This window comes from Scleropages formosus, chromosome 22 (genome assembly GCF_900964775.1).
Source record: "Scleropages formosus chromosome 22, fSclFor1.1, whole genome shotgun sequence".
Classification (NCBI taxonomy): Eukaryota; Metazoa; Chordata; class Actinopteri; order Osteoglossiformes; family Osteoglossidae; genus Scleropages; species Scleropages formosus.
The window spans coordinates 14,377,071-14,621,310 of record NC_041827.1 but is presented as its reverse complement, the minus strand read 5'-3'; the positions used below and the strand labels follow the sequence as shown (position 1 = coordinate 14,621,310).

The window sequence follows — 244,240 nt, the reverse complement described above, 5'->3', positions numbered from 1 at the left end:
TGCAAACGGTAAGTTTCGTGATGCTTCGTGGCCACGTACGTCAAAGAGGGTGTGACCTGTGAGGGATTAAGCGCCCTTACCTGTTGAGCAGACAGCAGCTGCGAAGGATTGCAAGCGTGCTGGATGAGGTATTTCACAGAGCAATTGCCCGTGATCAATAGAAGACCTCTTGGCTGTTGCTGTGGGTAACTCCACGGAATTTGTCGTTTCCCTAACATAGACCACTCGTCATTTACGTTTAAGCGTTAAATGCGCTACATGTGCGGCACACATTCGGGTAATCTCATCAGAAGCGCTTGTTAAGTGTGCTGAACCTTCGAAACTCATCGCCTGGTAGACTTATCTGACACACAGAGGATAAAATGCTTTAGTCTTTGCTGACACGTCTTTTTCGAGCAGGCAGGGGGTCTACGTGGAAGACCGTGTTCCGATTGACCGGGGTGGGTGTTGGCAGGGCCGCCGTACCCCTTCCCTATTCCTGGAAATCTCAAAGCTCACCTGCACAGGTTCACACTGGTTTGCAGCAAGGTCCCGCTGTCAAATCCACACGGAGACCACCTGGCTCACATACGAAGCCTTCAATGGTTGATTTTAAAGTAAGTCACCGTGTGCGCGCCACGAGAGCGAACGCTGTTCATAAACTTCCCGTTTTCCATGTATACAAAGCGTATACTTTGGTTTGAACAAACTGCATCGTAATAAAATGCATTGTTAGTGCTGTACTTACTGATCCAGATCCTTGCCCTTTGCCCTCCTGAGCTGCAAGGATGAGCTCAGGTGAAACATCACAACTCAAATGGGATAACCAGCTAATCCCTGATCTGCATAGCGGTGGAGGTTGCCACCTCTGCGTGTGTATTTGTGCCAGACTCCTAATTAATGAGGATAGGGCACAGGACACAGGGAGGTGAGTGAAAAGGGGATTTGGAAGCCAGTTTATTTTTTTTTTACGCCCAAACCAGCTCGTGGGGTGTGAAAGAACACCGGCGACAGCTCAAGTTCGGATGTTTTGCCAGCCAAGAGCTTTTTCGCCGAGCGGTTGTGTCATGTGACGTAGTACTAAACCATACGTGTTTCGGTATCGCCTCAAAGTCATTCGGTCAGATGGTACTGAGCTGGCTGTGGCGAAAGGGTACGAGCCAGGCGGCGATCTGTGTGGCGGGTTAGCCCGGGCCAATGCGACGCCAAGGTGTGACAGAACGCAGCACATAGAGAGGATTAGCATTAGCGGTGGGATTAGGCAAAGTGCTGCTCCTAAGCGCTTGTAGCGTACGTCTTTAGCCCAGCTGGCGAAGGGCTACGGCACCCTGCTCCCGACACCCCGGCTGTGTCGGAACGCCCCGGATCTCCCCGAGGACGGCAGTTTACGTCTCCCAGCAGCAATTCTGCTAGCTGCCGCCCTAACTGCCCCGGTTCCATCTAGTCCCGTCATCCCTTTGCTACGCACCCAGGGCCGGGGACCAGTGTCACCCATTCGCATATGTCATAATAACTGCCCAGGCTGATAGTCTGGGAAGTAACAAATGAAGGAATTATGTACAGCAGCACAAGGATCAAATGCGAACAGTAATGCAGGGCTGATAATGATGCAAATGATAAACGATGCAAACGGGGGATAGACGTCAAATCTGTTTTTTGTTTATACAGTCATAGCCCAAGATATGTTCTTTGGAGTTACAAAAATTCGGCTGTACAAGGAGTTTCATTTAGTGCCCCCTCCTCAACTGATGAGGTGTTTCTTTGTGTTTACGAGGGCAAAATTTGGATTTTCTGGGGCATTTATGAAAGGAAAAGTCAAAAAGTGTCCGCAATATTTTAATTCATTTTTCTAAATACATTGCGGATACTTTTCGACATTATAATCAATTTTGTTGTCACGGTTCTTTGTTATATTGTAATTTCTGTGCTAATAAATATGTTTCTAAACATATTTAGTATTTTGTGTGTTACTGATTCTGTGTAAGTGCGAGTTTACTGCAGGGTATGAGGTTTATGTGGTAATAGGGTTAAACAGGGTTTTTGGCCTTTTTGATGTCAGCGGCAAGGCGATTTAACACACACATCCATTCACTATGAGCATTTTAGCGTCACCAGTTCACCTGAAACACTTTTGTTTGGACTGTGGGAGGAAACCAGAGCACCTGGAGAAAACCCATGCGCTATAAAACATGGAGTATACTACAGAAGAGCTGAACAAGCACAGGCAGACATCCATACAGAATTACAGAGCAACTAATGGTAGGAAACTGCTTTGTATTATGATAACTAATGTTAGTTATTGAAATAACTTTGTCCATTTTGATGGAATGTGGTGATATTTTAACACAAGCGGGTCTCAATTTTTATGGCTCAGGAAAAGTTTTACTAGTAACTTCACTTTACGACGGGTTGTTCAGGAATGTATTTCCTTTGTAAGGTGAGCAAAGACTGTGTAATAGTGATATATTCCCAATATAATAATAGTTCTCAATATTGTAGAGTCACTTTCATTAAATACTTGCCCTTTCCAGGGTCAGGCCAGTCCAGAGCCTATCCTGAAATATCTGAGCATCAGGCTGGGAGGGGTACACCCTGCTTGGGATGTCAGTCCGTCCCAGACCAGTCACACGTGTGTTTGCACTGCGGGAGGAAACCAATGCAAACTCCACACAGACTGGAGTGAAACCTACACCCAACCAGCTCAGGTACCACAAGGTAGCAGCGCTACCCCTTTGTGGCACCACTAGTGATGCAGTTATAGGGAGGTTCTAATATAGGTAATAATTAATAATAGACATTGCCACAGATGTGTCAGTGAGCCCTATATATAGAGCAACTTGCTATGAGTTTGATTGTAAACTGGGCTCCTTACAAATCAGTACAACGGTGGTATTTCCGTTACTGTTAGTTGCAGACAGCCCAAGTGAAGAGATTTATGCGTTCATTTTGGGATTCTGAGTGCAAAGGAAAGCGAGGTGTTAGATTTTGAGTTTGAAGAAATTTCTTGACCCAGGCGCACATGAGAATAGAAAGTATGAAAACACAAAAGGAAAAAGGCACCTATAAACTGTAATGAAGAACAAAGGCAAGTCTCCAAAAATATACTCTATATTCTCCCTTTATTTCTATATTTTTGGACACAGCGAGGATGAACGTCTATTATGTGGAAATGATCTATTATCTATTATGTATAAAATAGGTAATCATTTCCACATAATAGACGTTCATCCTTGCAGGTAAATCTGAACATGCATCTCTGCAAAATACTTCATGTTTTCCTGTGCTGAATTGTGCAGTATAGTGCCATATAAGACAGTCAAATTTAGACAGAGGAGCCATACTTTCATAATTCCGTAATGATGAAAATGGACTGTGGGGAAAACAGATCAATGTGAAGCAGTTTGAGAGCCAGAAAATGGTTACTCACAGTATATTGTTTCTCGAAGCAAGACATTGGAAGACCTGTACAGTGTTATTGCTTCCCTTTACTTAAGCCATTATTGTTAAGAAATCTGATAACAAAAGAAAAAAATACTGTTTATTTTTCATCCCCTCCTTTTATATTGCTCAGTCAGGTGTTTCTTTCCTGGAGCTGGAGTGTGCGCTTATCTGCAAAGGAACATAGCGGGCCAGAAATGAGCTGTGGAGGAAAGGCCAGTATTTGACTGTGTGTGTGTGTGTGTGTGTGTGTGCGTGCGCCTCTCGGGGTCCTACAGTATAGCTGTATGTTACTCTGAAACCAGGCCACTGCAGATTCTTGTCCTTTTCTTATGCTCCATCAGAGTAGTGCATGAATATGTCGCATCATTATTCATTCTTCTTCCTGTAAGGAGTGATCTATTAAATACACCACGCTTTTCCGTGACTAATCTGATTTTTGTGTTGTTTGCTCCAGCAATTCCATTACCCTCCCTTAAGCCAGTCAATATGGGGCCTGGTAGAAATTTGATTAATTTCTCTGATTAGTCGTCTGATTATTTTAATAAATACGCACGAACTCGTATTTTATTGGCAAATTCTGGTCTTTATCGAACGCAGGTGAACGAGGTGCGATGGCTTCCTTGGCTTTAGCGGTGAATGCGGACAAGTTATGATCGAGTTGTTAATAAATGCGAAGTGTCGGCTTTTCTCCTGCGTTACCAACATGCAGATTCGCCTGGAGAATGCGTGCCAGTTCGCAGGAAAGGATGCCAGGTCAGTTCTTTTCATTGGCCGCTGTACTCTCCTCGGTGAAGTGGTCCCAGAGTAGGATGCAAAGTGTAGAGCAGGGAACGACATCAGTTGAATCGTTGACATGACATGATACAATGGCTCTTCATCTCACACACCCAGCCGGGGCTGCAAGAGTGTTCGTAACTCATTTTGTTTAGCTGGGTAGCTGGGCAACGTGGTGGTTCAAGCTGCTGCCTTTGGAACCAAAGGTCACAGGTTCGAGAGTCACCTCCAGCTGTCGTACCCTTGAGCAAGGTACTTACCCTAAATTGCTCCAGTAGAACTATCCAGCTGTATAAATGGTTAAATAGTTGTAAGTTGCTTTGGAGAAAAGCGTCAGCAAAATTAATAAATGTTTGTGAACCAAAGTCACTTTTGCCACTCGGTTCTAATCAATAAGAGCTGCTCAGTAAGTGTCTCGTCATGAGCTGCAAATACAGTGGAAGTGTCTGCTGCGCGCGAACATATTTCACTGCTAGTTGAGTGCAGAAATGCAAGTCGTTTTCACGTTGTAAGAGAAATTTTAGAAAGTGTGACTAAAAACAAATTGGAAAGGGTTTCTTCAAAAATGTATAACTTGAACATTAATGACACTAGGAGCTTCCTGCACATGAACAGAAAGGAAAGAAATGAGCATCAAGAAATAAAAAAAAAAATAAAAAGCACAAATAAAGAACTGAAGGTGTTGCTGATGTTTTCCTGGAAATATATCACAAAAACTTCACCCTCAGTTAACTTTGCTAAATATCGCTGTATATTATAATTTAATTATATTGCTGTATAATGTAATAATCGCTATATTTATTACAAATACATCTGGGTATTATGATGTTAAATTGTTTAACTTAAAGAATTTACACTTACAGGTAGTACGTGTTGGGTTTAAAACCTGGGTAAATGAGAGTTGCGGAGGTCTCTTCATGCACAGGTACAGTTGAGCCAATTACAGTAACACAACCCTGTGAAGTGAATGCATAAATCGCCGCTCCAGGGACCTGTTCTTTCAACACGTCCAATTTTCCCCTTGCGGCGACCTTTGGTCTTGTACACGGCATCCCATCCTGGGAATGCGTCTCCTGATCCGTTGGTTGTGACTTTGTTTACTGAGGCAGCAGAAACCGCAAAGAAAATACGAAGCATTTCTTTGAGAGTTTTTCAGCATGGATTGCTGCAGAGAAATGAAACAATTCTCGATTATGACGTGGCTAATGAGCACCAGATTCCCTAAATCCTGCAATTTACCCCCTGTCCAAGACTTTCACCTATGCCCTCTCTAGAAAGGACTCTTGAGCAGATAGTTTTAGTACTGAAGTCGAAAAGCTGTGAACTACAAAGAAATATAATGATAATAACGATAATAATAATAACGTTCATCCAAGGCTTCACTGGTGAATCAGATGACTGATTATTTGCATTATTCGGTTTTTGCTGTTTGCATCCCACGTATACCAAATGTGTACCAGGTTTTCTGCACTTCGTAATGACAGATTTATAAATACAGGTGTTCTTTTAAGATAAACTGCCCTAATGAAGACCATCAATCACTTGGACTCACTGTGTTTATTACGGTCCCTTGCAATGAAATCACCGGTGTGTACTTCGCAGAAGGTAATAATGAGCACACTAATAGCTGCATTACATAACTTTTACAGACATAAGAAATTAGAGCTAAATCACTCATTCTGTTTCAATAAAAATGTCATTAAAATAAAATCACCTGAAAAACACGTGATCAAAACTCGACACGATTTTCCATTTACTTACGACTTTACGCTTAAATGTCAAGGGACTCATTAAAATGCATATGAAGTTTGTTGAGCGACCATTTATAAATGTGACACTTAGCATTTTTGTCTTTAAGCTCTCCTGGACATCCAGAGAGCAGCCTTTCAGTTCGCTGTGCAGGTCTGTCTCTCTTCATCACCCACCAGTAGTTAAACGCTCAGCCTGAACATTCTTTCACCGGAGAAGCGAACGGTGTTTGCACCGTGTTCGTACCGAGTTTATGATGACCGCCGCAGACACAGTCCGAGTAGTTCTCAAACTGAATGGCGTTGGAAAAGAGGCAGAACGAGTGACAAAACTGACTTGTCAAGACTCGGCACAGCCTTTCGGCTTCCAACACTCGCTGTGAATTCCCTTGGTCTCCAAAACATGCAAATTATTGCATGGCGCACTTTTATTAGCAAAATACATGGCGTGTTCCGTTTATTAGTTAATTTGTTTTTTTTTTGTTTAACTATTACAATCATACCATCCTTAGAAGATATGTGGAAAATGCTTGAAAAGATCAAATATTAGCTAGAAATACACTCTTATCAAATTGAACATTGTATTATGAAACATAATGAGTCCATGAGGCATATTACTTTTTAAATAATGCTTTTTGGAGCATTACCTAAATGGCTTATCCAGCAATTTTTAAAATTTTAAGGTGGTTGCGTTTATTAAAAGCATTACTAGTAACTCACCACTCGCTTATTGACCAGTCTACTTACCTCTATATGAAAGTAGCGCTACACTAAATTCGCTCACGGCTTGTGTACATGACCTTCCATACATTTACTCTGCACTAACTGGAATGGAAAAGTATCTCATGCGTGGTTTTATAACTAGCGCTAAATGCACTGAATATGTATTTCCTGAGCGAAAAACTGATTTTTTTTAAATCACAACAGCAGCTGCAGTGCTGCCGGACAGTGGCCAGAAACTACGTTCTGCAAAGATTTGGTTTCCATCGAGACCTGTTATGATGACCTGTCACTGTTCTATGTACAGTTAGACACCTCCTGTAATACACACACACACACACACACACACACACACACGGAGTCAGAAACTGCTTATCCTAAGTAGGGCCATGGTGAACTGGAGCCTCACCTGGCAATGCAGGGCACAAGGCTCGGGGGGGAGGGGACACACCCAGGACAGGATGCCAGTCCATCACAGGGCATCCGAAGTGGGACTCGAACCCCAGACCCACCAGAGAGCAGGCCCCGGCCAAACCTGCTGCACCCCGATGTCACCATGCCCCCCCTCTTGTAATAGAACATTGTCTAAAATTATATCATGGAATATTGCAGGAGGGGACAAAATGCAGTTGTTTCGCTTCTTGAAACTGTGATCTTACTGCAATCAGTCCTTTGCCTATGGCTGTCATGTTGCATGCATCCACTGGTGTAAATATTACAGTAATTTATGGTAGTGCTAATGATAACAGCAAGAACATTAGTATATTATAACCGTATCATAACAAATGATTCTTGGCCACATTACTATTATTATTTCAAACACAATTTGAACAAAATACACTCGTATTATGAGCAAAAGTGGATTATGAAAAAAGCTTTTGCAATTAGCACTAATGTATTGCTCCGCTGTCAACACATCTTCAGTTGCTTGGCTGTCATGAGCTATTTGGTGGCCATGCAAAGTAAAGAAAAGCTAAAGAAACAGAGAGACCACTATTTATAGGGCTGTTTTCATCAACCTCTGTTGCTATATTTAGACTCCATATCATAACGTGAACTTTTTGTAGATCACAAATGGTTCCGCTTATGACTTACTTTTCATGCCTTATAAATAGGACTAGTTACAATATTTATCACAGCTGTAACTGTTACAGCTGATGAGGTTCTGAGAGCTAGATAATACCCGAAGAAACGGCACTTGAAATATGTATTAACGTAACTCTTACACAGGGCCGCACAGTGTTGCAGTGTGTATTGCTGCCGTTTACAGCACCTGGGCCCTTTGGATGGGCGTTTCAATCCAGATCTGTGTGGAATCTGCAGTTTCTCATCAGTTTCCTCCCACGGTCTGAAGACACGTCTTTCAGCTATTGATGAGGCTACTTTGCCTGTAGTGTGTGTGTGTGTGTGTGTATGTGTGTGTGTGTGTGTGTGTGTGGGGCTAACCTGTGAAGGACTGGCTTCCTGATCATGATGTGCTGCATCCACCGCCTTCCTAAAGCCACCCTGTGCTTGAGATCAACAATGGAGAGTGGGTGGTAAACACACACACACACACACACACACAGACTGGTAACTGGGAGGGGCTTTGAGATGACGTTCCGTCTTTGCGCCACCGGGAGCTGGTATGATCCTCTTTAACAGCCCTGAATCGAAGACAGTCCCTCTGACCCATTAAGAGTTGCTCACATGCAGACAAACAATAGCAACAAAACAAAACAAAAAAAAAAAAAAACCCCACAATATCTACGTTCATGGCCAGTTTTTACGACCGTTTTTCCCACGTTAGAGTTGGGGGATGATACGCTCTTTATTTATCGTGACTGCAGAAACAGTTTCCCTGCGTTCGTTGCACTAAAAACCATCAAGTGGATTCGAGCTACACCGTGTGTATAGTTTTACGTGAAACATTTAAGCTTTCTACAGCTTGTTTTCATGAAACATTACCTCACATCGTTGCGCGTGTGCCGGTTTGCTTTGACCCGCTGTTATCCGCTCGATAATGTGTGAAAAGTACACGCGGTTGAGTTCGGGGTTTATAACGTGTTTGTTCTTCCAGCAGCGAGATCTTGTCTTCTGTCACTTTCTTAATCAAATTTGCACAGGGCAGGGGTATAAATTAAATTCCGTTCGTATGTCCCCGCCTCCGATTTATGCATTTCGGCCTCGTTGAAGACTCTGAAAGGATAAGTGCCTTTTCATTTGGGTTCCTTTGTGGTCCCTTGATGCAGCAAAGTGCCCTTCATGTGAGAGGCCTCTTAATTTCCATCGGAGGCCTTCGTTCTCCCGGCCGACGCTAAGCCGTCACTCGCCAAGGAGTTCTAAGCGCTTTGCTCCACATTACGAAAATAACTTTCACACATATCAGTATCAAAAGGCTGCGGAAGGCTGTTGGAGCACTTTGAGGTGGCAATATTAAATACATTAGTCATCCTATTAAATTGTTACGGGGGGGGGGGGGGGGGCGGGGGTGAGTGCAAAGTTGTTAAGGCTTAATTGAGGGAGAGGCGAGGTGAAGGAGCGGGGTTTCGCGTTCGCACGTTTCTGACAGCAGCGGAGTCTCCTCGTCGGCGGTAAACAAACACTTTACGCTAAGCTTTGTTACCGTTAATCAGATGGAATGAGATCTCGATCCACTCCGGTCGCAGAATTTGCAGCGAGACGCGAGGCGAGCAAATGGCAGAAAGGAGTAATAATAAATGATGCTCGCCCGCTCTTTTTTTTCTTTTTTTTTTTTTTTCCAAGAACCCATTTAATTGCGCTACTCCCTGTTCAGAAAAAGAAAAGCGTCGCCGAATGTGTTTTTGTGCCGCCGATTTTTTGCCTGAGTGCTCTGTTAATTAGCCGTTATTTTAGAGCGCGCTTTTTAATGGATTACAGTTAACTTCCACCCCCTTGCTGCCCCTCAGCGGGGCCGTGCCGTACGAGTTCTGGCTCCTCGGTGTCTGTAGGCAGGTGGAGGATGGGATTTGCCCATTTTGCGCTGCGCTCGACACCAGGGGAACCATATTTCAACCCCCGGGGAGCCAAAACGATGAGGGGAAAAAAAAAAAAAACAAAACCCCGGCGTGCTTTCTTCATCTTCATCCCGCACTGGAACCTGGTGTTGTCTTGCAAAGCATTGCGCTCATCCATATGTAGTATGAGGAAAAAATGAGGTGTGAGCCGTGCGGCGCATAAAGCAACTGAAATATCAGGCAAACAGACAAGAAAAAAGCAGGTGTGCTTGGGAAGGAAATTCAGGAAGTGTTTCACCAAAATAAACAGAAATATAGCTAGACACCTTATTGTGATTTAAAAAATGTGCACGTGAACTGCCATGTAAATCCTAATCATAATAATAATAATAATAATATTATTAGAAAGCAAAATGCCAAAAGAACAAATAAAATAATGGTAGAAAGAACTACTAAATAGGACATAAGAACACAGGCAGAAAACAATGTCAACGATAACAAAATAACACATTTTATTAGTTTTAAAATGAGATGTTCGCAAAATGTTTACTAGAGCGCCGAGTCTGAATGAAGTGATTTTCTCATTAAAAGGAAGACCGATCTGTTCGCACCACTGACACTACGAGATGTGTGTATGCTGGCACTTCGCAGGCTGCTGTTGACCAAAAATCATCTCTGAAAGTTACAAGTGCATCGGCGATATGCAGAACATGCCTCTGCGCTGTTACCCAAGAGAGGGCAAACCTCGCTGCAGAATACATATTTCAATGTTTCCTTCTATGTAGAATGGATCCTTCCAGTGCTGTACTTTCACCAGCTCCGAAAGAGAAAGCGCAATAAATCAGTGCACGCTCTGATATGTTGATAAGTTATTGGTCGTGATTCGGAAGTGATGTCTTCGCACATTTTGGCTTGTTTTCCATCTGAGCCAACTCCAAAGAGGCACTCAAGTCAACTTCTGCTACTAGAGCAAAAGAAGAAGGCTGCTGTTAAGGGAGAGTAATTAAGTGCATGCAGGCCGCTTGCTAATGCCTTTAATTAAGATTTCTTTAAGAGTCATTAATCAAAAACGGAAGCGCTAGGAGCCATTGCAGGAAACAAGGGCCATTTGTGAGGTGTGGGAGCCCTGCGGCGCATTTCCCCCTCCGATGCTCTCGCGGGTTCTTCGACTCGCCGTCTTCTGCCGGGCCGCTTATTTAGAGGTAGCTGTGATGCCGCAACAAATCACCGACCTACCGGTGTGACCTTCCTGCTAAGTGTGGCTTCTCGGGCCTTCCGAAGAAAACCTTGAAAGTCAAGAGACGGGCAGAAGGTGAAAAAAGCGCCGGGCCGGTTCACGCCAGGATACGCTGGAAGTTCTCGGGGGAGGGCAGCAAGTCGGAGTGTCAGGACGTCACCTGTCATCGTTTCAAGTAGAGCAGCGGTGTCGATGGTTTTCAATTTGTCGGGAGCAACCGATTTTCTCATTAGTCACTTAGGATCGAATGTACTTGCTTGCGTTAGAATGATCTCAGAAACAAGAGAAGCTCATTCTCCGAGAACTCAGAGCACTAAACAGCCAGGCGTTAGAAAAACAGGAAATAAATAACAGCTCAAAATACCACACGCATCAGAGCAGCGAAAAACAATAACTCTGCATCTGTGTACTTATTATCTTTCTTCCGATGTGAATGATTAAGGGCGTAATAAAATTATTAGAGCTTTTCAGACTCTGTCTTGTCACTTTTTTTTCTATCTTCCAGGTTTATTACAAAGCAGAAGGGTGGTTATATCATTGTTTGTATTTATATAGTTGGCAGATGCCCTTATCAAGTGGTGGCTTACATGACATTAGCAGTTATAAATACGCAGAACAAACACGGCGCAAGACAAGCAGTATTAAAGGCAAATGCCGCAAATAACAAACTAATCACAACAAGCCACCTCTTCAAGTGCCTAGGAGGTCAGAGACAAAACAGTCCAAGATGATAAAATCCCAAATAAGAAAAAAATTCAGAGCAAATTTAATCAAAAATCTATTACTCTGATACCGAAACATAGAGCGTATACACAAACGTCAGCCTGTGACGTACAGCAAAGAGTGCAAATTTAAGAATATTCGTATGTTTGCAGTACGTAAAGTAATGTAGACATGTCATCACTGACGTACAATTGACACGAGACGTTGGCATGAAGACCTCTATGCGTTTACTCTAATTTACTCTAATTTAACCATAATCTTGTTTCTAAAAACGAGCACACACCTGAGGTTCTGCAACTCCGGCATAACGTAATAAAGTGAGTTTCCTCAAGCGGATGGCAGGTGGCTAGTGACTCACTGCTGTTTTCACCTCGGTAGGTATCTTATTTCACCTCAGGAGGCCGAGGAATAAGAACGGATGTGGCTGTGGCTGGGACTCGCGGAGGGTGGAACAGACTGTCTACCACTGCTTTAGGAGAGCAAAGTGCATGCTGGGATATAAGTAGAGCGAGAAAGAGATGCTGTTCTTAGCCATGTAGGTGGCCTGTGCTCATGTGCTACATGCATATCAGTCTATGTAGGTGGTATATCATTAGCAGCATTATTATTATTTATTATTCTTAGAACCGCCGCGACTCTAATTTCATACTTTCCCTCATTCTTGCGCGCTGTTATCATTAAAAGCGGTAGAGCAGATTAGTCGCTCTCATATCAGGGGTTTAATCAAACACCTCGACAGAAGGGCAGTTTTTAATCTGGCTATAGGCCTGTAAGGACAATATTTCTGCCATTTTCCTGAGCTGGAAGACAATCGATCTTTATGGTAATCCAATAGAAGGCATGAATTCTGTCGGTCTTAAATCTCCTCCCGGTCTCAGAGCACCGCACCTACTTGTAGGGGAACCGACAACTGGGAGGCAATTAAAACGAGTGCACCGACACCCCTTTACACCGTACTGCGATTTACATCTCTGTCCGGGTGACTGGATCCATACGTCTCGGACGCAGAGTTCCGGTCGCATTATATTGCATGATGGAGAAGCGTTCGGATGAGCGTCCGCCTACAATTATAGGGCAAACGCGATGAGTGTGAGATGTATTCACCTGCAGCTCACGCTGAGCAAAACAGAATTAGAATTGGCTCCCTCACACCATATGGAGTCACTTATATTTTTTTTCAGTGACATGACTGCAAATAAACTTTTTCTTATTAATTGGAGTCCAGGTGATTAATAGGCTGATAAAATTAGGTACAAGATAGCCATGGATAATTAAGCAGTTCTGTCCACGATGCAGCTGAATGGACTGAATGGACTGACAATGAATTTGTAAAACATGTGAAATATTCCTTTTGTTGCAGCTCGTGAATAGTTCCATTCTTTTGTGTGTTTATGTGAGCAACATTTTCGTTAATAATAAGTAATTATTCAAGGTTACTATAGGTTTTGGACAGCGTGTGTTTGAACTGGTATTCCAAAAACACTGAGGCACTGTATTGACAAGGCTGACCATTCCCGAAGTACACCAAAACCCATTGGTCAGATGATTTCTTTCTCTAGAAAGAAATAAAAACGGTAGTAGTGAATCACAATAATACCTTCTGAAATAGAAATTTGGGTGATGATGCAAGGAATCAAAAGTTTGATTGTGTAAAGAAAGATATCAGAGAATGTAATTAAAATGCAGAGGAAAGGTAATTAATGATATAGAAAAAGAAAAGGTAGTTATGGCACCGCTCCATTTGAAAATATTATACCTATAAACAACAAAGAAGCATCTCTTTGGTTTAATGATGCATTGATTTTTACATCACTAAATAATAGAGCCATAAATTAAAAGTCTCGCAGCGGCATAGTGTGCAGAATTTATGCACTAAAAATGAGGACGTCATGCACATGCGAAGCTTCATGACACCTTCTCTGATAGATATACCGAGGGTAAATGTAATGAGAATCTCAGTACTTGCATGAATATTACTAATTACACAGGTTTTCACTTTTTAACATTAAAACATATTGTATCTAAAGGAAATGATTGAAATCATATTAGAGACTTTCCATTTTGCAGGAAGAGTCATCCATTGTCAAAAACCGCTTGTCCCGACGAGTCGGAACCTAACCCGGCAACGGAGGGCCCAAGGCCGAGGGGGGGGGACGCACCCGGGACGGGACAACAGTCCGTCGCAAGGCGCCTCAAGCAGGGGTCGAACCCCACACCCACCGCACAGCGGGCACCGGCTGAATCCGCTGCATCACCACGTCCCCCAGCTTGCACCAAGATTATTAAGTTGAAAACTTAAAATGTTTCAGTACCTTCGGAGGAATCAAAGTACAGTATGAATTATGCTAACAGATGGTTAGAGTGATCCCTGACTTCTCTTTTTGCTGAGTCCTTTAGAAACTCTATTATAAGGACCTTTGAACAGTCTATGAAAGACTCTTTATATTACTTTATGCAGTCTGTTTTGAAGGGGCAGAACTAACATTTTCTGATGTGGACTCCTATGTTGCTTTTATTACAATCCATTATACATGTCCAAATATCAGTTTATGAACACTAAAAAGGGTTTATATCATGTCATATATTGTTCATGTTGTGCAGGCATTCAAATGAATTATGCATCCAGCAGTGTTTTATTAATGCAGCCATAACATATTATGCAGAGAGCATCCATAAAAAATGTCATTTGTCGTTAAATTTCAAGAGGTCAGGGTCAATAGCATGAAGCCTTCTATAAATGGCAGATTCCAATCAATTACAATTCACGGGACAAAGTTAGTTACTTTGTTGGAATGAATCTCTATACAGCTGAAACCGTGCTTGATAACAAAACTGCAGCGGGAAATAAAACGGACAGTGTGAGGTTACTGCGAACAGAAATCAAAGGGAAAATTTCCCTAAACGTGTGTCGAAATTCAGAGCAAACACCACATTAGTTAGAGTGTTAGAGCTGAAGTGATGACAGACACATTCGGCATTGTTTTGTACGTCAGTCCCAGTGCAAGTAAACATTATGCACAGTAAAATGTGCTTTCAATTGAATCTTCTTTTGTATTATTTTAATATTGTTGCTGTAAGTGCAGTTATATAAGCCTCATCTTTAAGTCAGGCTGTCTCACAGCGCCTGGGTGGTGCGAGAGGATGTGGGTTTGATCCCTGCTCAGTCTCTGTAGAGTCTGCATGTTCTCCCCGTGTCTGCACGGGTTTCCTCTGGATGCTCTGGTTTCCTCCCACAGTCCAAAGACATGCTGTTCAGGTTCACCCATGATGTGTGAGTGACAGAGAGAGAGAGTGTGTTCCACTGATGTGTGGATGAGTGACCCAGTGTAAGTAGTGTATCTAGCAGTGTAAGTCACCTTGGTGAATAAGGTGTGTGGGCTGATGACACTACATAATGTTCATTGGAAGTCGCTTTGGACAAAAGTGTCTGCTAAATAAATAAATGTCAATGTAAGTCCTAACTAGATTTAGTGCTGAATGATAGTGATGTAAAGTGAGTTGATTAAGGGCGTCAAACATGGTGCAGTTTTAAGAAGTCAGCGTAGTAGTATTGCTGATGACTTGGGCACTTGTTACGATTGTGTAGATTAAATGCAAAATATGTAATAAAAATCAGTACAGCTGATGAGTATTTTTGTTGAAATGTTTTTTTGAATGGTGGGGCGCGGTGGCGCAGTGGGTTGGACCGGGTCCTGCTCTTCAATGGGTCTGCGGTTTGAGTCCCGCTTGGGGTGCCTTGCGGCGGACTGGCGTCCCGTCCTGGGTGTGTCCCCTCCCCCTCCGGCCTTACGTCCTGTGTTACTGGGTAGGCTCCGGTTCCCTGTGACCCCGTAAGGGACGAGCGGTTCTGAAAATGTGTGTGTGTGTGTGTGTGTTTTTTAAATGCTTCCCCATGTGAGAGATATAGGGTTGATTTGACTGTAGCTCCCCAGAGGTCCTCAGCATCGTTGCTTTTCTTCTTTTATCGCCCATGTTGGTCTTGGTTGCATCTGGCTTTCGTCGATTTTCTGCTGCGTAAAGCCTAATAGTTAGACTCTAGCTGTGTAAATGACTAGTTTTTCACTTGATCAGAGAATCTCCGTCTTTCTCGGACTTCTACTTACTGTTTATTAAATGTCAGCACTCTTAGTAGACCCATCTTCTCCACAAGGGTTTACTGTGTCTCTGCACGTTAGCTGTCGGAGACTAGGTTCAAATGGATGCCTGCACTGTTTTTGAAAATAGTTTTGTAGTTTAAATCTCAAGTTTAAAGTATGGACTTCCTCTGCTTTTCTGTGTGTGCCACAATTATTGTACCTTAAGTGAATTTGAGATCTCTTCAATAAGGCTGTAAATATGAATCATTCCTTTTTCACGTAATTTACTGTGCCAAGAGTTTTTACTAGATAACCACGTATCTCTCACAACCACTACCGCACCTCAACCAGCAGAACCTGGCTCCAGTTAAGCACTTGATTTCAGCTGGAACACTTGGCCATAAGAACCCCCACTTGACCACTTCCCACTTGTGGAATCTCACTTGAGCCAACTGGCCCTTCTGTGCTCTCAAACATACCTTGCTTGGCTTATCCCGAGTCCTGTCCCTCATCGTCCCCTAGTCCTGCTCCATGTCTCGCTGGTTACGACCACTTGGCTTGTCCCTCGACCACAACTTCAGCTCCTCGCTTCTGTTCTGTTTGCCGATCGACCGACCATTCGCCCATCCTCGACCACGAGAACAAGCCTAATCCCTTAATACGGAATAAACGACCCTGCACTTGGATCCAGCCTCCTCCGTGTCCTCTGTTCCGCTTGACAGAATCAGGCAACTTTTATCTAGGAGCGTAAATACAAGTAGGCTTTGGTAGCGGATTTAACTTTTTGCTTCCGGAGAAATAGGAACTTAGTTGTTTTGAAATGTTTTAAACGGCTACATGCTGTAAGGCATTTCCTTCTGTGGAAATTTGCTGACCATTTCACACCCAAAAGTAATGAGAAGGGAGGACCAGCAGTCTGTAGCTACGTGATGCATTTTCAGAAGAGAATGGCACAGGGGACATTAGCCACATTACAGCTCATATATCAGCTGTACAAGTGGTTAGCATAGAGCCTTGAGGATACACATATGACAGATATAGACAGCACAATAAGATGGTGTGCCACATGAGCACGCGTTACCTGAGAACATGTGTTAATAGTTCGCAAAACTGCATTCCGACGAGTTCTCATCCAGACTGTCTCAGCATCGTTCATCAATGATGAATCACCATGCATCACCGATCGTCATCACTCAAGGCAGACCTCTGTGCTCGGGAACGAGTTCCATGACTCACTGGAGACCAGATGCTCACAGGTCCATTGTAACCACTCGATGAATTGTAAATGTTCAGGGAGAGCCACCCGAAGGCTGGGGTCGATGGAAAGCATCGTCTTACAGCTAACAGACCGTGACCACTATGAGTTTACTATCCAGCAGTTTCCCATTTGAAACATGATGGCCCTACTGATTACATCTCATAAAAGCTTCTACAGGGATGCATACAAATGCTCTTAGTGACTTCTCTTTATTCATTGCAAAATAATTATGGGAACATCTGCCAACTGACACTTAAAACTCTTCATCTGACTCAGGTTTTGGATTCAATGCTCAGTAGATTTAATCTCTGCCCTCCATAACAGTCTATTATGTTGATAAAACTCACCAGGATTGCTAAATCATTCTGTAAAACCTCACTGAAATTTCCATCATTGCTGCTTAGCTATTTTTTCCCATGAGTAATAAGAAGGTTTCATTCACTTAGGTTTCCAATACCGGAATCTGTTCGTATGCATGAAGACAAGGTAGCAGTTAGAGCTTGCATGGCAAGGGGACAGGGGGCTTTTGAGTGCGAAGGGTTAAATCAGGTTCCTTTCCCTCATGTGCCTAACTTGGACAAATATGCATTTTCCAAATGTTACATTTTTAAGTGCAGAAGCTTTGTAATGTTTCTAACCCCTATGCTAGCGGGACAGCCAATAGTGTAGTGGTTCACGCTACTACCTTTGGATGCAAAGGTTATAGGTTTTATCCCCACCTCTGGTTCCAATACCCTTGAGCAAGGTACTTACCCTAAATTGCTCCAGTAACATTACCCAGCTGTTTAAATGGGTAAATAGTTGCAACCTTAATTCTGTAAGTGGCTTTGGAGAACAGTGTCAGCTAAATGTAAAGGGTTCCATATAAAGTAATTCAGTGAAAAACCCTGATCTTTTCAAATATGAGCAAAAAAAAACAAAATGTCTTGGATTAAATTACTGAACCGGCACAAGCGGGAAGTCAGAGAGTGCAAGATTTTGGATGAAAAGACTTTTTGATTTCATAGACAGGAAAGAAAATACAATTAAAGGTTTTAATAAATCATCACAATATAACTATGTTTGTAGTTCAGTCAATCAGTTCTGTCAGTGAACCAGCCCGGTTTTATTTCATATAAACTATTTTAAAAACAAAAGGATTTACAATATATTTTCCACAGGGATTTGAAAAAACTGAGTTGGCTGGAATGGGAGAAGTTCAGAATATATCCTTGACTTTTTCTAACATACTAGGTAGTGGAGTAAAGTTCTTGGGAAATATTTATGTACAGTATCAGTGAAAAGTGTGAGCAGACCTGGCCCACATGGGTAATACTTGTACTGGACAAACTCGACAGAAGAGTGAAAGCAAAACAATCCACCTGTGTCCAACGTCTCTGGGAACTGCCGTGTGAGAGCTGTGAAGAGATGTGCACTTATTTCCTGCTCACACTTGTTAACTAATTGCTTCGTAAACGGGAATCGTACTCAAACTTTTGACCGACACGCTATGTGTAAATCACAGACTGCATTTAAGGAGTAAATAAGAAACTCCTTCCATGCAACAGCGGGTGGGCAGTGGGAAGGAGTTGTATGCACGAAACTGAATCAGAAGACAATGACGCTGAGGTGGTGGATGTTCTTCTCGTAGCTGGTGGAGCGTAACAGCTTCTTTTGTAGCCTTATTGTGTGCATATGAATGTGCCTGTCAAGCACAGATTTTAAACGCAGACATGTTTCTAGTGGCAACTGATGAAAAGGTGATGCTATAATAAAGAGACGTTTATCGCCGGCATACTCAGATACACAGCCTGCCGTTTTTACCTTAACGCTTCCGTCACACACCTTTACCTTCGGTGACATGCAGGGGTGTGTCTGGTGCGCGCAGTGACCGGGCGTGATGCACGTACTGGAAGACAGATGGAGGTGGTTCTCGCTCAGGGACAGAGTGGCAAGGCCACCTCACATGTGAAGAATGGTGCCAGCGCCCCTTTGGGACCTGCACAGGTGGTTGGGGTGACCTCTGTATGAAGAAGTTGTGGCAGCACCCACCCTTGTGAGCAGATGCAGAGGTGAGTGAGGGTGGAGACTGTCCCTCGAGGACAATGGTGGACACAGAGGGCAGCGGGACCACTTTGACAGCAAAGGACAGTGATGGGAAAAGCACCAAGTGCTGAGGCCATCTCTTGAGCAGGAGCACATCCTTCTGTAATGGGACCTGGAGACACAGCACCCTCTCAGGTAAACATGATACAGCTGTGTGGAGGAGAAGGATGCAGGGAGGCAGGGGTGTGGATCGGATAAGGGATGGGTTCTTTGAGGAAGGGAAGGAACAGGCGTGGGAAGGGACAGAGGCACAGGTTCTGGAAGGGAAATGCGCATGGGTGGTCTGTCGGACCCTATACTTTTGAGCCCCTTTCAAGTGACAACCCTTTAGAGCAGAGTTTCTCATAGAGAGAGTGGGTTCTTCATGGCCACAGCCCTGTAGTTTCCACCACCACTGACCAGCAGCCTCCTCAGAACAGTAGATAGAAGCCCATCTACAAGGATTTCAGGGGTTTCATTTTTCTCCCCGGTGTCCCTAGACACACAGGGGATGGACAGCTGACTAGTATCAACCCAAAGCTCTTCACCAGTACCGCCTAGACCTCTGTCTCAGCAGGTCCAGGCCCAACCTCAATGTCACCCTGTAGCCCAGCATCCACCATCTAGTCCTCCAGATGCTCAAACTCATACTCGGAACCCCAGGCATCGCCACGTGGTTCTGTTCCTCTGACCATACCTTATACTCTGACAACCAATCCTACAAACAACTGGTGCAGATAACCGGTCCAGGAAGGAACCTCAGCCCTACACTCTGCATGTCACTGGGTTTTATCCCCAGCTATGACACACAGGGGTGTGTTTGCAGCAGACCAGTCCATCCATACAAATGGACTTATCACATTCATTTTTCCTTCCCATAGGTACAAACAAGCATGGAGACAGCAGGTGGTGGAGCAGTTAATGCAGATGCCCTGCATTCACAGGACCCAGGTTTGAATCTCACCTCCTGCTGTAGCACCCTTGAGCGAGGTACTTACTCTGAATCATTCCAGTAAAATTACCCAGCTGTATAAATAGGCGAATCATTGTAAGTCACTTTGGGGAAGAGCGTCTGCAAAATCACTAAACAATGGCTATGTGCTGGTCCAGGTACCATCCACAAGAGGTGAAACGAGCAGACATTTCTCCAAGCAGAACTGAGAAGTAAAACTAATGGTTACCCCACACACACACACACACACACACACACACACACACACACACACACACACACACACACACACACACACACACACACACACTTTCTGAACCGCTTGTCCCATACGGGGTCGCGGGGAACCAGAGCCTAACCCGTCAACTCAGGGCGTAAGGGACACACCCAGGATGGGACGCCAGTCTGTCGCAAGGTACCCCAAGCAGGACTCGAACCCCAGACCCACTGGAGAGCAGGACCTGGTCCAACCCACTGCACCACCACGCCCCTGGCTCTAATGGTTACTACCAAACCCGTAAACAAGACACCTTCATATTCAGTGCTCAACACAGCCAACCTTCTCAGTCTTTCTTATTATCGTCTTGTACTTTTAATTGTACCTGGTGCTCATGTCCCTGTCACAGGCTTCCCCAAGGTTTCGGCCAGCCGTCCGGGGGGAGGGGGGGGGGGTGTGGCCCGGGCTCCTGTCTTTTATTTCGCTGCAGACAACACACTTCAGGAAATATTTTGTTATTCTGACTGAGACTGAAACATGAAGGGCAGCTGAAATTGGTCTGAATAGATGATCTCCCAAGCGACCCAGAAGATGGCGATTGCTTCCAGGACTTTTGAAGCGGGGTCCACATCTAACATCCTACATCAAAACTGAGAATTGCACACAGGCCTGGCAAACTATAAATATTTTTATCATTACTGCGAAGCCCATTCTCCTGACTCCGCACTTCCTCACTCTGTTTGATACCATTCCTTTCTTGTGCTGAGAGACCAAGACTTCACCTAGGGTACCTTAACCGTCTTCATTGCTGCTCCGTGATTCAAAATGCATGGTGTCGTCTCTCCTGTCTAATGTAGGTTTGCTACTTTATTGCAGCCCTGCAGAGATCAGTGTATAAATGAGTCACTGCTGTAAGGTCTGACTGTCACAATACTGCCAATCACCAGGATGTAACATGATAATTTTCACATTATAAACTTGAGTCTGATTTATGCCCCATAAGGTGAGGAAGTGCTGCAGGTTTTTGACAGTGTGCAAATAATTAATAAATGGCATGTTTATATTATTATCACTGATATCGTCTGGCATGGTGGCACAGCAGGTGTCACTGCTGCCTAAGACCACCTGGGCTTTTGGGGTGTAAAGTCAAATCCAGCTCAGACCACGTGTGTGAGTGACAGAGAAAGTGTGTTCCACTGATGTATGGATGAGTGACTCGTTGTAAGTAGTGTATCTCAGTGTAAGTCACCTTGGTGAATAAGGTCTGTGGGCTCATAACACTAGAGTTTGTTGGAAGTTGTTTTGGAGAAAAGTGTCTGCTAAATAAATAAATGTAAATGCAAACATGAACTGTGTGGCATTTGCATATGTCTCACTGTGTCTGTGTGACTTTCATCTGGGTGCTCTGGTTTCTTCCCACAGTCAAAAGACATGCAGTTCAGATGAATTGGTGATGGTACATTGAGTGTATGTGACTACCCTGTAAAGAACCGGTGTCCGGTCCAGAGAGTACCTCCCTTAGCCTTGCACCAAATGATTCTGGGACAGGTTTGGGGCCACAGCTGCTCTGGCCAGAGCAAGCAGTTATTATAAGCGAGTAATATCTTGTTTGGCTCACTGTCCGGTCTATCATGACTAGCAGTCTTTGAGCAATTTACATTGTTGGTGTTATTGTTTTTTTGTTTACTGGGGGAAATCAGGTAAAGTACCTTGCTCTGGGAAGGACCTAGCAACCCACCTCTGTTTCCACGCGAGTGGTCGCTATGGGTCGACTTCGACTTGGCACATACCATACCATACCATACCTTGCTCTGGAGTGTACTAGCATGGAATGGGGGTTGAACTGGCAACTTTTAGGCTATGTCTGTTTTTATCCATCACACCTGCTCCCTAGAAGCCCCCCCCCCCATGCACACACACACACACACACACATACATAGAGTATATTTTTACATTCACAGAAACATACCGTTCTTCAGGTAGCTGTATTAATATCAGCAACGCCACTGCACTTATTTTTATCATTATCATCAATGCTTTCATCACTGAAACAACGTGGTCCAATCAAAGCCACATCAGTTTTAATCCCATCGATTTTCGCCGTGGCCTCAAGGCTGAATCGGACTCGATTAAGCTGGATTTTGTTTGCTGCACTCATTCAAGCCTAAAAAAAATGGATTTAGAAGACACCCGTTAAAACATTAAAAAGCCTATTAAATCTTAATAAGTGGGGGAATACAGAAAACGTAGATAGCACATATTGGCTGTGACAGGTAAAAAAAAAAAAATTAGTCAGTTTGTAAGATTGTTCCTGTGACTGTATTACTGATCCAAGCCACGTAAAATTTATATATATACGCGCGAAAGGACCTTCAATACCTCGTAGAACTACAGTAGTATTAGATGATTTTCCTTTCATTTTATTGCGGTTTATCAGTTATATTAAGTTGATTGATGAACAGGAAAGTTTTATACACTTACTTACTGTGTATGTCCTCCTCATGCTGTTTTCTTTAAACGCTTAAGGAGAACCGGTAAAAGATTTAATAACACATGAGGCCTCTGTGTAAATCTGACAGTTCCAACCAACGCGATTGCACTAATTGCGAAAATGGTCTTATGCGAAATGTGTTTTTCATAATTTAATTAAAATCGTCTTTGATTTCGGGGAAACTTGCGCGTGCAGCCGACGAGCTCCCTCCAGTTAGATGTTTTAATAACGAGCCGATCAAAGAGTTTGGGCATGTGTACGGTGGTGGTGGTGGTGGTGGTGGTGCTGGAGAGGACAGCGCCGAAAAGATGCACCGGTGCAGTTCATATTGTCGTGTCGGCGGAGGACGAGTCTCGACGGCCCTTTCTGACTGTGAGAGACTCTGGAGCGCGTCCACCAGCAGCGGGACAGTCCAGGAGGAGCGATCTTTCGCCAGTCGCTGTCAGTCAGTGTGACCGTTTTCTTTCATATTCTAATAGCGCAAAACACACACACACACACACACACACCGTGGAGGAGTTTATTAAAAACATCACGTGAGCCTACGTTTATGTAAAATCAATATACATTGCAATAACTATCAAATCGAGCTTTTCTCAAGTGGCCTTCACGCGCAATTATTAATTGAATTAAAGAAACGTTACATTTAATTAGTATAGGGAACAGTCACAGTGTATGATATTATTTATTCAGTCCGCATGGTGTGTCCCGACTCCTGCAATTTCAACGCGCCGATTCATCGGTATTTTTCATTCAAAACTGAGCCCGATTACTAATTACGGATTTTCAATTAGCTCCTTTAACGTTCGAACAATGTGTCTTGCGTCAAGTTGAAACTGCAGGAAACCGTGACAGTTTTATTTATTTACGCTGACGGTTATTAATAAAGTGCGCATTCCAAATGCTCATTAAACATTAACGGTCTCTTGGGTTTAGTAATACAATACGCGTGGGCAGTGTGTAACTCAGCTTGGATCGAGACCGTGAACCGCACGCCGCCCTCTTCCCACCACCCACCCGGAGCTCGCGACTGAGCCCCCCGCGCGGCGTCCTCCCAGTCGCGAGTCTCACTCTCCGAGCTCCGGCAGCTGCGCAAGAGCCGCTCGCTCGCGCCTCACCTCTGTTGCACTGGTGGGGTGTAACGAGAGGCGCAGAGATAAAGTCGCACACTCTCAATCTCTCTCCCCTCTCTCTCGGTCTCTCTCTCTCTCTCTCTCTCTCTCTCTCTCTCTCTCGCGCATACACCCGTGCGCATCGCGTCTGATAGGGCAGGTGTAGGGACCCGGGGGACGGGCTCATCTACTCCGCTCTCTCTTCCCCCCTCTCTTCTCCAGCAGTTACTGGTACTCAACTGAAGCCCAACAATCAGATCAGGATTGTGCCTTTAAATACTGTCACTGCGATCCCAATGCGAGGACACCGCGAGCGCTGCCAGGAACGCAGACGCGAGCGCAGACAGGCGCGCGGACAGCAGCAGCAACAGCGGCAGCAGCAAAAGCAGCAGCAGCAGCAGCAGCAACAGCAGCGACGTAGCGAGGCGCGCGGACCGGAGCGCGGAGAGGCACGCGCTGTGCGGACGCTCGGACGGTATGTGCAGTGAAGAGCCTCAGGATGGATAGACGGATGTACTTTGCTGTCGCTCTCCTCTTTCGCCTGCTGGACTGCGCGCGCGGACAGTTCTTCCCAGGTAAGTTTCCACTTTGGGCTCCATAGTTCAAGCGTTACCTCTGACGAGAGGAAGAGTTCGTTTGTGTCGTCAAAGTTCATTCCTTCAACTTCACGTTCTTGTATTAATCCACCGAGATCGCCTCTTAATTTTACACCAGCGGAAAGAGCGATGTGCGGATTGATTGCTAATTTCTACCTGCAACACGATACCTCACGTATTACTAATTTAAAGGAACCACCGGTAAGTTGGTTTTACCCAGTTTATGTCGTTCATGTTACATTTTGAACAGTAGACTATATCTGTATTTCACGGAATAATCTCGGTATCGTGAATTTTCCTTGTCGGGAGCCGCTGTTTTGACTGCGAGCGCTATTAATTCACATTTTATTGTGTGACAGTTGTGAGAAAAGTGCATTCGGATTCTCGGAGGGAAACAACACTGACTGAGGCGATTTTCACAGCGTTTTCTGCCCACTTCACTTCCAGAACAGGACGTTTAATTAACTCTTCATCCTCTTTAAAAAGTTGCAGTCCCCAAGTCACCAAACGACCCCATTCTAAAGTTTAATGTGAAATGGTCTTTTGTTGTTTTTTTTTGTCGTCTTTGTTTGTTTGACCGAACGAACAGCCCGGCGCTTCGCTTCTGCGTCTTTTGTTTTCGACTAACGGAACCGGAGTGTGTATTAAAATAAATGGTAAAACTGACTAAATAATAATAAAAAAAAAAAAATGTGAAAGTAACCGAAAATCCCGATCCCGAAAAAAATAAAATAGCAAAACCTTTTTCGTTATTTTCTAGTTTTATTATGGCTTCGCGGGCTTTCTCTGGCGTAGCCATCTAAAAGTTTAAGAGTTCATTCCTGCAGTTGACTAAATAACTTGAGCTTTTAAAAATTTTGCTCCGTCTCATATTCAGGTTTGCCGAGCTCTCGGGCGGCGGCGCTCAGGCTCTTGCCGCGTGGGAAGTGAAACACTGACTGAGACGGTCATTGCGTTTCTGTTGTCCCGACACGTCTTCACCGGTAGATGGTGCTGCAGGTAAAGGAAATGGCGCGTGCAAGGGGGCCCCGGGACGCCCACTACCTTCAGCCTGGAAGGTGCCAGAGAAGTCTGACAGCGGCGATTTTGAGGCAGAGCAGACATTTAAAGAAACGAGTGACAAATTTATCAGCACCTTTACATGTCTCTTGTACAAGTTCCAAGTGCTCTAAATTATATTTCTTGCATTTTACGATTTTTAAATCCCTCATTAAAACCTGTTAGTATGGGGGCTGGGTGCATTTTTAATTCCATGCATAATCATGTCATCTACATGTCATGTTTTTGTTTACCAAAAACTAGGCTGTCAGTAATAAATGACTATGTAAGGAGTTATATAATTAAGACGTATATAACTATTTATTGATGCATACACTCAAATATCTATATTTATTTTAATACATATATATTAAAATTCAAATCTTAATCTGATTCTAGGTTATTACTCATTTACCTGATATTGAAAATCTGCAAGAAGATATGTGAAACATAAAGTACAAATTACTTTAAATAATTTATATAATCCATGATTTTATTTTTAGACAGATTGAGGTTTGTATTTTCAGCGCTCTCTGCTAAACATGACCTCGCTCTGCTGTGCATCTTGGACCTGGTGATGATCTTCTCATTGTTTTTGAGATGGAACATTTATTTTTCCTCAAAACCATCTTCCAGGCATGAAATGCAGTGACATGGAAATGGCTGCAGTGGACAGCCATCTACAAGCAGCAAACGATGCTTAAGATGGTACTAATGTATGTGCTTTAAGTCACAATGCAAGCAGTCTTTTTAAGTCTTAAACATATTACAATTCGGTCCAACTTTAGGATGTTGTCAGATGTAGTGATGTCTCACCTTCAGGCAGCAGCACTTCAAGTGGGCAGTACCTGTTAACAGCAAGTGTTAGACATTGAATTTATAGTGTGTGCAGGAGAACCTGCTTGTTGCTGCACAGAAATAATCACAGAGTTGATTAGTTAACCCCACAATGAGAAAGGTGAGCTGCGACCACTCTGTCTTGTTGTTCTCTCTGCTTCCTCGCCGTAGTAGCTGCAGAGGTCCTTTTGTGGCCATTAATGTCACTTGAATGCCCTGTTCTTTTGAGCCGATCCCCTGTTCATTCTTTGTGAACTGCATTGTTACCTCATTACTAGTGGTTTGCTTGTACACTGGCACAGTGTGGGAGTCATTTGTAGAATTTATTTTCCCACTGACTTATTGATTCCCCAAGAGGGACCTACTTCTCAGTTGAGCTAGGTAAACATAAGGCTGGTTTTCGTTTCAAATTTACGTGCAGTGTGTCATATGCTGTGATGTGGCTCAAGCCTTTTCGCTATTTTGCAAATGAATGGTCTTGGCGGTAAACAGGCTTAATAGTTTTATTTGGCCTGAGGGGTTTGGAATAATGGATATTCTTATCTACTACCTCACTCCCATTCAACCTGGAATGGACTTTTTGCTCAGTCTTAACATCCTTAAGTGTCGCAGACCTCTTCCTGTCTCTTGTACCAAAGGTTCATCTGCATCACAGCAGAGGCACTTGCTACGCAGGACAACTGTCTGATCTAACCATTAATCCAAGGCTGATATCTTATCAATCTGCAGTGCTCCTGTCAGCCTCTGGTTGGAAGAGGCAGCCTACAAATGTTGTCAGATAGGAAACTTATTTATTTATTCTTCCCAGCTTCTTCTTGCTCAGGGTTGACAGAATGTGTGTTTTGTCATGTGGGCTTTTCTGATTTTTTTATCTTGCAGGAGAGAAGTAAAGAGAACCTGTGTTTCAGATATGGCTTAAAACATAGCAGGTTAGGCTATGACATAGTTCAGTTAAACTTTAACATTCAAAGGCTTTGTAAAATCTCTGTGAATGAGATTTAAATCCTGCTGAATTATAATGTGTTTAAAATAGACATATATAAAAGAAGACTTTTGAGGTCACCATTTTTAAGTTATTTTAGACTTAATTTAAAAAAAGTGTGATCAACCGAGGGCTGATGATTTGCAAACTTCTCATGCGTTCTGCAGAGTACAACTGTGAGTAATTTCATAGTAATGCTACATTGCTGTATAACTGGCAGAACTGAAGTTCCTTAGAAAATCCTAATTCCCAGTGGCATTGCTTTCAACTGAGGAGAGAAACAGATGCCACAGACACAAGATCAGTTGAAGCATGGAAGCTGTCTTTAAGATGTATCACAAAAGAGAAAAAAAGAAATACAAATAGTGTCATAGCACTGATTGCATTGTGATCTGAGTGGAACAAGGAACTGGGGAGGGGAATACATAAAACTGGAAAAAAAATAACAAATGGAAATAAGAGATGTTTAGAGTGGCATGGCTGAAGAGCTGCCCTTGAGTTGCCACAGTAATGAAACAGCTGAAAGCACAAGTGTCTTGCAAGGCCATCTAGAGTTAATGGATTTCACACACACGCCTGGCGATTGTGTTCCGCAAATCAGGACCTTGATTATATCCAGTGTGCCCATTAGGAACAGTCTGTGACTGTAATTGTTTTCTCTTACTGCCTTATCGCTGGCCTCTGGTGTTGCCAGGTAGCAGCAGAACCTAACAATTTGACAAGCTGTCAGTCTCCTGTCTGTTTTGTATTCGATGCAGCGCTTTATTGGGGTCCTCCCTTCATGGTATTGGGAAGTTGGAGACTGGTGATTTGCAGTTGGATGTCTGCTTATCTGTGCCACAGTGTCACATAATCCCCAGTGCCTGCTCCATTTGCTTGGCTAGACCACATCTTAACACCTGAGCCAGCCCCTGCCAGTCAAAGTTTCAGTTGCACCCCAGAAAAGGTTTTCATTTTATTAATACCCTATGTTACTGGCCGAAACACCCCCGATTAGATGATCAGGCAGGGCAACATTATGCTGTAGTAGTCTCAGTAAATCCCAACTATGGAATTTCAAACCTAAGACAACACAAGTCCAACATTAATGACACCTGACAGTCACTGGCTGGAGTTGTTCAGTCATGAGTGGGGTTCACAGGATATTCCCCACACACACACATATTGACTGAAACCGCTTGTCCCATGCGGGGGTCGCGGCGAGCCGGAGCCCAACCCGGCAGCACAGGGCGTAAGGCTGGAGAGGGAGGGGACACACTTAGGATGGGACGCCAGTCCATCACAAGGCACTCTAAGCAGGACTCAAACCCCAGACTCACTAGAGAGCAGGACCCAGTCAAACCTACTGCGCCCCCCCAAGGATATTACAGTTTTGGTCCATTGTGAACCATGTTGGACTGTACAAAGTCAGTGAGAGGAATAACAGTGGACTAGTGAATAAAATTAATCACAAGCATGAACTAGTATATGGCATGCAGTTTGTACCGGTTTATGCCGTCACCTCAGTGATTAGTTTTAATAGATAGGGTGGTCCTATCATTGTAATGTTAAACAGTGTTTCTTGAGACGATACCACAAAAATTAAAATTTGATTTCAACCCATTGTACAAAGCAACTGTAAAATACTGTTCTTGTGCTTTTTTCAGAATTTAGACCAATTGAGAAATACTGTGACTTGTGGGCATGTTTTAACCAGAGGCTTCAGTTAAAATGCATTAAAATTACATGGATAGGTTCAAGGGATTCATGATCCTCTATCACTGCTTCTGTAAACATTATCCTGATCCTTTGTACCTGTACTGGGTGATAGATTTAAAATACTTGTAATGTCGGGGTACTTAATAGATGATTCAAAATGTAATTATAGTGTTTCTCAGTCTGTACAAATTCATATGCATGAATGGCAACATTCTGGAAAGATTCATAAATGTCTCAGCTTGTCAGGTGAGAGGCAATTGATCTGTTGTACGGTGATCCCAGAACTGGTAGGAAATTTCAAGACATAAACAGTAATTTGCTGAAACACATAATTGCTGTTATTTTTGTTAGTACATTTCTCTAATGTTTGTAAGAATTTTTAAGAGCATTTTTTCTCTGTTGCTGTTAACATTTTATGTGATACACAAAACATTAACACACCTAAATAAGTCAATCCTGAACATGTAGCACTCAGAATGTTAGGACGTATAAAAAGCAGAAAGTCTGCAGCCTTGAAGTCATTACTGTTGCAATTAGTGACTAAAACAAAGATATTTTATCCTTTGAATACCTAAGTATGTCTTCAGTCTTTATTTTCAGATGGCTGTTTGCTTCTATGCTTCAATCTGTTCTTTCAACTTTTGGAAAAAAAGTGGGAGTCTGTTGCCTCCACATGAGTGGATGTTTAAACAAAAAATCTCTTTCTTTCTCTCCCTCTTCCTTTTTCTCCCTGTCTCTCTCTTTTCTACATCACTGGGTCACATTTTCCAGTTTTTGTTATTTTGATAACATGACATACTGTATTGGGGTTTTCCCTATTACTATGTATTACCCCTGTACAACATACAAAATACTGTGTTCCTGATACCAGGCTCTCATTGTCCATTGCTAAATATTTTGAAAATCCATATGTAAATACACATATGAAAATTTTGTCCTATTGGTGCGTATCGCTGATATTTATTGCCCCCTTTTACATATACTTTTCCCACACTGTTTTTTTTCTTTTTTTGTGAGTGTAAATGAAGAAATGGATCCATTTGTGCTGTTTCTGCATTCCCACACAAAAAAGCCCAGTTGCTCTAGAAGCGCTTGAATCGCCATGATGATGAGAAAGGAGAGTCTCTCACCAGGAGGACTGGAGGCTGTGGCGTTGACAAACTCAGCTTTCCAAGCCCCCAGGGGGCTCCTGAGGAACACAAGCAAAAACCCTGTTTTCCTCTGCACTCTAGGCTCTCTCTTCGGGCCCTTTTCTCCATGATCCAAACCTTCTGTGTATGTGTTGTTCCCTAAATTGCTCTGGAAGAATTTCTAGAACCAGTTCCAGTCTTTCTCCTATCAGATTTCTGAAGTGACGGTTAGATGTAAATTTTTCTTCAGCAAATGAGACACAGTTGTCATGGAGCTGTCAACAGATTGCAGTTAAGTGGGCAGAGGGGGTCAAAAAAATGTTCATTAAAGTGCTTGGAGTTAATTGAGTAATTTACATTTGGAATCTGCAAAGAATGATTAAGCAGACCCATTTCACTTAATATTCCTACGCGAGCAACCTGGGCAAGCTCCTGACGCCTTTCATTCAGGGCTCGTTTCTGAGTTTTGGCAGGAGGACACAATATAGGCTCTCAGACTTAGGTGTTGTTAGGATACTGTGTGGTTGTTCAGAATACTCTTTCCTTTAAAATGTAAATGGAATGGCTTAGTGAATAAGGGCCTCTGCAGAATTTTATTTATTTACTTACAAAATCGATGATTTGAGCCATCCAGTAGGAGAGAGGCCAATAAGTCGAGTGGTAAAGTCTTGCATGTTTTGTTGCTTTTTGATCCTGCACCTCCTGGTGTTTGATTCAGATGAAAGGGCTTTACAGAATGGCTCGGCCCCTTTCCTCTCTCCCAATTAGCCCCTCCTGACAATGTCACATGAGTGTTTCAGGAAGTCTGTAGTGTCAGCTGTAGTGGCTTATTTTGTATAGTTGAGTTGTGTTTTCTTGTCCAAACATTTGTTCACTGTGAAAATCTTTGAATTGATAAATTTTTGATCCTGTCGTTTATTGACTCCCCACCTCTGTTAGTAAGAAAGTCAATGAATAACACTTACATTGCTTAGATGATATAGTGCTGCTTGAAAGTATGCAATACCCCTACGTCCCTTAGTTTTACCATGATATTGTTATTTAATCAGAAGCAGTCTGTCTCATCTGACATGAGAGGTGTGTAATTACCAATTCCATATGTTGATTTAGAGAAAATCATGTGTGTAGTAGAAAAATGGGAGTAGTGCAGGTGCAAAATTAAGTGAACCTCAGGTTGCATTGGTTAAACCAAGTAGATAAGTAGACTCAGCTATGTAAGATGGTAGCTTAGTGGTTATTGATACTCTCTTTAGACCCAAAGGGTGCAAGTTTAATTCCCATCTCTGGCTGTAGTATCCTTGCACTAGATGCTTACCCTAAAATAGCTCTAGTAAAAAACACTTACCCAATTGTACAAATGGGTAAGTAATTGTAAGTTGCTTTGGACAAAAGCGTCAGCTAAAAGAACAAATCTAAATCATATTCATGTATTTTAAGATTTGAAATTTTTATTTTATAAGTTGATTTTAATATTTTATGCAAGAAAAAGGACCATCCCTATAGAGTTCACATACTTTCAAGCAGCACGGTATGTGGGAAAATTTAAAGTATAACAGTTAACAAATTTAGCAATATGTATGTAGTTCACGCAGTGTGAAGAACAACATTACTAGCAAAAGTGATGAATGAGGAATGATTAAAATAATACAAAGAGCAAGAACACAATGTCACATTTGATGCTGTTCACAAGGAAAAAGTTCTCCCATCATTTCTTGCACAGTTCAAAAATTAACATTTGTTTGAGCAACTAAGACTGAAAAGATCTGTAACATTTTAGGGATACACACTTCTGATATGAGTAAATGTTACTGGGATGTGAAATAACATGCTTCAGTAAGGAACTGAAGTATAGCTAATGTGACAAAAATGCCTAATAATGTCTCCTTATGTTGTACATGACATATTTTATTGTATTTTATTTCACTGAATTCATAGTTACTGATGCACTTTGCACTCTATAAAGTTGCATTCCAGCAGTTATTTCTGCCTTGGACTCTATTGCCTGTTGTAAATATAGCTCCTGAGTATTTTTCCTTGCTGGCTTTTATTTTGTTGAGAATTCACTTGATGATAATGTATATTTTTACAAAGAAACTGTAATTATATCATTTAAATAATATTCATTAGAACTACCAAAAGTCTAGGTATTTTTTAAATTTCTGACAGTTGCAATAAGATTTTATGAGATGAGATCCTAGAATGAAAGCCTTGCTTCATTGATGGTGTTTGGGGAAATGAAAACTACGAAATAATTGAAAGCAGATTGTTTCTAAATCTTTTGAATTTACTCAAAAAGAATAAAAAAGTGACTTGAAAGTAATTAAATGTTTACTCAATTGTTGGCACAGAAGGCTGAGGCAAGACTTAATGGCTGAGCTCTTTGGACATGGGTTTATCAAACTGAGGACACAAGAAGGGTAACAAGACCCCTTATGTATTTACTCCCCATGAGACACCATTAACCTTTCTGAACATTCTGAGACTTTCTATAGACATTTTTTTTTTTTTCCTGTGGACAAGAAGCTGTCTTTGTTCCTTACTAGAAGGTTAAAAAGGGTTTAATTGGGATGGCTAATGGCAATTTACTAGAGTGTATTAATGCCTTAGCATTCTTTAGCCTCTCACAAAAAGGTCACTGTTTGCTAGTTGTGCACATGGAGGTATCACCCTCTGTATTTGGAGCATTTGCCCAATTTGGCTTTTTCTGAAGGAAAATTAAGGAGGGGGATGCATGGGCAGCAGGTGCTGGAGGAACTTCTCCAGCACGAAACACCGAACAAAGACGCTAATGGGAAGTGAAAAGCCGAACTAATCGCCAAGCGCCAGGCTGTTGAGTAGGATTTGGTCACATCTGCTCATGATCCTGCCTGAAGAGATGGAAAGGGTGCGAGAATCATCATAATGCTTTAACAGGAAACTCTCTTTGCCATCCAGGCCTCTCCTGACTGAATATGTGAAGATGGGAATGAGGAGAGAATGAAAAAAGGAGCATTAGCAGGGAATTCCTCCTTTCTCTGGTGAAGAAAACAATAGTGAACACTTCTTCATAATCATGTGCGTTGAAATAGACTGGAAGACAGACGAGAGAAACTGTTTTAAAAACCTAAAATATATCACTGCCATAATGTGCTTAAGAACTGAATAAGCAGTTGCATAAGGTTATACATAATGTGTAGGAATCTGTCAATAGTGATACACACATACTGTATTTACAGTTATATAATGTTATTACACATTTACGATATATCTTAGGAAACATAACACACATTTAAATATGTTTAGTGAACTGAATAAGCTGTTTTAAACAAATGGTCAGTGTCCTCGTTGTTCATACTATGGCTCATAGACCTGTATAAAGATAGTCATCTGTATTTCGACAAGCAAAAAACAAATTGTGTACGTAAATTTATGTATTTAAGCCGTTTTTAATAATTAAATCTTATTTAATATGAATTTACAAGTGTAAACATAAATAAACATATTGCATTTAAAATAATGTCAACATTATAGACATGCTCTGAGAAATGCAATTTGTTGATGTATCTGATTAAGGGTCTTCATGCAAATATAGAAATGTATTGTCATTGCTTCTGCTTTCCTGCTTTCAAACTTGGGTTTACATCCCAGAGCACGTGCAGATTAATGACAGGCTGTTTTAATTCACGAAGTGAATCCATTATTTGCATTCCCCTAGCAAGGAATAAGAAGACCAAGTCAGTTTACCAAAAGTCTTTATAATGTACATTTGGCATAACTACATCATCTTCATTGTCATTCAGCCACCTCACAGCTTATGGTTATCATAAAAAAATATCTGTGTTGGTCTGTCTAGCTGTCATAACCCTAGTACACCACAAACCTGTCAGTTAACATGAGTATTTCTATGCAAAATTTCAGTGTGAAAGGTCATTTTGTATGTGTTATCTTAGCAGTATGCCAAACCCTTTCAGTGGAATTTGTGTCCAAGTTGCTGGAAAACTTTAAGAAACACAGTGATATAAGGGGGGGGGGGGGGGGGGGGGGGGGTGCGCGGCCGATTTCTGCTCTCTGGTGGGTCTGGGGTTCAAGTCCCGCTTGGGGTGCCCTGTGATGGACTGGCATCCCGTCCTGGGTGTGTCCCCTCCCCCTCCAGTCCTGCTCCCTGTATTGCCGGGTTAGGCTCCGGCTTGCCGTGACCCCGCTCAGCATAAGCGGTTTCAGCCTTGGTGTGTTTGCGTGATGTAAGAAGGTTTCAGTTGCTGATTTTAAGTACTATGTTTGTGTATTTAAAGGAGCTGTTTCTTAACACCTTGCATATAAAGTGTGTTTGAACCTAGTGCTGTTACTGCAAACTTAAGCTGTTCGTGAGCCTTTCTTGAGGATGCTGGAGGATGAACTCATTACTAACAATATCAGTATTTGCGAATGAGTTTAATAATTACCAGAAGCCCTACCCATTACAGTAAAGTCTAATAATAGATGTCATTCACTCCGTGTTCAGCTTTGTTGTATGAATCCTGTGATGTCACCCAAACAATGATTAAAAGTGACCTGGATCTTGAGGAAGGGAATTGTACAACTAACAAACTTACAGTTCAGGCTAATGTTTAAATATATTGCCTGTCTTACTGAATGGCATTTAATCATTTCCCTGTCAAAGTCCTGATTCGCAACAATGTCAAATTTGTCAGAATCTCTGGTTTTTGTATTTTACGGCTTTCTGCTGAACTGATTGCTATCTCTTCATCGGGCCGAGGATAAAGTTTGATTAATGATGTCTGACTGAATCATTTGTTCTCTCTCCTTTCCTCTGCACAGGGGATCAATTCAGTGGTTTCTTATTAGAGCTCGTGCATTGCCCATCATGAATTCAGACTTCAGTACTGTGAATCAAGTCTGTCTGACGCTGGGTTTAATGAATGTGCTACCACTTTAGAGTTGTATAATACATTTGGTGTCAGAAAATTTTTTTGGAAGAGATTAATTGCTTTGAGTGAGAATATTCTGGTCAGTGCTCATTGTGGTTTTGGGGTGATTTTTTTTTTTAATTTTTTTTTTTTCCAAATTAGATGGATGTTCAGTTTTGTGCAGTGTTTTGTGAGATTTATACAGTTATTTTAGTCAAGGAGAATAGATTGACTCAAATCACATACATTTTTGTGCATGCCTGTCTCCATTGATGATATGATATGAGTGTTCAGATATAGGTGAGAGATATTTTGGTCAGCTACAGCAATAGTTATGGTTATTTATATTGCCGCTCTAGTTTTATCAAAATATTTTGTAACATTTGTAAAAATCTGTACAGGTGAAATGTGACCCCATTTTGTCTCGATTTTATCTGAAAAAGCACAGAGAATAAAACAAAAAAAATCTGATAATCTGTACCTTTGTTTATTGCCCCTTTGTTTAATTTTTTCTGGTGAGAAAGTAAGGACCATACTATAATTGTAATTATACCATGAAGATCTGAGCTCCATGGAGTGAACACAGCTCATTTTAATTTATTTTTTATTTTCTAATCACTTTTACTATTTGCTTTGTACATATGGTTAACTGGTGTCCAGATCATCTGTGAGCTCAGAGGCCTTTGTCATTTTATGTTGTGAGGCCCCCTCATTATTTGGGAAGCGGGTAAAAAAATCTTAATGTACAAAATTGCACGAAAAAATTATTCGTAGAATCTATGACAGTATGATTTTATTTTGCTTTAGTTTTAGACAGTCTGCCTAGACTAGTTTGTAAATATACTATAATGTACCCTTAGCTGAGGCAAGCCCCCTCTGTGATGTAAGGACTGGGCCAAATGACCCTGCTGACCCCCCATCAAAGGCTCTGGTGTCAGCAGTTATGATAATGTATAGCATTGCCTTACCAAAAGCTAAACTTGTCTTGCCTTTGTAAGACACAAGTGACAGTAGAACTTGTGTTTTTTAAAGCCATATTACAGCAATAATGCCATTTTAAATACAAAAGGCCATGCAAATCTGTCAAGGTATTCTACTTTAAAAAATTAGGACACATTTCTACCACATCTTTATTCAAATGTGAGGTCTTTTTTTCAAACAAAGCGTTTCTAAGCAAGTTCCACAGAGGTAAGAGGAAATAGCCACAATAGACCCTAAGTCCAGACATTTGCTAGTGCAAACATCAGATGAAAGATACGGGCGCATTCAGCATTGTGCAATAAAAGCTGTAGCCCATTTTGCTTAATGTCCATCCCTCTGTTTTATGCACTACTGCCCAGAAATAAAAATGAATAATAAAGCTGCCTGGTATGACTTCCACAAAACAGAGGAGTCCATTAGAGAATTTCATCTGCCGAGGTTGCATTGGCAATAATGGTCCCAATGACAAGCACCCCACCCAGCATCCTATGTGCTCCCAGCCAGGCTACCTTCTCCTGGCCTCCTAAGGCCTTCTTGTTCACACAGTCCTCCTGAAGTGCTTTTTGTTTTCCCCTCACAGCAGCTAATAGGGTTTGAATAAGCTTCGGCAGACTTGTGGCGTGAGGCCTTTGTGCAACTCTAACGATACCTCCATCAGCACCACCATCATCACCATTATCATAATCATCATCATCACCATCATCATCGTTGTTGTCACTATGATCATCACCATTAGATTCCTGGCAGATACTCATTATCCCCTCAACTCACGAGGTGATGGAATCCCTCTGATGAGCTTTTTGCAGGAAAGTTCCGCCTACCCACATGCCAAAACTACTTACATATGCTACATACCAGCAGTATTTAGGTCAGGATTTCCAAGTAAGATATTCCACATGGAACTTTTCCTTTCTTTTGTTTGTATAATGATTTTTCACAGTAGTTTGAGTGTGGTGATTAAAGGAGAATTAAACCAATGTAATCAGTTCCAGTAAGCAGACATTACCCGTGTATCTTGACTAACTGAAGGCGTTAAATTCCTTTTGCGTGTAAGCAACGTTTGAGCGAGTAGTAGGTAGTTCAGCAGCTCACTTTCATAGCTTGTTATAGTTTAGCAAAGTGTTGGAGCCTCTTAAATGACAAAGAATTATCAGACAGCAGTCTCCCCTCTTAGCTGGCCCAGTGCTCCTTCGAAAAGGCAATCTCCTACCTAATGAGTACGTAATTGCCACAGTTTGTCTGTGGGGACACCTGTCCCATATTCTGAACTGTATTCTGAGCTGCTTCTAATCCATCTTTCTGCAAACCCACAGGGAGGAATTAGCTCTGCAGAGAGACGCAATGCACTAAAGGAAACCTCTGATCGCTCAGGTTAAAATTAAATTTCACCTGTTATCGTTGCAAGAACAATCTGTGGACCCATGTGGGTTGTACAAATATTAACCAAAAGTATGCTGAAACGAAGACAGACTCTCAGGAGGTTGCCTGGGAATATTTCTGTTGTTGTGGACAATCTGCCTGAGGCTCACAGATCTTCTCTAATGTCGTTCTACAGTTTATACCCATCAATGTGCACTTAATGTTTTTGTTTTCACTGAACATTGAAATAATCTTTTAACAATTGATTTTTTTGAACACAATATTTAATTCTGTTTCATCCGTTCACTGCTTTTGATGGCAGAAAACATATGTTTTATTCAAAAATTACTTACGTAAAAGTGTAAATTTTTTTTTCCATGTTTTCTAGTGTAGTTGCATATTTTATTATTAAAATTAAGCACATTCATGTTCTTGAAATTCTTACTATTTAATACATTAAATGTTATGTATGTATGTTGTTATATATATATATATGTGTGTGTCTGTCTGTATTTATAATATATAGAGATGTGCACAGTTCAAGGAAAAGTAATTTTAGGTTAGCAGGGGAAAAGCAGTTCAGACAAGAATTAAACTAAATACTGTAAAGTTCCCACCTTTTTGTCTTGTGTTGTCATGGCTGGAAGTGCATTGAGGACAGTAGGACAGTGGAAGTCTGAAACTTTTTTTGGTTCCATTATGCATACCTCATACATCTTAAACACAATAATGCGATATAGTTAGCCATTCAATAATGTGGAAAAAAGGGACCTCAATAAAAATGTGTTCCTGTGTATAGCCATGATTGGTGTACACAGAGGAACCTTCTAAGAACATAAGGATAATAAAGGTGACTACTAGGTTCTCTGGAAAGCTTTAGACACTGACAGATTTTAAAATTTGTGTAGGCTCAATATTTGGTGTTCAGGGCAATATAGATCTACTCTTCCCAAGCAGTCAGTAAGCCAGGGAGTCTTGACTCCTCTAACTCTGGCGCTGGCTCAGGCACCAGCTATGGCTCTTGCTCTGCTGGGCTGCTGGGAGTGGAGGGCTCTTGTAATCGCCTGTGGCACTTCACACAGGAAACGGATCAGCGGATTTTGTTAATCAAACGTTCCCGCTGGTGCCAATAGGGAAATTCGCTTTAGCGGCTTGAGTTGCACTTCACTGGAAGTGATAGGATTCGCGACGAGGGTGGTCTGCTGTGGGTGAAGGGTTGCATGCACATAGTATGTCTTGTGTTGATTGCCGTACGTACATTTTTAATAGTTACTTTTTAAAATGGTTATATTACACTCTTTGTATTTCTATGTCGGTGGAATCTTTGTCCTTGTTTTCTGACCCAGCTCCCATGGGTGAGTGTGTCCTGGCAGTACCTGGCAGTTTGGGAAATGAGCACAGGAGAACAGACAGGCATGCAGCCTGAAGTTAGGAGCCTATTCACAAAAACAATGACAGCTAAGAAAAACATCCCATAGGCCGACCTGCTCGTCTGACATAAATAATATGCCACTGCCTGCAAGGCAGACCACTGGAAGGCATGTTAGTATAATTACTGCGATAGGTTGTAGATCTAGGGTTCAAGCCTCTGCAGTGCCATCTGCATTTTTACAAGATTCACCCCTATCCACCACAGTGCCTTCCTGAACAAGATTCAGCATGAATGCGAGGCCTGTGAATGTCATCATCCTCTCATCACTAAAGAAAGATGATAATCTGTGTACATGTAGAGTGTGGAGGCTATCTGTAGGTCATTGTGTCAGGGGGTGTTCATAGCCAGTGGTATTGTATTGTGGTAAATGTGCTAGACGCTTGACCCCTGGAGGGATTTACAGATCTGACACATAATAGAAAAGCATACTGCTCCAACAAGGTTGGTTAGTCTGAATCCCTTCAATGCCTATGTGACCCTGGAAGGGTAGCTAGTTAGAGCGAGTAAGATAATGGCCAGTTAGTTATAGCACAACACAAACAGACCCTAATTGCTATGCGATAGTTGCAGGCCCTTGCAGATACCTTCTTCATATGTTAATGAGTTGTTGGACTCATTAAGACACAGTAGCGGTTACGATTTAAACGTCATCTAGACAGACCCACCCCTCTACCCACACCATATTCAGCCCCTCTCTCTTCTCAGTCGTGGCATGGTACAGCATGGCGCCCAACAGGAAGATCCGTGCTCGCAGCCTGTGGAGCAGAGCAGCTATTTGTATTCCAAACCTATTTGTTCTCATTACGCCTGTTTCGTGAGAGACCATCTTTGATTTGCCCGCACGCCACCCGAGGCCCTATGCTGCGAACAAGCTCATTGTCCCATGGGGCAATGTAGCGAAGCACTTTAATTAATAAATAAATTAACAAAGTAGCTTAATGACTGGGTCCCCTCAAGGCATGGTGGAGAACACAAGTTGGTGACAAACAGCTCTCCCACTGACGGAAGCAGCCATTGTACATACTGGTGCCTCAAGACGTGTGCATCTCCAACTCTTCCCCTTCTGATAACTCTAGTTGATGTGGGCTCATTGAGGAAGCTACAATAATATCAGTGCCTGTTCTGATGAAAAGAACCTGAATTCACACACACACACACATTCTCAGAACCGCTTGTCCCATATGGGGTCGCAGGGAACCGGAGCCTACCCGGCAACACAGGGCGTATGGCTGGAGGGGGAGGGGACACACCCAGGACAGGACGCCAGTCGGTCATAAGGCACCCCAAGCGGGACTTGAACCCCAGACCCACTGAAGAGCAGGACCCAGTCCAACCCACAGCGCCACTGCACCCCCCAACCTGAATTCAATTGACAACAAATACCCATGTATCCTTCATGACATTACACATGTTACAGATTAGATACAATGGCATGCTTGAATGTTGTGTATACCTTGCAAGTTTATCAGATGGTAGACCTGGAATAAATGCCTTTTGATCTTGGATGCCCATAAGAACTGAAGCTGGGCACTTTTGTATTGTTTTCCTTGTTATGCTCTTTTGCCCATCGGTCTTGCTTTTTTTGTACATATTAAGGACTGTTTGCAAAATATTGTAGTTCAGAAAATGGTGTTTCCTTTGTTTTGCAAGATGGATGAGCGCATCCGAGCACCCAGTTTAATTTCCATTGTCAGAGTCTGGTGAGATTGGTTTTTAAGTCAACATGAGTAACAGTGTTCTGACTGGAGATGTGAAGGCGAAGGCAGGAAACCAAATGTACTGCAGAAGTATTCAGACCTGGGAAAATGAGCAGAACACTTTGAAGGAGAGTGTCACATCCCACGGGGTCACTGCCCCTCCTGGTCAGAGGCGGCGCCACTCAGTGCCGCTAGCTAACGCTCACCTATCACCTCACAGTCTCGTAGGACATGGAGGTATAAAAGGAGCCAGCGGAGCAGAACTAGTCGCGGATTCTTAATCAGCAGTTCTCTTGTGCTTCGTTGGCGATTGGTAGTCTCTTGTTCCCTCAGTTTGTTTTCTAGGTGTGCATGTTCCAGTCCCGAGTGCCCGTCCCGTCAGTTCCTGCCTCTTGTTCTTCAGTCCTGGTCCATCGTTCCTGTCCGGTATTTCGTCACGTCTCAGGGTTGCGGTCAGACTCACAGATTAGCGTTTCACTGTTCACCGTAGTTCAAACACCGTGTGTGTTTCCTGGTCTCGTGTTTCTTGTTTCACTTCCACCGAGTGTCTTACAATACTCACCGTACACGTCTAACCTCACACTGCACGTGAAGTCATTATATATTTCGTCTGTGTTTGGACGTAATAGCAACGCGCGTCCGTGTCGGACTCCCGTCCGGACGCTACAGAAGAATCCGCCTGCTAATATGACTTCAGCGGAATGGCGTGAGCTGGCGGATCTGACAGAGGCGAACCAAGAACGGCTCCTGGTTTGCGCAAACGCCGCTAGCCGCCTCACAGATCAGTTGGAGCAGTTGACACGACTCCTCAGTCACGGTGGGCGGGGCGCCGATCCGACCAGTTCGCAAACGCATGATGATTGGCGGACATGTCTTTTTGATCGTCTTTATGCTTCCTCGGGTCCTCGCGCAGAGCCCACGAGCCCTGTGCAGACCAATGGGATCAGCGCTACTGAGCAGCTGTCCGTTCCCTTCCCGGAGGCTTTGCAAGGTAGTAGAGGTGAGAACCAGAATTACACAGAATACTCAATCTCCAGTCCAGCCTCTCTGTTCCCAGGGCCCTACTCTCCAGAGTCACCCCCTAGCCCAGACAGAAAGACAGAGAGACAGTTCTTCCCCAGCACCAAGAGTTTTCAGGTGCGTTCCAGGTCTCCAGTGGAGAAGACATCCAGCCCCCGATTGTCAAGACCACTCTCTCAGGAGTTCTCGCCGGATTACCGGAGCAACTCCGGGTCCAGCCGGACCCCGACGCCGCCAGGGCAGCAGGTGCCCTACAGCCCTGTGGACAGTGAGCCGGCTCAAGCACGCAACCTTGTCAGCTGTGCAGGGCTCGAAGAACAGTGCGTCAGACAGGGAATAATACGACTCAGTAACGGGCGTTTGACAGAGGAGGAAAGGAGGCGCCGTTTTCTGCAACGCTTGTGCTTTTACTGTGGAGCTGCGGATCACGTGCAGGTTTCCTGTCCAGTGCGGCCACCCCGTGGATCCCAACGGACCGACTTACTGGTGAGTGATGTATCTCTCCATACCTCCCTGTTGACATTACCAGTTACAGTATCCTGGGGTTTCCAGCAGCAGCAGACGGAAGCTATGGTAGACAGTGGCGCTGCAGGGAATTTCATGGATCATGATATGGCCGCGTCCTGGGGCTTGCCCTGTGCCCGATGCCCCAAACCCCTGGCTGTTAAAGCTATTGATGGCGCTCCAATCGGGTCGGGGCGTGTAGAGCAGCGCACAGAGCCCGTTACTATGCAGGTAGGGCCACTCCATAAGGAACAGATATGGTTCTATCTGATTAAGTCCCCTGATAACCCCATTATTTTGGGATATCCATGGTTATGCACCCATGACCCTATTATCTCTTGGAGGGAGGGGAAACTGCTGTCTTGGGGACAGCAGTGTCCCGAACACCTGGAGACATCTTGTAACTCCACATCCATAGAGAGCCCTAATGCAGATCTGCCCCTGCAGCTTCCAAGGGAGTATGCAGATCTAGTGGCGGTGTTTAGCAAACACAAGGCTGCAGAACTGCCTCCTCTTAGACCTTGGGATTGTGCTATAGATCTTTTTTCGGGCACTACACCCCCTAGGGGGCGGGTATACCCTCTTTCTCAACCTGAACATCAGGCAATGGAGGCTTATATAACGGAGGCACTAGAAGCCGGATTCATCCGGCCGTCTACCTCTCCAGCTTCCGCTGGCTTTTTCTTTGTTGAGAAAAAGGACGGGGGTTTGCGCCCCTGTATTGATTATCGGGGGCTAAATGCCATTACTGTGAAGTACCCGCACCCCTTGCCTCTTATCACGTCGGCCCTCGAACAGGTTTCCGGTGCTACCATCTTTACTAAACTGGACCTTAGGAGCGCATATAACCTGATTCGCGTTAGGGAAGGGGATGAGTGGAAGACCGCCTTTAGCACCGCCCTCGGCCATTATGAGTACCTGGTCATGCCTTTTGGCCTGGCGAATGCACCTTCCGTATTCCAGGCTTTTGTTAATGAAGTACTCAGAGAACTAATTAATCGCTCAGTATTAGTGTATCTGGATGATATCCTGATCTTTTCTCGGTCCCGTGAGGAGCATATTGGACATGTCAGGGAGGTGTTGCAAAAGCTGGCAGCACATAAGCTGTACGTGAAAGGGGAGAAGTGCCAGTTCCATGTGCACTCTGTGGATTTCCTGGGGTACATCCTAACACCCAACGGGGTCACGATGGATCCACAGAAGGTCTCGGCAGTTCTGTCATGGCCCCAGCCAAAGACAGTAAAGGACCTGCAACGGTTCCTAGGTTTTGCGAATTTCTATAGGCGCTTCATAAGGAACTTCAGTTCCGTTGCAGCCCCGTTGACTGCTCTGTTAAAAGGAGCCCCTAGGCGCCTGACCTGGACTCCTGAGGCGAGTCAGGCCTTTGAAGACCTAAAGAAGCGTTTTACTTCTGCCCCAATCCTGAAGCACCCTGATCCCAAACTGCCCTTTATTGTGGAGGTTGATGCATCTGAGGCCGGGGTAGGGGCAGTGCTCTCACAGCGCCAGGGAAGTCCCCTGAAGCTCTATCCATGTGCGTATTTCTCACACAAGATGTCGCCTACTGAACAGAATTATGATGTAGGAAACAGGGAGCTCTTAGCCATAAAGATGGCCTTAGAAGAGTGGAGACATTGGTTAGAGGGGGCTACGCACCCATTCTTAGTGTTAACTGATCACCGGAACCTGGAGTATCTGCAGAAGGCAAAGAGGCTCAATTCCAGACAGGCGCGGTGGGCCATGTTCTTCACCAGGTTCCGTTTCACGGTGACCTATCGTCCTGGCTACAAGAACGGCAAGGCCGATGCCCTGTCCCGTTTGTTCGAGGTATCGCCTCAGCTCTCCCCACCAGACACCATCTTGTCCCCGACGCAGTTTGTGGCTCCTATCCGTTGGGCTTTATTGGACGATATCCAAGCAGCCCAACGTCAAGAACCCGGTCCCAACGAGCAGCCCCAAGACAAAGAATACGTCCCGTCCACTGTTCGGTCCGAGCTCCTACACTGGGCCCATGATGGTCCAAGTACAGGACACCCAGGGGTCAACCGAACCTTGAAGCTTCTCGCTGAACGCTTCTGGTGGCCATCCATGAAACAGGACGTACGAGACTTCGTCCTTGCCTGCACCACATGTGCCCAGGCCAAGGTCCCACGGCAGCTGCCAGCAGGGCTTTTAGAGCCACTCCCGATTCCCAACCGTCCATGGTCCCATATAGCGGTGGACTTCCTTACTGATCTTCCGTGTTCTGATGGAAACACCACCATATTGGTCGTCATAGATCGCTTTTCCAAGGCCTGTCGACTGATTCCTCTGAAAGGTCTACCTACAGCCCTGGAGACCGCGGAACTGCTGTTCCAACATGTCTTCCGGCTGTATGGCCTGCCAGAGGATGTCGTCTCGGACAGGGGACCCCAGTTCACCTCAAGAGTCTGGACGGCCTTCTTTGCCCGCTTAGGAGTCTCAGTCAGCCTCTCCTCTGGTTATCATCCACAGTCTAATGGGCAAGTGGAACGCCTCAACCAGGAGGTTGGACGTTACCTGCGGAGTTACTGTGCTCAGAATCAAGCGGATTGGAGCAGATACCTCCCCTGGGCAGAGTACGCCCAGAACTCCCTGGTCCATTCGTCCACAAACTTAACTCCTTTCCAGTGTGTGCTCGGTTACCAGCCTCCGCTGTTCCCGTGGACGATGGAGACCAGTGGGTTGCCAGCTGTGGACGACTGGTACAAGAGGAGTGAGTCGGTGTGGGAATCCGCACATGTCCGTCTCCAGGAGGTGGTATCCCACCAAAAGGAGAAGGCCGACAAAAGGCGTAGGACTGTATTGTACCAGCCAGGGCAGAGAGTATGGTTGTCCACCCAGGATCTCAAACTGCATTTGCCCTCGAGGAAGCTTGCCCCCCGTTTCATCGGCCCCTTCAAGATCCTGAAGAGGATCAACCCGGTTTCTTACCGTCTTCAGTTGCCCTCGCATTATCGTATCTGTCCCACGTTTCATGTTTCGCGCCTCAAGCCCCATTGTGTTTCCGCCCTGCAGAGCCCAGCAGTTGCTCCACCTCCACCGTTGGATGTGGATGGTTCTCCTGCCTACTCCGTCAGGGCCCTCTTGGACTCCAAACGGAGACGGGGTACGCTGTACTATCTGGTCGACTGGGAGGGCTATGGGCCGGAGGAGCAGTCTTGGGTACCAGCACGGGACATCTTGGACCCAGCTCTTATTGAGGACTTCCATGAGTGTCATCCAGATCGGCCTGCTCCGCGACGGCGGGGGCGACCGCCTACCCGCCGGCGTTCTGCGGCTGGAGCCGCCCCTGGAGGGGGGGGTACTGTCACATCCCACGGGGTCACTGCCCCTCCTGGTCAGAGGCGGCGCCACTCAGTGCCGCTAGCTAACGCTCACCTATCACCTCACAGTCTCGTAGGACATGGAGGTATAAAAGGAGCCAGCGGAGCAGAACTAGTCGCGGATTCTTAATCAGCAGTTCTCTTGTGCTTCGTTGGCGATTGGTAGTCTCTTGTTCCCTCAGTTTGTTTTCTAGGTGTGCATGTTCCAGTCCCGAGTGCCCGTCCCGTCAGTTCCTGCCTCTTGTTCTTCAGTCCTGGTCCATCGTTCCTGTCCGGTATTTCGTCACGTCTCAGGGTTGCGGTCAGACTCACAGATTAGCGTTTCACTGTTCACCGTAGTTCAAACACCGTGTGTGTTTCCTGGTCTCGTGTTTCTTGTTTCACTTCCACCGAGTGTCTTACAATACTCACCGTACACGTCTAACCTCACACTGCACGTGAAGTCATTATATATTTCGTCTGTGTTTGGACGTAATAGCAACGCGCGTCCGTGTCGGACTCCCGTCCGGACGCTACAGAGAGACAGATGTTATTTGTCACAATCATTTTGTCAATGAGCCAACACATTTTATCTAAAGCGACATTCACTCATTCATACAACTGGAAATTTTGCTGCAGTTTTGCTATTTTGCTACCTGCTGCTCTGTTAGAACATCCATCTGTATTTTGGGGTCCGATATTGTCCTGAAGGCCAACCCAGACGGGACTCACTGTAATTTGTTACAGCTGTGGAACATATCCTTGCTCCTGTATTTCACGCTGATGTCATGGCAATGTCTTTGTGTCCTTTGCATCAGGCCCGTGGGGTGAGACTCATACACATGTATTGAAGAGCCCGCCACTGTTTTTTAATTCTTTGCATGTGTTTTGTTGTACTCTTTCCATAGCATCTTTGTGGAGACATTTGAAATGACATGCACTCCATATTTTACCACAGTGACAGCACATATAGTCATCATCGTTCTATGAGAGTCACACCGAAATATGAATTAATATTAGGCCATTGGAGACCCAGGAGAACAGTCAGTCCGTTATGTTACTCACTGAGTACAAATGCTGTTAGTGGAGTTCCTCCTCACTATAACAGCCCGTCATTCTGCTCTCTTACGCATTGCCTTGACTCTTCACTGTCATCTTACTTTAGATGTTTCTTTCTGTCTTGTTCTGTGCATTTTAATGTTTTGTGCTGAGACTTGATTCTTTAGGAACTGGTTTTGTAGTGTACAATTTTTAAAACCAATTTGTGGCTAAGAGTTGTTATCAAAGTTAATTGGGCAACAATTTGATGTTTAAAAAAAACATCTGCAGCAATGTCAGTTATTAGCTTCATATGCTGAAAAGGTTAAAATGCATTAACGTGGACATCAGCCAGAGTAGGAGCAGAGCTGCTGAAAGGCCAAGGCCTTGTTTACTCTGTAGTCCCAGAAGACCTGAGTGGAGATGGCAGGCGCAGGTGCTCCTCTCCAGTCAGCCTGTGATTAAGCTGTTCATCCAGCAGAGACCATCTCTTCCAAGGACTTGTCAGGCTCTTGTTAATTTACAGTTCTGCATGGGGATAAGCGTCACATGGCTAGAACATCCATCATCATGAATGATAAGATGTTTGCAAATCAGGATGAGGAGCTGATTAGCAGTTTTCACATCTTGCCCCCAAAATCTCCAGTGACAAGACAAGTCTTCTGCTTTGGATCCAAAGTTATATTTACTTTTTACCGAGTGCTTATTTTGAGAAGGGAACTTCAAGTTAAGGACCCACAGCACGCATACACTAGCTGCATTCGATTTATGGTGATGCAGAGCATGTAATCTAATAAATACAATATAACTGTCTTCATTTGTGCAAATTTGCATAAACCTTGGTGATGAGCAGCAATGTGTTGTATCATTTTTCATGACCATCACCCTTAAGAGACACATTTATTGGGCTCTTTCTGGGTCGTAAGTAGTGCATGTTCTCCTTGTGCTTATCAGTGCATTTATGATAAGGTCATACATACAAGGTTATCGTGTAAAATGTACTAATGGTGTGGGACACCTTTAGCAGATAATGGCTGAGGGGACACGGAGAGGTGTCTGGGTATCACATTCATGTCTTTCCTGAGGGTGGCGGGTGGCTTGGGGTATGCTGCTATTTGTATAGCCCAAGAGGAACTCCATTGCCTCTGGGGCCTTGTCTCAGACAGCTGCAAACAAACAATGTCTTCTTTTTATGGATGCCTAGGGAGGGACACAAGGGCCTTTCTGTACTGAAGTCCCTGGTTTACAGGCTATTCTCAAACCCTGACACATGAGCACCCCTTTGCACTTCGCACCCAGAGTAACCCAATAATGTGCTAATAGAAACCATGTCCATAGCTAATCCTTGCTTTTTTCAAAACCCTCTTTTGGCTGAGGTTCCCAGTGGTTTGTTGGTGTGTTAGGAAGAGGTTGATTATACTATATGTGGCTTGATAAATTGAACTAGACATATCGAGCAAGAAGGTGTTGTTGCATTTTAGTTCGTTCTTATTTTTTCTCTCCCTCAAGATTTGAATCAATTGCTTGTTTTCTTTGTGAATGAGTTGAAAGCTCACCCACTGCAGAAGTCAATTTCTTTTTTCTCCTTTTGCCAACACTAAGGAAAAAAGGCAGCAATGGAACTTCAGTTGTCTTTACATAGCTAATAAAACCATTAATCAAAAAAATATTGTGCTTGTGCAGTCAACAACTTCGTAATTGTAGAGGAAACTCCTGGCAACGGATTATAACACACACACACATGCTCTGAAACCGCTTGTCCTAAGTGGGGTCATAGCAAATCAGAGCCTAACCCAGCAACACAGGGCACAAGGCTGGAGGGGGAGGGGGACACCCAGGATGGGACACCAGTCTGTTACAAGGCACCCCAAGCAGGACTCAAACCCCAGACCTACCAGAGAGCAAGACCCAGCCAAGCCCGCTGCGCCACCATGCCACCACGCCCCCCCAGGTGTATAACAGATCTTTGTATATTGCTGCAGCTCATTAGTTGATTATTGTGCATAAAGTCTTTTTATGCCCAGTATACATAAAGTAGGGGGGCGCGGTGGCGCAGTGGGTTGGACCAGGTCTTGCTCTCCAGTGGGTCTGGGGTTCGAGTCCCGCTTGGGGTGCCTTGCGACGGACTGGCATCCCGTCCTGGGTGTGTCCCCTCCCCCTCCGGCCTTACGCCCTGTGTTGCCGGGTAGGCTCCGGTTCCCCGCGACCCCGTATGGGACAAGCGGTTCAGAAAGTGTTGTGTGTGTGTGTGTATACATAAAGTTATATAGAGTTGAGTTTCGGTGCTTTTCACATGAATCATAAAATGTCTTTATTCTACTAATTAGACTGCAGATTTTTGTGTCGCTGGTACATAGAGAAGTTTGGTTCAGTTTGTATTATCATAACGATTAGGAGAACTTTTTGGTGAATTGTACGGCTATGAAGACCAAATAGAGTTACTGTAAACTGAAAGTATCTGTCCAAGATGGAAGAAGGTCAGTTTGCTGCAGAAGTTCAAGGAATTTACTGTGTAGATATTTAATTTCTCTTTCAAAATCTCAGAATGAGATAAATACGACAGTAGGTGACTTCATGTACATTCCTAGTGTAGCATTCAGTTTGGTCTGTAGCTAGCTTTTTTGGCAATTGCAACATAGGGGATCAGTTAACATACATTATATGCTTGTAAGAGCCATGGGAAATAGAATCGAATATTGATGTCTGTAGACCAAAATCTGCAACAACAATTGATTAAATTTCAAACTGAGAATAGCTTGGAGACTTAAGAATGAAACCTGAAGGAAAAGAATATTGAATGGAGCTTTTTGACAGTACAATTCAGTCTCATAGACTTATGCTGTAAGGTTAAAAAAGCAAAAGATGTTGTGTGTGGTTTTTTTTTTTTTTTTTTTTTTTTTTTTTTTTTGTATTTACAAATTACCCTTCTAGTTTGTTCAGGATATGAGATTTAAGGAATAACAAAGTGGAGGTGCAATAAAGTTCATGAATGCAAATACCATAGATACATGACTTACATTTAACTTAAAATTATTTAACAAGTTTAACACATTGTATATTTTTAATACACTTCAGCCACAAACCAGTAATAAAAGACAAACATGTCTGTCCATGAGGAGGTGAAGGCAAGACAAATTTGTGCTGTGCAAAAATACACGGTGCATTAGTGCAGTCAAAGACCATTATCACCCATTTGGAGGGGCCAGAGAGACAGCAGGTACGCTCAGCGGGTTGTACTGTGGAAGATAGGGAATTGATGGACAGGTGAAATTTGCTCAATTTGTGCCTGGCAATAGGTGATAAATGATTGGGTTCAAAAGCAGCACTTACAGCCCACCCCACTGCACCCCCCAAAACACGGACCTCTCACAGAGGTTAGGTTTGCAGGTGAGGGGTGGTGGTGGTGGGGGGTCATGGCTAATATCTTTTATGGAGTTCTGCACCAGAACATCACTGAAGGCAGGCATTTTATGCACTTGTCCATAATGAATTAGTGCAGATATTGTGCTTAATTCCAATAAAAACCACATTTTCAGAAACTGTCATATCTGTAGCAAGTGAAAAGGGAACACGGCCTACAACACACAGGCAAAGAACATGACTCTTTTCTGAGTGGTTCCTGTACAAAGAAACGACACGGGATTCCTGCAGACCTTAGCTGATGTCACGTTTACTTGAATCCATGCCACCCTCAATACTCTGAGTGACCCAGAACCTGGCAAAATGATAGTATTCATATTTCATTGGTTTGATTTTCTTTAGCCTACCTCTCATGTGCAAACATTTCTTTTGAGAATGGTTGCAGCTCATTATTTCATACTTACACAATTCTGTCACCATAGTATCTTAAAAACTACACAATTGTGCAAACTAAGGCCTAATATAATAGGCCCTTAAACAGAATGTGACCTTGATTTTCTCCCAAGGGAAGAAATGTAGAAAGGGAGGCCAGAGTGAAGAAAAGGGCAACCTGAGATGTCTTTCTGCAGCCTTTTCTATGTACAGGTGCACACACTGGTGATTTGACGGAGCCTGATTAGATTCAGGCGCTTGAGAATGAGGACAGAAGGTAGGTGAGAGCAGTACACAGGGGCGGGCTTTGGGTGAGTCTTTACTTGTTTACTGTAACAACATCACCCCTGTGTGTGCCTAACCAGGGCATCTTGTCGAGCAGAAAAACAGAGCAGTGCTATCTGAATTACGGTCAGTTTTGTCCGAATGTGGACTCCTCCCTCAGGGTTCACAGACACATACGCACACACCGGCATGCTAATGCGCATCTCAGTGCCAAAGACTTAATGGCCGCGAGGGGACGTTGAATTTTAAGGACTTTTGGCCATTTCTTTATTTTTCTGGCTCTCATACACAACACCGTAATGAAGTGCCCTGATTCCAACTCAGAGAACATTGGGGGAATGGTGCATGTCAAGCTGCAGCTGTGGATACCCTTCTCGTGTTGTCAGGGGGGCGGCTTCGCCTGAGCTCTTCATTGCTAATAGCTTGGGTATCCATTTTCCCGCTTCTCTCCACCTCCCCATATGCTACCCACAGTCTGCTGTGCTTGCTCTGAAGGGGATAACAGAACCGCCTTTCAGCTGGGAGCAGATCTGCTGGAAAGAAGAAAAAAACATAAGGGAAGGATGTCAACATTGCTATATAGGCTATACTTATTGATTAACTCTAAACAACATTTAAACAGCTGAATATGAAGCGCACTATAGACTATTTTCATACACGTCTGGCCTGTTAGAGGAGATGACAATAGATGAAAACTAATTTGACATTGTGTCTTGAAGGGAAATGAAGAACAAATTGACAAAATGTTCCTGTCAATTGCCAGAATTTTAAAAAATATTATTCTTAAAGGAATGGATTATTTTCAAAAATTATTTTCTGATTATATGGCCTCTGCTGTAGAAAACAAGTTCATTTGGCACATTGTTTCAGTCCCTCTTCAGGACAAGGGCTGAATAAATTCCAGATACAGGGACTCTAGCCTTCTTATACAACAGTCAGATGGGGCAAGCTGAGAAAATATTCCCATTTGCTCTTGATAAATGCAAATAATTTGTGTGTTGGGAACATGGTGGTAATGAGCAGTCGGGGAAAAAAGATCACCTTGATTTTTGGTAGTACAGATCAATTATTTATTTGGTTTATGATTTGGATGTTTAATTTGTTAATGTGAAATTGAAAAAGAAACCCCGTAATCTCTGATATTGCTTACTATCACATTATTGGTGCCAGAATACAGTCCCTCAGAACTGAAGAGCAGTTATGGCATTTTTAATACCCTTGGCAAGCAACATCATATTGCAGACACACAGAGACAAATGATAGCAATATTTTCAATGCTTACAAAAGCACTTTAAAAACTAATGAAGCAAAACTTTCACAAAGACTTTCCAGAGTTGCTATTATTAGTCCCTCTTTTAACTGTGTAAATGATTTGCGTAATCAATAGACAATTCAAATTTTATTACTGTTCCAACCTAATTAAAACTTGTTTTGAACATTTTGTCTTTTTAACCAAGTTGATGTGGTTAATTGCATAGATTAAACCGTGTGATTGAAGGGGAATCATTTGATTTACATAATAAAACTAATGGGAAGTGAAAGACCTCGGCAGCAACAATGCACTTCTTTCAGTTTTGTTTTGATGTCAGGAAGGCTGTCAGTGCTCATTTTCTGTTTAAAAGCCCAACAAAACCTTAAACATACTGTGTAGAGAGAGCAACACTGAAGTGCAGCTATCTCGACACAATGTGTCGTACAGTTTTTTTTTTTTTACAGAAATCTATAACTTGTTCTGATGCAGTGTTTTGGGCTATCACATTAAAAGAAGGCATTAAGAAAATTAGAATGGAAATAAACATATATATTAGATACAGTTTAACGGATTCAGTTAAATGACTACTTGTGTGCTTAACAGAAAATTATGAGGTATTACATTACATAAAACAACAATCAAAAGCAAGCACCACTTAACACCTCTGAGGTGAGGGATTTTGACATCAGGAATGTTTGGTATTCAGAGGCTTGCCGCAGTCTCCACGGTAGAGTGGAGAGCGATGCATGGTCCCTCATATTAGCTGTCAGAGGGGTGTCAGGCCAGCCTGACGGAGTTGGGGTGGGGGGCTTATGAGGCGCACAGTGTTGTGTCCTGGCCGTGTTGCTCTGGGTTTCGGGGGCCTCGGCACATCCGCCCAGGTGAGTCCGGCAGCCAGGTGCCGTGACGACGGGCCTGTCAGTGCATGCATGTAAGGCCCCCAGGCTGACTGACAGTGGGGTCCGGGGCATCCGTCTGTAAAGAAGGCTTCTGTTCCACAAGACCAAGTGAGCTGCCGTGCAGCCATCAATCACACTCATTCCACAAAACTCCCACCCTGAGCCTCGGGTGAGAACCTGTCCACTGGGCATGGTCGGTTTGGCAGACTCGGAGACCCACCACAGAAAAAGGGCAGCGATGCTGTTGCTGTTTTCCTGTCCTCTTTTCAAACTGGATTAGAGAGCTGCTCAGGCAGATTGCACACAGGACGTAGCAAAGTCGTTAAGGACATGGACTTGTAACCTGAACACTACTAGTTTGGAGATGAAAATAACCTCAGTGTAGTCTCCTGAAGAAGGTGTTTAACATGAATTGTGTCAGTTTAATAAACAGGTGCAAATGTAGAAGAATTACCAATACCAATTGTCATAGATGCATTTTGAGCTTAATTGTAATAATCAGGTTCACTGCAACAGACACACATTTCTTTGTGTACATTTTTTGAAAAGCTTTCATATATTCTCTCTGTAACTTTACCTGACCTGCAAACCTTTTTCTCTTTGATCCCTCATGAATTCTGAGGCAGGGAAGGTATCTTTTGAGAGTCCTGTCTGAATGATACCCTTGATATCACAGCTCATAAAGCAGAGATAACAATGGAAGTAATTCATATTGTCCTTGTCCTGGGAGATGGAGATCATGACTACTGGAGGATTTGCAGAACTCTAAATCAAGCCTGACAGCTACCTGACTAAGGAGAAAATTATACATGCCATTTTCTGCGCTATAGCTCCAGCTTTGTGTTTTTTTCATACTCCATAATTTTCCCTGCTACCTGGAAGTTACAAATACAGCTTCAGTCCTTGCTGGGAAAGTGTTATTACCGCTAATATGCACTTTTGTGTAAAGAGTAGCATCTGTCTTATGGCTTAATTGTTGTCTTTGTGACTGAGAGTGAGATGTACTACTAATGTCTTTTTTAGTGTCAGACTTGTCTCTGACATGCATATGTGCAGAATGTTTCTGAAACTGTCACATTGAAATGCTTTTTTAAGACAAAAATTAAAACTATAAGCCTAAGTACTTCACCTTAATATAAAGTTAATGTAACCTTGTATTTAGTTCTTCCATTGTTTTTATTTATAGGAAAGCTGTGACTATTATGAATGACAACAAAAATGCTAATCACAAAACATGGGTCCAGTTCTGCTGGAAATGAGAAAGGGACCATGGTAATTCTGGCCATTTTATAGTGAAAATAAGTGTTGAGACATGTCATGCTAATTAATTAATTAATTAACTAATTAAGCTCTTGGGAAAACTTTTTTTATGTCTTTTGGATTTTATCACAATTGTTTTGGGGCAGCAGTTTACAGTGTAACATGTAAGTAAACATGTCTGCCTATATACTGGTTAATAAATATAGTACTGCATAGACTAACTGAAAATTGTGAAACCAGTTTGAACTTTAGATTTCTAATGACTGAGAAAACTTGTTTGATTTAATTAAGCTTGTTGAAGTTAAGCTAATGTTTGCAGTATTGGTCATTTCCTTGTTTACTGCTGTAAAAGAGTATATCCATTTTTCAGTAGTGTCTGAAAACAGGCAGTTCCAGTCTACTGCAGAGGCTTGAATTAGTCAATATTTTCACTAAAATCAAACTTTTAGCAGGCAGTTTTTTTTTAATCCACTGCAAGAGCTACATATAGCTCATTTTCAGTTAATATTTAACCGTATTCTAGAGAGATCCAATTAAAGAAATGTGCTGCTATTAAAGCAGCAGCTCTGTTAAATGGGATCTTCGGAGGACTTAGCATTCTGGAGCAGCGTGCCCTGATTAAGATGTCTGAGGAAGCTTTCCTCTGCCAGTTCTGGACTGGCCAATAGAGCACGCCTTGTTAACATCTCTCTGTCGGCTGCCGTATGTCTTTCTTACCTGCTAGAAACTACTGTCATGCTCTTCCACCTCTCATCTGACTTTGTTCTTGGAAAATTTTTTTGTGTCCCATCACAGTTCTAATGCATACATGTAAACATTCACTCACTTTCATTAACCGCTTATCCATGTCAGGGTTGGCGCAGTGTGGAGCCTATCCTAGAATCACTAGGCAAGGAGGGTACACCTCAGATGGGATGCCAGTCCATTGTAGGGTAGCCGCTCACACACATGCTCTCATTGACATACGCAGGAAGCTCATTCAGAAACAGGGAGAATGTGTAAACTCCATATGGACTGAGCTGGATTCAAACCTAGGCTCAAACAGCTCAGGTGCCGTGAGGCAGCAGCACTCCCCGCTGCACAACCATGCCCCCTACATGAAAACGAATTTTTGTATTTATTTCTACTGTTGAATACTCTCAAATGCTTTGTGATTTGTGACTTCTAGGTGTAACTTACCACATTCCAGGTGTGGGTTTCGCTTAAAAGTTTAAAGATTAGCTGTTTGCTCAGTGCGCCTTGTGTCCAGAAGGATCAGAGCAAAGCTTGGAGGAGCTTCAAAGTCGGCTGTTGGGTTGGCCAGAAGCGCTCCTCAACGGCCATAGACCTCCACTGGGCAGGACTACTGTGGCCTCACTGTTCTTATCCTTCTAATGCCCTTTATTGTCCAGATGTGGACAGTGAAATAACATGAATAATATGCCTTTTGATTTGAAATAATGACTGAGATCATAAATAATCCAGGAGGTGCAGGCACGAGCGGAAAAACAAAAGAACCCTAAGCGAAATGGAATTAATATTTAATACAATAGGCCGCATTAAACGGAACAGTCCTCGTTCTGAGGAAGGGGCTCATTTTGGAAGATTGAACAAAAGGCCCACATTGTTTCTTTTTTAATAAATTTAAAACAGACACATAAAAGCACTAATTTGTGAGTATTTCTTGTGCGTATTGGATGGCCTTTTAGGACAGAAAAGCATGCCCTTCTGTGTGCACTGCAAAAGGTAATTTTAATGCTCTCAGCTTCTGGAGTACAGCTGTTAAATAGCTAAAGTAGGCAGCATGCTCTCTAGATATTGGTCTTGACGGAAAAAAGAAAACTCTTCCCATTGAAAGGGCTGACAGAGAGCAGCTGCCTAGCTCCTAGAGTGTCCCTGAGCCACCCAGATCTCTTTCCTGTTCCCATCGGTGCTGTAGTGCTGTGGATGGCAGTGACAATTAGCGGTACATCCCACAACTGAAAGACATAGAGAGGCGGCCTCAAAGAAGCATTCGGCCCTTTTGTACTGGGCTGCCGGCAGCGATAGCAGTTCATGGACAGGACCTTAAGCTGCAACTTTGAAGGTTCAAGTCTCAGGAGAGCTCAAGCCTGAGCATGTGTAAAAGCAGTGTGTGAATAGCTTCAGGTGAAATTGTCGGCCTCCCCAGGTAGTAACAAAGATTTTGGCCACAGTTAAACTCTTCTTGGTGTAATTTTCATTAACTGCACATTTATGACTGACTGTGACATGCTCCATTGACTTTGGCTAAAGTGCTACATCACCTCATTAGCCAGAAGAAGGACTTGGCATGAGCGATGAGGTGGCTCAACCCACTAACATGTCAAACTTTGTGACAATCAAGGAACAGAAATGGCAAGGATGCGATATGTTTGTTTTTCAGGCTGTCACTGCTTTTTGTGTCATTCGTATGTTGGGAGATGAATTATATCAGCATACAGACTGTCCGGGGCACTCGCATCCAAAATGTCTACAAGATGTGCAAAAAATCTGGCGCAGGGAATTGATACAAATTACATTTTCGTTACTTTGTTTATTTTTCACATTTTAATTTTCCTTCTCATATTTTCATGTGTTTATTGCTGTGATACATTTTGTCTTATTCATGTAAATGTGTGTACACTCCTGGATCTTTCATGTACATCACATAAAACCAACACATAAGGAAGACACATTGCTGCTGGAAACATCCCTGTGGAATTAAAGGCTCCCTTACATGTATAAGGAAACAGATTTGTAATTCAGCATTAAGACTACTTTTCAGTTCGCTCTAAATACCTAGGAGTAACTACTGATGCTGAATGCTACTGGAACCTGTATGGTTTTTTCTACCCACCTCTGCATTTCCTTTTCAGTCACAGTTCAGGAAAACACATTAAGAGTAAAACAGGAAAAAAAGAAAGGAACAACTGATGTCATTTTAGTTTTAGGGTCACTTCACTGCACAGAAATCAAACAACCACACATAACACGGTGCACAACATGGTCGTCCAGCTCGGTGTGCAGGTGTAGATAAGACGCTCCCATTTATGCTGCGGGTTCATGGAAGTTGGTATTTACTGTGCGTGAGCCGTGCAGCCAGTGCTGTCGCAGTCGAGAGACAAGCGACGATGGTTAGATACAAATCTTCAGCCTGCAGCTCATTTTGTTCTTGCTGATGGTCTGAGGGGCTCTACAGCAGGACTTCAGTTGGTTATTCATGAGGACATCATTCAGTGGTGCCTTAGTCATTCATCTGATGCAGGATTTCTTGCAGTGAATCATCATAGTTGCTCACTGTACTTAGAGTTTAGGGACTTTTACTACCTTCATGCCAATTTTAGTCACTGTAAAAGCTACAGTAAAGTAGCTGCGTTTGTAACAAATGCAATGATATATAATGCTAATAAATGATGCTGTTTGGGTAATGGCTGCTGAATAACATGTGTGCAGTGCACTTTATAAAAAAGGCAAAGAAAGTGAGGTTAGTAGAATCTAATTCTCGATGTGTGAATGCTGTGTGCTCCAGGTTCTCCATGTGAGAGACTCTAGGGCTGTGGATCAGGTGAGTCAGTGAGTCAGCTGGCTGTCAGTGATCCGTCTGATGAGTTCATTCACTGAAGGCTACACACCTTCAAAAGGAACCGTGTTATAGATCATTTCAGCACCATGCATTAGCAGTCTTCAGAAGCCATTAGGCAGACGGTCCCTATAAATAATGTTTGCTTTGAGTTTATTTATTTTTTCCCCTCCGTATTGCTTCACGTACTGGGGTTTTGTAGATCAGAGTGTGGTCATGTACACTGGCACCAGACCTGAGGCAAGGCCTGTGGTGTGCGTTTAGCATTATTTTTAGTTCTTCCAAAATGTGCTATGGCAATTCCACGTCCTCTAAATTACATTAATCAGGTACAAGGTTATTAATTTGGCTTTTTGAATGACTTATTATGAAAATAATTAAACTTCATGTTGCACCAGGTTTCCAAAAAACATTGCTAATGCTGTGTAATTACATTTAATTTCAGCAATTTTTTACTAATGTGGTGCAAAAGCAAGCCTTTGTTTCTTAAGGTAATTGATGAGATACACATTTTGAAAATGTCTTGTCTCACATAGTTAAAAAAATACATATTTTGGCATAAACATTCATACCCATTCGTAATTGTAAATTTTAAAATCTGTAGCGCTGTTCACCAATGCAGAGAATTTTTATAACTGAAAATGCCACCTAAACCTTAGTTTAAGCCTTCAACTCCATGACCTTCTGCGCTTTGAAATTGGTCCAGAAACGAGTAAAACTCGAGGCCTTTGTAAATAAAAAAAAAAAAAAAAAAAAAAAAAAAGGCCAGAATGTACAGAACAATATAAATTTAGCATGTGAACAGGAACCAGTGCAGCAGTGAGTCGTGCGAGGATGAGAACCCTTCAAAAAGCGCAAGGCTGCAGGCCTCGTGTCATTGGGATGGAGCAGTACTGCCCACAGCAGTGGTCCCTGACCTCCTTTTACTACTGCTATCGACTGGATGACCTCAGGTGTGTGTCAGACAAGCTCTCGTTTGCACTATAATTAATGCCAGTCAGGCTGTGTGTTCACATGAGAGGCCCCGCCCCCCCAAGCCTGTCAGATTCAATTGTGAGATTATTATTATTTTTTTTTTTCCCTCATTCGCCCACTGCATCCAGATGATTCTGGAACTGCTGTAGGGTTGTTGTGCTTGGCACTCCATGACTAAACAACACAACAAGAGGGTGGCGTCTGGGAGAAAAGGTTGTCTCACCAGTCCTTTGTGGAATGCTCTGTCCTGGGTTAGGTACATTGTCCTTGGACTTACAATCAAAGATGTGACTGTAATTGGGCAATGCTAAAAAGCTTTTCCGAGCCTGTGAACAAAAGTGTGAGCCACGCTTTCAAATCTCCCAAGTCGGCACGAATCAATGCCTTATCTGTGAGAACAGATAGTTAAGCTCCTTTTGATGAGAAGAAAAGTAATGGATTAAGTGGTTTGCTCTGTTTAAGCATCTCAACAGGTGAGGTTAAGCTGTTTGAATCAGGGCCACATGCAGTTTGAGCTAACAGAGCTGAGCTCATTTTCCCAGCAAAGCCGGTCCTAAAATACCTGTTCATACTGCATACTGTACTGCATTGTTTTATGCCCATGTGTGCTAAAAGGTTTTTTGTTGTGCTTAGGGAAGTACTTTTTGTTTTTGTGAGAAACTATAAAAGGAAAGGGCTTTCACGGTATTTTGAAATGTAATATGTTAGCATCACTTATAAGAAGCTTTTTTGCAATCTTGGGTATAAGTTATTTTTCTGTTGCTGAATGCAGCCTGATAAAAGCCAGCAAATCTAATCTTGCAATACATTAACATATATTGGTGTGTGTATTCATACACATACAGATTGTCCCGTTGTCTGCCGTAATTCATTGCAACATTTTCTTATTCTTTCCTCCTTTTTTTGTAACTTGTACTGCTTGAACTTTAACTGCATAAACAATTTACATTTACATTTGTTTATTTAGGAGATGCTTTTTCTCCAAAGTGACTTACAATAGATACTAGGTAGTGTTACCAGCCCACACACCTTATTCACCAAGGTGAGTTACACTGCTAGATACACTACTTACAATGGGTCACTCATCCATACATCAACAATCAATTAGGGAAAGAGATTGCATTGTGGATTGTTCACACACATCCTCAGAAGGTTGTTAGCTCATGCTCATGCCAGCCAAGAAGGTGCATTGACCTACAGTAGTACCCTTGATCAAGGTAATTAACCTTAAATGCTCCAGTTTTAATAAGTGGATACCACTTTAAATTGTTCAGGGTTGAAATGTCAGCTAAGTAGCAAAGTAATAATAAACTGATACCATCTATTAATTGCAACTGGATTTATTATAGCTGATTCATTTGTGTGTCAAACTCCAGACAGGAAGGCATGTTTTGATAAGGGATCTATGTAGTGATCTGTAATTGTGCTCCACTTGTCCTCGTAATTTAAAGCACCCATTCATTTTTTTTTTTTAAATATCACTACAAGTAATTTATATTGCGGAGCCCACAGATAAGAAAATATTTGCACAAATCAGTTTCTGTGGGGCAGCACTGTTACTGGAGAATGCGAAGGCCACCACATCCATACCGAGCATATCAAGTGTCTCTTGCAATGCCCCGGAGAAATGAGAGGCGGCGTGCCGCAGAAAAGGCCCTCAGCTGGCTGGTGTACCAATGGGTTCTGTGTCTGGGATTTGTTCTCCGGGTTAAGGCTATGTTGTTGGTGTCACCTGAACTCCCTCTCATTACTGGCTATTCTGCCCTGAGAGAGCACGTCAGCCTCCTCTTGCTGTCTTCCCCATGAATAATGCACGGGTTTGTCTTTGACGCACAATTCTGTCCTGCAGAGGAGTTGGAGGCGGGGCCTCATGGGGGATATGGGTGGTTGCTTGAACACAGCAAGTGTGGGAAAAACCCGAGGTTCTCTTGAAGTCCAAAAGGCAATCATGGTAATTCTTTCAATCAAAGTTGAAGAAATGTTAACTTCACAGCTTGTACCTTGGGGTACTGTGAGGCAGTGTGATTCTTGTACAAAATTCTGTTAAATATTCAGTGCTTGCTCTGGGACAGCATAGCGGGATGGTCCTGGCTGTGGGTCTCCTCTCATCAGATAATACGTCTGGAAGTGATTGCTCTACTAAAGTGTTAGTTTGTACAACTCTAGCCTGAGACCAGGTGACAGAATAATGAAAACCATGCGTTCACGTGCACACACATCTTCTCCATTGGATCAGACTTGGAACAGAGTAAGTGCTGGGAATGTGTGGAAACAGGACCTTTGTTCTCAGCTGTTACTTTATAATTCTTTGCGGTGGACCCAAACTCATTTGACACTCCTGCTATAGCAAATCTAAACACTTTTTCCTGGTTTGTTATATTCTACCAGTATTGTTAGACATTGTTAAATATCCCCTCCTCCCAGAGGAAACTAGTGTACTGTTAGTACATGTGTGTCTAGAAAAGTCTGTTATGGTTGTGGTATGCTTTGGGATATTGTGCTGTGCTGCTGTAACTATACTGCATTATATGATGTAATTTCTGTGGTTTCAGAAATGTGGCACTGCTCAAAGGGGAGTATTTTGTTGTTATAAAAATATACATTAAATATACATTGATAGAAGTTAATATACATATAAATATATTTTAGATGAAAACATAGACAACAAACATTTAATTCCTTCTATAGTTGTTCCACTAAACAAATAAGAAATTAAAAATAAAAACAAGTCTGCTATGTACAGAGGAAAGGCCTCAGGGTTTCTTTTTCAACTGCTGAGGAAGAAAAGATCTTATTCAGGAAGCAAATACACACACACACACATTTTCAGAACCGCTTGTCCCATACGGGGTCACGGGGAACCGGAGCCTACCCGGCAACACAGGGCGTAAGGCCGGAGGGGGAGGGGACATACCCAGGACGGGACGCCAGTCCATCACAAGGAACCCCAAGCGGGACTCGAACCCCAGACCCACCGGAGAGCAGAACTGCGGTCCAACCCACTGCGCCACCGCACCCCCCTAGGAAGCAAATATTATATATATATTTATGGCATGCCTGCTGTGATTGGATAGTGCTGTTTACAGTATGGTACAAGCAGCTCAGTATGGAGACTAGGCTCAAATTTTGTGTGTGTGTGTGTGTGTGTGTGTGTGTGTGTGTGTGTGTGTGTGTGTCAGAGAGCATCGGAGCCCAGCGCTAATCCCACTGAAGACAGGCGTACCTGCAGCCAGCTCTAATGAGGGCCTGTGAGGAGGGGAACTCTGAAAGTCAAGGCTATCCTTTTGAAGCCCCCTGAAAACACAGGGGTTGGGAGCCAAAAGCCTGTCTCTAACAAGTGCTCATAGACAAAGAACGGCAGAGAGGTAGCAGTTCCGTACTGGCTGGGTGATTATTTCATTATTTATAGAACCAATAGGTGTCTCACTTAGGGGCTTAATTAATACCTTAATGCAGCCATGCTGGATACTTTAGTTCCAATACTGGGGATCTTCGGTGTTGGAGGGTTTCTGGCAGGCCCCTACGGAAAACTTAAAGCCGAAAAGGTACAGAGCACGTAATTGTGAGAGTGGTGAAGGCTGTGATGCCTTAATGAGATATAGATTTATACAGGCGGCGGTGCAAATGTACCTTTCATACAGAACCTGTTATGAAGCAGTTCTTGGACGTAATACCTAGCTTTCCCATTTTCCCATTCTCTTACTGTTGGAACTCCCTTTCTGAACATGTAGACGGACACATCAGGAGTGCTGTGGTGCTCATATGGCCCAGAGTATGTTTTGCAGAAGCTGGGATTGAGCTGCTGCGCTGATGGACAGCTAAAGAGGAAAGTTCCACGAGCTTGTAGCCCCTGGCCGTCTGCCGGGCAGCCTGCTGCAAGGTCTCCTACTCCATGGTGCACTGGGGGAAAAGGGGAAAAAGCAAGGATGACCCTCTTATGAAGGGTTCCGATTTTTTGGTGCTGAGAGCTGGGACCTGCCAGAGCCGGCCACGACGTGTCGGTGAGCAGAAATTGTGCGGCGGCAAGTCTTGTCAGACAGGCCTGAAATCCTATTTCAAAGACTAGCTGTGACTGGAGAGCTTGCACTGTTTAAACCGGTGAGTGGCTATTATCAGCTCCTTGAAAGGACCAAGTTAAAGCCTTTGCAATGTGCTGTCATTTTTTATTTTTTTTTAAGACTTCCCCCTAGCATTCGTATATTTGAATGCCTCAGTGCTGTTAACCTCCGTTCTTCTTCAGAGATGGGGGAAACCTGGGTCATGCAAAAGGATACTGTCAGAGAAACAGGCAGAGCAGAGAGATTACAGTGCACAGACAAATATCTGTATGTGTGTGTGCGTCTGATAAGTCACATCATTATAATTCAAATTATAAGTATCATTTGTCTGTGAATTGCAAAGCATAACATTCAAACAGAGAATTAAAATTTGCTTATCTTTCTGATAGTACATTTTATTTGCATCACCTTATCTTAATGAGCTACCAAACTTGAGAGCAGTCACGCATTTGTAGAAATCTATTTTTAGAATACGAGCCGCTCACTTTGTGATTCACGCAAAAACCTAAAGTATTTCATTACTACTAGACACACAGACCATTATGCTCGCCAGTTCATGGATTATTTTGAAGATTCTCAGTGGAATTGTCACTTCCATATTCCTGTTGAGTATCTCCTCTTGACAAGTACTTCCAGGTCCCCAACAGGATACAGCCTAGTCTACTGTTTGATCATTTCTGAATGGATGACCAATCCACAGGATGCCACAGCTGCTGTTCTACTCCACATCTCATGTATGGCAGTCATCTCATATAGCTTTAATTTCTCTACGTAGATACCCGAAATGGCAAATGAATTACTTTCATCTTTTATACAGGTGTTTGTTATTTCCTCACAGTTTCGTATGTATGCATGTCAACATTTTTCTCCATGCGTTGCCTTCCCTTTTGTGATAAATTCTCAGTGATCATGACTCAAGGGTGTGATTTCTCCTCTCCTAATATCCTACTTGTAGGGTATGATACTAGATTTATGGCACAATAGTTCTGCCTTCATTTCTTTACCTATATTATAAGGATGGAGGGAGTACCAGTAAATACACTGGAGTAAATCTGTACAATTCATTAAGGCGGAAATGTAATTTACTTCCCGATCATGTATAGTTTGTAAGGAAAGTAATGTGGTTATACATCAAGATTATAACTTCACAGAGGCAACTTCACAGAGAGAAGACTTACCGCCAGCTCCTTAATAACTGAGTTGTGTCTGCTTGAGAATCAATTGGATAAATAATTCACTGGCTAAAGTGTGAGAGGAGATGAGTGGAAAATAAGTGCGTGGTTTGAGCTGCCTCAATATTAGGTCCATTACTCAAAGGGCTATGTGATCCTAATCAGCTGTCTACGTGGGCTGTTCAGTCACATTTAATATAGATTTTGGTTAGGTGTGATGTGGGTCCTGATGCAAACAAACACTTCATTTAGTGCTGGGGTGTTTTGAAAAAGCATGTAACTGGTTTCAGAAAAGCCACAGCAGAATGAACAATCTATCAGGCCAGTGGAGAGAAACTTCCAGGCCTTTAACTGTGTGTCACTGGGAAGAAATCACATTGCCTCTCTGTGCGGTTTCACACTGGGCCCATGCCCCAAGGGGCAGCATCTCTCCGCTGGGCTTTAATTCCTTTAAATGGATGCTGGACATCTTTCTGATTCCAGTGTGTGTAGCTTTCAAGTGGAGCGCACGTGTGGCTAAAGGACTTAGGTTTAAGCGGCCAAGCAGATACTCGCAGACGGAGATTGGTGGAGCCGCCTTGACATGCGCATCGGGCTAATGCGTAGGGCGAAGCGTTGGAAGGATTTCTTTCCATAATGGAAACATTATAGATGTGCTTCTAAAGTGATTTAGTGGACTGAGAGAACCACGTCGGCAGTCCTTTTTAAAAGGTGATAATCACTTTTGTTGCACTAGAGAGTGTGTTACATTTATTCATTTAGCAGATGGTTCTCTCCAAAGCGACATACATCTCCGAGAACAAAACAAAAAGTGCATTACACCCAAATTAGGAGAGGTCTAGATGCAGACACATGATTCTTAAGTATATCAGTTTGTCGCATACCACTGTCTAAACCAGTATACGTTACAAAAGTAATTAATCAAACCCGTTGGAAATCAGGGACGATGTAAGGTTGAAAATGATTGGTCGTTCTGCGAAATTGGAGCCGGAACCAAAAACCTCTGTGCTTTTTAGTGTGCTTTTTTTGATTTCGGACCTTTTGTGCATAGCGCCACCAAGCTGCCAGAGGTGGAGAAGTGTAGCAGCCTGGTTGGGGCATAGGTCTTGTAAGTATTGGGGAGCAGATCTTGTTGGGTGTGATGGTCTTGTAGACCATAAGCAGAGTCTTGAACTTGATGCGGACAGCTACAGAAAGCCAATGGAGAGGGACGAGGAGGGGAGATAGGTGGGGAGGCTTTGGCAGGTCAAATAATTACATAAGCACAAAATATTTTCAAGAAATTGAGAAGAGAAGGTTTTTGGATAACTTTGTACATTGTGTGTGGTTCTGGATGTATTTTGTTTATGTGTCTCTTGGTTTGTTGGTGTATATGGCCATGTGTCTTGGGAACACTGGAAAAAAGTCTTTATTTACAGCCCATCCATAACTGAAGAACAAGCTGTTTTATAGTGCCACACTGCATAATGTTTTATGACCTCCAAAGACTTTTTTGTACGGTCAGTTTTTAAGGGAAGAAAAAAAATGCATGACACATTGTTTTTTGCAGCTATTCATTTTTATTGCAAAATTTTTATAATCCAGAATAATGTTTAGAAACATTTGTCATCTTTAACCAAGCTAAACCTGAGTGGGGTTTCATTATTAGATGCGGAAATGAAGCTTTTTCACAATTTCTGTGGCAAAGTACTCAAGGTAATCCTGCAGTGAAGCGTCACTTGTATTTGTAAAACCTGCCTTCTCTGCTTTTAAACACCTTTGGGTCTCTGTGGAAGTAAAATAATTAAGTACCACCAAGGACACAATCCACCAAGAAAATGTGTGTAACAGACCACAGAAGGAGTGATGTATAGCTGCTTCTATTTGTAAGATGGATGAATACTATATACATTTCTACATTTCATTTTTTTTTTTTGTAATGTTGCTCATTCTATTCCAAGAAAAAGAGGCTGCGGTGAAAGATATTGGATGGATCTTACTATTTTCTGACTGCCTCAGATGTTTGTCATTCCACTATGATTGTATTAAAATACACTCTTTTTTCTGTTAGTAAGTGGTTCCACTGTCCAGGCTGATCACTTAGCAAATGACTGCATACAGGACAGCATATATTCACAGACTTTACAGCTGTATTTCTTACAGCGAAAAACCTTAAATGTTTACTGCAAATCAAGAAAAGATACTAAAAGCCTGTTATAGTATAATATACTATAGTACCATACAGTACAGTAAATAGTGCACTTGGTTCGCTCTGCCATCTGATTAATATTTTTATATCACTGTGTACATACAAGCATCTGTCAATGAAGGGAAGAATTGTTCTGCCAGAAAGGACTATAGTGACTCTAGTGACCTTTGAGTAACAACATTTATATATTGAAAACAACAGCTTTATTTTCATTCTCCTTTTGCAACCAGTTTATGAAAAACTATGAATCAGGGCATTAACTGCCAGTTCAAAAAATAGTAATGGCTGTCAGAGGACATCGAAAATACAGAAATTGCTTTTGAAGACTTCATTTTTCCATCTATTCTCAGATGGAATTAAAATGCTAATAGGCTCAGACAAAGGAGAGAATGAAATTAGTCTTTAGTCCACACACAAAACTGTGGAAAGGTCTCACTGAAGGATGACATGGCATCTCAAATTGTTTTAAGAGCAGAGTAAAAGACAATACAGATGTCTGGTTTTTTGTAATCCAGAGAATCAAACAAACCTGTGTAGTGCATTTTAAAGCCATTTCTAAAAGTTTTTGCATGTCTCTATATGTTTAATAGTTGCAGTGACTGATGATCATGATTAATAGCACTGACTAACCGGCTGCATTTTCCTTACCGGCTACATTCTCCCTGTTACTTATTGCCTCCCTCATTATTTATTCGATCCTTCATTATTTATTCCTTTCCACCCCTGCACTTGTTGTATGTATGTCTGTATGTTTACATGTGTGTATTTTTTTTTGTGTCTACTCTACACTATGAGAAGCCATTGGGAACCGAAGCCAAATTCCCTGTATGTGTGTGCATACTTGGCCAAATAAATCGGATTCGTATTCTGATTCTTGTAGAAACACAGGCCTAAGCAAAAAAGTGTTTTCAAGTAGTTATTTTTACTGTAAAAAGTAAATGCAGCACAGTTGTGCAACTGTATTTAAGGTGTAATTGTACTATCCAATCTATTAGGACACTTCCAGCTATAAAGATCTGTGTAGCAGCAACTTAAATGGCAAAAAATGGTCATGTCTGCTAAGAATGACTTTCTCAACTGACAGCAACATGATATTTCACTCTTAAACCAGAGTGCGTTACATTTTATAACAACGTCTGCACTAAAGCAAACCATTTAAAGTGTTTTGTAAAGATGGCAGCAGCTCTTCGATGAGTACACCTTAACTTCATGTTTCGTGTTTGAGCACTGCAGTGGTCACTGAACATGACCACATTTCATGGATGACTACATGCCTCCTGCGTGTCTTTGGAGTGCGGATGCCACAAGCTCAGGACTCCGGGTATCCGTGGAGGGCGGTAACCCAGGTTTGTGACAAAATAACCACTGTCTTAGAGGTTCTGTACTTGCCTTTTGTGAGAATAGGATCCGTCTCTGTGCCTTTTGGATTTTCAGTAAATAGCCCCATTCATAAAGGCCTTTGCAATGTAGATAGGCTGCGGGATTTTTTTTAAAATCACTTTTCCCTCATCAGTGAGGTTCAAGAATGTAATTTAAGAAGAATGGGACATTTAGTCAGGACCAAGGGAGTTGGGATGTGCATGACATTAGGTGTACTTGTACCGTTGTCCATTTTCTTGTTTTTTTCTGGCTGAATTCAAAGTGGTATGAAATACAGTGGTACGTTATTCGTACCCCACCTCTCTGTGTGTCTTGCTGATACAGATGGGATCCATTCACTGATGACCTGCGTGTTCTTCTTTATTTATATTTATTTTACATTATGGTACACTTTTGTTATCGTGGTACGCAATTATGGATCATTTTTGTTAATCTCTATGTGGGCAAGCTATTAAACCCCCCCCTTTTTTTAAAAAAAAATAAAGACAAAAGGAAACCACAAATATTCACATACATTGCTGCTACAATATATAACAATTAAAGCCCTTCCTGCTATTATTCATGTCTGCTGGAGTAGATGTAATAGGTTTAGTTCCAAATTATTTGCCTGCTTGCTAGAGAGTTGCTGCCAGGGATGAGGAAAAAAGCAAAGACATATGGTTGTAATTGTGTTAATTAAACCTTAAAAGATGACAGTAAATTTAATGTAACTAAACTAAGGTCTTAAAAGATGCTTTAGAAGCCCTTGTAACCATTTAACTGCAGTTTTATTTTCTTAGTTTTCCTTCCACTGGGTGTCATTTTGCATTAACTCGGTTCTGTGTAAAATGTGGCAGTGTCAGTGATGGCATGTGGAGGATCTTCTTATGTGTTCCTGGGAGTGTGTTTCACAAAGCAGCCTGCGGTGAGTAGGAGTGTGTCAGTCTTGAGGCCTCCATTGCAAAGTGAATTACTGTCTATGAATGCCGTTGAGTAGGCAGACAGCCTTTATAAGCCATGCACAAATTCATATTAGCCGGAAACATGTTATGGAAATATTAGTTGGAAATATTTTTGTTCATGAGAGATTTTATTAACAATTTGAAATCTTTGCTTCCCCACAGCTTTCTTGATCATGCATAGATACAGTATACATAGACGAGCTCTAATACTCATGCCTGGCTTGGAAATGAATCCTCAGACTTGAGAGTGGCGAAATGAGATGATGAAGGCTATGGCTGAAGTACGCTACTGTTGCTCCTGAGTTTTGCATAATTTTTTAATGACCCCAGGTATTTATGGTTCAGTCAGGCACCTTTTTGAGCTCCTGATCTCATATGCATGCCTTCTACAGATGTGCAGACCAGCTTATGGTGGCTATGGCAGCAAGATACAGTCAGCATTTCTCAGGCTGGAGACTGGAACACCTGGATACACTGTACACTACATGACTCACACACACTCACCCACAAATAAACCTTTGGGCATTGTTACACATAATGGACAAGTGAAGAATTAAGGCTCTTTTTCAAGCATACAAATGGAACGTATTAAATAGCTTTGAAAGTTAAGCCTTGAACAGTATCTTGACCATGCAATCACCAAAAGTCTTCAGCTAAAAACCTCCCATTATATCTCTGTCTTGTGTTCTTAGTGACGAAACCCTTTCTAGCAGCTCTCAGGGGAGAAGTCACGAATGCAGGTTTCAGCTGTTTTGCTTGGTAGAAGCTCTGTCGCTTATCTGCTGCTGGCTACTTATCAATAATGGATCAAATTGGTCGGCAACATTAATTAGAGAAGATGAAGGGATTTCACTGCTTTTCCTCCCTGTTTCATGCGGAGAATCGGAACGTAGCTTGCTAATGGTAATTGTTTGTGATGTTTGGTAGGGACTCTGAAAGCTTTTTTCAAAGTGTGCACAATGAGCAAGATGTTTAGTTTTTTTGGTAATTGGAATTAAAAGATGTCGTTTAAAGATGAAACGATTATCCCCAGCTGTAGGCTGACTGCCTTGATTGGAATATGTGATAATAGCAACGTGCCTCATTTCCACAGTTATTCCTTCTCTTGGAAAAAAATAGATTTTTGTTGATGCCGTGAGGATGGTCAAAATGATGGTGAAAAGATTACAAAAGATTGCCATTAAAAAAGTATTATCTGGTTTTTGTAAACCTTTTTGACCTTATTCTTTCTGTGACAGGATTTCAGGCGTAGCAAGACAGATTAGCTGAGTTTCTTCAACCAGCACCTTGACCCAAAATTCTGAACTTTTAATTTTTTTATTTTTTACATTTAGCATGTTGCACTGGATATTGAAATACCATAACTGTTTGGTCCTTGGTTTATGCAGTTTTACAGATTTAATTAACCTGGAGGGAGATCTTTCATCACATGAAAATAAGCCACATACATACAATGAGTGAGATATTTTCCTGATATGTTAAACTGAAAAGATGAACAACCTTGGATATGAAGATTGTGGTATAAGCTTTGTGAGCAGAAGAGTAAGTGTGAGTCCATTTAAAGGAGTGTGTGCTTTTATGATGTTCCAAAGCAGCTCAGACTGTTCTAAAGCTATGAAAGAAGCCCAAATAAAAATGAAGGGCACAAAAAGTGACTGTTTAAAACCCAAACAACTTTAACTGTTCTTTGCAATCTTTTTGTGGCAGTTAAAACCTCTGTCACAAAGACTACACTTAATTAGACATTCTTCTTGGTATTTTAATCCATGCCTTCTGGCGGACATAAAGCCTAATGTGGTGGAAAATCATTATTTATCAGAGATAAAGTAACGACTCAAATATGGGGCTTAATCTTGTTGACATATGCAACCCCTCTCCCATGTCCTGCAGGCAGCTGCTCTTTTGAAGAGCACTACAGCAGCTGTGGGTACAGCGTGGCCCTTGGGACCAGCGGCTTCGCCTGGGAACAAGTCAACACTTGGGAGAGGCCCACCATGGACTCTGTCATCCCCACAGGTAAGGAGGCCCTATTTTTGCTTTCTCTCTCACACAGTCCAGACCCCGAGTGGATGTCCTCTCGTGCTGTGCTGCAAAGGCACGAGGGGTGGGAACAGTGAAGTGTCGGATTCAGGTTGCTTTGCATCACTCTGGGATGGCTTCACAGGGCCAAGCGTTTCCCCTTTACACGTTACATATGGTGTAAAAACCAAGCAAGGCTCATTGTTGCATTCACTTGTTCTGAGCTCAATGTTTGGAATGCGCTGTAGATGAATGAAACATATTGAACATACAACACATTTCACATTCTGCATTTTAGAGCATTGCCTTGTTTCAGACCTAGTCAGTGGAAGAATTTGAACCTGATGTTTTTGAATGCAACACAAAATCCACATATGTGCTATTGAAGAAATGTGAAAAGTTTCAAATAAGTCAACATTTTGAAAGTGCTGTATGGCAACTTCATACCATTATAACGATTCTTACCTCAAAGTGGGACAATGCAGTTCCATTATGACACTGAAATGTCTGAAACACCAACACATTTGGTTTATCGAATGAAATCCATTAAGTAACTGAGTCTGGATTTTACAACTGGGATGGGAATGGTTGGAAGAGCATCTCAAAAGACAGCAGCACTCTGCTGAAAGAATGAAATAATTTTATTTTTTGCCTCTTACCCTTGACATTATTGGTGTCTCTAATGGAACCCATTAATCGTGATCAGAAAGCATGTTTATTGAAATGTCCACATCATCTCAAGGCAAGCTCTCTCCACTGCACTCTGTATGATCTGAAGAGATTATTTCCCCCTTTTAAATAGCGTTATAATAATCATGATAAAATGTCCTTTGAGGCCCAAAGTGCATAGTTACTTGGTCATGTTTATCTTTAAAGAAGCTGTTTTCAAACCATTGCAGTCTGAGTGTTTGCGCTGTGACACTCTCCTTATGTGAAAGTTGACTCAGTAGATGCCGAGAACCTTTTGTGACAGTAGAATTTCGTGCTTGTCCTGGACCATGGCAGAAAGATGTGAACCTGTACAAATGATGAGAGCCTAATGTTATTTGCACGATTGCTGTATGCAATTAGCCCAGTGAGAACTAACAGCTACACAAAGCAAGAAATGAATACGGCAAGGAAAATTTCTACTTCTTCGTTTAGCAGACACTTTTCTCCAAAGTGATGTACATCTCACAGGAAATACAATGTGTGCATTACATTAGCAGAAAGAGAGATTTAGATGCAGAAATGTGATTCTAAAGCACAGTTAGTTACTTTCCACCATTTGAACTAATGTACATCACATGAGTAGCTGCTTAAAGGTTTATCCAAATCGACAATTCCTAATCACAATTTTTTTTTTAAACATTTACATTACACGAATTGCTGGGTGAAAGTTTATTCATTATTCAACAGTTATAATCTCAAAGTTATACAGCATGAACATTTACATTTTACATGTATTGAAGAGACCATGGGAGAAGAAAGTCCGGAAGAGGTGAGTTTTAAGACCCTACTTAAATGCAGAGAGAGATTCAGCAGTTCTGAGTGAGAGGGGGAGGTATAGTAGGTTTTAATAACATGATCTTCAGATGTCCTGTCAGAACCAGAGAAGCTGACAGTGTGTCTCTTGTGGTCAGGGATTACATGGGCACGCACAATCCATTTTTTTTTCCAAACTATATTCTCTTTGTTTTCCACATTATTCTTTCGAATGATGAAGTTTGCCTAAGATGCGTCACACAGTGATGCTCAAAACCCACCATAGTTTTTATATGAGGCTTTAGATGTAGCACATGAGAAATTGTCAGCATGTAACCATTTTCTTGATTTTGAAGGTTTTAATAATGTTTACTGAATGTTGCGAACATTGTGATTCACAAGTTTGTTTTTAAGAAGTATGCAGCAATTTTTTTTTTTTCCCCGCCATTTCATTACTATCCCTCAAAATTCCCTTATTCTGGTTGAAGGCCAATAGGGAAGAAGGGGTAAATGTGACTGAAGTGTGTCATTTTGGCATGACAGGTGTTTACTTCCTGGAACTGTACTGGAAGCACTCTCCTCTCGAATGCTTCGGATTAGTAATGGACTGCTCAATTATAGGTTGTCAACACAGAACTGCATTACTGCCCCCCGTGTGCAGTTTGTAGTGGCTGATGAGGGTAGAGGGGTTAAATACCTTGTCTGCTTTTTATTCCTGGTGATGATTTGAGTGCTCTTGAGTGCACCAGAATTGATTGTGTCTCTGATTTCAGTGTATCTGGAAAGAGTGGGGTGAATAGGGATTACTGGGGTAGACTGTCAGAGAGGGGTGGTTCATGGGATCCAGCCATGGTTTGCCTGTCATTGTTAGGACCAGTCCCCTGCCTGGACATGGCAATGGGGCTGTTTCCTTCTATACTGTCGTTTGCATTTTCAAAAGTTGAACTGATGCAGGTTTTCTAAACATACATTCAGTCACACTAGCAGTCCCATAAGGCATCAAATTCCAGATGCGTTCCAATTCATGACGCATTAAATTTCTTTTAACACTGAATATACCAAATTTTTTGCTGACTGAATAAAGTGAGGATTTTAAAGTTAATGTCTTGCAATTTATTAATAGTACCAGAGCATATTCAGCGTTCTTCATCACAAGACATACCTGGAGCTCTTCATATATTCCGCATTTCAGATTTTTTTTTTTTTTAAACCACCAAGTTATTAAATGAATAAATGGCTTTTCCTATCAAAATAAACCCTATATTGGCAGCTAAAAACATCTCCTTTCTTTCTGACCCCACTACCTACGAGAGATAAGTGCGAGTGATACCTTTATCTCAAATGTAGAGTTAGAGTTCACTCTGCATGGTTACTTTCCAACAGTATTTAAATAGCCTGATAAACCGGTCATGGGTTAATACTAAAAAGGGGCTTGTGTATTTTCTTTAATTAAATTCCTGTTACACTCTTTTTAAATCAATTTTATTTGACATGTAACAATGGAAATTTAGCAAATGTCTGGAATTTTGGAGAGATAGAGTGATTGATTATGGATCTTAAGCATGTGACCTTGTAAAATGAAGTGCCAAGTAAAAAAGAGGAAGGTTTGTCCCTTTTTATAAAATGGAAATGGACACTTATACTTGCAGACACCAAAACACATGATTTTCTCTGCACAGGGGAAGGTTTTAAGTCAATTTTAGCTTTGAAGTGAATGAGAACATTATAATCGTACCTTTTTTTGCTTAAAGGGAAACAAAACAGCAGGAGATGTATGAAGGAAACTGAAGAAAAGGGGAGCTGTGATAAGCACCGGAGGTTGGCAGGCCAGGACTAATGGTGATGAAGGGTTTTGTTAGTCTGACACCATACACAGTTGAGATTTTCTAGAATAGCTCCGCATCCCTCCTTACTCATAAAATTTTTGACATGGGATCTAAACTTGCCTGCACTGGAGGCAACAAAAGCAGATTTATGAAAGTGGCCATCTGGGCTTCTAATCAGAGGCTCTGGGATTTCAGGCACCCTGCATGTTTCTGGCCTCGCTCAGAGCTTCTCGCTCTTGTGCTTCTTCTGCAGCCTGGAGCATTCCCATTGGGTCTGAATCAGGACTTCAGGTAGATGGAGGAAACGGAATAAGCAGAAGAGGTACACAAAGGCCTGCTCTTCCACGTAATTTCAGATAGACAAGATAGGCTTCTGCCAGCTGTCCTGTGCTGCATATTGGGGAAAAAAGCTTTTGAAGAAGCAGGTTTGTACTGGGGCATTTTTTTGTCTAGTGGAGCTGTTTAGGAAGAGACAGATGCTAGAACCTGCAGTCCCTTTACCACTGGAGTTTCAGAACAGAATTATCTTGTTCTTATCTATTTTACAATCACAAAATTACCTGTGTTTATGCAGTGTATGCAGCGTATGAGTTTCTGCTCTTCAGTGAGCGCCTTTTTTTTTAGAAACCACCACCTCCACCCAAAAAAAACACAAAGAAAAGCAAAACCAAATACAGCATGATGAGATGGCGTGCTGGGCTTTCCGTGCCCCATGCTGCCACTAAAATCTATTTCTTTCTGTGCTTCACACAGCTGGGACTATGTCAAAGAGTGCAGCTCTGATTCTGCTCCACAAAGGGGCTGTAGCCCATCCCATAACGAGTCTGTCCTCCTTACAGCCTGTGATCCCTCTCTTTTCCATGTCAACAGGCTTGTTGCCGTAGCTTTTTGTTTTTAATTGTCCCTCACAGCCGACTCTTTTGGGTCGGACAGAACATGCAAAGAGCAGTATGGTCCACATTTCTGAAAGCGAGTGTTGGCGAGTGACCTTGAAGTTCGTTCTGTGGAAAGTGGCAGAGGTGGGGGATTTGTATGCGTGGCACTTCGGCGGCCTCGGGCACATTCCATATTCTTCTTATCCGATTCGCAGGGCTGGTGTCCTGCCGGGCTTCAGGGAGGGCTAACAGAAACTAACCGCACTACTAGACTAACAAAAGGACATACAACTGGCTGAATTCACTTGGATAAAAAAAGTTCGATGGAGTAGTTATAAAGAAGTGGATTTGATAGAGCCTGATATCCGTGCATTACTGGGCACTTGGTTGCTTTTATCATCCCATAGTCTGCGAACATGATTTTATGTCTCACTTTAAACAGTTCCAAACTGTTCCCTAGTCCTGAACCTAGCAACTGGGGATATTCAGTGGAACTGCAATCCAGTAGATGAAAACAAATTGCTGTGTGGAAAACACACTTTGGAAAAGACTCTGAATGAAACCAATTAAATATCCTTACTGGCATTGATTATGTGTGTCACAATCAATTGCTTGACATCACTTGCAAGGCTTTTTAGGCATAAGAGCATATTGAAAGCATTTTTGATAAATATTAATCATGTTGTAGATGGCAAACAGCTGCCTAATTTGCCCAACATAGGAGCAGTTAAGAGAGCTTGTCTCTGATGAACATGGGCACTTTGATGTGTTTCAGTTCATTATCTATTAAAAGGGTCAATTTGAGACTTGAGACATAAAAGAACTAATGCTGTTTAAAATGTCAAATAAAAAAAATTAAAAATAACAAACATAAAATTGTGATACATTTGTCGAGTATCTGTTAAAATTATAATTAGTGTACACAGCCTGGTGCTGCAATCAGGTAATATGTGATGCAAAATGGAATAACCTGCTTTGATTTTGATGTGCTTCAGAACTGAAACAGTCCCCTAACTGGGCTGCCATTCTGCCATTTGTTGTCGATTCTTCTGGCAGGCCAGTCTTCAGCGTTGAGCGGATGCAGATGTTCAGAAGAGCTATGCAAGGAGCTTGTCATATTCATGTACATATTCTCCTTGGACTGATAGCAACCAATACATTAGACTAATTAGCAAATGGATTGACATGAGAAAAGATAATAAAATAGTATGTAAGTGACCTACATTTACATTTATTCATTTCGCTGACTTACAAATGTTCAACTACCTACAATTATTTAAGCATTTAAACAGATGGGTAACTTCTTTTTCTCCAGAGTTACATTTCTAGATATGTGGGTGGATGCATTTTATGTACAAAGTGAAAAAAAAAAAAGCAATATCTATGTTTTTATATTTCAATTAATAATAAAATAAGTCAGAATTACACCTAAATACGTATATAAAAATAATTATACACCACAACCTTGTTCTGGACAAGTGGCTGTTGAAATCGGATGCATACTGTACATGGAAAACTATTTGTAATAATAACATTTTTGTCCTTCATAATTACACATGATATTTTTGAAGATTTAACATTCCTGCCCACTACATTAGACAACAAGGGCAACTTGCTTAGTTTTTTACATTAATAAGAAGATGCATTTCTTGTTCCCGTCAGCATCTTGCAACTGCTGTGTTTAGTCTACTGTGATACTCTGCATAAAGTACATAACTTATCAACCATCAATCAATAAAATAAGAATGGAAAATTAACAAATACAGTAGTAAGTAGATGTAAGGGGTAAGACAAACATGAAACATAGCTGCTGAAGTGCTTATTACTCTGTGTGCATCCCACATTGTTCACCAGCATGGAGCATCAGTTTAGTCTTTGTCTACGCTTTAATTTGGATGTGTGCGCTGCTAGTGCATTGCTTCCTGTTCTTTTGCCTAAAGTGTGGATTTCAACAGTACTACCCAACTTTTTATATTTGTACACTTTTTTCATCTAAAGGGCTTTTGAAAGTTGACCATATTGAGTCAAAGCTCCCCCTACCAGTAATATGAAAAGCTGAATAAATGTGCATGCTTTCCTGACTTTTTATTGTGCAACATCAGTCCACTTTAATAATGCTTCTAGTTTTTTATGTGAATAAGGGCCATGCTATTTAGCACTTTGTTTGCCCCTCTTCATATTGTTTTGCAGAGATGTTTGTGTATACAGAAGGCGCTTACTGTATAATGCTAAGTTGAAAAGTATATCTTAAGAATAAATAAATTAACAAGTCAAAGTTTATACTCATCCTTCTATTACATTAAATTTTCTGCAAAAGTTTTAAATCAAGAATAATTTTCTTGGTGGGCTGAATTCAGAAATCCAAGAATAAATACTTTGTGACATCCAAACGATACTGGGTATGCTTAACCAAACAAATGCTGGCCGTAACATCACGTGCAGCATTTTCCAGGGAAAGTGTTGCTTCAGCACAGAATTATGAAGGGACCTCTCTGCTCCTGCAGGGGATTAATGGAACAAAGGTGGCTACAGAATCGTTTTTGGCTGCCCCGCAGGGAAGTGCTGTCGAGGATGGGTGGTAGGCACGCTGGCTGCGCAGCACAAGCTTCGGACACTGGCTCTCGTTCTCCACCCCGCATTCGGCATTCGATGGAGCACAGGACAGTGGGAAGCACTCTTGTCCCAAGTCTCTGATGGGGACACTGGCACCATTGTCTGCCTGCCTTAAAAAATGTCATTTCTCTCCGTTAAATAGAAGGGGTTTTGTGCAGAGCCCTTAAAAGCACTGCTCAGAGAGAAACCTGCTGAAAGAAGCAGCTATGTGCTGTTGACTTTGAACAGAACTGCATTCTGCCCTACATCCAGTGAAACAGAAACTTATTTCGTTTGCAGTCACATCACTGGAAATAATTACTGCATTTCCTGGAATTGTTGCGACCTGCAACCTTTTAAGGGTAATCAGAAGTCGTTCTTGAATGTGTTGCATCTGATTAATTGTGTCAGTAATGAACACAGGTTGGCATTTCTAATTCAGAAAAATGTAAGGTCTGTCACTTGTAATTCCTTGGCTGAGTGGGTCCTCAGTGGACAGTCCTCAGTGTTCTTTTTTTCTATTCAGCTGACTTATCTGCTGAAATGGCCTTTTGCTGGAGTACTCTTTTGTGTCGACTGTCAGTCGAGTTATGCTTGGCCTTTCTTAACAATAATACTTCTATATACATGTAACTTATAAGTCCCATTGGACCATTATTGTTACAGCCATTTAAAAAGGCCAAAGGAAAAAAATAATTTTCTTTCCCCTGATGTATCTTTGGGTTCTTTAAACCTTAGATGGTTAATTGATGAGTATGATTGCTCTTAGCATCAAGGCTGGGGTTGGGCACGAGAGGCATGGAGAAGAAAGGCACGAGCAACAATATACCCACTGCCTGAGGAATGGACTGAGACCAAGAAGCAGACCAGAATTCTTTGCTGGCTCACGCAATAGGTGGCTGTTGCCCAGAGGAAGCCCAAGGCATTCTTGGCACAAGGTCCGTTTGGGGGTCCTACTGACCTTCAAGATAGTGCTGCACTGATTGGTGACACATACCACTGTGGGTCCAGTCCATCCACAGGGACTAGTTCATGCACAATGTCTTCATTTATCTTTTTCTTGGTATCATCTTCTGCAGCTGTAGCCTTTTCGCTATCATAATGAGAAGAAGGTACTTACTGCTTTTTCTGTATTGAAGTACAAAAGGTAACTGCATTTCAGGGAGAGATTAGTCTGCTTTTACCTTGGACTGGCTTTCTGGACATGTAGTGACCTTGTTTATCCAAATAGAGAAAGTGAAATGGTTCCCATTAGTTTCCTGTTGAAAGTTTTTTTGGAAATTTCATATTTATCGTTGTTTGACAGAACATTTTTAGGTCAGTACATTACATAAATTGCATTTATTCATTGAGCAGATGCTTTTCTCAAAAGTGACGTATGTCTCATAAAAAATACAATGTGTGCATTACATTAGCGTTAGAGAGATGTCAAAAATCATCAGAAACCTACAGCTATAGAAGCTTGAGAGATGACATACATGCAGAACAATAGATAAAGCTTCAGAATAAGCGATAATAATCTTGGCTTACCTCTATCAGTAGTTGACTTACTGCAGAGTAGATCTATCCATTGGGATAGCTAACTATTGGATCCCAAGCTCAGAGGAAAAAAGTTCTTTTTAAAATAATGGCTTATTTTTAACATACAATTTAGAAGATCCCACCTGCCTTTGGATAACTGTGAAAGAAGACGGGTTGCAGGGTATTACTGCTTGCTGAGTTTTAATCGGATCCAAGAAAACCAGAGACACTTCAGTGGGGCAGCTGTGTTTTATGGACCTGTGTTAGAATACCAAGGGATTCAATTTCTCCACTCTGACAACTTGGGCAAAGAAACATTGCTGTCCCCCTATTTTCTCCATTTCCATCCAATCTCCAAAGGAGTGTTAAAATGTCTGAGTCACGGCCTGGCAGCTGGTGCTGCACACCTCATCCAGTCTATCTACGACAAGACAATTTCTATGTGAGCTCAAGCATCCCTTTCTGATGGGTCTTTAGGACTGCACAATTCTTAAATCCTGGGGCTTTATCTGTCAGGACGGCAGGGCTGCGCAACTTTTAAAATGGGTTGTTACACGACAACTCCTAAAAGTGTATGGATATGCAAACCCATTAAAAACCCAATTACCCTCTACTTTTTTATTACAGTAGTGATGTACGGTACACTAATCATAAAGAGTCAATATGGAAACAAAATAGCTGCTGTCTGCCGTGAATCAAATCACAGTTTCAAATCTAATGTTTAATTCAGCGCAGCATAAATCTCAGATGTGTGAACATTATTACGCTTTATTACAGTTTTACATTCATTTTATATGGAGAGGTGATTTATTACCTTACCGAAAGCACTTTTAATCTACGCCCACCTTTTTCTTCCTTCAGTGAGACAATATTAACTCTTTTACAGCAATAGGAAATTGTTCTACAAACACCCTGTAATGTTTAGTGTCAACACATAATTTTGGAGAACGCTTTACATGTATCCGTGTCTGTTTTTTGGAGAAGGGACACTCACTCACTGCCATTGTACTGTCACTGTGTTCTGAGGTCTGTTGTGGAAACAGAGGGTTCAAGGCTAAACAGGGTACACCAGGACTCAACGCTACTCCATCACAGGGTAACCAGACACATACTCGTTCACTCATACATTTACAGACTATGGGAAATTTAGGGTCACCGCATAAATTGTATGTGAGCTGAAGGTATAAATTAAAATGACTTTAAACCGGGGAATGCTTATCCACAAATGCTTTACATCTTTGCAGCTGTGTAACACTGTCTGAGAAGTTTATATTCATTGTTGTGTTACTGTTTCAGTGGCAGTGGTTGTAACAGGCATTCAGCTGTGGTCTGCGCTGAGAGATTAGTGTAATGAATAACAAAGTGACCCCTTCAGTTCCTGTGGGAGCAGCTATATTCACACCAGACACCACATGTGCAAAGCCCACTGGGGGCATCGAAAATACTCTCTGCACATTTTTCTGTGCGGATCAATACCACTGCCTTAGGCATGCGTAACTCACTGTCATTGCCGTAACTCAAGGAGGTGTTAAGCATAAAGAACAGGGAGATCACATGGCTGAAGTCGCTTGTCCCGAGCGGGGTCGTAGCAAACCAGGGCCTAACCCGGGAACACAGAGTGCAAGGCTGGAGGCAGAGGAGACGGCGGTTAATCGCTTAAAGGAAGTCCAGATCTTAAAAAAAAAGACTTTGAAAAAATCACTCTGCTTGCTCACACAGTCTGAAACCGCTGGTCCTAAGCGATCCTAACCTGGCAGCACAGGACACAAGGCTGGAAGGGGAGGGGACACACCCAGAACAGGATGCCAGTTCATCACAAGGCACCCCAACAGGACTTGAACCCCAGACTGGCCAGAGAGCGGGACCCGGCCAAACCTCCTGCGCTGTTGTGCCACCGCGGCCCCTTACTTTGGAAAAACCTTAAATTAAAAAAAAAAATAACAACTTTGTGTCAATATTTCAGATGACCTGCAATAATACAAATGTAAATACACAGCATTATGCTTTCTATGTAGGGGGGCGTGGTGGTGCAGTGGGTTGGACCACAGTCCTGCTCTCCGGTGGGTCTGGGGTTCAAGTCCTGCTTGGGGTGCCCTGCGACGGACTGGCGTCCCGTCCTGGGTGTGTCCCCTCCCCCTCCGGCCTTACGCCCTGTGTTACCGGGTTGGCTCTGGTTCCCCGTGACCCCGTATGGGACAAGCAGTTCTGAAAATGTGTGTCTGTGTGTGTGTATACTTTCTATAGTTAATAATAATAATAGTAATATAATATTTCTATATATTTATATACAGTATAATAGTAAATAATAATAATATTATAAGAATACATTAAAAATAGCACAAGCCATTGCTGTTGTTATTGTTGTTGTTTGTTTTGTTGTTAATAATAATAATAATAATAGTAATGGTTTGTGCTATTTTTAAGAGATCATGTGTGTCTCAGAACAGATTAAAATTTTTATAATTAGCCAAAATGTATAAAGAGCATTAAAATTGTCCTTTAAAAATTAAAAAGTAAAATTTAAATAAATTTTAATATATTGTAACGACCCGCGTTGCTGTGTGTTTGGACGGGAAGATTTGTTTATTGTGAATAGTTGCATTCTGGATAAATTGTAAATAAAGTGTTCAACTCCTGGGGGGCACTTCTGGGTAAAATGATGGGGTGACCGTGTTTGCCAGTGGGAGAAGAAAGGCCTGGGGGTGCTAAGCAGGCTGGGAAGGCTGGCTTGAGGTGCGGGTCTTTGAGGAAACGGGGTCCTCGGACCGAGAGCATTATTTCCCCGTGTGCCGGTGTTCTAATAAAATATTCACAATGAACGCTGCCTGCGCGTCCTTCTTCGCCCCATCCAAACCCGGTGCCACAATGTAAAACTTTTCATTTAAATTTAATGTATAAATGTGTGTATTTTAGTGGCCCAGATCCTGACTTCAACCTCAATTTTTGCTTTTTTTATTTGGGATAAATGGACCATTTGCTTGTTTCCAAATTGACTGTTCTACAAAGCAAGTAAGCCCATTTGGCATGCAACAACCATTCTGCGCTTTAATAGAATTTATTGAAAGGAAATCTACATGATGCAATGTGTTGCTAGAAAAGTACAAGTTTGTGACCTATCGTTGTTTTGCTAGGATGAACGGGAAAGGACATAGCAGCACCAAATTATTCAGGCTGTTTTCTTTAACTTGTCATACAGGATTCCTCGTATTCATTTATGTTCTGGTGCCTGTGGAATGTTATGGGGCTGGCAGTCATTGAAATTCACAACTCAAAGTTGAGGACAAATGTCATGGCAATTAGTCTGAGCTTGGGCCTATTTATAAGCAAGAACATAACAAAACACAACAAATGACTGCTTTTGGTGATCTAGTGACTCTAAATGGCTTTCCCCATTTTTCAGACAGAACACCAAGGGCTACTTAACACTTGCTGCAAAAAAGAAAAAAATGCTACCTGTAGAAAGTGCAGATATAAATAACTGAGAGAGAAAACAGGATGAGAGAAGCAGTGCAGGGCAGCCAATAAGTACACCTTGACATCACTGCAGTATTGCTGGGAGTGGGTTCTGGACTTCTCTATGTTACATTCTCTCCTTCTGCCAACATGCAGGGAGGTATGGAAGATCCATGTATTCAGGATAATCCAATCCTAACCTGGCACTGAGAGCAGTAGTCTCTGATAACCTTTGTTCTGCTGGAGCACCAGTTGTATTTTATGGACAGATGTGTAATAAATTACACTGAACCATTTTTGTTTTATTTTTCTGCCCAGTACAGATCCTCCAGTCCAGACCCTTTCCTCTAAATATAACGTGTGGTCAGCGTGATGTGGTCAGTGCGCATCCAGTGAAATGTTGAAATCAACACACTCTCGTAGCATCTCCTTGACAGGAATTTCCCTAATTCTTTGTCCCAGTAAGACAGGTTATGGGCACACCTAACTAAAATTAGTGATCCACAACTATTCAGATTATTAATAAAAAAAATAAAATAGGATGGGGCAAAACTAAGGTACATTACTTTTGATATTCCCCTGTTTAGGGGGTACGGTGGTGCAGTCGGTTTGGCTGGGTCCTGCTCTCTGGTGGGTCTGGGGTTCGAGTCCTGCTTGGGGTGCCTTGTGATAGACTGGTGTATGTCCCCTCCTTTTCCAGCCTTGCATCCTCTGTTGCTGGGTTAGGCTCCGGTTTGCCACGAGCCCGCTTGGGACCAGTGGTTTCAGACTGTTTGTGTATATGTGAGATTTTTCCAAAGTCTCTTTTTCAACATTTGGGCTTGCTTTAAGTGATTAACCGCTTTTTTCAGATTTTCTTTTTTTTTTTTAAATTGCAAAGTATATGAAGAAATAATATTTAGCAATACAGAAATAACAACCTAATTATAAATATCAGAAATCATGCCACCAAAATTATTTCAAATGGCTCTGATTAGAAACGTAAACCCTCAGAATTGACTGTTTTGAAGAAGTGATAAAATTTAGTTTGTTTTGGCCATGTGTACATAAAACAGTATGATTACCAGGTCATGTTTTTAAGAAGCACGTGCAAAACTGTTAGCTTTTCTTTGGTTTAACCTAACCCGAACGCACTACAATCACACATCATTGCTGAAATCATTACATGGTTTGCAGAATAACAGGAAAAATCATTCTCTGTGTAAGAAGAAAAATGATTTTGTTTTATGGTGACTGGGGTTATTCACACATTCTTCTGATATATCCTTCAAACTAACAGTTTCTAACAACAACAATAACAACAACAGTAACTAACAATTTCCTGTATTTGAATCCATTTGAATATCTGGCAGCTTAAGAATTCCTTTCCTTACCTGGTGGGAAATGCCTTGATGTCAACCTTCAGAGCAAGGAAAACCTTTATATGAGGAATTTTGTAGCTGATATCTGCTTGCATCCCTTCCAGTTGAATATAGCTGGGTCTCTAGTAAGGTTTCCGCCCAGCGTGTTTCAGACATATCTATAGGTTCTCTGAATTGTTCTTTGGCCAGAGACTTGCATTATTCTGTTTTGGTTTAAGTCAACATGTCACAGAAGCCACACATGGTGAGGGTCATGTCCCAAATGGAATTTTAGATTTATTCATTGCCACAGAAATTGGAACAGAAAGCCTTTAAACTCAGGAGTGGACCATTTCTGATCACAGGGCAATTCTTTTAAACCATCTCCTCCTCTGGCATGTAAACAGTTCAGAGTGGTCCATGACCTCTCAGAATCTGAGGAAAATTGAATGTATCAAACTCTCAAAATTTATTACATTGTCACTCCCAGTTTTTCCTATCACATATCTGGCATGTTTTTGCATCTAGTAGAAAGGTATTTTCAGGTATTTGGGACAAATTTGCCTTTTTTAAAACTGGGGAAGTATGTCTTGCTGCACATACCTGCTTTATGTAAAAAGCCACATCAGCACAAATGAGAATTGTGTTAGTGTTTTCAGTCATAAAAGTAATTAGGAGATGGTTGCTGGTGATGGCACTATAATAAAAAGGATTATAATGATTGTACAAGTATAATTCCCCTGAGTTTTAGATTAGTTTAGGTACTACCTTACAGGTAGGAGTCTCAAGATTTAAGATTGGTGAGAATTTGTTTCCTTGGTTTTTCATTGGTTTCACATCAGTCTCACCACAGGACTCTGTGCTTGGTTCAGTAAATTTATGCCATGTATACCTTTTTCTTGATGCAGGTCTCTGTTGGCGTCAGCTAAAACATCATTGAAATATACTGAAAAACATCTACCAACTTCACAGGTTATTACAAGATGGGTACTAAAAGTAATTTTTCAAAATTGTAGAAATTATATCATAAATTCATTCTTTGTTATGCTTAAGGGAAACCAAGGTTTTTAGTGTAATATGGAAAGGCCAAAAATTAAATTAATCTCATAGAAGAAAATTAGAACCACTCAAAGGCATCATGAGGTTTTCTCAGACTCAGTAATATTTTAATGTCCTTCTTATTGGTGCTTCTGTATGTGTTCAAGTCAAAAATTTTAAACATTGTTTATTTTAGCAAGAAATCAAATAGTACTATGTTGCTTTTAAGTGCTTTTGAATCAATGATGACACTTGGTGACCACATGGAGTACCTTCGGAATCATCTCTCTTCCACTTGTGTCCTTTGAACAGATTGTGTTTGTTACCACTGTGACTGAGTCCATATACCAGGTGAAGAGTGTTGCACAACTGCAAATATAACTTGTCATTATGATTGTTTCTTCCTTTATTTTTATTCTATCATTATGTCTTGTGACTGCATGACAAAGCTCCTTTGATTTAATAAAAGATTTCAGAGCAGTAGTGTTCATGTCTGAGACTAAGTTTCTGCTTAGAAAGACTTTGAAGGTTACATTAGATGGAATTTTCCAGAATATTCTGTTCATTCTGCTAACATTTAAATGTTGTGGATTTATTCCAAATGCAGTTACTCTCACTACTCTGCAAACATCCAAGTGTTTTGCATGGCAAATAAGGCATAAATTTATGAACTGATTCCATTGGCTGTCAGCCCACCTAATTAAAATACTAGCCAGCTGACCTACAGTTTATTAACATTATTTTCAACAGAAAACCAAATCACTGGATTGGCCTGTGCAACAACCTAGCAATATTTTATGACATCAGTCAGATGGAGATCAGGGCTTTTAAGTGAGGATGGAGTGCCCCTGCTGGCATTCAAGTTCAACACCCACTGTCCCCTACAATGACACTTCAGTTATTGATTTTCCACTTATCAGATTAGGAGAATGCTTTGGGGGCTTGTCCCCCCCCCACTTGATGGCATCAGAAAAAAATGGTTCAAATGAGAAAAGGTCAACAAGACAACTTGACGGGAATGAAAAGGCCATGGTGAATTGCTTTGCTGAGCCGTCTGGCCTGGAGGCAGCCATTACTCTCTCTTTCTCATCTGATATGTAAAACAGGATTGGCACACTTTGCCTGCTGCCACTGAGGAGGAGGGAGGGAGGCTGTTAATGTGCATCGGATAAGACAGGGACGGAGCTGGGCTGTAATAATTAGGGCATAGGAGGCAGAGAGGCAAATCGTGCAGGGGCCATTACACATTGAGGACAGGAAGCATATGGGGTCCTGGTCTGTCGTCAGGCGTCCTCCGCCCGTTTGGGGACGTGAGAGTGATTGGGGAGTATAGAGTGGCCTGGGAATTTTGCGTGTTAAATGTGTGCAATGGGTTGAGGTCCAACTGGGAACGTTTGGATCGGCTTTCCATTTTGGGAGGCGGCCTGTCATTGCATGGGGCTGGGGGAGTGGGGGGGTGGGTGGCTGGTCAGGGGTAACCGAAAGGAGGGGCTGGTGCTTGACTCGGCCACAGCTGCTTTCGCCCCCATCACCTCAGATGAGCCCTTTCCCTGCCGTTTATCTGCCACGTTGGCTTTCCAGGGGAGAAAGCTGATTACCTCGCTCATCCAGCACCATGGTAAATAGGCGTTTTATTGTCCTTTGGAATTGCTGCTGGGGCCAGTGAATGAGAAATTTCTTGACTTTATCCGACAAAGCAACAGTTTTCCAAAAAAAAAAACTAGCCCTCCAATAATTGCATATTAAGGTGACAGTTACCATAACTTCTGCCATTTGTCATATTGCTGAAATATAGAATGGAATGCTCTGAAAGAGCAATAGAACTCTGGTATTGTGGGAAATAAATGTGTGTAAAGGAGTGCTTTGTGTGTGCTCATTTCTGTTGGTGAAACACAGCAACTTAAATACATTTACCCAATAAACCTCAGCAGCACAACAGAAATTAGAAAAAATATCTAGTAGCGTTTATTAAAAACGAAATTGTATGACATGATATAAGAGTCTTTAAAGGCTCTTAGGTTCCCATTAGCTTGTGTATGAAAAATGAAAAATAAACCGTTAGACGAAGGTAAGGATGTTTGTTGCCTCATAAGCACTTTCATTTAATATACACCTGTTAGCTGTTGCCCTATCACACGGCTGTGTATAAAGTACTAAAATGAGTAAAGAGGGACTCCAGATTCTCTGAAGCTCTCTAATGGATTTCAGCGTTACCCATAATAAAACTGATTTAATGGCCAGTTCATTGTTGTGATCCTTTTCTTGTGTTGTAGAACTTCCATTTCACTGCATTATCATGAGCTCATTGCTGCCCTTAAGCGTATAGACAGACACAGCTTTCATCTGTCTGGTGGAAATAAGCAGGCATGTCGACCATCAGTTGCTTTGATTGAATTGATAAAAAAATACATTTAAAACACCCAGATCAAATACCTCATCTGTTTTCTCTACTGCTGAAGCTTGTTGAACAGTTTATCAGGCCAAAGTCAGAAAAAGTGGTAAAAAATGTAAAAATGTCATGTACCACATTGCAATTTTTGTGTTCAGTACAAAACATTGACTGGTAACTAGTTATTGAAATCAATGAGGGGAAATACAGTATGCAAATGATGCATCTGGTATTTCTTTCAGAGTCAATATAGTATGTTTGCACCAAATGTGCTAGTGTGCTACAAAATAGAAGCAAAGCAGATCTTTGCCAAAGGCTGAATCCAGGGCAGATCTTTGCTGGCCAAGACTTTGTTGATGGGTGTGTTGGGTCTTTAGTTTTCTGTCCCGATGAAACGGTTCTGGTCAGCGAAGCTGCAGACAATGTGGTAAAATGGAAACACATTCATCCATCCTTCATTGTGTCCTTAACTGTAATTCATTGTGTTTGTGGGTGAGAGAAGCCTCTGCTTGGTCAATGGACTTTTCGGTTCACACTTTCATGAATATGTTTGCTGCCCATGTCATATTTCCCTGTTCAAACAATTGAGAATTAAAAGCAAGCAGCCACTACTTAGAGAATTATACTCCAGACTGCGAGAAGGGATTAGGACAGAGGATATAGGAGAAAAGAATAAATGCTGGTTATATTAAAGATCTACGTATATGTTGCTGTACTTACTGAACATTTTCAAGGAAATGCATATCATGACGTGATAACCGTTGTCTGCTAGATTTGTGCATGTGTCTGTCCTGTTCTGTGCTGCACTTTGCCTAGCGTGCACTTTAAATTTGCAACAGAAGAAAGAACAGCATTGGCTCAGATAGCAGCGGGAGGCTCGTTTTCATCTCCTCCTCTGTCAATGGCGAGTGTGGCAGATGGAGTTTTGCGAGTGTCCGCTGTAGGTCAATGGGGACATGCTTGACTCACAGCCACATGCGGTCTTTCCACTTAAATGACAAAAAGGACAGCAGTCACACTCTCTTTATTCTCTGCTGTGCCTCTTTCATCATGAACGTACCTTTATCAATTGCAGCACTATATTATATTGCAAATTTATTTATCTAATTAAATAATTTACCCAATCATCATATTTCACTGTCATTTACAAAACTGAATGTAGTGGAAAAGGTGAAGTCATTTTGTGTTCGAAAAAGTGATTAAGTCTACTGTAAATGAAAAAATCTGTTGCAATTAAATTCTAAACAGTACTCATAGAAATGCATTTTAGTTTTTCGTAATAGTTTTGCTGTGCAGTTCTATGCTGCTTACACACTAAAATGAAGAGGAAGGGGAAACACTTGAATGAACAGGGAAAGGAATTTAGTGTCCACCCCATCAGGGTCAAGTGCTTAATTTTGCATTGTTGAAAATGATATAGCCTGTCTTTTTAAATAATTTGATGGGTTCACAATGAATTACTGTAATTTCACCATAAGTGGTAGGCCACTAATGTAATTACTCATGCTAATCAACTAATTGCTACTCTCCCATGTTAAGTTTTTCAGATATTTGTGAAATCCTTAACTCTTCAGTCCTTTGTCCTTTTATGTCAAATGTTTTTTTCTGTTTGTACACGTTGTCTGGAGTTTGCTAAGTGAAAAATCACAAACAAGTGCCAAATGTTAAACCAAGGAATAAAAATTAAGAACCAGATTCATGTTGGTACTTTCAGTGGTTTTAGCTAATATTGATTCATGTAAACTCTCCACAGGTTCCTTTATGGTGGTCAATGCCTCAGGCCGTGCCTCAGGACAGAAAGCCCACCTGCTGCTCCCCACCCTAAAGGAAAATGACACGCACTGCATCGACTTCCACTACTCGTTGTCGAGCCGCGACAGTTCCAGCCCTGGGGCCCTGAACGTCTACATCAAGGTGAACGGGGGCCCACAGGGGAACCCCGTGTGGAATGCCTCGTCTGCCACTGAGGGCTGGGTGAAGTCTGAGCTGGCCATCAGCACCTTCTGGCCCAACTCCTACCAGGTCAGTGGGCCTGCTCTGCTCTCGTGCCAGGCACACTCAGTCATATCTAAAGGCATTATTCTGCTTTGTTTTTGCACCACTCATGCCTGCAATTACTCTCAGCGTGGAAGCTATCCCTACAATATGTGTTTGTAATGGAGGGTCTTAAACTAAGTCGAGATTCAGTACTTTTTTAAGCAGTATTCATTACGCTCTGCATTGAATTCTGTATCCTCATTCCAGTCTTTTTATGTGTCACACCGTTTATGGTAAGCTGACAGTGAGATAAACAACAGTATTCCGTTTTATAAGCCTCAGTGTTCTTGCCAAACTCAATGCCTTCCTTGTGTTTCCTGTTATTTAATCATTATTGTATTTTATCTTTTGATTAACTGTTTTCAGCAACTTTCTTCAGTGGGGGAAGAGTTTTATTTAAGGTAGCATAAATATTGGATTTACCGACTTTATGCTGTATGTAACTTTTACTATACTATATCTATTTGGAAGCTGTAATTATGGATGAGATGCTTTCTCCCAGCATTCGCTGCCATCTGCTTGGAGACAGTTTGTTGCAGATGTGCGCTTTATGAATGACAAGTTTTTGAGAGCCCAAACATTAATATGGGTAATTAGAACTCTCCTTGGAATTCATTCCATGCACCGTCTTTCATGTGACTCTGGTTGGAGCTTTGCAACTTGCCAGAGATGTCCTTTATGCCTAACAACTGTCGTCCCATCTGGCAAGTTTCCAAAAAATAAAATAATAAGTAATAAGTGAATTCATGCAACAGAAAATGTGTTAAGAGTGTGTAATGTAGTCATCTTGGTACAACTTTGCAATTAACAGCCTGGTGTCATGCTACAATTTTTTTCAAGGGCATCTTTTACTCTTTGGCATTTTTTGTGAAGTGTTGAGGAAGTACTGGAAATGGGAGCGTGGTGCTACATGGGTACGCCAACAATGACATTGTACTAGAGAGAAATCATCAAAAGTACATATTAAAGTAGGCAGAGTAGAACAGGATTAGTTCATTGTTACAGGACAGAACGTGCACATTCCTTGAATACACTGGTGTGGTTATATTTTAGATGTTATAGATTATTTTCGGATAAATTAAAGATTTTCTCCCTATTATTTGGATATTGTCATATTCCTTTTCCCTTAATAGAGAAGCTGGTAAGCGTTTTCTATCTGTTCTACTCTGGTGCTTTAAGAGGTGCTTTGTCTTTTGGAGAAACACACCAAAAAGACGATAGTGTTTACTCGTTGAGAGGTGACAGGGTAGCACCACAGACAGAGAATGGGGGGTTACTGTAATAACAGCCTGACTAGAAAGCACAGATTAGGCCTGTCTGCTTCTGCCCTGCTCTCGTTCACTTTGAAGCTCCTGAATTCCAATGAGTGTGGAGATTACTGTTGAAATCTCCGGGCCTGTCGGAGAAGGGTGCTTTGTGTCAGGGATCTGTGCCTCTTCTCTGCAACCAACTGCAGCATGGAGGCAGGTGGATGCTCTCAAGGGGTCTGGCTGTAGCTCTGTGTGGCTCCCAGAGCTCCAGGGAGCATGCAGAGAAGGAACACAGTGCCACCGTCTGTGCAAGCTGAACCCAGGCTGAGTCGGTGGAGAGGTGGTTGTGGAGGATGCTTGTGCTTCCCCAGGAATAATGTGTTTTAAAATTCAGCTCTTTGAAAATGTGTATGGTCTTCTCTTCACCCTTCATGATGTACAGAAGGACCCAACGATGTTCTATACTGTATATGTATTTTGCTAACCCAAGCTAGTACAAAGGCCTGCATTGTCCAGACAACCTTACATTGAAGTTTGGTGCTAAGTAGCAATTCATACTGGCCAGCTTTCAATTAAAAACCCTCCATGGTGTGCTGAGGAGCTGGAAACTAAATTTTATTTGAAAGGTACTCAATCATTGAGTCATGTCTGTGAAATTGAGAGGTTTGATATTTGTGTGGAAAGGAACAACAATGTCATGTGTAGATGCCATCTGTGAGAAAGAGGAGGATTAGGAATACCACTGGCGCTGGGACCACGGGGGCTGTTGGAGTGACAGGTTGGATGTTGAGACCTTATCGTCTTATCTCATGAAGGAGGTAATTCAAGGGATTTAAACAAGGAAGTTGTGGTATGTTGAAGGTCCTCACTGCACCCTACCTGGTCTTCACACAGCCTGGCAAGCTGGTGTAGACACTGTTTGATCTGGATGGCTTAGTTGCAAGCTGAGTTTTCAGTGGTACACATCATACCTGTTGGCGAAACTGTGGAGCTGTGTTTGTCTGAATGGCAAAAGCTGGATGAAAGATGAAGAGAAAGAGTGGGAGGGAGACACAGAGAGAGAGAGAGAGGGAGAGAGAGAAAGAGAGAGAGAGCCCTTCGGTGTTTCCTTTTCTGACATGTAGCTTTTGAAACCATCCTTAACTCTGGCATCTCTACAAAGTTTTTGTAAAAACTCCTGCAGGCATTGAGTCACAAGGATTTCCATCAGTTCAACAGCATCCTTACAAATACGAATGCATGTGTTCACATATCTGTGCTGATTAATGTAGGGACAGTAGGTAGCATACTGGTTTTCTAATTCCCAGGGAGGCCCTGCTATAGAATCCAAGAGTGAGGTACAAAAATTTTCACTTCTTTAAATCTGAGAGGTTTTTGTGTCACTTTGGATAAAATCCTTTGTGCTGCAGTAAAACAATAAAAATAGTTATAATCTTAATCCAGGCAATCCCTGTGCCTCCAGTTCACATACACAAAGGGCCTAAAGTAAATCTTTCTACTGCGTTGACCATTTTGTCAGTCAGTTGATTTCTTTCTGTTTCCTCCCATCTCCCATCTTGGTCTTTGGCAGGTAATATTCGAGGCTGTGTCCATGCAAGGCCATCCAGGGTTCATTGCAGTGGATGAAGTTCGAGTTCTGGCACACCCTTGTCGTAAGTACCACGTGTGGCAATCTGTTCCTCTTGCTGCTGGCTAGTCTGCAGGAGAGCGGGCCATGTACACCAAGGGGAGAGGCAGGACAGATTGTGCTACCCCAAAAAATACCCTTTCACGGCCTTCATCGTTAAAAGCTGCCAGAACAGCTTTGCTTCATGTCAAAAAACTGCCTTGAGCCCAGTGGCCTAGTTCTGTTTCCATTTTGCACACCAACAACTTAAACACCTAAATTATAAATCCTAAATTTATCACAGAACTATTTTGATGAATACCTCACAAGAATACAGAATTTAATCATGATTTTCCATCCATGACTTATATCTAAGAATCTTCCTCTTTCTATAAAGAAGTCACCTGAGTATCTGGAGGATCACTGATTTAGGAACTGAATTAGTCTTCTAACTATTGCAGGTTTAAGGCTATAGGACAGTCGTGCTGCTCTTCCATTCAGCGTGGCACTTGAGGCAATTAACTAGAGTTGTTTTTTTACTGCTTTAGAAGTGTAAAATGGGGTTATGTACACTATTTTGGACTAAGGTTTCTGTGAAGAAAATGAGGACATAATGCAAAGCCAGATTGCACAGAAAAAGGTGATAGAGGGAGTAAAGTCTGTTTGTACTTGGCAGGGAAAGCGCCCCATTTTTTGCGGCTCCAGAATGTGGAGGTGAACGTGGGGCAGAATGCCACCTTCCAGTGCATAGCTGGAGGAAAGTGGTCCCAGCACGACAAGCTGTGGCTGCAGGTGAGCCCACCATCCTTTCAACCTAGGCCGCTACAGCTTCTTTCTTCTCTCCCACTTGTTAGCCAGTCCACTGACTCTTTAGGGTACTGTTTGATTTTTTTTACATTTTACTTTTTACTTGACATTTACTTTTTACTATAGCTGTCCCATATCTTTTTCCATGTTTGGTGCACCATGCATGAAAGTGTTTGTAGTTTGTTTCAAGATAAACATATTCCCTATATTTCTGTTTCATAATCGAATGGACTCAGGTGCAGGTAATTACTGGAATTCCTTACTGAACAATACATTGAAACAGTGTATGTGCATGTGTGTGCTTTAATTGTTACAAACTGAAAACAACTGTGAACAACAACAAATGATTTTCTTAGCACTCATGTTTGAAGGACAAATCTAATGGAAATACATCTGAGAGTTAGAACATCAGAATGCATTTATTGACCAAGTGAGCATGGAGAGCAGAACCTTACAGAATTTATATCTGAAGGATGTTGTTTCCCCATTCTGTGTTTTTGTCAATGGCAATAGTACAAGTAATGCAGCAGAGTAATTGAAAGGGGAACATGGCTGTTTTGTCTCTACAGCAGTGGAATGGTAAAGATACAGCCCTCATGGTGACCAGGGTGGTGAACCACAGGCGTTTTTCTGCCACCGTGAGTGTTGCAGACACGGCGCAGAGGAGTGTGAGCAAGTACAGATGTGTCATCCGCTCTGATGGTGGATCAGGGGTGTCTAACTATGCGGAACTGATTGTAAAAGGTAAGAGATGGTAATGGTAGGTATTAACTATCAATCAGGCCCCAGCTGGGTTTTGTGAGAATCATTAACTGCACTCAAACCTGTCATTATTTCAGCTAGCGTCAGCGGTGTGTGTGTTCTCTCCCCCTTAATAAGAAGTGCAAACTACCTACAAAAAAATAACACTGATCAAATAAAAAGATAAGGCATTGTTTACATAAAAAAATAAAAAAAAAATACAATGAGTCCTGTCTCATAGGAGGAACAAGTTAGTATCTGCTGGAGGATATTTTAAAGCTGGCTTCTGACTTTCCAGCTTTTTTGCTTGTCTTTGCCGCTAGGTTCCTTCAGACCTCCAGTTTATCCTTCACTCTCTAATTGTATTGTATAGCAAATTACTACTCACTGCTCAATTGACTCTGTAGAAAAGTGCCCAGGGTATGAAACTGGGTTTTAGGTTATGTAGAAACCAAGAGATCTTCTGTTTCTCAGAAAATCTTGGGATTTGATAATACACAGACACCCACACTGACAGTGGCTGAACTGGTGTTTGAGGTAGAACTTCTAACTAGCAATGGTGATACAGAAGTGTTCGGCATCAGAATGATCTAGCCAAGAATGGAGCCACTTTCATGCTGTCATGAGGTCTTAAGCATAGCATCCATCTGGCTTGCTGGTAATCAATATTTGTTTATGGCCTGCCATATTGGAGCAAGGCTAGATGAAACCACGACAACAGTGCTTATCCATTTTGAGGGGTTCTGGATGGTGAGTGAAAAAAATGTTTGGTGATCGATCAGGGCAAAGAAGCCAAGGTTCTGCCTGGTTATAGTATGCATTCACGCTCTATTTCTTTACTTGCCGTTGGTACAAGAGCTTCAGTAACTGTCAGACGTCAAAGGAAGTAGATTTATGGCCAGCCTGAGGTTAATAAAGCTGTAAAATGTGTTCCTCTTATGTCATTGATCTTGAAATTCAACAGCCGACTTTAGGGGTTATAAGTCAAAGCATAAATGTCATTGTCGCAAACAAGTTGGTATTACAGAGAACAAAGGATTTTTGAGAGTCTCCTTTTGAGTCTGTGACCATGTTATGACATGGAGACGCTTGCGTGCACTACAGCATTCTCACTGTTGAGCTGTCCAGAGTAATGTGCAGGGGTTCTCTGAAACAACAAAGGAGCGACTGCATCTGTCTTCTCTATCCTTTGTGCGCCTGAAGCTACTCTGAGGAGGTGACCTAGAGTCGGCTCCTTGATGTCACCCACTCAGGTGTTCAGAAGCTCAGCTCCCATCAGGGTGGAGGGATGGAAGCCAGCACACATGTTTCACAAAAAAGGAGCTCGCTGTGTCTACACCACCACATGCAGTACTGTGTGTGTTACGCTATAGACCTTTGGAACCATAGCTGGATGAACATATAAGTCCTTCAGGGATTCATTGTTTATTCAGCTTGTCCATAAAATAAATATCAATAACTCAGTAAGCCTGGATGTCTGCACAGAAGACATTTAATAAAGGGTAACATTAGTTTTTGTCACTTAGACAGCTTCACTGTTTTGAAGTCTGAGTCAGTCTGATTCCGCAAAATTAATATGTTGTGTGTTCATTTTGAAGGAAAGTGAGGCCTGAGTGCCAACATGAAGTCTTCATGAATCACTGTAACTGAGTGGGATGTGCCAGAGAACTCTGGCAGGTGCCTTGAGTCTGTGTACCAGGCCGTGGCCTCCTTGCCTTCACATAAAAGTGTCATTTCAAAATCTATGGATCCCTCAAAGTGCCAGAAAAGCAGGGAATTACAGGTACTGGGAGAGATTAAAATGCTGAGTTTTATAAATGGGCCCCTCACTGGTGGATTCTATGGCCATTAATAATGCCCCGTGATGGAACAGCAAGCTAGAAAGAGGAAGTAGGTGGCGTTCTATGCATGGCTATGTGTATTGAGAGATAGGTGCTGTAGTAGTTTCTTCCTCTCTCTCAATATGAAATTACTGAAATTAAATGAATACCCAGTAATGAAATTATTCTGCGATTTCTTATGGGGAAAAATTCCAATTTGTTCCATGCTCATTCAAAGTTCAGTCCATAATCACCCTAAATGATGTCTAATATTATATGGAAAAAGCAGTGTAACAATAAAATAAACTGAATAACAGTAACGACATTAAACACTGAGTCCATGTTCAGGTATTTTATAAAATGAGGTCTCACTTTTTTGTGGTTTATTTCTGGAAAATGAAAAATAATTCGTATTTTTTAATTGTATGGTATCTGTGAAGCTTTTCTGGATCATGCACCTATCTCTGAATCTTTTCTAAATTGTATGCGTGTCTGTAAAGTTTTCTGAATTGCGTGTGGTTGAAGTAGTGAAAACTGGCCTGTACATAGAAAGCTTAATTTATACAGTATGTACATCACTGTTCTTTGTCTTTGAATGCATTTACTCAACCATTTATTTATGTTTGGTAACACTTTTCTCATTTCCCTATTTCAAGATCCCTTGCAACTGCAATATATATGTTAAGTTTGATTCACGTGCCCTTTAGTCTGCAGTAACAAAAACTGCCACTCAGCTTTATGTAGTGGAGGAACACATATCAAAGCAATGGGATATGAGGATTTTTTTGTTGTATCTCAGGCCTCAGAGGCCTCTTCTAAGTTATATTTAACTAGTGTTTGGTAGATGTTAATGAAACATTCAGAAGCATAGGCAATCTGTGGTTCTTGCTTATGTTTATTCTCATTACCATTGTTTTCTCACAAATTGTACTAGGAAAAGAGCATGAATTCAACAACAGCAGGTTGTGAGCCTTAGGTACTTATACTAAGAGAACTGCCTTGTTAGGCTATGTTGTGATAACCTGCACTGATTCGTTCTTATTTATATGATCTGATAATTTAGGATAGGTAAGCGTTTTTCTGGACTCAGGAGTGCCTTATAATTTTCTCATTTAAGTGAATTTTTATTAAGGCCTGATTTATGAGAATTTGAAGTATTAAGGAATGCATTATGTTTGTTATTCAGAGCGGCAGTGGATTCAGTTTCATAATCTCACACACACACACACACACACACACACACACACACACACAGTCTGAAATCGCTTGTCCTGAGTGGGGTCGTGGCGAACTGGAGCCTAATCCGGCAACACAGGGCGCAAGGCTGGAGGGGGAGGGAACACACCTAGGATGGGACGCCAGTCTATCGCAAGGCACCCCAAGCGGGACTCAAATCCCAGATCCACTGGAGAGCAGGACCCGGTCAAACCTGCTGCGCCATCGCACCCCTCCTCAGTTTTATAATCAATCAAAAATATTATAGTAGCACAAATGTACCAGCGACATTTAGCGACAGCTAGAGAGCTTTTACTGGAACAGGTAGCCTGGCAGATAGGGTCATCGCTTGCGGTCAGCCACCTCAAATCACCTCTCCTGTTGTGTTGCTCAATTCATTTGCTTTAGGAAAAGTGGCTTGCTGCATAAATGCTTGAACATAATTATGAGTAATTAAAAGATTAATATTATTGTTTATAGATAGTGATATGACTTCATGTGCTGAGACCAGGACGTACAAGACAAGTTAAAAGTGGTGCAACAAGCATTAGATACACACTTATTATGTTTGCTAACTCTTGTCTTTTGAACAGGCTGATTTGATCAGGTTGGAGATGAGCAGTTGCGTAAGCAGAAAATGTGCCTGTGTTAATGAGTTCTCTACTCCCTGTTGGCCAGCAGCAACAACCCCTGCCAGGTTCATCCCAAACTATCCTCTCTTTGTCGATATGCTGCTGCTCGCCTCTTTCATCTCTTGGACGGCAGCAACGAAATAAGAAGGAATAATTCAGCACAGGCATGATTAATTCATTCATAGGTGGTGGGCATGTCCGGATTTGAGCGATGGCAAAGGACAGAGATTAGTAACAATCCCAGACAGTTAATTTCTTGGGCTGATCCCTTAGAACGGCACTTGGTGAACATCTGCTGCTGAAGTGAGGTGAAGAGCAGTGATTGAGCCTCTGTTGGACCCCCACATAAGCATAACTCCCACATATAAGCCAGCTCGGAACTGTCATAGAGAGCTTACACTCGCTTCCTTCAGCAGTCCTAGAAGTGAAATTAAAATTCCACATCACTTTTCCAAAAATACAGAGGGTATGAATTTTGTCGCTGTAAATGCGGTTTGTCACTCCCATTGCGTGGAGAGAAGGATCTGCCCTCCCTTCTGAAGAGTCTCATTTGCATATTTCTGTCCTGAGTAATGAGGCATTCAGGAATTATTACTGTAGGGGGATTTGACCATGAGGACTTGACAGGCGTGGTTTCACCCCGGGAGGCATTGTGAGTGTCTGAGTGGTGATCAAAAACGATTCAAGCGGTGTGTCTGATTCCTTTTGCTTTTTAGAGATGCATTTATTTATATTTTTTCTAGGTGGCTAGAAGAAATCCCTGCAATTCTAAGACAATTGGTTTTCATGGTCGTTAAATGCGTTAGACCCAGTAGAGTCCAAGGAGCAGGGAGTGGTCACATTCGCATTTTTTCATTCTTCAGTGCCACCAGATCATTTAGAATTTATTTATCTATTTATTTAAAGACTTAAGATTGTTGCTTTCTAAAGCGACTAAGCTGCAGGGATGGAGCAGTTTTGTGATGCCCAGGATCCCACAACTTGCAGCCAGGGAGTGGACATGGGTCACCCCTCCTTGCTCCACCCCCACAGCTGGCTGGAGGAGCTCAAGAGAGGCCCACCATGGATAGGCTAGGGTGGTAGAGAGAAGGTGTTGTGGCAGAGTGGGAGAGGCCTGCGTTATCTACAAGGAGACAGCACAGGAAGGCCGCATTACCAGAGGATTTGAGGCTGCAGCGCGGAAACGAGGGAAGAAGCGGTCTGTGAAGAGCTGAGTTACAGAGATGGATTATAGGCCCATAATACTTCAGGGAAGATAAGCAGCAGCCGGAGAGTTAGCACTTCAAACAGTTTGTGCCAGCTTATTTATTTATTTATTTATTTATTTATTTATTTATTTATTCATTCATTTATTTATTTATTATTGTACTTTGGCTATTTTGTCCAAAACACAGACTCCTCCAGACAAACATTTTGTATTGGATGATGATCCTGGTTTATACAGTTTTTTAAAGTTTATTTTACTTGTGTTTTTTTGTCAGTACTAGCATGTGGTAAAGTGGACAGAGTGATGCATTATGCAGCGAAGAGACACTGCAGGCTTGAATGTCCTGCTTTGAGCTGCTTTGGTTTCAAATGCTGTCTTTAGACTGGTGTCCCCTGTGGGGATTCTCTGTGACTCACTGTACCAGGGACTACAGCATTTGAGTGTACAATTGATGCTTTTTTTTTTTTAATTTTCTTACATTGTTTTTTTTTCATTTTTGCCCTCATTGTTTTTTGATTAAAGAATTCAAAGCAGTGCATGGAATGGCAAGCAAGATACCTACATGAAAAATATGTGCAATCAAGTATGTCTTCACTCTTCAGAAAGATTCATGGCAGTGGTATGAATTGCATCACAAATAATTATTTTTTCTCTGGACAGAAGAGAATTCAAATGGATTTTTATGCTGGCAGTGGGGTTTATTAAAACAAAGAAGTTTGACAAAAATTCCACTCAGTCAGAGACTATTGGAAACCACTTGTCCAAGTCAGGCTCATGTCAGTTCAGAACCTAGAACCTAACCCAGAAACAGAGAGTGCAAGGGTGAGGAGGGTACATCCTAGTTGGGATACCAACCCATTGCAGGGTAGCTACAAACATTGACACTGAAGGTATTTTAGTGACCAATTAACATGAAAAACATGTCTTTGGATTGTGGGAGGAAGCACTGTGTGGTGTTAGTGCTGCCCACCATGCCACTGTGCTGTCCACCGAAATGTCATTTTAAATATAAACAGTAATGTAGTATTCTGAGAGAGTGCAACACAGTGACGGCTTGAATGAGGGAATAGAGATGAATACAGTTGCTCATACATTCTCGATGGTACCTCGTCTGTTTGCGTTTCTCGAGATTACCTCAACTCACTCAAGACTGTAATCTGCGACATTTAGACAGTTGAGAACAACGTTTTCACAAGAAAATGATCATATAAATTGACTGTGCCTGAAAAAAATTGGAAAGGCCAATTCCTAGATGATGCTCACTTCAACGCAGTCTACGTGGAAACCGTGGTAGCATCTTGTTTTGTCTTCAGTGAATTCAACGAGCTGAAAAATAGGTTTCTGCTGTGATGATGCCTGAGCTGGATACGCTTTTATGCCATTTCAGGGCATTTAATTTTTTTTTTTTTTTTTTGCAAGTATATGAGGAAAAGACTGATTTCAGTAATTGTTGTCTCATAGCCACAAATTCCCATTTTACGCTATATTTTTCTCCCTGTCTGCTGCCTGCTCTGCCCAGTGGGTCTCATCTGATAGGGTGTGATTGCTGGAGCTTTACAGCAATCCCCCGATTTAAAAACTCCCCATGGAGTGCAGGTGATAAAGACTGAAATTATGAGGCTGGTCTTACTGGCTCGGTGCACCTGAAGCCTTGAATAGATAGCCGCTAGGTGGCTAGTGCGTATTGCAGACAGCACGCTTTGGAAAGGAGGTGAACCTTATGATGTAGTAGCCCTGGGGTGGGTTCTGAAAAAAAAATTGCCCCATTAATATATTCAGCTGTTAACATGTAATGTTATAATTTACTTTGCATAGTAAAACAGCTAAGTTAACCGCAGACTAACAATGTGAAGGATGACTGTACTACCACTCCCCCGAGTGAGAATACATGGACCTATTTGTTGTGATACACACCTACGCAAATGCAGACACACAATCATGGTTTACGGTGATGCAGCGAGTCACTGACAAAACAACAAGACACGGGTTCCACTTCTCTTCTAACAAAATAGCTTTCAGCAGTCAAGGAGGAATAGAAACAGTTTTCCTAAGGAGAATAGCAACCACTGCTGTCTGCATCTTTTTCATGAAAAGGTACAGGTACATTCACCCATGATAAAAATTAGTCTTTTGTTAAGCTCCAGTACCTTAGGTCCTCGACTTACAAACTCAGTTAGGAAGTCTATTTGTAACTTGATTTGTTTCTAAGTCCAAAGTCGCTATTACCACTACACGCTGATGAAAAAAGCTGAATAATACAGGTATCCCTGAACTTATAATTGAGTTTGGTTCAGTAAAAACCTTAGGCAGAGCTCACACGCACACACAAACACATTTTCTGAACCGCTTGTCCCATATGGGCTCGCGGGGAGCCGGAGCCTAACTCTGCAAAACAGGGCATAAGGCTGGAGAGGGAGAGGACACATGCAGGACGGGACGCCAGCCTGTCGCAAGGCACCCCAAGCAGGACTCGAACCCCAGACCCACCGGAGAGCAGGACCCAGTCCAACCCACTGCACCACTGCGCCCCCCTTGACAGAGTTATAATAAATAAATAAATAAATAAAAATGCTGTGTAATACTTCTGTTCATCAGCAATGAATAATTGTCCTATGCTGAGTTTTATGGTCTGCTGTATCCAAGAAGCACATAGAAAGATGCAATGATGTGCAACGCTACTACACCGCAGTGTTACACTTTTACTATTTTTTGTTTATTCCACATTGGTCTTACAGAAAATATAAAATACATAATTTCCACAACACCTATTTGATGCAGCTGACTAATTAATATCACAAACATGTCTAACATTCATCTGCTTCAGACCAGTTTCAATTTTACTTATGTACACAATCAGTAAAAGTTTAATGAAACTGATATCCCTTGTTTTATTTTCAATTAAGGTTCTGTAAACACTTTGGATAGAGCAATGCAGGAAATTTCTCATTTTTACATTTTTACAATAAAACTAATGTAAAATGAAGGAGGAGGGCACAGTGGTGCAGCGGGTTTGGCTGGGGCCTACTCTCTGGTGGGTCTGGGGTTCGAGTCCAGCTTGGTGTGCCTTGCGACGGACTGGCATCCTGTCCTGGGTGTGTCCTCTCCCTCTCTAACCTTGCGTCCTGCGTTGCCAAGTTAGGCTCTGGTTCACCGCGACCCCGTTTGAGACAAGTGGTTTCAGACAGTGTGTGTAAAATGAATGAACATAAAATACACACTCAGTATGTATTTGACAAACATACAGAATGTTCCCCATTTTGTTCTTGATTATGAACACTGAGCAACACTATGATTTAGCTTTAAACACTTCAACGAAGGGGACCTCACACTCCCAAGAACCCGTGTTTCTTTTTGCTCTGCACCACACAGAAATTTGTGAAAACAGAATAGTGAAGAAATTGCAAATAAAAATAAATGAACTGGGAAGTGTCTTTATCTCTCAGCTGGAATGCTCACATATCATGTGTTAAGAAATCTCTCAAATTAAAGTGAAGTGAAAAGTACACACACACATTTTCAGAACCGCTTGTCCCTTACGGGGTCACGGGGAACCGGAGCCAACCCGGTAACACAGGGCGTAAGGCCGGAGGGGGAGGGGACACACCCAGGACGGGACGCCAGTCCGCCGCAAGGCACCCCAAGCGGGACTCGAACCTCAGACCCACCGGACAGCAGGACTGCGGTCCAACCCACTGCGCCTAGGTGAAAAGTAGTAACTCTTTTTCATTAGTCATTAAAATATTTTCAGTTTCTGGGAAAAGCCAGAAGTTCATGAGTTAGGTTAAGTGAGGAACTGCGTGGCACTTCAGAGTAAAGGTTTTGGACTGATGGAATAATTACAACCGCAGACCATCCATGTGCACCATAGGGGCGTTTGGCAGCTGGGCAGCTGTTCAACACAGAGACTCTTATCAGCGGATTCCTTTGCGGGACAGAACCTAATGTTGTCGTTACTGTTCTGTGGTCAGGTGTGTAGCTGTCTCCGCCCTCAAGGGGGTTCATCCCCATGCTGAGCTGCCAGAAATGGATTACACCTTGCTGAGAGCTCTGCCGCTCTAAGCAGGCTTGTCTTGTAACGTCAAGTGAAGGAGAATATTAAATGGAGGGTGATTGAGAGCGATTCGCTGCTTCCCGCAGTGGCTTTTCGAGGCCAGACCTCGTTAATATTAATGCTTTTAGAACCCTCTTATGAAACGGGAGAGCCGATTCCGCACTTTGTCTCCCATTGAGCACGTTCCGGGATGGTGACCTGCCCCCCACCTGCACCCCCCCCCCAGGCCTGCCACATTGTATGTAATGAGTGACCCTGATTGGTAGGGGGGGTTCTTTAATCTGCCATGAGTCAAGAAAGTGGCTCTCTGTGGGACTTGTGGCCTCTCGACCCACTGAAAAACCTGTGGTGAGCTGTCGGTGTATCAGGTTGGAGAAGAAGGTTTACCTGTGCTCGATATGACGAATCATGCTCGCCCGAGATGCAATGAGCTCCTCCCCATTGTAGCATTGTTGCGACATGTCTCTAAATGGGTTAGGGCAAGTTTTTATGAAAATAATCGTTAAAGGTTTTGAAAAGTCAAACCTGTCACCCTGAGTTCCTGAAGCTATTGATGAGGAAGCCATGTAGTGCCATATGACAAAAAAACAGGCACTGATCTAATTATGTTGATGATACTGCCTTGTACTGACTAGACACAATATATATTGTTGGTTCATCACTAAGCACACATTGACGAACACACCAAAATCAGGGCTTATTCCAAACTGGCAGACATGGATAGCTTCTATACTTAGCTTTTCACTGTTCACGTTAGGATTACAACGTACTATACACTGCTCTCCACTGTACTGCTCAGCAGAAACTCAAAATAATATAGCATAGAATGTGTTTTTGGTTGGCTGCGTCTTTGGGCATAAATGTATCTGGCTGGGAAGAGGATGAGTTACAGAACAGAGAATTGGAGCTGAGACCAGCTGTTTGCCACACAATACCCAGTGGCTATCTGAGTTTTATCTTCTGTGCACTGAATGCTTTTAAACTGCCCAGTACTTAAAATGGTCCCAGTGAGCTCTACTAAAAAACTGTAGTGGCAGTCCCAGGATTCCGAACGAGTTCTGTTCCTCAGTCTGTCTTTAAGTCGGATCTTGACGTAAGTCGGAACAGTTAGGTATGGTGGGTATGTAACGTCAGTTTGTCAAATGTTTGTCTTAGTATATAGTACGTGTACCTTTCTATGCATTAAAAACATTAAAGAAACACTTCCGGATACACTAAAACATCTTTAATATAATAATAATAATAATAATAAATGTAACTACAGTATTTATAATAGAGAGAGACATAGAAAGAGGTCATAAATGTTAGTACTGTCATGATGAACAGAGGACATAGAGGAGGCTGGACTCAAGCGCAGGATCATTTATTCAGAATCAAAGGACTAGACATGTTCTTACGGTTGGGGACGGGCGAACGACTGGTCGATCGGCGAACTAACAGGCAAGGATCCAAAATTGTGGTTGAGGGACAAGGCGGGCGGTCGTTATCAAAGAGAGGTGGAACAAGACTGAGGAACAATGAGAGACAGGACTTGAAAGAGCAAAGCGAGGTAGGTTTGAGAATGCAGAGGGGACGGTTGTCTTGAGTGAGATTCCGCAACTGGGAAGAGGTTGAGAACTGTTTTTTATAGCTGAGTTCTGTCTATCAGAGAGAGAGAGAGTGCAAAACATTAAAGAAACTTTAATTTTCGCTTTTCCAATGTTCGTTGGCATTTCACCTTTTGCTTTATTATTTCTACTTTAGTTTCAATTGTGATCATTTTCCTTTTCTTTCATGCATCACCATCACTTGCATCACATTTATGCTTTAGTGCCATGGTTAGGAGGGTTAAAAAAAAAAAAAAATTAAAGCCAAATACAGTAACACACGAGACTGTTAAGAGAAATGTGGTCCGACCGACTGAAAAGACCTGTCCTACCTTGGGCTCATGCTCCCCGCCCACAAACTGACAAACTGCTGTTGATGCACAATGTTTTGATGCGGGTCGCAAAGTAGCACCTTTTTGTTATTATGAACTATTGTATGCAACTCAAATTTTTAATATAATAGGCTATACAGGGGGTGGTTTGTAACTACAGGTTGTACGTAAGTCCGACGTTCGTAACCTGGGGACTGCTTGTATCTTTGTTGCTCAGATGTCTGACGTACAGTATGTTAAACTCCAGTTTCCATTTAATGTTCCTATAATTAGTATTAAATCTTGTTTTCTCGAATTGACGTAGCTGCTCATGTGATAAAATGTTTAAATACTATAGTTTCTACATGGAGGACATTTTAAGTAGTTCTTTCTTGTGTTGCTGAAATTTTCATAAGACTGATGTCACGTTCGTCAGTGTTGTGTACTGAATTCACAAGTATCAGACAAGTGCCTTAATCAGAAGGGGCCTTAAAACAGATGATGAATAATCAATGGTGACTTCTGTTGGGGAAGCTGAACTCTTCACAAGTATGTTACTGATGCTGAATTTCAGCACTGCACGCTATAAAAAAAAACAACATTGAGAGTAAAATCCTCACTGGCTCTTGGTGTAACTATGCGTTCATTCTTCTGACAATCTAATTTACTATACTTTTTACAATGCCATGCAGTCCTTCCTTACCTACTGACGTTTATTTTCCAGCACCACCAACTCCCATTGCCCCACCTGAGCTGCTGGCTGTGGGAGCCACCTACCTGTGGATCAAGCCCAATGCCAACTCCATCATCGGAGATGGGCCCATTATCCTGAAGGAGGTGGAATACCGTACCACCAGGGGCAACTGGGCTGAGACGCACATTGTAGATGCGCCCACCTACAAGCTGTGGCATCTCGATCCTGATGTGGAGTATGAGATCAAAGTGCTACTAACGCGGCCAGGGGAGGGTGGGACGGGTCCACCTGGACCACCTCTCATCACTCGCACAAAGTGTGCAGGTAAGTGTTGCTGCACATGGGAACAACTATAGTGAATCATCAAAACCCCCTGTGGATTCAAAGTTTGTGTATTAAAGGAGAGTCTCTTTGGCTGAATTTATGTTAGATGTGATGAAAACGAACCAGATTCCTGACTTATTTTTAATGGTGTTATTGACATCAGAATGTTCTAGAATGCCATCTTTGTGTGATTCAAATGTGACAACCAAAATTTCAACCATTGACTGCAGAGACAAATTTGTTCTCTGCTGTGGCTTCCAAGGTAAGCAGCAACTCTCAAGTGGATCTGACATTAAAAACAGAGTGCTTGACAGGGAAAATGTGTCACTAATTAGAAATCCCTGTGTGTGATAGCGCTGAAAAATCCGAATGATAATTGATGATCTGAAATTTGCAGGGGGGAAAAAGAGGGTCTGAGAAAGTGAGTTGGGAGCAATTTTGTATTGTAATTATTTACACAGTGGGTAGGATATAGAGCATGCAGAAGAAAGGCACACTTCATTTGACAAAGTGACAAATAATCAGGCAGGATGTGTGTTGAGTGGGCGCTGTCTCGGATGGGGATGGTAATTGTGTTCAGCAGATGAGTGGCCCCTGGGGGGCATCTGTTTGTCAGGTGAGATGGATGATGGAGTTGCCAGGGTCTGTGGGGGGTGCGGTGTGGCTAGGGGGGACAATGTGAGGAGCAGTCAGTGAGCAAGCCACAGTTTGGCTTCTGCACGTGTGACCATGTCCCTCCCCTGCTCATGACTGTCTTGCCAGCCTGCCCACCTCCGCTTTCAACAGTCCTTCCCTGCCCTACCCCTGTGACTTCCTCCTCCCTTATCCCACACCCTGCATCCTCCCTCCACTCCCTGCTCTGCTCCCTGGCTGCACTGGCTGCACTGCTCACCCTGCCCCTTGATGACCCTGCTGTCTCAACTGACCCTGTGTTGTGACTGTTCTTGCTCCCTCTTCGCTACTTTTTGTCTGATCTCTGTGTCCTGTATTGTGCTGATGAAACAGGAAAAAAGAAGACTGTCAGGACTTTCTGAGGTATGAAACTTTAAAAATAAAAAGGAAAGGGACACAGTGTGAGCGTGTTGAGAATGGATTGTTAATGTCTGCTCTGACCTTTCTAAGTGGCACGACACGGCGGTAACACCTCGACAGGCTCCTTTCCCATTTGGCAGAGATACTGATGCTGAGCCGTTGGGCCACCGCACAAAAATCTTGGTGTGTCGACCTTCTCGTCCTAGAACAGAAAGAGCCCTCAGGTTTTCATGCTCCTTACCTACTCTCACTGCATGCCATCTCATCCCAACCCACAGCAGCGTCAGCAGTCTGTGGCTGAGCATTGCTGGTCAACATAAATGTTGAATTTCAAAACATACGACATTGGGCCATGCTCTTTGTGATGTACCTTCAGGCGGTGGTGGTCATCACACTGTGCTGCTGTGATACCGATGCTCACAGTGCATCACGTTGGCAGAGACGGTACAATAACAGCAGCCTGATGGAAAATTTTACTTTTCAGACATCACTTATTATTATAATTTGTAGCCTGTATAGTCTGTAATACTTGTTTCTGTCTTCAGCATACAACTTAAGACACCCTTTAAGATTTCTGTTGGAATTTTTGAATTCTCTTAAAAACTATGTTCTTTTCCAGTGAATATTTGTTTTCGAAACTCCAGCTTGGTTTCTATTTGCCAGTTTTTCTCCTTCCAAACAGCTATACAATTATCTGGACCTTTGTAGATTTCCTCCAAGGTTGTCAAAACAACAAAGCAATGTCAGCGTGCAGCCCAGTACTGCACTACCTGGCTAAAGACAACCGAGAAAGTTTAAGATTAAAGAGCCTGCGCTTCAGTGGAACTCTCTAACCAGTCAGCATGCTCTGCTTAGTTTCTGCTGTGTGCAGAGGCCGAGGCGGAAGCGGCTGCCTGGTTTCATCATATCAGACGAGGGCAGGTGACGCGGGGAGGCGCAGGGAGGTGCAGAGAGGCGTGGGGAGGAGGTGAAGTGGAACAAAGATTGGGCGCGGCAGCGTGAAGCGCGGTAGAAAGAACATGTGTTCCCGAAGTGGCGGTAGTGTTTACCTGTCAGCACCGTGCAGGGGTGGTGGGGGGCTCGAGAGCAGATTAGAGCAGGCAGTTGTGTCAGCGGCGGTCCGCTGGCTGCCTGCCTGGGGCGTCGCAAGGAGGTGTCCGTCAGCCTGTCAGGCCATTGCGGGGACCCTCTGCTGCCCTCCCCCCCCCCCAAAAGCTCTGCCCCTGGACAGTGTCTTCTTCCACTGAATCACACAGACGGCTCGTTTTCCACTTGTACGGTGTTGCCATTTACCTAAACGACAAATCAGCTTGATGACGTCTCTGTGGTTTTCTGTCTATTAACGGGCGCACAATGAATAAGTACTAACTCAAGAGAGACGAGAGGCTTGAACATGCCGGTCTATGTTTAGAACTCACCTGCTGGATTTTTCTAACAGTCTGTTGAGTGTCCTCCCACCAGGCTTGAGGTGTTTTGCCAGAACAGATTGTTTTTGTTTATTGCGCATTCCCCCTCCTGTTACTCTCCTAGTCCGAATGCTGCAGGAATGTACGCGCTCAGTTTGTGGAGCCCCTGGTTAGAGAGGTTCAGTAAATTCTTCACGCCTAATTTATCCTAATGGCTTTTTGCATAGATTTTGACTTGTGTGTCATATCATTTGAACATTCAATTTAATCATTGAATTTAATATGTGATTGAATTTAATCTCCTTTTTAGTTATTAGTCATTATTTAGGCAAACAGTGCTCCTTCCCACGGAAACCTCTGCTTGTTGTGACTGTTACTGACAGCTGCCTATCCCTAAAGTGAAGCAGGAGGATGCAGTGCCTCCAGACCAAGTGTTACTCCATCTCCGTCCATCATTATTTCAGCTGGCACCCTCTCCCAACTGAAAACCCATGGGAGCTGAGGCTTGTTAGGAGGTAGATTTAAGATGCTTCATCAATTTTTTCCTGATCCAGAATGATCTATGGTTCATAGTCTTCTGCTTGACTCTCGACCAAACAGGATTTATTATTATTATCTTACCTCAGAGTTTATAATAAATCTCCTGTGCTTGTGTGGGCTGGAAGGTGGAGGTGATAATATGTCATGAGTCCTGTACTCCTGCATCACCCAGCTCTTCCTTTCCTTGTAACAAGTTTGTGACACTTCTCAGCAGCTTATTGCCCAAAAGGGCCCAGTTCACATGGAAAGAGAGGGGCTTGTCGCCGAGGCCCAATTTCAGCTTTGTAACTGATAAAGACCATAATGCAGGAAGGCACTTAGAAATGATGCAAGTTTCTTCTTGCAAATTCTCTGCAGTATCCAGTAGGTTCTCCGATTTTTCATGTTTATTTTGTATTCCATCATGCCTTTTTGAGATCTTGTCATTGGTACTCTTTTGATTTTTGTCTTTTCTAAATTATGCCTTTTATTTGGGGGTGCAGTGGCGCAGTGGGTTGAACCACAGTCCTGCTCTCCAGTGGGTCTGGGGTTTGAGTCCTGCTTGGGGTGCCTTGTGATGGACTGGTGTCCTGTCCTGGGTGTGTCCCCTCCCCCTCTGGCCTTATGCCCTGTGTTATTGGGTAGGCTCTGGTTCCCTGCTACCCTGTATGGGATAAGTGGTTCTGAAAGTGTGTGTGTGTGTGTCTGTGTGTCTTTTATTTATCAGACAGGTTTGCAGAATGTCACTTGTTCTACTGATCAAATCAGGCAACTGTGATGGACAAGTTTTCTGTTTGATTGCTTGACTGAGAAGGGGGTGCGGTGGTGCAGTGGGTTGGACCGGGTCCTGCTCTCTGGTGGGTCTGGGGTTCGAGTCCCGCTTGGGGTACCTTGTGACGGCCTGGTGTGTCCCCTCCCCATCCGGCCTTACGCCCTGTGTTGCTGGGTAGGCTCCAGTTCCCCGCGACCCTGTATGGGACAAGCAGTTCTGAAAATGTGTGTGTGTGCTTGACTGAGGTTGTGTTCAAACAAGGTGCTATTTTCAATTCTAAGCACTGAAATCCACCACAGAGCAGCTCACACACACGGACTGAAGCCCAAGTGGGGTCGCGGTGAACCAGAGCCTAACCTGCAACACACCCCACCACCAGTCTGTCACAGGGCACCCCAAGCAGGACTCGTACCCCAGACACACCAGGGAGCAGGACCCAGCCCAGCCTGCTGCACCACCGTGCCCCTCTACAGAGTAGCTTTAGATGTAAAATGGGAGACATTCACATTTCAGTTTGTCAAGAGTTGTGCTGTTACTCCATTTCCAGTAGTCTTGACATTAAGTGCTCATCTGTTCGTTGAGAGATAGACTTCTGGAGTCATGCTAATATCTTACAATGTGCTCTGATAACTGCAGTGGTAAATGACATTATTTTGTTTAAAATGATTTTTTACTTCTCAGCTAATTGCCTGTGTGTTTCTGTGATCGAACTGTTTTTGTTGTATGTCCTCCTACGAACAGTGTGTGAGTGTAGAATTACATTTCTGCCGAAGTTATATTCTCAGACCACCTCACTCATGTAATTATTTAGGCAAAGAGTCTTCCTTCTTTTCGTGGTTTAATGGCAAAATTTCACCACCAGATCTTGGAACGGAAACAAAGAAAGATCTGGAATGAAACGATAAACATGTTGTCTGGTCCAATCTGGGTTTTATAAAGGTTTTATGCACTTGTGCTGAGCATAGAGATCTAGTTGGCCCCTTGCAGAACACCAATTATTTGCACAAATGATTCCCTGCTGTCTGAAATCAGAGGTTTCTCTACGCACGCTGGCATCTCATTCCAAAACACTCCATGAGAAGGCGGCATGGCTATGAGGTTGCTTGTGTCCTCACGGCACATTCCTATAGCCAAGGGGAAAGACTTGGAAGGATGGGATAAACACACTGACAAATGTATCACTATGTTTATCCCTGAGCAAGGTAATATATTTTTTTTGGAATCAAAAAATTAGTTTTTTTTGTTTTTCCAAATGTTGCTGCTGTTAATCAGTGAACAGGATAGCACTCTCAAGACTTTTTGGAGCGGGGCTGGCACACCTGAAAGTTGTTGAAAGCCTCCCCTCCTGTTATTTTTGTTCTGTCTTTCGATGAGATGCTAAGGCTTCTAGGCAAAAACTCCAGGATGTCAAAGCTCAATATCAGGAGGGGACTAGTGAGGAGATGGTTGACAAGACAGATCATGTTGTGCGTTTGTTTCTTCTCACAGCTTTTTCACTGACGTGTACTGGGGAGGTGCTGGATTACACCACCAGATATGTTGTTATTGACGGGCACATGCAGAATTTATTACTCTTGCCTTCAATATGTGTTCAGTATGCCTTCTGGAGGAGAATGAAATATGCTGTTGTGATCAAAGACTTGTAGTAGCATGGTTTAGATGGCCTTGATCCACCAAGGGAATTTTCCCATGTGGCAAAAAGTGCCAGACAAAATTACCTTCTTGAGGTATTGTTTGGCCAAAGCTGCTGGTTTGTTTATTTCAAGCAGCTCTGTTCAAAATCTCCAACTTTTATCTTTGTGTTCTTTTGAAAGCTCCATCTCATTTTTTCCCAGCTCCTGCAGAACAAACTACAGCTCCATTCCGCTTCACCACTGTTGTTTTTTTCAATCTTGTCTGCTTAGCAGAATGTCACGGTAACTCATGTGTGATTTATATCATCCTGCTTTTCTTTATCTTTGATTCAACTGGTAATTCCTTTTAAGGGAGTGTCTTACAATGGGGAACAATCTAAATAAGGATTTAACATAGACTGATTGAATTTGATGAATACCCAAGATAGAGAGGAGATTAAGGATCTTTTCATCATGTAGCAAGAATTTACAACCACACATTATCATATTTTTATACATGGAAGTATAGAAGAGTGTGTGTGTGTGTATTTAGTATTTTTGAAAATTGATTTATGAAATAAACACAAATAATGAGAAATTTCAACATCTTTAAAAAAAGCCAAAATAAATAATCATATTTGACTGTAAGCTAGTACTGCCCGTCCAACCAAATGTTAAAAATAATCCTTTTTTTTAATGTTCTGGTGACATTAGTGGTAGATAAGTGCTTTAGAAGTGAATCATCCAATAATCTTTCTAATTTATATTTCAGAGATTCAGGGCAGACATTGTATCTTGCAGATTATAGATTTCTGACCAATTGGTTTGAGAGCTGCGATAGTTTTAAATGAAAGAGTTTTAAATGAAGACATCAATATGTTTATCCCCGAGGACAAAACCACAAGCTTTTAGCTTAAATACAACAGTCAGTTCCCGAAAAAGAGGTCTTCATTTACATTTATTTATTCAGCAGATGCTTTTCTCCAAAGTGACTTCGAATGGATACTATGTAGTGTTATCAGCCCACACACCTTATTCACCAAGGTGACTTACACTGCTAGATACACTACTTACATTGGGTCACTCATCCATACATCAGTGGAACACACTCTCACTGTCACTCACACACTATGGGTGAACCTGAACAGCATGTCTTTGGACTGTGGGAGGAAACCCACACAGACATGGGGAGAACATGCAAATTACACACAGACTGAGCAGGGATCAAACCCACATCCTCTCGCACCACCCAGGCACTGTGACACAGCAGCGCTGTTTGCTGTGCCACCCCAAAAATGAAATTGATTTTCAGTTGTATTTTCTATTGCTGTGTATGTTGTTGTATTATACAGAGGCCTTAACGGCCAGCAAATTGTTGCTACTCCATAAGAGTATGTTGTTTGTTATCAGCACTTTCTATGCATATACAATTCATGCAAACCAGAGGAAAAAATATAGCAATCTGTACATAATTATTATAGAATTATTACAGTGAATGTATTTCTTACAGAAATGTTATTACAGCAAAATATACATTTTACAACAACCTTTTGAATGATAAAAATGTACAGTGAATTAATTGTGTTGTGCATATAATTTACTGGAATATTTTTTTGGATGCTTATTGTTCAACAGAAGTAATTATTAACTTTCAAAGACAATTACAAAGTAATTATTGACTTTCCATGAAATTCTAGTGAAAACTAATTGTTGATGGTACTGAGGCAATTTTTTTTCCATCCAGTAACACCATAATTGCTTGCTGAGTGCTTTTTTGCAGTTAGCTTAGTGCTCAGTGACTTAAGGTACAGCTGTGTTCGTACCGAATCTTGATTTTCTCTCTGTTATCAGGTTGAAATTCTTTGTTTTGTTCAAGTAAACTGGAGTCTTCAGAGAGTTTTCATGGTTCTCTCAAGTTCTCCACCCCTTTCCAATTCCCATTAAAGTTTCCTCACCTGTTGTAGCCAGCAGGCCCACGGCACTCAAGATGTGGCATTGCCTGCAGAGTGGGGACCTCCATGACATTTTCCTTGCAAAGAACCCCACTTTCATGTCTAATTGACTGTGCCCTATCACTGTGTTTGGGTCTTTATCGTGGCGCCCTTCAGTTGCTTGCGAGGTGAAGCCGGGTAAGCAGCTGAAAAGTGTGAGATGATGGAGACGCGATAAAGAAGTCTTTTATCTCACGGGCAAAAAGAGCCATTCTGCTGGCCCACTGGTGCGACTCAGCTCCCGACGAATAATGGGCCTTTATTGGAGGAAATGTTTTCCAATTTGGTCTCAAATAAGTTGCCTTGCTCTGTTCTTTTGTCCTGAAACTATCAGAATCCAATTTCTGCTTCATTAGAGCTGTGAAAAGTCCAGCGCCCAATGTGTGTCTCATTTAGGATGACGCCTTGCAAATTGCAATGCTTAATGGCCTAATTTTCAGAGAAATCAGGTACATCAATAAAAGGGTGTAATGCTGTTTTTTGTCTAGTCCCTTCATTGCAAAGAATGGGGTTTCGATTAAATGTAATAGACTGACACTAACCAGAGACACTGAACTTGGGATATGTTATAGATAAAAGCAAATATCACTCGGATTAAAAAGAGAATTATGAACTCCTTTTATGAATTCAGCTAATTTCTCAGTTATATAACCTTATTTGTTGGCAAATTATGGGTTTCCTTTTTTTGTTTTGATCTGACAGCCTTGAAACAGTACAGTAATGTGGAGATACAGTAATGTGTAACATTGAAACTTTCAGCTAATACATCATCTGTGCTGTGTTAAAATATATTTCTGTCATAGAGCAGGAAGGTGCTTGTATAAGTTAGATGTAATTCAGTGGAATTGTGATGTTCAAAGAAGCAGAAAAGTACATTTTTTTGCTGGATTCAGAAATTTGTCATGGGTAGTTTTCTTATTTTGTGTTTTTTGGGGGTAGCAAAATTGTACTCTCCCTGTTTTCTGGCAGATGAATAAATGAACAAATATGCATTGTGTATACACATTTATGACCATGTCCAAGTTGTAACAACAATACAGGAATTCAGATTTTTCTTTTTTTTGTGTTTTGTTTACAAACTAAGCTCAAAATTTTCTTTATCCTCTCCTGAAATGAAATATTTGAAATATTTGAAGGAATAAATCATGAGAAAATTTGTAACTGTATATGTGATCTAGTTCTTCTTTTTCATCCCAATTATGGAATAACATTCTTTTGACTGTATTTTGACTTCAGTCTTTTTACTGCATTTTGATCCTCATTCCGTAAATCTCCTCTAGCCAAACTGACAGCGTTCGCGGAGTATGTGGTCTTTGGCTTCTTCTTTGTTTTCTAGTAGGTGTGTGCCATACTGCTGTATTTGGTATTCTCTCTTTGGGCAGCCTGAGAACCAGTCCAAGTAACTGGAACCGGTGCATCTTGATTTCAGTGGAACACTTCAACGCCCCCTTTTTCTAGCAAAGATTTTCATACGAGTAGCATATTGATAGTCTGTTATTTTTCTTAAAAAAAAAAAGCCATCTAATGACCCATTTCAGAGGCACCACTTTGAAAAGCCCTGGATTAGTTCATCATTAGTGAGACGTTATTGCCTCAGGTGACAAGGCTGCGAGGGCAGTGCCCATTCTTATTGTGTCTGCTGTTCACTGTAGCTCGCTACACACATGAAGAGCTGCAGGAAGCCTCCTCTCGCTGACTGTGCAGATGCCCATGGCTCTTGATTTATGTCACAGAGGATAAAAGGTGGGGCATTACAGGATGACAACTAAATGCCCCCTTTATGACATCACCAGAGATGGGCCGATCAGCAGTGTCTTTGAAAGTGCTTTGGCAAGATAACGGTGCATGACTCTCAGGTGCGTGGGTTGCTGAAAACCCTGGTGACAATATCACATGCGTGGTCAAAAGGTTCACTTTGGGGACTTCCAGCCAAACAGTTTGTGCCATCTGTTCCAGTCATTTTACATTCATTCTCTGTTGTCCTTGTTTCAAATTTTTTTGTACACTACTTTTGTTTTCTAAGTATACGGCAGTTTTTGTTCTGGTGATTTCTTAACTGTTCTGGGGGAAAAAAAGATCAAATAATCATTAACACTGAAAGCAGTAATTCTGGCTGTAAACTTTCTTCTCTCCAGCCTCAGTCTTGCAGCACCATCACAAACATTAATGTTTTGTGAGAAACGGTAAAGTCTTCTGCTTCTCATTTGTGCTCAGAACCAACTAACTGGTCAAGTTATTTCACTCTGTACTGCCCTCAACTTAAGCAGATTACTTTTTCCTTACATTGCTTCAGGCTGTTTTTTGCTTTCCTGCTGTAACTCTTGTTTCCTCAGCTTGCACGGATACAACCTGTATTGGATTGTTCCAGTTAAACAGGACTGCTCTGACCCCATCTCTGATCTAGCAGTGCTGATGTCCTGGAAATTTCTCAAACCAAGAGTAGTAAGAAAGCGGGTTTCTGATGTCAATGCACTTAACGCAGTTGTCAGTTTGTAGACATATTTATTCCACTCTGCCGCAGTTGAGAGTATTTTTTTGCTGCATTGTGTGCAGCTTTACTGGCCCTAAATTAACAGATTGAGAAATTATCCAAAAACCTTCCATCACAGGAGAGATATTAGTTACCTTGGAGACACTGATTTCAGTGACTTTGTGAAATAAAACTCCTTTGCATTGCTTAGGTAATTCGTTTAAAAAATAAATAAATAAATAAATGAATAACAAGAGAGCTGGATGAGGGAGGAATAAAAACATTATAACCTTTACAGCATTTAATTAAAATGTCAGCTGCGGTTTATTTTGAAAAGTTTGTGTTCCGGTGTCCTTGTTTTAAGTGCGCTAATCCTACAGAATAGTTTAAAAGCTTGTCATTCCCAATAAAAGCTGTGCAACTAATTAAAAAACTATTATCTCTTTATATGGGGGGGCGCAGTGGTGCAGTGGGTTGGACCAGGTCCTGCTCTCCGGTGGGCCTGGGGTTCGCGTCCCGCTTGGGGTGCCTTGCGACGGACTGGCGTCCCGTCCTGGGTGTGTCCCCTCCCCCTCCGGCCTTGTGCCCTGTGTTGCCGGGTAGGCTCTGGTTCCGTGTGAACCTGTATGGGACGAGCGGTTCAGAAAGTGTGTGTGTGTGTATCTCTTTATATCTCAAATTGATAAATTAACTTTGTAAAGACAGATTCTTAACTAATGCATTTTTAGATTCAAAAATTTGATCAGACTGGGTTTTAAATGGCTCAATTTCCTGCATGTAGTGGGAGCACCATAAACAATTGAGAAATATTTACAACAATATTTATCCACTGACTTTGTCTTTTAAAAATCAAGTACACTCCTTCAGCATGAAAATAAAATGGGCTTAATGGAAGCAAATATTTTATGGGTTATGCAAGGTTACCATAGGGTCCTTGCTACCATTCAGTGATATTGTATCAAGTGGCTGTTTATCTCCTATATGCTTATGAACTTCAGCTTTTATCTGCATATGTGGAAAAAAGCTTTTATAATAATCATCCAGCTTTGTTCCAGACTACTAGAGTAAGAACATGTTAGGTACTAGTTTACGATTGTAAAAAGTACACTATCCTTAGATTATTGTTTCTGTTGTTGGAATGGAATGGTAACAGTTTGCCTTCAGGATGAATTGATCAATGAAGAATGAATGCATAGACACACAGCATACCTGTTCACTCCCTTCACAAACCACTGTTTCAGCTTCATATTGCTTATGGGAACCTTGAAGAGGGTCTAGAAAGGGGTAATCCCCCACCTTCCTCCTATGATCACACTCGCTACCAAAGCCATCCCTACTAGGAGCACCACCACTGGGTTCATGTATATAAAAGCTTATTCCATGAAATTCGAGGAGGTACCTGAAATCCTTTCACTCCTCTTTGATGTATCATGATCCTCATTGTGAGAACTCATTACCCGGGCAGTAGTGAGTAAGTTGTTTTCCTCTAGTGAGGCTAAATTATTGGAATGAGAGCTGGTCTGATTGATTCTGAACAGAAGGGTGATTGCTTTCCCCGACAGAGACTTCAGTGAGAGGAGCATAATAACGAGAAGGATTTTTTGATAGCAGCCTTGTGGGGAGGGAATATGGAGGCCATCTCACTCCTATCACTCGTGTCACTGCTGCAGATTGCATTTCTCTCTTCCCTTTTGTTTTTAAGTGCTCGCATTGGGCCTCAAACACTTGCCAAATCACGGTGTTTGGTATTTGACCATTGAAGGTGTTTGAGGAAAAGGCCTCTCTGGAACGGTTTTTATCCTCTTCTTCGAAACATAGCAGTTACATGAACAATAGGCTGCATACCTTTTTCTGGAGATCGTAAAATGGGTGTTTTGGGTTCAAATTTGACTCAGTCTGTGAGGAGTTTTCCCTCAGTATGTATGGATTTCCTCTGGGTGCTCTGGTTTCCTCTCGCAGTCCAAAGACATGTGTTTCAAATGGACTGGTGACTTGAAATTGCCTTAAGTGTGTTTGTGAGTGTGAGTGAATAAGTGTGTGTAATTGTCCTGTTATGAACTGGAGTCTTGTCCAGTGTGTACCCTGCTTCACACCCTATGTTATTAGGAGGGCTCTGCATCCCTACATTGATGATAGGATTGATGGTATGGATAGATGGACGGATGGATGGACTGATGGATATTTAACAGGTATCTATATATGGATTAAACTCACTGCTTTTCATGACACTAGTCAGCTACCAATTTAACTGCCAATTTTGACAAGGTTAAACTTACATTTTGCCACACATTACAAATACATTTTAAGGTTCTAGTTCTATTTTTTTATTTTTTATTTTTAATACATTTTTTTTCTTTTTTTTGCTGTGTATCTCTAACAGGCGTGTAGAATTCAAGTCATTACTAGTAAAAATAATAAAATTAAATGTATTTATTATTTTAAAATAAAAATATAGTACAGATGGTACGGGTGAAACGGGCAAATCTGTCAATGTGCTTTATTGATTTGGCTTGATTTTAAATGAGGCTTTCCTAGTGGGTTGCAGGCAGCTGCACGAGTGGAACACAGCTGATAATTAAGGCTGCATTTGTTCTCTGTTCCGCATCACTGCCTAGGTTGCCTAATTGCGCTGTGTTTAAGATAGCGACCTGTGGCCCAGTGCGGACAGTGGTGAGGAATACTTAGCAGCCAAGAAGCTCCCTGCTCTCCTCTTGGCTCTGTCCTCACCTGCTGTAATAAACAGCAAGAGCTTAAAGTGGAGAGAGACAGCTGAGTGAGTATGTGGGTATGTATGTGCACGCACACTGCCATAACATAACGGTGGTTTCTCTGAAATATTCTCATTAGCCTGGAAAGCCCAGCTGAGAGTTTCTTTAAAAAGCTATTGTGATTCTTTCAGCTTGTCAAGTTAGCAGATTTTTTTTCCCCTTTCTTATTGGTCTCAGATATCTGGATCAACAAATAATGATGCATGTTGTTGTACCCTACTTCTGTCACAGTTTGATGATTCAGTTTGGCTCTTTTCTGTGCATCGGTGGCGCATCAAGTAGTGCTACTTTCGTATAGTGCCTGGGTGGTACTAGAAGGTGTGGGTTTGTTCCCTGTTCAGTCTGTGTGGAGTTTTCATGTTCTCCATGTGTCTGCTTGCATTTCCTCCCACAGTCAAACACATGCTGTTCGGGTGGATTGGTAATACAGCACAGGTTTGTGTTTTTCTCTTTGTGTCTGCGAATACGTTAGTCAATATAAGTTATAAGTGTAAGAAGTTATATGAGTAAGTAGTTAGTCAAGAGTTATGGAATTCTTTAACGAACTGACTAAAATATACTCATCTGTGTTCTGAATTACTCACTGCCACGTAAGATTTGATATTCACTAATAAACAATGTTCAAGAGGCAGCAATATCATCTGTGGTGATAGTTGCCTTTGCTGGATGGTTTAACAAGGTGGCAGACCTGGACATATTTTAGCACTGCATGTGCTAAAGAGGCGTGATTCCAACTGTGCACCTATGAGCTCACCTCACCATTCATCTCTGGTGACGGTCACTTCACAGTCATGCTGCTTTTCTAGGTCATTCGAACAAAGGCACTTGGCATTGTTTCAGCACCGTTTGCTTTGTGGTTGCACAACAGAAGTTCTGAAGTGCGGACATTGTTTGTCCTCTGCAAAGCTGCCCCCAGATCAATAATACTTGTGTGAGATGAAAAAGGAGTGGGGGGGGGAGTTTCTCCTGGAAGCCTTGATGATAGGAAAGGGGAGGACAGCGGGATGTCTCTTGCTCAATGACGTTCCCGCGGGTTCCATGGGGACCTGCCCTTTGAGGATGATCAGGTCCAATGGAGTCCTGGAGAGCCAGTGACAAGAGAACGAAAGGCAGAAAGTATGTTTGCTTTGGTTGGGAAATAATTTTTTGGATGCTACTTATGTAGTTTTCTGAGCTTTTTCAGATATCATCTGTAAAATTTATGTGAAGCTGTTCTGTTAAACTGTGCTGCAACCGCTGGAAATTAATCGACTATGCATGCAGTTTATGCGGTATACCTTATGTATTCACTGATTTCATGGTGTATTTTTATTCTGACAACTTCACCCCAAATGTAGCCCCTAGGTACAATTTCCCAGAGGTGAAAGAACTAGTGATGAAGTGTGTAATGATGACGTGTTTTCTGAATTACACTGAACACTGATAGAACTAAAATCACTAACAGGACTGTAATAATCTTTGATGTAGGTTCCGGTGTTTTCCAGGAAGAAAGTTGATCTGTGAAGTAATAAAGGTGACCAGATGAAATTCTGAGCTACGCTTCAGCTCAAAAACAAATGGTCACTATGTGATGTTATATAGGAAAATGTGGAAAATTGCACGTCTTGCCGTGTCTGCGTGAAGAATGCAATCAGGCCCCTGGACCAGAGGAAGTGTTATTCGGTTTACTGCAAAACCATTTATGCCAATGTGCTGCCTCCAAGAGCTATATTCCATCATTGCCGCTAGAATTAATTTACAATCTTCTGCCTACCTAGGGCCGGGAAGAAGACAAATGTGAAGCCATTTCATTTTAAGTAGCTTATCATTATCTGTGCCATTACTTTGAAGCACGTGTGCCTCCGCTGAGTGCTTGGGGCCTAGCTGACATGCGCAGCTTTCGATGTAATAGGGATGGCATATCCCAAGCCTCCAGTGACAAATGAAGAGAACCCATTTGCACCCATTACCGCCGCCTGTTAACGAAACTTCATGTTTGCTCTTTATTTATTGGAGAGATGCAGTTGTCATGGCAGGACATGTACAGATGTCTGTGGACCCAGGTCCTGGAGGAAATAGCTGTAGTGACATACATGTTGGCATTTTAACTACCATTTGTGACAACAGAGCTGTGTCAAGGCTTGCATGAAGAAGACCACACCTGACAGTGTCTGACTTTAGGTCTGGTCCATAGGAACATCACTGTTCATGACAGCATGTCATTACTGTTTTGATGTAGTATAATTGGGCCTCAGCTGTATGTACCTATCCTCTGGGAAAGAAATGAGGTCCGCTTCTTTCCAGTTATCGTCATATTCAACATCTTACCAATTCAGACTAGACTAGAATTTTCTTGTGGGTTGACCAGCTACTATGGGCAGGTCAGCTTTGGCTAGATTTTAAGTCACTCATCAGTAGCCTTGGTGACTCATCCCACACTGTACACATTTAAGCCACATGTTTTATATTGTATATTTGTAATGTACAGTAGATTAGACACTATTTGCAGAGTATTGAATATTTTCAGCTTGTTTTTCATTCAGAGACTCTTCAAGAATTTAAGCTGAACCACTCAGGAAAAAAAAAAAACATTGATTTTTTTAATGACAAAATCAAATCACAAAAATCAGAAAATATTATGGCCATTAATATCTATAGCACCATTGCGCATTTATCACACTGCTAGGAAATACATTAAAATCATGCCCATTTTTAAAAATTTCTTAAAAAAAATTGTGTTTTCTGGTTTTACATATTTCTGTTGCTGAAAAAGTAAGGGTTAAAAGTACATTTTTGCAAAACTGTGTTGGAATTATATTTTTGAAAGTTTGTTCTGGGGCAAACCACCAAAGAATTTGTAACAAATATGTCTTACTGTAGAGATTTGCATAGAACCTCTGCCTTCTTCTTTCTGATGTTTTTTCAGCCAAAATGACAAAAGTCCAGAACAAAAATATGAGGAAAATAAATAAATACATTAGAGTGCTGCTGTCTGGTTCCTCTCCAGGGAGGCAAACCCACTGGCAGTCAGTGACATTGACTTATCCTGTTTTTATGTTTTTGTCTCTTTTACCCAGAATTGCTCTGTTTAGAGTACCCACACCATTGGCAATTGTTTTGGTGCCCATTGATATGTTTATTGCTAGCAATTTCCTTTTTGCTTGGAGAGTGTGGTGTGATGAATGTGACTGGTCGGTGGAACGGCAGCGGGGAGAGTCGGGACAGAATGATTGATTTCCGTCCTGTTTTCTCCTCCATGGAGCTCCCTGAAGCCTGGGATTAATGATCCTGGTCCGCACTCATCGATCAGGAGGCGCCGACGGGAGCTCCGCGTTTCTCCCTGGGGTACGGGGGGCTGCCCTTGGTGTGCTGCAAAGTGAGGAGTGCAGGCCGCCAAGCTCCGGGACAGATAACGTTAGCCTCATCTCCCTCTGCTCCTACATGCTTTCTCAGGCCATTCTCTTGTAGGGGGGACAAGATGCAATAACAGCTAGCTAGCCAAATTAAGGTGCTTCAGTGTTTTTGAAGTTTGCAGAGAGTTAAAAAAGTATATCTTTTCAAATGCAGCAGGAGTTCAGCACAATCCTCAACAGGTGTATTCAGGCAGCTCAGAGTGCCTTATTCTTGCCTGGATAATGGTAGCTTTTCAGCAATGTTGTGATTTCCTGATGCCTAATTGCAGCTTTATTGCAGTGCTGTGGAATGTTCTGATACATTTTTTGCCAGATGGGTACAAGCATAACACAGAAGCACTAATCCTCAAGATACAGGATAGATATGAAAGCTGGACACCCACAATGAAATAGCCAAAATAATGGTCCTCTATTTGGCAAATATCAAAAAATTCCACTGATGAGTGAATTAACATTATTGGATTTTACAGGCCCAGATTAACAATCTACTTAGTCCTGCTCTCTGAAATGATCTGAGATTATTTAAGATTAGTGATAATCATACTCAACGAATCTGACGCCTTTGTTTTTGTTGTTCAGCATCATTTTTCTGTGAGATAAGCAAATCGGCTTTTATGGTTCCACCTCAGACGTTACTAGAATCCTTATGTTTTGTATAATCTAGAAGTGGTCTGTGAGAAACCCAGCAAAATGTTATTTAGTGTTTCAAGGAATATTGACATAAAACCACTTGAAACCATGCACTCTTACGTTGCCTTCACCACTGTTCTAGCTTTAGATTTATACAGAATTCAACTTTTTGGCTATTTTTGTTTATTAATATGGGTATTTTTTAAAATCCCTGTTTTCCAGTTAACATGGAACCATGATCAGTTTCCTGCTTGATTTGTTTATCGAGTGTCACTATATCCCTATAAACAAGCTGTTTTCTGAGGGAAATGAGGAGCCTTTTACATCATTCTTCCCTAATGAAGCCAAGAGAGAGGTCCACCTGCTTGACCACCATCAAAACAGGATGTTAAGGAGTTCTGCTTTCACTTTTCACTTGCACAGGGATTTTGTACGGAGAATTTTTTCAAAATTGCACATAAAATGGTCTTAGTGATTGGTCAAGTATGGTTTGGACTGCAAATTACCCATCTAGGTTGGCGTAACGGCTTTATGACCAATGGGTTCTATTTCAGGCTTGTGGTTTGTGATTATTTGAAATTTTACATATATTGCTTTTCACTTAAGGGCTCCTGTGATTTCTTTTTTCCCGATCCACAGCACATTTCATTAATTTTTCATATGTGAAGAATACTGTAGATATTTACAAAGATTTCCGTATCCTGTTGAAACTGTAACCTCAGTGTTTGGGTTATTATACTTTCATCAGGTGTTCATTGTGTCGCATGACACAACCAATGAAGGCTGTCAGAGTCATGTGATTTTTAATGCTATTGGTGTGCATTCAGTCTGGTATTAGTAAGCATTGGTGCTTTGTGAAGCTTATTTTCAATACCTTGGACTTCTTTATTTAATCTAAAATACAGTATTGATTAAACTTTCCTGACTGCAGTCATCCAACACATGACAAAGGTGAAGCGTGTCTGGAAAACCCTTTGTAAGGTAAGACTGTAGTCTGAAAAGTTTCACCAGTACTGTTTTAGTTGAGACAAACAAGACAGAATTATCATTCGTTTCAATTATAACATTTTTAATGCATTTATCTATGTATCTATTCTAAAAAATAGTAAAGCTAAAAGAAATCAGCGAAAAGAATACTAATGAATTCACACTCACTGAACAAGCTGACGTGATTTGGATAGTCCATATGGGGGCCTTGTAACATGTGATTGGTGCTCAGTTTCTGTTGAGTTTGCATGATCTATTTTTATTTGTCCGATATTCTTCTGGGTGCCTCGGTTTCCAAACTCCAAAGACGTGTTTTTGAGGAACTGGTTACTCTAAATCACTTTAAATTGCTTTGATGCGTTAAATTGCTTTGATTTATAAATTGGTGGTGAGACTTGTTTATCATTTGTGCCATTGGTGTTTCAGACATTGTTTCATCACACTGTCTTGGGTGTCTCTTGCATAGGTGGTGGGTTTCTAGTGCTGCAGCCGTTGAGTGACATCTGTCAGCTTACATCTTTTACCTTATCTCACTTTCTCTCCCTCTACTACCTCCACAGATCCAGTCCATGGGCCCCAGAACGTGAATGTGGTGGACATCCGTGCTCGTCAGCTGACCCTGCAGTGGGAGATGTTTGGCTATGCCGTGACCCGCTGCCACAGTTACAACCTGACTGTGCAGTACCAGTACGTCTTCAACCAACAGGAGTTTGCCGCCGAAGAGCTCATCCAGACCTCATCACACTACACGCTACGAGGCCTGAGGCCCTTTGTCACTGTCCGCTTACGACTGGTGTTGGCCAACCCCGAGGGCCGCAAGGAGAGCGAGGAAATCGTCAGGCAGACAGAGGAGGATGGTGAGCTGCTCTTCTACCATCACCCACAGTGCCTTCCACGCCGCAACATTAGTGGAAAAAAAAACAACGCAATACTGATTGAGACTCATGCATCATGTGTTTTTAGTTTCTATTTAAGTAAGATCATTTTACTTAGCGGAACCCTACTTAGTATAAACCCCTGTGGTTTGTTAAGAACAGATTTTAAAGAAAATGTATTCTTTATACTGCAAATCTGTAAATTGGATTTTTTTTAAATATACTTCTAAGCTGATCATTTTAAACTGGTAAGTAATAAGCAGATTGTAGACTTTGGCTTTCTCGTAGCCAACCTAGTCTAGATTTAGGCCCATGTTCTTAGAATGCATGAAGGAAAATCTGTGGTAGTGTAAGAAAAACAAATGTTTGGTAATGGGATCAACGGCCTTATGCAGTCGTTAAATTAAGGAGAAATGTGTAGCACAGAAAAAAGAACCATGGAAAAAATGTAAAGTTTTTTAAACTCTTCAGTGTTGATAGGTTTTCCTGTGTAATTTTCCCATTTCTTCCTCCTTAAACGATGAGTCAAAAGGTGGTCTGATTAATGTATAATAACAGATGCATCATTGAGATGCATCAAATTCACTAAAATGAAGAAACAAATATGCTTCAAATGAGTTCTCTTGTGAGCAGGAGAATACCTATTTCACAAAGTTTTAATTGTCTTTGATTAGACAGCCTTTAATCTTAGGATCGTAATTTTGTAATTAGTACACAGTACGCCGACTGTTCTCTCTAGTGCTAATTGGTATACAATTATGATTAGTTTTTTGCTTTTTTTTTTCATAAGTTGTATTTTCTGACCATGCATCCAGCTTAGTTTTAATTGTGTCTTTCTTTCCAACAAAAGACACTTTAACAAAAAGTCAGATCTTCATAGCTGGGAAAATGTAAGTTAAGAAGAAAAAATACCATGACTTCAAATGAGCAGTGCCACTGGAAAAAAGACATTTGGATTGATGCTCCACAGTTTTGGAGGATTTTGCTCATTTTGTCTCAGGTTCAAGTAATTTGGCGAAAAGGTTGAAGACAGGTTTTCTCAGTACATTGGAACATTAATATTTACAATTGTGTTTGGTTTCTGATGTCAGTGTGTACATTGCAGTTTGCAACCTCAAAACTGCCAAGACAAAGGTTATCACAATGTGAATTGTATTGTGTGTGTGTGTGTGTGTGTGTGTGTGGGCACACGCACACGTGCGTGCATATATATAGTATATATGTATGTAAATCCTTATTTAATTCTGAGCTCTCGTTTTGCGTGTTCCTATTTAAAGCAAAAGCACACATTATTACTTTCCTACAACAGCATAAGGTTACTTTTCTGAACCGTTAAATTCATATTTACGTGCAGAGTTTAATTTGTATTTCACCTCAGGGTCTCAGAAACATACCAGAAACATTTACAATTAATTTCTTTTTTGAGAGTTCTTTTCTTTAAGCAAACAATGCAGGAAACGTAGTGAACAATTGTATTGCTTTCATTTACAAAACTGCAGTATGGAGTTGTTTGATAATCTATTTTTTCCTCAGAAAACAGAGGCTAGGGGCTATGAAGTACCCTATATTTGTAAGTAGCAAGTCAGCTTAGTCCAGCCCACCCAAGCTGAAAAGGGAAAAGTGCCTGAACTATTGCATGTGCCCTTGGATGTGATAAAGCCCATGCCCCCATGCAGACGCTGTGTTTTTTTGTATTGCTGTGACATCTTTTTCAGGGAATTTGCCATGCAATCTAGCATTTCATTTAACAATACCAAGGGCATCATACCATTTAATCAAACGTGAGCCAATTAAAGACAGATTAAGCGGGTGGGAGAGAGGATGCAAAGCTGTCAGCAGTGACACCACATTTCAACAAAAACCCTCTGCTTATCAATTAACGGTCACATCCCCTGGTAAACAGAGACAAGCACGAGTCACGAGTCAGGGTGACATTTGTGGATTTCCCACTTATGGAAGCAGAAGGCAGCTGTGAGAATCTTGTGGTCGTTGTTTAGGGGAAGCAGGAAAGAAATTGTCTCTGCACTGGCAGTTTAATGAAACATGCCATTCAGACCCCCTTTGTTAGAACTTAATCAAGTTTTCATTAATTTGTTTCATGGCCATTTATCTTTTGTATTAAGTCGGCCACCAGCCCACCCCCCACCTTGTGAGCAGGACTGATAAGGTAGAGCATGCCATAACATCCAACTCAGTTTTATTTGTTTCAATAATTTGACTGCTCAATGTTGGGAACCCAGGCTTCTTAAATCATGTCATTTTTCTTATCCAAATATAACTGCAATATTTATCATTGGTAGCTGGACAGGAATTAATGTTCAGGACAGACAATTCACTTTTATCTTATTGCATAATGGCTATACATTTTGGTTATCCTGTCCTAAAAACAACTTGTTGATCCACTGCCAAATTCAGTTATGCCTCTTGAATGATTTTTTAATCTGCTAGAAGAGCAATGTTCTTGATAAAGCTATATTTAATATATTTTTCAAACTGCGGTGCATGCAATAGAAGCACAGCGACATTTGAAGAAAGTATACTAAAGTGAACCGTTGGCCTTCTTCCGTGTCATACTGCTTTCTTCATATACTACATCCTTTACTCAGTTGACCAATTAGACCAATCAATTTAAAGGACATTGTAATATGAAGAAGCCACACGTTCCTGAGACGATTGACTAAATGGCCTCTTAAAAAAGCTATTATAATGACTTCCCTGACTGTGAAAAAGTAAACTCATTACACCTCTATAAATGAATACAATATCAGGAAGAATACCCCAAGGAAATGTCCTTTTCCTGAAAACTACCCCCTCTGTTTGGAGGTAGGGCCAAAGGCTGTATCTGAAGGTGAACGCTTAAGCAAATGAAGACTGCTTAATTCCCTCCACTCTTCATAGCTACTGGACTTATTTCCCGTATATAAACTGAATTGTAATACTTTAGGGTGGCTCAAAGGGACGCACAGGGCCCAGAGTGGCATGTACTCATACAACAGGGTCCTAGGGCTTTGTTTTCTCTGCACACTGCCGCCATGTCAATGATTAGTCGATCTCCCTGTTTGCCACTAGGCATAGCTTCTCCTGTTTGGTCTTCATATTCCTGGCCCTGTGGTCACGCAGCATGTGTTGATGTTTCTTTGTATGTGTGTTTTTCTGTCTCCCCATGCCGCAGTGCCTGGCTCGGTCCCAGTGGAGTCCATACAAAGCAGCCCATATGAGGAGAAGATCTACATGCAGTGGAAAGCTCCGAACGAGACCAATGGAATGATCACCCTTTATGAGGTAAACAGAATTTGCTGTCACAAGCACACAATCTACGAGATATTCCTGGTTGTGTCACACAAGGGTAATTCATGCTGTCAAGCAAGCAGTTGCAATTCCAGCTGGTTTCATTCAGCTGTTGATAAATGTCTTCCTCACAATATCACCTGTTCACACAGCTGATCTTACCAGGTATGTGAAAACAGCCACCGGCTAGTTACAAGGACAGCTAAATCTGACAACCAAAGCTGCATGTGAACGTGGTAAAAATTCCGAAATAAGTGAACAAAGACTACCTTGTATTATTTATTTATTGCTTTTAAAATCCTGAATCTAGGCAGGCTGTCAAACCATCAATAGTGATTCCAGCACTTTCTAGCACTTTGAGCTTGGTTTGCTGTGGTGCTTGTTATTCACAGGGGCCATGTCATAGTAATTATGATAAATAGTTTGTTTATGTCCTGATGTCTAAACAGCATACCCAGTCCCCAGGAGCAATTGATTCTATGTTTGAACTCGTTTTAAATCTCACTTAAGAGAGAGAACACTTTCAGTGTAAGAAGTCTGAGGAAGTTTTCTTCTTAGTAATTGAAAGTGAATTTGTAGGCCTTAAATGGCAGTGCAAATGAAATGTAGTGCCATCATGTAAGATATCAGGGTACTGTATTTAGCAAGTATTTAGCAATTGGAAACCCATATGAACACAGTTTGTATAAATCTTTATGTTTTTCGTTATTGGAAAAAATGCTGGATATGCAGTCTTGTAGTGACATGCAGTCAGTGAAATATACACAGCTGCTTAATCGGCCATGATTCCCACAGCTTCTGGAGTAGTACAGTATTGGCAGTCGGGGCATAGTGTTTTAATGAATGACCACTTCCTGCTTTATATTTTGACAGATGATCATTTCCTGTTTTTCATGAAAAATAGAAAAATATTATACAAGCCCTTGCTTTCTGCCTCTATTAAAGTGGAGACAATCTTCTTTTTAAAGGTAAATTGTTTTTCGCCTTAAATATAAAGTCCATCTGGCATAAAAATGAATAATCAACCTGTCTAAACTCATTAATTATACACAAATTAGAAGCACTAGTGTAAAAAGGTATGGTAGTCAGACTAACTTGGAACTTTTTGGTTGTAAATTATGTTTAAAGAGCTCCTGTACACCACACACGTACTAATTGTTTTTTTCATTGATAAAGTTAATGCACTTTTCTTCAACTTTAAACTTATTTTAACGTGAATACAAAGCTGTTTTACATCCTACTTGTTGATGCTTCTTTAATTGAAATTTTCTGTTTCACCTAGAGTCTGAATATGGTCTGAAGAGTCATTATAGTTAAATAAAACTATAATGAGTTAAATAAAAGTTAAATAAAACTATAATTTTTACATAATAAAATAACTTACATGTAAATATTCAGATATTTTTACATGGTTACTTTCAATATTGATATCCATAATATGTAAAATTTTATAATATGTAAAACACAAACATAGTTTCATAGCTGTTTTTCCATGCACTCTGGAGAAGTGCTAGTGCATCACGTTTCAGGCATATGAGGCTCTTCTTCGGTTTCTCCTTTGCAGAAGATTTCCAGCCAACAGATCCTTGTGACAACATTGCATGTGTGTTTTTCTGTTAGCTGAAAGGCTGTCCAGCATTCACACTTCTTCTGATTTTGCCAAGATCTCCTTTTTTTGCCATGTTGGGTCTTAATTGCTGACTGAGGGTAAAGTCTGCTTGACATTATGATCAGTTTGTCAAGGAGGTAGAGGGGCCTTCACATGCACCAGAATACAGTATGTGGATTATTTGTAGATTATTTGAGATTTATGTCCTGTATGCCTTCGGTGTTTTTCTTCAGTACCTGTTGCTGTTAATCAGATTCAAATTAGTCTGTGCTCTCTTCGTGATTGTGAGATTGACAGCATCTGCTAAATGTATTGAGCCCTGTACAATGTGTTCTCATTTTCCCTAGTAATTGCTGTAATAGCTTCCATTGATTTAATTAACTCCCGCCCCAACCCACCCCCCTCTCAGTGGTATTATCTGAGAGATCTGAGGAACCATAAGCCTCTTCTCTCCTGTTCAGCCTTCAGGCAAATTAGGTTTAGGACAATCCCCTTTTGTCCGGAGGCAAAGGGTGACGGCCAGATAGAGACTAAGGGGTAGGTTTCAGCTATTCATACCGACAAAGATTTATAAGCAAACAGTGGTCTGTCCCTGCCCAGCAGCATGCTGCTCTCCTGTGCTGCATCGATCCCACTGGTGTCAGATGGCCCGCTGGCACTCTGCTAACCAATATCCCTTAATATCCTTATAGAGCAGCTCCCCTTGGATACAGTCTCAGGATGATCACAAATCCATCCCCAGCGCCAGTATGTACAGTGTGATGCTGGGAAAAGGCACTTGTAGCTTCAGCAACTACGGCCCACGCAACCGCTGTTAGCGAACAAGTCGGCTAATGCAATGTAGTGAAACACACACTGCTTCAGCCGATTAAAACACACAAAAAGAGAAACCAAGAAACTGCGGACATGTTCGCAATTTGTCTGGAAACTGAATTTCTTTTGATCTGTGTTTTGAAGGTTTCTGCTATACACCTCATTGCATTGTTTCCTGCAGAATAAATGAGTGTGACTCAAGCTATCAAGATATTTTTAATAATTGCAGACTGAAGAAACTAATTAGAAATGCAGCTGGGGTCTGGCATCGTAAGCGAATGTTAATAAATGTTGATAAGTAAGTATTCTGTAACCTCACTTACACAGCACCCTTTTATGTGAATGTGTTTGTCTTGTAAACACTTGAACATTTTGGCGATTTACGTCAAGTCTTTGATCTTTGTTGAATTAACGTTGTGCAGTACAATGATGCCTTAATTGTCCTTTGTGTTGTTGAAAGGCTGACACTTTTGCTTTTAGAGGAGAAATATTCTGTTCACATGATAGAAGGATGCAGTAACTCTTCATTATTAGTGTATAAAAGGCCTTGATCTGTACAGTCCTTTGTGGTGGAAATTAAGAGAAACACAAACAGGAACAAAAATAATTCCTATAATCGCTCTTCCTGAACCATTAGTATTATTTTGAATTACGACATTCGTTCTTTCTTGATATTTTCTTTTCATGAATGTTAATTCAAAAAACAAGTCACCCCTAAGTGTCTTCTTGGTTTTGCTCATCTAGTTTTCAGCAGACCTTTCTTGGTATCTGTTACAGTTTAGCCCAGGCATTCTTAACCTTTTTTATGCCATGGACCCTTTAGCGAAGACTATGGACACCTTCTCAGAATAGTGTATTTAAATGCATAAAATAAAATACGTAGTATTAAAAAGGAAACCAATTCTAGTGAAATACAGTTATCAAAATATTAATATAGCCTACATTCATAATTGAAGGAAATGATACATTTCAGTTAGAGGTTATTGTGGTAAACAGTGTTAAAACATCTTAAATTTCTCTGCAGTTGTAACAGCTGGTAAAACAAATAGTAAAATATATACAATCTTTTTTCAGTATATTCTGAAGACTGCAGGAATGATCATCTCTTTTTAAAGTATTTTAATGACCCATGTTACCTAGACTTTGGGCGGGAAAAGGGGTCTATTGTAAATAGTTGAATTGTGGGAAAAATTTAATTAAATGTTCAACCATTGGGGGGACTTATGGGGAATATAAGGGGGTGACTTTGTTTGCCAGTGGGAAAGAGAAAAAACTTGGGGGGTGCTAAGTAGGCTGGGAGAACTGGCTTCAGGTAAAGGTCCTTCAGGAAAAGGGGTCCTTGGACCGAGAGCATTATTTCCTTGTGTGCCAGTGTTCCAGTAAATATTTTGCCTGTGTGTCCTTCTTTGCCCTATCTGAACCCAGAGCACAGCCTGCTACGGTATATTGAAAACATATTTTTCATTATTGCCAATTTTTTTTCAAAGATTGCGACTGATGTAGCATTTTTTAAATCCATGATTGCCCAAGAGTGTAAAACTTGCATTGCGCTTAAGAGTATGACTTTCACACATAACCTAGTATGCAAGAAAGCAGGTGAAGAAGTAACAAGCTGTCATGAATCTCTTTGAACTGCAATACCATGGTGTCCAAGGTCACGAATTCTGAGCTCCATTGGTAGTAGTGCCAAGGTATGAGACCACCAGTGTTACCAGGGGAAGCTGCCTTTTTGATGCAGCTGATATGATCTGTTGTCCCTGCTGAATGGAATAGGGTTACCCAAAACCTTCACACACGTTTTCACGTTGTGACTATTCTTTGTGACATTTCTATGAGATGTACATCGCTTTGGAAAAAAGCATCTGCTAAATGAATAAATGTAAATGTAATGGTAAATGTGACTATAATATAGCAACTTATAGGTGGCACAGCAAGTAGTGCTGCTGTCTCACAGCACCTGGGTTGTGCAAAAGGATGTGGGTTCGATCCCCACTTAGTCTGTGTGGAGTTTGCATGTTCTCCCTGTGTCTGTGTGGGTTTCCTTCCACAGTCCAAAGACATGCTGTTCAGGTTCACCCATAGTGTGTGAGTGACAGAGTGTGTTCAATGATGTATGGATGAGTGACCCAGTGTAAGTAGTGTATCTAGCAGTGTAAGTCACTGTGGTGAAAAAGGTGTGTGGGATGATAACACTACATAGAGTTCATTGAAAGTCACTTTGGAGAAAAGCATCTGCTAAATAAATAAATGTACATGAGCTAAGTGATGCCTGATATTTACAGTTCTGCATGGTTGAGTTTACAAGGATGCTAAGGATGTTCTCTTGCTCCCTGTAAGCAGACGTACTGAAATCTCCAGATTTCTTTGTAAACTTCCATGCAAAGTGCGCACACAGATAAGAAAGCATGTGCACACCAAGTGAATTCAAACGTCCAATTGTAACCACTTATGTGGAAAGGCAGACATGAAAGTTTTCATGTTCCCATATAGATAATATCCATGAGTTACCATGACACTTCTGAGTTTTTTTGGGTTGCCACACCATTTTTCTCTGACAACTGCTAAACGAGGTTGTAACTGACCTCTTTCCATAAAGTCACTGTTCAATTAAAGCATGGCCTGGTTTTGAAAGGTAGCTAATGGCCTGACTGCAGTAGAGTTATATATGAGTTGGCATTCGCATCCAGTGCCCCAGGTCAGCTGTGGCCCAACTTTTAACCATCTGAATGTGTGTTTTTCTACATGTCATTTTTTCGTTCTAACCACTTGATATCAAGATAATTTGACTAAGTCAACAGGTGTCACAACTTAGATGTCTCACGAGGATCTGAGTGATTCTTGTGAAGCCCATCCATTAGCCTGTGTTGATTGTGCTTATAAAAAATAAACCTAGAATTTGTATTTTTAGGACTCATCTTTTCAGAGTATCCCACGGGTCATGTTTCCCACTGGCAGCATAATACATCAGGTCCTCAGTTGTCTGTGTCTTCTTTAATTTTCAGTTGATTCTTTCATCTCCATATCTTTTGGCATATTTTCCTTTCTGCTTTTATCCTGTTGAGGGTGGACAGTAACTCACTTGACAGCTTATGAATGGAAAATGGAAAGATATTGATTGTTCTTCATTTTAAAATGTTTTCTTTTTTATTTTTTGTCTTGGCCAGGCTGAGATTGACACGCATAATTGGAAATCACATTCTCTTAATGACACCTTTCATTCTGCTTAACATTGTACCACCATTTGTTTTCATTAGCCCGCATCAGTGTTGTCATTGTGCTTTACTCAGTAGATCATCACAGATGAACTGCCACATCCATCACACATTGTGCTCTGTTTGTGTGATGTAACACATTGTTTTTGTAGTTTTTTTTTTTGATAAATGGCTTTGTCTATTCTGAAGGCATGCCAGACATATCTCTTTGGCAAAAGTGCAACACTAAATAGAGCTTCTGAAGAGTACTTACAGCTCCTGAGAGGCTCCTGAGCTCTAGGTGAGATAAGAAAGCCAGAGAATATGTGGCCACTAGTAGGTTGCCACTAGTAGACTTCTTGTCCTTTCTTCAGGAGTGAACACTGGTCTGTGGTCTTTCTTGTTTATAAGGCCTTTCAATTTTAATACAGCTTTTTACTTCAGTTCTGGGACTGTTGCGAGTCACCCTCCTATCAAAACTCAGTACCACCAATACTGCCCTCAGAGTGCTTTTCACTCTTGCTTTTGGTCTGTTTTATTGAGCTGTAAAATTCTTCTGGTTTATGAATACAGTTCCAAGAGCCCTATTATAAAATCTTTCATTTCAAAGTGAAAATACACTACAAGGATGTCTCTAGAGTACCAAAAATCAACACAATACACAAACAGTATGTAAAGCATTATGTTTTACAGGTATTCAAAGGGCTTGGGTGTAGCTCCATTTGAAATCAGAATTGATGTGTGGTGAATCATAAAAAATCAGTTACTACAAAGTAGTATGTGAAGGATTGTAAGGGGATAAAGTCCATACTGAACCCTGGGCTGGCACCTGATAGGACAGGCTGTAAAGGTTTCAGACCATTTTACTGTGTTCTTATACCAGTCACTGGCAATGACAGTGACTCCAGTGTAATGGGGTTAGAGGAGGGAGTTTTAAGGCACTAGAAAGTTGAATTTCTGTGCAAATGGCAGAAGATTCTCCACGCTGAAACTCTTAATTCAGAGTTGCCTCAAATATCCAAATAAATTAATTATTGTACATAAAAGATCAGGCAAACACAAAGAACATCATGAACATCGTAAATAAAATCAAAACAGGAAGAAATCAAAGAAGGAAAAGAAAATAGAATAGAGGTTTCCAGGGAGATGATCGATCATTTTGGGCCTTGGGAGTTTTTGATCAATATTTTTTTCAGCCAGCAGTTTGGAAATATAGAATTAACACTGACAAACATAATTTTCAGCTAAGGAACAATGTCAAGTCATGGGTTGTGTGTCTGTTTTCCCCCTTCTAGGCTTTGACATTTTTTGAAGTTTGAATTATGAATAGTCCAGATGTTCTTTCTGAAAGGAGAAGGCAGGCAGCTCAGATCTTAACACCAAGCAGACATCTACTAGTTAATCAGCCTTGTCTTCTGGTGCTTCCAGCTTGCTCTGCTGCCCACATCACAGACAATGGACTACCTTTTTCAATAGATTATTTTCCATATCTGTGCAGTTGTTACAAACTAATTTGATAAATCTGACAAACCATTCCTTGCTGGGTGGTAAATTGCTATAAAGCTCAAAATTAGCTGGAAAGCTTTAAATCCTCTCCATTCTCTGTCTGGCAACTGTCCACCTCAGAGTCATTTGCATACACTAAACCAGAGATCCTCCCAAATGGGTCTGTTCCAGCCCTCTCCGCCACATGTAAATTCCTTTTAGCAGGTGGTCTGTGATTTTCTGTCCCCCTTCTTCACAGTCCCCCTTCTTCATAACCTTGACTATTTCAGGTGGCACATTGTGAAGGAGGCTGCTGTTTCCCTAGTATACCCCTGCAGTTGTATTGCTCTCAGGTGAAATTGTATTTAAAGCAGTGACTTCCGCTGTCAGTGGGGTCGCCTGTGGTCAACCCACAGTCCGGAGGCCGACTGAATCGTGCATTCACCGTGAAACCCTCCCTGACTGTCGTTCTGCCGGGCACTGAGCTGTCAATTTGGTTTATTTGAATTCTATAATGGCGTTGAACTGTGAAACATCAGCACTAAAATGTTTTGATTGCCTCAAAGCCCCCCAGCAATTTATTTACACAAACATCTACCTCTAGTGAAATATAACAAAATTTGTGAATTTCTAGCCACCGTCTGTTCTAAATCTTGACTTTCTTTTTTGCTTAATCAAGTCAGCATGCTCCAATATATCCCCTTGTGGTCTAGGGACACACTAGAACTTTAAATCTTGGATGGCCTTAGATAATTAGATATTTGTTATTTTCTTCGTCTATAAGATGGATCCAGAATAAAGCCTGACCTGTACTGTTATTTTTGTTCTGCAACTGCAGTATTACACAGCACATAATTAAAATGTAGTTACCTCCTACCCAGCTCAATTAAGCTAAATGCATACTATGTCTCCCACCCTTCACAAACAGCATGCACTCAACAGTTAAAATATTTCATGTGGATATTGTGTTTAGCCACGTAAAAATTGTGTAGGCAGCAAGCACCTTTCAGAATTTCATTTACATATATTTATTATTATACTGCCTGTTTACATTCTTAACAGTCTATTATTATTTTTTAAAAAATCCCTTGGTTCTGAGCTGTGCAAAGCACTCCATGGCAATGGAACTGTTAATGGCCCCTCTAAAAAATTACCATGTATTGCTCAAATGCATAATGTTTTATGTGCTAGTTTGAAAGAGAGAGTTTTCTTTCATCAACAGATGTAACTGGCAGCAGCGTCTATTGACTAAATGCTGATGGACACTGTCCAACCTATATAGCTTTGCTTTAACTAAAATACTATGTTTTGACATTATATAGGTTCAAAACGGTACATATTTTTTACATTTAACATTTAATTATACCATCTCAAACTACAGCTATTCTGAGATCAGTGTAACAAATTGCTAAAATTCATAATTTTTTTGCTCCAACCACATTATTAATCACTGCAAGAGACACCATGGCACATGTGCAAATAGTTTTAAGGACCTGGATTCTGGTTTACATGTTGCTTGATATTAAGACACTTCTAAATAAGTGAATTGCAGTTTCAGTGAATCACAGTTGTTCCTCACCCTGCAGGTTACCTATAAGGCCCTCAGCTCCCTCGACCCCACGGCAGAGTTGTCCGCCCAGCGCGGCAGGGTCTTCAAGCTACGCAACGAGACCCATCATCTCTTCATGGGACTGTACCCAGGCACCACCTATGTATTCACCCTCAAGGCCAGCACGAGCAAAGGTTTTGGACCACCAGTGACCACACGCATTGCCACCAAGATTGCTGGTGAGTCCTGCCTTTGGACCTTTTCTCCATCTGTACATGAGATACTATTAATAAATCTTTTCTGGTTTACTAAACAAAAGATAGATTTTCCCCTTGCAAGCTACATGTATGTGACAAACATTTAATTTGCTGGCTGTTCTTTTTACTTTAAGACCAGTAGAATAGCTTTATGAAGTTTAATGAGCTGTGTTACAGGTTGGAACAAGATTCCAGCTAGGTCAGCAACATCTGGCATGTTCTGTTTTTTTTTTTGGTTCAAGTTTTCTTACTGGATCCTTCAGTTAGTCCAGTTTACTTCTGCAGTTGAAGGACATAATGCTCAGATCCAGTGACTCTTCATTGTCCCAAAATTGTGACTGTGTTGGCAAGTATTCTTTTTTGTTTGTCTTGCCAGCTACAAGGAGCCATGGCGGTATCACTGTTTATACTCAGCCACAGAAAAACTGATGTTATATCAGTTATATAGTTATATCATATATAGTTATTTAAGTTATATGAGTCATGAAATACGTTCAACTTAAAGAATAAATACAACTTGCCCAGACACTTGAGATGAGTGGTACCAGACATTTGACATTAAATTTTTCCTCTACATTTTCCACCCTGGAACAGAAATAGAAGAAATAACCTTTACTTGTTAGAACTTTTTTTATGTGAACACCAAAAAAATGAAATTGAAGAAAGAAAAGCCTGCTTTGTTCATCATTGTTTGGGCTCAGCTGTGTGTGGCGAGTAGAATCAAGTTTTCACTTTGTTGCGCGGCTTCTCAAGCCCCAAGTGTTACCTTGGCTAAGTATTACAAATTAAAAGAGATTCCTATCCGTTATTTCCCCAGCCTCTGGCTCAAGGAACAGACAGAAGCACTTATCTCATGTTTATTGTTGAATTAAACTTACTGGGCAATGATTTATTCCACACAGCTAAAAAGTTTAGGTATTGAAAATAAAATCTGCACGGACATCCTCTGTATAATAAAAAGGAAGCATGAAAGATTTGTCTAATATGCATTGGTAAACATCTTTTTCAAGTGTATGATGAAATCTCCACTGCCTAGAGCATAAACAATGTTTTCTCTTAATCCTGAAATGATATGGCATTTATAAGTCTTGTCTTATGTGATATGTCATGTGATTTATTTTATCTGTATTGTCCTAAACATACTTAATAGATAAAGATCATCAATAACTTATGAAGATAATTTGACGGTTGTGACATATTAGGATTAACACTGACACATTGATGCAGTTATTAGTATGGAATCTTAGTTATTGTGCATATGGTTCAATTTTATTACAACATCCTTTTTTAAATCTAATTGTCATAATTCCATGAATACCAATCAGTCATCAGGAAAACAGTGCTGCAGGCACTATTGTAAGCCAGTATAAAGGAAAGGAGAGGGAAGACAAATGTCAAACTACAAAGATACAAGCTTTTACCTTCAAATATACACTCAATGGCTCATCATATACACCTGACCCTAAAACAGTGGTACTTTTTGTATCCCATTTTGATGAGACTGGAGTGGGCTGAAAGTGTCTCCTTTGCTTGCCTCGGCAGCACCCTTGATGCCTGAGTATGAGACGGACACACCACTAAATGAGACGGACACCACCATCACAGTGTTACTGAAGCCTGCGCAGTCCAGGGGAGCTCCTGTCAGGTACCAACACCTGTCACTTCTCCACTTCTCACTTGTCTCACTGCCATTGTGCAGTGAGCTAAAAACATTCTGAAAGATGTGAAATAATGTGGTACTGTTTTGATACGATTATGAGTCTGAGACTATATTACCTCTTGTAATCTTGTAGCCTATGCTCCTGTCTGTCCAGGTGCTAATTCCCCACTGGCAGCAGTCACTGGCACAGAGCCCTGTCTTCATTGAGTAAGGGTGTCACAGAAGGTGCGAGTTAAAAATGCTCCACCAAGGTCCGCTGCATCTGCTAAATGAAAAAAGAAAATTACAGTGTGTATGGTGCATATTTTGAGGTATTAAGGCAGCCATTCAGATTTGAGCTATTTGTATGCATAGACATTAAGGAGATCAAATTCTATTTAGATTGTTACAAGCAGAGTAACACTGTTCTTTCGGATTCTCCGTACCTTTAGTTCCACTTACGAAAGAGATGTATTGAAAATGGGGATGAAAGAGCAGCTGAAAGTAATTCTGCACAAGAATGTTTTGAAATATGTATTTCAAGTTATTACATTTTACTCACAGGTAATGAGTCAAACCTCTAGTTTTAAAACACCTGAATTCCTTGCCTTTCTTATAATACTTTTTTACTCATACTTCTGTTAAAAACGCTCTTCTAAAGTAATTAACATTTTGTATGACTGATAACTAATAAAAAATGGTGAGTGATAAAAAAAAATTTGTTATTCCACATTCTGCAGAACAATAATTCTAATGGTGGAATTAGTACCTACAGCACAGGAAGAGTGAAGACACATCTACAGAATTGACATTTTTAATCATGCTAGCAATCAATGTGAAGCACTGCATAACAGGTGTAACTGCTGAAAATGTGTATCCTTTCATTACTCTAACCTGCATTCATTATTGAAAATCTGCCTGTAAAACGAGGGAGGTGTAGGGATGTTGCTGGGAGACACTCCTTAAGAGCTGCAAAATGTCATAGACATAGCTGTATTACTGCAAGTCACCTTGACTTGTAGTGGGACCCTCAACTGGTTTTCTCCAGCAGTGTTGCACATGCCTTTCAGGTGAACAGCTCACTCTAAATTGTCAGTTCTGTGTGTATGTGAGTAAATGTGTGCATGTTTGTGTGAGTATACATATGCATGTCTTTTTTTTTTTCTTTGTTTGTTCCTTGGTGGACTGGTGGCCTTTCCAGGGTGTACCTGGCTTTATGTCTTTTGTTTGTGGGCCAATCTCTGGACAACTGTTACCCTGACTTGGACAAGCAGTTTTTCATAATAAATAAATCACAACTTTATTTAGCTGCTGGTTGTTTTCGCAGTCATGAAGTGGTACATACTACATACAGAATATCAGTTCAATATCCGTGATCATTATTTTGGTCAGTCTAAGCTGCCACAACTTTCCTGGTACACTAACGGACATAAATGTTGAACCACCTGCATTGTGGCAGACCTTGTGAGGAGACAATTACTTCACCTGCACCCCGCATGAGGTCTGGAAGTGGCACTTTGTATGCACATTTGCCACAGTTGACGCACACGTCGCTAGCGAGGCCGGTGAAGCGTGAGAGCTTGCTGTGTTTCCTTTGAGGGAAAGTGCAGAAGAAGGAAAGCAAGCAAGTCTGAACATCACACCTGCTGCTGATTTACCACCACTTCCTACTCAGGGCTGTGCATAAAAAACAGGTGCCAATACAACGTATGTATCAAGATTGTACATTCATATAATAATTGCACAGAGTTATCCAGGGCTCTCTGTAGACATACTATAGACATAAGGGCCCCGATGTTCTACTTGCCATATATACACCAAGGTCATGCATGCAGACTTCATACCAGGGCTCTGTAAGCAATATATGTGCTAAAGCCCTATAAAGAGTATATAAACATAAGCCCTGCAAGCAATAAATACAACCAGGCCCTACACACATTACTGACTCTAAGGCACTGCATACATTGCAGAGACTGAGGTTCAAACACCAGAAAAAAAGGAAAAAGAGATCCTGTCAAAGCAATAACACATCACGTATCCATCTTTTACACATTTTTTTAAAAACAACAATTAAAATTTTATTTAAAATGAAAAAATCTGTTAAATCTGCTATCACCAGTTAGAATTAAGTCGTAAATCCCACAACTTTTGGAACAGTTTCCATGTTCCTGTTTAGCTGTTAAATACTGTGCACTAAATGCACACAGTATATCAGTCACAGTATGATCTTTATGTAAAATCATTTTCTTCGCAAACAGATGCATTTTAATAATCAACCAGTAATACGTAGCTCCTCATAGTCCTTTTCTAAGTGAGATGTAATTGGCCTCTTTAAAACACAAAATAAAGGAGATAAGTCCAATGTAGACAGCTTTAATCTTGCCTTAGCACCTAGTTTAAATGCTTGAAAAAATTGTCAGCTTTAAGACATAGTTTAGAATTAGGCAGCTGTTAAATAAAAGTAATTTTACTAAAAGCTTTAGCATCCTTATTTTTTGACCTTAAAGGGCATTACAAAAATGATTCCTAATTATCAAAATGTCTCACGGCTGTAATTGCCCATCTTGTGTATACACCTGTACTTGAGCACGTGTGCGTCCTCTCAAAGACATTTGTTGGAGATAGTTGTCCCTTATTTGAGAAAACATGCCTCTTTGGTCATTCAAAATTATCTCTCATGAAGGATGCCAAATTAGTGACGGGGATAATTTGCCTTAGTTTTTCAGCGAAACATACATTTCTGTAATTATATATAATGGTGAAATATGTTCTTGGCATAGATTGACGATAATTGCAGACAAACACTACAATATGCAAAGTTCAAAATATGTCCTTATTCATTCATTCTTTATACCTCTGAGCAAAAAGAAGCAGAATCTCATTACCTTAACCACCGCCTACACCACAGACCCCATAGTTTGGGCCATCAAAGGAACAAAGCAGTGATGGTCCAAACCGTTCCTTCGTTCCTAATTAAGGCTAGATTTCCCTCTGCTGGCACTAGACAGAAGTGTCTGATTAACTGCAGCTCTCCTTAAGGTCTAACAAGCACAGTCCTGCTGAAATCTCAGAGAGCAGCCTGTGAGTGTACAATCAAAAAGGGCTCTGGCAGTGACCATTTGTAGAGCGAGGCATCTTCTAAATGTCTTCTTTCTTAACCGCGCTCCCCAACCTGGAGCGCCACCTTACTCTGCGCCAAGGCTGTGAAATTCACCTGAGAAAAGGTTACAGATAAGCTGGTGTATTGTCATCCAGAAGCACGCTCACGGGCGCTATAAAACCCCAGAGCACAAATCCTGAATGACGTTTGTTTCTCGAAAGTAAGGTTTTGCTCACTGTCCTTGGAGTGTTTTTCAAAGGCAAAGCATAGTTTAGAGTTGTGGTTTTGACATCTTTATCCATGGTTTGAGTGCATATTTCAAATGCTGTTTGAAACATCCTCAGAATATTTATATTTTGAACACGTTGAGACTATTTGCAAATAACTTAAAGTCTCTTTTGTTTGCAAGAGACTTCTGCAGTACCAGTGGCTAACATCTACAATGCTGTCCTTAAGTAAACGTCCTTCACTGACTGCCTTGGCAGAGACCCCCATGCGGCCGCTGTAACATCTCTACAAACTGCGCCTCAGTCTGAGCCCACTTTTCTTCCCTGTCCTCAGTGCCTATCAGCTGGTGGTGAAGGAAGAGCGCAAGCAGAAAACTCGACGGGCCGCTGATGTGGTGGAGTGCTTCTCCGTACCCATCAGCTTCAGGAATGCTTCCATCCTGAACTCGCCGCACTACTTTGCAGCTGAGCTGTTGCCTGTCAGCTTGTCTGTAGTGCAGCCCTTCACAGTGGGCGATAACAAGACGTACAACGGCTACTGGAACGCCCCCCTGTCTCCAGTCAAGAGCTACAGCATTTACTTTCAGGCCTTGAGCAAAGCCAATGGGGTGAGTTGACATGATTTTCTCTTTTGTTCATCCTTTCCCTTGTTTAGTATGTTCAAAACGTTCTTGTCATGAACCACTATCATAAACAACTACCCAAAAAGGGAGAATGTTCTTTTTATACCGGACAGACTGTGTTGCACAGCCAGGTCTTACCTGTGTTTATTCAGTGGAGAAAGCTGTCTTTTTCCATAGTGTACATAGACTTTTCCACTTCCTTGCTTGCTGTTCTAGTGAACTCAGGTGTACTTGAGCAATTGTTTGATTGTTTAAGTGCTTTAGGTGCATTAGGGGATTTCAAAGTGTTATTCACAGCAGGATATGTATTAACCTACTGCAATACAATTATTTACCAGTCAGATTTCCTCTACCCCATGTTGTCTCACAGGTGTATTTTAGCACTTTAGAAGGTAGTCTAGTTTCCTGCATAACACTGTCAATGTTTAATATTCTTCCAAAGGTCTTGGTAGGTTACCGGCCAGCTCAGAACACATGTTACTAGAACTGCACAGAGTAAAACTGGTCTAAAATCTTTCATCCATGCGGTGGCATGCATTTATTTTATTTGGACTGAAGTCAGGTATTGCACAGGTATTTAAATTCAGTGGTTTAAAGTACATTATAAAATGATATTAAAGTGTTACCTTTCCAGCGTATTGACAGTTCTTGTGGGATTATCTCATCTGTTTGAGAAGGGCACTGGTTTGTGATTATCTATTTTGCATATTAAGCCTAGTTTGTCCATGACTCTTTCTGATCAGGAAGGTTCTGGTTTTACTTTGAAGGTCCAACAACCTGCTGCTCTCCATAGATCTTTGAACGGCTTTGCCTGGAAACTGACTCCCAGCATTTTTCTTGGATTTCTCTCAGCTTCTGTGACTTACAGTACTGATGTTCTTGGCATGGAGTGTTTGCCCTTCAGCAAGGTTTTCACATGACTTGAAATGTGCTGTTTGCAGTTCTTAATGTAACTTTGAATAGCTCTGACTTTGATAAGCTGGGAAACTATGAAGTCTATGTGCTTCTAAACAATTCCATCTCAATTGAAATACTTGCTAAGTCAGTTTGTATTGCCTTTGTATGATTAGGTGGTAAGTTAAAGGTCTGCACCAGCTGAAGCTGTACTGTGTGTCAAGTAGTTTGGCCATTTCATAATATTAAGGTTATTAGAATATTAAACTAGATTTAATTTCTATTTACCATAAATAACAAATGTATACGTATTCTTTAATTACTGAGTGAACTAGTTGCATCCCAAGTAGATAAGTTTTAAATTCTTTTTATGTTTTAATTGACCTTGGTTAAAATGATTACATCTCAAAATGTTTTCAGCTGAGTTTCACATTTTTCTGTCTTGTTCTGGAGGCTCAGAACTTTCTAAAGGAATTGTAAAGGATGAAGTAAAATAAATGTCTAATAGAACTAAAGCCTACATTTTTTTGGCAAGAATACCATAAAAAACAAAAGTATTATGTAGTGGGAAGTAAGCACACCTGAAACATATTCTTTCCTGAAGAAAGAAGAAAAAAGATTTCTTTGCCTGACCCATATGAGTTACTTTGCATTTTGACAATGAAATTGTCATCATCTGTAAAGAATGCTTCAGTTTTCTGTAGCTAGGTCTACACTAACATACAGAGGTGTGAAGAGCTGGGAGTTACCTGGTAAAGAGAACAAGGTGAATGACAGAGTCAAGCCTTTGGATGACATGGAGGACAGACAGTCAGATAAGCTTGGTGGTTTGGTCTTTGATAAGCCATGATCTTTTGCAAGGCCCAATTTTGGAGACTTCATATTCAGACACAGAAGGTCAGGAGTTTTTCCACTAAGAATGTACTATTGTCTGTCCGGAAGAATTCTTCAAAATCTGGACATAAAATGAAGTGTGTAGAAAACCTTGACACCTTCAGAAGCAGCATAAACATTTCTATTGGCATGTACTTTTTTGCCTTATTTTGGATAAATTGTACTTTAAGGTTTCTTTCAGACTGCATATTATTCATAAAATCTTTTCTTTTATTAATCAAATTGCCACAGGCCAACATTTATTGTTGTGTAAGAGCCTGTTATACTCTGATTTTATTCAAATATTTTAAAAGATGAAGCTATTTTTTGGACAAGGACTCCAACAGCTCATTTGAAAACCATTTTCTCTAAAGTAAAATAATGAGCCATACCTGTCAGCGCCGATGCTAAGAGAGGTCCCTACCACTAGGATTGGACCCAAGTGCGGGTGCATTCATAGGGGCATGCAAAAACAGAGGTTATTGGTCTTCAAGGCACAGACATCATTTCCAGGGTGAAGCAAAACTCAGTGACTGGGAGAGCAAGCAGGAGTCAGAAACCAGGAGAGTCAAAAACAGGGAACTCAGTAGAGAGAGAGAAGCCCACTGAATGTCACAAAGCCACATATGGAGGCATTTGCAAGATTCCACACCCAGTACAAGGACGGCACTGCCTTTATACCTGGCCGGGCTGATTGGTACCAGGTGTTGCCGTTGTGCTCGCGGGTGTGGGCGTGACAGTACCTCTAGTATGAAAGTGGGTTTCAGTTTTATTTCCTTTCTGCACTTTGTTCTCACTTGCTTCACAAGCATTCTACACAGTTTTTGGTTTAAAAAAAAATGCGGTAAGAATTATATCCAGCATAATTTTCCTTTGACGTTCCCATATGGGTTTATTAATTTTTTGTAGCTTAACAATTAAAAAAAATTAAGAAATTTGGTAAAACTTTGGTTTTGCTGTCTAAGCTTGCAGTTCTAACCTTTAGTAATAAGAATACACACTATCAGTATTTTCCACAGGGCGGCTGCCAGGGCCTGTTACAGTGATGGTCTGTCTGGTCTTATTATCATATCAAAGACAGTTTGACTGACGATCAGATGAACCTATCACCCTGCTTCCAGCAGCTATGGAAGACTGTAATGAAAGCAATTGGAGACCGAAACCTCAGTCATGCTAGGAGAGAAGAGAAGTTGGGTTTCTAGTAAAAATCAGAACATTGAACACAGTAGGGTGTAGTAGAAAGTGAAACCTTAGAGAAGGCAATTTAAAAAAAAAAATGGTGTAAAATCTGTACAATGCCAAACAAAGCCATCAGACAAGTAGACCTGTAGAAGCAGGTTTGATTTGTTTTTTTTCTTTTTGTTAGTTACTGTATATAATTATTAATGCAAGTGTGGCATCCTTGACGTTTCTTAACATAAGGAATGAATAAACATCTTACATCGAGATTTGGCCTTTAAGTAGTAGAACTAAAGTATTCATTTTTATTAGTTTTCATGAGTCTATCAGCTTCCAGGAAGCTGAAAACTTGCATTTGAAAAAGTATATTACAGCAGTACAAAATTTTGGAGTTTAACTTTAATTTTTTGACATTTTTCTGAGTCTGTGTGATTTGCTTTTCTCTTCTTCTGGCCATCTCTGCTCCTACAACAGTGTTATGACAATTGCACTCTGCCAAGGATGCATGCCGAGTTTAATAGGAGATACTAAATCTTCTGTTTTATGTGGGTTGTAATGAACAATCATAAACAGGAGTAAGGGCTCAACTCTTAAGTTGTCAGTGTGACATTGTGAAATGTTTTAGGGAGAAAAAAAAAAAAGGAATTCAAGCAAACAGGGTAAAATTCTCCAGGACAGTTGGCAGCATAGTAGCTAGAGCTGTTGCTTTTGGACCCAAAGGTAACAGGTTTGATCCCCACCTCTAGCTGCAGTACCCTTGAGCAAGGTACTTACCCTAAATTGCTCCAGTAACATTACCCAATTGTATAAATGGGTGAAATCATCGTAAGTTGCTTTGGAGAAAAATTTCAGCTAAATGAATAAATGTTTGGGTTCCCTAATTTCGGCATGGAGTTTCAGCCCTGCTACATCTGCAAGTCCGTTACAGATTATTGCCTGATGCTGTACTTATTTCTCCCATGGTGCACTGTGACTTTGATACTATCATTTAATCCTGTTTATTGTGGCAATCTAAAAGCACACACGTTGAGTAAATACAGCCATGTGCCACCCAAGTTTGCCACATGGAAGACCAGAAAGTGAGATGCTGCCTGAGGCTGGCTGTGTGCGGACGTTGTTGATGCAGCTACTCATAGAATGAAGAGGCTCTCTTCCTGCTCATTCCTGACTTCACGCCAGGTTGCTTGGCAGGCATTTGCTGGAACTGCTTAGCACTGGCAACTAGTCTGAGAACTGCCTGAGCTCTATTCTTAACCAGGGAGGAGAGATCTGAGGTTTTCCTTATGACATCATGGATGCTGTGTGACAAGATCCTGTAACCTGCTATTACTGGTCAAAGAAAACTTTTATTTGTCCTTTTTTCTTTTCTTTTTTACAGAAATGACAACCTAATCTCTCAACCTGCATGTTTTTGTAACAGGCGTAGTTTAAAAACTCTGGTATTAACCCAGAATTGGAGCTGGTAGAGGATCATCTTGGATCTGCTTAAGAGTTTCCATCAGGAATATATAGTGCATATCGTAGTGTCACAGTATTCCTTGGTCTGTTTATTTTTCTTCTTTTAAATTGCATGCAGCCAATACACAAAAACTCCGATTCTGCTTGCCCAATTATGAACTCAAAAATGCCTCTCCTGTTTGTCCTATGTTAGCTTCAAAGCATGGATTGTCATAACCCTTAACATTAACGATGGCTCTGTTCCAACTCACTGCTAGGGCCATGGAAATGGACACATGAAATAGCTTGTTTATTGTTGCCCATATTTTGCTTGTAACTGTCCTTTGTAATGTATTACTTTGTTTTTTAAAAAAAGCTTAAAATGGAATGCCAAGACTATCCAATGATCCTCCCTTTAAAGTGTGCTTATTTTTCTACTTGGATGTTTCTTTCTACATTAAAAATCTATGCTTTACTTAAGATGGGAACGCTATCAAGTTCTGATGAGCACGATGCAATTAGAGGTCTCTCGGAAGTTGAGATGTGCGCATTGAGTATTTTGACATTCTACTCTTTCCCTGGTTTCTGCCCTCAGTGTGTTTTCTGATGGTCAGACAGACCTGCTCTGAATTTCCCGCCAGCTTGATTTTGTCCATAGGTAGAATTTTCATTGCTGCAGAACAATATATTTGAATTATGTTCATTAACATTACTGCTACTTATTCCTGACAACAGGTAATTAGCTTCCTGATATAGAGTTCATTGCTTTGTGCAGGTCTGCCTCCCCTTGGGAAGAGTAAAAAGAAAGTCTGAAGCCAGAAAAAGTATTCATTACTGGTAAAACAGTTCATTCATCCTTGATCTTTTTGCAAGGTGACAGAGATGACATGTTTAGAATACTGTGCTTTCCAAAGTCTTTTTCCAATTATGGATGTTTACATCCTTCTGAATTCAAAAGACTGTGGTGTTTGAGCATCGCCATTAATCACCTGTCCTTGCATGCAGACTAATGTGGGGGGTTGAAAATATCTAATAATAGAGCATTCACGGCTACTGTGCTTTTTGTCAGCACACTTTCATCAAAATGTTTAAGGGATAAAAATTTTTACAACACTGATTTACCATTGACACAGTGACTCCTACTCATGCATAGTAAATATCATTCAGTAAAACCGAGAGAGACGCAAATGACCCAAGGACATAAGGAGTTATGGTAAAACTGCCATTTCCTGAACTGAGGTGCTTCGGAGAAGACTCAGTATATTATTCATAAGTGTTTCTGTGCATTTCAGTCTGTAGCAATTGGCTTGCCAGTCAGTTGTCCTCTCCTCATCACGTTTCTTGCCTTCATTGAGGTTTGGAGACTTCCTCAGCTCTTCCTATCAAGCCAGTCCAACACTGATGGTATTGCTTTAATGTTGCTCTTCAGCCTGAAGGCACACGGATCAACACTGAGCACACCAGGAAGCAGGATGACAATTCACAAGGGCTCTTGTGGCATTAACAAACTCCAGGAGTTGAACTGGATGACGGAGGGCCTGGAAGCAGAACACGGATGGTGAAAGGTGCCCTGGTGAAGAATATCTCCCAGTTTCTCTGGTATCTCCTTTAGCACAGCAGTACAACTGGGAGGCCAAAGGTCATGCAGTGGAGCCTGGTGGATCACTCGGGGTTAGTTCTTCCCAGAATGTGCATGGGAGGGATGCACCATGTTTTTGCTCAGATGTCACAGAAGGGAAACAATCTCATTTTTCAAAGGACTTATAAAGGTCAGGAACAAAGTGTTCGTGGTCCTGCAAGTTTCCACAGACATATCTGAAATTGTGCCATTTTACTTGTCAGCTCAGTGTACCGCTCAATATATGCAGATCCTCCAACAGCATATACAGTACTGCAGCTGTAGAAAGTTTTGTACTGAGTTTGCATTAAATTGTTCCACAGTCAGTCAGGGAACACTAAAAGGTTTAAAAATGAGCTGGGATATTGCACCATTGAGTTTTGCTAATGGTAATTGAAATGGTTATTGAATGGTTTTTTCTTTAACATCTCTTCAGCAATATAAATGAAATACATAGTTTAATATAATTTTTTTAACTTTTACTGAACAGGATCAATGAAATGTACTACCAGAATCCATTGAGACAACAGCTTAATTATTTGATTGCTGCCAGAGCAAAAATTGACTTGGCTATTTTCCTTTCACTGCAGTTCCTTGAGCAGTGTGTTTTCACCACAAGACGCTATATGAGTTTGTGTAAAATCATGGCTCCTAAATCTAAATATTATCTGTAAGTAAAGTTGTATATTACATAACAGGAGGTGCCTGTGACATAAATAAATGTATGGAAGGACCATTTCTGAATGTCTTTACTGCATGACTCACTGCCTTACACGCCATGAAAAATCTTGCGCAATAAATTGTGCTATAACCCCAACTACTTCACAGCTTTGTCCACCATATCGGTGGCCTGGGATGTGGTAATCTATAAATTCAACTCGGACCAGACAACCAGCCTTTGCCAGCAGGCCACTCCATCTAGAACTCCGCTACATGACTCATTTTTGACCTGTTTAGTTGTTCTCATGTCTCACCTCTCCAGGTGTCCCTTCACTGGCTCCCACTTGTAGCCTGGATGAAGTTCAAAATCCTGATATTACCTTTTCATGCTGCTAGTGGATCCGGTTCTTTCTACCTACAGAATCTCGTCAAACCATACACACCATCAAGATCTGGATCTTCAAGTCATCTGTCACGTCTCTGATATAATTTAAATCGCATCTCTTTTTGACTTGGGCTCCTGAGAGGTGAATTGATCTCCCCCTTTCTCAGAATCAGAAGAACTTCTGATTCCTTTCCACTCTTCTAGAAACAACTCACCTCTGCAAATAGTGTTTCACACCTGATATGCTGCACCTGTGTTCAGCTCAGCCTCATACATGTATGCAATGAATATATGTGAAACCACTAGAGTACAGTCCTGTACTGCAGTATGTATTACTTTGGAATACAACAAGCTTCATGTGAGATCCCCTATTGTGGTATTGCTTACCATTTGGTGAAATAGGCTGGGTAGTGGTTTGTTACATGGGCTGGACTTGCAATATGAATATTTACTGTGTTTCTGTCCTATTATTATATCACAATGCAGTAACTACATTTGTATATTCTTTACCTGAAGTTGCTTTAGATGAGTGTCCCCTAAGTGAATGAATGTGACTGTAAGACTCGGGCTTTTGTGGGCAGCCAGGGGGATGCAGAAGCAGCTGCTGAAGCAGCTCAGGAGGAAGGGTTGGCCGAGCTGAATGCACACTGACAGTTTAATCTGCCTGGTCCACTGGCCAATCTCACACACAGCCACACGAGGCAAACTGGCTGTGACTGTGGAAAGTACAAATCAACCGTCTCTTTTTATCCCCATTATGGCAGTTTGTTTTTCACTGCCGGAAGTATTTTGTGGGAAACTATCGCTCATATTTGTCAGCAACGATTTCCTGGGTTGCGGAGGGTTCTGTTTTGTATTGTTTTTCATTATTCTTCTGTCAGTAGTCTCAAGTCCACTAACCTGTCTCTGACCGTCTTATTTTATTTAAGTATTTCTTTTTGTTTTCCCTAACATACTTTAATCAAAACAGCAGAATACTTTGAAGCATAGTCACTGGTGTAACCATTCTCCAGTGCTTTTGCAAAAGAATGCTCTGGCTGGCTAAGATGGTCCTTGGACAGTGGACTTTCAGCAGTTGTGAGAGGAAAATCAATATTCAGCTAAATGAATTATGTAACATCCTGAATCTTGGTGCGGGTTGCTTCTGCAATTAAATTTATCTGTATGTTTCCCTTCCAACACTTATATGATATGCTACAACTGCTAATTGTGCTCCTAGCCAGCAGAGGATGGCAGATGCTGTATTTTTTCATATAACTCTTTTGCTCTTCTACACAGTAGATCCTACTTCTACAAATAATAATAATCAGTAATTTTTGTTTTAGCTAGCATTATTTTGCTTTGCACATTGATTTATTCAAAGTACTTTTTGCAGTTAAACAGCTGGATATTCTACAGAAGCAATGGAAGTCCTTTGTTCATGGCTACACAATAGTACCATTCCTAGAATCTGAATCAGCTCCCTTGTGTTCAGTAATCCATTTTCTTATTAATGAGGCCAACAGTTTGCAATACTTCACAGTATTTACATTTTTCTAGTATAAATGTTTTTTTTTGCATTATATTTTATGTAATTCCTTAGTTTACATGTTGACATCATCAGAACCATGTGACAAGTTAAATATGGCACCTAATAGACTAGACATTATCACCGGTAAGACAGTGAATTCAGCCAATTCATCTCCCTCTGCAAATGGCCAAAGAAAATAAAGAAATAAATAAATAGATAACTGAAAACTTAGCAGTGTGTTTAATTGAAAAAAGAGGAGAAGAAGGTGATAAACAGAAGACTTCCCTGATGCAGCAGCTGTTTGTGACCCTTGAAGGACCCTAGGCTGTCAAGCTGGCACAACACAAATCTTACACACCCCGCTGCTAATTGCAGCATGTCAGGAGGAAAAAGCGATTAGGTTAAAAGTTCCTAAGGACGATATAGCAACTATTATATATCTTGTGTCCTTGCTGTGTGGTGTATTGACGCCCTGGAGCCAGATCCTCTGTATATTCAGCGTTGAATGGGGAGGGAGCCCAATGCGTGAAGGCCTGATCGTCAGTGTGGAGGCAGGGTGAGGGAACATCGAGTGCGAAGCAGCCGCCTTTGCTTTTCCACCCCAAAGACTTCATGCATTAGGAAATTATGCTATTAAATGGCTTATATAACAGCATGCAGTGAAGTGTTTCATAAGGTGGTGGAAATGTGCCTTTTCCAAAAAAAAAAAAAAAAAAAAAAATGTGTGGCGAATAGACTTCCGGTGGAGACTGGCACAAATTACTGGTGTTGTTGGTGTTAATAATTAATAATGTAATAGTTATTACTTGTATTATCGATAGCAATGACATTAGTTGTCACAATATTTGCGTTTAAATTAATTACATTATCACAGTACAATTCTTTATTTATACAGTTACATTATTAATGTTAGAAGGTGTTAGTCAATAACCATATACTTTTATATACATTACTGAGAGTGGGTTGACAGCAGGGAATTCACCAGTCAGGTTGCAGCCTACAGGCTGTTGAGTGTGTATTCAGGAGAAGTCAGTTTTACCTTCAAGGGCCATGTCTGAACACTGCACCTGTGTTTGGCATCACCTGCCTGTGTTGTTCATGGCTGAAATGGATAGGGGCTTTGACATAAAACATGTGGATGGAGATCAAGACGGATGCATTTCAAGAGAACAAACAGGGTGATGGAAAGACGGCTGGCTCCAGGTGTGAGTGGTTTGGGTGAAAAGTGCTGCAAATGAGAGCCTTCAAGGCAGAAGTTGGAAGTATCACAAACTGGTGAAAGAAAATTTATTGAAAACTGGGGGCAAGTTTGCTCAAACTGGAGTCTCCAATCTGCAAGCGTTAGGGTGTTCCTTTAAAGTTTTTACCATTTACCACTTCCTGTTAACAACGCAAGTTGGAGGATTCAGGGCAGAATCCCAACTGTCAGCTGGTGATGTGGAACACAATTTGTCCTTTGTATAGGTTTTTATAAATTGTACCTACTCAGGTCAGCATTTTCAAGAAAAAATAAGTGCAAAGTGTGCTGGCTTGCGAGATCTAGCCTGGAGATTCAGTATTTTCTGTTTGGAGTTTCTATGGTAGTACTGACAGTAAGCTGAAATGAGAGTTAATTTTTTTACTGTCATGTCACCTCTAGTTTCTCTCCTTTTTGGGTCAGTGTTTCATTGAACTATATCTTAAACATTCCTTAGGTTTTCACATTTAAATATCATTTATCATTTGCTTTCATGTACCATATTCAGACACCGCTTTATATTTCCTCTCATCAAGCTTAACATTGTCCGCGATGTGGTTATAATAAAACTTATTTTGCTTGTTTCTCTTTTCAGGAAACTAAAATCAACTGTGTGCGGCTGGCTAATAAAGGTATGACGTTTAATTTGTTGTTTCTGCATGTTACCATACTTAAAATTAATATACACCAAAAATTGTTTAAATGTTTGATCGAGTATACAGGGTCGATTCCATATGAGGAATATGACAAATACTGTTCATTGATGATCACAATGCAAATTTTGCATTTTACATGCGTACTGTTAGAAATGTCACAGACGCAAGGAGAGGGGAGTTTAATCCAGTTTGTAGTAAACAATCTGTTCAAAAATAAATCACAAATAAACTCTAAAAACACCTTCAACTCTGAAAGTTACTATTTAACATTTTTATACTTCAATCTTTATTCTTTAATTTTATAAATATTATTTTTATCCCCATTTCACTTTTATTTAGCAATTTTCTTTAGCCATATATAATGTAGACATAAAACTTCAAATCTTAATTTTTTAGAAGGAAGTAGAACTATTAAAATCTAAACATAATCCAAGCCATAAAGGAATGTCAGGTCTGAAAATGATGTTTTTTTACAAATTTATTTTAATGTATGTGTAAATATAAACAGATGATATTTTAAGTGTATTTATTTGTCTGTCAACCATTTTTTGTTAATAGCCTGTTTTCTTTTTTCCACTCAATATTTTCTTGTTCTGGGTTTATTTTGAGTGGGAGAACTGTAGTCTGTTTGCGTGTCTGCTTTGGAAAAAGACATGCTTTAAACTTTGTGGCAATTTTTTTTTTTTAATGTGAGATTCATAGGAAGTCCCTTATTTTCTTTTAATTTTAGATTCACTCAGTCACAGCATTGGTGAATTGAAATTAAAGTTAGCTTTTTTTTAATGCTAGTGTCTTATTAATGTAATCCAAATTTAGATTTAAAACCACTGTGCCGCAAAGTTCAAACATATTATTTATCATTCTATCCTTTTCCATTTATTTTTTACCTTTTGTTCTGAGTTAGAATCACAGGTGGATATCAGTGCATTTAAGATTAAAATGCTCTCATTTAAATGCACTGAAAACTCACATTTGCAGTGTCCATGCAATTGAATTTTCTCTCTAATCATGTGAACACCTAGGTTGATGAGCTTTCCGTGTCAGAACTTACATTTGGAGCTCTCAGACACTTTTTAGGCACAGAATTCACTTGAGGTTTGGTCACTGATATATCTGTTGCTGTCCATATTTTTTTAGATTTATCCCAATGACATTATTTCTACTTGAATACATTTCTTTGACTGCTGTATTTGTGCAACTGAGGAGAAGACCTGGAAATCTTGACAATGAAGCCTTATTTTGTTTTTAGACTTTTTCTTTGTTTGTTTTCTCTCATGCATGCTGACCTGGAACGATAAACCTTGTTCTTAGTGGTAATAGGTAGGGGACAAATAACCACGCCGTACATTGTTGTCATCCCCAGTGAAGGTGATTATTGCTCCACAGACAGATTTCTTTCTTCCGTTCTTTCTCGATTATTTTCATTTGTTTGTGTTTCCTTTTACTCATTTACATGTTTATTTGGTACATTTTAATCCATTGGTTTGCATGTCTGATCCACAGAACTGTAGTTTGGTGCCAGTTACACTACTGAGCCTCCTTTGGTGCCCCACTGTTGTTGATCATCTTCTTGTTTGTTATCATTTTATTATTTTAGGTACCTGTATTTTTGTTTTCCTCCAATTTGCTCAGAGCCTTATTATTCTTTTAAAGAAGTATTGATAAGAACAGTAGTGTTTTTAAGTATACTTTTCAAATTTCGCAAGTCTTAAAAACTGGAAAAGAAAGCCGCCATTATATGGTCCCCCTCATTCATTAAGGTTATGCTGTATCTATTTTAAACTGAAAAATCCAGATCCTGAGTCTATATATATTTGTTTTCAAATTTTCTAAGAATTTTATGAAACAAAGTTCAGAGAATTCTGGAGTGGGTTTTCTTTATCTCATTCACCTTAATGAAGGAGGGGTTTTACTTGAAAACAGAATTTCCTATTGTTTTTAAGAGCCCATTTAAATCTTTAAAAATACTTATTGTTTAACATAATCTGTTGCACTGTCTGTTTCAATTATTAAAACCCAAGGCAGAAAAAATTCCAGACGTAAAATAATGGGATAATATACAAGTCAGAGGCAAACAAGTTTCTGAGCAAAGTGAAGAAGGTAACAATCCATTATCTACACCAGAAACACTTCCCTTCTAAAAGGGATATCACCCATAATGCATTGTGCACTTTGAAAGTATTTCATTTTGGTTAATTGTTACTGATCAGCTTGGCCCTTAAAGTGTTTGTCTCTTGAAGAAATTGTATTCCCCACTGGTTAGATGAGGGCTTTTGCTGTTGATTTTTAGGGAACAGCCTTAAACAATAGTCTGTCTTTAACATATTCAGCAAAAGCCCAGAGGGAAACCAAGTCCAACAAAATTTATTTTCTGTGTTTTGGTGTTGATGTGTGTAAGTGGTGACTGTTGATATGTTTCTGTATGTCCCAAATGGTGACCTCTTGTGGAACAGCTGTCACTTGAAGGTCGAGCTCTGCGTGTTTGTTAGACATACTGTAGCCCACGTACCCCCTATCACGACACAAGCCATTTCACGAACGCATGCGTATGCTCGTGAGTACGAGAAAAAGAGCCAGCGCTCATGGGTGCCTTCGATGTGCTGTGTTGCCTGACAGCCTTGGTCCTGCTCTCACTGGGAGCGCTCACTGCCATGCTCCCCAGGCCTAGAACTAGAAGAGTTGCAGCGCTGCAGTCACATACTTCCTTTTGTGTGTGTGTGTGTGTGTGTGTGTGTGTGTGTGTGTGTGTGTGTGCGCGCGCGCAGCTGTTATGAAAGCAGGCACAACAACATCGCAAGTGTCTGCTCAGTGGCCCGTGTCAAATGTGATTTTATGCAAAAAGCCAGGCACGTGTGCAGTTTAATATATTTCTGTCAAGCCATATGGACCAAGATTTTCAATGGTTCTGACCTAACCTAATCAGAAATAGGCTGAAGTAATGCGCTGTTGCGTTTCTGAATGATGGGAGTTTAGAAAGCCTTAAGTTATTTGAGTAGAGTGTGTGTGTGTGTCTATATGTACAGTATAATATATATATATTATATGATGAATATGATGTACAATATATGTTTATGATGAAACTGTATGATCAAACTAGTTGCGCACTTTTGTGTGTAGATTATCAAAAAGAAAAATTAATAAAACGTCTTGTGTTACCGGGTAGGCTCCGGTTCCCCGCGACCCCGTATGGGACAAGCGGTTCTGAAAATGTGTGTGTGTGTGTGTGTGTGTGTCTCTTATTTCCAGTTGCGTACTCAATTCTAAGCACTTTCTAACCAAGCGTGATGGTTTAAGTGCACTCAGCTTCATCCGAGCATATTAATACGCTACATTGTTTACAGTTCATATAAGTACCACTAATCTTAATCCCTTTGGCCCACCAATACAGTGCTGTGACGGTAATCTTGTTAAAGATACTCAGGAGTGCGGTATTAAGGCGAATCCATTACCAGACTGCAGTGTCTGCCCTCAGACCAGCTGACCTTGATCATACTCTCAGACCTTTGACATTGTTGTCCAAGCCATCCAGACTGTTGTAAGTTTAATGTAGTTCAAAGCACAGTTTTAGTTTCAGCACACAATGTGCAGAGATTGCAGTGGTCTGGTACAGTCAGCTTGTTCACTTTAAGATTTTAATATCACGGATTTCAGAAACGGCAAGCTTTTGGAAGTTAAATGGTCCCCAGCTGAGAATGAAAGTATTTACACATTCTTCCTGGCAAGCAACCAGATCTGTTGTCATCAGGTAGTTTGTACTGAGCATTTATTCCTGTTCAGATTATGATTTTCTTGAGAGATTGGCGGTTTTCTTTCAGCAGCTCTGTGTTTACAGCTTTGATCCGTATAGCTACACTGGGAATTTCTGAGAGTGCTCTCTAACGTTTCCTGAAAAGACAAAACGAGAAAAATCTATAAGAGGGAAGCACCAGAGGAGAATTCAAAGTGCTTATGTATTTGGTTGCCAGGGCCAACCCAAGGGGGTCCCTATTGTTTTAATCGGATTTGGCTACTGGTGTCCTAGTCAATAGGACCCTGACAACCAAGCGAAGGACCAGGCAACACTCACAGGTGGGGGGCTGAAACTGACCAAAAGATGAAGACAAGGGCCCAGAAATCATGTCACAATTACAAGCCCCATTAGGTAACAACATCTATTAGTTTTCTTTGCCCTTTAATACTGTGACATAGGTGTAATTATTTCTGAAAAATGCATGACCTCTGTCAGGAACTCAGTGATTGGGACGAGGTACTAGGAGGCTAGGGACGTGCCTCAGCTTGTTCCGCTTCTAGTCTCAGAGGGTAAGAGAGAGACTGTCGTGTCGTGTCCAGTCACTGGGGCGAATCCTCACCTCAGTGTGGCCTCCGTGATGATAACTTGTGAACCATTAAAATGAGAGTCTTGTTTGTATTAAAAATGGCTCTGACAGAGATCTCTCGGGTTCATAGCAGATATATTGGAAATGTATAAAGTGAAGTGTCCCTAACCTTTATAAACACATTTTCATGGCTAGTGTTTAGGAATGCTAACACTTTATTGTCTACTATAACAAAAATAAGAACTTCAGTGCTGTAGTACCAGCATTGTACTTAAACCTCACATCCACAGTAACATCAGTTTCTTTTTGTCTGTAGCAACTTCTGATTGATGGGGGTGCGGTGGTGCAGTGGGCTTGGCCAAGTCCTACTCTCTGGTGAGTCTTGGGTTCGAATCCTGCTTGGGGTGCCTTGTGATGGACTGGTGTCCCGTCCTGGGTGTGTCTTCTCCCCTACACACACTATCTGAAACCGCTTGTCCCGAGCAGGATCGCAGTGCCGGCTAACCCGGCAACACAGGGCACAAGGCTGGACGGGGAGGGGACACACCCCGGATGGGATGCCAGTCTGTCGCAAGACACCCTAAGCAGGACTTGAACCCCAGACCTGCCAGAGAGCAGGACCCAGCCAAGCCCACTGCACCACCAGTCATAAATATGTAATCTGAACATTCATGCAATAGTGTTTAATATGTATGCCCTTTCAATGGATAATTTTACTTTGAGTAACCAACAAAAAATAATGTAATATCTAAAATCTGAGCGAAATCTATTTCCTCTAGAAGTACTATTAAATTGTATCTTTAGGCTGAGCAAATGCAAAATAAGCAAGTCAGGAAATTTTTCATCAGAATGAAAAAATAAATTAAGAAATACAAAGTCTTTAATAATTATATGAATTCACATTTATTAAAAGAATGCCTTACAATAAATTTAATTCTGATTGGTTGTGCTTTTAAGCATACATCAGAGCCCTTCATGTCACTCTAACCAAATATCTACTTTTTGTAAGATTCCTTAACCACACTACACATCCTCCTTTATAATCTAAAATCTGTCTGAAACTCAGTACTAAACATCTTAGACATTTGTCAGTACAAAGCACAGAAATCGTGGAAGCAAGGTGCACTTCAGTATAAACCAGTATAACATAATATCCTGCAGTACACTAATACATGTAATAGACCCTATAGTAATACTTTCAAGGACCTTGATTGTAGTCCAGAACCAGCAAATCCACAGTTATCATGGTTTCTACTCCGTCTGCAGAAGGTAGGTTTTCTTTAGTTTTACTTTTACTGAGATATCAAACCTTGATCCGTGTCTTTCATTCCTTGGAATGGCTGCACTCCACAGAAATTCTGCAGTTAAAATTCCTGTTTCTACTTTTCTGAGTAGCGCGTATGAACACCTGTTTGTAGAAAATAAAGATAAAATAGAGGATTCGTGGCGGGGTTCCTGTTAAGTCAAATTGGGGTGTAGTGGTCATGGTACGGTATGAAAAGGAAAGCTAAAACAGCCAGCTGGGCCTCTATTGTTGTATATCGAACTCTTGAACCCAATCAAAGAACTCAGAATCAGGCTGGAAAGCAGCAGGACAGAGGATATAAACGACCAACTCACAATCACCTCTAGGGCACACACTCAGCTGCGCTAGTGAGAGAAATCCAACTCAACAGAATTTACAGTGTGTCAAGTCCATATACTCTGTGTAAGCTTGCTCAGTTACACATCTGCCCTCCCATGCATAAAAGCTGTGAGATGTAAAGCTGATTGTAGCATAAACTGCATTCAGCTTTTGAAAAGCCTGGGGGGAATCAGTCAAACACTGAAAAACAGGCAAGCCAGTAAATTATAAAACGTTTCCTGAAATGTATATAAACTCAGTTTGTCAGTTCATTTTAATAACTGTATGCTGTCAATTTTTTTTCTCTTAGCTTTTTAATACTCTCTTTATTTGTGTAAATATTTACATCTTAGCAACCATAGGTTGCTGGAAGACACAGGCTTCTAAAAGCAGAGAGCACTATATATGCTGGTAAGTGGGCAGTAATATTTGCAGCTTCTTAGAACATTCATTAAAGTAACATTAGAACACACACAGGAGCTCTGTAACGAGGCTTTTCAAACCTGCTCCTGGCGACCACCTGTTCAGGTGTTTAGCTGCGCTCTTTAGTTTTGCTGAAGATATTGATTTTATACATTCCGCAATTCAGCTAACATTAAACCAATTCATTATCACTGTTAAACAAAGCACCTCTGAACCAACAGCCACTGCATTAGCTATGAACAAGTACAGTGTATGTTCATTGATTAATTCATTCATTTTTTGTGCAGGGTCGCAGTGGTCCAGCCCATCTTCTTGAAGTATAGGACATGATGCAGGGCACACACTGAAGCGGACACTTGTCCCTCACAAGGAAATAGTGTGTAATAAACATTTAATTAAGGAACTGATTTCTACAGTTAAGGTTCAGCACTAATCTGTTCAGTTTTGCTTAACATTCTGATGTAAACGTTTATAAATGTACCCCTGACAGTATTCTTAGACACACACTAATTCCGTTTCACAAGTTTGGCGAATCCTACTGAGCACGTTGCTAACGTGTTTAGTTTGGTCGGTAAATGAATGAAGCGCTCATCCGCAGCCGAAGCACGCGTTCAGTTGGGGGTCCCTAAAACCAGGCTTGAAACCTGCTGCTCTACAATTCAAATGCAAACTACCTTGACAGTGGATTAGAGTCGTACTGTGTCTGAGTGCACTGGGAGCCTTCCAAAAACATAGAATTTTGTAAAATGTAATCATTCAGCTATTAAGCTGTTGAATTAGTAAGGAGTTACTTAAGTGCTGTGTAAGGTCACACAGTGCAGCAAAATTGTTGTAGCAAAACTATCCTTGTCATTGGCCATAAAAGTTTTTTTGAAACTGGAAAATAATTATACTGAGGAAAAAAGTAATCAGCTTCAGTCTTCTCTGTAAGAATATGTCAAAGAAATGAGCACCAAATGCAAATAATACATTGCTTGTGTTTTATTTTTTTAGACATTGAGTTGTAATACTTTAAAAAATGTAACCTGTAAATGCAAATAATTCAATGTGGAGAGTTAAAGTGAAAACCGTCATACATTTCTTATCCATGTCATTGCAGAAGGACATTATTTCAGTGTGCTGTAGTTCAAGGTAGTTTGCATATTTATATGGCAGAATATTTCTTAGTCATTGTGTGGAGAAGATTCCAAGAAAGAAGAAAAACTCCCACACAAGAGGTAATGCTTTAGAATAGCACCACACCTCATTTGCTTTTGAATGCAAGGCTCCACTACAATTTATTAATCAGGACAACATCACACTTTAGATGTTGAGGATATTGTTGGATTTACTTGTTATAGAATTTTTCAAAAGGCAACTTTTTTGGATTATATGGTCACATCAGTTTTATAGATAACACACAGTATGGTTTTAATTCTGATTGAGTAAAGAAAATGGTTCAACTAAAACACTGATAGCACATGTTTGATAAGAGAATAGAATTGACACTTTTATGTTTCTAAGCTTCTGAGGCTTGAAGAACAGATGCAAAACAGCAAATATTTAAGATAGGTTCTGTATTATGATATATTTGTACTCCTAATGTAACACGCACGCATGCACTCACTTGTTCACTCACTCACTATTATTAACTGTTGTGCAAGCCAGAGACTCTAAACATGTATCAGCTTTAATATCACAATACCAGAGACAGGCAAAGCAGTGGTGCTGAAGATGGATGTGTTTAAACCTGGCACAGTCTGTTTTCTTTGAGTTTCAGTGGGGTTTTCTGTGTAGTCTGGGATCCTTTCAGTCTAGAAATGGGTTTCAGGTGAACTTGTCACTAGTCACACTTACTGGGCACTTGCTCTTTGTGTGTTTACTGTGCAAGAGACTGGTATCTTGTCCAGTATGCTGCCTTGCCCCTTATTCCACTGTGGTAGGCTCTGGACTGCTTTGACCCTGCATTGAACGAGTGGTTGCTTCTAATGTATGGATGAAATATTAGGAACACATTCTCTTTGCCTTTCACATTTGCAGTTAACACACACACTCTGTCTGAACTGCTTGGCCTATTCAGGGTCCCAGGGAGCCGGAGCCTAACCCGGCAACACAGGGCGTAAGGCCGGGGGGGGGCGGGGACACACCCAGGACAGGATGCCAGTCTGCCGCAAGGCACCCCAAGCGGAACTCAAACCCCAGACCCACCGGAGAGCAGGACCCAGTCCAACCGACTTCGCCACCGTGCCCCTTGCGAATAACACATTATTTGTAAAGAAGGTTGACATAATTTTTTTCAAATAAAAAATTAAAAAATTCAATTATTTGTAATCTTCAGCAATACGAATATTACAGCACGTCTAAGGTTAAGGTTTTCACAGGTAAATAAATAGATGCAATCCTTGCAGACATATTCTGGACTCTAATTTTTTTATGTATACAGACATATTTATACAGTGCACTGAAATTTTTGAGGTTCTATATTTTATATTTATATATTTAGAGATGTATATTTGTTATAATATTTATAACTATATTATATTTATCATAATATTATACAATATATAATACATATTATATATTTTGACATTTATATTTATACAACGCATAAGAACTATCATAGAATTAGTGTTGCTATAATGAATATGGAAGGTGTGAGTCATCATGCTGTCAATGAAGCATTGAGTCATCGTAATAATTAGTTGAGATGCACAGATTCCTTATCTCAGGTTGGTTAGTGTTGATACAGGAATTTTAGACTTTGTTGATGAGAGACACACACCAAGGTGTCTGAATGCAAAGGGATACCATCACTGTCCTTCAGATCATATTTGCTCACTTCCTTCTCATATCTGTTTCTCATTTCCGTTCTTGCACTTTGCTCGCTAGCCATGTCATTATTCACCAAAGTAAACATTAAGGCGTGTGTGTGTTTCATCACTGTAGGGAAAATTATTTATTTCCATGGTCTCTTAGTAGTTTTCCTGCATGCAGTTAATCTTTCAGAGCTTTCTGTTTAAGCATCGCTTTCCACATGGTTTGATGAATTTAAAAAAAAGAAAGAAAAAAACAACCTTGTTAGTGCTTTATATATAGAATTGATACCAGGAAATATGCATCCAGTATTATGTTTAATTTAGTAAGTCATCATTATCTTGTCATTGTGAAATTTCAGTTTTTTTTTTTTTTTTTGGATTTGCTACTAGTTGCTCCGTTTTACTGGGATTAATTTCCATAGTCATGCACTTACAACTGTGTTGGCTTCAGTCAAACAAACTGCCATTTGCTTTATTCTTGCAGTACCTTTGTGGTCTTTACAGAAAATATTTAACATTAAAACAGTAATACAGCTAATGTATCTTACATTAGTTAGAGTAATAAGAAAGTAATACAGCATATCTCACAGTAACTTCAGTATTTATTGAGTAATGCAGTTCTCATTGAAACTTTAGCATCTATACACTACTTCTCTCCATGGCTTTAATACCTATATAGTTATACAATGCAGTTTCCCCTATAGGTTTAAGCTCTATACAGCAATATGGTCTATCTTGCATGCTGTAATATTTTTATATTTGCCCATGTTTAGCATTTAGAAGACGCTTTTCTAAGCACTGTACAATTCAGGGTGAGCCGAAGTGTTTGCTGAAATAGACAAAAGAGCTTTAGATTCTGACACATGATTATCGAAGCACAGTATCATTATGATACTCCATGATTTTTTTGTGATATTTTGCTGCTTTCTTTAAACATTTCTTATGTGGTTGGTTTTGCCATATAGCAGTGTGCGCCTTTCCATAACTTGTGAATGAAACAGTGCACCACACAGCAGTTGAGAAGGCCCCGTTACCTGTGTGCATGCCGGTGTGACCATGCGTGTTTTCTGTTGTTTTCGTGGTTTTCATTATCATGTGTACACTTTTTGTCAAGAGAGTGGTTGCCGGGCAGCGGGCCGCCCCCAGTAAAGCCCCTCCTCCTCTCTGTGATATGTCTTTGCCCCCCCCCCCCACCACACCACCTCTGCAGGAGCATCCACCCAGAACTCAAACGCGGTGGAGCCTGAGAAACAGGTGGACAGCACAGTCAAGATGGCGGGCGTCATCGCTGGGATCCTCATGTTTGTAATCATCCTGCTGGGCGTGGTGCTGACGTTTAAGAGGAGGTAAAGAGTGGGCAGAACTTATACTAATGTACTGTGTTCTTTGAGAGTGCTGCAGATGGTAGTTTCTACTTCCTGTGTGAGACCGATGCACTGCTAATACTATTGTGGAGCTGTTCATGCACTAGGAAGAAAGAATGGTTGGGCTTTTAGGGGTACTCCTGGCTTACTTAGCTTGCCATCAGTTGTTTATAAGTGTACCCTGGCTTACTCTCATTTCCTCTCTTTCCTCTGTCTCTTGCTCTTTGGATCTACCCTAATTACATACTGCCCATGCCATTTTGCAAAGAAAGGATCAGATTTTTTGTTTTAATGACCTCCCCACACCCCATTCTCACTCTTCAGTAATAGGGAAACAACAGAAATTTTGACCTAAAATTACTTTTTCAATATCACGTAGATGTGAACATTGCACTTGCTTGACAATTTAGCTGATATCAATAGAAACTGCTAATATTAAACTGAGAAATTCATGAGCACGTACACTGTAATTCTTGAAGCAATGACAAATACAAGTCTGAGACACAGTTTTATTATCCTGCAAATTACAAATGGTATGGTTTTTATATCCATCTTCAATGGCTGTTTACGAACATACTATGTTTCCGAACTAATGTAATCCACTATTGATTAAAACATCTCAGAGCAAGACCAGTTCATCTCAGCCTTGCAGCTGATGGCTTGCTTATCAATATTATTATTCTGACATTCTGACACTGTTATTCTCAGAGTCTTGGCTACCCATGTCTATATTTGCACAGAAGCACTCTGTTTCATTTTGGTTTTTAGGTGTAACTGGAGGCAGGGCAGAGAGTCATACTAACAGCCAGATTGGCTCTCTGTAAAATATTGTATGTAGTCGTTAGGCCAAGCCATCGAGGACAGCAGACCCAGCACAGGGTCTGCATGTATTTCAGAACTTGTATGTAAATCAAAAACCTGGAGACCACCATGCTCATAAATAGTTAAGGCCACTGACAGCCAACACTGCCAGGTAGAGTGGAGAAAAAGAAAAGGCAGAGAAAAATGCTTAGCTAACAAATCCTTAAATGCCTAGCGTTGCTGGATCATTTATATTTCATCCCTGCAATGCAGCTGGGCGATGGCATGTTTTATATATTAGAGCCTTTTTCCGCAGCTTTCAATTGCAATGAATTATTTGTAGGAAAATACTTCTTGGAAGCGCAAAACTGTCCTCTTAATTTTTCAAAGGCAATAAAACATATGTTTCTAAGCCGCAGAGACAACCTTAGTTGTTTTATATAATATTAGTGTAAAATGTACTAGTGGGACAAAATGGTGAATTTATGTTTTGTGGTGTTTTATGTGGGCCCAAGGGTCCAAGTTTATAGGTCCCTTTGACAAATTCTGCTGTACATTGTAATTAAATATTAATCCCCAGTAATCTTGTCAAACTAAGCATTAGAATGCCCCATATCTGTTCTGAATCACATGAGTTTTTCTTGGTCCATCTTTTGTTAAAGTAAACTTTGCATAAAGCTCATTCTGTTAGCACTCTAAACTTTTTAAAACCTCTTAATGTTGAATTTTTTACATGAACATTGCAGAGTTCAATAGTAACTGCTGTTAGTTTAAGCAGTTCTAACACAGAGCATCTTACTGAAGGAGACCTGAATGCAAATAAATTAAGAAGGAACATGTATTTAAAAAAAAAAAAGAAACTCAAAGCCTTACCTGTCCCCTGTTACTCTGAATGCCTATACAATTACTAATACTACCTAACTTTTCACAATAGCTAGAATAAAACATATTAATTTGATCACTCTACACAAAACAGCTCTTTGCCTATCTTACTGTCATTTAACAAGGAGACAGCATACTGAGGCATTATGAGACTCACAACAATGTCCTACAGGTCTGATTAAAGAAGAAATAGATGGTTGCTCTTACTTTAAAATGAATGAATATCTCCTGCAACACAGTTTTGTCAGACACACATTGTCAAAAGGAGATAATGTATAAAGCTGCTCGATAAGAATCTTTCACATTTTTATGGAAATGCAGCTGAGGTATAACCATTGCGTATTGTATTTCATACTGAAAGTATTAAAGACATCTTTTTGTCAGAAATCACTACTTTTGAGACAAGGTCAAAAGGCAAAAGCTGATTACTATTATGCCTTTGTCTGGTGCGCAATTCTAGCATGTTTTTACACTTACATTGTTTTCATTACAAGAACTTGACACAGGCAGTTGTTTTCAGACAGCTGCAGGGTATATACAGTACCTCCAGTAGCTACGCTTAATGCTTTTGGTCTGAGTTTATACAAAGAAGAAATGTACCATTCACAGCTGCAACATTTCATGGAAAGTTACCTTCCATGGTGCATTCAGTAGGTGGGCGTATTATATATATATTTAATGACTACTGTTGTATACAGGGCCATAACTTTAGTTTTATGAATAGTATGATAATATGGGAACCCATATGGAAACCCAGTAGTCTAGTTAAATAAAGGCTGGTGAAGCTCCCAAATTGTTGAAAAGCATTCCTTAAAAAGGAAGCAGCAATTATGGAAAGAGCTGGCAACAATGAAAAATATGGAATTTCTACATACATTTTATAACAGTTACTTTGCTTTCAAAGCAAATACACACACACACACATTTTCTGAACCGCTTGTCCCATACGGGGTCACGGGGAACCGGAGCCTAACCCAGCAACTCAGGGCATAAGGCTGGAGAGGGAGGAGACACACCCAGGACGGGACACCAGTCCGTCACAAGGCACCCCAAGTGGGACTCGAACCCCAGACCCACTGGAGAGCAGGACCCGGTCCAACCCACTGCCCCACCGCGCCCCTCAAAGCAAATAGAGATGGGAAAACATACATAGAGTATTTTCAGAAGTATTTTTAATATTTTACAGTGTTCTCATATGATATTTCCAAATGTCATGCGAAAGCATCTTCTTTTGAACGCCCTGCCTAGAGAGGCATACTGAACAAACTGCCTTGGAAATTGCCCTCTTCCTTGAAGTATAGCACATATCACATTGCACATCAGCTTGAATTTTTGTGAAACTGTGGGTTACATTTCAGAAGCCAGCACTATGAAATCTATCATATGAGACAGTAATCAGGAAGCCATTAATCTGTAGTCATCTGAAACGATACAATTCAGGCCAGACATACATGCATTATCATTAATCCTGGTTCTTCAGAGAAGGACAGGGGTCAGGAGTTTTTCTATTAATTTCAGTGTCATTTTAAGTATGAAAAAAAATTTTAAATGATGTTTTGAATTAATGCCTTCCTTATAACAAAAGTCATGTATTTATACCTAAAACTTGTATCTGTCTTACATTTTCAACAAGAGTAAGCATTTTAACAGTTAGCGTTTTTCCAACACTTGCCATATACTAGTCTTACACTCTGTCTTTTATCTCCTTTTCCTTTCTCGAACTGCACCTGCTAGAGAAATTCACACATGGAGAACTCTGAGTGTGGGGTATTGTATGTTTAATTCCAGTTCCGCATCTTGGATTGTTGTCCCACCAGTGCTTTGTCCATTTGTCCACCAGTCTGCCATTCATGTCTGACACATGTGCTGAATCGGAGCCCCTCTGTGTCCACCATGTTCCATGCTGTCAGCATTAATATTTTAATATTATTTTAATATTTCCAGTCATTGCTAGCCTCAAATGCAATGCAGCTACATAAAATTTTTAAAATCAACTCATTCACTTATTCATCATCTCTTAAGCCATACCAGTTGAATGGTGTTGTGGTATCTGGACATACAATAAATACCAGTATATTTGCCATTTTTAATGAGCTGGACAGAATGTAAGGGTTCTAAATTAGCACATTAAATCAACTTGACTCAAAATGTAAATTCTATGCACCTCGGTATAAGTAACCGTTCAAGGTGTATTTGCATAAGCTCTAGCCTGGCAATGAATGCTCTTAAGGTTGGTCTTCGTACACTTTAATTGCACTCGTCCACAAAGAAGGGGACTTAAAACACTGCTTTACATTCTGTATCAAATTTGTAATTATTTTTTTTTAAAATGTCTCAACCCCCTTTGAGTGGCACGCTAATTCAGATTCATTAAACATCTGCCACTGTGGCACCTGGCATGTTCATTACCACAAAGCTCTGCTTCCTATTGCCATCCGCCCACATCACTTCGAGTCTCTGGGTTCTGAGTGCCTGTGTAAGAACACTGGAACTTATTGGTTAAATACTTAAAATAGACCATCAAAACCAGAAAGTAAGCGATTCCCTCATTATAATGTCAGTTTCAACATCAGTCACATAATCCCCAGTTTTCTGTGCTATGAACAGCCAAAAAAACAACTGAGAGATATGTCTGACTGTGGGAATGCGTTTGTCGTGAAGCGTGAGTGTCCGGGATTGCAGTAAGACAGCAGCGTGGTGTAATTCTTAAGCCAATCAATTTACGTGTTCATCCAGCATTAGGCACATATGGCACCCAGGCGCTTGTGCATGTTCACATGTCCTTCATTCGGCATCACTGCTAAAGGACCCTGAGAGTGGCTATAGTGACCTATCATGAACTAGGAAGACCCAGGTGAAGGATGAGCAGGAGGATGTACTCTTCCAGCATTCCAAAAGATTTTTTTTCAGTTACACTAACTCCACTTATCAAAACACTTTCTCCACTTATCAAAACAATTAGGACATATTTTCCCCATCATACTCAAATTCATACTCAAGATAAGCCACCAGTAGCTAATTTATATTGGTCTGCCTCGGTGGTGGACTCTGTAATGTGCAACTAGTGTCGGCACTGTACAGGACTTTACTCCTCCTCTGAGCCATAGGTGCATGACTTTGACTCTGAAGCCAACTTCCTGCTTGGCACAGAGGTGCCATGTACCAATTGTACAGCCCAATGCAAAGTGGGGTGACAGTCACACTCATGGACATGTCTGCTGTAATGTTTGCTCAGATGAGCACTTGAGAGACGTGAACTGCTAATGGACCACCAAGCCACTGGCAATCCACAGACTGGGGTCACAGAGTCCATGTGTGTTCAATGCACACAGCGCTGAATCCCTAACTGGAAAATGGAATCTATTAATTGCCGCTTGCACTTCGTCAAGAGGCTCAGGTTGATTTATTGGTTTGTGACAGACTGGTTCACAGGAGCCAAGAGAGTGGAGATTGTCCAACCTCAATGACGGAAAGCATGGAATATAGTCTGCTGAAAACAATTAAAGCAAATGATTATTAAAATTATTATCTATTCACATATCAGCCACAGCCACACACGCTGAAGTAAAACAACGTATGATGGAAAAGTTGCTTATTTTTCTTGTGTTTTATATGTTTAATTATTCTTGGTCCTCTCAAGTTTCTTTTTGATAGGATTCTTTTTACTGGGGTATGAAGTACATATATTTCAATGTACGATTTGTTATATGCTTTCTAACAATTTTCAGTTGAACGTTTTATCTTTGAAAAGGATTTGACTTCTTAGCTGCTGGTTATTAGGCTGTAAATGATCTGTTTCCATAATCAAATATATGTTTTGCATGTTTCTAACATGCATGCTTTTGCATGTGAATTTGTGTGTGTGAGTGTTTATGTCAACTGCATGTATGTATGAAGGTAATATATGAGTTCATTGTCATGCAAACACAGGTTTGAAATCAGCCTAAGTAAACAAAAGCATATTCAAGGAAGTTACAGCTACACTACCAGAAAAACTGTACATACCAAAGGTGTGAGTAAGATGATAAATCCTGAATTATTTCTGCCTGTTAAATTTTTCAGGAATGCTCCTCAATCTTTCACCGCAAATGCATTTCATTGCTCTCTACAGAGAGAAGGGTTATTGTAAAATCATCTTGGATATTGGATTCTCTGTGTACTGGGAATTCATCTTGTGACAAAATTATGATAAAGCACAGAAAGGCAGAAAATAAGGCTGAAGGTAGTATTGCAGTTTTAGTACATTAAAATGTATAGCTGCAGTTTCACCCTTTACTCTTCTTTATTAATGTCATAAGAACTATGTCATCAGCTCTTTTTGAAAGGCAAGCAAGATAAAATATAAATACATGTATAGTGGCACTATGTGCATTGACAGGATTGGAAGTTCTAATGAGGTCAACCTTTTTCAGTATATGATATCAATACAATGTTAATGCTTAAATTATGGAAGTTAAAAAGCACATGGCCCATATTAAAATTCAGTACTTGTAATTAGTAGGCTGTAGTGGTATCTGTAATTGAATGTTTGCTGTAATTTGCTTTTGGTTCAGAGTCCACTGCAGGGCTTGCACATACCTTTGGCTAATGTGGTTTCGCCCCCTCCATTGGGACATTGTTAACATGGAGTTGTGGGGGATGCCCTGCTCAGTACTTTGAAGGATTGTGGGATTTTTAAATATACTCTTCCACCACCTTAAAATGGATTATTAGTTTATGAAAAATGAAAGGTGAATTCTCATAACTCAGAGGTGCAATTCCTATTAGTATCAATGGCAAAACTTTTTATGTGTTCCTGAGCTCTAAAATTGACAATCATTTATGCAAAAATATCACCAGATCCCATTAAAATGAACACAGTTACTTTGGTAGTTAACATTATTTATCATAACAAGGCAGTTTTAAACTGTGGGTTACATGTGAGTTACCCTTGTTTAATACCGCATAATACTGCATGGCTGCCTAGACGCACTTGTTGAGCTTTTCCGTAGCTATTACGTACCATGCACTTTACCAAGTGTCGGTTTCTTCCGCGTGCCAGTTTCTCATATGGTACAAAGACGTGCTTCAGTTGAATTGGTAACTCTAAATTGGCCCTAGTGTGTGTTTGTGTGAGTGAATGAGTGTATGGAATTACCCTGCAACGAACTGGAATTTTATCCAGTGTCTATCCTGCCTAGTTCAACACCTTTATGCTTCTCAGATGGGCTCTGGACCACCATGACCCTACGATAGGCCAAGCAATTATCAATAATGACTGACATTATTGCTAGCGGTAAGAGGTAGTGCAGTGCTTTTCTCCTAGAGAAATTCTGGAGGATTCTAGAAGTGTGACAAACATTTGACTTCACATTCATTTGAGTGTTACTGGTTTAATTGTTATGCTAAAGGATAACGGAGCAGGCTTCTTCCAGTAAGCAATGAACATATCACCATAGCTTTTACTTAAGTCTTCTGTGAGGTGAGTTCTTTCTCTCCTTTCAGTAAATACAGTTAGCCACATCACACAGGCAATATGTTTGCTGCAGCAAAGTTTCCCCTTTTCCACTCATAAAGCATTGTTATTCATTTTTTTAGGGCTTGGAAAGGCTGAATGCAGTTGCCCATACTCTTGGATCTGTTTTCTGGAACTCGTAGAACTCGTACACCTGTAGCAGAAAGCACAAGTATGAGGTCACAGGCAGCAGATTTGCATTGGCTTCATTCAGCATCAATGAGCTTGTGAGCTCTGCTCCATTCCCTTCCTCCTCTTCTTGCGTGTCTGTGACCTCACCTCCCTGTGGACAAGCTCTCTGTCCTCCACTGCCCTCATTGCTCGCCTGGCAACACCACAGGCCTTCTCCTTCGACAGCCCAGCAGCCTGCTCTGTTCACGGAGCTATGGTGGGGGGTCATGCTGACTGCCTTAACTGCAAGGGTTCGCTTCAGAGAATTCTTAAAATGAGCCACTTACTGGGCTATTGCTGTTATTAATGAAAATGGCAGTAAGGCAGCAGACTCATTTCCGAGGAGGCTGATATTCAGAGTTGACCGGCATCAGCTCTCAGCTGTGATGTAATTGACAGGATAGCAGGCGGCTTCCTGTGTCCCTTCCTGTGATGTTTCTGTGACTGCTGCTAATCACAGGCCCAGTGAGTGGTGCTTCTCCTCACATTCTGTCTTCCTCTCTAATTAGGTTGGCTTAAGCCTTCACATCCTTTTGTTTGCTTGATGTAGTGCTCTGAAACACTTTTTTTGGCACTCAGAGTTGTAGTTTGATAGTTGTTTCCACTTAAAGTCCTGTGTTTCTGAGTAAACATTCCAAAACCATATAAAAAAATGCAAAATACAAACAATAGTGCAACATACAAGTTGACACATCTTTCAAAATTTTAAAGTGATAATATGGGTTAATATGTATAGTTACAAGAAAACAAACATGAGTATTTTATCCCATGTTGTTCAAAAGTGCTGTGTTCATGACCTTAGAACAGAAACATGCATTGGTGTGGAAAATTATTTTCTTAAACATGACACTTGAAATAATTATCTTTTTTAAATGTAACTCTTGTAGCCTGTTGTGAACCATAATATAGGAAGATTCAAGAATGTGTCAGTTATGCAGTGTTTTGTATGCATGGCAGTACTGTAATGATTTGTAAAATGTTGAGAAGAGTACAGTGAAGTGCACTGAAATACCATTTACTTAACAGTGGCTGAGTTATTTAACAGTGCGACATATTAACATCCTAAGGATAATACCAAAAAAGACAAGCTTCACTATGACCAGTAACATTTTTCTTTAAAGGAAACAGGAAATACAAATTGGACAGATGTAGGTAAATTTAAAAGCTTTATCTATTTCTTGCACACATTTTTGGACATACTATATGTTGATTTCCTCAGAGTTTATTTGAGATGAATTGTGTCCTGATATTTAGTCAGAGGACTATTAGGTTTAGGTGTTGTGAGGTTGATGGTCTGAGAAGTATTGAGTAATTTTGGTGGTATCAAACATTTAAACACAAAACTTACAGCGAGTTCAGCCATACATCTTGAGTCTGCTAGATACAGGCTGCTGAGACATTTGCATTATTTAACTTTGCATTAACCAGACGAGAAAAAAAAATCACACGAGTCTGCTAAGATAAAGCAAATGAGCCCATCAGCCATTCTACACCACAGCAACAATAGCTAATAATCAAACATTTGTGCTCGCAGGCTAATGGATCATGCACACCACAAGGACAGCCATTAGTTTACTACTGCAGTGTGGAGTATTTCAAACATATTCCATTGAAGCCATGAAAATGTACATGCCAGCAGATTCAATAACACCCAATAGCCCTTCATTGACGTCCACCATCTGGTCCTTAGTTATAATGTCCTCCTTGCTTGCCCCCATGCTGTTTATGGATGTTCTGTCTCCTGAAGCCGCTTGACCAGGATGCCAGGAGGAAATACACACTGATCATGTACCTCATTTCAGGCTTTGACTTGGTTTATAGTCCATTTCCACAAAGCAAAATGGCAGAACAGTATGTTATTAGAAAACTCCTCCTGCACCCCCCACACACGTCCACCATCCACTCTACTGCCCCACTCTCCCCCATACCCCCCATACCCTCTCTGCCTCTTCCTGCTCTTTTCTCTGTCATCCTAAACTTTGCTGTTTTTTTTTTCTTTTTTTTTGGTCAGTCCTAACTGACCTCTTCTGATGGCTTTTTGTCTTGTTTGGGAACTTAGGTGTGCTGCATTTATTGTGACCATCTGTGTCTTGGTTTGTAACACAGATCCCAAGAGGTTTGTTTAGAGGCTATGAGTCTTACATCCTAGAGTAATGTCTCCACAGGTGGATGTGGCTCAAGTCCCTTGACAGCTAACAGTGCAGGTTTTAAACACTGAGATGTAAACAGATTCCACAGAGCACACAGTCAATGTTTTTAACTAGCTTTAAACATGTCTTCAGCAGCTTTTGTTCCACGTTCCGGGTGATAAAGAATACTAATGGATTTGTTTGTCCTTTTTTTGGGTGCTCAATTTTGTCCCCCTGGCTCAACTTGTCGCTTCAGAAGAAATGCGTATTCCTACTCTTATTACCTGTAAGTAGAATTAAGACAATATTTAAACGTATTTATTATTGTTCTTCTCCTGCTTCTCTTTTTCCCTGTCTTTCTAACTTAAAAAACAGTTTGTTCTTAGTCTCTTTAAATACTAAAAACCTATGACTGTTTTGTACATCGGTGGAACAAAAAATAGTTACTCTCCATATGATGGATCAGACTTGATAAAGTTTCCATGTAAGATATAGAAAATTAAGTTAATTGCCAGTTTTGAGCAGTTACTAGTCTGACTGGGAGTACAGTAAATCCTGTGTATTTCAGTCCAACTAAATTTACGCCATTGTGGACAAAGCATTTCAGCACATTGCCTAGAGAATCTGCATTTCTGCATAACTATGTTTTGTCTCAGGAAACAGCACCATGTGTACAGTGTACAAAAGTACATGATGTATTGAAGCTCCTATATGACTGTGCGTTGCAGCACCCTATAATTTTCTATTTTTTACCACTGAAAAACTGCATTTCATTTATTGTAGCTAGTTTCCAAATTATTTTTAGAACTTCTGTGTTTTATAACAAATTATATCAGGTAAAGCGTGTCAGATGTAATCTAACTTGTGTGTTCAGTTTGCAGGAAACTTTACATATCTGAAATTGTGTTCTTGAAGAAAAGGTTGAATTTTGATAAAGAAGCTGATGAGCTTTTAGTATTTCTGAAGTCAGTTGTCGGGACACTGAATATCAAAACACTTCTTTGTTTATTGTTCTGCTGACTGACCTTGATTCTGAAAGTCAGGGAATATAGTCTCTCCTCCGAAAAGGAAAAACATACATTTTTCGTAGACTTGCTGCTGGCACACAGTAATTAATGTACAGAGTATTTCCGGGAAGATCACATGCTTAAATGAAATCCACTGGGTGGAAGGAGCAGCAGGAAAGGGATCTGTGGCACAGGGGGACATTCTGGTGAGAGATCAGGTCATCTGACCTGCTCAATCCATCTTGCCTTTTTTAAAATTATATTTTTGTGTGAAAATTTTCTCTCTGCCTTGTTTCTTCTTTAATATAATTAATTATTTATGATTGTCTTTTTTTCCATACCTTAGAATGCTTCATTACAACAGGCAAGCGTCTGCTTGCTGAAGGGTACTGCAAGGTTATTACTGAATTTGACAGCCTGCATCTTCATAGATTTGCAGTCGAAAGTTGAACTGGCAAAATTGAATAAGGCAGCTAACACTGGCTACTTTTTATGGGCTGTAAAGAAACATGGACAATTTTTTCAACCAAAACTTATATTGTAAATTTATGCCTGAAGAGTATGTTACAAATAATTCATAATAAACCCTATTTGATGCTTATTGGTAGGAAGGTTCAAACATTAATAGATCACCAGATTTGTGTCACACCTATTTTTGTCTGAGTTCTTAATTTTGCTATGGATGGCCTGCAATACACTGCTGTTTCATGTTATATCTTTTTAGTCAAATTTATCATACGATGAAAAGGCCTTCCCTTTCAGACAGAGCTTATTAAGGTTGCCCGAAAGTTCCCGTTTCTTCAGTGTAAATGTAAATTTTAGTGCAGAACTCCTCCTATTGTACTCAACCTCATGTCACAGTCCAAAAGCTATACAATTTAATTTAAAGGTATGTCTAAAATAACTGTGTTTCTCTGTGAAGAACTGGCTTGACCTGCTTTTGCGAGCTGTTCGGAAACCTCACTTTTTGTGATATTTGTGGTTTAAAGGCTTGGATCCTGATTTCTCAGATAGCCTCTTCAGATAAAATAGAAAGTTGGCTTTTAACAGCAGTTGCAGGGAGAAAGTGTCTCTCTAACTGCAGTCATCTCTGTCTGCACTTGAGCTCCTAACAGCCGCAATCCTGAAACCCCCATAACCTCACTTAACATATAAAGTATGTTTTTTGCATTCATAACCAAGTGGTTATATGTAAGTATGCAGGGCATGATATTTTGTTAATTTCACTTTAAAACCAGACTTGCACTGTACTGTAGAAATGATTTAGCTTAACAATGTTACTAATGCAGTAGAACTCTAGGGATTTCTGTGATAAAAATCTACTGAGTAACTGCTACTTAATCATTTACCAAAAACAGTGACAGGGACCACTTCCAATTGTCATGTTTTTCTACCTTTCACCTTATCTTGGGCCATTAGAATCGTTTTATTAGTTTCCAGCAGTTTCAATTTTTCTATTATATATCAGTGCCAATATGTGTTCTTTGCTGTTCGTTTTGCTCCGCAGCGGTACAGAAGGCTTTTCTTCCCACAATCCCTCTGTTCTCTGTTGCACATATTTGTGGCTGGCCGAGAGTCAGGTCTTCGTTCTGAACCGAGCATTACTGTGAATCACACATCTCACATCAGGCCTCACTCAGTGCTTCTGCATGCTGTGTTCCTCCATCCTCCAAGTCACATGTGTCCTGTAGTTATGCTACCAACCTCCAAAACTCATCTTAATGTTTTTTGAACGTACAGTGTGTTGTTTACATGTGTGATCAGATAAAGTAATTAAGCAGAATAAAACAGTCCAGTGATTATAGGCCAGACTCCTCCTCTGTACAATGTTGGCATCAATGCTTAAAATAACTTTAACAGGAAACAAATGGATATGTTACTATCCGCACATCAAATGATGTGCTATTAGTATTGGTGCCGTAAAACACGAGGGTGTGAGGGACTATCCAGAGCACAGTAACCTTGCTTTTAATTAAACGCCAGTTTGACATTCATTAAATGAGGATTATCTCTAGTTCATTGCCACTTAAAATATGCACAGAATTTGTCATTTAAATGAGCCCATTATAAGAATATTCAATAAGCCGCACAATTGAGAAGATCTTTGTAATTAGGCATTGTGCGACCTTTAGGGTTATGCAAAGGGAAGCAGAGGAGGGCTGTGTTTTGCTTTGAAGCCAGCATGGTTGGATTAGCAAACCCACACAGCGGACCTCATGGGCATGAGATTCCTGGTACAACACGCAATTATTTATTTATCATGGATCCAGAAACTGTTGGAAGGCCCAGGCTCGGAGACCTGGTTCCACAGATCATGGTGCCAACTGTTGCACAGTCATGTGTGCATGACTGCAGCGATGCTATTCTTTAACAAGTGGAAAGAGCCACCCACCTCCCTCTGTCCATTGCCCCTGATGTACTTTCCCTACACTTACCTGTACTCAACAAAACTCTATTTTTTTACCTCTAAGTCTAGGCTCACCCATCCCACTCCCTCACCTCACATCTGCACACTACCGTATTGCCCTGTAACATAATACCTAACCATAATGTTCTTTGTTTCTTCTGTATGTAGTATAAAAAAAGCTTCCTTAACTATTCTCTCATTCTCTTTGTCCTTGAGTCATCCATACCTTTTCTCATTACTTCGTTCTTATCCCTCTTTTCCCCCTCAGTCTGAAAACAAGCCACTTATCACTGTCACTAATTGCCATAGTAATTAGCGCAACTAGAGCCATGAAATGAAATAGAACCATGAATGGAGCCTTGAACAAAAATTCAATAGCAAGATTGACATGATCATGTGTTTCTGTTTCTCCTAGGGTACTTGTTTCTTGATAAATGAGGAACATAGACTTATACAGCTTGTACCCCCAAGCACATGCATAGACACATACACACACAATCAACCATGTCTGTGCCTTCCGTTTACACTACATTAAAATCTGAAAACCTAATTGAGGAACGAGAAGTGCCTGCAGATCTGAATGTCCTCTTCTTTCTTCCTGGCATCCTGGCAGGGAGGCCTCACAAGTTTTGCATCTCACTGTCTTAGACCTTCACAGTGCTGGAAGATATGTTGGGAAAGTGTTTATCTGAACAGCGATTCACCTTCACATTTCAAAATATGTCTGGTGCCTGGATGTAAATGTCAGGACTAAGACCTAGCATCAGTTTCGGCTTTTTAAAATGACACAGAGTGTAATAAAAGCAATCAGTATTTATTTACAAAGAAGTGTTAAAGAACCACTCTGTATAATGCTGGGTGTAAATGTGAACATTTCTTCAGATAGTGAAAACATACCAACGGTGACTAGGGACAACAGTCCATCTTTAAATCTGTTGTAATTGAGGTTATGTGGACTTATGTCCTTCTCTAGCCATCATTCACAAAGAACAAACATTATCTTACAGCGTTAATATCAGACATTCATGATTCCTACAGATTTGTCTCTCCTTAAAGAGCTTTGTGTCTAATGCTTTGAGGCAAAATTCAAGGGCAGCATCTACATAGCAATAGTTTTAATGGAATTTCTCTGTGAAGCAGTTTGTTAGATTGAGATGAAAAACATGCGGATGATAACTGTTATTCAGTTTTTCAGTTGCTCAAACAGCTGTAGGCGTGTGCAGGCGTTGAGTGTACTGTTTTTGCTGTGAGTAGGGATATTTTGACCGAGAAGAGGCTTAAAATCTCGTGGCTACCAAAATGCATTTATTCTCTTGTATTAGACTGTGATTTAATTCAAAGCTGTCCACAAAATTAAAATTTCATCTTTGCTTACTTATTTTTCATTGAGATTGTGCCCATGGTCACAGTCAAGGAGTTGGTGCTGTACCCCAGTGGCTGCAAGGTACTTTGTTTATGAGAGGTGAAATCCAGTCTCTGTCCGGAAATTTTGTTTGCCCTTTTGTCTCGTCAGCAGCAGGGAGGGAACAAAGACCCCACCTCTTGTGTCATTGGTCACCAGTGTTTTTATACACGAGTGTCTTTCCGTCACAAAGTTTCCTTCCTCACACCAGTCCAAGCGTGGACACAGATTGCTGTTGTCAAACAACGGTGATCTGTAGGAAAATAATGCAGTTCACAAACATGTCTGATTTGGCTAAGGCTGCTGCAAATACTCTATCCAGTTAGATCCTTTTATTGGACAGACATGGTCAAAGAGGATGTATTTGCAGTGGGAGAAGGTTGGGGAGATGAAGATAAATACTTAGGTACTTATCATAGTTTTTCTTTTTTTAATTTAATCCAATGGCCAAACAAAGGACTGGCCAGCAATAGTACCTTCATCTGAATTTTTCTTAAGACCTGATTTGCTTTGTTCCACATGGCATTTGGATTCGTTATGTAATGAAATTCACTGTGTGAAGTTTTACGTGTGTAACATCACAACACCAGTTTCACCAACATCTGCAAAATGTAATAGGTTGAAACTGAATTGCATTATCTGACGGAATTTAATTTTCAAGCTTACCGTCAAACTCTAAGGTCATTTCAATAAATTGCCTACTTTTTGTTAAACCAATGCCAAATTGTCTGGCTGAATCAAACTGATGCATCCCTCAAAATGGGTATATTTTATTAATTACTTAGCAGACATGCTTATCTATTGGCAAAATTAGCATATTACCCATTTATGCAGCAGAATAATTACCAAAGCAATTTATTTCAAGTACTTTCTCATGGCTACAACAGCAGTGTCCCAAATAAGCATTTGAAGCTGCAAGCTTCAGTTCACTAGAGTTCTCTGTTGAGTGCAGGTCCTGAACCACCACTCCACACAACTGCTTCATGTTGCTTGACAGTGGAGTTCTCCACTGACCAACATCGTACATCCTTTACCTTGTCATATGTTTGTATTTGGTCTTTCTCGCTTGAATTTCACACACTGAGCCATGAGTTTTGTGTGGGCCACTAGTGAGCACATGTTACTTGTTTTGGGGTCGCTGAAGGAAGCTCGCCAAGAAGCAGAAGGAGACGGCAAGCAGCAGCACGCAGAGGGAGATGGGCCCAGTGGGGAGCGGTGACAAGGGTGCAGGCAAAGTGAGCACACTGCACAAGGACGACCCTTTCTCCACCAGTACCCAGGACCTCAATGGCTTCTGTGAGTCACCCCTAGCCTCATGCATTGCTTGCTCCATGCACATATGCTGCCAGACCTGAACACTCGTGCACAAGCCTAAATGTAGTTACTTAGACAGAAACTCACCCACTGTCACAATCACACAGGCATACATATATACTATGTGGAAAAAACATAAATATTATAGGGAAAAAGATTTGACATTTAAAAATATTTTCAAGCATGTTTTCAAAATTTATCTTTGAGACTGGTCAAAATCATATTATATTATTATATAAACCTCTAAATATTGTATAAACCTTTTCCAGCACCTGTGTGTGTGTGTATCTCAATATTTAGTGTAATAAATGAATACATTATTTTTATGTACAGTCTAAATAAATGAAAGATACTGAAATTTTCTTTATAAATCACTTCTTGGATGGTTTCAGTGTTCAGTGTACTGTTGGAAGTATAAATTCTCAGAGTTGAATGAGTCTTTCTAAATAAGCCTTTTGCCTTTGGGGCAGACACAACACTTACCTTTGTAGCTTCTGTTTGTGTTAAAACACAGCACAGGATCTCGAAGTGAGCCATTGCAGGTAGACTGGAGCCCCCTGTCGTCGATAAAGACAGCAGGCAACATACTGAAATCGTGTTTATCATTTTACTGGTTCCAAACTGCAAATGTATAAACAAGAGTTTGATATTTTTTAATTATCTAGCTAAATTTGATAGGTTTGTCCCCTAGATGATTTCTGTGGTTTTAAATAGGTATTAGCATTGCGTCCCACCTGATGATGATAAAACCTTTTGAGAGAAGTGGGCTTACTTAAGCCTACATCTCAACAGTGACTTTAATTAAATAATTATAAGTTGAAGCAGAAGAGATCACAGCAGCCCTAACCTGTGACATAGGATTAAGGGACTAATAGTTTGAAGCCTGTCTTGTCCTTAGCCCCCTCATTACAGTCCTTAGCTGCACCTGGGGTTGCTGAGGTTGTGAGGTTTGGCCATCTTTACCACAGGTAGCAAAACGGCCACAGTTACTGTGCTTTACTATAAAGATGCCTTTTCCATATCAGTTAGTATTTCAGTCGACTCTCTTTTTGCAGCAGAAAAAAAGAAAGGAAATGGCATTTTGATCATTATTTTATTTCTTTAAAGTGGGGTCCATCGTCCTATGGGGAGGAGTAATTAGGATGGACCTTTCTGCTTCTCCTTTTTGGTGAAATGTCACACTGGCCTTTGTGAGTGGATTAATTTGAAAGTTCAGCGCCATCGCACAATCAGCTGTCCCATAATGTATGATGGCCTTTTCCCTACATAGTGTCCTCTTTCCTATTCTTTCTTCTACCTGCTTCATGGGCTGAAACCTCCAAAAGGACAAACAAACATATTCTCAGTACAGGTTCAGATTGCTTTAGAATAAATCTGATCAAGTAATTATTGACTTTTTATATATAATGTGTCTAGTATATTGTACATGAAGGCAATTACTATTAAGGCACTTTTGGGATTTTATGTTTTCTTCTCTGCCTTCCATTAATGAATAGAATGGGTGACTTCTGAACATCTTGCCAGGACACAGTCAGAACTAGTTGTCATTTGAATTGTAATGTCAATCAGCTCATTTTAATTAATCCGTTGAGTGTGGAATCACAAATGTTAGTGTCATTGTAATTTTTGTGAAATATTTAAACTCCAAATGTCTGAATAACTGAAAATCTTTAGTTCATGTAATTGACATTCTTTTGTCAAATATATTATTATTTAAATGAATTACAAGGTTGTGAGTGTAGTACACACTTTCTTTGCATGTCTTCAATGATTTGTGTATAATTCAGTCATTTTAACATTATACATAAATCCATGTCAGCTACCCTGTTTTTCCTTACATATTATGATGTGAAGGTACTGTGTGATAATCTCATCATATGAAATGTTAGGAGCACAAGACAAGTGAGAAATGATCACTGTAGAAAGAAAGTGGCAGTTTAGAAAAGTTTTGGAAACACTAGGTGTGCAATGAAAACGAATTACTGAAAAATGTAAGGTTTTGTATAAATAGTTTTTACTCTGAAGTGTTTCCTGCAGTCTATGGGATACAATTTAGCTCATTTTCCAAAAAAATTTTTATTTAGTGTTCCAGAGCAAGTTCCAGTGTCATTGCAGTGCAGTAGCCACAAGTGTCAGGGTTTCAGAACACTTTATTTTGACAATGAAGGATGGGATTGCTGTGGTAAAGTCTCCCATGTGTAGCTGGGAACCATTCGTCTGTGTGAGCTGAAGTAAGCTCTTTGTTTCATACAGGTGTTCTGATGGCAACCTAATAGTCTCCTTACTGTTCTTGGTGCTAAACTTTCTTTAGTTGTCCCTTTTACTCCTTGACTCCTTGTGTGTGCTGCTCCGTTGAGCTCCGGAGATCTCTAACCCTCCCTTGTGTCTTTTGTCCCCAGCCTCCCCCTCCCCTTGCTCCTTCTCTGTGCAGGGCAAAACGCTACAGAGCAAATCGCTCTTGAATTCCTACTACTCAGGTACACCGTCACCTGCCCTTAGGAGAAGCTGGTTCTCAGAAAGTGTGTGATGTACTTTGATTCTTGAGGACATATTCCCACAGTTCAGAAGAATAGGCCCAATCTTTAAAAATTCCTGTATTAAAAACTATATGAGCAGAGCCATGTGAAAGATGCCCAGTTAAGATGAACATATACTTTCCTGGTCATTTATGTGTATTATGAGGGTCTTTGTATTTGTACTTTCTATTATCCATTTCTTTCTCTTATTCATACCTTTCTATCCAAAGACATGCTGTTCAGGTTCACCCATAGTGTGTGAATGACAGAGAGAGTGTGTTCCACTGATGTATAGAAGAGTGACCCATTGTAAGTAGTGTATCTAGCAGTGTAAGTTACCTTGGTGAATAAGGTATGTGGGCTCATAACACTACATAGAGTTCACTGGAAGCTGCTTTGGACAAAAGTGTCTGCTAAGTAAATAAATGTAAATGTAGATGCATTATAGGGAAAAATTTCAGACATCAGTAGATGTCGGCAAATTGGTCCTTTTTAGTTTTTATATGTAGAGAATCCTCATTATATGAATGTGGATATAGCATGATATTCATTAAGCAGGCAGAGCTATATTAATTAAGTTAACACTGCTGAGAACTAAATACTTTCCTTGTGGGGGACAGAAGTAGATGTTTGGCAGCATTTTATTCTTGATAGTGGTGTTGATATGTTCTTTTTTTTTGTCTTCACTGTTTCCAGTATCTAAAGAGCCAGTTCCTGCAACTTCATCTTTGGGTAAGTTTCTCTTTGTGAAACCTATTTGGACTGTACTCATTTCCAGTGGAATTAAAATAATAGTCAGCTAAATAGTAGACATAGATGTTTCTAATATTGAAACCAGTACGGAGTGTTTTTAAAATAGCTCCTGCATTTGTACCTTTCAGATGCAGCACAAAATTTGCAACCTCTCTGAGTTCTGCTGCCTGCTAGAAAAATTATTCACGGAAATTGTAAATGGTGTACATGCTTTATGGATAAGACCACCTGTCCTGATCACATAGTCCCATTTTCATGTGGTTGATCTGTGACTCCCTGAGGGCCATAGACCACGAGAGAGCTGCCCTGGCCGTGAAGCTGTGTAGAAACAGAGCTGGGCGAATTGATTGCATTCGGGTGATTTAGAAATGGGGTTAGCACTTTGAACAGTCAAAATGTTAATGTCCAGCCTTTGGTACTAGTAAAGCCCTTATTTATTGTCTTTGCTGACATACAGCAGGAATGAATCGTCAGAAATGTTTTCTACCATCCCAATTTTTCCTTTGCTAAACAGATTGACCTCGTTTTCACCGGACCAATTTTCCACACTCTTATTGTGATATTTGAAAACTGCTTTCTGCAGTTTGACTTGATACGTTTAGGTATTTCTTTTTGCTGACTCCTCCTCTGCTCTCAACCTTTTGTTTTTGTATGCCAGAAGGAAGAGGGTATTGCATAGCCTGTAAGCCACTAGACTCATGGCAGCAGTGCTCCTGTTTGTATACTCCAGTATGGCATGAGATTCTGAAGTCACGGGGGGAGGGCGCCTGCCTCTTTGATGCGGCTGGCTTTGTGACTCCACTTGATCCTCTGGCTCTGTTGAGGGGTACATTTGTGCCTGCTGCTTCTCTCTTGGGTTGGAACAGTTCTCTCAAAGCACTGTGGGTGACAGTCCAGCTGAGTCTCCCCCACCTCCCATTCCTGTCACTCTTGTTTGCTTGCATAGGGGAATAATCCATTGTTTACTCCACACCGTCAGGATGTAAACAAAAAGCCTCATCAAACATTTCAGCATGCCTGTTGCTGGTGCTAAAGGAATTTCATCCATCTGCAGTAAATTTGCACCGTATGACAGGTGAATTGCCTGCAGTGTGTGCCATAATCTCCTAGCTTTGTGGTCAACGACTGTGGCTTTGCCTGTTCTCTGTGACTTGAGATCACTTGTCTCTCATGAGAAAGCAGTATGCGCTGGCACCGGAACTGAGAACGAGAGCCAGGCCACCATGTGAGGCCAGAATAATGATCGCAAAAAGCCCTCGCTCCCCTGTCAGGCTGGCCTGGGTAGGGCTGAGCTGTCCCTTCTCTCCACACTCATTTAACCACACTGCTTCTGCTGGTGCCTTTACTAGTGTTTCCTTTAGTATGTGAGTGACTGCACTCATTATCATCAGGCCCAGCTCTCGATTCAAACTTGAGCATTTTGAGCATTTCTGTCCTGAATTCTCTCTGGGTATTGTGTGTGGATCTCCAAAAGGTTGGTCAGTCTTCGGAAAACCTGATAGCCAAGGGATCCACTGAAGTTCTCTTGAAGTCTTGTGTAGTCTCCAAGTCAATTTTGGTATTTTTTGAAAATTCCAAAACAACATACTCTGTGAAGGCTATGGGCACATGCAGTCCCACAGGAAGCACTGGGACTGCAAGTTTTGAGAATTCCATGTACAATGGCTGAAGACATCCAGTCATTCTCCCCGTTGTTCTCTGCTGAGAAACTCACCCTGTGCTGCATATTGACTGCTGATTGGACATGACTTTTAATCAGGAGAACCTGTCAAGGCCACGCCGAACATCTCTGGAGATAGGAGGAGTAGGGGAGGAGCAACGGCTCTGCCATTACACACCTGTCACAGAATGAGTGCGATCAATGAGCAAATGAGCTCAGGCTGTCTGACGGGCAGGTGGGCTCAACACTAATCACTAAGAATCCATTTCAGCCATTAAGGCTGCATTAACGCCGGGTTATAGTTACATGGTCCAACTAAATCATCGACATTCATGAATAAATAGGTGGCTGCTATTACTTACCTCCACCTGATTATTACGATCAAGCCATTTAAACACCTTTTTTTTAAAAAAAAAAAAATGGGGCATTTATTGTAATAATGCAAAAGCTAAATTTCAAGGCATTGTTCATATCACGTTTGAATGAAGATTGTGATGTAATGCTGACATTTGAAACAGTATTAAACTGTTTTATTTCAGCTGTTACTTTTAAGCCATTTATCCTAAAGAGGACTACATTGCAGTTGTGGTAAAATAGGTCTGTGTCAATCAGTCTATTGTCTCACCCATTATTAAAGTTCAGTGCTTTCACTTGCGACTCCCAAGGTATCGGTCTATGTAACAAGAAAATATTACACGTTCTGTTAATTTATTTAAAGTTATATTTGGTCTATATCATTAAGGGAACTTGAAACGTCATTACCTTGTCCCTGTTCAAAGAGCTGTCAAGCATATTTTGTCAGGAAGAATAATTATTGTTAATGGCGGGAAGTAGCCATGTTTAGCAATAGCACAACAGTGCTAATAATTGAGCCTCATACTATTTCAGCAATAATTACTTTGTGCCTGATGAAATAACTACACAGAAACCTTGCCTCAACAAGAATGGCCTCTTTTCAGTGGTCTCTTAATTTGGCAAGTGTATTTGCAAGTGTTTCCCCATCTTTGTATAAATTTATTCTTTTTTGACATCTATACGTTGTTTCAAAGCATCATGTGTCAGCAAGGCACCTCCATTGATTATCAATAATCTCTTGTTCAGTTTGGGGTCATGGTGGTTCAGAACCTATCCCAGAGGCATAAGGTATAGGCATACTAGTTTTTAACAGGGCAGTCTCACATGCAGACACACACACACATGCACACATGCATGCACATTAAAAGCAAATTACACTCACCAGTTCACCTGAAACAGTGAAAAAATGTTTTTGGACTGTGAGAGGAAACCTCTGCAAACTTGAGAAAGACATACAACTCGACTTATATTGAATGAGGATCAAGCATTCATCCAATCACACAGTGCAGACACTCAGAGGCACCAGCACTACCCGCTGAGCCACCCTCGCAAAGTGATGTTCATCAGATTAAGTTTCTCTCATAGTATAGCTCAGTTCAGTAGCAGAGTTGTAGAGTCCCAGAGAATGCAGGTCTAAAAGAAGACCTCACATCGTTGTATTTGTGTTTAATTCGGGAATGCCTCATTCTGTTTACAACTACATCATGTTTTCCTTTCTTATTTGGCCAAATGATGACATGGGCTGAAAATTGGCTCTGGGGAGAACTCAGTGAGCAGTTAAGATCTGTTTTTGATTTCTAGTCCCATAAGCCAAACCTTTCTTGTAGACTGACACTGCTCACTGTTTTGCAGAGGGGAAATGAGCAATTGCTGTAAATACTTTTTACAGAACATCTATATAGCTTTTTCCAAGACACTTTTGATCACGGCTTGCTTGTCATTGTGCCACAGACAATGGAAGAGTACACTGAGATCCAGAAAAACTTAGTGTGTTGTGGCATGCTTTATCTCATAATACTGGAATGTTCTCAAGTCTTGTGCTTTACAGCTCCCTCACAAATCCATACACCATCAAGTAGCTGTAACCCTAGTATGTTCTAACCGGGAAAAGTTGCTTCACAGGTCAATAAATCATATCATTAGCATAAGGTCATCTTTATCTATGCAGTTTTGAAAGTGGCACCAAAGTATGAATATATTTTGTGCCTTGTTAAATGGATATTTGACCTTCACTGTAGCCCAGAGCATTAGAGGCTCAATATTTCACTGGCTTAGAAGAGCTCTGTTCTCGGTAATATTTACAACGTAATATACCCTTTGGATTGCCACACTGAGAGTTTCTCTGGCAACTGAGACAAAAACACATGAATAATGAATTAAGGCCATGTCAGTAGAGGGTGGGTGCAGGGGGTGGTGTAGTGGAGGGCAATGAGGGTGGATTTCAAGGAGCGCCACCATCTCCTGTGCGCCGAGTCACTAGCTTCTTTCGCCCGCCTGGGTTCAAACTCCGGCCCAGCTCATCAATCTCTCCACATATGCACCGACACATTAAAACAACACCGCTCAGCACAATGTCAGCAGGACTAAATACATCTCCATTTCCACATTTATCTCTCCGTCTTTCCATGATGCTCACTACTCTCATGTGCAGAGTAATTTTTTTTTTTTTTTTTTTACTTTATATGGAAGTCTTTTACTCTCTTGAATATGCACAACATGATAAATGCTGATAAAAACAGCACACTTGTGTAAGCACATCCATGATAAGAAAACCATAGGGGATATGAGAAATACAACTAGGGACCAATGAAACCAGTTACAGTGCCTTTCCTGTATTATAATTCAAATTGATTCAAAGTGGAAAAAATAATTTGTCAATGGACCTTATCTCACCTCATCCACAAAGTTCCATTTTTCATCTTCATATACTCTGCTGTTTTTGAAGAGTCCTCTTCAGTCTCCTTACTTATACCTACAGTGATAATGTTCTCAAAGAACAGCCTTAGCACAGGAATAAGGCAAACAGAAGACAGTTGTTTCTCCCGCAATTCTCTGCATGTTTGTGACCTATGATTTTGAACCAGCACGAGACCAGTATGTCATGCAAAATTACTCATATTTCATAATACATATTGCAAATAGGCACGTTTGGAGTGGATTAGACATTATAACAGAGAATCACTTTAAGTGTGTAATGAATTTTAAAGATAATTATTGCAAATAGCCACATTAATAAAACATGGGGAGAAAGAAATCACCCCGCCACATTAGCAGTGGTGCTTTAGATATTTAATATGTGTAATATAAAATTTCTATGTCATTTATTTTCCCATCCCTCTTTCTAATGTAGGCATTTATGGGCATAAACTACTTCTGTTCTTCAAATTTTAATCGGCATAAGAGTCAATTACAAAAATGTCTTTTAAACTAATCGGATTGTGACACAAAGTATCTATTTGAGGCCTTGTTTAACATCTATGTGGCATCGTTATTGGTTGAGAGGGTACAGGATATGCGTAAGAGGGTGCTTAGCAAGCAATGGATGTTTCAGAAACCAGTTTGAATGCTTTAGGCTTTCAGATGTGTTTCACTCGGTTTGTCATTAATACACTGCAGTTACAGTATTAGAGTAATTGTAAAGTATTTCAATTTTCAGTTTTCCTGTGATTATGCAGGATTTCACAGCACTGGTGGAGAACTGTGGCACAACAGTGCAGTGGTACATTGAACACCATGCTCATTTCATAGCTTGCTTGCTCAGAAGTATTAAGTGGTCCAGACGAACAGAATAAACCCCTTGGCTGGGATAGTTTAACCAGACACACACCACTGTTTCCTTCAAATGTATAGTGAAAATTGATTTTAACCTGGTATCCTGATGCTTATCTTCTTTCACAGATGGTAGCCATGGGGACATGGCCCAGTCAACTCTGACCATCCAGACGTATCCATATGGGGGATGTGAGTCCGTGGAGATGTCCTACCAGGCGGGACAGTTCCAGCCAGCCATCCGTGTGGCTGACCTTCTGCAGCATATCACACAGATGAAATGTGGTCAGGGCTATGGGTTCAAAGAAGAGTATGAGGTAGGAATTGTTAGTGTGAATTTATTTGGGGAAGGAGCAGAACTTACCTGCTCAAAAATACATCACAATTTTAAGTACTCGGCACTTCACAGGCAGAAGTTATCATGGAAAGCTGCTAAATTCATATACTGTTGTTGGTTATCCTGTTTCTTAGCTATTTTTAGTTTGGTTAATCTTTTTCTATCTGTGAGTGAATGCATTTTAAGGAAATTTGCAGAAGTACTTCAACCTTACTTGGGTAGTGAAACTGAGCCACCAATTTTAAACCTATTTCTTCAACAGTCTTTTTGTATTACAATGACATTGATTTCATTGTAAGGCATGTCTCACAGTGTCACTGTGTGTATGTTTGGCAGTGGCAGTCCTCATTTTTAAAATGTGTAACTGAAGTCTCTCAGCTGCATTTGTCTTCAGAAGCCATTGTGAATCAGTGAAATAATTAAATTTAATTTCCTCTGCTCTCATGTTTCTGTATAGGAAAAAAACAGAGGCTTGCATACTTATCAAATATTTATTGCAAACTGAATTAGAAAACAGCATTAATATTGATAGTTTCTGAACATAATTCCAAATCAAATACAATTCTCAAGCTCAAAGCATTTTTCTTCTCTCTAGTTGCAAATGTTGCCTCTGGAGTTGTTCTTTCTTGGTAGTTTTTTGCTCTGACAAATTTTATACCATATCTTTTCAAGTTCCTTTTTTAATTGTTCATCCTAGTTTAGTCTCATTTGTTTCTATTCCATCCAGGGGCGCGGTGGTGCAGTGGGTTGAACCACAGTCCTGCTTTCTGGTGGGTCTGGGGTTCGAGTCCCGCTTGGGGTGCCTTGCGACGGACTGGTGTCCCGTCCTAGGTGTGTCCCCTCTCCCCTCCGGCCTTATGCCGTGTGTTACCGGGTAGGCTCCGGTTCCCCGCAACCCTGTATGGGACAAGCGGTTCTGAAAATGTGTGTGTGTTTCTATTCTGCACTTAAATGACTAAGACACACTCCATGCCCTTAAGGATACCTCAAAGAAGAACTTGTGAACTCCTGTGCCATTGCTGTTTATACACTGCCTCAGCCACGTGGAAACCACTTTAAGACATTGTTTAGAATTGTGTGGGTGCACTTTAAATGCACTTCAGCCTTGGCATAAGCAGCTTATATTTGACTTGTATTATGTTTAAGCAGGTTGTGTGTTTATAAAGGTTGAAGCTGTAAGCTGTCTGATATGAAACTGTTTTAAATGAATATTAGTTTTATAGGAACATGGCAATGAAGTTCCTGATACTAGAACGTTGAACCTAAACTCATAATTTGAATTATCCCACTAAACATAAGCTCCATGTCCATTTGTGTACATTCCATCAACAAGCAAAAATGTTTTTACTCGATGAGGCAATATAGACCATTTATTGAAGATGTGCTATTTATTGTCTTTTTGTATGGTGCCATAGAGAAGATTATTTCCCATTCCACATAGGTGGTGGCTATCTGCTACGCAATGCATCGCATTTTATTGCCTGGGAGGCCTGAGTATGTTGTATTTTTCATATAATTCAAAGTAAAATACAGCCCTGAAGTACTGATAGTTTCCACCACTTCTTTTGTAGAGTTTGTGGCACGCTTCATCATTTAATGTGCAGCACTATTGATTAAAGCGCTTATAAGGGCACTATGAAGGTAAAATGAGGAGGGGGTCATCATTTGTGTCTTGTATTGAATCATATAACCTTGACTGAATCTCTTTACGTAAGCCATGGTATACAATTCCCTGCTACATTATGGCTGTTTAAGCTGACTGTTACTCCACCCACACAAACCCTTTTGGCATCGGGCTAACCCCTTTCCTTTCCCATCTGTAGGCACGGGCCACACCATCCACTCTCCTTCCCGCCTATGCCCACACTTATTATGCCTGCAGTCGGGCCTCTTGTTGAAAAGGTCGTCCATCAGCGAAGACATTTTCATAACACCTTCTCCTTACTCCCTCGAATCCGATATGCTTCACAGCTTCAGGGCGAGTCCAGGTGCAAATGAAGTTGGCCGCTCTCTTTGTGCTCATATTTCACTTAGCCGACTTACCTCTTCAAAGCCTCCGCATTTTGTGTGCTCTCGTCTCTGCTTGTGCACCAGTTGAGATTTGTGAATTGGGAACACAACGACTGGCTCAGCGGTCACGCACCCAAAAAGTGCACTGAGAACGCCTGTGGCAGGGTGTGTATTCAGCACTTTTCATTACAAGACAAGCACATGTTCAGCTTGGTTTTTTGTCATGGATATGCTGACACCAGGTGCTGTACGCTGCAGTTTCTATATATTTCTGGGTTCATGACTGCGACCTAACAGTATTCCGAATGTAAATGTAACAAAACAGTATCCACTGTTTTACTGGAACAGACTCGTTAATTACAATAATGCTTATTTTAAGCTGTTACATTATATTTATTTCTATCTTAATTTGTGTTTTGTCTGTGAATGTCGGTAAGGGGTTACTGTGTGAATGTGTGTTTCTGCGAGAAGGTGCGAGATTGAGTGCTATAAGGGATCTTAGTAAGCCTGGGGGCTCATAACCATCTGCATTTGTCTTTTACCTTAATCCCCACATTATTCAGTGCTTGACAGATGGTTCAACATACAGAGAACTACTCTTGCAGAGGTACAGTGAGAAGGAAATACACAGAAAGGAAGATGGCCAGGAAAAAACAGCAAGCTGACTGATCTGAAGGTATGGAGATAGACAGAGAGAAAGGGAAAATCAGAAGTGAAGAAGAGACAAAAGAAACACAAGAGGACTGACCTCAAGAGGAAGGGAAATGGAGAGAGAGTGGGATGGATGGTAAAGAATATACAGAGACAAAAAAAAACAGGGCAGACATAAAGAGTTAGAGACTGAAAAGGGCATAGGAGAGGAGTATAAAACTGAAGAGGTTTGATTAAACAGAGAGAGAGACACTGATGGCTTGGAAGAAGATGGTCTTGAAGAGTTTGACATAGACAGAGAGAGCAAGGTTGGAGGATGACTGACAGAGGCAAAGTAGAAGCAGGGACAGACCTAAAGAGTTCGGGATACACCGAGAGACAGATGCGTTGAAGGAGGGCGCACTGATAAAAGCAGGAATAGGACAGAAAAGAAGAGCTTGGTATAGACATGAAGAGAAAGACAATCAGGAATCCAGAGCAGGCCAAACAGCACAAAGCAAGCAGAGTTGTGCAGAGACGTAAGAAATTATACGTAGAAGCTTGTGAAATTTTTTTGTACAATTTGTACAAAGTTTTTCTTTCTTCTTTTAATAAATTAATGAAATCGTGGAAAGGAAAGCATAATTCCTGGAATTTCCAATGAGATTCAGGTCCCATACATTTAGGTGTTTTATGAGAGCCCTATTTTTGAAGGGTTGGGTACAGCACTGGTAGTCTTATATACAGTCATATATTCAGTCCTACCTGAAGCTTTGCTTTGGACTTTAGAGTTTACTGTGCAATGTCCATTAAACACAGGAATACAAAGAGCACATTTATTGCCACAGGGAGTCGAATGTTACGGTTTTAATGCTGCACCCAGATCTGATGACCTTCTCTAAGCTGTGTTACCTCAGAAAATCACCATGCACCCTATAACTGTGACTGAGTTCAAGAAGTGACTGTGCCACCATGGCTATGATAACAGATGAAGTCTAAAGAATATACGTTCACTTGAGTCATAGACTGCTTCCCCAAGTTGCTGAAAGGGACATCTGTGCTCAACTTTGTGCCTGCAAGTTCTTCAGGTGGCACTGGATGAATAGTAGTCTGGCCAAAAAGTGTTACATCCTCCAGTGAAACCTGTAGCATGTAGTGTGAAAAGAAGAAGGAGGCATAAAGCATGCTCTTCAAGCTAGCTATTGTGAGTTTCATGCTTTGATAGGAAGACATAAGAACTGGGTGATCTGCATAGAGCTCAAGGCCAGCTATGATTTTGTTTTTTCTATGGAAATATGAGTTTGACTCGGTGCATATGATGCTCCTGTCTGGATGCTGCCATATTCTGTGTGTGTGTGTGCGTGTGTGTGTGGACAATCAACATAAGATGACAGTGTTTTTTCGGTTTTCACAGTTGCAAGATGTAAATGTCCTGCTCATTTCAAGTGAACAAACGTTATGAAGCATTCTCCTGAAGTTAAGCAAACAATTTGCACTGGATGGTCAGAGGCTTGACAAGGGGGGTTAATGGCACACTGTGCCCAGTTCCCCGTGCTGCCAGGGCCTGTCTCCACTAGCCTCAGGGGCTCTGCTACATCTTAATACACACTTGTATTCCATATACAGTACAGCCGGTTGGGGAATTGCTTGTAGGAGTTTTTCAGGCTTTGCTTCTTCTTTCATGTCTTGTGATATTTTTTGTCTTATTCTTTTTTTAAATCGATGACACCCTCATGGGTTCAAAAACTACAAATTTGGGAAGAAAGAGATTCCATTAAGGCTTTTTTTTTTTGGAAAATGAAACCCACACCCACTCAGAGAGAAGAAGGAAAGTTGAGTGTTCCGCCGCAAGGGTAAGAAGGCCCTCCACGGACCCCCCTCCCACTCAGTCTCATTACGCACTTTAAATGATAAACACTCGGAGGCGTCAACGCTGGGGCTTCCTGGCACAGAATAAGAAAAAAAGAAGCCCAAATAGGTAACGGTTTGGTTGCTTTTTCGTAGGCAAGTTTCTGATTAGGACTGGTGTAAGGAGCTGTACTGGTCTACTCTCAGGTAAAGGCAATGAGGTGCATCGCTGCATCATGATGCATTTTCCTTGATCCTGTCCTGCTAACATATTCAAGTCCACCTCCATTCCCTATGGGTTACACTCATACATATGTATAGGCAAGAGTTAACTTTACAAGTTTCACTCAACTCTGAGCTATGTCAGCATCTGTCTTTGGCACTGCTTGAGCTACTTCTCCATAGCTCTTTATATATACAGTATATTATATATATATATATACACACACACACACACACACACACACACATAGAAAGAGAGTGGGGAGTGCTTGGGCCAAAGGGAAAAATTTTTTTTGATCAACTTTTGTTCTTTCAAAAGTTGAATAACATAGCTTTTTGTTTGGGTGACATTCAGGTTGGGTCAGGCTTTGAAACCTGCATACATAAAACCTCAAGAACAGAAGCACACATCTACCAATCCTCTTGGGTAACATGGAACAGTGGCTAAATACAAGAAAAAGTAAACATGGTTTTTGCATCATATTCAGTGATGGAAAAAGTCAGATTTCTAAACACAAAGTGACCAGGGGGGCATCTTTCTGAGTGGAAACAGGAATAACACTTTTTAAAATCACGATAAAAGACATTTTTTTCCTGTTTTGTGGAGATGTGGTGATATCACATTCTATGCCTTTGATCCCCTTACTGATTGGTTCCGCTCGGCTCCCAGTCTGTTGACCATTATCCGATGTGCTCACACAAAACGCGTCCTTGCTTTGTTCATTGCCAGTCTCCCTTTCATGACTGTTTACCGCTGGCCTGCTGAAAATTAGCTGCCGCACTCCGTGATAAGCCTGACTAAATTAACCTTTTGATAGATTAAATGGGTACGAAAGGGGACTGTGGCTTGCTGGGTCTCAACCATGTTGTGCTCTGTCTGACTGGCAGTGGAGTGGTGGCAGTGGGTTCAAAGGAGTGCTGCTCTCTGTCTGCGATGTGACAGGTCATGAACGTGGATTCTCCAAAGGAGGCAACCTTAAGGTCACAAGTCCACACCCTAACCTCTTACACTACTTGTTGCCTTATAGTAAATTGTCCAAGTAGATACTGAAACATGCATCTGTATGCTTGCAAAAGTTTTCAGTTGAAAAGCGCATGCAATAACAAAATGTACACCTTTCACATCGCCACATAAAACAAAGAGAATAGTAGTTTGGTGCTTTTAATAAACTTGTCCTCTTCCACATGTTGTTATTTGTTTACAGATGGGTTTCAGCATCACAATTTATGAGAAACAGGTGCAGCTTTGTAAATTGATGGATCAGTGAGGTTTGTGTCATGTGAAGTTGTGCTACAAGGTGACCTTTGCACCTGAGAATTTCTCAGACTGAGCAGTAGCGTCTCACTGCACTTGCTCTGACAGAAAGCTGGTGTTGTCCCTGACAGCTAAATCAATATTAATTGGAGGCACCGAGTGCCAGCCTAATACAGATGGAGGCACATGTTTTGGTGGTTGGGCTGATTAGGCCGAACGCCCACTCTTAAGTGGCGATATCTGTTTTCCAGTACTGAGTGAAAAGTTTTTGATTGTTAAAACTTTTTTTTGTTAATCCCATTTACCATTGAAATGCTTCTGTTTTTCTGTGTTATTTAGCATCAGCATGTTTTTATGTGTGTCATTGAAAAGCTGAGAACAGGCTAATGATATTGTCCACGTACCAACGTATTGATATTTTAAAGGTAAATGAGAGCTGTCACTTATGCATAGTGCGAGCACTCAAACATTTTGAGTCTAATGGAATTTTCCTTCCCTGATCTAAATTTGAAATGATGACAATAGTAAAAAGCCCATTTGCCTCTACAATAACATTTTGTGCCATGGCGAAAAACTACATAGATTTGCATTGATTTTATTTGTAATGAATTCAGCTTGTGTATATATCCTGTAAACTATTTTAAGCCATTGCTCTTTTAATATTTTAACTGAGATGATTGACATGGTTCTCCTTTCTGTTTCAAGAGAATAGAAGACAAGAAAACGTTGGTAAAAGAAAAAAAAAACGATCATGAAGGAGATTGAACAGGGATTTTGTGTGTGACCTGAGAGAATCCTCCCTGAATCCCCTCTTTTTTAAATGAAGTTGACTAATGAGGGATATGCTCTCGTTAAAAAGTAGGTCAGATGTCCTCTCGCTCGGTTGTAAGCCCTGTGATTGTAATATTGTCAGCCCATTCTCCTTTAATGGATGCCAACGGACAATTCAGCATAAATTAGGCACCGATGACACATTTCGCCTGCTTTTTTGTGATAAAGTAGCTCTCCGTCCGTATGGGTCCCTGCACCCAACTCCCCACAAAAAGCTCACTAACCTTGTGTGCTGGTGACTCCAGGTGCTCTCAGAGTGCAAGCAAATGATGGGTATTTCATTGCCGTTTCCAACCAACCCATCCCGAGCCAGGTCGTGGTGAGCCGGGGTCTACCCAGCAACACAGGGCGCGGGGCTGAGGGTCACACCCCGGACGGGACACCAGTCCACCGCAAGGCACCCTGAGCAGGGCTCTAACCGTAGACCTGCCACACAGCAGGAAATGGTCAAACCTGCCAAACCCACTGCACCACTATACCACTGCACCCCCTGTTGCCATTTCCCCAAGTGTAATTTATCACCTTTGATTTTAAAGTAAGACACACACACACACACACACACATTTTCAGAACCGCTTGTCCCATACGGGGTAACGGGGAACCGGAGCCTACCCGGCAACACAGGGCGTATGGCCAGAAGGGGAGGGGACACACCCAGGACAGGACGCCAGTCCACCGCAAGGCACCCCAAGCGGGACTCGAACCCCAGACCCACCGGAGAGCAGGACCCAGTCCAACCCACTGCGCCACTGCACCCCCCTGTAAGACATACATGTATGTCAAAATCAACAGTTCATATGACATGTGTTTTTAGTTTTTAATTCTTAAGACATTGGGGGGACGTAGTAGCGCAGTGGGTTTGACTGGGTCCTGCTCTCTGGTGGGTCTGGGGTTCGAGTCCCGCTTGGGGTGCCTTGCAACGGACTGGCGTCCCGTCCTGGGTGTGTCCCCTCCCCTCCAGCCTTGCACCCTGTGTTGCCGGGTATGGGACAAGCAGCTTCAGATGATGTGTGTATGTGTGTTAAGACACTGAACAGGATTTTAAAATTTTTTTCAGGAGAATATCTGGCCATGTGTAGGTAAATGGGCAAAAGGCAGTTAAATCTTATGGTTTTAAATGGATGTTTCATTTTACGCATCTTATATCCTGTAATTATATGTTTTATTATGCAAAATTAAAGGTATATCTGTGGCGTGCCTCTGGCAGAATTCCGCTGTAGATTTTTATGGTTTCCGCTTACCTGGACTTTACTGTTAGTTCTGTTTGCTTCACCGTTGGTTTCCGCTATCATGCCGTTCAGACCTTAAAGTTAGAGAGTAGACTGTACTCTGACTTTCTTGTGGTTGCTGATGGAACCATCCATCTCACCAAAACCTTTCACAGGGGTTTCTTGGGCTTGAACAACACTTAGGCACTTTGGCCCAGGGCCTGGAGAAACATGTTCAGACATATCCATCAGTGTCATTGCTCTGTACCGTGGATGTGTCAGCTGACACTTTATAGGCGGGAACAGGTCAAGTTTGAACCTTATGAAGGTCTTGTCATTCCATACATCTCGTATCTCCATGCCTTGTTCTCCCATTTGTCTGATTTTTTTTCAATCAAAGTTCGCAGGTGGCACAAGCAAAGGCATTAGCTTTTTTTTTTGCATTCCGTCACATTACTGATGTCAAGGGTGTGATTAGAGACAGCCGAAGGACACAAATAGCACAAGCTCCCTAACAGACTGCTCATGCTGTGCTAATATACCCCACTCTTAACTGTCCTTGTCTGAGGGCACCAGAAGCACTCATTATATGTTCAGAACCTCACAGTCCACACAGTAGTTTGTAGAACAGAATCATTTTAAAGGACAAGAATCTCAAAGGCTGACAATGGACTACGGAAAAGCACTAACCATGTAAATGACAGACACTTAACAGTTTAAAGCCTATTTAAAATGTTAAACATGTTTAATTAATTCTGGAAAAGTTTACCCACAGGAAAAGCTTTGCCCCGCTTATTATACCAGATGATAAGCACCTGGTGCATCACATCATTTATGAACAGAGTAGTGGAAACAAGATCAGGAATTGGCTCAAGATTATTGGCTCTGACTCGATATTGTGTTTCAGAGCCAACCCCAGATTGAGTATCAACTTTGAAACCTATAGTTGCATAAAATTTGGCCAGAGTTCTAATTTTAAGGTAGAAAACAAGTTTTCAAATAAAATATGGAAACATATTGTGGTCCGTACAAGATTTTAATTACTTTTGCCTCGTTTAATGCTCCATACTCCCTGATTTCTTCATTGTTTTGTGGCATTGCTCATGTTACATGAATTAGATTTTTTTGTAAGTGCGCTGTGTCTCATGTTTGCGCTAAGGGTCTTTATAAGGAAGTTTGTAACAGCATGTGGTGTTATTGCAGGCACTCGCTGAAGGACAGACGGCCCCCTGGGACACAGCAAAGAAAGACGAGAATCGCAACAAGAACCGATATGGGAACATCATCGCTTGTAAGTACTGAAGTAACCCAGAAGAGGGCATGCACACAAACACGCACACATGAACGCACGCACACTGACTCTGTCATACCATCTGATTGCTGTCTTACAACCTGCAGTTTGTCTGTCAGAATTTACATGAGAACAGCCCTCATGGTCTTTGTCACACATACAGAAATGCATAGCATGTGATGGTGTCTGTCAAGGCCCAACACGCTAAACTCACATTTAGGTTTTTCTTCTCTGAGGAGTGGAGAATGGACCAATCAGAGTCATAATGCACTGTGCATTTTCTTGGAAATATTGCAGTCTTGTTGCCTTCACCCTGTCCTCATTTCTTCTGTAAGGGAGGTGATAGATCTGTTGCGTTTGCTACATAGTGCTTTTTTCAGAATGTATGAAATTGTTCTTGTGCTTATTGACTATGTGCCTGGGAAGATATTATCATCAGCAACAATGTCCTCTGGTTATCCTTCAGGCAAATGTCTTTGTAGGACATTTCCTGCCTGTACATCAGTGAACGCACGGCTGCACCCACCACTGTGGCATTTTCTTTCAATCCTGAAAGGGAATCATCATAACTGATGATCACTCATATCAAGTATGGTTGTTTTTTGATCGAATTATGCTCATTGGCTCTTTAGTGCCTGAAAAAATCAACCAGATAACCCCAGGTTTTGTAAAAGTTGAGGTAGGTGGTTTTATTGTTCTGGTGTTTATTCCCTGCCTTTAGTACAATATGACCTTTGGTAATAGTTTGAACAACATCTGTTAGCCACTATCTTTTACAGTCTGTAATATCAATTAGCAAATTAAAATTAATAATGAACTACTTTATGAACATATACAATGCTCGCCCTTGTATTATTCTAAAAATGTGTCAGAAATTTCCGATTTTGTATCGTGTTAAAATCTTTAAAATCTATTTATCAATTTGTTAAAGCAATCATGAAACAAAAAATTTGCCAGCTGCTTAATGGAAACCATGTTTTTTATTAAGTATAATCATAATGGCACTGGCACCTTGCCGCTTTGTACTCGAAGATCTTAGGTTCAAGTTCCTCCTCCTGCTGTAGTACCGTTAATTAAGATACTTACCCTCAATTGCTCCAATATAAATGACCCAGTTGTATAAATACTAGGTAAAGTAACTTAATCCTGTAAATTACCTTTGGAGAAAGGAGTACACACACACTTTCTGAACCGCTGGTCCCATCCGGGGTTGCGGGGAACTGGAGCCTACCCGGCAACCCAGGGCGTAAGGCCGGAGGGGGACACACCCAGGACGGGACGCCAGTCCGCCGCAAGGCACCCCAAGCGGGACTCGAACCCCAGACCCATCACAGAGCAGGACCCGGTCCAATCCACTGCGCCACTGCGCCCCCCTGGAGAAAGGAGTACTATATATTAAATCAGTAAATTTTATATGAGCAGCTTATCTGTGATAGACACCATAGTCAGCATTCAGAAGGCTCAATGATGCATAATCTTGCATTTTTACTTTATTGTGCAACATTATCAGCACCTGTTTCTATTATAAACTTTGCTTAGAGTTGCGTTGGTTGGCTGACCACCAAAGAAAAATGCTGAACCTAAGGGAGCACATGTGTCATTGCTCTGCTTGCAGCTTTTTATTAGGTTAGTCTCCCTTCCTCCAACTGGTCATGGACATTAGCTCCCTGCTGCTTTTGGAGCATGAAGGAGGGCCTTTTTGCTCTGCCTCCCTTTGGGGTGCTAAATATGTGAGCAAAAGGAATTGCAAGGCCACCTGCCGCCTTTCACCTTCCAGGTCCCTGAGCTAGATCCAAGCTCGGTCTCACAGGAGCATCTTGATCTCACTTTCAAATGGCCAGGGTTACAAGTGCCGTTTACATGCACTTGTAGTGAGGTCTCAATCACCAGTTGAGCACCTCAGTGCTGGCATGTTGTTGACTTCTTTAGAGAGCTATAATCTGCTTTAAATTGATTTAACTCTGCTGTGATTTATGGTTCAGATGTCTGTGCTTAATGTGTGCTTCATTAAGACAGTTGATAGACACTGTAGTTGATATACTATACAACACTTTTTTAAAATACTTATTGAGTCTAAGAGTATATATTATGAAAAAGGCTCAAATGTACAGATATATTTTCATTTCTTTATACAGTACCCTGCTAGCTTGTCAGTTTTGTTTTTTTAAACAATAAATACATAAAAAAAAGCTTTTTTAGAAATTACTCATTTCTTTTGGCTTAGAAAAAAAGGGTTTTGATCTTTTGGTTCCTTTAATAAGAACTAATAATAATAATTTTTCATTGTGTCTCATCAATGTTTTTAGGTTCTGTGATATGTTTATTGTATCAGTTCAATAGTCAAATTATTGATATCTGAACATTTATGCCACAATGCCACAACATCACATTACTTAAAAGGGAATAAATAAAAGACATCATTAACATATGCAGTATTAATTTTTCTGGTTCTCTTATTGAACACAGAAAGAAAATGCATACAGAACTAGGTCAGCCATGTCCAAAAAGCAGTGCAGTCAAGTAATGTGTAGTCAAGACTTTGCAGTCTGAATTCCAGATATTTGAATTTCTGTGAGGCTTCTGAATGGAAAGGATGTATGGAAAACATCTGTATGGAAAATTTGCCACTTGGGATGTTAACTCGATGTGCAAACATCAGCTCTTCCTGAAATGAATAGAAAATGTTTATTTATAGCTACACTTTTTGGAATGATAATTCAGTGTGTGCCACGTCCAGAAAAAGTTCTGACATTGAGTGATCTGCCAACTTTAAAAAGATAACTATTACAAGATATGCTTTTTTATGGAGTCTGGGGGATAAAAGTTTTATTTAGGTAGGTAAACTATATGCTTTCATAATTCACTTCCAATATTGAGACTACAGTTGCAGGGATAGCGATAATGCAGCTTTTGAGGTTTGAAATGCTTCTTGCCAGGTTTTATGTCTTTGAAATGAATGCGGGAACCTGGTCCATTTTATTGGCACAGGATATTACATCTATATCATTCTGCCTTTATTATCCTACAAGTTATCTCGTCAATGTCACCTCCTACCTTGGGTTCAATTGTGATATATAGAACCAATTTTCCATAAACAGCAACAGGAATATACTCAGTCTAGTAATGTAAAACTTTGCATTCCTTTTAAAAATAATAACGGAATAATAAAGCAAGTTCTTCCTCATTTTTGCAAAGCTGGCATTGCTATGTATTGGTCCAATACGTGCTGTTCTTCATGTTGCAGATAATATGAAACGATTTTCTGAGAGTGCTGTGTGCTTGTGATCATCACACACAACTGAAAAAGACAAATTTATTTTCACTCCTGCATGATGTGATAATCATTTCCCATTTTAAATAAATATTTGCATAGAAGATATCGTAATTTTTTTATTTAATAACATTCTGTCTTTTTGAAAGAAACACTGAAACATTTAAATATACTGTACAGTATTGAATGTCATCCTAATAGTATAAGGCTAACATACTGAAAAATTGTACTTAAAAGCTGCGTTAACTTTTTATTATTTGTACTGTTGTGTTGCTTAACTAGCACACTTATAGGAAGAAAAATGTTGCATGATATTTTACTAATCTTTTCAGCAAGGTATTTTAGCGATTAAGGTTACATACAACCAGGCTTCTCCAGCAAATTTAGCTTATGGTGAAAACATAAGCGCACACACACACGCACACACACACACACACACACACACACACACACTAGCAAGTTTGCATTATCTGTTTTGCTTTTGTAACAAAAATAGCAGTGTATCATTTCAATTAATCTCTGAGTACAATAAATAGAGTACACTTTTTTTGATTTTATTTGAATTGCCCTTTATGAATTAAAGTGCCATCCTATTCTATCCTTACCTATCCATTACATAATTTAAATAATGAATCCTAGTTGATTTTGTTTAATAAAGCTGATTAAATAATGCATCCGATTTTATAAACACATTTTTTTCCGATATCTTCACTATAAAGGTATTTCTAAAGCCCGATGGTCTTGAACATGACTGAAAGTTTTTCTACAAGTCCTGAAATTATGAGATCATTTATGCACAATCTGAGTAATTGAGGTGTCCCACATCACATGATGGGCAACACATAAGGGGCAGCTACTGTACTTCTTTGCAGTCTCACTTGTGTAAATGATTTTGTTGTAAATCTGGAATCCCAAACCTAGAGTCAAAGAGATCATTACAAATTTTGGGCTACAAGGGAGGGATGTCTTAGCAGAAGGTACAAGCTTAAAATTAAACTGTTGGAGGCATCCCCACCCTGTTCCTGCAGTCATGTAACATTTAGCAGTTTTTTTTATATTTCTACTTTTATGTTAGGTGCTTCTGTTTTAGCACACTTCGTTGTGAAGTCCGCTAGCACTGTGCTCCATCGAAATTGTCTCTGAATGAGATACCCACCCTGCCATTTTCATCAGGGATATCGTTAAACAAGGTGCTATCTGGGTGGTTCTGCAGAATAATACCTGACAACTAATACAGGCAGACAGGCAAACCAAACACAGGCTTACTGTGACTCACTAAATGTTAATCATCACTGACTCAGACCCCAACCACAGACTCGCTTAATTACCTGTGACAATTTATGGAATTAAAAAATGGAACGTGCTTCGGATTAAAGACATCTGTCCTATTACATTCCTTCGGTGTTTTTGCAGACTGTGTAAACATAAAGTCTCCCATATGGTCATTTATAATTCATCAGACTCTGCCACCAAAATAAACAGAGTTACTGGAAAACATTTACATATCAGAGGAAAGGGGAAATCAGCTGCAAATTGTAAGCCTTTGCTTCTTGTGTTAATTGTTTCAGACTTTGCTGCTCAGTTCCTTTCTTGAATACCCTTTTTAACAACATCTATTTATCTTATTGTGTTGCTCTTGTTCAAAAATCCCTTGTTAGGGTCTTCTATTTCACTGAGATAATGTCTTCAGAAGCACCTGGAAGAGCTGGAAATCCTCCTTTATCTTCAGAAAAACAGCATACGATAAAGCGTTTGGGGAATACGACAGATGTACACCGCAGGAATTATTTATATTGGATTGCGATGGCAAGCCCGAGCCAAAATGTGCGGCGCAGAAGATTCTGAGAGGCAGTGAAGCGTGAGCATCTGTGCAATTCTTTTCCATGTTGAAAACTTTATTCCAAAAGAATGCTGGGTGCTGACACATGCCCATTGTGGGCTCAGTTGTGTCTTTACAGTTCCTTGGCATCCAAAAAAAAACAAGTTTAAGGCTAAAACCTTAAGTTAGTCTTTAATTCCTTGAGTGGGAGTAAGGAACCGTTCACAAGCCTGACAGCTATTTTCACCCAGGTAAAGAAATTTAGAGTGGGTGCACACAGTAGCGCTCAGGAAAAATGAAATCTTCACACTGAAAGTATTGATTCTAAATGGGAATGTACATGCATTTCTTTAACAGCAAGCAGTACTGGGTATTTGGTGGAAGGGGTGAGATTACACACTCTTAGTCCTGTACCCTGCAAAGCAGCACAGTCAAGCACAGCACTTGCAATCTTGGAATAAACACAGAGTACCTAGGGCACATCTCAGCCTTACTGCATTTTACACACACACTTTCTGAACCACTTGTCCCATACAGGGTCATGGGAACCAGAGCACAACCTGGCAACACAGGGCATAAGGCTGGAGGGGGAGGGGACACAACCAGGACGGGACAGCAGTCCGTCACAAGGCACCCCATGCGGGATTCGAACCCCAGACCCACTGGGGAGTAGGACCCGGTCCAACCCACTGCGCCCCCACGAGGCTGCATTAGTTTTACTGAAATATACAATAGGTATTGCAACGGGTGGTGTTGTGCTTAGAGCTTTTGCCTTGCCTTGCCTGGTGAACTGCTAACAGGTATCTGTGAGTGTTCTGTAGTGCAGTAGTGACCCATCCAGTGTGTCCTTCACTTTTGCTTGTGTATCCTGCTATTGGCTTTAGATTGCCAAGACCTTGTTTGGACAAGCATCTTAGAAGAACTGAAAGATACAGTGTTTATATACTATATTGATATTTAGCACTTTCTCTGAATTGTGTGATACACGGAGATTGAAGTTAATGGTAACAAGGCAACACTATTTAATCTCACATTACTTGGTAAGTTAAAGTATTTTTGTCAGGTGTATTGTTGTCATCTTAAATCTGCCTCATCTCCTGTTTTCATCTTGGAAACCCTGCCAGTTCTGGGTCTCGTAGTCCTTCATAAACTGAAATTAATCCATACACTCATTGCCTCTCGCCTAGATTTCTGCAATGAATTGGTAACTGAAATTCAAGCAGAACAGTACAAAACCAGTGCGTGAAAAGAAAAGTTGCTCTAAGTACTGTACACACAGTAGTCACATGTTCTTTATACATTAGATGCTCTGCTGCCTTTCCAGTTGAAAGTATAGTGGATGGATGTGTTCAGTAGGATGTCAGATCTTTTCCAGCATGGTTCCACTTTTAGAAATTATTTCAAAACTTTTGTTTTATTATTTCCAGCTCTTGTTTTTTTACCTTTTTAATCAACATTTATTTATGTGGAAAGACCACACTTTTTAATATTGAGACACTGAAATTTATAACATCTTCTTCCTGTTAAACATGTCTGTTTTCGCACTGATGATAGAAGTACTAGTTGTGTAGAAGTATATTCAATTTTTTAAAAAATGTAGCAAAAATTACTATGTATTATTATAATTGTATGTTTTTATTATGCCAGTGTAAGAGCTGTGATTTATGTATACTCTTGGTTTCAACTGGAACAGATATACTGTAGTTAATTTCCATCGTAAAGGGTAACCAGCACTCAGAAGACAGACAGGTATTCTCCTTATCTGTTTGGCATGGGCCTGCCTGTCGATACAGGCACACCTTACAAGTTCCACATAGCTTAACTGTAATATAATTCCCAGCACGTAACTGAAGGATCTTCAGAGGATCCCTTGAAGTCTTGCTGTTAAAACCTCCTGGAGTATTGACAAAAGTCTGATGATTAGCATTCGTCACACAAACTCAATCCGTAATATCTTCTTCTGTGGCTCCTTTTGCCATGAGAGGGCAGCAGGTAGTGGTGCAAAGGTCAAAATCCTGGACATGGGACCTAAAAGTTGACAGTTGAAAGTGTCATGTGGAAATGGTTGTGTTGCATTGCTTATTGTAGTAGTATGCACTTAACATTAATTGTGACAGTAAATATCCAGCTGCTTTTATGAGTAGAGTATATATTAAACCCGGAAAAGAAAAACTGCAAAGTGGGCTGTGGATAAATGCAAGCGCTAAGCAAGTAAATGTAGTAGGCAATGGCAACAGAGACCTAATGCTGTGGACAGAAAAGCGGACGTGACTGTGATGTCCAATATAAATTAGAACACCCTCATTGGGCTATTACTTCCTGCCAATGTACTTTACAACACAAATCCATTTCTATATCAGGATGACACTTGTCCAAACAGGAGCTTTGTGTTGAAAAATGGTCAAATCAGACGTTCCTGTGGCTGATGAAACCAGCTGTATCTCTCAGGTGCACCTGAGGATACTGTTTAATCTCGGAGCTGCGGAACAGGATTAAACCAGGGATCAACTACCAGCATGCACTGCAGCACAAGCAGCATGAAACAACATTCCACTTTTTTGATAGCAGAGCCTTCTGCAATTTAATAAGCTATTAAAGTTGAGTGTTGAGTTTAATAACCTGTTAAGTGCATACAATACACTCCGGCAAGAGGACAGTTCATCGGAAGCTGTCTGCTGTGTAAAAGCTCCAGGTGGACTACAGACACACATTGGTGCATAGAAACACAGGATGAAAGGCTTTTCATTGGATGCAGTAATTGGTCAGGCTGTGGCCTGTTATGTACCACAGTGCATCCATAAAATACAATAATGTTTTTCTAAACTACGCTGTTGAAAGAAAGCATCCTGGAAAACTTATACTGGATGTAACTGTACTGCAAGAATGCCATATACAGTTGGAAACAGTATATGAAACAGTATATGGACTGTATAAATACATAAAATATATGATTTGCAGTGATTTTTTTGAATACAGAAGTAAAGAACCTTTGTTAGAAAACTCCCTTATGACCCTAGTATTTTTCATAATTGGCATTTCTGGTAAATAGCTGATGTTCCAAAACAAAGCAATGGTTTTAACATGGTGATATTTTAATATTTTATGCTGCTGGTTTTGAATATCAGTGTTGGATTAGTTGGCAGTGTCATTTGTTGTGTCTCTGGTACAGGTCACAAAACAGTAATGGAAGGTGCCAAAGATACTGAGCATCCCCTGTGTCCATGACTGTGTGAAACACCAGACAACAAACTACCTGGCAGCGTCTCAGCAGTTTGTCCACAATGCTGTTGTTGTCAGTAAACTCTTATAAGAGGCATGTGGAGGAGAACAAGTGCTTGTCCCTAGGAGACACCAGCAAGAAGGAGAGAATGAGTTCTGCCACTCGATAGACAGACTCCTTAAGTCTCACCAGGGAGCAGAGCTCAGGGACACACGACTGTACTGGCAGTGAAGAGAGAGAAACTAAGGGATTCTGATAAAGAAGTCAAGCTCTATTTACCTTATATGTAGAGCACTGCAGTCTTCCTCTGATTAAACCAGTGTTGTCGAGTTAAGCTCCGGTTTGCCGTAACCCCGCTTGGGACAAGTGGTTTCAGCCAGTGTGTCTATGTGTGTGTGTGTGTGTGTGAGGCCCTGTTGAAGACTTTTGTAGTGATGGTTGAAGCTGTGGACTAAGGACTTACGGTGCCTATTTGTTAGTTCATCTAAAAGAGGGGAGAATATGGACAATAATCATGGTCCCAAGGTTGACACTCTACAAGGTGTGGGGGGGGGGGGGGGGGGGGGGCACAAAGAGTGATGAGAGTCAGGTTATGGATTCTATCCAAGCGTCACAATCCCCTTAACCACATTACATCCTGCCCAGCCCCAGGCTCACCCCCATCTCTAGCGCAGCCGATTTCTAACAAGCCAGGCTTCTGCCTTGGATTTGCATTCGCTAAAGATCAAAGCTGCTCTGCATCATGGGGTAGAGTGCGTGTAATATTGATCCTTTTAAAAATCTTCTCATTACCAGGCCTGTTCCTCCTTTACAGCTCCAAATAACTTCATTATCGGGAGGCGATACAATGCCACAGGGTTCTTCGTGTTTGCGTGTGTTCAACTTAATGGCTCCTGCGTTTAGAAAAGATGTATTTCCGCCAAAGTAATTAATTAAAATAATGCATAAGGCTTAGGCATGTTCTCTGCTTACATACATAATTCTGCTGTTGGCAATTCACGTCTTCCTGGGGGAATTTGCAGCCTTTCGGTGATAAATAGTACATGCTTTTTATTCTGTCCCCTGATTGCATTATAATGCATAGCAGACTTTATGTAATGTGATTTTTAAGTGTTTAAATTTAATTCTGTAATATGTCAAATGCTGTGTGTATCACTATTGGTGTGTCTGATGCAATTATAATCCGTCAGGATATCATAAATATAATGTGTTGATTAATCACCAGGACATGTGTTTACGACTTACACCTTCATAGCTTTGCAATATTAAATGGGCCATGTTCTTAATTATATCTTGGTCTACTTGTCTTTCTTCTCTCTTTCTCTCTCACTTCTCTGTTACATATGGGTTTTTTGACTGATTTTAATGTGCAGTAGTTCCATGCCATTAGTGTTCGGGTGTATGAGCGCTGTACAGTTGTATTTATGTATTCTAACAGAAGAACAAGGCAGTTCAACGCAAGTCAAGATATTTAACCACCGTTACGTGGATTCGGGACATGAAGTTGTTGCTTTCCAGTGGATGGGTAAATGTAACTTTAGACTGGCTCTTTGTGAATATTTGACTCCACAGATGATCACACTCGTGTCAGACTGCAGCTGCTGGATGGGGACCCACACTCTGACTACATTAATGCAAACTATATTGATGTGAGTATGGTAGGCGTGATTTCCTAGGGGAGGGGCCTTTGGGGGGTGAGACTTTGGTGATGTTTAATAGCAGGTGCTTAACCAGCATCAGGGCTGCTTGTGAATTTGTTGAGTCGAGGTGATTAACATACAGAGGCTGTAGGATTAAACTGTCAGAAACATTTGATCATTTATGGTGGTATTTAAATCCATCAGTGGAAGGCACAGCTGTCTAAAAAAAGTACCTGACAGGTATTGAATCATTTTTTGTATGAAGCATTTTACAGTTTAATAACACTGGTGGCACTGCCAAAAACCAGTTCCCATTATTTAGCAGGGATTGAAAATGGCAGAGCATCAAACACACATTGGTACATATCCACAGCTGTATGTGCAATGGTGTCACTGAGCCCATTTCTACTAATAAAACAATTACACACCTGACTGTGCCAAGATCCCACTGTAAAATAGATTGCAGTCCCTGGGGTTCTGTCCCCAGCAGTCAACCACGTTGACAGTGTTTCCCAGTGGTTGTACTGATAATGAATAGTAGTGTCACATTAGTGATGCACAGTACTGCATTAAGTGCACATGGAATATCTTAGTGTGTAATCTAGCATCAGATGGACAATTACTGCTGTAAGTATTCCACATAATTGTTTTCTTCTGTTTCACAGGGTTATCATAGACCAAGACATTACATTGCAACACAAGGTAATTGACTGGGACAGGAAACCAAGGACCTCGAGTTTTTGCTGGAAAATATTCAGAGACAAGAGGACAGTTGTATTCATTCCACTGGATCCATTTGTATTCAGCATTCAGCTGAAACACATTTTCATTTATGTTCAGATGAATTGGGTGCACTGCTCTATTTTTTCTCTTTTCGGTTAGACAATGTGTGTCATGTTCCACGCCTCCATTCGACTGACGGTGTACATGGTGGGGATACAGAGCATTGTGTGGCTTCTCTCAACCTTTTTAGGTCCGATGCAGGAGACCGTAAGAGACTTCTGGAGAATGATCTGGCAGGAAAATTCAGCCAGCATCGTCATGGTAACCAACCTGGTGGAGGTGGGCAGGGTATGTTTACTTTATAAGATTTAAGTTTCAAAAACAATTATGTCAGCACTTTGGGACACTACAGAGCTCACATTTTGTTTGTCAGGCTTTATTTTTAAATAGACTTTAATGTCATATTTGCACAGGTTCCAAGTAGCATCCCAGTTAATTTTTTCTATTAATACAGAAAGCCTCGGCATCTCCTTCCTTTATCATTGACTTTGTTCTTTCTGATTTCATGCTAATATTGCTAAACCACCCATGGAGAGAAAATGACTTTTTTATGTGACAATTCAGGTGGTGCCATTGCCCTGATGTAATCCAAGTCCCTCGTTGCTTATTTTAAGAGCTAAGGTCCTATGCCTTTCTTGTCAAATGCAATGAAAGCAAGATTTAATATTGTGCATCACATTTAAAAAGCATAGAAACTGGTGATAGTGAGGAAATATAATTAATCCATTGTAATCTGTTCTCATTTACCTAGTCTTTCTTTAGCAGATATTGCCTGATAAAAGACTTTGACAGAAATGGTAAAGCTGTGTAAACATGGAATTGTGTCTCCTTCATTTTCCTTATGCACCTTTCCTATACTCTTCACCAGGTGAAGTGTGTGAGATACTGGCCTGATGAAACAGAAGTGTACGGGGATATCAAAGTCACTCTGATTGAGACGGAGCCCCTGGCAGAATATGTCATTCGTACCTTCACTGTCCAAAAGGTAGTCTACCCAGCAAGCCTTTCTCCCTTGTTTTGTTTATCATAACTTGAAGTAATTGTTTCTATTGCTATGTAAGTCAGGATAAATTTTTCATTGTAACTGTAGCAGTAGCTGTAGTACACAGATACTCTAATACTTAAATTGAGTTACATAGCAGAGCATTAATTGTTCCCTGAGACATTTTTTTCACTTTGATTAAAATGAACACGAAGCAGGTCTAAAGTATTGGTGCTGTGTATTTGAGGAAGAACGTATTTATGTGCTTTATTGGAAAGTTTATGTCTATAGTGGATTCAGCCTCTTGATGTTTGTATAAAAGCACTTTAAAACAGAAAAATATACCCTATTGATTTTTAGGTTTTTTCATGACCTTTCATTTGGACTGTATGACAGGCTGTCATCTCTTTATGTGTATGATCAATACCAGTAGAGTCCTGGTGCAGTCCTCTGACCTGCAATTAGAAAACTCTAACTCTGTTTACCTCATGTCTACCCACCAGGCCTCAGCAGGCTGCCATGGTTCTCTGTTTGTATATAAACTTATGTAAATCAAACACAAGGTAAAGTGGACAGAAAACCTTTAAACAAATGCTCAGTCAAAGAGAATTACTCAACAGAGCCACACTGCTGGATCTGAAGGGTACTAGTGTTGTTATTTATAGAAAATTAAGCAAAGAACTGCAGCTTTTAGTAGGTTTCCCAGCCCTCCACAGTGCCTCAGCTACCCTGTGTCCACATGCAGAGTTAAAGAGAGGGCTATTTTTTCTCTACCCCCCAGCAGCCCTGTGGGTTTTTCTACCATATCGGCAGAGGCAAGGGGATTAAAGAGCTCACAAGCCTAATTTCCAGTGAGCCGTGTGGTGTAAACACCGTGGCTGATAGCAGAATCAAGGTGTGGTGGGAAGGATCGTTAACTACTGCTGTACACTTTTCCCACGTGTGCATCATATGATGGCTGGTAGCTGATATCCTTTAATAAAATATTGGACTGATATATGTTTAGAAAGGATGCTGGAATACCTTTGCTTTACCCAAAAAAAAAAAAAAAATTCTCTACCCAAAACTCAGTTCTTCCACCATCTCTTTCTATTATTGTTAGTTTTATTACTCTGAAGGTATTGTTCATTTCAGTTTACTTTAGTAAAAACAAACCTGAGAAGTTCATTATGGATTTATATAAAGGCAAGAAATAAACCTCAGGATCATTTACGATTCTCTCACCTTGTGAATGTCTATCCTTGTCAATGAAGAAGAAATAACCAAAACATTAGAGAGCAGATCTTGTATTTCTTGAAGTCTGGTATTTCAGGCTTGTTTGGTAAAGGTTTTGCCTGTACATATGAATATGAAACAACTCCCCTTCCTCTCAGAAGAGCCACCATGAGATTCGAGAGCTACGCCAGTTCCACTTCACCAGCTGGCCTGACCACGGGGTGCCCTGCTATGCCACTGGCCTCCTGGGCTTCGTTCGCCAGGTCAAGTTCCTGAACCCACCAGATGCCGGCCCTATTGTGGTCCATTGCAGGTACTTTACACCAGGTGAAGTGTGCAAGGTGCTAGCAGAGATGAGCTGGAGGTCATAGCTCATTTTTGGGGAGGACTATATGTCAGACTGTATATAAGTCAGTCTTATCTGTCACTCATGTTAAAGAAATGTTGAATTTCTTTCAATCACAGCGGAGTTTTATTTGTTTTAATCTTTAATCTTCGATTTTAAGGATTGCTTTGGCCAGCTCTACTGAAGTACAACCTCAGTTACACTGATTTGGAATGGATCCCATTTCTTGGGACTGGTTAAATCAGTTTTCACAGGTCTGCAAGATGAAGCTGAGACTTCTTGGGTTGACTCACTATATGATGAAGGAAGTGCTTGTGGACTGTCTTTGTCATTGAGTGGCTCCCACAAACAGCAAACAGCTCAGGTGTTGGGATTAAAGGTATTCAGGTTCTTGGAGGCATTTCTAAACATATCCTCCTTTATTTCCTTCTGGGTACACCTTCCTTCCACCCCCCTGCACCCACAGCCATCTTTGAGATCACCAACCAGAACAACAGCTGTGGCGACATGCCTGTTTCAATATTTTGCTTGAAGGTGCTCAAGCATCATTGGAAGGATACACCAATGAAGACATATGCTCAGATACAACAAAAAAAAGCCTGCTAAATGGCTGACCGCAAAAATAATTTTTGCTTCTCAACACAAGCTGGATGGCATAAGAGCATCTTCAGAATTAGCAGAAGTACAGTGTGCGCTCTTTCTGCTTACCTAGAGGGCTCAACTCATCTCCCTCTCCAAATTTTGAGATAGTGAAATACCATGGTAAAGGTTATTACCTGCAGCATCTTCCTGCTATTCTCATCTCACCTTTGATGAATCGCGCAGCTGACATAAACTTTCGGAAGAATTTTCTGGAAAAGCATGTCAAGAATTCTCACCTGCAGCAAGAGACTGGACCAGCAATAAATGTAGTTTTTGCTGTCAGTGGAGTGCTGTTAAATTGTTTGTATTGATGGCAGCTACAAATTACTAGTCACATTTTCAAGCATTTTATTATTATTCAGGTGTGCAATAACTTTTATTTACTACTGTAATATCATTGTTTCCAGCTAAGGAAAAATGCTGGATCGATCCTTCATTCCTTTGGGCTTTGTCAGTACTGTGCCTAGACAGATGCAGAACAGGAGACAATGTAGATAAAGTCGAGTGGATGAGGTTCGGGCTGCATTTTGAGGTTCCTGACAGACTGCAAAGTAGTTTCTAATTTCCTCCAGCGCTCTTTTGCCTGCAGCCGCTGCCAAGACCAAGTTGTTTGGCAGTCACGCCATTAATCACGGTGGCTGACAAGCAATCTGTCGAGCTCCAAGCCCCTGAGCGGGCATGAGCACGAGAGCCAGAGCTGTCGGGGGGCTGTGCCGCGAGTGATGGATGAAGGTCCCCCGCCATTCTTGATAGCACTCAGGACACCTGTACCCTGTGTGTGTTTCCTTAACATTGGTGGGGGGGGGGGGGGTCATAGTGACCAGATGCACCTCCCCCCCCACCTGGTATTTCAGTCTGGAGACTACACAGCGCCATGTGCTGTACTCCGCCCAGACTCATGTCAGGCCACTTGGGCGCTTGTTCTTTGTGTTGTTTATGGCTGAGGAGTAAGTGGATTGCCCTGTGCTGGGCAATGGGGCCTAGTAGCTCCATTCCCATACTCTTTGACCCCTTTGGTTGTATCCAGAGGCAAAGCCCAGCTCTTCTTGTTTTGTGTAAACACAAATACATTCTACATGTCTAACTGGAACATGCTTTCCCTCTCTTGACAGCGCGGGGGCAGGCCGTACAGGCTGTTTCATTGCTGTGGACATCATGCTGGACATGGCCGAAAATGAGGGCGTTGTTGACATTTTCAACTGCATCCGGGAGCTTCGTTCTCAGAGGGTTAACATGGTGCAAACAGAGGTGAATGGAGCCCCAGACATGAGACCTTTTGGCATCACATACTTGCATCTGCAGACACAGAAGGGCAATTCTATGACTCTGTCACTTAATAAATGAAAATGTACTTTAGCATGTGCCCTTCCAGATTCTTCCTTTGAGTCCGAGGATTTAAAATAAAATCAAGTGGAGATCAAGCAGGCGGGACTTCATGCATTATCTTTTAAAATACCTTTGAAGAGTTTGCTCATATGGCCATAGAACTCTTTTTTTTAACAGGTCTATTAGACTGAAATGCTAAAGGGAGGTAACTGCAGGTTCGGTATAATTATTCCCATTATTCTGTGTCCTGTAACCGTGGCAGCAGCCAGGCCCTGCCTGCTGACCTCGAGGAAGGTTCAAAGCCTCGACAGCCAGTCTGGCTCATTAGTGCTGACTGGGTCTCCTCCCCACTCCTTGCTGTCAACGCTGGCGGGGATGAAGCTCAAGCAGCGGGCATACTCCCCCTCACCAAAGTGGGTAGTAGCTGAGATGGGAGTCAGTGTATCAGGAAAAAGAGTAGAATAAATCCTTGTAATTCTACATGGCCGTCATGACACACGTTTAAGAATCAAAGGTGACCATGTATAAACCAATGTAAACTTTTCATTTTGAGCGGTTCATTAATTCCATTTTAAATAAAATGTGGCACTTAACAGTAAGGGTAAACTCTTGTATTGTAGGCATATTTATGCCTTTTAATATAAAGACACAGTGTATATTTGTTAACTACAATGACAAACTACAATGATATAAAATACATTCTTGTTGCAATTATTATTTGAATCAACACATAATGAACCTAACTTACTAATCAAACACAAAATTTTGAATGGCTCTATTATTAGACCACACTTGGCCTTGCAGTTATACTTTTAAATGAGTTTGAAAGAATCCGTGTGCAAGAATATCAAGGTGTTCAAAAAATGAATGCAGCTGGGCACTGTGTACGTGTTTTGCTAGGTATAAATTTTAAGTAATCTTTTAGGGATGGAAACGTAATGCCCATGGGCTATATTTGCTTCAGTAATAATGGTCGTGCAGTCATTTGTTTCAGTATAATGCGCAATTACAAAGCTAATCCTGTTCAGAACAACAAAAGCAATTAATCCTTTGAAATGCTTCCTCTACAAAAAGATTGAGGCAGGTAATGGATAGGGGAGGTCAGCACTGGATGGGTTTAGCACTGTCTGGACCAAAGAGCTGCAATTAACATTCAAAACCTTAAGCTTCCTCCATTATTGGGGAAAAAACTGTTCCAGAGTACAAATGTGCTTTAGATTTTATGTCATGCCGCTCATTTGATCCACACTGAGTACTGGTGTTGAAGCAATAAAGCAGTTTTGAATGATCATTTATGTCTGTTCAGGGATTTAGCTACTTGTCTGCATAATGATACCTAACATGCTTGAAGCAGCATATCTGTAAAAAGCACTAAGTAACCCCTAAGTAACATAAACTGCATTTAAAACTGTCTGAAAAATATCCAGGATACTCTTGTAAATAATGAAGTTTGTTGTGTAGCATGATTAATGACACAATCCACAAATAATGCATTAGGAAAAGTTGTATCAGCACAGCTTATGGTTTATACATCTAGCCTTTGCAGTAAATTATGACAGATAATTGTATCTCCAGTGTTGGGTGCATGAAATGAATGGGTAGTGAATAATAAGGCTGGCAATGCAAACTGATGAGACACAGGTGGCAATGACATCATCATGTCTACTTTCAGGAGCAGTATGTCTTTGTCCACGATGCCATCCTTGAGGCCTGTTTGTGCGGTAACACGGCAATCCCTGTCTGCGAGTTCAGAGCAGTATACTACAACATCAGCAGGCTGGATCCTCAGACGAACTCCAGTCAGATCAAGGATGAGTTCCAGGTACGCACCATCACACCGCTTATGATGTTCTTACCCCGTAACTTTTCGGCTGAGTGAGTTACCACACCTCTGACAGGTCTTTTATACACCATTACCGTACCAGGGCAGAGAGTTATTAGATCTTTCTGTCGTGATGTATGATACTCGTCCTCCTTCCCGCATCTCACTAGGAGATGATTTAAATGGCTCCACTTTCAATAAATAATGTCTGCTTTAATGTTAAACCTGGAACAGCACAAATTACAGACCAGACGCCAAGTTTTGGAGTGGTGTTTTACTGCGCCTGTCACAGAATGTGTTTGTAAAACTTGAAATGGAACGGAGCTGATTTAGCTTTTGTGTGAGCTACCTTGGGGTTCATTGCAGACACTGAACATTGTAACCCCGCGAGTGCGGCCAGAGGACTGCAGCGTGGCACTGCTACCCCGCAACCACGACAAGAACCGCAGCATGGATGTGCTGTCAGCCGACCGCTGCCTGCCCTTCCTCATCTCAGTCGACGGAGAGTCCAGCAACTACATCAATGCTGCGCTCATGGATGTGAGTGTCAGCCTGTTTCCACTCATGTCTCTGGGGACAATTTGATATTGTACAGCCACTATTTTGTGTGAAAGCAGCGATATTCCATAACCAACACCATTTGTTCACAGTCAGTTCTGGGATGTGAAATTTTAGCTCTGACTCAGACAGGCGGTTCTGCTCAGGTAATTCCCCCATGGCCTGCGTTAACCTGTGTCGAGTAAAGCTTTGCCTTGACCCATGTCCGCTTACCATGCTTCTGACAACAGTTTCTGTGCAAATAGTAAACACTTAGCTGGATCTAATCTGCATGACACTTACAGTAGTTCATTGTCATCACACTGGCTTGAATAAATTAGCTATGTCTTTTTGAATTAGTGTTGTGTGGTCACAGTGTTCCTTCACATGTGGCGTGCTTGCAGATCCTGGGGTCTGCAGTCTGTAGGGGACTTCTCTGCTCTCATGGCGCAGAACCATAGATGCAGCTGTGCTCCATCACACCACACCAATGTTCTTTGCTGACCCAAACGTAATTTTGTTGATTTCTAGAGCCATAAACAGCCAGCAGCCTTCATTGTCACACAGCATCCTCTGCCCAACACGATCGCTGACTTCTGGAGGCTGGCTTTCGACTACAACTGCTCGTCCATTGTGATGCTGAACGAGATGGATGCAGCGCAGGTGCAGTGCAATTTCTGAAGCAGTCTCTTCCCTGCAGGAGTCTGCACCTATTACCATCCTCATTCACTCTTTCCAGATTTGTTCCCTAATCCTTGCAAGGATTTTTTTTTTCCCAGATTTAACCTTATTGGCAATCTGTTCTTTTTCTATTTGACAGAGGTTTAATATCAAAGAAATATGGCAAAGCAAAAAAAAAAAAAAAAAACTCATTAAAACAAAAATCCCATCAATATCTGGTGATCGAGTGCTGACGAGTCAGGACTGCTGAGTGAGAGTGTACAGTGTGTTAAGTGTTATGGATTTTATTCTGCATTTAAATCCTACCCCATATGATCAATTACTTTACTACTCACTCACTCACTTTCATGAACCGCTCCCAGTCAGGGTCACTTGGTGAATAGAGCCCTTTTTTTAAAAAATTGCATATTTAATTCCTCTATTTTTGTAACATGGATTATTCTAAACAAAAAGAAACTTTTTTTTTTTTTTTTTAGCAGTTATATGGTTTGCCCATTTTTGTCTTTGGAACAATAGAGAAAATAATGACGTAAAGAGCGTCACCAACTGAGATGTCTTGTTAGTACACAGACCATGTTATGTTTATTAATTCAAATTTGAAAATTTTATGTGCTCTCATGAGCAATGATAGTATGCTGAGTGTCCGTGCCTCCACAGCTGTGCATGCAGTACTGGCCCGAGAAGAGCTCCTGTTGCTACGGACCCATTCAGGTGGAGTTCATCTCTGCAGACATTGATGAAGATATCATCAACAGGATCTTCCGCATCTGCAATATGGCCAGGGTATGCCTTGCTGATATTTGTCTCATCTGCAGCCATAGCTACACGCTCAAAGCCTTGCGCTACTGCACAGCCCTAGTAATGGATTATGAGAAGGCAGCTGATAGCATGGTGGTTAGAGCTGCTGCCTTTGGATCCAAATTCCCACCTCCAGCTGTTGTACCCTTGAGCAAGGTACTTAAAGTACTTAGTACAAAGTACTTAAATTGCTCCAGTAAAATTACCTCACTATAAATGGGTAAATAACTGTAAGTATTAAGTGAGTACTATAGTATTATAAGTTGCTTTGAAGACAAGCATCAACTATATGAATAAATGTAAATATAGTATTTGATTCAGTGATGAGGAACAAAAAAAAGAGACCTTACTTTATCATCTACAATGATCAAGTGGCTAATGGGAAAAAAAAAATGAATGAACAAATTATGAATTTATTTATTTTTTGGCATGTGCAGTGTATATTGTGTACATTCACTGCCTTGCCCTTCAGCAGTGTCCATTCTGTTAGAGCCTCTACACATTATTGTCTCATATTTCCAGTTAAATTCTGTGGCACCATGCATGTGTGACTGACTCCTCCCCTACATCATCTCTGCATTCCACCACGATCCTGCCACTCCTGCTTTCGCACCACTCTCCCTAACTGCTGGTGACAAGGAGGATTTACCGGCCACCGAGTCAGAGCTAAAGCTCCGTGGCAGCACAAAAATGTGGCGGCGTCACAAATTTACCATGAAATGGTTCAATCAGTGCGGCAAGGCATGCGTTGCACAGGCCCCTGTACAGCCCTGTCCATAGTGAAATGGCTCAATCAGCACAAACAACATGCGTTACGCAGGCCATCGTACAAAGTTCTCAGCTGTGAAATGGTTCAACTAACACAAAGATCGTGCGTTACACAGGCCCTCAGACAGCAATAAGCACTGTGAAAAGGCTCAGCAAGGCACATTACAAAGACACATGTGTCCTCTGTGCTGTCCACAGATACTGTACTTAGGTGGAGCTAGGCCATCTCTAATAAGTTCACTCCCATAAAATATATCATCATCATCATAACTGGCATCAAATCACTTACAAAGCCTTTCACCTGTAAGAATTATCATATTTCTCGATTTCCTTCTCCAACTCATGAAGCTATTTCATGTATGTTTGGAAAAAATAACAGGAGGGCCCAAGGTACTTTTTACTGTGACAGAGATGTAGGAGAGGATGATAATGATTATAATTGTGATAATTATGTTGTTGGTAATCACGATGTTGACGTCGTGCTGGCTTTGCAGCCCCAGGATGGCTACCGGCTGGTGCAACACTTCCAGTTCATTGGCTGGCCAGCGTACCGAGACACGCCCCTGTCCAAGCGTTCGATCCTGCAGCTGGTGCGTCGCCTGGCCAAGTGGCAGGAACAGTATGATGGCGGTGATGGACGCACAGTGGTGCACTGCCTGTGAGTGTCCCCCGCTGCTCATGATAGTCTCCAGCAGTATCCCTTTGGCTAGCATGTGTTATACTTACCATGTGGAATACATTTAAAGTCACGCAACAGCAAACCTTAACCATAACCAGCCGTAATCCTAGCCCTAAACACTGTCAGATCTGCAGTCAGTTTTAGATAATTTTTCTTGACATATTAGTTGAACATAATCTTGCTGTCTCGTTTATTTCTCTGGGGATATCAAAATATATAACATAATAGGGGAAAGCAGCGATTTTTCAATGTATTCTGTTTAGTGAGAACATCATTACATTATGACCGTTACATCTGAATCTAACACACAACACTCCTCTCTGTCAGACGCCATCTCTGAAGGGTTAAAATCTTGAACTGCTCTCCTCCCCTGGCCATGCCCAAATGGAGTGGCATGGGAAATGTCAATTTAATGATTACCTTTCCTCTTTTTGTGAAACCAGACAGCTGAGGGCGTTTCTGCCATATCGCGGCTGCTGCTATTTTATCGGCTAAATGTGCCTCTAGATCAGCTGCTCTTTCCCTTGAGGAAAGTTTCATTCCATCTCGGCTTTAACTTATTTAATTTAAATCATTATTTGGATGGGATACAGTATTTTGCTGCAATTTGTGAGTGTAACAATTCATACCAGACATTCAAAATCCTCTGTGTCCATTACTGTTTTAGGTAAGAAAAATGGTTAAAGCATCAATTATAAGCCAATCAAGCCATTATGAAGATGTTTTACTTGATCAGCAGTGTACCAAGTGACAGTTATTGGCAATAAAAAATGATTAGTATGTCAGAATTTTTTTGGCTACTTCTCATTCCACTGAAATTGTTGCAGTGACAGGGGTATTGAATAAGGCAAGTACATTATTCTTGAACTGTGTGTATGTTTGTGTGTACTTTGCATCTCTGCTTCTCCCATCTTTTTTACAATGCCTTTCATCATGGCACTGGATGTCAGGGCACAGCAAATGAAGCTGAAAACGAGAGAGGCCAGCGTAATCCATAGTGTAATTAGATTTTTGAGGAACCCGTCTCAGCCTGAAGACACAACCCACTAGCCCCCAGTGTGAAGTCTTGCCAAAAGCACAAAAACTCATCTCCCCCTGTGTTGGTAGTTTTGGTGGTCCTGTTCCAATCAGGACACTGTTGAGTCCAAATTCCACCACGGTGTTTACTTTAAGCTTCTGCCAGAGCACTGTGTCATCACTGCCTAGCTCTTTTCTACTGCTGTGTGATAAGACTTGAGCTGGCCTGGAAGGTAGACCAAGAATAGCTATTGCAAAGGCACCTGAGCTTATAATAAGCATGGCTTATAAAACCTAAACGTGGCTAAATATATAAACTGCTAAATACGAACGTCTGACTTACGCACTTCTTTAATCTGAAATAGGGTTGCAGTGGAGCAACTGGAGAACTGCCTGGGGTTTTTATTACAGTTTTCTAAGTTTACAGACTATTGTTATGAGCCTTTCAACATTGCTTGAATGGAAACTTGTAGATTGAGTAATTGTCAAAATTAAGTTCCTCTCTGTGGCATTTGTCTGATATTGATGATATTTCTTGTGTTTCACAAAGAACAAGGATCAGTACTCAAATTTGTGTAGTCTAATGTGGTTTGTACACTTGCTGAACACTAAAAACATTAGCACATAAACCTTAATTTGGCTGTGAGTTTTCTAACAAACCCTGTTGTTTTCTTAGCTGTGTGTGCCAATATGGGCCTAAAGTTCCCCTTTGTTTGGCTGTTTCAATAAGGATTAGGCAAAAGCTGCTCAGCTGGGCACTGGATGCTTAAGGTATCATTGTCAGCTGTCTGCAGAGTCCCGCTGAACAGTATTGATGCTCAGTTCCTGTTCTCATGGCTGATTTCCTGGTTGAATCACATTCCAGACTCCTTGACTGTTCACAACCAGAAATATCATCTCGCTTGGGGCCGGAAACAAACGTCGTGCAAAAGATGAATTAAACATTGTGATATCCTGATGATATCTGCATGTGGCAAGTTTATAGATGGACTGCTTTACCTATTAAATGATTACAAGAAATTACATTTCTATATTTCTAATATCATAAAAATAATCAAAAAATATGAAAAGCAAGAGGGGCCGGGGTGGTGCGGTAGGTTTGGCCTGTGTCCGCTCTCTGGTGGGTCTGGGGTTTGAGTCCTGTTTGAGGTGCCCTGCGGCGGACTGGCGTCTTGTCCTGGGTGTGTCCCTTCCCCCTCCGACGTTGCGCCCTGTGTTGCCGGGTTAGGCTCCGGTTCACCGCGACCCCGCTTTGGGCAAGCGGTTTCAGACTGTGTGCGTGTAAAAAGCAAACAACCAAAGAAGCATGTGGTTTAACTTTGTGATACTACTGGAACAGTGTTATTTATAGATACTTCATCAGATTTGTCACGTAGACACAGGTGTATCGTTTCCTCTTTCTGTCTCATTGCAGCACTGGAGGTGGCCGCAGCGGCACCTTCTGTGCCATCTGCAGTATCAATGAGATGATCCAGCAGCAGAACATTGTGGATGTTTTCCATACTGTCAAGACACTAAGGAACAACAAGGCCAACATGGTGGAGACCATGGTAAGAATAAGCATCCCTTACTAACAAGCACTCAAAGAATAAATACATCTTTCCTCCAAGTAGAGTCTCTTTCAAGGTGCCATTAATTTTTTCTGTTAGGTTTGTGCAAGAATATTACAGCCCCTCTCCGCCAGATTTTCAAATTTATGTAGGGAAAACAGATCTCTGTCATTGATAATAACAGGAAATAATACCACAAACTGTTGCACAGCTAATCCCTTACAAAGCACCAGCATTTTATGTACACATGAATAACCTTAACAAAAATTGGAGGAAAAACTGAAAGTTATCCATGAAGAAAGGTAACAACAGCACATGTATAATGAATGTTGTGATTATTGCGGCAATAAGTTAATCAGTGAGGAAAAAAGGTAATTATACTCTTTCCCTCACAGCTGCCCAGACCAGTGTTATGAAGTATACAATATGTAACATCTTTCATAAATTTCTTTTCTGTTGTGCAGTTAACAAGTATGTTTGGTTTTTAATATTTTTTGAGACAAAGGAGGGCTGTAGTTAATTAAAATTGTGTCATTCTCCATTTTGGTAACTAGGTGATGTGAATAAAGAACTGATTAAAACATCACGTCTAATCAAAATGTTATAAGTGATGTCAGTCCAGATAGGATGTTGTAAAATCCTTCACCTATTCAGGTAGCAGTGAGAGTCTGATACTTGAATCATCAGATTAGTGCCACAGCTGTTGATTTAATTTATGAACATGAAGACATTCATATTCTCGTGAAAAAGTCATACGCACCTTTGTGAAAAAGTTATAGTGCTGTTTAATGATCCTGAGTGGATGTGATTAGTTCCTCCTCGGCAGCGGAGCAGCAATAATCTCCTGCTTCCTCTTTCGCTCATACCAACAACAGACTCCAATTCTAAGCCTCTTGTGCTCATTGTACGCTTATTTCAAGCGTGTCATTGCAAGCTTGCAAGTATGTCCTGGACAAGATCTCAATGTAAAGAAATCTTGTACGAAAAAGAAGGCATAGAATATTGTGGTAAGTATGCAAAGCGATTTACTCTTGGCGATGTTCTCATTACTTTTCAGGAGCAGTACAAGTTCTGCTACGAAGTTGCTCTCGAGAGCCTGACCTCCTTCTGAGGGCCGCGGTGGAGAAAGAGGACCAGAGAGCTGCAGCGGGACGCGCGGACCGACTGCGAATAGTGCCGGCATGGTGTCTGTGCGACTGAGCTGCCAAAGCCCCTACGGAGGGTGTCGTCCCGCAGACCGGGGCTGTGTGCGTGTGGGCGTGCATGTGTGTCTGTGCGTGCGTGCGTGCGTGCGTGCGTGTGTGCTCCTGAAAGCCTGGCGCCCCAGTCGTTGTAAAAACAAAAACAGCAAAAATAGACATTGTGTTAATACGTCGCTTTATTCTTCTTCTTTCAATGTCCAGCATTGACGCGTGCATCCTGGGCTGTAACGTGATCTTGTACAGTTACTTTCTTTTTAGATATACAGTATGCCTTGAATGTCGTCCCCCTCTTCTCAGTGTTAAAAGACAAACAAACATGCAGCAAGACACTGTGTGGAGTCACAGGCTGCGTGACACTGTCCCTGGGCTTTGCCATTTGCTTTGGCTTCAACCTGACAGCAAACAATTCCAGATGAGGCAAAGCCAAAGGGCTGCATATAAATATATATATAAATATTTATATATTTTGTACTTCTTTATGTTTAACAATTCCTGCTGCATTGGTAATAAACACACATGTACATGACACAAACTGGGTGAACTGTAAGCACGAGGGTGAATTCCCGCTGGTTTTGTAACTCGTTTCCGTTACAATGTCACTCATCTGCGCGATGAAGATGCTCCCACCCCGTGGTCTCCCGCACCACGCAGACAATCAGTCCTCTCGATTTCCATGCTACGTGCGGTTCATGGCATGAGAAGTGAACGCCGAGTGTCCCTCCTCTGGCCAAACTCGCCGATACTTGCGGAACCAAGGCTCAATCCCGGACCATCACAAATGGCTATTTTTGGGACTCCTCTGTTTTGTAAATTGCACTTTATTTTGTGAAAAACTTCTTTACCTCAGTGCACAGCTGTAAATCCACCTCTCGGTTTGCTTTATTTGATCGTGCCATGTTAATCATTTTCAATTTGCAGAACTCTTCTCACTGCATCCCAGCTGGCACAAAACATTTTGTCAACAACAACAATCAATGACATTTTAAGGCGCTTGTGATTAGGTTATAAAAAAGCCACTCTGCTCCTGAGAAGTTACCAGAACACTGTAAGTAATGTCTGAATTATATAACCTACCCTGCTTCACACCCTGTGCTTCCAGGATAGACTCTGGAACACCAAGGCCCTATATTGTATAAGATAATGATAATAATGCATTTTTGAGCACTGTGTCGCAGTTGCAGAATGTTTTGAAATGCTGCTGTGTATTAAAAAAGGAAAAAAATCTTTTGAAACCATACAAAAATTTTTTATGTCAAACATGGCAGCTTAATTTGACCAGCTGGGTTTCAGAGACATCAAAATTACAGTGACGTATGTGGTGTAAACCTCAGGATTGGGTTTAAGTGAATTTTTTACATTTCAAAATAAAAAAAATAACATTTTATTTATTTTTCAAAAATAAGTTTATGTATAAAAAATCAGTCTTCTGTTCCTTACAATTTTGATCGGGAAAAAACCAGTGACCTTTCAGACTGAGAAAACAAATTCTTAACAGCACAGATTTATTTCTATTTGCTTTGTTCCCCTGATTTTCCATCCTTGTACTTGTAAAATTTTCTTTGTATTACTATTAATGTGATATTTAGATTTGGTGATTAAATTGCCATGGTTGTTTTGTCGTTTGAAATGTGGTAACACCAATAAAGGGACCAAAATGTTGAACATTACAAGAGCTCTGTTCAGTGGTTACTGTCACAATAGGTGTGTTATGTACTATGTTCAATAGATTGTTTTACACCGGAAATTTAAAGTTCAATAAATATAACTCGGATGCCACTGTTATGTTTGGTTGGGACAGTAACAGTGTGAATCGTTCCTTCTTTCCGTGGAGGCACTTACCAAGGGAATAAACTCACTTGACGAATTTATAAATCAAGAAAGCAAATTGGAAGGCAAAGAAATGTATTTTAATTGCCAAATTGTATTTCAGCATTATAGTGTGCCAGTGGATTTGTTTAAACTAAAGGTCAGCACTCACATTCATTGGCATTTGGGCAGAATAAACTCTTTAGGGGCATAAGGACAAACGATCTCGAGCTGGCTTATATCCCATTATAACTTATAAAAGAGTTTTCATTAGAGAAGGGAAAGGATAGTATTAATTTTGGATTGCTGAGTTCATGTTTTCAGGTGTGCAGAATGCAGAGCCCACACTTACTACCGTCGTTCAACTGAAAAAAGTTTTCAATATTTGACTAACTCGGAAGTAGATCACAGAAATTTTACATATTTATATAGTTGGAAAGCTTCTTCTAAACAGAAAATGGCCATTTTGGGGATAAGGAAAACATAACATTCATAGCTTTTACTATGTTTACAACAGCTATGGACAAACATTAAAACTCAGTTTTTATACTGGTAATAATGGAGGTACATAGATCCCATGTGTTGTGTAAATGTCAGACTGATAGCAAATCAACTAACGGATTTAAAAGGCTGAAAAATGGAGGTGACTTTATTTGACAATGTGCAGGTTTATATCTTTGAGAATCCTCACAATTACTAAAATAAAACATGTACCAGAAGTTATCTAATTTTATATGGAAGAAATTGAGGGCGAAGTTAGAAAATACATCCAAAATGTATTAAATACAGATGAAATAGACGCATCATGACCCTGATTTCATTTTGACGAGATCAACTATATCGGTCATTATGTTATGAAGTCATACCCTAGTCATTTCAGGACAAACTTGGAGGCCATTCAGTCAGTACAACTGAAGATGTGCAATGACAACACACCCCTCTGCTGGAGCTGCATCACAGGGAAACGGGCCTGTTGTTTCACATGTAATTTGCCCCACTAAACTGCCAGTAAAAATAAAAAAAAATCTCCAATGATGTTAAATTTACTTAAATATATTATTGATCGAATCAATGCTAATTCCATTACAGATTGTCTGCCAAGCAACAGCATTTTGCAGAATTCTCCCTTCATAAAAAGCAGGATACCTAATTCATTTAAGTTTTTGTGATGAAGAGCTTCGGAAAATGCAGATGTTGAGTTCAACCTTGATGAAGTGTTGTTATATTCAGTCTCTTAAATTTCATTGTCAGCTGATAGATTACTGGTCCCAAAGAGAACCCCAAAAGATCAACCATGTTTCCAGCATAAAAAATTAATATACTTTGTAACATCATTCCTGCTGAGATAACCTGTCATTGTACCATGTCTCACCTTAACTGGCTGATTGATTAATGCCATGTACATGGGCCATTTATTTATTTTTGTTTTGACAAATAAATAACACGTTTAAATTTTTGCACCTGTAAGTAAAATAAGTATACAGCATTAACATAATATTTGTTTTTTTAGAGAAAAATGCGCCAACAGGAAATTTGAGGTCATAGCTTTGAAAATCTATTATAACTTTAGAATATCACTCTGTGGTTCAGCCTTTTTGCGATCTGGTTTTTAAGTAAAATACCTAAATATATTCAGCAAGAAGGCACTGACAGCAGTTGAAATACAGCAGCCAACTCTGCAAGCCTTTGCAGTTCCAAACTTGTAAATGTGTAAAGTCTCCTTGAAAACCACAGTAAAACAATAAAAATATATCAGCTTCTTTACCCTAGTTACTGCCCACTTTATTGCCAAGAGATTCTGATTGCCAAGCACATATTTTTCAATCCAATTTAATCCAAAATCTTGAGTGCTGTCCATGAAATCCCTGACAGGGATATGCTTGTAATTACATCTTCAGCTATTTCTCTCTGATTCAGGAATCCCACGAGGGAAGCGATCTGAGTGGGCAGTAGCGTCTAAGGCTGGCTCTGTGTGAAGATCGAGTTTTTGATTGATGAGGATTCTAGAAGAAAGGACCATTACTGTGGCACCTCTTCTGGAATGAGAAAAAAAATGGACAGAATCTTTGCAGAGTCTGTGCCTTTGGTGCTTGTGCCATCCTGAATGCCACATCATTTGTTTATCTAATCAAATCAACCGATGTCACAGTTGATTGCCACCATGGCGTCACAAAAGACGATTCCTCCTCCGAAAAGCAGAAAAGGCCGTTAATAGAAATGTCATGGTCCTCCTCCCCCTAGCCATAGTCAAGCTGGATGAGAGGCTGATGAGCAAGATAAACAGTTCTCTCATTTAAAAGAAGAGCATTATTTGTAAGAACACTTCACGACAGAAAAGGTAAATGTTAACGTGAGATTGTGTTTCCATAGCTAAATGGGTTAAAACATATAGCTGAATGATAACATTACTGTTACGCTTGACCTCTGATTAGCTATCAAACACAATAGGGTAGGGCAAAACACGCATTTTTTTTGTTTTTCTTACCTGCTACTACATCAAGGTCGATAATATTCAAAAAACATACCCTCAACAACTCACACACACACAGAGTGTGAAACTGCTTATCCCGAGCGGAATCGCGGCGAGCCGAAGCCTAACCCGGCAACTCAGGGCACAAGGCTGGAGGGGACACACCCCGGATAGGACACCAGTCCATTGCAAGACACCCCAAGCAGGACTCGAACCCCAGACCCGCCAGAGAGCAGGACTTGGCCAAGCCCCCCTCTCCTATACAACTCAAGAATATCAAATACCTAACAAAGATAGAAGATTTTTGTTTCCAGATCACTATTGATGCTTCATAGAATGCTGCTGCACAAGTCTTAAACAGTGAGGAGTTGTACAGTGGAACATTCTTCAAGACAGACAACCTTTTTCAGGTTCTTTGAGGAATGAAGCAGATGGACATTTCCTCCACACTCCATGCGGTTTTAATGATGTTTAGATCTGGTGACTGGGGGAGAATTCGGAAAGCATTTGGCTCTATCGTGGTGTTCGTGAGCCTGGTCCTGGCTCTATACCGCAGTGTGCGTGGGCAATCCTATCATCTCAGAGTACGGGAAAATCATGAGAAAGCAGTGTTCGCTACCAGAGGGTGCATCTGTTCACCTAATGTTATTTCATGCTCAGTGGTTGTAATGCCATGTTTAGACATGATTTTTCATTTATTCATTCAGCAGACACTTTCCTCCAAAGCAATGAGCTGCTTACAGTTATTTACCCATTCATACAGTCAGCTAATTTTACCAGAGCAATTTAGGGTAAGTACCTTACTCAAGGGTGCTAGATCCAGAGGTGATATTTGAACCTGCACACGTTCAGGCCAAACACAGCACCTCTAACCACTACACTATCACCTGATTTACCGCGTCTATCTTTACAGTGTTATTATCCGACAACTCCTGCACTAGGGCCTCCTATTTCTACTGGAGATCTACCACATTTATTTAAGCAGAGGTTTAAGGAATCAATTCTGTCTTTACCTGTTTTTATTTAAACTTTATATCTCCTTAACTACACACTGATAAACACAACTGAGGGCATACATTAAGATACTTGGAACTTTGTATCTGAAATGATAGTTCCTCAGACAATTTCATTTTAATAAAGAATCTGTAGGCAAACTGGAAAAAAAAAAAAAAAAAAAAAACTTCTGTTATACTGTATAAACCTCTGTCTCTCAAGGAATTGTAAGACTGACATCTAAAACCATTGAAAAACTTAAACCAAATACAGTATATACTGTAGGCCTTTTTAATATAGAAAACTGAATTTAACTGGACAGTTTTCTTCTTCCTTCATACACATTCTTGATACATTCTTCATACTTCATACAAATCGTCTGTTTGTCTCCGTCTGCCCCTTGAGTTTCCCTTTTCGCATTTGGTAGCAAGAAGTCCCACAAGTGTTTCAGGATGCATGTGTGCAGGGGAAAGAGCGGTAGGAGGAGACAGGACTTTTCACATCAGACATCAGAGTGAGTCCTCTACCCTGCTTTTCTACAAAACATTTTACATTTTACAACATACATATAGAGGCAATGCAACAAAATACAATAACAGGTCACATGTACTTAAAAACAATTCATTAAAATCTGGATATAAGCAACATTTGAATCTAAATTATGTGAAAGTCAAATATTGCTTCTTGAAAGCTGCTAACTCTTTGTATAATAGTTTTCTTGAGGTAAAAAAAAAAAAAACAGGCATGAAAATGCAGTAAAATGGACCTAGAGTAATTATGAATTTGACCACTTTGACTGTGGAAGTATATAGTATATTTGTGAACCACACACAAAAAAATATGGATTGGTGTATGCTAATGAATGAATATAAATGTAAGTCTAAAGAACCAAAACTGTATAGAGGGTTACTAAGACTTAAGACCTAGTTTTAAGTGTAAGTAGTGTATCTAGCAGTGTAAGCCACCTTGGTGAATAAGGTGTGTGGGATGATAACACTACATAGAGTTCATTGGAAGTTGCTTTGGAGAAAAGTGTCTGCTAAATGAAGTAATGTACATGTAAATATGAGGTCCCAATACCTTTCTTACACGAAAAGTAAGATGCTTTTCAAAATGGATTCTTCCTGTTGGCTGTTTAAAGGACTCCAGTTCCCATAATTCTTTCTTTGCCACATCAGCATGATGACTGCTACCATTTCACATTCAGGTAAGATGAGTTACCTCTGCAGGTGTTTTGACATACTTTGAAGCTTGAGCAATATTGCTTTGAACAGGCAGAGTTACAAGTTGAAGTTACCCTTCTGGGCTTCAAGATACAAGAGGTACGAGAAGCTTATAGGGGGCAAGGGCAGAGGCAGTGCTATGATACAGAAACTTGAGGGATCCTAGAGTTACTGGAGCAGTCACTGAGGTGAGGACAGGTGGGTAATAGGGTGATAGGGTCCAGGGAAATGACAGGCACAGGCTGATTCAGGAGGTGCTGCGCTTAGCAGAAGCAGAAGAATGTATAAGTAGGATGGAGAGGATGTGGTAACAGGGAGCAACGGAAGAAGATATAGTAAGTGCTGGAGTCTTGCAGAACTCTACAGAGCTGAGCCCAAATGTATTAAGTTCTTGATCCTGGGTTTCTGTGGCATGCTGCCAAGGCCATCTAACTAATTCAGTTGGGGAAGGTTTATTGTCCAGAATGCCCATTATTTTCACATTGGAACACATCCTCAGCAGCTGTTTTTCCAAAAGTGCTAATTGAGGAACTTTACCACTGGTGCCATGCCCAGTGGCTCAAGGATGTTTCAGGGTCTATCACCATGGGAACAGTACCCAGTCGGATCTGCTGACTGGCATGTCAGGCCATAACATTTGTCAAGGAAGGTCAAACAGTAGAATCAGAACTCAGTATGACTCTGAGGCTCCTGGTGATGGTGCAAAATTGGCAGCTGATGGTTGAGCCAGGATCCAGCTTAGGTTTTCATCCACCATCTTACTGGACCTTACACTTTCTTGGGAAGAAAGGTGGAAGTATTGATATGGAAAAAGTATGGAGAGATGGAAAAGATGGAAAAGGATAATAAGACAAAGATAGCATGGTAAGGGCAACTCGTAGAGCAGTGTCACTCAAAACGCTGGAAAACAAGATGTGTGCCTATCAAAATAGATAGTAGGGACTTTGCAGAAAAGTCAGTGTGCACAATCCACACTATGCTAACCATCAAAAGCAGTGAAAGGAGGAAAGCTATAAAAGTTGTTCGGGAGGCAATGTAGATGGCTGTTGAACAGGATAGATGAACCCTGGATTCATGATAGCGCTACCTTAAAGCAGGCTCTGGTTTGATCAGCCCTGTTTAGGTTGCCTGGGGCGTGGTGTCTGATGTTTAAAACCCAGAAACATCCCATGACTTGAGGTTACATCACTGATGTGTCCAAGTGAATCAAAAGGTATATGATATAAGCACAGCTGCTGTCAGCTTGTGTGGTTCTGTACAGTGTACCTCCACCGGTTGACTTAATCAGATTGATTGCTGTTTGCTGAGTTTAATAGTTAGAGAACTGAGGAACTGTTCAGAACTTGACACACATGGCAAACACAGATCTTTATTTACGATGATAAATGCTCTGGTTGCTTCAGACATTTTAGGCTATAACTGAGATTATTTTGTTCTGGTTATGTGTTTGAAAAATTTTCATGACATAATCTGGCAGACAAGCTTAATTATGTTTTTTTATATTAACTTGCTGTAAAACAGCAATTCTTGGTTTATTTCTTTAGGGACAGTAAGCTAAACTACTGCCTCATCAGTCAGATCTGTGCTTGAGTGACATGACAAAACATATGTAACTGATGGACAACAGGCAGGACATTGACAGTTGGGAAAGACTGTTCAATAAATTTTGATCAGTCTTCTGCAAAGTTCTTGTAGACGTTTGTTATTTTAAGAATAAGTATAGTTTTTAAGCAAGGATAATGTAAGACTCACATGTGTTCATTATTTCTTGTCTCTACTGGCTGTTATGTGAGCCAAGGAAAGGATTCAGTCCCACACAATGTAGCTCCTGAATGGCGATTTAAAGTTTTTTTTTTTTTTTTTTCAAAAAAAAAAAAAAAAACACTACAATGAATTCACTCCATTGTTATGTACTAAGATGCTTGCCAATGAATGTACATATCACTAAGATTGAAATGTGATTCGTTAGCTCACTTCTCAAATTCTGTGTTGTTCTGAAGGCTACTGGTGGGACCTCCTTTGCAGGATGAACAGTACAAAACCTTGTATGCTTTTGGGACTCGCATAAATCAACAGGACACAATGAGGTGCAGCTTTACATGGCAAAATCCAGTCAGAAGAACAACAAACACCTTACTGTATGTCTGTGTGCATGTAATACACAGTACAGGGCATTGGCCTTATATTATGTGAAAATTATGTATATGAGGAAGGAGGTTAGGATTCCATACATCAAGATTGCTACTCCTCAGATGTAGTTTAAAAGTCATCCCTCTGCAACAAACAGAAGTTCCACTGAAATCTCAACAGAAGTAGTAAACTTTCAGTATGTACCTTTCCAAGCAGTTTTTTTGGTTGTTCTGTGTGTATTTATGTGTATATTAGCTGATTTAGTTTTTATATGTTTATATATCAGGTGGGGGGTATGGTGGTGGTGCCGGGGCCTGCTCTGTGGTGGGTCTGGGGTCTGAGTCCTGCTTGGGGTGCCTTGCAGCGGACTGGCATCCTGTGCTGGGTGTGTCCCTTGGGACCTCTGTTGCCGGGTTAGGCTCTGGCTCACCGCGACTCCAGTCGGGACAAGAGCTTTTGGACATTGTGTCTGTGTGTGTATCAGGTATATAATTCTAAGATTACAAATAAAGTTAAGTTGTCATCATTTGATTAGCTTGTGTTGTTGTAGCACCCTTGTGAAAAGGATATGGTTTCAATTCACAGGAATCCTTGGGTGAAATAGCTGTACACTTTTATACCATTATTGGCCTCTTCATTAGGTACAGGTACATGGTAGTACTACTTTTGACTTAATTCTTCAAGGTGTCGATGTAGCAAGGTCCTGGAAATGTTCCACAATGATACTGGTCCATGCTGATTCAAGTTACATGTTTCTGGCACTAATCACTATACCGTATTCAGAAACACTTAGATCATGAATCTTGACCATTCTCATGTTTGGTCAGATGTTAACAGAACCTCTCAACCCAATCTGCATCCTTTATACACAGAGTCACTGCCATGTGACTCAATGTCTGGGATGGCAAATGTTGTGTGTAGTGTGCTGCAGTAACTGTCACAGGGCACAAAAATTATAACGAGGTTCTTTATTCTCATGCTGCTCAAAGAGGGTAGTGGTCAGTTCTTAATCTACGTTTTAACCCAAATAAAGGTCCTTTGCCCTTTCCTTTTAAGAAATGAAGAAACACACCACAGTGTAAAACAAAATGGAACTCATCCCTGAAAACCAATAACCAAAGGCAATAAAATAAAAAGAAAATAAAATACAACCTTGTGCAAACAAATCTTGTAGAATATGAAACAGCAGAGTACAAGCAACTAGAACAAGACTAGTCCAGAAAATAATAAAATACAGCCGTGTTCTGTCCTGTAACGCAAACAATTTATCCACACCATGTTATACATGCATGGATTATACAAAATAAATTGAATGAATTTATGCACACGGTGAACATAACTTACATGAATTTCCACATATTCATCCGACAGATGGTCCAAGCTCAAAGATAACTCTCTGCTTCTCTTCTTATTAAGATGAATGGAAGTGCCATTGAGTCGAGTTCAACTCATAGTGACCATGCACATGATTTCCAAGGCAAAGGGGGAATGGAAGTGGTTTGCCAGTGCCCTCTTCCATTCATATCATGGCATAGTGAGAAACGTGAGCTTGCCTTGAACCTCGCACACCAAGCAGAGCAGGAGTTGTAATGTGTTACTATGCCCCCCGTTCCTATTCAGAAGATAACATTTAAAGTACTGTTTAAGCAAACAAGATTCAAACATGCAAAATCTTACTAGTTAACTTGCCAAAGTACAGAAAGTGTCTTTTACTATTAAACAAAATGTGATCCTGCATTCTAACTCCAGCACACTCAAATAGTACAAATAAATGAACGTAAGACTGTGGTGCAAAAAAGACAACACATGACTGTTTTGTAGACTCTAGGTGCAGCGCTGTAAAAATGCCTTTCACCACCTGGCTATATGAGCAGATGGTCAGGTGGTTTTAAGAAATTTAATGATGCCCTTCAAACATTTTTGTGGATTTTTTGATGTATGATGTTGATTTGCAGCAATGAAGAAAACATGCAGTTTGCTTAAACAATGCTAACCTTCTGGGGGTAACATGTGACCAATGTACTGTACTGCAGGAACATTCCAGATGTGAACAATATACATTTCTTGCTTCCATGTATGTTGATCTTGACTCTGCATGATGAGAGTGTAAAATATGTCTGTTCATCCAACCAAGACAAATACTTAATTCAGTGAAGCTGATTTGTTTCCATGATAAATGGTGTCTGTTGGAGAAGTTCTCTGTAGACAGTGGTTATGTGCAGAAAGGGAAATATTTGGGAAACCAGAAAAAGTCCAAAAAAAAAAAAAAAAAAAAACTATAGGATTATTACATTTTGTAAACACAAAAAAGTAGAGCCGTGATTTCTTTAATGATAGCCAACTCTCTTGATTTGCATAAATCAAAATTTTAATTATTCTATCTGTCCCCTCGAACCAAGGTCCTTTGTGAATAAGGTAAGATGGGGCAAATTTCTGAGCTCATTAAATGTACTGCGGTACACAGTCTGTCCTCGGGTGCTCACTTTTTGGCCATCTCTTGTTCTTGTTCTCATTAGATTTACAATCAGTTGCTTTTAATCACCTGGGTCTTTAATTTTACCTTGCTGTTTCATTGTGTGGAATTTAAGCATACTTAATTTATTTGTGCTCGTTTCTGAAGCCTGCAGCTGCATATCTCAAAAGAAGGTGCACCAGTTCATGCTGAATAATATTAACTCACTGGGAGTTAACACATGCTCATTAATGGCTAAGGTATTTCTCATCTGGAACATTTCTCCCTTCTACTTACAAGATGAGTGAATGAAGTAAGTGTCTTTAAGGGTCAGTAAAATTTATTTATTTTATTTATTTATTTATTTATTTATTTTTAACTGCAAATATTTGTTTTCGTTTCAATTCCTTAATGATGAAAAACTTTTTTTACTGGAGATCAATTACACTTGTTTTTACGTAGTGTTAGGTGTCTTATTTTGGTACAGAGCTTTAATTCAATAAATAAAATAACTTTAACTGAATCAGAATGCCAGCAGGCATATCTTCAAGCACAAACTGGCACACTGTTTAAAAACAAAGCAAAGTATTAAGCTATATTTGTCCTAACATATTTAATGAATAAATGAAACTCATTAGTTAATCTTTTTCATAACTTGATAAAAAGTACATCTATTCGTAAGGTGTCAGTTAATTTATTCCTAATTAGCTATCAATATTGACCTTTAAATGTAAATCATATTAGTTTAAATATTAATGCTTAGAAAGCAATGAACAAGTCATTAAACCTGTATTTAAAATATAATTGTAGAGGAATAATTGCTATTTAATGAAAGCATAAATTGTCATATGTATCAGGATTCAAAATGAATATATTCCATTATTCAGCGGACAGGTAAACAATTCCCGGAATTAAATGGGGGTAATAAATGGGGATTTCATTGTATAGTCAATTAACTACCATTGTATGCCAAATAAATGAATAATAATGATCCCAGTTTTATTTGGGACAAATGTAGTTAACAACAGTTTACTTTATGACATCCTCAGTTTAAATGACAGGCAGGTAATCCTGTGAACTGGTGGGATCTGTTAACGAAATGCTCAATCATAAACTGACCCAGCAAAGTTTCCTTTGAAACCATCACAAGGTTTGGCATATAGGGACAGTTGTAATCACGCTGTGATGTTGTCTGCTTATTAATGTAGTATTAGTATTATTCAATGTTATGTAGTGTACAGTATATACTAAATATATACTTCTTAAGTGTACTATACATGCCACAACACAATTATATACATATGCACACACACGGTTAACAATAAATTAACTTGAAATGTATAAATGACCTTTTGTTTTTTAGCCAACTTGGAGAGCTTTCACATGTTTCAGCAACACTTGAGAGAATTTGTGAAGTGTTTACCATTGCTCTCAAGACATCGATACCGTCTTTGTATTTCACCTTTCTTACTCAGCATCTATCGGAAACATGAAAAGTACATGGAATCGTGTCGGAATGCAGGAAGGAGACAAGGTCAGTTGAAGATGGAGTAATTTATGTGAATACGTTTTACTAAAACTAATGAGAGCAGCGCTGACCTTTAAGTCAGCATACATAATTCAACACTTTCTGCACGTTATGTCATGAAGTGATTAGATTCCTAATGATCACAAAGGAGGGAAAGGAAAATGGGAGCTGGTCAAATATGATGGTCTGCACCTGTCAGCATTTTCTTAAAACTTTACTGAACTCCTCCACTCTAAAGGAATTCACAACAAGGAATTAATTCCTTAAAGAAGAGAGTGCTTTGGCTGTGGGAGATTTCTTTAGAATTTGCAATAGCACCATGACACTAATAATCCAAGGCCTCAGTAGACACTCTTTTCCAGGTGGGGTGGATTTGCTCGGGAAGATCGCTTGCTGTAGGGGACCGTTCGTTTTTAGCGGGTTGCATCTACTTGGTGGTGTATCTCCTGAAAGTGAAGCTTTTACAGTTTTTCTGTTTTTTTCTTTTTTTTTTTTTTTAAATTTCCTTCTCAAGGTGAATTACTATGTCAGTACTGTGTGTATGTTTTCGCTTTTTGGGTATAAAGGGTAGCAATCTATAGCAACACACTTAGGTGAAATACATTACTGCAGTTAACACAAGACCAACCTATTGACAATTAAGCTATGGTTTTGGTAGTTAACAATAAATGTTAACTGTTCTATGCACACACATTATAGTCATACAGTTGTATTTTGTTATTGTTGATGCCGTCGAGCCAAACCTGACCCATTGCGACCGCCTGCGTGGTTTTCAAGGCAAGGAAGGAACACAAGGGGGTTGTCAGTTCTGTCTTCTGTTTGTTGGGGGAGGCACATGCAGGGGAGAAACATAAAACTGCCACGTGCCCCGAGCAGGGCTCGAACCCCATACCCGCCAAACAGAAAGCTACCGGTCGAACCCGCCGTGTCACCACATTCCCCCCTAGTTGCACTTCACAAAACCTTTATAAAGTTTTTGCAACCCTAACCCTAATACTTTTTTTTATTTTTTTTTTTTTTATAAAGCTAAACTGTTCATTCTTAATTTTATATTTCTTTCTACGGAGAAGGCATGTGATGCTAGGGTGAAGCTCAGAGCAATGGACTGGTTCACAGGGTAGGCTGCACGTCCTAAATCCTAAATCCTCCTAGGCAGGACTGTTTTGTAACACCTGTCCTAATCTTGTAAATACAAAGTTAACAAATGTTCAACTATATAAAGTATTTAAGTCAGTTTACGGCATCTGCTCACCCAGTAAACTGTGTGCTGCTCTGGAGACATTACTGTACATTACTACAGTTCTAGGGAGCAATATCTCAGGATTCCAGAACAAAAAATACAGTTGCTGCCAGTACATATCAAGCTGGAAGAATGATATGTTCTTTTTTCTTTCTTGTGCATATCTTTAAAGTTGGAAACTCGGCACCAAATAAAATAGCATCACAATGTGCAATTTGACAAGAACTTAAAGTGATAGCCTTGCAGACAGAAAAGCACGGAAAGGAGTAGGACATAAAAGGAGTTACTGGGAAAGCATGGAATCTGGTACAAGCCATGAAATATCGTTCATGAAAACCCTTCTTTAAATGTACAGTAATTTTAAAAATAATGCATTTTGTCAGACAGCAATGACCGAGAGGGTTTCGAATGTTTCACAGTGTAATGACGGTTCTGAGGTTCTGAAAATCGCCTGGAAAGCTTTCATCCTTGCTGCGGATATGGTGATTGTGGGTAGGCGCAGGCCCCGAGAACAGCTGGACGCAGTTCCCAAACACGATTGCTTTGTCAGCGGGGTACCAGAAGCAGCACGCATCTCTAGCTGTCCAGCTTCCACGGAAAACAGAGTTATTTCTGAGACGTTATGAAGGACTTTCTTCTGGGCTTAGTGGGGGGACTCGTCATAATTATTTTCACGTTGGGTACTATGCAAGCGTTCATTATGGTGCACCATTTCCAGAAAGCACTTTATACCCACAATATCCTTCCAGAAAGAAGAACAAGTTGTGCAATGTCATATTTTCTTTCAGGTGCTCTTTCTTCCAGTGAGACTACAGTTTTCAAATCATGAACTTCGTCAATTGATCATTATATAATATTTAAATACTATTCATAGACAGATGACAAACCGAGTAACTAAATATAATGTACAGCATTTACTTCACTGCATGGGAAATGACACCCAAAGAGTTCAGAATTTTCTAGCATAAAATCTAATGCATTGGAAATAAAGAGAAGGGATGGCTTGTAGAACTAAAGCCCAGTGCTAAGCAGGTAAGCGCTCTCTGACAAGGTACTTGCTCTTTAATGTATGTTTCTCTTCAAAGAGGGATGTTGAGAAATGCTGATATTCAAAACATTTCCTTGAACCTGTCACGGAGAATTGAATGTATTTTAATGTCTCTTTTCTGAGTCTGGTGAATAGTCTACTTTTCACACCATTGAGCTATGTTCATAGGCTGTGAAAACAATGATTCAACTTAAATTTAACTGCTGTGATTGATGCCTGCAAAAAAAAAAAAAAAACACGTTTGTGCTCACACCTGGCTTCTGTCGCTACAACAGGTCTATGTATTCAGGGCGACGGCTGCTGGGAGATCATCTCTCTGCTTGCATTAATGTGTATGAAATTCATAACCAACGTTGCTGTTCTGGAGACAGTATATCCCACTGGGAGTGTTTGAATCTTAAAACACACTCCCATCCTGACCCTGCCAATCCAAACTGCATTCGTTCGCCCTCCCCTACACCAAAATCATGCAGTGAAGCCTGTAATGGTTTCCAAAACTACTCCTTTTCAATAATGACAGCAAAATGTGTCATTAATAGATACCCATTTTAAAATTGTGTAACTTAAAACAGGCACAGCTTTGGCACTCCTCCTCCCAGAAGACTCCCATATGAATTTGGTCACAGGATTTATCAGCTTGACCAGACTACCAATGAGGAAACTCTCTGGAAGAACTAATAATGTGTAAGTGCTCAGGGTGGCTCTAAATTCTTATCTCATTTTGAAAATTAGGGGAAGTGCTTGCAAATACACACATACATATCTTTAAATGAGGAGGAGGAGAGGCCTTCCTTAATGAGGCAAAGCTTCTGTGATGTCTGAAGTCACGCCAGTTTCCTCCCACAATCCAAAAACATGTTTCCAATGAAACGGTCACTTTAAATTACCCTTATTTTGTGTGTGGGGGTGCGGTGGTGCAGTGGGCTCGACGGAATCCCGCTCTCTGGCAGGTCTCGGGTTCAAGTCCTATGTGGGGTGCCTTGCAACAGGCTGGCGTCCCGTCCTGGGTGTGTCTCCAACCCTGTGCCCTGTGTTGCCGGGTTAGGCTCCGGCTTGCCGCAACCCCACTTGGGACAAGTGTTTTCTGCGTGTGTGTGTGTGTTTCTGAGACTGCCCTGTGATGGCACCATGGCCATGCCTCACACCATATGTTTCCAGGAGATGCTCTGAACTGCTGTGATCCAACATTGAACAACCAATGAATGAATGATGCTGTAGCCCTTTATTCATTTTCCCATTCCAGCTATAATCGCTACCATTTCCTGAGATGTAGCTGTGATTCTTTCCTAGTCACTCACCTTTCCTGTGATCAGTGGCACTGAATCCATTCTGTTATCCATTATATCGTGTTGTACACAAAGTGAGGGAGGAAAAGGAAAAAGAATTTGAACTGGCATAATTTACAGCATTGTGTAACTGCAGGCTCATTTTCATCCCCTTATTAATCTGAACATGTGACATTTATTTCGTCTGCAAATAGATGATTAAAGGGATCTTGACAGCTCCATTTTCACCTTGCCATAGAACTTTCCAGCAGCTTTCTAACTTATGAGAAATAATCTCTTTGCTTGTTAAGCCCTAAAACTGATATTCAGGCACTGACTTTCTTTGTGTCAAGTTGTCACCGAAAAAGCAGAGAACATTTTTCCATTTAATTTGAATCCAGTAATTGTTCATTCTTCCGCTGCCACCCCCATAAATTTCATGTCTTCAGTTTTCTTTTTCCTGAATAATCCCCTCCAAAATGAGCACAACTGGATGCTTTGAAGTGCACTATTACATGACTTGAGAGGGCCCGTCTGATTAAATGAAATGCAGTGTATCCTGACCGGTATCTCATAACAAGCAATCAAATGCTGTGTTGTGCAGTGCCCACTGCAATTAAACTGTTAGAGCCCACTCATGGGGATGCAGTTAACAGACATTATACAATTAACAAAATGGACACTTTTAAATTTTTTTTTTACCCCATGAAAGTACTGGACCTACTATATAAGTGTTCATACGTATGCATCAAGATATTGTAAAAATGTTGAAACAAAAAATGCAGCTTTCAAGAGTAAAATAAAATAACAGCAAAGGTTTTAAAGCATTTTATGAGAAGTCGTCTTATACAGTACCTTCGTATCTTTGTATTGCATCATTTGCTAGATATAACTGTGGACAGCACTTCTGCATTATTTTACATTGCGTATGGTATATCTTGTGCTTTCTTGTTCACTGTCTCTATACTGTACGTATACGTACAGCAAAACAAAAGTTTGATCATCTTTCAAAATCTGTCAGCAACTTTCATTTTGTGACATTGCCTCTATTCAAGGTGTGTGCATGTATTTTCAAAAAAAAAGACAGTGTGCCTCTCCTGTATCTGCAACTGTCTGATTTTTACATTTAGAAATTTACTATTAATGATTCTTTTTGTATATGGATTAACCTGTGTTATTTAATGTGTCAGTTATAAGTTATTAATGTTACTTCATTAATACTGCTGTAACTGAAGTAACGGCAAATTAAGAAAGTAATTTTTATTTTTGCTTTTCCCGTTTAGTGACATTTCACAAATGTAAACAAACACAAAGACTATAAATAATAGAAGTACTGGGAAAAAAAAAAAGAAATAGATGAAGAAAAATGAAATAGAAGGCAAAAGGCTTAACAGATTCACAGCAAGATGTATACATATATGAATACATATCATGTTATATTGTATGCAGCACACACAAATGCCCACTAATAAGCATCACTTGTTGCCACCATTGCCTTGTCATTGTGCTAATTATATTCGTCACAAAAAAACTCTAAGATTTTGCAGCATATTACACTATTCATCAAGGGCAGCTGTCTGAAATAGCTTTAGAAGGGTGGTCATGTCAATGATGACATCTTCAGGCCTTCACTCAACATAAATGAGCTGTAATTTCTGTTGCAAAGTCTATCATTTACATGCACAATATGATATATATTTTATGTTATATTGTAACAACTGAAAATTAATTATTTATGGAAACTGTATTACATCGTTAATACCTTTCTGTTCCACATATTTGTTGAGTTACTGGCTCTTAAGACTAGGCTGATCTCAATCAATGTGCTGAATGCGAATGTTGTGATTTTTGTGTTGTGATGCAGTGTTGTTATTCTGCTTGTGAAAGTATGGAATGAAACATAATTTGCAGCTAAACGGATGGAGAGAGTGGGGGGCATGTGGGCACGGCGGGTTTAGCTGGGGTCTGCTGTGCAGCGGGTCTGGGGCTCAAGCTCTGCTTGGGCTGCCTTGCGACAGACTGGTATCCCGTCCTGGGTGTTTCCCCTCCCACTTCGGCCTTGCGCCCTGTGTTGCCAGGTTAGGCTCTGGCTCACTGTGACCCCTCTCTGGACAAGCGATTGTTGATGATGGATGGAATGGAGAGGGCTGTGGCGTATCACATTTTTCTTTTTATTTTTATCAGTGCTAAATAAAAAAACAAAAGAAGACCAACAAAACAAACAGTCGATCAATGTAGATAGAAACAACAGTGCCAGTTTTTTTTTACCGTCATGTAGCACCCATTAAATTATGTTAATACTGTAACTGTTCAACATCTACAGTCAGTGAGTGAGATTTTATTTAGTACACTGTAGACCTGATTGAACACGACTTGATACAACGTGGGATCACATATAACATGGTCAGAGCTTGAACCCCCAAATTTTTTCAATTAATTCCTTTCCACATGTTTCAAGTCTGGGTGGTTCTCAAACACATTTCCGAAAGTAGATAGGTAAAGTTATGCAATATAGCAACTAGTACAACACAGACCTACGGTGAAAAATAAAAACTGTTGACATCTTGTGAAAAACCTATTGAACAACGTCTAGTAGATGTTTGTAGATGTCTATATTGTTTCTGTCACTCCAAAGCAGAACGGCTTTAAATTGCTCAAATGTTGGGATATTGGTTTGCAAAGGCAGTCAACAATGCTGCAAAAAAGCCCATCAACATCAGTGTTTTTGTTGTAAATTTCTGTAATTAAGAAATTTGTGAGGAAGTTAATGTCACAGAACTTATCATATGTAGGTACTCTGGTTCATCAGCAAAAACAAGAATTCTTTAATTGCACTTTATTCAGTTTTACTAGTAAACTATGTACGCAGAGACACCGCTTATTTTCACTCACACGCATGTATGGAGGGTTGCTTTTACTTATGTTAATCTTCTCTCAGCAGCAAACAAGTTAAACTTTCTTCAACCTTCGTCAAGAACTGGAAACTCATTACAAAGTGGACTCACAACGAGGCATGAAAGTTTGGATCCCACCGTTCACGTTGTATCGGCTCTGCAGTGTATAGCGTACTTTGTACAGATAAGTTGCCACAAAGAGCAGTATAGGTGGTTTCTCTGTTTGAAAGAGGCTATTTTCCTTGAAGTTTAAAAAAGTAGTCTAGAATAACTGATGAAGAAAAAATATATTTGTGGATGTGTGTGGGTATATATATATATATATATATATATATATATATATATATATATTTACACACATTCATATATACATGCAGCAAATAAAATCTCTGCAGTTAATAAATACAGTATTAATGAGCACTGACTGGCCACTTATCAAACATGTGCAGCCAGTGAAAAGGTCAGGAGAGGCACAGGAGGTTATTATCACTTTTTCGTGGAAAATGGCATGCTGCCAGGCAGCATAGTGTGTACAGAAAGAGGCTGTCAATCAGTAGATTTTTTTTTGACCAAAGTTTTATTGGGACAGCAGTCATACAGTACATGAGTTAAATGATGCAGGTGATTATGATTCTGATCTCTGGATTGGGAAGAGATGAGAAAAGAAAGGTATGGTCCAAGAATCAGATAAAAAGGAGCTTTATGTGAGATCTGCAAGCATCATATTAGCAGTCAACCTGCACTACAGGAAAACACACACGCACACACACTCTGTCTGAAACCGCTTGTCCCAAGCGGGGTTGCAGCAAACTAGAGCCTAACCCAGCAACACAGGGTGCAAGGCCGGAGGGGGAGGGGACACACCCAGGATGGGACGCCAGTCCATCCCAAGGCACCCCAAGCGGGACTCAAACCCCAGACCGGCCAAAGAGCGGGACCCGGCCAAACCCATTGCACCACCTCATCCCTGACCACAGAAACATTGGTCTCCAAAACTGCATTGTTAATGAGGTGCAAATTTCATTTTCCACTTGTGAGGTAACATTTGAAATATCAAATGAAATATTCTGAAAACTGATACCTGCAGTTTCTACAAATATAATGGTCTAATGAAGTAAATGTTCGTGTGGTTAACATGCAGCCTATGACTCCTTCTCCTGGCTCCTCCTGCACATGTCATTACCCTTATTGTTTGAGAGTCCTTTCCTATTATATTTACCTAACATTTTTCGCCAAAGCAATGTAAAGCACTGAGCTGCTTACAATTATTTACCCATTCATACAGCTGGGTAGTTTCACCGGAGCAGTTTAGGGTAAGTACCTTGCTCAAGGGTCCTACAACTGGAGGTGAGATTCAAAATGGCAACTTTTGGGTCCTTCGGGTCTAAAGGCAGCAGCTCTAATCACTGCCAACTGTCTCATTTAGCTGTCAGCTTAAAAGTGATGAAAATGCAGAGAAATCTCTTAAATCACAAAGTCTTTACAAATGAATTTCTGTGACTTGATTTACTATTCTTTCATCGCAAGCGATACTATATGAATAGCACAGGTGAGAGGGGTTTTGAATTATTGCTGAAATTAAATTGCAGTTTATTAATTCAGAAGATGTTTTTTTTTTCCTAAGTCAAAACAACAAAAAAAAACAAAATGGCATTTTGCATCAGGTGAGAAACTTTAGATGTAGATGTGCAATTGTTGAAGGACAATTGCTTTGTCCAGTGCTCCAGTTTTTGCCATTGTGTATTACATATGTAGTTGTCTATAAAATGACCTGACGGGAAATAAAAAAAAAAAAAAAAAAGTGAAGTGGTGCAATGAAAGTTCGTGGAGCTATTCGGAGATCAGGTAAGAAGTCGGTCCAATGCAGTGATGTCTTTAAGACCATTCTTGAATGCAGAAAAGGATTTAGCAGTTCTGAGGGTGCAAAAATCATATCCTTCTACTGTTGTAAATAATGAAAGAACATGGAAACTCTGCATAAACTGAGCAGGAGGAATTTAGACACCTGCTGCGTAACTTTGCAGCTCAGGGAAAGGACAATAAAACAATAAAATAAAAAAAAAACAATATAACAAACTAAATTATGGGGATAGAGAACGGGAAAAAGCAGCATACAAATGTTTTATGTAAAAGTAATTTTAAACATATGAGTCTTCAGCCTCAATATATCAGCATCCAAAGAAGTTCTGACCTTATAGACTTGTTCTTCAATTTGATTTTCATTGTGTTGAAAAGATAAAAATTAATAAAAATCTAGAAAAATCAATAAAAACGTAAAAATCTTTTGTAGCTCACGAATGCGTTGTTTATTTTTTCCCATTTAAATTAATGATAATGAAGACTTCTTACAAGAATTCTCTTTATGAACACATCGTCAGGAAAGAATTACACTCGTTATGTGAAGGGAAACATGTATTTATTTTTTGTTTACTTTTAGCCAGTGTGGGAAAACTCATAAATCAATCCAATGCAATTCAAACCATTATGCTTCAAAATAATTTTTTTTTTCTGTCAGATTGAGGTAACTGCAAAATCTAAGCATCTGAATTAGTAATTGCAAACCAATAATCCATATACTCATATTTTCTGTATAGTAATCATAGTAATTTTACCTTGCAAACTAACATTGTAATTTTAAAAATGGAACATAAAACTGTTAAATTCTTAGTGATATTTAGGCTCCATCCACGGCAAAACAGCACAAGAAGAAATGGCCATAATCACACCTGGTAACAATTTATGTGACAGCCTGAATAACACACTAGTTCCAGTATTTAACTTATTTCCATGAGTGTGAGGAATTGCAGCCATACCTCACGTGATTCACACAGATTTCCTTCAGGGTGTTATTGGGTTTTGCTTTTTTTTTTTTTAAAATCTTTTATTGGCTCTGTGATTTTTTTTTTTTCCCCCCATTTTAAAGTTTGACCTTTTGCTGTCAGTCTTGTCTTTTGTGGATCCACTATTCAGTAGTCTTTACAAGTCTGACTCTGTGATAAAACCTCAGCCTCACCCTTAACCTATGACTCTTCCAACATCTTCTCACATACAATCACCAGCTCTGATTTAACCAATTTCAATAATAAGCCAAGAAATAGCAGATTGAATGTATTTCTTTCCTGGACAATGTTTGAGTAATGTTTTGACTAAGTTGAACTGAAACATTGAAACTGACAGAAGTTCACTTGTCTTTTGTAGTGATTTGCGATGTACAGAACTGACCTGTTTGTCTCCCTTTGCTGCCAGACTCATTCTGCTGAAGTGCCCAGTTAGCTGTGCGCAGTGGATGACTTGTCCACCAGCTGCCATGTGTATATGATGGAGTGCTTCATTTTCATTCATCTCCTGCTTCCGTGTTAGGTACAAACAAGACGATACCGCTGATTACATTGCTGTTCTCGGCAGAACTTTGGTTTCTATGTTTTAAAACACATCGACATTCAACTTGATGTCTCCATAATTGTTTTCCGAAAAAACTGATAGTGGGGTAGTAGAAGGAGGTTCACTGAACCCTAAGTAACAAGCATAAAAGTCAGCGCATTTTGAAGTTTCCAGAATCCGTGCCTCTTCTGAGACTGTTTCCATTTTTCCGGTTTTGTCTATTGGAAGATACTTTGAGTCTCCACAGAACTTTCACAGAAATTCTCTCTCCGCCTTAAGACTTTATGGCTTCTAAGTAGTCCTAGGTTATCACGTAAGCTTCTTGTTTGCATTATGTACATTTAAAGACTGCTTTTTAGCATGGTTTAATCATTAAAACAGTATGCTTTCAATTGGAAACATTGAAGTGCTGCAAGAAATGAATGCTGATACAGGACACCTTTTGGTATATGTGTTTATGGGGAACTTGCCAGAATGCTGGGTGTTGAATATTCGAAGTGCCCAGAGGGGTGAGGAGGTCCTGGGTGTTCTACAAGCCTGGGGGCTGCTGTAGCCATGGCTGATGGTTCTTGTTTCGAGACATCTGTTACAGCAGTGGAAACGTCTTGAAATGTGCACTTGTAGAACCCCCAAGAACAGACATGAGAACCTACGGTTGGTGCTGATTAAAAACATGTGGAGAGAGACGATGGTCCGGAGTTCCTATTTGCCACCCTGAAGGTGTTCCTTGAAGTCTTGTGGCAGAAGCGGGGACCTGGGAGACCATGGATGCATTGCTCCCTAGTTCGCCTTGCTGGATTTGTTCCGTAGGAGCCTCAGGATCCATACATTTATCAAGGGGAATCGTAACTCTAATTCAAAAAAGAAAAAAAAAGTGTGGTTTCAGAGAGAGAAACTAATCAGAAAAGAAAATTTTTTTTTCGCATATTTTCAAAATTTTATCTAAACATAAAGCACTCTATTAATCATTAACAGATAGTGGGAAATTGGTCACATTCATATTAACACAGTCTGATAGCTTTAATTATAAAACAATTTCTTCTTTTAAATTTTAAATTTAAAGTAATTGTATTTTTGGCTTCATAGCTAAGTGTAAGTATCCTGAATGGATTTCATGGCTCTTTCATCACGCAAGTGATGCTATGAAGTCACTTGTTAACATAAAATATTTACTTTAGACAGCATACTGCCTCTTCAAGTTGCTAAGATGTGCTTATGTAGTACACAGGTTTTAATGCTTAACCTATTATAAGTCCATTGCATTACCTATTATATATATATCCTGTTATTAAATTTATTTGAAGCTAATTCCCTTCCAAGAGGGGTGTGGTGGCGCAGCAGGTTTGGCTGGGTCCTGCTCTCTGGCTGTTCTGGGGTTCAAGTCCCGCTTGGGGTGCCTTGCAATGGACTGGTGTCCTGTCCTGGGCGTGTCCCCTCCCCCTCCAGCCTTGTGCCCTGTGTTGCCGGGTTAGGCTCCGGCTTGCCATGACCCCGCTCAAGACAAGTAGTTTTAGTCAATGTGTGTGTAATGCCTTCTTCAAATTTTGTTCCTCAGAAAGTAGAATTTGGAGTAAGTTTTCATGGGAAAAGCAGAGGCTGTGAAAGATTTTGGATAACATCTACATAACATAACATATGGACCCAGTAGTCATACAAATGCAATATTCTCACTCGCTATACCATA

General features: G+C 40.8%; 1 protein-coding gene across 7 annotated transcripts; it reads left to right on the top strand.

The window, feature by feature from the left end:
• Positions 1 to 23,879: 23,879 nt before the first annotated feature.
• Positions 23,880 to 221,803, top strand: ptprt (protein tyrosine phosphatase receptor type T). Of its 7 annotated transcripts, XM_018742333.2 has the most exons (34): positions 23,880 to 24,324; positions 69,922 to 70,047; positions 88,302 to 88,570; positions 91,406 to 91,487; positions 92,118 to 92,233; positions 92,818 to 92,992; positions 104,536 to 104,829; positions 122,970 to 123,266; positions 126,457 to 126,566; positions 135,257 to 135,458; positions 137,019 to 137,121; positions 140,777 to 141,050; positions 151,454 to 151,490; positions 152,826 to 152,882; positions 161,883 to 162,018; positions 171,770 to 171,799; positions 177,474 to 177,625; positions 180,043 to 180,120; positions 180,856 to 180,891; positions 186,326 to 186,513; positions 195,741 to 195,828; positions 205,711 to 205,787; positions 206,444 to 206,480; positions 206,752 to 206,849; positions 207,430 to 207,546; positions 208,917 to 209,071; positions 210,859 to 210,994; positions 212,745 to 212,894; positions 213,261 to 213,434; positions 213,963 to 214,094; positions 214,770 to 214,895; positions 216,173 to 216,336; positions 218,789 to 218,924; positions 219,982 to 221,803. In XM_018742333.2, the coding sequence occupies exons 1-34, from the start codon at positions 24,249 to 24,251 to the stop codon at positions 220,033 to 220,035; spliced, it is 4,482 nt and encodes a 1,493-aa protein (XP_018597849.1). In that variant the 5' UTR covers positions 23,880 to 24,248; the 3' UTR covers positions 220,036 to 221,803. The 7 variants fall into 7 exon arrangements, with proteins under 7 accessions (XP_018597849.1, XP_018597845.1, XP_018597844.1 ...); XM_018742329.2 differs by lacking the exon at positions 152,826 to 152,882 and having other exon boundaries at positions 171,773 to 171,799; positions 205,702 to 205,787; XM_018742328.2 differs by lacking the exon at positions 152,826 to 152,882 and having other exon boundaries at positions 205,702 to 205,787; positions 208,920 to 209,071.
• The last annotated feature ends 22,437 nt before the right edge of the window (positions 221,804 to 244,240 follow it).

Excerpts from the sequence above, each read along its gene's own strand:
- ptprt (XM_018742333.2), top strand. The coding sequence starts at position 24,249 with ATGGATAGACGGATGTACTTTGCTGTCGCTCTCCTCTTTCGCCTGCTG. Across the intron at positions 162,019-171,769 it reads GTGCTGACGTTTAAGAGGAG|AAGAAATGCGTATTCCTACT; the intron begins GTAAAGAGTGGG and ends TTGTCGCTTCAG. Across the intron at positions 214,095-214,769 it reads ACGAGATGGATGCAGCGCAG|CTGTGCATGCAGTACTGGCC; the intron begins GTGCAGTGCAAT and ends GTGCCTCCACAG.